Source organism: Hyperoodon ampullatus, assembly GCF_949752795.1.
Source record: "Hyperoodon ampullatus genome assembly, chromosome: 11".
In the NCBI taxonomy this organism is placed as follows: domain Eukaryota; kingdom Metazoa; phylum Chordata; class Mammalia; order Artiodactyla; family Ziphiidae; genus Hyperoodon; species Hyperoodon ampullatus.
The window spans coordinates 66,966,216-67,179,713 of NC_136924.1; the positions used below are offsets into that span (position 1 = coordinate 66,966,216).

The following is a 213,498-nucleotide window of genomic DNA, read 5'->3' on the forward strand; positions in this document are numbered from 1 at the left end:
CTGGACCCAGAAATACTCTTTTTAAATTTTTTTATTGTGGTAAAATGTATAAAACAGAAAAGTTGCTCTTTTAACCATTTTTACATATACAAGTAAGTGGCATTACATTCACAATGTTCAACCATCATCACTATTTTTTTCCAAGATGAATATTTTAAGAATCTCACTTTCTTCTTGGAAAAAAACTTGGAAATTGTGAATTGCACTTCATCACACTCCCAGATTTGTTTTAATATAATGTTGATGCTTCAGAAAGATAAACCATATTTAGCCTGTAGCTTTGTGTGAATTCCACGGCATCCCTCCCTCCCTAGGTTGTGCAAACTCCAATTCGAGAATCTCAGAGGAAATCAGAATTTACAGAGACCTCCAAGGTCACCTAGAAGCGCCCCTTCGTTTTGCAGATGCGAAAGCTGAGAACCCAGATCACACGCTGGTAAATGACAGAGCCAGCTGAGAAATAAGAAAGGCTATTTTTGTGCTGCTGAGGGTTTTGTACCAAATCCTGACCACCTCCCTCTATGCGATCTGGCTTTGGTGAAATGAACTCTCCTCTCTGCCTCGGGGCAGAAAACTGAAGCAAGGCCACCTTCCTCAGAGATCTGACCTGAGAGTTTAACCAAGGGATGAAAATACTTCAAAGTCGACAACAGGGGGCGACCAGGGACAGAAAAGCACAGCTACTCGGGATTTCTAACCCCAAGAAAGGCGGCCACTGGGAAGAGAATGCTTAGAAAGGGTTCTCACGGGTGGCAAGGACGACACTGAAGCCGTTCGTGCTCTCAGGAACCGTGGATTTTCAGTGCAAATAGAAAACTGTCCCACTAACGGACCTGGTTGACGAAGGCAGCCTCCCTTCTCCTAATTCTTGACTATTGTTGTAGGGGGTTCCTTTCCCCCAGACACTGGGAATCATGACCTGAGTTATTGTATGAAGTGGGGTTTCCTAGTATTCTTGGAAGTAGTTAGAAACCATTACCCCATCAATCACCAGCCCTGCTCATAAATGCAGATTTTCTTAACAGGAAAAGCACAGGGCTTTCTTCATCAACAATTATAATAGCAATGGCTAACTCTCTGGAGAGGCCTACTCTAAGCACTTTTCATACTTTTCAAGTCAGTGCAATGGGGACTATCTTACAGAAGAAGAAATGGAGGCACAGAGAGGTTAAATAAGTTGCCAAAGGCCACACAGCTCGCCTAGACCATCTGTGTCCAGAGGCCCTCACAACTGCAATACAGTCATCTCTGATCAAGACTATCATCTGAGGGACGCTCCCTTGACCTCTTCTAACCTGATTTATGGACCTGGTTGTGAAAGTTTGACAGCCCTGATGAGCAGAGCTGCTGAGCACACTGGTGCCCGGTTGAAAAAGGGCGTGGAGGGAGGCTTGGCCTCCTGGTGGGCTCTGAGTCACACAGGTCAGGGGGGGCTGGCCCACTCAGCCTGTCACCCTCAGCTGTCTCTCTGTGCTGCACACGGAGCCGGGGCTCAGAGATGGGAACTGCGATTTATAAGCTCTGGGGCAAAATCAACTTTCAGGTGAAGAAAACCCACATACCCGGTAGGTTCCCCTTGCTTCTGACAGTCTGACAGCACCCAGGCTGCCAGGAGGATTGTCTCCACGTTGGTTCAGTTGTTTGTGCCTTTGATGTTACAGAAGGACCCAGCTGGCCTTTAGGGCTGAGGATGATAGCTCAGCGGGTCCTGTTGTTTGGGTTTCTTGTCATCTGAGTTTGTTTATAAGCCAGCTCACAAGTAAGCTTTATTTCTTGTAGGCCAATGTGCTTTAATGTTGCATGAGTTAAACAAAGAGTGGTGACAGCGAACCCCTGCAGCTTCTTTCTGTTACAGGACAGTTCAGGAGGTTTAATTTTCCATACCAGATGGAACAGTAACTCCAGCATTATTTTAACCAGTTATAAATATCAAAGACATGTGTCTTGCCGGCCAGATTCTTCCTAAAAGGATTCAAGGACCTCCAGGCATCAGTCCTCAGTTCCTAAGTCTTTCTTGAGAAGCGAAAGAAATTGCATTCGGGCTCGCAGTGTAGATGGGGAATGGTGGGAAATGTCTGGTGATGGGAGGCACCTGTATAATCAGAGGAGTTTCCAATAGCTTCAAAAGTTGGCAGATCTTTATTAGCAACAAACTCTAAATGAGGGTTCAACAGACATTAAATAATAAGTAAAAGAGGGGTATCTCCCACTTTGCTTTTGCCAGTGACTGAGAGATTACCCATCCTGAGGCTAGAAAAGGCCTCTGCCAGATTGGGGGAGAGCAGGAGGTGGCTCACAGTGTGTGTGTGTGTGTGTGTGTGTGTGTGTGTGTGTGTGTGTGTGTGTGTGTGTGCGTGTGCGTGTGTGTGTGTGTGTGTGTGTGTGAAGGTGAGAAGGGTTGTAATGGACCCAGAGGGGAATTCTCTAGCTGGTTTTAAGCCATGAGCTGTCCTGTTTCTTGCCGTGAGCAGCAAGATGCCAGTCTTTATGCTAAGCTATGGAAAACATTGCCGGGGCTGTGTGTCTGCCACGTGACCGTTTTATTACTATTGTCTAGAGGCTCTTACAAAACCAATAAGCAGTTGTATTTCTAGAATAGCTTGCCTGGTCCTCAGGCAAAGCATTGCCATGTTTGATCATATCTAAGACACCATGAATCGTGATGTTTTATGAACCACTAAGAAAGGAGAATGCTGTCAATTATATGATATGCCATTCATTGTAAGACAGATGCTCATTTCAGAGATGTTTACATGTTAAAAAAAAAAGTGTCTTTCGGTATAGATGAAATTCGGTAGATAGCCTATCAAAGTTCCTTCTAGGGCTTCCCGGGTGGCGCAGTGGTGGAGAGTCCGCTTGCCGATGCAGGGAACACGAGTTCATGCCCTGGTCTGGGAAGATCCCACATGCCGCGGAGCGGCTGGGCCCGTGAGCCATGGCCGTTGAGCCTGCGCGTCCGGAGCCTGTGCTCCGCAACGGGAGAGGCCACAACAGTGAGAGGCCCGTGTACTGCAAAAAAAAAAAAAAAAAAAAAAAAGTTCCTTCTAGTCTTGTCAATTGGTGCTTCCTCATATTTCCATCCCATTAAAACTCCATTTACAAGAAGTGGATAAAACTTTCCTGATGCTTGGGTTTTGCTTTCCCTTTTTTCAAGTATGCTTTTCATAAAAGGAAATAGTGGGCCTGCAGTAGGCCTGACATTATGGTGATAGAGATTAAAATTAATTAGGAATGAGAAACAAAAATACATCAAAAGGGAAAATGTTTCCTAATGTCATTAGTGAATTTCCTCCTAGAATGGCTCATAGAATAGTTGACTAGCACACGGCTCTTTAATTTGATTTGCCTGTATTGGGTTTATTACCACATAGACACATGTAAATAATTGTTATTATTTATGTCCATCTAGTTCTCAGATAAGGGAGAGCTGTGGAGCTTTCAAAAAAAAAAAAGATGGTGCACAACCTTGGAAGGGAAAACAATGGAATAAGGGATTGGGATGTATCCCTGCACTTTGCCCCACGCTTGTCTTACTTGGCTTCTCTATGCCATGTGCCAGGGCTGACCCAATTGCTTTCTTGAAACTTTCTCCTATCTTGACTTCCTTCCCCACACTCTTGCTTCTTTCTCCTCTTGCCTCTCTGAATTTTACTTCTCAGTCTTCTTCAAAGCATCCCTTCAATATCAGTGATCTTTCCTTATCCTAGTTCTCACTATAGTAGGAATAGCTGCCATTTTGTGTCAGCTCCTATTCTAGAACATTCTAGGACTTAACATGTTACATCATTTTAAGGCTCGCAGGAGCATGGTGAGACTCCATTATGCCCTCTGCTCACAGAGGGTAACTTGAGCTTCAGAGTGGCCTAGTAACTTGTGCAAAGCCTCACAGCTAGTAAGAGGTGGGGGCAGAGTTCAAATCCAGACGGTCTGACCAACAAACTGCACTCTTTCCAGTAGGCCACTCTCCTTCTGAGGCAGTTCTCAGTCACACCCAGATCTTACCATACAACTTGATAAGCTAAATGACTCCCCATCTCCAACCCCATCTCAGCTCTCCTTCCTGAACTGCAGACTCACATACCCAGCTACTGACTGGACATCTTCCCTCATATTCCACTGGCACTTGAACCTCAGACTGCCCAGAGCACACCCATTCATCTTTTCTACTGGTGTCCTTACCATACGAAAGGCATCTGCTGGGAGTCATCTTAGGGTCCTCTCTCCCCATATCAAAATCCTGACAAGCCTAGTTTGCTAGGGCTGCTGTAACAAAACAGCACAGATTGGGTGGCTTAAACAGCAGACCTTTAGTGTCTCCCAGTTCTGGAGGCTAAAAGGCCAAGTTCAAGGTGTCGGCAGGTTTAGTTTCTTTTGAGGCCTCTCTTCTTGGCTTGTAGGTGGCTGCCTTCTCACTGTGTCCTCACATGGTTGTCCCTTAGTCTGTGTCCTAATATCCTCTTCTTATAAGAACACCAGTCATACTGCATTAGAGTCCACCCATATGACCTCATTTTATCTTAATTACTTCTTTCAAGGCACTATCTCCAAATACGATCATATTCTGAACTACTGGGAGTTAGGTCTTCAACAAATGAATTTGGAGAGGACACAATTTACCCCTTGACACTAGCTTTTAGGCATCTCTCAAATTTTACTTTCCATCTTCATCCCTGATACCAGCCTTTTAGTTGAGGACTATGCCACTTCTCACCATTAAGGTACTCTCACCATTATGAATATTATAAGTAATTTATTTCTGCTTACAACAGAATTGTATGAGCTCTGTATAAAACACAGAAAAGCACAAATAAAAAAATAAATCCCTAAAGTCAATAACTGACATACTTCCTTATCTTTTTCTATGTACATATTTTTAAACACCAAATCATAACATATATTCTCCTTTATAATTTGACTGTCTCCTTTAACAATTTCTCATGCCATTGAATATTATTCTGCAACATCATTTATTGATCATGTCACAGTTATTGCATCACATGGATGCACCATATTAACTGACTTCCTACTGTTGTACATTTGATTTGCTTCCGAGTTTTCACCATTACAGTGAAGACCCCTGTTCATAAGTCTTTCCTCACATCAGGATTATTTCCTTAGGGTGAGTTCTTAGGAGCAGTGTTATTGGGTCAAAGTGTTAGTACAGTCTGAACATTTTTGATATATGTTCATGTTCCCAAATTGCCTTCCAAAAGAGCCTGTTTCAATTTGTACTCCTGCCAGCACTTCAAAAATTTTATTTTATTTTATTTTTATACAGCAGATTCTTGTTAGTCATCAATTTTATACACAGCAGTGTATACATGTCAATCCCAATTGCCCAATTCATCCCATGCCACCCCCCCACCCGCTGCTTTCCCCCCTTGGTGTGCATACGTTTGTTCTCTACATCTGTGTCTCTATTTCTGCCCTGCAAACTGGTTCATCTGTACCATTTTTCTAGGTTCCACATATATGCATTAATATACGATATTTGTTTTTCTCTTTCTGACTTACTTAACTCTGTATGACCATCTCTAGATCTATCCGTGTCTCTACAAATTACCCAATTTCATTCCTTTTTATGACTGAGTAATATTCCATTGTATATATGTACCACATCTTCTTTATCCATTCATCTGTCGATGGGCATTTAGCTTGCTTCCATGACCTGGCTATTGTAAATAGTGCTGCAATGAACATTGGGGTGCATATGTCTTTTTGAATTATGGTTTTCTCTGGGTATATGCCCAGTAGTGGGATTGCTGGGTCATATGGTAATTCTATTTTCAAATTTTTAAGGAACCTCCATACTGTTCTCCATAGTGGCTGTATCAGTTTACATTCCCACCAACAGTGCAAGAGGGTTCCCTTTTCTCCACACCCTCTCCAGCATTTGTTGTTTGTAGATTTTCTGATGATGCCCATTCTAACTGGTGTGAGGTGATACCTCTGTAGTTTTGATTTGCATTTCTCTAATAATTAGTGATGTTGAGCAGATTTTCATGTGCTTCTTGGCCATCTGTATGTCTTCTTTGGAGAAATGTCTATTTAGATCGTCTGCCCATTTTTGGATTGGGTTGTTTGTTTTTTTTAATATTGAGCTGCATGAGCTGTTTATATATTTTGGAGATTAATCCTTTGTCTGTTGATTCGTTTGCAAATATTTTCTTCCATTCTCAGGGTCGTCTTTTCGTCTTATTTGTAGTTTCCTTTGCTTTGCAAAAGCTTTTAAGTTTCATTAGGTCCCATTTGTTTATTTTTTATTTTATTTCCATTACTATAGGAGGTGGATCAAAAAAGATCTTGCTGTGATTTATGTCAGAGTGTCCTTCCTATGTTTTCCTCTAAGAGTTTTATAGTATCCAGTCTTACATTTAGATCTCTAATCCATTTTGAGTGTATTTTTGTGTATGGTGTTAGGGAGTGCTCTAATTGTAGCTGTCCAGTTTTCCCAGCATCACTTATTGAAGAGACTGTCTTTTCTCCACTGTATATCCTTGCCTCCTTTGTCATAGATTAGCTGACCATAGGTGCGTGGGTTTTCTCTGGGCTTTCTATCCTGTTCCATTGATCTATATTTCTGTTTTTGTGCCAGTACCATATTGTCTTGATGACTGTAGGTTTGTAGTATAGTCTGAAGTCAGGGAGACTGATTCCTCCAGCTCCATTTTTTTCCCTCAAGACTCCTTTGGCTATTCGGGGTCTTTTGTGTTTCCATACAAATTTTAAGATTTTTTGTTCTAGTTCTGTAAAAAATGCCATTGGTAATTTGATAGGGGTTGCACTGAATCTGTAGATTGCTTTGGGTAGTATAGTCATTTTCACAATATTGATTCTTCCAATCCAAGAGCATGGTATATCTCTCCATCTGTTTGTGTCATCTTTGATTTCCTTCATCAGTGTCTTATAGTTTTCTGAATACAGGTCTTTTACCTCCTTAGGTAGGTTTATTCCTAGGTATTTTATTCTTTTTGTTGCAGTGGTGAATGGGATTGTTTCCTTAATTTCCCTTTCTGATCTTTCGTTGTTAGTGTATAGGAATGCAAGAGACTTCTGTGCATTAATTTTGTATCCTGCAACTTTACTGAATTCATTGATTAGCTTGAGTAGTTTCCTGGTGGCATCTTTAGGATTCTCTATATATAGCATCATGTCATCTGCAAACAGTGACAGTTTTACTTCTTCTTTTCCAATTTGTATTCCTTTTATTTCTTTTTCTTCTCTGATTGCCATGGCCAGGACTTCCAAAACTATGTTGAATAATAGTGGCGAGAGTGGACATCCTTGTCTTCTTCCTGATCTTAGAAGAAATGCTTTCAGTTTTTCACCATTGAGAATGATGTTTGCTGTGGGTTTGTCATATATGGCCTTTATTATGATGAGGTAGTTTCCCTCTATGCCCACTTTCTGGAGAGTTTTTATCATAAATTGGTGTTGAATTTTGTCAAAAGCTTTCTCTGCATCTATTGAGATGATCATATGGTTTTTATTCTTCACTTTGTTAATATGGTGTATCACATTGATGGATTTGTGTATATTGAAGAATCCTTGCATCCCTGGGGTAAATCCCACTTGATCATGGTGTATGATCCTTTTAATGTGTTCTTGGATTCTGTTTGTGAGTATTTTCTTGAGGATTTTTGCATCTATATTCATCAGTGATATTGGTCTGTAATTTTCCTTTTTTGTATTATCTCAGTCTGGTTTTGATATCAGGGTGATGGTGGCCTCATAGAGTGAGTTTGGGAGTGTTCCTTCCTCTGCAATTTTTTGGAAGAGTTTAAAAAGGATGGGTGTTAGCTCTTCTCTAAATGTTTGATAGAATTCACCTGTGAAGCCATCTGGTCCTGGACTTTTGTTTGTTGGAAGATTTTTAATCACAGTTTCAACTTCATTACTTGTGATTGGTCTGTTCATATTTTCTATTTCTTCCTGGTTCAGCCTTGGAAGGTTATACCTTTCTAAGAATGTGTCCATTTCTTCCAGGTTGTCCATTTTATTGGCATAAAGTTGCTTGTAGTAGTCCCTTAGGATGCTTTGTATTTCTGCGGTGTCCATTTTAACTTCTCCTTTTTCATTTCTAATTTTATTGATTTGAATCCTCTCCCTGTTTTTCTTGATGAGTCTGGCTAAAGGTTTATCAATTTTGTTTATCTTCTCAAAGAACCAGCTTTTAGTTTTATTGATCTTTGCTATTGTTTTCTTTGTTTCTATTTCATTTATTTCTGCTCTGATCTTTATGATTTCTTTCCTTCTACTAACTTTGAGTTTTGTTTATTCTTCTTTCTCTAGTTCCTTTAGGTGTAAGTTTAGATTGTTTATTTGAGATTTTTCTTGTTTCTTGAGGTAGGCTTGTATTGCTATAAACTTCCCTCTTAGAACTGCTTTTACTGCGTCCCATAGGTTTTGGATTGTCGTGTTTTCATTGTCATTTGTCTCTAGGTATTTTTTGATTTCCTCTTTGATTTCTTCAGTGATCTCTTGGTTATTTAGTAATGTATTGTTTAGCCTCCATGTGTTTGTGTTTTTTACGTTTTTTTCCCGTAATTGATTTCTACTCCCATAGTGTTGTGGTCAGAAAAGATGCTTGATATGATTTCAATTTTCTTTTTTTTTTTTTTTTTTTTTTTTTTTTTGCATTACGTGGGCTTCTCACTGCTGTGGCCTCTCCCGTTGCGGAGCACAGGCTCTGGACGCGCAGGCCCAGCAGCCATGGCTCACGGGCCTAGCCGCTCCGCAGCATGTGGGATCTTCCCAGACCGGGGCACGAACCCGTGTCCCCTGCATCGGCAGGCGGACTCTCAACCACTGCGCCACCAGGGAAGCCCTCAATTTTCTTAAATATACTGAGGCTTGATTTGTGATCCAAGATGTGATCTATCCTGGAGCATGTTCCATGTGCACTTGAGAAGAAAGTGTAATCTTCTGTTTTTGGATGGAATGTCCTATAAATATCAATTAAACCTATCTGGTCCATTGTGTCATTTAAAGCTTGTGTTTCCTTATTAATTTTCTGTCTGGATGATCTGTCCATTGGTGTAAGTGAGGTGTTAAAGTCCCCCACTATTATTGTGTTACTGTCCATTTCCTCTTTTATAGCTGTTAGCAGTTGCCTTATGTATTGAGGTGCTCCTATGTTGGGTGCATATATATTTATAATTGTTATATCTTCTTCATGGATTGATCCCTTGATCATTATGTAGTGTCCTTCCTTGTCTCCTGTAACATTCTTTATTTTAAAGTCTATTTTATCTGATATGAATATTGCTACTCCAGCTTTCTTTTGATTTCTATTTGTGTGGAATATCTTTTTCCATCCCCTCAGTTTCAGTCTGTATGTGTCCCTAGGTCTGAAGTGGGTCTCTTATAGACAGCATATATATAGGTCTTATTTTTGTATCCATTCAGCGAGCCTGTGTCTTTTGGTTGGAACATTTAACCCATTCACATTTAAGGTAATTATCGATATGTATGTTCCTATTACCATTTTCTTAATGGTTTTGGGTTTGTTTTTGTAGGTCCTTTTCTTCTCTTGTGTTTCCCACTTAGAGAAGTTCCTTTAGCATTTGTTGTAGAGCTGGTTTGGTGGTGCTGAATTCTCTTAGCTTTTGCTTGTCTGTAAAGCTTTTGATTTCTCCATCGAATCTGAATGAGATCCTTGCTGGGTAGAGGTTGTAGGTTCTTCCCTTTCATCACTTTAAATATATTGTGCCACTCCCTTCTGACTCATAGAGTTTCTGCTGAGAAATCAGCTGTTAACCTTATGGGAGTTCCCTTGTAGGTTATTTATCATTTTTCCCTTGCTGCTTTCAGCTGCTTGTCTTTAATTTTTGCCAGTTTGATTACTGTGTGTCTCAGCATGTTTCTCCTTGGGTTTATCTTGTATGGGACTCTCTGTGCTTCTTGGACTTGGGTGGCTATTTCCTTTCCCATGTTAGGGAAGTTTTTGACTATAATCTCTTCAAATATTTTCTCGGGTCCTTTCTCTCTCTCTTCTCCTTCTGGGATCCCTGTAATGTGAATGTTGTTGCATTTAATGTTGTCCCAGAGGTCTCTTAGGCTGTCTTCATTTCTTCTCATTCTTTTGTCTTTATTCTGTTCCGCAGCAGTGAATTCCACCATTCTGTCTTCCAGGTCACTTATCTGTTCTTCTGCCTCAGTTATTCTGCTATTGACTCCTTCTAGTGTATTTTTCATTTCAGTTATTGTATTGTTCATGTGTTTGTTTGTTCTTTAATTCTTCTTGGTCTTTGTTAAACATTCCTTGCGTCTTTTCAATCTTTGCCTCACTCTTTTTCTGAGGTCCTGGATCATCTTCCCTATCATTATTCTGAATTCTTTTTCTGGAAAGTTGCCTATCTCCACTTCATTTAGTTGTTTTTCTCGGGTTTTATCTTGTTCCTTCATCCGGTACATAGCCCTCTGCCTTTTCATCTTGTCTATCTTTCTGTGAATGTGGTTTTTGTTCCACAGGCTGCAGGATTGTAGTTCTTGCTTCTGCTGTCTGCCTTCTGGTGGATGAGGGTATCTGAGAGGCTTGCGCAAGTTTCCTGATGGAGGGGACTGGTGGTGGGTAGAGCTGGCTGTTGCTCTGGTGGACAGAGCTCAGTAAAACTTTAATCTGCTTGTCTGCTGATGGGTAGGGCTGGCTCCCCTCCCTGTTGGTTGTTTGGCCTGAGGCGACCCAACACTGGAGTCTACCTGAGCTCTTTTGTGTGGCTAATGGTGGACTCTGGGAGTGCTCACGCCAAGGAGTACTTCCTAGAACTTCTGCTGCCAGTGTGCTTGTCCTCTCGGTGAGACACAGCCACCCCCCACCTCTGCACGGGACCCTCCAACACTAGCAGGTAGGTCTGATTCAGTCTCCTATGGGGCCACTGCTCCTTCCCCTGGGTCCCGATGCACACACTACTTTGTGTGTGCCCTCCAAGAGTGGAGTCTCTATTTCCCCGAGTCCTTTCGAAGTCCTGCAATCAAATCCCGCTAGCCTTCAAACTCTGATTTTCTAGTAATTCCTCCTCCCATTGCCAGACCTCCTGGTTTGGAAGCCTGACGTGGGGCTCAGAACCTTCACTCCAGTGGGTGACCTCTGTGGTATAAGTGTGCTCCAGTTTGTGAGTCACCCACCCAGTAGTTACGGGATTTGATTTTATTGTGGTTGCGCCCCTCCTACCGTCTCACTGTGGCTTCTCTTTTGTCTTTGGATGTGGGGTATCTGTTTTGCTGAGTTCCAGTGTCTTCTTGTCAGTGTTTGTTCAGCAGTTAGTTGTGATTCGGTGCTCTCACAAGAGGGAGTGAGAACACATCCTCTACTCAACCATCTTGAACCAATCTGTGCCAGCACTCTTTGAAAGTATCAAATTCTCAGCATTCTCACCAGCACTGTGTATTTGCTAATTTTCTAGGTGAAAAATGTTCTCTAGTTTTCACTGGATGATGACAGTGCCAGCTGCCTTACAGTGAGTTCATTCTAAAGCACAGCAGTCTCCAAACTAGAGTGTGCTCAAGGCCAACTCTCAAGCTCCTAAAACTTGAGACCTCAGGTCTATAGCCCACCAGTCCTTCTCTTCAGCCCCCAGCTCTGTCCTGTAGCACAAAAAACCTTGCACAAGTGCCCCTTGTCCTGTGACACCTCAATCTATGTGTTTAACTGCAACCAACACCACTACCCCAACCAACACCATTACTCTTGACCAACCCTTGGGCCTCAGGGTGATCACACTGGCATCTCCTGTTGAAGGAGGACCCAGGCAATAGGCCTGCATGGTCCCTGGGAGCAGGCTGGAGACCATTTGGACAGAGAAATTCCGAGTCCTGGGTACCCAGAGGGTGATACCCAGAAGGCAGCCATGTTGGCTCCAGGTGGGCATGTCCTTTGAGCTCCGTGGAGAGGGTGTGGTCACAGGGAGGCCAAGACAGGAGTCTAGGCAATACTATGTGTGTACCTGCAGGTGTGCAAGATAATCCACTAGGGACTGAGAAGATATTAGACATTCTATCAGTATCATCCTTAAAATTTTCTATTTTTATGTATCTTATATATGCAATGTATTAATGCAGTAATACATGTATACAATTATAAATATATTGCTTACAAGAGAAGCTACCGCAATGAGAAGCACGCGCACCACAATGAAGAGTAGCCCCTGCTCGCCGCAACTAGAGAAAACCCGTGTGCAGCAACGAAGACCCAATGCAGCCAAAAGTAAATAAATAAATAAATAAATTTATAAAAAAGAAATAATAATAAATAAATAAAAGCTTTAAAAAATAAATATATTGCTTACTCTGCATACATTAGAGATATACATTCAATTTTCTCTTTTTTTTTTTACTGACAGCAGTGTGGGTTCAAAACAGTTTAGAGACTTCACTGTAGAGATTATATAAGCTGATGAAATGACTTTTTAATTTATCTCCTTCCTTGAATCTTTCTGATTCCCCATCCACTCGCCATACTGCTACCAGAAGGACTTTTTAATTTTTTTAACAATATAGACCTGATTTTATCACACTTCTGCTTAAAATATTTCCATTGTTCTCCATTGCCCTCTGGTTTGGCTTTTCAGGATCTCCTGCCCCTGAATCCATCCTGCCTCGCAGCCCCCCTGAGGTCAGTTGCTGAGTCAGCAGCACTTTCTCTGTCCAGCCTCCATCACTCGCATACATATGATGCTGCTTCTGCTTGAGGTGTCCTTCCTCACCTCCTCCGATGAGAATCAGCTAATTCCTAGACCACTTCACCTTAAGTGTCATATCCTCTAGGAGCCTTCCTTGGCCTTCCCAGACTTACTTAGGCATCTGTCCTGTGCCCCTCTCTGTACTGTTATAGCATTTCCCATGCTATATTGTGAGTGCAATGCATCTCTTATCTGTTTCTCCCACTGAGAGTAGGGTCCTCTCTGACTGCGTACTTAACTGTCTAATGTTCCTGGGGATGAAGCAGGCACGAACATTTGTTGCATGGATATAAGAATGTAGGCATGCATGCAGAGTTAGTCCTGCAAGTTAGTTGGCTGTGACGCTATAGACTGTGGCTTCTAGGTCACCTCTGGATGTCATTTTGAAAGCCAGGTCCCTGTTAACCTCCAATAGGTTTAATCCTGGCATCAGCACACAAAACATTTTTATAATAATGATGATGTAGGCTGCTTTACCCTTGGCTAGAAGAAGAACTACATGTAGAGCCCCACTCCAAATTTTCCTTTGGGGTTCTTCTTGCCTGGACACCACTTTCATAGGGAAAGTTATTTCATAATAAGGCCCTTTAAGTATATCATAATGTAAGCTATATATACGTGAATGGGTTCCATTACTAGACTACTGTTTAGAGAATTCTATTAGCTGGTGAATAGAGTTGTAGAAGTTCTTATCTATGCATTGTGATGTGGCTGAAAGAGCTGTTTTAGAGAGATTTACATTGGAAAATGGTTTGGCAGTTCAACAAAAAATTAAACAGAGCTACCATATGCCCAGCAATTCCACTCCTAGGAATGAAAACAACCCAATGTCCATCAAGTGATGAATAGATAAACAAAATGTGGCACTTCCAGGCAATGAAAGATTATTCAACAATAAGGAGGAATGAAATTCTGATACATGCTACAACATGGATGGACCTTAAAAACATTGTGCTAAGTGAAAGGAGCCAGACACAAAAGGCCACATATTGTATGATTCCATTGACACAATATGTCCAAAATAGGCACATCCGTAGGAACAGAAAGTAGATGAGTGGTTTCCAGAGGGTAGAGGAAGAAGGAAATGGGGAGTGGCTCCTAACAGGTAGAGGGCTTGTTCTTGGAGTGATGGAAATGTTCTGGAATTAGATAATAGTGATGGTTGTACAACATTATGATTATACTAAAACTCATTGGATTTTACTTTTGTTTTTTTTTGGCTGCATAGTTTGCAGAATCTTAGTTCCCCGACCACAGACCGAACCCAGGCCTCAGCAGTTAAAGCGCCAAGTCTTAACCACTGAACCACCAGGGAATTCACTGAACTTTACTCTTTAAAATGGTGAATTTTTTTTTTTTTTTTTTTTTTTTTTTGTGGTACGCGGGCCTCTCACTGTTGTGGCCTCTCCCGTTGTGGGGCACAGGCTCCAGAGGCACAGGCTCAGCGACCATGGCTCACGGGCCCAGCCGCTACGCGGCATGTGGGATCCTCCCGGTCTGGGGCATGAACCCGTGTCCTCTGCCTCAGCAGGTGGACTCAACCACTGCGCCACCAGGAAAGCCCCAAAATGGTGAGTTTTTAAAAAATTTTATTGAAGTATAGTTGATTTACAATGTTGTGTTAATTTCTGCCACACAACAAAGTGATTCAGTTATACATATATATATATTCTTTTCCATTATAGTTTATCACAGGGTTTTGAATATAGTTCCCTGTGCTATACAGTAGGACCTAGTTGTTTATCCATCCTATATATAATAGTTTGCATCTACTAATCCCAAACTCCCAATCCTTCCCTCCGTTACCCCCATCCCCCTTGGCAACCACAGGTCTGTTCTCTATGTATGTAAGTCTGTTTCTGTTTTATAGATATGTTCACTTGTATTGTATTTTAGATTCCACGTATTAGTGATATCATATGGTATTTGTCTTTCTCTTTCTGACTTTGCTTAGTATGATAATCTCTAGGTCCATCCGTGTTGCTGCAAATGGCATTATTTCATTCTTTTTTATGTCTGAATAATATTCCATTGTATTTATATACCACATCTTCTTTATCCATTCATCTGTTGATGGACATTTAGATTGTTTCCATGTCTTGGCTATTGTAAATAGTGCTGCTATGAACATAGAGGTGCATGTATCTTTTCAAATTCGAGTTTTGTCTGGGCATATGCCCAGGAGTGGGATTGCTGGATCATATGGCAACTTTATTTTTTATTTTTTCGAGGAAACTCCATACTGTTTTCCATAGTGGCTGCACCAATTTACCTTCCCACCAACAGTGTAAGAGAGTTCCCTTTTCTCCACACCCTCTCTAGCATTTATTATTTGTATACTTCTAATCGGTATGAGGCGATACCTCATTGTGTTGTAGTTCTGATTTGCATTTCTCTAATAATTAGCGATGATGAGCATCTTTTCATGTGCCTATTGGCCATCTGTATGTCTTCTTTGGAGAAATGTCTCTTTAGATCTTCTGCCCATTTTTCGACTCGGTTGTTTGGGTTTTTTTGTTGGATTATATGAGCTGTTTGTATATTTTGGAACTTAAGCCCTTGTCGATTGCATCATTTGCAAATATTTTCTCCCATTCAGTAGGTTGTCTTTTCATTTTGTTTACGGTTTCCTTTGCTGTGCAAAAGCTTATAAGTTTAATTAGGTTCCATTTGTTTATTTTTGCTTTTATTTCTATTGCCTTGGGAGACTGACCTAAGAAAACATTGCTACGATTTATGTTTTGCCTATGTTCAGAGAATGTTTTGCTTACGTTCTCTTCTAGGAGTTTTATGGTGTCATGTCTTATATTTAAGTCTTTAAGCCCTAAAATGGTGAATTTTGTATTACATAAATTTTATCTCAATTTTTAAATTGCAAAAAAGATATTTATAGTAATCTAATCTGTCTTTCTGAAATGTATTCACTGGTGTTATGTTTGGATTTCAGAGAAGGCCAGCTTTAAATAAATGGCCCAGCACACTGCTATGAAAGAATGGGCCCTACACAGACACATCTCCACTACTCTGGGTCAGATGCTGAGTTTTGGTTTGGGGGCTTAAATTTCACTCTGCCTGTCAGATGGACAAAGACCCATACACATCTAACCAGGAAACTTTTGCACTTACTCTTTCAGAGGGGAAATACATATGTCATTCTTACTGCCGAGACCTGGTACATCTGGATTATCCACAAAATGGCAAATTACCAAGCTGTATGCCCACTTGTGAAGTAAGACACTCAAGCCAAAAGAACCCTCAGGTAGGTGCTACGTGGTGCTTGCAGTGTTCTGGGTTGGGCGCAGTGCCATCACTTGAATACCACTAGAATGGAGAGTGGGCTCCTTATCCCCATGGCTTACCTGTATTTCTTCACAAGTTCTAGCTCATGTTCATTCTTTGCCATGACTCCTTTCCTCAGGGCCTGTTGCATCAGAAGCTTAACCATGGGTCGTGATTCTAGAAATAACAGGATAGAATGTGCCAATAGTTTTTCCAACAGATTTTGGATAAGATACAAGGCGTCGATCTGTACAATTATTGATCCATGTTCAGGATGAGTTCTGGTTGACAGGTGTGCTCACTGCCGCTGAAAATAGGACTTGAACTTTGAATGAGTATGTTGGTTGTTTCCTCATCTGATAAAGAACCTCACCGCGAACACTCTGTTCAGGAATCCATCATTTTTTTTTTACTGGTTCTACTAAGGCAAAAGGATCTCCAGCTAGTTGGTCGTGATCTACTTCTGATCGATCCTTAGCCTGGTTTCTGCCAGACCTCCCTCCTCACTGTCCTCCCTGGTTTGCTGAGATTCCCAGAAGGAAGGCGATACCACTGGCAGTGAAACCCACTCCTCTGCAAACTTGACTATTTCTAGCATCTTCTCTCCTGACCTGTCAAGATTTTTCTTTATTTTTTATTTTTTTTTTTTTATTTTTTTGCGGTACGCGGGCCTCTCACTGTTGTGGCCTCTCCCGTTGCGGAGCACAGGCTCCAGACGTGCAGGCTCAGCGGCCATGGCTCACTGGCCCAGCCGCTCCATGGCATGTGGGATCTTCCCAGACTGGGGCACGAACCCGTGTCCCCTGCATCGGCAGGCGGGCTCTCAACCACTGCGCCACCAGGGAAGCCCCAAGATTTTTCTTTAAAAGTCGCTTTTTTTCCCCCCAGGTGGTTGGGGTCAGTGGCATTAAATGATCCTTGAGTGCCTTGTCAATTTCTGGGAGCTCATTTTCGTGTCTGAATTGGATTACCGAAATCAGGCAGCAATATTCACCTTTCCTTCACATGTGTATGAGGTTATTATTCAGTCTGAGACCAAGAGGCTGATTCTCTACAGCCCCCTGACCAATGCTGAGCACAAAAGACCAGATCCATGATTTTGCCACTTGTGTTTCCCCTAACAAAGTTAACTTTTAAAAAAATATATTTATTTGTTTGTTTGTTTATTTAGTTGCAGTATGCAAACTCTTATTTGCGGCATGCATGTGGGATCTAGTTCTAGTTCGATCTAGGGGATCGAACCTGGGCCCCCTGCATTGGGAGCGAGGAGTCTTAACCACTGGACCACCAGGGAAGTCCCCAAAGTTAACTTTTGATCAGAGCAGTAATAGCTGTTGTGATGAGTTTGTTCAGCGTGTGTGGCTCTCACATCTGCTAAATTCCCATTTAACCTAATTATGCTTGGCAGGGGCATAGGGAACGAATGGGGAATCTGTAAAGGGCAAGAATAATAGCTTTTCTGGCAAACTGATGGCTTCATTTTAACTAGTGACTGATGTGAATTTTACAACTGGAGCAGATTGGAATTCCTGCAAAGTTGTACCAGCTTTAAAACTAACTTCAGAAAATGCCTTCATCTCTGAAAGAAAAGCTTGGATTAGGGATGCAGCTTGTAATTTAATAGGATGACTTTGGAGAGAGCAGAGAGAATAATAGAGGCATTGTGTGAAGCGCTAGGGAGAACAAATATATGCTTGTTCGGCTTGAAAAAAAAATGTAGAGTTCAAGTGTAAGGTTTAAACAAATTCTTTAGGAAGTTTCTTAAAAGGTACCTGAACTCCCAGTGCTTGACTAATTCATATTATCTTCTTATACAGATTTTTAAAAAAGTAACACTGAGCTCTCCTATGTGGCTCTAAAAGTTTTAGAAAGTTATAAAGTAATTTGATATGTAATTGATTTTAGTTCAATTATTTTTAAGTTGTAGAACTTAAGATTTAAAAGTTGATGTTCTGGGTAGCTGCAGATTCAGTTGGCTAGGTAGGGCTAAAGCAGAACATGTGAAAAATGGCTTCCCAACAGGCTGAGTATAAAATTTCTCTATTTTAAGGTAAGAATGCCCCCAACTGAGAATGCCACTCTAGCATATAATTTCCTGCAAGTACATCTAGGGGATAATGATATGTACCTCACAGGGGGTGATGAGAATTAAATTCAATTTGGAGTGTTTTTTATTTTCATAAGGCATACCCAATATAATACATTGTTTTAATATTCTACATAATCAATCTGCTCTTGTGAGTTGAGTTGGGATTTGATACTGCACTTAGCTTTTCTCATGGGCTTTAAAGGTGCAAAATGATCAATGCAGTGGTTCCAAAGTCATTTACAGGATTCTGAGTCCTGGCGATATCTCAAGACTCAGGATATTAACTTTTTGGAAGTGTGTGTCTCAGCTGATTGTGTTATAAGATCTCTCAGACTAATCATAATCCCAGTGCTATTAGCTTTGGCCACTGCTAGAAGGATATACTTCAGAATGGTTTCAATTCTGTGGAGACCCTCAAGAAGATTACTTCAAGCAGAATCACCTAGAAACTGTAGAATTTGGCCAAGAACCAAGAAAATTATTCTCTCTTATTTTGCAACTGCTTTTTGATATGGTGAGGACTTTGAAAGATGGGTGATGGGATAGAACCAACCACGCAATCATTTTTCCACCTCACTCACCAAATCTTGAGGGACTATGCCTTTAAAAACAACGAAAACAAATTTTGAATGCAATCCACTATGCGGGAGACTACATAAAAGTTTAATATCTGGTGAGTGACATTGGGAAATGATTGAATGGTTGGGTCTATTCCGGTTTTCCAAAATTGTAATCAGTAAAGTCAGGACTCAGAGAAGTTGTTGATTTTGTGACCTCCCACCCCCGAAATCTGGTCTTTCTCAGAAGGGCTACACAGACAGCGTGGGCTTCACAATCATTTTTCCTCTTGAGGCTCTGAGAGTGGATCTTTTCTCAAAGTAGGGGAAAGAAATGGAAGGGCTAAGTGAACTAGCAGAAAAGGGGGTACAGAAGCCCCACCACCTGTGCTTCTGACTCAAGTAAGGACGGGCTTTAAGGATGAAAGATGCTAGAAAAGTAACAGGGGATTAGGAAAACAGCCTATTTTAAAACCCCTGAGGAGAGGTTGTCTTTTCCTCTTTCAGCTCTAGATCCCACGGGCCACAAAGTCATTCTTTCAGCCATTGTGTCTTGTTTCCGTTGTTTTGAGCATTTTAAATGACACACTCCGATTTTGAATTACTCCCATCTAGCAGCAATGATTAGGTGCAACCATACGAAATTGCCATTTTCGTAGGTTAAAAATGGCTGAATAGCAGCTAATTTCGTAAGGCTCAAACTCAGACCAAGGGAATTATTCTTAATCATTGTGAGTCAATGGTAACATTTTTTTTTAACTTAAGTATAGTTGACTTACAATATTGTGTCAGTTTCAGGTGTACAGCATACTGATTCAGTAGTTTTGCAGATTATTGGTAACGTTTTCTGATGGCCTCCGCTGCGCTTCTCTCCTTCGGGTGCCTGCAGACTGGGGTCAACAGCAGGGCAGAGCCTTCATGTTAGGGTCCAGGGAGGCCGAGGTCAGGATAGTACGTTTCGTTTGTGACAGCAGAGCCACCAGAGGGCGCTCTAGCACTAGCTACCATATGTTTGAGGATTTGCCACGGATTCCAATGGAAAAAACAGTAGGCATACAAAGAATGCTAGTTTTTATAGAGCATGTATGGACTGAACTAAGGTTTAGACATATCTTTATTACATTTATTGCTAATATTAATTAAGCTTCTGTGTGCTTGTCACATATTATTTCATTTTATGCTTACCACAATTCTATCAGCAAGATATTTTCATTTTTACAGATGAGGAGATCAAGGTTTACAGAGGATAAATGATCTTACAAATGAGAAAACTAAAACAGTGATTTTATCCAGAGGCTCAGCCCTCCACTAAAGCTCCCTTGCCTTCCCTTCCCCCCACTCCTTTTTTTTTTTAAATCCTTGCTTTAAAAGAAAAAGAAAAGAGTGGAAGCTCCTGTCCAAGAGGTCAGTAAACTTTGCAGTCCTGTCTGCCCCGCTGCAGGATACCATGTCCTGTTCCGGACGGCCCTGCTCCCACACATTTCTTAGGCTACTGTCTCTATGACTCCTTCCCCTCCGCCCCCACTTTGAGCTTGCCCTAGAAGACTATTTGATCTCGGTTTCACCCTTATTTAAATTCAGAGGGGTGGGGGCCGATGAAAGGAGAGTGCTAGGGACCTCCATACCCTCAAAGATGGCAGCTCTCCTTCTATTGCACTTTACATTATATCCACTACCCACAGTGACCAAGGGCAAGGAGATAAAGGCATGCAGCCCCCTGCTGGCCGGGTGGCCTTGGTTACCAAGTCATTCAACCTCATCTATAAATGGTATGTAACTAATGTAGTAATATCTTATTCTCAGGGTCGTTGTGGAGATGTAGACAATGCATCGAAAAGTACTTAGCCCAGTACTTGGCAGGAACTGATTCACCTAATGTTGCCTAATATTACTATTTTCTTTAATTCTCCCAACAACCCTATAAGGTAGGCATTTCGCAGAGAACCTGGCTTAGACCATGATTCATTGAGTGCGAGTGCTTAACAGAAGAGGAAGTCTGAGTTCCGAGGGGCTAAGTGACTTGCCAAAGGTCCACAGCTAGTGTTACAACTGCAGGTATTTCCAAAATTGTTTTCGGTTTCTCAGTAGGTGAGACTGAGAGATACCATTTTCAAATAAATCACGAGATGTGTGCCTTACACAAGTGCAAGAGATCTTCCAACAGCCATCAGAAAACCTCTGGTGTTGGTCAGTAGGGAAACAACACCCCAAATTTAGGGGAGCCTTGAAATTGATCTAATTTAAATATTGTAATGTGACTCTCAGAACAATTAACATTTTCTTTACTGTTTGGTTGTGTTTAAAAGGATGTGGGAGGGGACTTCCCTGGCTGTCCAGTGGTTAGGACTCCACGCTACCACTGCAGGGGGCATGGGTTCAATCCCTGGTCGGGGAACTAAGATCCCACATTCCGTGCAGTGCGGCCAAAAAAAAAAAGGAAAAAGGATGTGGGGGAATATAATTTTGGAGGCTGGGGGACTAGGTAGAAGGGGGGAAGGAGAAAGAGAAATAAAATGTGGTGGGAACACCAAGAACTGAGGCTCAGAAGACCCTGAGCAAGAACTTTGAATCCTGGCTTCATTGCCTTTTTTTTCCAAAGTGAGCAACTTGGATTCTACTTCTAAAGTCCTGTGATTTGAATATTTTCTTTCTACCCTTATCTTGTAGATCTTTCCACCTTCTCTTTTAGATATCACACAGTGCTTTATATTCTCAGTATCAGGGTTAAAGGTCTGAAAGTGCTTCACTTTTTCCCCCAGTAACTTTATTATTGTACTTTTAAAAGGCTACTCAATAATGCACCAGGTTCAGTCATTAACTAAAGGGAAGAGGTAAAGTCCTTTTGTAGATTACAAATGGTTGAGCAATAAATAGGAAGTAAACAGCTGTATGTGTAATGATTCTGGGGTACAGAACTACTGGGCAGCAAGGCTGGACCAGGGTGTTAAATACCCAGAAGGGCAGTGTTTTGGGATCACTGTGGTGCTGGTAAATTACTGCTGGGAAATTTGGAATTTTTATCAAGAATTATAGTAAAATAGACAGAGAAATATGCCATTTGGGGTCACAGACATTTGGTGCTCCATCAAGGCCACAGAACCACCACATCTCAGGGGGAGACGAGACCTTGGGTGTCAGTCCACCCAATAGCCTTACCAATCGGGCTTACAGCCTGAGACAGCTGACCATCCAGTCTCTGCTTAAACATCTCCCCTGAAGGGGAGCTTATTAATTTAAGAAGTCATCTTCTACATGGTCAGGGCTGCAGACTTCTTTTTTTTTTTTCTTTTTTTTTTTTGCGGTACGCGGGCCTCTCACTGCTGTGGCCTCTCCCGTTGCAGAGCACAGGCTCAGCAGCCATGGCTCACGGACCCAGCCGCTCCGCGGCATGTGGGATCTTCCCGGACCGGGGCACGAACCCGCGTCCCCTGCATCGGCAGGCGGACTCTCAACCACTGCGCCACCAGGGAAGCCCCTGCAGACTTCTTGATACTGAATACGCTATGTCTCCCTGAGGTTTTAGCACACTGGCCCAATCTCTGATCCGAGGAACAATACAGAACATATCCCTCATCTCTTTTCAGACTTCTGACCATCTCCTTGTTTTCTGGGTCATTGTTCCCCTTAAAACGTGACCAGAATAAAAATTCAGGGTCAGTGCTGTCAGAATGCAGAAGGATCTGGTGTAAAGGTTTTCTTAAGTGCGGAATCCTGGCAGGTACAGAAACAGACATGAGCAGATCCCTGGAGGTATCACAACCAACTGAGTGTTAAGAAGAGCCAGTAAAGGGGCTTCCCTGGTGGTGCAGTGGTTGAGAGTCTGCCTGCCGATGCAGGGGACACGGGTTCGTGCCCCGGTCCGGGAAGATCCCACATGCCGCAGAGCAGCTAGGCCCGTGAGCCATGGCCACTGAGCCTGCGTGTCCGGAGCCTGTGCTCTACAACGGGAGAGGCCACGACGGTGAGAGGCCCGCGTACCGCAAAAAAAAAAAAGAGCCAGTAAACAGTTCCTTTAGGACCATCCTAAGGAGATGCCTGGTCCCACCTCTGGCTCAATTCAATCAATGAGATTCAACAAGTGTTTATTGTGTCTCCACTCTGAGTAGGACACAGATGATTCCTTGAAGAAATGGCCCTGTCTTCAAGGAGCTCATAGTCCAGGGAGCAATCTTGACTGAAGTAGCCCTCCCCAGGCACTCTCCATCACGTCTTCCTATCTTCAAGGCAGGATTGTCTTCACTCAGGAAATATGCATTGAATACCAGCCATGTGAACAAAATAGACAACACTACCTGCCTTTGTGCAGTTTACATTCTGGTGGGAAAAAACCAGACCATAAACAGTAAACAAAATATATAATTAAATTATACAGCATAATAAATGCTGATAAGTGCTTTGGAAAAAGAAAAAAAAGTAGGAAAAGGATAAGGGAATCTGGAGTGCCGAGGGGTAAGTGGTTTTCAAATGTTCTAGTGTGGTCAGGGTAGGTCTCATTGAGGAGGTGACATCTAGAAAGACTTGAAGAAGATGAAGAGTGAGCCATACAGATAACTGTGGAAGGAGCATTCAAGTTGCTGGTGCAAAGGCCCTGGGCAGGAGTGGGTCTGGCATGTTGGAAGCCAGTGTGGCTTGAGCAGAGTTGATGAAGAGGAGAAGTAAGGGAAGAGGTGTGGGTGTTGGTGGGTGATCATGTAGCCCACTACACAGATTTGATTTTTACTCGAGTGAAATGAAGAGCCATCACATGGCTTTGAAAAGAGAGTGACATGTTCTAATTTCTCTTTTAAAAGAATCACTGGGGTTCCTGGGTTGAAAATAAACTATAGAGGGGCAAGCATCGAGAAGACTCACTGAGAGGTTACTGTAGAAACCCAAGCAGGGGACTTCCCTAGTGGTCCAGTGATTAAGACTCTGGGCTTCCACTGCCGAGGGCATGGGTTTGATCCCTGGTCAGGAAACTAAGATCCCACAGGCTGCGAGGCGTGGTCAAACAAACAGACAAACCCAAGCAGGAGTTTATGGTGGCTCAGACCAGGTAGCAGTAAAGGAGGGGAGATGTAGTCTGATTCTGGGTATATTTGGAAGATGTAGCTGACACTGATGAGCAACTGGAAAGACAGAGTTTCCATCAGTTGAGAGGGGGAAGGCTGAGGGTGAAGCAGATTGGCTCAGGGGAGATGAGGAGAACAGTTTTGCTTATGTTGAGTTTGGGATGTTTGTTAGAGACCAAATAAGAAGGAAAGAGTTGACTATAAGAGGCTGTCTCCTCCACTAGAATATAAGGGAGGGAGGTGGGTTTTTGTGGATCCCAGATGTGCTCACATCTGCCTCCTTATAGGAAGCAGTAGACTTTCATTCAATCATCAGCAGGACTCTGTCTTTCCCCATCACTGTGATCTCAGTGTGTGGCACATAGTAGAGGCTCAGTGAATATTTGTTGGATGAATGAATAACTAATTTTGATATAATACTGCTATAATTGAAAACTGGAAGAGTCTAACTCTCAAAGTTTTAAAGAAGAGGGCCTCCCTGGTGGCGCAGTGGTTGAGAGTCCGCCTGCCGATGCAGGGGATACGGGTTCGTGTCCCGGTCTGGGAGGATCCCATATGCCGCGGAGCGGCTGGGCCCGTGAGCCATGGCCGCTGAGCCTGCGCATCCGGAGCCTGTGCTCCGCAACGGGAGAGGCCACAACAGTGAGAGGCCCGCGTACCGCAAAAAAAAAAAAAAAAAAAAAAAAAAAAAAAAAAAAAAAAAATAAAGAAGAGATTTATTCCTCTTAAGAAACTCTTGGATAAAACTGTTATCTTTGTTACAGTGTCGAAAATCTCCATCTTAAAGTAGATTAATGCGATTTCATGATACATTATGTTAGTTTAGATCCTGAGAGAAGCAGAAGCCAGGAGGGGATTAGGCAGGTAAGAGATTTACTATGGGACCATCTGTGACGGGGAAGGAGAGGGAGCCAGGGAAATTGGGAAGAGACTCCAGGCAGCAACAGAACTGACATCTGAAGAGGAAGGGGAAAGAAAGAGATTGGGTAGAAGAGTTGGAGGCTGCAGCAGTTCTGAAAAATCCTTGAGTGCAGAGTCCTTGAGTCCATTTAAAAAATGGACTAAAAAAAGAAAATCTTGGACTTTCCTGGTGGCACAGTGGAAGAATCCGCCTGCCAAGGTAGGGGAGACGGGTTGAGCCCTGGTCCAGGAAGATCCCCCGTGCTGCGGAGCAATTAAGCCCGTGCTCCACAACTACTGAGGCTGCGCTCTAGAGCCCGCAAGCCACAACCAGTGAAGCCTGCGTGCCACAACTACTGAGCCCACGTGCCATAACTACTGAAGCCCGTGTGCCTAGAGCCCGTGCTCTGCAACAAGAAGAGCACGGGCTCTCTACCACAATAAGAAGCCTGCACATCGCAACGAAGAGCAGCCCCTGCTCAACACAGTTAGAGAAAGCCCACGCTCACAGCAATGAAGACCCAACGCAGCCATAAATTAATTAATTAATTTTAAAAAAATCTTGCCATTTGTGACGACATGGATGAACCTGGATGACATTATACTAAGTGAAATAAACCAGACACAGAAGGACAAACACTGCGTGATTCTACTTATATGAGGGGTGTAAAATAGACAAACTCATAGAAGCAGAGAGTATAAAGGTGGTTGCCATGGACTGGAGGGCGGGCGGAGTGGGGAGGTATTAGCCAAAGGGTATAGAGTTTCAGTTATACAAGATGACTGAGTCCTAGAGGTCTAGGTACAGCAGAGTGCCTGTAGTTACAATACTGTACGCACACTTAAGATTTGCTAAAAGAGTAGATTTTATGTTAAGTGTTCGTATCACAAAATAGTAATAAAAAGGAAACTTTTGGAGGTGATGGACATGTTTATGGCATAGATTGTGGTGTGGTTTCACAGGTATATACTTACCTCCAAACTCATCAAGTTGTATACCTTAAGTATGTGCAGCTTTTTTTATATGTCAATCATACTTCAATAAAGTGGTTTTTAAACAAATGTAAAGGATGGTGACTTGAAAAAAAAATTGATCACTAAAGGAGTCTGCATCTTGCAGGAATGGGCCCACATTAGTCCCCTGTCCTTGCTCAGTCATTGACTGGAAGCAGCCTGTGGGAGGAGGGGCTCTGATCCAGAAGGTGTGCAGCTCTGGCCCTCAGTCCTACAAGCTCCCCACAGCAGGAGAGCTGAGCTGTGCATTGGCATAGGGCCACCGCAACCTCCCACCAGGCCCCTTAAAGCCTGCTTATACCACTGTTGTTCATACATCTCGTGAGTCATAGAATAAGGAAGCTGGCTCTAACCTCAGAAGTGATTTCATCTAATGTCTTCATTTTAAAGATGAAGAAAGAGAGAAGCAGCAATTTTTAATAAGCTTTCCAAAGGTACAGGCCTTTTGGATTGGACATTTGTTCTTCTGTGAAGACTGTCCAGCACACTGCAGCACATTGTGCATTCCTGGCCCCAGGGACTGGATGCCAGTGGTCACATAGACCCCATATCCTGACAAGCAGAACTGCTTCTTTCCTTTTTTTTTTTTTTTTTTTTGCGGTACGCGGGCCTCTCACTGCTGTGGCCTCTCCCGTTGCGGAGCACAGGCTGCAGACGCGCAGACTCAGAGGCCATGGCTCACGGGCCCAGCCACTCCGCGTCATGTGGGACCCTCCCGGACCGGGGCACGAACCCGTGTCCCCTGCATCGGCAGGCGGACTCTCAACCACTGCGCCACCAGGGAAGCCCTTCTTCCCTTTTTTTTGAAAGCAGTAGAGTTCCAAGCGGTACCGTTGAACAGCTCATTGATACCAAAGTCAGAATTATTATACAGATACGACCCCTATACAATGCACTTCTGTAACAGCGGGAGCACATATAACAAAAAATGCCCCAGGGAGCCTTCCCCATTCCTGCTTCAGAGGGTGGTCTGCATCTTGATAGCGTTGATCTTGTATATAAATGCTCCTTAGACATGCTGGTGAGAAGGACCAGTCTAGGCAATTCTGTGCTAGTTCAACTGACCTTCTTTGTATCGCCACATGAGTGAGTGAAAAGTACCTCAAAACCAAACTGTAGGGCTTCCCTGGTGGCTCTGTGGTTAAGAATCCGCCTGCCAATGCAGGGGACACAGGTTCGATCCCTGGTCTGGGAGGATCCCACGTGCTGTGGAGCAACTAAGCCCATGCGCCACAACTACTGAGCCTGCGCTCTAGAGCCCATGAGCCACAGCTACCGAGCCCATGTGCCACAATTACTGAAGCCCACCTGCCTAGAGCCTGTGCTCCGCAACGAGAGAAGCCACCGCAATGAAAAGCCCACGCACCACAACAAAGAGTAGCCCCCGCTCGCCACAACTAGAGAAAGCCCACGCGCAGCAACGAAGACCCAGTGCAGCCAAAAATAAATAAATAAAATTTATTAAAAAAACAAACAAACTATAGCTTTCCATCCTTTCCACATAAGGCTCCTTCCTTCCCACCTCTGCCCCCATCTTTCCCTTCTAAATACATGACACCTCTCTGCAGCTAGCTGTTCAAGCTAAAAACCTGGGAACTTTCCTCCATTCTTCTTTCTTTCCACATCCGAAGAGCAGATTCAGTTGACTCTGTCTCCAAAACATAACCGATATCTATCTACTCTCCTCCATGTCCCCTGGTGCCACCCTGTCCAAGCCACCATCATCTGTCACCTGCACCACTATGACAGGCTCCTGTGTTCCCTACTGGGGAGCATAGCAGCCAGAGAATATTTTTTAAATGTAAACCAGATTTTTTAAATTTAATTTTTATTTTACATTAGAGTATAGTTGACTTACAATGTTGTGTTAGTTTCAGGTGTACAGCACAGTGATTTAGTTATACATATATACATTCTTTTTCATATTCTATTCCCATATAGGTCATTACAGAATATTGAGTGGAGTTCCCTGTACTATACAGTAGGTCCTTGTTGATTATCTATTTTATTTTTGTTGTTGTTGTTAGTATTTATTTATTTGGCTGCATCAGGTCTTAGTTGTGGCATGCGGGAGCCGAGTGCACACACACACACACACACACACGGGCTTAGTTGCCCCGAGGCATGTGGGATCTTAGTTCCCTGACCAGGGATGGAACCCGCATCCCCTGCATTGGAAGACAGATTCTTAACTGCTGGACCACCAGGGAAGTACTATTATCTATTTTATATAGAGTAGTGTGTACATGTTAATCTCAAACTCCTAATTTATCCCTCTGCCACCTTTCCCCTTTGGTAACCATAAGTTTGTTTTGTTTTTGAAGTCTGTGAGTCTGTTTGTGTTTTGTAAATAAGTTCATTTTTATCATTTTTTTAGATTCCACATATAAGTGATACCATCTGATATTTGTCTTTCTGTCTGACTTACTTCACTTAGTATGGTAATCTCTAGGTCCGTCCATGTTGCTGCAAATGGCATTATTTCATTCTTTTTTATGGCTGAGTAATAGTCCATTGTATATATGTACCACATCTTCCTTATCTTTTCTTCTGTTGATGGACATTTAGGTTGCTTCCATGTCTTAGCTATTGTAAATAGTCCTGCAAGGAACATTGGGGTACATGTATCTTTTCGAATTATGGTTTTCTCCAGATATATGCCCAGGAGTGGGATTGCAGGATCATTTGGTAGCTCTGTTTTTAGTTTTTTAAGGAAACTCCACACTGTTCTCCATAGTGGCTGTACCAATTTACATTCCCATCAACAGTGTAGGAGGGTTCCCTTTTCTCTGCACCCTCTCCAGCATTGATTGTTTGTAGGCTTTTTGATGATGGCCATTCTGACTGGTGTGAGGTGATACCTCACTGTAGTTTTAATTTGCATTTCTCTAATAATTAGTGATGTTGAGCATCTTTTCATGTGCTTTTTTGGTCATCTGTATGTCTTCTTTGGAGAAATGTCTGTTTAGATCTTCTGCCCATTTTTCGATTGGGTTGTTTGTTTTTTTGATATTGAGCTGCATGAGCTGTTTATATATTCTAGAGATTAATCCCTTTTCAGTTGCTTCGTTTGCAAATATTTTCTCCTATTCTGTGGGTTGTCTTTTTGTTTCATTTATGGTTTCCTTTGCCGTGCAAAAGTTTTAAGTTTAATTATGTCCCATTGTTTATTTTTGTTTTTATTTTCATTACTCTAGGAGATCCAAAAGGATATTGCTGTGGTTTATGTCAAAAGAGTGTTCTGCCTATGTTTTCTTCTAACAGTTTTATAGTATCCAGTTTTATAAATATAAGCCAGATTACATCACACACCTATTTAAACCCCTACTGCCCTTAGAATAAAATATGCATCCTTTTTTTTTTTTTTTTTTTTTTTGGTGGGCTCTTAGTTTCCCAACCAGGGATCGAACCCGTGCCCCCTGCAGTGGAAGCACAGAGTCTTAACCAAGGCATCTCCAGGGACGTCCCTAAAACATGCATTCTTTTTTTTTTTTTTTTTTTTGCAGTACGAGGGCCTCTCACTGCCGCAGCCTCTCCCGTTGCGGAGCACAGGCCCCGGACGCACAGGCTCAGTGGCTATGGCTCACAGGCCCAGCTGCTCTGCGGCATGTGGAATCTTCCCAGACCGGGGCACGAACCCGTGTCCCCTGCATCGGTAGGCGGACTCCCAACCACTGCGCCACCAGGGAAGCCCCAAAACATGCATTCTTTACCATGCCTTACAAGGTCCTCCATGATCCAGCCCCTGCCTACCTTGCTGATCATGGCTCATACCACTGCCTCACTCAGTGACTATATACCAGCTCCCCTGACCCCTGCTGGACCTCTTAAATGGCCCAAACTCAGTCCTGAGTTCCTTTGCTGTTCACTCTGCCTAGAATATTCCCCCCAGATCATCTCTCAACTGGCTCCATGATCTAGGACTCAGATTAAATGTCACTTTCTCAATGAAGTCTTCCTTGACCACTCAAACTAAAGCACCCCTCCCCCCATCATTATCCTCTAATATCCCTGTCTTATCTTCTTCATGTCATTTACCACCATCTGACTTTATTTTGTTTATTTCTTGTCTCCCCCTTGTAGAATGTAAGTTTCAAGAGAGGAGAGGCTCTGTCTGTTTTGTTCAAGGCTGCATCCCTAGTGCCTATCCCAGCCTGCACAGATTGGGTTCTCAAAAATATGAATAATACTTTTGATGTACATAGTCACCGATTCCAATCAACTGACTAGATCTTTTGGCTTTCAGTATACAGCCTCCAAAGTGCTGGGGTTGTTGTCTTAAACACTGCCAATTTTCAACATGGACTTCAACTCACAACTGGTAGACAATATTTGCTATTTGACTATGGAAACTGTAATTTCAAAAGAATTTTTTTTATAAACAAACAAGTGAGGGGCGCTTGCTCTCTGATAACCGCTATCGTACCTTTATTAGGTTGGGGGCTAATTCTTCCTGGTTAGCCCCTAAATTCAGTAAATGCCTCCTCTCCCCCATCACATTTCTACAAGCTGCCATCACTAACAGAGAAACAATCATGTTCTTTGAGAAAACAATTGGCTTTCTCTCCGTATATTTCCATACTTTTTTTTTTCTTCTTTTTTTTGGCTGCGCTGCGTGGCTTGTGGGATCTTAGTTCCCTGACCAGGGATTGAACCCAGACCCTCGGCAGTGAAAGCCCAGAGTCCTAACCACTGGAGTGCCAGGGAATTCCCTCGCATACATTTTTAACCACCTCAAAACTAAACTCTGCATACGTAAAGGAAGGTAAACTACAATTATCCTGCAAGCAAGAAACAAAAGGCTCATTCAAGAGCAGAGAAGATTTTCTTGCCTCAATTGTGGTGTGTGTGTTAGGAGAGCACTGGGGGGCCCTCTTTTTGCACCAGTCACCAATCCCTGAAGGACTGAAGTCTTGTTGATGGAACTCTACCCAGAATAATAGAGGAGAGAAACTTTTCTAAGAATGCTCACCATCCTAGACATTTCTGGTTTTTTCCCCCCCAAGGAATGTGAACTATCTTGTTACATTTTTTTATTTTATCATTTAATCCATTTGCATGGCACTGTTGCAAAGCAACTGAAAAACACATTCCAAAGCAGAACTCATTGGAAGTAAGGCCACTGGCCTCAAAATTCAGTGTTCAGCAGTGCCTGGCACCTAATCGTCACTCAGTAAGTATATTAACCAAACCCAGAAGTTTGAGGGGGTCCTGAAAGGAGACCGAGCCCCAATTCCCAGTGGCTCAGTGATGAGTTCATTGCCACAATTACCAAGAGAGTAGGTGGAATTGTGGAGGCTGAGGTGGTAGTAAATAAATCCTAAGATGGCAATGCTGAGAACTCTAATCAAATATGAACTGAGGGTTCCATATGCAGACACTCCAAGAATTTTCCCAGGCAGAGACCAATAGACCACAGACTATTACTGTCAGAAGCCCATAGTGAGACTTAGACATAAAGATGGCGGCAGGTTTGCTACAGATAAACAAGACTTGCTTTTCTAACCCTTCTGTTTTACACATGCTGCATGTGTAAAATGGAGATTAGTATGCATGCCTGTCCCTATCCTCCTTGAGGGCTAGGGATCCTAGACTCTTGAAAGTCTGAGGTGGTGTTTTGGTGTTGCCAGGTGGGGATCACGGGTAAAAAGCAGTTGTTCAAGTGATTAGGTCCAGATTAAGTACAGCTTTATGGGTGTGGGGGCGGTGCTGAGAACTTGAATCCTCTCCTTGGGCAGATCAGCAGACGCTGTAGTTCACTAAGGGCAGGGATAATTGATTCTCTAGCTACTCGCCAAGGAATAAAAGAACAGCTGGGGTTTGCAACTGTTGCGGCAGATCGATTTCAAACGAGGCCTGGGGAGAAGAAGCTTGTGGCAGGAGCCGGGCTGGAGATAAAGGCTTGGGTGAGCACAGAGATTCCCATGGGAGGAACCTGGGTGACATTTCACCTGAAGCTGAGAGGGTGAGAGTCACACCCTGGCTCTTGGTCCTGCCTTTATCAGTCACAGCGACAGCAGCAACTCTCTCGCTTGAGCAGGTGCAAGTACAAAGAAATGGAAGGGCCTCTCCCCCCACCGTGGGCCACAAACTAGAACGTCCTCTGTGCAGGGAGGCAGTGACTGGCCGCACTCACGTGTCCATGTCCTGGCCTTCTGCCCTGGCACGTAGCCGCCTTACGTTACCCAGGCGCCCTGGCTTTGATGGCCATGCACTTGCTGTTCCTGCCCAGGAAACGTGGTGGAAGCGCTGCCGGCCACGCTCAGGCCCGGCCCCCAGGTGCAACCAGTCCTCTCTCCTCATCCACCAGCTGACTGGAGATGACTTCGGGAAGCTGAGGGGTGGCGGGAGCCTGGGGCCCCAGTGACTGCCCACCCACGAGGACTATGGCAGGGAGACTAGGACTTGGGGGTTCCCTACGACAGCTAACATACTCCGAACAGCACCCTTCTAGAGCTGCAACTGCTGGAAACCCCATTCCCTGAACGAGCCTCACAAAGTCCCATTGAGGGAACTGCGCGTCTGGGAGATGGGGCTCCACACACCCAAGCTGCCTCTCGGGGTGCTGGGACTGAGGGGCTTCCCGGCCTCCACCTCTGAGCCTGCTTCCCCGGGCACGCTGCAGGGGAGAAGCAGCTTCCTCCCCCAGGCCGGCTCAAGTGCTGCTGTTTCTCTAACTCGAGTCGATGCTGGAAGAGTCTTTGGGTAGGCTCTCCTGTCTTTCCCTGCATACCCTGGGCTGTGTCCATATGCATATGTCTGTGTGTGTGTTTGCCTGTTTTTTTGTTTTTTAATTGTGTGCGTCTGTGTGTAACAAAATTCTGCTCTTTATTTTTTCCCCAGAAATATCTAGTTTTTATCTAATATGAAACAGTGAAACTCTGGTTATTAACTAGATTAAGATAACATAAGGTCACTAAACACTTCATGAAAGAACATGAAACAAGATATAAAATTTGCTGTTTTAACCACTTGCTTGTTTTTCTTCTTGCTGTTAAAACAGAGGGCCCTAGGCCTTTGTAAGGATCACTCATCCCCATTGGAGTTGAGATAGGATCATTTTTCCCAGCTACTTTTCCTCATAGCCCCCAGCATAGCACATACTGACCATTCCTCCTTCCCCCTTCCCTGTTTCCAGAACAGCCTCTGAACTCCACCTGAGTAGGAGCCGCAGCCGTGCGTTTCCTCATCTCTTTGGGGGTCACGTTCTATGGAAATTCCAAAAGGTGTCCCATTTTCATTCACCCCCTGGCACCAGCCCTAAGGTGTAAAGAGCCTTTGCCGAGGTAGCTGCCATGTCCTCACTGAAGTAGCCAGGTCGCAGAGGAAGTCTCATGTTGGAATGTGAGAACAGTTGACGGGGACTAAGTGTTGCCCCCAAAAGAGGTTCTGGTCAGGACGTGTTTGTGCCCACTCCAGCATTCAGTGACCCAGACACAGAAATGTATATGTGGGTGGCGGCTTTCGTCTCTTCCCCACCACTGATGTCCTCTTGTGCCCAAATTTCCTTCCACTCTTGATACCCTCTTCTAGAAGAGCTGTCTTTTGCTGTTGCAGCTGAAGCCTCCAGAGTTCCTTTGGAGCATAGCTTTTGAGCACAAATTAGAAAAAGGCTCCTCCTCTGGCAGCCGCAGGTGCCCTGGTTCGGCTGGTGGAGGACGGACTGGATCCCAGCCCCGACTGACCTTCAGCAGGGCGCTTTATGCAGTGCACCGCCGGCCCCTTCCATGTGGCTGCGGAGTCTTCCGGGCAGCAGTGCCGAGAGTTACAAATAAGCAGTCCCCCTCCTCCAGCTCATCACCGTCCCCCAAGGACTCAAAGGCACAGGCTTGGGGGCTTTACAATGACCAGAGGTGCTTTCGATTACACTGCGGCAAACAATTCTGTGGACTGATCAGAGAACACAGCTACCGTAACACTGTTGCTCCTGTGGGGAAATGTATTCCTAAGTCTTTTCAAACAACCAGCTGAAAAATAAGTCTCTAGGGGCTTCCCTGATGGCGCAGTGGTTGAGAATCTGCCTGCTAATGCAGGGGACACGGGTTCGAGCCCTGGTCTGGGAGGATCCCACATGCCGCGGAGCAACTGGGCCCGGGAGTCACAACTACTGAGCCTGCGCATCTGGAGCCTGTGCTCCGCAACAAGAGAGGCCGCGACAGTGAGAGGCCCGCGCACCGTGATGAAGAGTGGCCCCCACTTGCCACACTAGAGGAAACCCTCGCACAGAAACAAAGAGCCAACACAGCAAAAATAAATAAATTAATTAATAAACTCCTACCCCCAACATCTTCTAAAAAAAAAAAAAAATCTCTAGGGGACAGTCAGCCCATGAAAAACACAGGACCTGGGAATTCCCTGGTGGTCCAGGGGTTTGGATTCCACACTCTTCACTGCTGAGGGCCTGGGTTCAGTCCCTGGTCTGAGAACTAAAATCCCACAAGCTGTGCGGCACAGCCAAAACCAGAACAAGACACAGGACCTATAGTGTATGCGACTTTCTTTTCCTCATCCTCAAGCTTGTGAATGTCTATGGCTTACTCTGACTTTGGCCTTAATTGGCTCAGATTTGATCTTGGCTCTCACAGACGTTGCCCTACAAGTTGTACAAGCTTTGGAGAATAGACTTCTGCATGTAGGATTTTCTTTGCAACTTGAACCCCAAGCACAGGATGTATCTTTGTAAATGATTTTATTTATTTATTTATTTATTGGCTGCGTCAGGTCTTAGTTGCGACACGCGAGATCTTTCCTTGTGGCGCGCGGGCTTCTCTTTACTTGTGCGCAGAGTGCTCAGGCTCATTAGTTGCAGCACGCAGGCTCTCTAGTTGTGGTGCGTGGGCTTAGTTGCCCCGCGGCGTGTGGGATCTTAGTTCCCTGATCAGGGATCAAACCGGCATTCCCTGCATTGCAAGACGGATTCTTAACCACTGGACCACCAGGGGCGTCCCCTGTAAATGACTGATTTAATTTAAAAAGTGGGCAGACGCTGATGATGTGCATGGCTCCTCTGAGAACGCTTATTTTGGTGCCATCCTAAAGCTGATGTTTAGTGGCTGATGGGTTAGGAAGGCAGATGTTTTACCTTAGCCTTTTCTCCTGGGTAGTTCTCATCTGGGCATCATATTGATATCAAGGGACAGACACAGCTGAACTCAACACCATCACTTGACCTCTTTTCTGATTTAGGAATTCTCCCCACGACCGTGCAATTTGAGGAGGAGGCCATCTCTGAAGTGTGTTTTGAATTTTAATATCTTTTCATACTGGCCTCTTTCTTTGTCAAGGCACCATGTGTGCATCTGGCTTAACTTGCTGACTAGAAAATTGAAACATACTTCTAGCTGGTAGCCAGAAACAAAGGGAAAACTTGTCTGTCTAAAGAGCCATTGAGCTGCCTGCCTTCCCCGTCCCCTCACACTCTCTCCTATATGAGCAACCCCACTGGAATCTAACTGCTTTTGTATGAACGTCAGTCGTGGCATTGCCCACAGGGATCTGTTGAGCGTTGAAAAAGTGAGTCAGGTTCTGTTATTTCAGCGTGGTTCATCGCAGCCCAGTGAAGCCTGCCTCAGGGGAGGGTCTTGAGGGGGTCTCAAGTCATCTGCCAAGACAGATCCTAGGTTAAGATGTATCTAGAAACCTCACTCAAGGTTATGTCCCTTTACCTCTGCCTGCTTCTCCACTCCTTAGACACCACTCAGGATAGCTTCAAGGAGTTGGCAGTGATTTCATCTGGAACCATTTTCCTGAAACATGTAAATATTTGTACCTCGGGGGACTCTCCAACTCCAGAAAAGCTTACACCAGTGTACATGCTGTGGAGGTGAAGCCTAACTCATGGGACAGCCTGAGGAGGGACCGAGTTTTACCTAAGCAATAAGAGAATTTTGAATTCCAATCATAGGAATAACCCATAACAGGAAAGGTCTACAGGAATAGAGAGGGAGGGTGGGTATGAAACTGGCAGTACCTGAAAGTCAAGCTTCCAGATGTTAGCTGGCCTGTGGAAGAGGCGCCTGGGGAATGTCATCTCAGTTTGTCCTGCCCTGTCCTTTTTTTTTTTTTTTTTTTTGTGGTATGCGGGCCTCTCACTATTGTGGCCTCTCCCGTTGCGGAGCACAGGCCCCAGACGCGCAGGCTCAGCGGCCATGGCTCACGGGCCCAGCTGCTCTGCAGCATGTGGGATCTTCCCGGACCAGGGCATGAACCCGTGTCCCCTGCATCGGCAGGCAGACTCTCAACCACTGCGCCACCAGGGAAGCCCTGCCCTGTCCTTTATAATGACACGCCACAGATGCTGGGCCCCAACATCCTGTGTAGAGTAGAAAGGCCATCAGGTTTTCAAGACAAGGGCTTCAGAGGACTGGGAGGCCACCGGGCAACAGGAAACGAGAACACCCCCCTCCGATGTGAAGGCAGCTGTGAAGCCTCACTATTCCCTGGCACCAGAGGAAGAAGAGAAATCCTCTGCAATGAGTTCTGTCTGGAGATGGGCTAAGGCTTCAGCATTCGAGAGTTTCCTGATCACTCAGCACTTTCCGCTGCACTTTCTTGTCTTTAAGACACCTGTGTTTTTTGGCTACCATGATGGGGGAGAAAGCCAGGCTCTTGGCAGGCAGCCTCCTCCGATCTGGTGTTCACAGCATCACACTGGTCATTTCCAGCAGTTATCTTCCTACCACAGGTGTTCTGTGGAGAGATTTGTGACATTTTCTTTGTACGGTTCCAACGCATTCATTAAAACTGGGAGGTGAATTCTGTTCAGATGGTCTCTCCTCTCTTCTTGTCAGGTTCCCAGATGCCGTGCCCGGCTGTAAGTGGTTACATACACAGACCGAGGTGTACTGGAGGACGGTGGGGACAAACAGAGCGAGTTTTGAGATTGTGTTGGTGCTAGAATCACTCACTTTATTCTTTTTTTTTTCCACATTTTTTAATTGGTTCTTTTATTTTTATTTTTTATTTATTTTTGGCTGCGTTGGTTCTTCCTTGCTGCACGCGGGCTTTCTCTAGTTGCGGCGAGCAAGGGCTACTCTTCATTGCGGTGCATGGGCTTCTCATTGCGGTGGCTTCTCTTGTTGTAGAGCACAGGCTCTAGGAGCATGGGCTTAAGTAGTTGTGGCACATGGGCTCAGTAGTTGTGGCTCGCGGGCTCTAGAGTGCAGGCTCAGTAGTTGTGGTGCACGGGCTTAGTTGCTCCACTGCATGTGGGATCTTCCCAGACCAGGGATCAAACCCATGTCCCCTGCATTGGCAGGTGGATTCTTAACCACTGTGCCACCAGGGAAGTCCCCAAGCTTACAGCCTTATAATGATAAAAACATCTAATATTTACTGAGGGTTTACAATGTGACACGCACTATGTTTTATGCACATAAATTCTGTACTAATTAATTGTGTAATAGTTACCATTAGTATTATATATTAATTAATAGATAGAATTAATAGATAATGAATTTATTTGATCCCAGGGAGGTGGGGGTTATTATCATCATTGTAAGAGATAATTAAATTGAAGCTGAGAGAGGCTAAATAAGAACCCAAGGTTGTGACCCTAAATCGACCTAACACTGATGGGCAACCTGACAGAAAAGGTGATGCCCTTTGTCTAATTGTGGCAAGCAGGGGGCTACTCTTCAATGCGGTGCCCAGGCTTCTCATTGAGGTGGCTTCTGTTGCAGAGCACGGGCTCTAGGCACCCGGGCTTCAGTAGTTGTGGCAAACGGGCTCAGTAGTTGTGGCATGTGGGGTCTTCCCAGACCACGGCTCGAACCCATGTCCCCTGCATTGGCAGGCAGACTCTCAACCACTGCGCCACCAGGGAAGTCCCATAATTAGGTGTTTTAATAGTTGTTATTTGAAGGAGCTATGAGTAATAGCCAAATGTTATTAAAAAACAATCTTTTCTTAATGTTATAACTTTGTGTTGTCTAAGATTAAAATATTTTTTTCCAGAATCTATAAGGAATTATAAGGTAAAGGTTGGTTATACTGAGAATAGGGTACAAAACTAGGTCTTTTTGGCGTTCTGCTTCTTCTGATCTACATCCCATTTGTGTGTCATAGAGTTACAGACTCTCAAGTTTTGAAAGAGCGTAAAGAACACTTCTAGTCCAGTGTTTTCATACTGTGGGTTGTGAAATCAGTGGACTGGGTTATGACAGCACTTTCAACAAATACAACAGAATATAATAAAATTACACATGGTAAAGATAAGTATCATTTAGCAAAAACCCTGTTTTAATTATGTATTAGTTGCATAGGGCTGCCATAACAAAGTACTACAAACTGGGTGGCTTAAAGCAACAGAAATTTATTCTTTCACAGTTTTGGAAACTAGAAGTCCAAAATCAAGATGTCAGTAAGACCATGTTCCTCTGAAACTCTGGGTGGAATTCTTCCCTTCCTCTCCTAGTTCCCCATGATAGCTAGAAAGCCTTGGCATTCCTTGGCTTATGGCTGCATCACTCATCTCTGCCTCTGTTGTCACATGGTATTCTCCATGTGTGTGTCTGTATCCAAATTTCCCTCTTCTCATAAGGACACCAGTCATACTGGATTAGGGCCCACCCTAATGACTTCATCTTAACTTGATTACATCTGCAAAGACCCTATTTCCAAGTAAAGTCATATTTACAGGTACTGGGGATTCCAACTTCAATATACCTTTGGAGGGGGGGCGGACATAATTCAACCTATAACAGTTATCTATATGTAAAACCTATGTATTGAGTCACAATGTAAAGTGTGCTTAATATTAGCTGTGATTTAAAAAGAAGAGGCTTGATAAACACTGTTTAATCTAACCAGTCATCCGGTTCTTGACTTTTCTGTAATAAGTTGACAATGGTAGTTGGGGCCACATGGAGCACATCAAAAGTGGCTGAGCATCTCAGTAGATACCCTGTGCGTCTGTGGACAATTCTGATTGTTGGCAGGACTTTTACCAGGGAAGAATTTATTAGGACTGTATATACAGCTCATAAGAGATCTAACAGAGCACCGTAAACCATCAGGTTGGTTTTTTTTTTTTTTTTTGTAGCAGTGGTTACAGATAAAGCACTCTTTCAGAACAAAGTATAATATGGAAATAATAATAAAATTTAATAATTTAATGATAATAATAATTACTATTATATGGAATTATAATACCAGAAAGTAGTCACATCTAGTAATGGAAAAAATAAAGATTAAAAAAAAAAAAAATCTGGGGCTTCCCTGGTGGTGCGGTGGTTGAGAGTCCGCCTGCCGATGCAGGGGACACGGGTTCGCGCCCCGGTCCAGGAAGATCCCACATGCCGCGGAGCGGCTGGGCCCGTGAGCCATGGCCGCTGAGCCTGCGCGTCCGGAGCCTGTGCTCCGCAATGGGAGAGGCCACAGCAGTGAGAGGCCCGCGTAACGCAAAAAAAAAAAAAAAAAAAAAAAAAAAATTCCGTTTTGGGAATACCCTTGTGGTCCAGTGGTTAGGACTCATCGCTTTCACTGCTCTGGGCCCGGGTTCAATCCCTGGTCAGGGAGCTAAGATCCCACAAGCCACGTGATGCGGCCAAAAAAAAAAAAGTCAGTTTTAGAGGCAAGGTTTTTTGTTTTTTGTTTTGCGGTACGTGGGCCTCTCACTGTTGTGGCCTCGCCCGTTGCGGAGCACAGGCTCGGGACGCGCAAGCTCAGCGGCCATGGCTCACGAGCCCAGACACTCCGCGGCATGTGGGATCTTCCCGGACCGGGGCACGAACCCGTGTCCCCTGTATCGGCAGGTGGACTCTCAACCACTGCACCACCAGGGAAGCCCTAGAGGCAAGTTTTAAATGTTACATATAAGGAGGATATCATTGCCAAAGCCTGAAGAAGGATGCATCATCTTTTCAAATCTGAAAGCATTATTCAGAGATCAAGATACTTTTTATTGTAGAAGACAGAAAAAATAAACGAGGTCGAAGGCTCCCCAAGCAGTAGATCCAGGTCTGCTGTAAAGTCGTGAAGCCTTCCCTTTACAGATCTCCCAGTGTGTCGCCACCAGTCTGCCCAGCTCTTTGAAATTCACCACATCTTCCTCCTCTGCTTAGACACCTGGCCACCAGCACCGGCCTGCTCAGTCTAGTGAAAAGACTACGTGTGGAAAAGGTTACCTAGACTGACCTTTCCTTAGTAATTTCTAAATAAATCATTATGTCTATTTTTACATTAAAAGCTTTACCATTTGATTCATAGATCATTTTTAAGGTTTGAAGAACATTCTAGGTAACAATATTTTTTTGTCTCTAAGACATTCAGGCTACAAACAGTCCTATCAGTGACAACTCATCACCCTGCAGAGATTCTTGGAGGGGTGGGACTTAGGGGGGAGTGGCGGGTGTACGTCTTAGGATGAGAGAAAAGAAGGTATGGAGTTTGAAAAGATCTCATTCGGAAACAACCTCCCTCCCAACACCCACCTTCACACCTGCTGCAGAATCACACCTGGGGTCTTTGGTGGCTCCTGGCTGTGCCTTGGGCATCGCAGGGCAGGAAGGATGCTGAAGCTTGGGCCAGAGTTTTGATTTGGCTCTGCCAGTGATTTCCCTACCATTTTGACCAGTTTGTATGACCGTGTATTTTCTCACCTCTCCCTGGGAAGGCTGAAAGCGCAGAAGGAGCTTTGAGCCACCGCTCATTTTGAAGGGCTTGATCCACACTAGTACACAGTGGCGTAAACCCTAAGTACACATTTCAGAGAGAACCCCCTACTTTCTTTTTGCTTTCAACACGAGCAGTTTTCAACCCTCCAGAGATCTCCTTTACTCCACCTCCACTCCACTCCCTACACAAGGTAATGAGAGGGACTCGGGAACATACACAACGCACAGAGTATTTAGTCTTTGTCCCAAAGTGGGAACAAAATGGTCTCCACCCTCTGGCATAGTTAATGTAGCTGCTTTGTTTGGGCTCTTTCTGAAATGAAAAAGAATCCCTCTTTTTACTCGCTGTTCATGGGGTAAAGAGCTCAAGTGTTCCGTGTCAGGTAGGGGAAATCAGGCTTGTGTTTTAGTCATCACACGATATTTGCTGGCTCCAGGCACACCTCTCCACCCCCCTGTCCCTCAGGTCTTCCATCCTGGCAGCCCTCACTGTACTAGACTAGAAGAGACCAAGGCTCCTGCGTGGAGCTTGCTTGACTTCTTGTCCCCCCGTCCTGTCCTATCCCTCCAAGTCCTCTTTTCTTTTGAACCTCACTGACAAGGTCTTATTTTGCATGAAAAACATGGTGAGTTTATCTGTGCTATCAATTTCTGATAAATGTACATTTTAATCTTCGTCAGCCAACGTTCCAGGCTCTAACCTTGCTTCAGTGTAGCTGCACAGCTCTTGCCCAGAAATGCTGTCGGCCAACTAAAAGCATGTATTCAGGCAGCTGATTACAGCCAGAGACCCTGACCTTGAGCTGCGTTGCTGTGCAGTAATCCAAGCCATCTGTACTCAGCAACAATTAAAACCTTCAGATCTCTCAGGCGTTTCCTTCCTTTGATGATAACTTATGGGTTGCAGCAAAACTCGGAGGGAAACAGAGCAGTCTTTGGTGCCAGCTTGGTTTCTGCAGGGCAGTTCTAAACAGAGAAATCCCCACTTGATATAACAGTTCTTTTCTCAGCTGAATTGCAGGTACTAAAGGTCTAACAAACCCTGAACATTTAATTATTCTGATTGCCTCTTTTGCCCAGAGGGACCTTTTGTTTATGAAGCCAGAGTCAGACAAAATTAGGAGGTAAAGTTTGTCGTGAAGAGCTCATGTCTCCCCTGTTGTCCAAATTTCTTCTTTTGGCCTCTCCTGCCAGCTTTCCATACCCTCAGAGGTCTTGCTGCCTTCTACTAATGAGATCCAAAAAAAAAAAAGAAAGTTATTGTTCCACTCCTTATCTCCTTACCTCCTTTCTTTCCCTTCAAAATTCTTGAATCTTTATGCTTGTGACCTTTCCTATGAATTCCAGGGGAAATGCGTATAATAAATACATTCAATCAAAGTGTCCAAGAAAGTCTGTCACCCTTGGGAGATGGAGGTGAGGAGTTATAAGGAAAAGTCCTTACAGGGAAAGGAATTTGAAAAAGAATAATTATATGTATATGTATAACTGAATCACTTTGCTGTACACCTGGAACTAACACATTATAAATCAACTACAGTCCAATATAAAATAAAAATTAAAAAAGAAAGAAAGGTCCTTACAGAGAATTGCTTTCTGATGGAAAGCATCAAATCCTTAGCAAATCCCTGGGGAGGAAGAAAGAGTTGGTTGGCTGGAGTGTAGCAACTTACACTGTGTCCATTGCACTATTATTCTGTTTTGTTTTGTTTTTTGCGGTACGCAGGCCTCTCACTGCTGTGGCCTCTCCCGCTGAGGAGCACAGCCTCCGGATGCGCAGGCTCAGTGGCCATGGCTCACGGGCCCAACCGCTCCGTGGCATGTGGGATCCTCCCGGACCGGGGCATGAACCCGTGTCCCCTGCATCGGCAGGCAGACTCTCAACCACTGCGCCACCAGGGAAGCCCCTGCACTATTGTTCTGTAGGCGCAAGCTGTTTTATCTATAAGACTGCTATGTTGCCTGGCCAGGGTATTGTTAAGTGGAATGTAAAATACATAATTTAATTTAGTTTTTATTTTATTTTTAAAAATATATTTATTGAAGTATGGTTAATTTACAGTGTTGTGTTTTTTTAATGTTATTTATTTTTAAAAAATTTTATTTTATTGACGTATAGTTGATTTACAATGTTGTGTTTATAATTTAATTTTAAAGTCCTGGGTTTTGATAGTGGTGGGTCACCATCCAGAGGACTAATGTGTCTGGAGCTTGGTGGTGTCACCCGACCTCCACCCCCATTTCACGTGTGGGATAAGGGACAGATGCTTCTAGTGCAGAGGGTGGTATTCTGTTGGTATTTGCCAGGCGCTTGAGCTTGCACAGTTGTGGCTTCTATACTAAGAGGCAAGGTCCTGGTTGGTTTTTATCATTCCAACCACTTACAGCATGTAACTGTGTGAAGAAAATGGAAACTGTAACCGTTCTATTTTTGCTCTAGTTAAAAATACCTCAACGCAGACAATGGCATCTCAACCCAGTATTTTTTCAAGATCATAGTATTCAGTTCTTTCATGGCTGACCTTATTTATTTCTTTAAATAAACATGGCTGCATCTTTAGCTTTCTATATTTATCAAAATCCATTTGATAAATTAGTACATCAGGGAAGAGCAAATTATTCCAAGTTTTACTCACATGGTTACTGAGAATAAAGAAAGGGAATAGAGGAAGATGTCACAGGGGAATATTTCTTTACATTTGGGCTTTTGCTGCTGTGATGGATAGAAAACTGAAAGAGTGAATTGTGAACTGTCCAGTCAATTGTACATTTTGTAGTCCATTTCTACATGCCACAGAGTTGTTGAGGACTCTGTATAATCACTATTTAAAATATTCATTCGTGTAGATTAAAATCTGGCATAGAAGATTTTAAAATATATTTTTCTTATGATAAAAGCAATATATATCTATTATAGAAAATCCATTGAATGTAAAAAAACATAAAAAAAGAAAATAAAAATGACCCATAATTCCTCCAGGCTAAGATGATATATATAAACGTTCTAGGCTTTTAAGCATTTTTATGTGCATAAATTATTTTTAGACAAAATTGGGGTTGTGCCATGTATTTAGTTTTGTATCCTACATTTTTTCCTTGATATGAAATCATGAATATTTCTCCATGATACTAAATAAGATGATTTTAATGTCTATATAATATACACATGTAAAAACCTGTTTTTATGTAACTTCTAATGTGGTTGAATATTTTTAATGGGGTAAAAATATTTACCTTTCAATTTCTATAATTTTTTCCATGACTTCTTTTTAGCTTTTAATTTGTAAAAAGTTTCTGTGACCAAAATTTTAAAAAACACTGAAGGGAATATAGCTGATATTTTATAATAACTGTAAATGGAATATAACCTTTAAAAATTGCCAATCACGGGCTTCCCTGGTGGCGCAGTGGTTGAGAGTCTGCCTGCCGATGCAGGGGACACGGGTTCATGCCCTGGTCTGGGAAAATCCCACATGCCGCGGAGTGGCTGGGCCCGTGAGCCATGGCCACTGAGCCTGCACGTCTGGAGCCTGTGCTCCGCAACGGGAGAGGCCAGAACAGTGAGAGGCCCGCGTACCCCCCCAAAAAAAAAAAAAAAATGTGAATCACTATGTTGTACACCTGAAACATATAATATTGTATACCAACTATACCTCAATAAGAAATTTTTAAAATAAAAATAATAAAAAATAAAAAAACTTTAGGAAAAATTAGAAATAATTATACTGTCTTTTGAAAAACAGTAAAACAAAGTATTCAAATAATACCAAATGTGTTGGGCTTCCCTGGTGGCGCAGTGGTTAAGAATCCGCCTGCCAATGCAGGGGATATGTGTTCGAGCCCTGGTCCGGGAAGATCCCACATGCCACAGAGCAACTAAACCCATGTGCCACAACTACTGAGCCTGCGCTCTAGAGCCTTTGAGTCACAGCTACTGAAGCCCGTGCGCTTAGATCCTGTGCTCCGCAACAAGAGAAACCACCGCAATGAGAAGCCTGCACACTGCAATGAAGAGTAGACCCCGCTCGCCACAACTAGAGAAAGCCTGTGCACAGCAACGAAGACCCAATTCAGCCCTAAATAAATAAATTTATTAAAAAAGAAGAAGAGGAGGCGTTCAAGACTTCGGCTTGCCCTGTAACAATGCATTCTGTGATGATTTTATGAACATTAACTTCCTAGCTCAATTCTTCCCTATATAAAAGAAAGGATAGTTTGTGCTATCTTGTGTCAAGATAGCACAAACACATTAAATAACCACTGTGTTCTACCACAATTATTTTGTAGACATATGCCCATGAACCTGACTTTCAAATTAACAGGAAGGGACACCCTTGATTTCCTAGTAGTGTTGAAAAGAAAGACAGGTGGACAAACACATACACACACACACACACACACACACACACACGAAGGAAAAACCCAAATGCATAGCAAGGTTTTTAACTAGTTCTAGACTGTTCATTACATATGAAATTTAGGGTTTTAAGGTGATCTTTCTAATGTGTATACTATTTAACCAAAGTGCTCAAGTAAAAGCTAAAATATAGTGAATTTTAATCTCATCTCTTGTTGTTAATTTCCTCTGTAGTCAGTATAAAATAGTTGAACGGGCTGGTAGGAAACCTGAGTCCCAGGGTCAGTTCAGCTGTGATCATGGGCCCATCGCTGAAATTCTCCAAGACTCAGTTTCCCACCTGTGAAGTGGCAGTAATTACAGAGCCTTTAGGTGAAGCTGAGATAACTATGTGAGAAAGTACCATGAGCATTTTAAAAACCATGGCCCAAGATACATCAAGCTATTATTATTATACTCCTATTGTTTAATTTCTCCACATAGAAATGGGGCAGTTAACTGAAATACCACCCAATGACACAATAAAACTCTCTTTGAGGTTTTTAAAGAGCTTTGAAGATGAAAGGACGCTAAGAGGTTTCTTCATAGGAGATCGGGTCGCAGCTAAATTTATTTTTAAATAATGTAAGAGAGTCGGTGATTGTATTCAAGTGGAGGTACTAAAAATAGCATCTTTTAAAATTTTTTATTGTAAAACTTAACATGAGAACGAATTGTATAATGAATTCCCATGTACCCATCAGGAACATTCAATAGGTGTCAATATTTTGCCACCCTTGTTTTATCCATTCCCTTTTCCTTTCTTTTGCTCAAGCAATTCCCAGACATCATATCATCCATACATACTTCAAAATATATTTCTAAGAACTATGCACATAAAAACAATGCCTTCACTGTCACTTAATAACTTTATCCTACAAATATTCCTATAATCATTTAAAAATAATAATACCATTATAACACTTTTGCAGCTTAAGAGCACTTGGTAAATGTTTTATACTTAGAACATCTCACTAAGGGACATACAGTGAAAATACTATTTTAAAGACATTTAGAACAATTATTTTCTTTGTGTGTCTGCAATACTAAATATCGTTAGTTTCATTTACCTTAATGTGTTTTCAATTTGTAGGGGGGTTGCTTTTTCCCCCTTTTGATAAAACTTTGATTTTAATTATGTAAACATTCACACAGTTCCAAAATCCAAACTATATACCAAGATATGTTCACATAGTTGTGATCCTATCTCCTGTGCCTCCACTGGTTCCCTCCATCCCTCTAGAAGTAACTAATTTTTATTATTATTTTTTTGGTTTATCCTTCTGTTGCTTCTTTTAAAAAATTTCTCCAAATAACATGTGACAAACTGTTCTGCACTATTCTATTGGAATGATTAATGCTGGAGATCATTCCATATCAATAGGTTGAGATTGTTCTCATTTCTTTTTATGGCTACATAGCATTATTTAGCCCATTGCCCAAATGATGGATACTTGGGTTTTTCCATTTTTTAAATTGTTGTTATAAATAATGGTACAGTCATAACCTTGACCATGAGACATTTTATATTTTCATCAGTGTGTCTTTGAAATTGTTTCCTGCAAGAGGCAATGTATATGTAATTTTGCTAGATATTGCTAGATTATCCTCCCCTAGAGTTGTACCCATTTTGCATTCAAACAACCATATTTGATGTACAGCACAGGGAAATATAGCCGTTTTTTTTTTGTTTTATAGCCGTTATTTTGTAATAACTTTTTTTGTGTGGCCACACCACGCAGCTTGTGGGATCTTAGTTCCCCGACCAGGGATCGAACCCAGGCCCTGGCGGTGATAGCAGCAAGTTCTAACCACTGGACCACCAGGGAATTCCCTGTAATAACTTTAAATGGAGTATAATTTATAAAAGTATTGAAACCCTATGCTGCACACCTGAAACTAATATAACATTGTAAATCAACTATACTGCAATTTAGAAAAAGAAACAAAGAGGATTGTATAATTGAAGATGTAATATAATGACAAGAATTAATTGAGTAAAAGACAAAATACTCTCATGATAAAAAAGAAAAAGTAGTCACTGTGATGGTTAATTTTATGCGTCAACTTGACTGGTCTGAGGGAGGCCCAGGTAGCTGGTAGAACATTATTTCTGAATGTGTCTGTGAGGGTTTCTGGAGCAGATTAGTATTTGAGTTAGTACACTGAGTAAAGAAGACCCCCTCACCAGTGTGGGTAGGCATTACCTAATCCATTGAGGGCACAAATAGGACAGAAGGGTCAATTAGCTCTCTCGGCTTGAGTGGGGATGTTTATCTTCTCCAGCCTTCAGACATCGGCACTCCTGGTTCTTGAGCCATCAGACTCACACTGGGACTTACATACATCATTGGCTATCCTGGTTCTGAGACCATCAGGCTTGGACTGGGACTATACCACTGGCTTTCCTAAGCCTCTGGCTGGCAGACCAGATCATAGGACTTCTCAACCTCCGTAACCTTGTGAACCAATTCTTCATAATAAATCTCTTTTTATATACCCAAAAAACCAAACCAAAACAAGAAAACAATCATGTGAGAACGCCTGTTTCCCTGCAACCTCAGTAACAAAGTTGTCTAACTTTTTTGGATTTTTGCCAATTTGATAGAAAAGATGTTGTATCTTGCAGTAGTTTTAGTTTGCTTTTTTCCCTTTCCAATTTTATTGAGATATAATTGACACAGCATTGTATATGTTTAAGGTCTACAACGTAATGATTTGACTTACACATATCATGAAATTATTACCACAATAAGTTTAGTGAACATCCATCATCTCATATAGATACAAAATTAAAGAAATAGAAAAAAATGTTTTTCCTTGTGATGAGAACTCTTAGGATTTATGCTCTTAACTTACACATATAACATACAGCAGTTTTAATTTTATTTATCGTCTACATTATATCCTTAGTACTTGTCTCATAACTGGAAATTTGTACCTTTTGATTGCCTTCAGCCAATTCTCCCTCCCCCACCCCCATTTTGCATTTTTATTGTGAGGTTGCACATTTTTTTTGTAGGTTTAAGGGCTATTTTCCTTTGTTTTTCTGTGAACTATCTGAACTTGTCTTTTGCCTATTTTTCTATTGGGTTACTGCTCTTCTTGATGTTTAGGAACATTTTTTGGATTATGGATATTTGCTGTTTGTTACAAAATTTGCATTATTTTTTCCTGGTTTGTTAATTACCTTTCCCCTTATTTAAAAAATTAGGGCATAATTTATATACAGCCCAAGTCACCTTTTTTAGAGCATCGTTCAATGAGTTTTGACAAATGTATGCAATTGCGTAACCCACCATGACCACAATCAAGATTTAGAATAGTTCCTGTCATTTATCTTTGACTCTACCCATTGTATTCTATTTTGCCGTGATTTTGTACTTTTTTTTTAGCTGCTACAACCATAACTTAATGTAAACAGTTTCTTTCAACAAATATCTCATAATTCTTTTCTGTTTTTTTTTTTTTTTAAAGAAGATGTTGGGGGTAGGAGTTTATTAATTAATTAATTTATTTTTGCTGTGTTGGGTCTTCGTTTCTGTGCGAGGGCTTTCTCTAGTTGTGGCAAGCGGGGGCCACTCTTCATCGCGGTGCGATGCCTCACTATCGCGGCCTCTCTTGTTGCGGAACACAGGCTGCAGACGCGCAGGCTCAGTGGTTGTGACTCATGGGCCTAGCTGCTCCGCGGCATGTGGGATCCTCCCAGACCAGGGCTCGAACCCATGTCCCCTGCATTAGCAGGCAGATGCTCAACCACTGCGCCACCAGGGAAGCCCCTCTTTTCTGGGTTTTAAACAAACATTACATAGCCTGAATGTGCATTCTGCCTGGTAAGGACACATATAACTAATAAAGTACTTTTTAAAAAATTTTTTTCTGTTAAAGCTGTTAAAGCAAAGCTGAATAGGGTTGCTTTTTTTTATTTGAGGGGTTGTGGGACAAGCAGTAGTATTACAGGAAAGGGGGACCCCTTCCAGGGCCCGAGAGTGGGAAATGAATTGTTCGAGGAGACACACATGCTGACAAAGCAAGAGACTTTATTGGGAAGGGGCGCCCAGGTGGAGAGCAGCAGGGTAAGGGAACCCAGGAGGACTGCTCTGCCACGTGGCTCCCAGTCTCCGGCTTTATGGTGATGGGGTTAGTTTCCGGGTTGTCTCTGGCCAGTGACTCTGACTCAGGGTCCTTCCTGTGGCGCACACTTTGCTCAGCCAAGATGGATTTCAGCAAGAAGGATTCTGGGAGGTTGGTAGGACATATGGACTGGAGTCTCCTCTCTCCTTTTGACCTTTCCCGAATTCTTCTGGTTGGTGGTAGCTTGTTAGTTCTGCATTCCTTACCAGGACTTCCTGTTTAAGATAACTCATGCAAGTGGTTACTATTGGGCCTGGTGGTTCCCCCAATAGTAGGTTGAAGGTGCAAAAAGGAATATGGCAGCCTTTAAAGGACTTTTGGTAGTTTTGCTATTTCCAATGTGCTACTGAGGGGGATCAGGACACAACACCCCAAAATACTAAAGATTCTTTTGGGTGGAAAGCAACTGAGAAACAGCCAACTCCAGAAAAGCTCTAAAACCAGAGTATAAATTTCCCTTTTGTAAAGGAAATTTCCATTTTTATAAAGGAGATTTCCATTTGTAAAGGTGTCTTCCTCTCCTGTAGGCAGAGAACGGCCAGAGACTCTTATCATATGAAAGGACTTTAACTAATCCTACTAAACAACCCTTATCTACCTGGTGCCCTTCCTACAACCTCCTCTCCTCCTTTGCCATAGTCCAAAACCCCCTTCACACTGATAGAAAGATATTTAAACCCTGGGTCTGTCTGCCTCTTTGGGTTTTCCATCATTTTCTGGGAAGCTCCCTCCTGCCTATGTAACAAATCCTTTTCTCTAAATGTGTCTTTTGTCAGTTTAATTTGTAGGGCCCTAGAACCTGGACCTAAGAGGATAAAGGAAAAAGTTTCTTCCTCCCCCTGTGACCTCCCCAGGTAAAATGTACATTCAGGCTGTATAATGATCATTTAAAATCCAAAAGAGAAACATATTTGTTGAAAGAAACCGTTGACATTAAATCATGGTTGTAGTAGGTTTTTTTTAAAAAAAGGACAAAATCATGGTAAAATAGAATACAATAGGCAGAGTCAAAGGTACGTGATGAGAACTGTCCTAAATCATGATTGTGGTCATGGTGGGTTACACAGTTGTATACAATTGTCAAAACTCATTGAACTGTCTTTATCACTTGCAGTTTTGTTTTTTTTTAAATGAGTAGACAGTTTAAATTTATTTTATTTATTTATTTGGCTGCGTTGGGTCTTCATTTCTGTGCGAGGGCTTTCTCTAGTTGCGGTGAGCAGGGGCCACTCTTCATCGCACTGCGCGGGCCTCTCACTGTCGCGGCCTCTCCTGTTGCGGAGCACGGGCTCCAGACGCGCAGGCTCAGTAGTTGTGGCTCACGGGCCCAGTCGCTCCATGGCATGTGGGATCTTTGCGGACCAGGGGACGAGCCTGTGCCCCCTGCATCGGCAGGCGGACTCTCAACCACTGCGCCACCAGGGAAGCCCTGCTAGGTTGTTTTTGACAGCAGCAGTCAGTGATACAAAGTTCAAGGATTTGGAGTCATGCCTTACAATGCAAGACCAGCACTCATCCTCTCTGCACTGTGAGAGTCCCTCACAAAACCACAGGAAGTTTCACAAGAGATGGTCAAGCTAGTTTGTTCTTCTCTGGTTGGTGTTACAACACAAGCCCCCCGACCCTGCCTCCCAACACTCTCCTTCATGTCAAACCCGGGCTGGTAGTTCCCAAATGCCTGGAAGATAAAGTCTTAACTCCTTGGCTTATATTTCTACACCGTGGCCCCTCATCTCTCTTGTCAACTTTTCTTCTCATCTTCAAGTGTTTGAATCAGTGTTTAATAGGCTGTGCTTAAGTTTTTGCTGGTGACCTTTCCTCTCGTCCCTGAACTTCCTACTCTCTTCTCTGCTTGTCTCTCTGCTTTATGTCTCATCAAATCTCTTCACATTTTCTGATCTTTGGTTTATATTTTGATACATTCTTCATAGATGGCCTTGGCACAGTCTGTCTGTCACCATTATGTAATGGTTCCCTTGGGTATGTTTTTCTCACCAACTGAAGTATGAGCTTTTGGAGGGCCGGGAACCTACCTTACACTTCTTTTATACTTTACCTGGTTTCTCTGGTGCTGTGTACATAGTGAGGTCTGAAATGGCACTTAATGTAACAAAAGAATGGAGGTTACCGAGCACCAGAGGAGAGCAGGGGAGAGCTTTAGTTCTCCTCCAGAAATCTAGCCCCATCAGCAATTCATCTCTTCTTCTTTTTTTTTTTTAATGTAACTTAAAAATTTTTTATTTAATTAATTTAATTTTTTTGGCTGTGTTGGGTCTTCGTTGCTGCACGGGCTTTCTCTGGTTGCGGGGAGCGGGGGCTACTCTTCGTTGCGGTGTGCGGGCTTCTCATTGCAGTGGCTTCTCTGGTTGCGGAGCACGGGCTCCTAGGCGTGTGGGCTTCAGTAGTTGTGGCTCACAGGCTGAGTTGCTCCGTGGCATGTGGGATCCTCCTAGACCAGGGCTTGAACCCGTGACCCCTGCATTGGCAGATGGATTCTTAACCACTGTGCCACCAGGGAAGCCCTCTTCTCTTCTTTTATGTGAACAATTTGTGTAGCCCAGTTTATGCTGCCCCTAAGCCCTCCTCCATAGAAATTCTGACCATTAACCTTTCCAGGACAAAAAAAAAAAAAAAAAAAAAAGCATTAATATTTAGCTAAAGCAGTTGTCTTAAGACACAGATTTCAAAGTCAGACATTTTGGGCTCTGGGTATAGGTACTATTTACTGAAAAACAGTCATCAGATCTCTGCCTTGTGTTTGTAATAAATGTTCCACAGTCAACCAGTGTTGAGGAGAATTTTCCTCTACCCTTCAAAGCTTCTTTTGGCTGGTCTAATAATCAAATTGACATCAGACAGATTAACAGGAGAAAAGCAAATTTAATTTCATATGTATGGGAAGTTCGAAGACAGAAGGCTAAAGAGGTATATATGCCATCCTGAGCTAAGGAATGGGAAAGGGGCCTGGGTCTTCAGAGGGGAGGAGGGCATTTCACAGGACAAGAAGAAGAGCAGATGTTTGGTAATCAGATGTTTGCCCTGCCATGCAGATAGGTCACACAGATAAATTTATCTCTGGTAATAATTATCATTCTGGGAAAGACCCCCAATTTAAATTCTTCTAGCTAGTCAAGGCAGAGGCAGACATTTCTCTTGAGCCCGCAGGGTTTTGACTGCCTTTAGCTCAAAATAATCCACAGGCCAAAGTGGCACATTTTGGGGAAGCTTGTTCTGAACCCCTTCACCACAGAACTCTCCCAATTCTCCATTCTTCCCTCCACCTCCCAGCCCCTTGAGATTAGTTACATTTTAAGCAAAAATTGCAGAAAATGTCCTTTTATTCTTCACAGGTTATAAAATGAACATGTCTGTGGAGAGAACATCCCTTGACAAGTAGGCTCAGCAATGGATAGTGACTCCTTTTTAAAAATCTCCCAGTCACAGCTCTGCTTTTAGAGGCCCCTGCAAGAGATGATGCCTGTGTGAATGGGCCATAATAATGGTGACTATTCCATGGCCGAATGAGTGCAGGTTCTCCCTACCTGTATTCAAAATAAAAGATCTGGAGCTAAAAGCCCTCGGGAGAAGTGTCGGAGTAGGGTGGGGACTTAAATTAGTTGGAAGGACTGGTCAAAATAAATATTGGAAACTTCGAAGTCCCAGCCAATTGAATAAGAATAATCATTTCTCTTATTTAAAAACTTCAGATAGCAAATATTTTTCACACAAATATACTCTATTATAATGCATTTCAAATCAATTAACTGCAAATCATTCTGGCTGGCAGAAACCTGGTTTTTCTCTGAGGCAGTCTGACTAGATTGGTTAAGTCCCAAAGGCAATGTAGTACAGTGGTAAGGAGTGCAAACGTAGGAGCTAAGACTGTTTCATCCAGGGTAGCTCTTATAGTTACTCCATGCTTCTTTTTCATCAGGGGATAACGATGGGGCTTTGGGGGATTAAATGAGTTAATACAGACCAAGCACTCAGAATAGTACCTGGCACATAGTAAAAGCTAAATAAATGTTCAGTGAATTTTATTTATTTATTTATTTTTAATGAAGTACAGTTGATTTACAATGTTGTGTTAGTTTCAGGTGTACAGAAAAGTGATTCATATACATATATAATTTTTCAGATTCTTTTCCATTATAGATTATTATAAGATATTGCATATAGTTTCCTGTGCTATACAGTAGGTCCTTGTTGTTTATCTATATTTATTTTTGCCTTGTCTGAGTGGTCCTCTATGGTAATAATATTTTAGGAATTAAAAAACAAGATACCAATTGCTTCAGGTTTTTTCCTATAGGATTTCTTTCATTGAAGTGACTAAACTAGTACTTTAATGAAGGCAAACAAAGTATGTTTACTCAGTAAAATTCCCAACTATTTGAGGAAAAACTCACCTAATTAAGTTTTAGTTTCAAATGCCCTCTGGAAGTATCTTTGCCAAAATGATGTTTTTAATGTTTCGTTTGGGGTTTTGGGGTTTTTTTTTTTGCTCATTTGAGGTCAACTAGAGTTTTCATTCTAGAATTTTCATTCACCATGTATAGGGCCATCTTTTTAGCTTGGCTTATAAAAATTCTCAACTGACCCATATGTAGTTAATGGTAAGTGGGAAATACCAATGAACATCTTAGACCCCTGTGGTGGTTTTGTGTGGTATTGGGTTTTTACAACTTATGAAGCTATAGCAAACAAAATTTTATTTTTGCTATATTTGGTTTTTCAGTCTTAAACTAATTTTTACTCTGGGGTATTTTTGCTTGTTTTCTGTTGAGATTTGCATGAGAAAAGAAATGTTTAGGCATTGAAGTGCTAAGTGTTTTTTTCTCCTGTCTTCATAATTTTCTCTTACTACCATCGCAAGCCCCCAGAGTGCCTAAACCAAGATCATATTAGATTTTTATCCATCTGGGCCTTATTGAAACTATTCTAGTAGTTATTGCCTTTTTAAAATAAAATATTTTTCACAAAATAGTGAGAGTCTTCAGATATTTTAGGGCTGAGGCCCCCTCCTCTCATTCTATAATCCATGGATGAAGTTCCTTGTAGTGTTAAAATATAATTGTTTAAAAAGTTGCAGTTATTATCTTTTAGTTTCCTTTTGATTTTAAAATTAAGAAATATTCCAGGCATACAAAAAATACAGAAAATACCATTAAAAAATTTCTTTTCAATACCTATATAAAATATTTATTAACATTTTAACATACTTGCTTTGCTCTTTTCCTTTTTAAAGAAATAAAATGCCACAGCTACAGTTAGAGATTGCTCCCCATTCTTCTTCTGAAGGGAAGCCTTCTCATCTGTCTTTTGTTTATCTTTTAATGGAGACAAGTAATTATCACTTGAGAGTTGGTGTTAACTCAAGGGCTTTGAGGGTCCGAGAAAGAAGGTAACATGATAAAGTATCATAATGATAAAGGACTTTTTCATCAGCTATGTGCTTTCCCTTGGCCAGTTCTTATCAGAGTAATGAGGAAATGCAGAAGCCCAAGATGAAATCTACTTGGACACAGACACCAAACTATGGGGTTAATTTGGGAATAATCATGCCAGGTGGTATCCTTTGTGTAAAATATTTTGGCTCATTCTAGTAGGTCCTAGTTAGGTTGGATTAGCAAATCTAGCAATGGGAAAGACCATTTGTTTTTTCCTTCATCTTGTCCTATACACCTGGGTAACCTCCAGGTTCATAGGTAGTGTATCATTTTCTTGTGTACTGGGGATGTGTCCAAACATGGAAATATTATCCTTACCTGTAATCATATTAGCTAACATTAATTGAGTTGTTTTTATGTGCCAGGCACAGTGTATTATGAGCCTCATTTTATTTATTCCCTGTAAGAGCTCTTCAAGATAAGTACTGTTATCCCCCATTTTCCAGATATGGAATGGAAGGTTAACCAAGTTAGACAATATGCTATTGGTTACACCATCTTGGCCTGCATTTCAACATAGGCAGTCTGATTTCCAAACCCATATAGTTAACCACCAAACACACAGCCTTCCAGATATTATATTGTTCATTTCTCTTGTCATGAACAAAATGGATGTAACAAGAGTGATAGTTGATGCCACAGTCCCTGTTTGTGTTGAGACAGAAGAGTTACTGATTGTACTAGTGTAGCTACCCTGGTGCATATCCTCTAAGTATCAGCCCTGAAGCGATGAACTGCCATCATCTTTAAGTTTGAGCATCATAGAATTTTTTTTTTTTTTTTTTTTTTTTGTGGTACACGGGCCTCTCACCGTCGTGGCCTCTCCCGTTGCAGAGCACAGGCTCCAGATGCGCAGGCCCAGCGGCCATGGCTCACAGGCCCAGCCGCTCTGCGGCATGTGGGATCTTCCCGGACCGGGGCACGAACCCATGTCCCCTGCATCGGCAGGCGGACTCTCAACCACTGCGCCACCAGGGAAGCCCATCATAGAATTTTTGAGAGAAATTTTAGCATGTCTTGTTTCCTTTTTTAAAGCCATTTTATTTTAAAAAATTTTATTATTATTATTATTTTAGGCCACACCATGCAGCATGCAGGATCTTAGTTCCCCAACCAGGGATTGAAACCATGTCCCTGCACTGGGAGCACGGAGTCTTAACCACTGGACCACCAGGGAAGTCCGTAAAGCCATTTTAAAGACCAGTCCCTTTGGATGGGTTCTGTTTGTTTCAATGTGAGAGAATGACCTTTCTAAATTATTTTCAGGGGAACAATGTATCATTTTGAAACTCTTACTTCTGATTCTCTCTGTGTCTCTATTGATTCTCTGCAATGTCAAGGAGAACAGAACTTGGCAGAAACATGATGAGAGGAACTTCCCAGCAGGAAAAAAAAATAATAAATGATATGATGGGACTATCTTAAGATAATATGGGCTGACTCAACTGGTTTAAACAGTTTAAAAATATATATTATCTCACATAACAAGGAGTCCTAATTAGGGCATCTTCAAAGTTGGTTAATTTAAGGACCCATGCCAGTTCTTTGCATCATTCTGCTTTGCCATCTTTAGCCTCTCAGTTTTGTCTACAAAATGGCTACAGAATTCCCGGGAACCACATTTAGGCATGACAAGATCCAGTGGAAGAGAGCCTTATTTGGTGAGTCTCTTTTCAAGGTGAGGAAAATTTTCCCAAAAGCCACCCAGCTGACGTTCCCTCAGGTCTCAAAGTCTCAATGGCCAGGTCTGTAGGAGACCTGCTCACACAGAAAGGGATCCCTGGCAAGGGCCATGGGACACCACAACTGACTGAAAATCAGGCTTTCCTCCCAAGCTGGGATTGGATCACCTTCCCTGGGAGGGGAGGATTCCTGAACTAAAGTCCTTGTTTGGTTAACAAGGAAGTGAGTAGTGGATATTGAGTATGTAACAAGGTCTAATATTTAGGGCAAGAAAGACTAATATTTGCTTGGCCTTATTTTATGCCAAGGGCTTTACATGGATTCTCTTGTTTAATCCTTAAAGTAAACTAAAGGAGCTAAAACAGGGACATTGTTATTTCCATTTTACTCATGATGTACCTGAGGCAGAGAAGCTAATTAAATTATTAAAGATCACACAAGAGTAAGTGACAGTGTTAATACAAATTCAGGCCTGCCTAACCTCTGAGGCCACGCTTCTTCCATAGGACAAAGGTACCAAAGCAACAGTTGTCTGTCAATGTGACCTTTATTATAAATCCTCCAGATAAATTACCTCAGTTTTTAGCATAACTTAAGAATATTACCTACAATTATGGTTACACAAATGTAGTCATAGCATACATGCTGTTTCATGACCTGTTTTAAAAAATACTTGCTAATCTCATGAATGAAAAATGTACCTTGTTGTTTTCATTTGCTTGAGTTTTCATAAGCCTTAACAGTTTATTTTCTGCCCAGCAACCAAAGGATTCCTTTAAAAAGGTAAGTCAAATCATGTCATTCCTCTGCTCAAAACCTCCAGTGGTTTCTTATCTCAGAGTAAAAAAGCAAAATCAAAGTCCCTGTAATTGTTTTCAAGGTACTATAGGAACAGTAACCTTTCTGTCCCTGTAACCTTTTGTATCGCAATTCCTGTAACTCTTCCACTCACCCATGTCAGACACGCTGACTTCTCTGCTCTTATTCAAACATGCCAGTGCACTCCTGCCTCAGGGCCTTTGCACTTGCTATTCTCTGCCTGAAATATTTTCCCCAAGGATATCTGCATGGCTAGCTCCCTTAACTCCTACATCTTTGCTGAAAAGTGACCTTTTTGGTGAGAGTGTCAACAACTAGTCTATTTAAAACATTCTTCATCTTTCTCCCATAATTTTTATGTGAGAGTACTTATTACCTTCTGACGTATTATATAATTTCCTTATTCATTTTGCCTATCTCCCTCTAACCTTCACTAAAATACATGCTCTCCTAAAACAAAGATTTTTGTCTCTTTTGTTCAGTGATATATGCTGTGCTGAAATTAGTGTTTGGCAGATAGCATGTGCTCAATAAATATTTGTTGACTGAATGAATGTTTTAATTTATAAGTGACAAGGTATTTCTATTTCTCCTTTTTTTTAATAGTTTTTATATACTTTAAAAAATATTTGTTTATTTGGTTGCACTGGGTCTTAGTTGCAGCAGGCAGGCTCCTTAGTTGTGGCATGCATACTCTTAGTTGCGGCATGCATGTGGGATCTAGTTCCCTGACCAGGGATCAAAGCCAGTCCCCCCCTGCATTGGGAGCACAGTCTCAACCACTGCACCACCAGGGAAGTCCCTATTTCTCCTTTTATAAACTGATTGTCATATCCCTTGCTTATTTTTTCATTAGGTGTTGAAATTCTAATTGATTTATATGAGCTCTTTGTATTTTAAGGATACAGTTATGCACAAAATATTTCCCCCAGTTTTTCCCTGTCTTTTGCCATTATGTGTGTTAAAATATTAAAAATTTTACATAGTCAAACCTAGAAGTCTTTTCCTCTGTGATCTTGTGTTTTATTAGGACAAGTTGACAAAAGAAAAATTTTACCTCTAAATATATTTAGTCAAAGGGTTAGCTGTGTCTAAATTTTTTTCTACATTTATTATATTGATATTTGAGTCTACTATTTGTGGATATATAGTACTTAAAGAATCTGATTTAAACTTCGTGATTTATAATCACATTTATAGGATTATTTTCTCCTGGGTGGTTTATTTGGTGAGTAAAAGGGGTTATAACTGTTACTAAAGCCTCTTCTTACAAATTCTTACAAATTCTCCTGTATATTTGACAGTAAGTCCATTCAGCTGAACTTGGTTGCACACATTTTAGTTATTACATCCCCTTCCCTGAATTTTAAATGTTAAAAATGCTTAATGTGACATTTTGAATTTTTACAGACAAATTTTACAAATACTAATTTCATGAACCAAATTTTAAATTCATAATATTTTTTTGTCAAGAATACTACCAGGGGAACTGCCTGGCTGTCCAGTGGTTAGGACTCCACGCTCTCACTGCCTAGGGACCAGATCCAATCCCTGGTCAGGGAACTAAGACCCCAGAAGACACGTGGTGTGGCCAAAAAAAAAAAAAAAAAAAAAGGTACTAAAGTTTGCCCAAGTGTTTAAAAAAAATACTATCAGAAAAATATAGATATATGATTAATATGATGATTTAGGAAACTGCCAATTCTTCCTTTATTTTTTATTGCTTTTTGTTGTTTAAAAGTAGTGCTTCTACTTCATTATTCAATTATGCCTTTTTGTTACACCTGATTCTAATGGTGTGCTGACAGGTATAAAAATTAATTCTGTCCTTTGGAACTTAAAAACAATACCAGGAAAAAATCCTATTTATGGTATGGTGGATCACAAAGCACCTTAACGTATTTTTTCTTTTAATATGTTTCTTCAAAGTATTCAGAAACTGCGTAAAATAATTTATTCTGTGTGGGGTTATTTCCTTCTTTCCATTCACAATAAAACAAGTTATTTAAATTCTTTAACGTACACATGACTCTTAAATTGGAATATTTAATGAGGACTATGTTAATGAAATAATGGAAACCAAATGACAAAAATCTATCATAAAGTAAGTATATCATCTCATTCCCTTACATTAGGTTAGGTACATGGCATACATAGGGATCAGCTTAGACTGGGTGAAACAGTATAGAATTAGAATTCCTGGTTTCTAATTATTCAGTAGCTGGGTGGCTGGGAAGGCTTTAATGTTGCAGGATCTTTAAAATGGGCTGTAACTCCAAGGCCTGCCTCCTGGGGTTGCTGTGAATCCCTCGGGTTAATAGACAACTTTGCAAACTGGATGTAAGCCTGAAGGAAGATAGAGCAGGTATGCAAGCCTTCTTTCTGCCTGAAATAGGATGACTCAAGAGCCAATTCTTTCCTTCTTGTCAACTCCGGGCCAGCTCTCCCTCCCAGCTAGTCCACAAGCGACCATGGCTGACACGGACCAAGCAGAGGACCTAGAAGGTATCTGAGGATCTTCAGATCAGAATGATCCCAGCCCTGCCACCTTACAGCTCCCTTCCTTTCTTTAAGCCTCAGCTGCTCTAGATGTAAAATGAGCATAAAATAGTCCTAACTACCTAATAGAGTTGTTTTGAGGACTAAAGGAGATAATGCAAGAAAGTTTACCTATAATGGCTGAAAAATTTGTTTTCTAACCCGTCTCTTCCCCTCCTAAGAAACCTCTCCTAGAGCCGGCTTACTATATAGCAGGGCTGAAACTTCAAAACAACCTTTCGGTCAGGATCTCTGCAAGGAAATTAGTATGATTTAAATCAATTCAATAACACCAAGGTGTAAATGACTAACATCCACAGGTGGCTTGGAGGAAAAATTTGCATTTTAAAAGAGGATTAGCTGACAGAAAGGATTCAGAAAATAGGGATTTTTTTTTTTTTTTGAGGAGGGTGAATAGAGTTCCCTGAACCCTTCACCCCAACGCTGAAATCATGCCTTGTAGGTTTAAAGCGGATTGTGGAAGGGGACATTTAAAAAGCACGTTTAATTAATAAGTACTCGAACTGCAGAACTAGTTCACCCCCCTTCGCACCAAGTAGCCTCAAAGATCATAATGACCTTGGCGGTCCTTATCTGAAAATGAACTCTCACTAGAAAGAAGGGCGAGAGGCAAAGACCGAAGCTCAACTGAATTTCCGGAAAGGATGTTTTCATTTGAATAAACTCAACCCAGTCGTTACCTCCCCATTCGTCTCAGCTAACTTTTAACCCTCCTGGAGGGCCGAGTTGCCGGAGTTCAGGACGGGGCGAAACGGCTGCGGGACGCCTGAGGGTCTTGGGAGGGGGGGTCCCTCGGCCGGGCAATCTCCACTGCCACCAGCTGGACCCCGAAAAGGGGCGAGCAGTGCGGGGAGAGCGGAGAAATTTCCCTGCTCTGCTTGGGCCCTCCCCCAAACCCGAGCTAGCCGGGCGTGGGGCGGGTGGACTGATCTCAGAGGAACTGGCAGGATCCGGGAGGCTGGGGAAGCGACCGGGAGCACAGACGCAGCTATCGTGGCGGGGCTCCCGGGGTTCCCCAAATACTGCTAGGAAAGAGCAGCACGCCTGGAACAGGCCGGCTGCGCCGCCCCCACCTGCGGGCGCGCGGGGAGTGCCCAAGCCGCGTGGGGAGCGTACCGGGCCTTTCGGGGCGGGGCCCCAGGGGCGGGGTCGCAGGGAGCTTCAGGGCCCCAGCCGCGCCCAGAATCGGGCCGGGAAGCCGGGAGGCGGCAGGAGGGGCGCGGACGGCCGAATTGAGCGGCGGCCGCAGCTGCAGCAGGACGGCCCGCCGGCGGCTCGGGGCCGCGCGCCGGGAACCTCGCGGGGCGGGCGGGCGCGGCACCCCCTGCCTGGCCGCCAGCTCCCCGGGGAGGCGGCCCGCGCGCGACGGGACCAGCAGCATGAGCAGCGGCTACAGCAGCCTGGAGGAGGACGCCGAGGACTTCTTCTTCACCGCCAGGACCTCCTTCTTCAGGAGAGCGCCCCAGGGCAAGCCCCGCGCCGGCCAGCAAGTGAGTGGCGTTACCGGTAGGCGCTGTAGCCGGCGCTCGGTCGCTTCCGCGGAGTCCCGGCGCGGCGGGACCTTCAAGTCCACGGGTCTCCGCGGGGCGCGCGGGGGATGCTCGCGAGGAAGGAGGAGGAGGAGGAGGCCTCCGAGAAGGGGTTTCTATCTTTCCGGATGCCGGGGTAGTGCCTTGAGTTTGTGCGTGCGGGCGTGCGCGGGGCGCCCTGGGGAGGGAAGCCGGAGGGAGGGCGGGGAGGCGGAGGGCCCGCTCCCGCCTGCCGCGGCAGATGGCCTCTGTTGCTCTGCCTCCGGCGGCTGGGGGGCACTTCTGAGAGCCAGGAGGCGTCCGCCGGCCACTCCCCGCTTTTCCCCTGCGCCTGGGGACGCCCTTCGCCCCCTCGCGGGCCTCACGCCGGCCCCCACTATTAGTCCGTTCCCTGGCCTGTGGCCCCTGGAGTGGCCTGGGGGCCGTGTAACAGCCAGGAGTGGACGTGGGGACCTGGCCTCCCCTACCTTCCCGGTCCAGGCGCCTCTCGTGGCGGGATCGGTGGGGGAGCGCTGAGAGGAACGCCTGGCCTGACCAGAGCAGGCGTTCATTAAATCTTGGTAGCGGGAGTCAAGGTTGTGCGTTTCCAGTGAAGTCAATTGTATAGGTGCCTCGAATGTTTTGCAAACAAGTTCCGGTGCTAGGTAGGATTGGCCGGCGAGAGCTGAGCCTTCGGCCGGTTTCTTCCTTTTTTGGAGGAAGCGTGCAGTGGGAAGCATGACTTCGGAGAAGATGGGAAGAGTACTTGGGCCGGTTTCGCCGACCGTGACAGTGTCAGGGGAGGTTACCCCGAAACAGGACACTTGGACAGACTTCGAAGTCGGGCGCTTGAACCCCGCGGCCTCCTGGCCCTGGGAGCCACACCAAGGAAGCCCTGCCAACCCAGACGTGCTCGTATCAGATGAGAGAAGGCTGGACCGGAACAAATTGGTTGCTCTTAAAAAACAGTAGACGCGCTCCAGACATCGCCATCAGACTTAGTTCTGGAGACTAGAAGCAAGGAAAATCGTTCAGGGCCGGGTGATGCCTTCTGGGAGGGGTGAGGACGGAGTAATGTGTCAGGGTTTCCTTGCCAGACTTTTTAAGTTTATTTAACCACTTTATGAGGTCAAATTTCTTGTTACGATTCGGAAGTTTTTTGAACCTCTTAACTTCCCAACCAGAAGAAGGGGGGACAGGGGAGAGGGAAGGGCTAGAGTGAAGTCGGGTACCCTTGTTCAGTAGCAGGTAACCCCAAGTGAAGTTCTGGTTCAGGAGGTCTCCGTTCTTTATTGTTTCTAAGGCTTAAGGCCATACTATTTACTAGTCACTTTAACCTGAGGCTGCTGTAACGAATGCCACAAGCTAGGTGACTTCAACAAGTATGTGTTTCTGACAGTTCTAGAGGCTAGAAGTCTGAGATCTGGGTGCCAGCATGTCGGGTTGTGATGAGGGCCCCTTCCTGGCTTGCAGACAGCCGACTTCTGGCAGTGTCCTCACCCGGAGAAAGGGCTGCCTCTTTCCCGCTTAAGAGGACACATCCCATTGTGTGGGGGGCACCCTCAAGACCTGGTTACCTCCCAAAGGCCCCGCATCCCAAATCTTGTCACATTAGGGCTTCATCATATGAACTGGGCAGGGGTGGGGCAAAATCATTCAGTCCATAGCAAGTGAAATCTTATTTTTAGTGGAGTGTATTTTAAGGACAGGAGTTTGCTGTGAGGTTTCGAAGTCAGAAATACCCGCCCTCCAGTCATTCATAGAAGGATTGCATTTCCTTGTGCTTTTTTCACTTTGCTTTTCTCTTTCTTTCTTGACCTCCCCTTTCTTTCCTTTCTCTACTTTCTTGCTGTCATCATTTGACACTTGGAATAGAGATTGTCAGAGATGGTTGTGGTAGTTTGAAGTCTATTCCGGAGGTGACTAGTATCTCCAAAAAACTAGTTGGTCTTGAATTCTCCAGGTGTGAGATGCTCCTTGACAAGGGCCGATGTATCCATGTTGAACTTGTATGAAAATGCTTTAGTGCTTTAAAAGTAAAAATAGGGCTTCTCTGGTGGCGCAGTGGCTAAGAATCCACCTGCCAATGCAGGGGGGACATGGGTTCGAGCCCTGGTCCGGGAAGATCCCACATGCCACAGAGCAACTAAGCCTGCGTGCCACAACTACTGAGCCTGCACTCTAGAGCCCGCGAGCCACAACTACTGAGCCCATGTGCCACAACTACTGAAGCCTGCGCGCCTAGAGCCCGTGCTCCGCAACAAGAGAAGCCACCGCAATGAGAAGCCCACACACCACAACGAAGAGTAGCCCCCACTTGCCACAACCAGAGAAAGCCCGTGCAGCAACGAAGAACCAACACAGCCAAAAATAAATAAAAAGTTTATATAAAAAAAAAAAAGTAAAAATATTTTTTCCTGGGTTTATACACACACAGTGTTTCCATGTTATACTCATTAACTTACGTAATATTCATCTAGTATATATATATTATACTCATTTAATGTTACTTATTTAGTATTTAGAATTGGTCTGACATCAATGTGTATTTTGAAGATTGTGCTGAAAATCAGGACAGTAAGACCTAGACCTTTGCTTAAAGAGCTTCAAAGTATATTCTGAAACTTTAATACCTGTGTATTTCCCCTTCTAACATAACACATACAGGGTGCTGAGTTAGAGGACTTATTTGCCAGTTGGAGAAGGTGTTCTAATTGAATCTTTGTGGGCATTTGGGTTTATTTAAAGAGTGAGTGTGTTAAATTCCTGATAAGATTTGTGAGTTAAATTTAAAGCAAGGTACTCTTTTTTTTTTTTTCCTCGGTACGCGGGCCTCTCACTGTTGTGGTCTCTCCCGTTGCGGACCACAGGCTCCGGACGCGCAGGCTCAGTGGCCATGGCTCACGGGCCTAGCCGCTCCGTGGCATGTGGGATCTTCCCAGACCGGGGCACGAACCCGTGTCCCCCGCATCGGCAAACGGACTCTCAACCACTGCGCCACCAGGGAAGCCCTAAAGCAAGGTACTCTTAATACAGAACATATCTTTCACCTGAGGTTAGATAAGCCTTTTTTCATTTTTTATGCTGGTGATTGTAAGAATTAGGTAGGCACTTCTGACATATGGTGTAGAAGTGAAATTTATCTTTTCTTCAGAGAGATGGAAAGAGAAGTGTTGTCAGAAGGATCTATTATTGATAATAGTGAGTTTTTTTGGTGCTATACCACCTGGTGGAAAAGCCAGGAAAATGTGGTTTCTAGAACTCTTGAAAATACCCAGGGAAAGCAAGATGTTTGTGGTAAAGGCAGGATGGGGAGAAAGGGGGAAGGAGGTTGAGAAGTTTCTTTCTTCTCTTGCCAGGCAAAGGAACATAGCCCAACTTCTTTCTTTCTCCAAGAATAACAAAAATGTTATTTTCTTTCTTATTTTGGTGCCCTCTTTAAGAAAGAAAAGGAAAGGAAAAAGCTTGAAAACCGGTCTGAAAGATGTAGAGGGAATGAACATGTGTGGCCTTTTGGTGGTAGTTTGAATGTCATGCTTACTGCTGTATCCCCAGGGCCTCCATCAGTGAATATTAGTTGAAATGAATGAATTCTTTCCTGGTTTGATAATTGTTGGCTCTTTATGGCTTTTCAATGTACCCTGTCTCATGATTCTTCCAAGAATCCGCTGAACATTAACCTAATGAAAGGTTAGGCCTTGTTAAGTGGTTCACCAAAGACCTCCATTTAGGTGGGGGGAAGGCAGAACTCGTCTTCCTGACTCAAATTCTGGTCTCCTTTTTGCTGCTTGTCGGCTATAAAAATAATTTTTGTTTGTTTTTTTTTAATTTTTGGCCGCACCATGTGGCATGTCAGATCTTGGTTCCCCGACCAGGGATGGAATCTGCACCCCCTGCAGTAGAAGTGCTGGGTCTTAACCACTGGACTGCTAGAGAAGTCCCCCCCCAGTTTTTTTTGTGTTTTTTTTGCGATACGCGGGCCTCTCACTGTTGTGGCCTCTCCTGTTGCGGAGCACAGGCTCTGGACGCGCAGGCTCAGCAGCCATGGCTCACGGGCCCAGCCGCTCCGCGGCATGTGAGATTTTCCCAGACCGGGGCACAAACCCGCGTCCCCTGCATCGGCAGGTGGACTCTCAACCACTGCGCCACCAGGGAGGCCCTCCAAAAATAATTTTAATATTCCATTTTCCTTTTGCAAAGTGGACATCTGTAATTTAGGAGTTTCTTAAAACTTTGACACCCGATAGGTGTCATTCATATATCTTCATTACAGTGTTCATAATTCATACTTTTGAATTCACCATTTTGTTTCGTGCAGAACCAAGAATGTCAACAGTCTGTTACCATAATTTTCCTTTTCTACACATTCAGGCTTCCAAGAGTAGAAATGGACTAGAATTGTTGGACTTCCCTGGTGGCACAGTGGTTAAGAATCTGCCTGCCAGTGCAGGGGACATAGGTTCGAGCCCTGGTTCTGGAAGATCCCACACGCCGCGGAGCAGCTAAGCCCGCGCTCCACAACTACTGAGCCTGCGCTCTAGGGCCTGCGAACCACAACTACTGAGCCTGCGTGCCACAACTACTGAAGCCTGCGCGTCTAGAGCCCGTGCTCTGCAGCTAGAGAAGCCACCGCAATGAGAAGCCCGCGCACAGCAATGAGAGAGTAGCCCCCCGCTCACTGCAACTAGAGAAAGTCTGCCCCCAGCAACGAAGACCCAATGCAGCCATAAATAAGAAATGGACTAAAATTATTAATATAATCTGTCAGCATATCTTATTCTGCTTTTTCTGTAAGCTAAGGCTTGAGCCTTGTGTAGATAATAGGAATAAGACATGACACTGTTTGCTTTAGAAGCAGAATAGTCAAGAAGTCTTGAAGAACTTGAAATTGTCTTCTGAACCATCCACGCTTTTAAAAAAGTTAAACTGAAGAATGGTTTAATAAGGCAAGCCTGTGAGACTCCACATAATAGGTCTCTGTTTGCCCCTGGGCTTTTTCCATAATCATAATTTAAATATTTTTGTGGTTCTCTGGTTCTGTGTCTTATTGCTAGAATCAACAGTAATGAGTTGCACTGTTTTATTCAGTGTTTCCATTAGAAGTTTTGGTGATAGACCGCGGTGGGTAGGGATGCAAAGAACAGTGGTTTATAACATTAAAGGTATTTCGGTTAAACTTTTTATACTAACATTGAATCCCTATATTACTGAATATAAACAGTCCCAGCTGTCAGTTTTGCCGGGTGCGCAGTCATGTGCACATTTTGTTGCCGTGTCCAATATATTCTGCCCTTGCACAGTATTAATCCATTGGAATTTTGTGTTTGTGTGAGCAGGACTCACAGAGACACATTCCTTTAACTGAATTTCAAAAGGAAATTAGTCACCAATCATATATACCTGCATACATGAACAATACACTCTCTACCTCATTTCTTCTTCTGTCTGACTTGCAAGATTTGGAATTATTTGGAAAGCAGTGACACAAAACATTTACGAAAAGAAAAGCTAAAAATATCCAATAATGTGGTTATTCTTTTTAGACTTCCTTTAGCAGTCAGTGCATGTCATACTGTAAACATTCATTTTCTGGGACAAAAAAATTAGGCTGACCGAATGCTTTCTAGTGTGGCCTGATCACCAGCTTCTAGCCCGGAGCATCATTTCTTGCTTACTCCCAGCTTCCCACATAAATATCTGCCTTTTGATAAAGGCCCCAGCTCGAGGCTTGTTTTTCACTTCTGATTTGTCCCAGGGTCATTAGCTAGCCAGACCCCTCTTTGGAAGGCATGGTGAAAGACAACATTGGATATTATAAGATATATGCTTGCAAAGGTACATCCTGGCTAACTTGGCCCGTTTGCGTCCTTGTCTCATTGAAGAGCTGATATATGTGTTGCCTTGTGGGAGGTTTTATTCTGGCTCAGCAAGTATTGCCTATATCATATATGTTATATAACAAGGCTCAGCTTATTGTTCGCTCTCTGATGCAGCAACTTTTAAATAACAGCCTGTGGGCTTCCCTGGTGGCGTAGTGGTTGAGAGTCCGCCGAGGCAGGGGATACTGGTTCGTGCCCCGGTCCGGGAAGATCCCATATGCCGCGGAGCGGCTGGGCCCGTGAGCCATGGCCGCTGAGCCTGCGCGTCCGGAGTCTGTGCTCCACAACGGGAGAGGAACCTGGGCCTGGAATTGCTTCCCTTAGTTCCTCTTCCTTTGTCAGCTTACATGTCACCTTCCCAGGGAAGTCTTCCTGAACCACCAATCTGAAGTAGGCACCCTTCCCTCTTAAAAGCCCTCTGCTCTTTCCCTTCATAGCAAAAATGATAATTTGTTATTATATTTTGTTTAGGACAGAGACTAGCACGTTTACCCAGGGTCTAAAATAAATACCCGGCAGTTAGTAGGCGATTGGATGAATGGAAGCCTACTCATCATTTTGGATGGAAGTCCCAGTACTTGGTACTGTGAGTTTTCCTTTATACACAAATGTACACAGTTTCCCCCGCTCCCAACTAGACCATAAGCCTCCACAGTATCTTAGCCATTTAAAAAAGGATGATATTGGTATATCTGTTACTTCTAGTTTAGATATAGCTCTATTTTTCCCCTTATTTTAAGAAAGCCACTCAATCATTCATGCAACAGATGAGTTTATTTTTGCAAACAGTTTATTTTTGCTGTGAATGGGAAGAGTAGAAGGCTGGGGGGAGGGGTGCGTACTTCGGATTGGTGATTCAGGAAGACTTCTCTGAGAAGGTGACATGTAAGGAGGATCTGCATCTCCCCCCCACCCCCAAATCTGGCTCTGGGGACAGAGCGGTGAAAAAATAATGTCCCTAGCCTCATTTAGTAATCTTTAAAAAGCTTATCAAATACACAAATGAAAGCATCTCTCATTTTTCTTTAAAGAGCTAGCTCCTTTAGTAAAAGGGACCTTTTAACTGTTTACAGTTTTTCAGGAACCACCCCTATTGTGCAAAGTCTGGTAAAGCTATTACATCTATTTAGATGGAAACGTTGGCTGAGATGTGTACCCCTGTAAAACAAGCCACATTTCTCTGTTGACATCTGTCCTAAACGTGTAGATGATTGTGTTCCAGCAGAAGTATAATCATCCTATAGTTAGTTCTGGTTTGCCTCTCAGTGGCTAGGTGAAATGGTTTTTGTTTACTTGCTATATACATATTTTTAATGGAGAGGGCCCAGATACGCACTAGGAAAGAGATGTCAGAGCCCATAAAAAAGATTAAAATGTGAAATAAATGTAAAAATGTCACAAAATAGAAGTGGCCATCATTCTAAAACTGTGCTGCCCACATAAGGTAGTTATTAGCCACATATGGCTTGCTGGCACTTGAAACGTGGCTCACCTGATTTGAGAGAGGCTGTGAGTCTGAAGTACATACTGGATTTCCAAGACAAAGGAAAGAGAATATAAAATATACCACAATAATTTTTTAATATTGATTACGTGTTGAAATAATACTTAGGATATATTGAGTCAAATAAAATTAATTTTTACCTGTTTATTTGTTAACATGGCTATTGGAAAATTTTAAGTTAGTGGCTTGTGTTATATTTCTGTTGGACAATGCTGTTTGCGCTAACTCTTGCCAAGGGTGTGAATCTCCGTCCTTTAGATGGCTGAAGGTGAATGGATGTGGTACCAGCCAGGCCCACTGTGAAGATTTTTCTTTGTGAAGAGGAACTTGCCGTTTGCTGTTTGGTATAGTTTCTTCTCAGCCTAGCTTGGGTCACACATACAAGCATTTTGAGATTGTGAAACTTGTGTGTGGGGAGACTTCCCTTTTTTTCACTTGTGAGCTGATAGGATAAAACCATCCTAATGGCATTCTAGCTGCAACTGTGCCTTCAGTGTACAGAGGAGAGGGCTCATTCTTTCATAGAGTATTAACACAGCCAGAGTAATCTGCATTTTATAGACTGTAATTGCTCACTGCTGCTACATGATTCCATCAGCTAAGATAATTTACCAATTATATATTGCAACACTCAGTTCTTTTGCCAGATACTAAACAAAGTGAGATAATAAGAGAAGGAAAAAGGATGAGTTGGGGAATTGGAGACCAGAAGAATAGATTTAGAAGATCTTGGATTTAAAAGATTTAGAATGTAAGCAGCAAAGTGTTTTCATGAAATTAATGCAGGTTGGGCAGAGAGTGTGTGTGTGTGTTTGTGTGTGTGTGTATGGATTGTGAATGGAGTTTCCTAAATTCATTTCCCAAGTGTTTATTGAATATTCACAATGGCCTAGACTGTGCTAGGGATTCAATGAACAAACCAGATTGAAACCTGCTCTCATACCATTTAGTTAGATCAACTCTTATCCATGGTAAAGAGCAAGATCTGAGTCCAAAATTTGTCCCCATGTTTGTTTTGTATATGCTGAAAAATGAGTAATTTCTCATATGCATGTCATTTGTACTGGAAAGATTTTAAGATTTTATAAATAGCTAGAGCAATATGTTCTTAAGCACAAACCCGTGTCTCCTGCATCGGCAGGTGGACTCCCAACCACTGCGCCACCAGGGAAGCCCCTTAAATTTTATTTTATTTTTTTGTTAATAATTAATTTTTGGCTGCTTTGGTTCTTCCTCCTGTGCGCGGCTTTCTTTAGTTGCAGCGAGCAGGGGCTACTCTTTGTTGCGGTGCGCGGGCTTCTCATTGCGGTGGCTTCTCTGGTTGCTGAGCACGGGCTCTAGGCGCAGGCTTTAGTAGTTGTGGCTCGAGGGCTCCAGAGCACAGGCTCAGCAGTTGTGGCGCACGGGCTTAGTTGCTCCGCAGCATGTGGGATCTTCCCGGACCAGGGCTCAAACCCGTGTCCCCTGCATTGGTAGGAGGATTCTTAACCACTGCGCCACCAGGGGAGCCCCTTAAATTTCATGAATAGTGCTATAAAAAGCACATCACAGATATTATTTATATATAAATATTATTTTGTAGAATTGTTTTCTAGGTTTTTTCATTTTTCTGTTTTGCACATATATAATCATACTGAACTATTATTGTTTTAAATTGTGGTTTGGGGATTCCCTGGCCGTCCAGTGGTCAGGACTCTGTGCTTTTACTACGGAGGGCCCAGGTTCGATCCCTGGTCAGGGAACTAAGATCCCACAAGCTGCGGTGGCATGGCCAAGAAAATAAAAATGAAAATTGTGGTTTAAGATAGGTAACGGTGGCTTCCCTGGTGGCGCAGTGGTTGGGAGTCCGCCTGCCGATGCAGGGGACACGGGTTCGTGCCTCGGTCCAGGATGATCCCACATGCCGCGGAGCGGCTGGGCCCGTGAGCCATGGCCGCTGAGCCTGCGCGTCCGGAGCCTGTGCTCCGCATCGGGAGAGGCCACAACAGTGAGAGGTCCGTGTACCGAAAAAAAAAAATATATAGGTAACAAAGTTTGCCATCTAAACCTTTTTTTTTTTTTCATCTAAACCATCTTGAAGTGTTCAGTAGTGTTAAGCACATTTACATTGCTGTGTATCCAGTTGCCAGAACGTTTTCATCTTGGAAACTGGAACTCTGTCCTCATTAAACTACAATTCCCCTTTTCTCCTCCTGGCCAGCTCCTGGCAACCAGCATTCTACTTTTTGTTTCTGTGTGTCTCTCATAAGTGGTATCATACAGTATATGTATTTTTGTGACTGGCTTATTTCACTTAGCATAAGGTCCTTAAGGTTCATCCATGTGTCAGAAGTTCCTTCAAGTCTGAATCATATTCCATTTTATATAGATATATACACCTCATTTTGTTTATCCATTAATCAGTCGATGGACATTTGGGTTGATTCCACCTTCTGACTATTGTGAATATTGCTGTTGTGAACATGAGTGTACAGATATCTCTTAGAGACCCTGGTTTCAATTATTTCAGGTATATACCCAGAAGTGACATTGCTGAATCATATGATAATTCTATTTTTAATTTTTTGAGGAAAATTATACTAATAGATTTGGATCCTGCTATTTAAAGTTAGAATTATGAGATATTGCTTCATGATTTCAGCTATCATTTTGATGTCTACATTGTATTTTACTGAGTAGGCGGTTATTCCTGAAATAAGGGAAAACATGGATGTTTCTAATTTTGCTAATAACACTATAGTGAACAAGAGCAAGAAGCCTTTACCATTTATGGATTTTTTTCTATTTAAAAATTTTTTAATTTATTTTTGGCTATGTTGGGTCTTCATTGCTGCGCACATGCTTTCTCTAGTTGCAGCGAGTGAGGGCTACTCTTTGTAGTGGTGTGTGGGCTTCTCATTGCAGTGGCTTCTCTTGTGGAGCACGGGCTCTAGGCATGTGGGCTCAGTAGTTGTGGCGCATGGGCTTAGTTGCTCCGCGGCATGTGGGATCTTCCCAGACCAGGGATTGAACCCGTGTCCCCTGCATTGGCAGGTGGATTCTTAACCACTGCACCACCAGGGAGGTCTTGGATTGTTTTCTTTTAGGATAGATGTACAAAATAGAATTTACTGAGCATGAGGGTGTAACCATTTTATGGCTCTAGTTATTTATTGTCAATTTAAGACTATATTTTTATCTGGTTTCACTGCACCCTCAGCTCCACTGGCCGTAGTCATTAAGATAGAGGAAAAACTTCGTAAAGACACCTCATTGTTATTGCATTCCTTTAATTAACAGTGAATTTAGGGACTTCCTTGACAGCCCAGTGGTTAAGATTCCATGCTTCCACTGCAGCACTGCAGGGTGTTCAGTCACTGGTTGGGGAATGAAAGATCCCACATGCTGCGCAGTGCGGCCAAAAACCCCCCAAAAACAAAAAACAACGGTGAATTTAATTTCTTTTGTACTTCTGAGTGGGTCTTCCTCTTGGTGTGAGCAATGTTCATGGCTTTTTTTTTTTAATTTGTTTTATTTATCTATTTTTGGCTGTGTTGGGTCCTCATTGCTGCGCGCGGGCTTTCTCTAGTTACGTGAGCAGGGGCTACTCTTCGTTGCGGTGTGCGTTCTTCTCCTTGCGGTGGCTTCTCTTGTTGTGGAGCACAGGCTTCAGTAGTTGTGGCACACGGGCTCTAGAGCACAAGCTCAGTAGTTGTGGCGCACTGGCTTAGTTGCTCTGCGGCATGTGGGATCTTCCCGGACCAGGGCTCGAACCCGTGTCCCCTGCATTGGCAGGCAGATTCTTAACCACTGCGCCACCAGGGAAGTCCCTGTTCATGGCTTTTGACCATATGTTAGGTAGGTGGAAATCTTGAGAACACTGCTCTTTGAGTCTCATGCCTATTTAGCTGGGTAGATGCTTCCCCTTTTTTGTGGTCAGCTGAACTTCAGGTTATTTTTGACTTTGTTTGTACGAAAGGGTGGTTGCATGTTCTGGCCTTTGGAAATACTTTAGAATGTGTTTCAGGCTGACATCACTGAAACTCAGAGGAAAATACTTTTTTAACAACTATAATTACAACACAGGAAAGGCATTGCTAAGACAGCATCAGCATCCTGTGAATACACTGTGGAATATGGAGGGCGGGGAGCTGGATGATGTGTCTTTTGCTAACCATGTGAAAAAGGGTGACTGGGAGTGCCTGCTTATCTTTGAATTTCAATAAATTTAGCATCAGTTTTCCAACCACTATGGTAGAATTTTGAGGATTCTAAGCTCTCTTATAAATATACTGGGAACTGAAAAAAGTTTAGGACAAACTAGTAAAAATCCCACCTACAAAAGAGGATTTTTATACTGTATACCTGTGAGCTTATTGTTTGTGGTTGAAAAATTGCAATTAGATGGAATCTGTCCCCACAGTCTGCTTTAAGGTTCACCTGTGTCCGAAATTGTTGCTTAATGTGTTATAATCTGATTAACCGCTAGTTTGGTCTCATTTAATTTTTTCCTTTCAGAGTATTTTAATTAAGTGAATCTTTTAAAAGGATGTGAAGAGTTATTTCTGACTTTAGATAGATTATGAACCCTCCTTAATCCTCATATTCTTAGACAACTCAAATTTACCCTGAAAATTTCCTACAGATGCTTGTTTTGAGGAATATTTTTTTTTGGTATTTTGCCATTTAGGTCATAGAAATTTGTGTGTCTGATACAGTTCTTAAACAGCAAAACAAAAACCAAAAATTTTTTATGAAAATAGAAAACATAGCTAGGTGCATTACATAGAAAAAAAATACCAATACTAAAATGCAGTTTAACATTCCATGATGTTTTACAGTTAAAGGAGCTTTCCAGGGGAATTAAGGTTCAGTTGGTGTATTTGGACTCTAATTTCAGTGGAGCTTTGAGATGAGAAACAAAACAGAAGTTTTATTGGTTTAAGCAGATCCAGGTTTAATGGCACGGCAAAGGTGAATTCAGGGGTTGCTTGACTGTAGTCAGTGATTTCCCAGCTATGGGAAAATATAAATATTATGTAGGTGGCTTAAAGAAACAGCATTACTTTTGTATGTTTAAGGCCTGTTTCTGTTTGTTTAAACACGCTTGTGGATTGCTTTTTCTTGCCTGTTTTCCTTTGGGGGGAAGTACTGCCCTTTCAGATCTGTCTGAGGTTTGGGAATTCCTTTCTTGCTTTTCCTAATGGTCTGGGGTGGGCACGCAGTGCAGTTGGCTGGCATGAGTGTGGTCGTTCTGCTGTACTGAGGTGTGGGGTTGGATCCTCGGCTGTACCGTGGGTCTCGGCCAGAGGAAATTTGTCCTGTGAACTGTACCCAAAGCATAATTATTCCTGCCCTTCAGTGGAGAGGATTTGGAGGTACGTCCTGTAGAAAAAGGAGTACCTTTCAGAAAGGCAAACCTAGCACCAATATCAGCAGATCAACTTGAGATCCATTCTCACTGCACTAGTTCCTGTGCAGTTTTCATTAAAAAGGATCTTAGCGGGGAGGGGCAAAATAGGGGTACGGAGTAAAGAGGTACCAACTATTACGAATAAAATAAGCTACAAGGGTATATTGTACAAAATAGGGAATATAGCTACTATTTTATAATAACTATACATGGACTATAACCTTTAAAAATTGTGAATCGCTGTATTGTACACCTGTAACTTATATATTGTACATCAACTGTACTTCAATTTAAAAAATCAATCTCTATAAGAAGAAAAAATAAAATGGATTTTGTTCTTTTTAGGTGAGGCTATTACTATAAAAAAGGGGGGGGGGCTTCCCTGGTGGCGCAGTGGTTGAGAGTCCGCCTGCCGATGCAGGGGACACGGGTTCGTGCCCCGGTCTGGGAAGATCCCACATGCCGTGGAGCGGCTGGGTCCGTGCGCCATGGCCGCTGAGCCTGCGCGTCCGGAGGCTGTGCTCCGCAACGGGAGAGGCCACAGCAGTGAGAGCCCTGCGTACCGCAAAAAAAAAAAAAAAAAGGGGGGGGAACTGGATTTTGTTACAGGCTAAAAGGGTGGTGTGTTCTTTTTTGTAAAAAAAAATATTTTTGGCTGCATTGGGTCTTTGTTGTTGCACGCAGGCGTTCTCTAGTTGCGGCGAGCAGGGGCTACTCATCATTGCGGTGCGCAGGCTTCTCACTGTGGTGGCTTCTCTTGTAGTGGAGCACGGGCCCTAGAGCGCGCAGGCTTCAGTAGTTGTGGCACACGGGCTCAGTAGTTGTGGCTCGCAGGGTCTAGAGCACAGGCTCAGTAGTTGTGGTGCATGGGCTTAGTTGCTCTGCGGCATGTGGGATTTTCCCGGACCAGGGCTTGAACCTGTGTCCCCTGCATTGGCAGGGGGATTCTTAACCACTGCGCAACCAGGAAGGTCCCGGGTGGTGTGTTCTTGATTGACTGCTTGCAAGCAGTCGTGTGAGGCAGCCTGAGTTAAATCATTGCTAGCTGTGTTGTCTTGGGCAAGTCATTGCACCTCTTTAAGCCTCAGTTTCTTTATCTGTGAAGTAGTAGCATGCCTGGCACATAATAAGCAGTAATTAATATTAGCCATTATTATTTGTAAAAGCTTCTACTATATATAGTCATGTACTTTGAGTGTACTAGGTTGAATGGAGAACTGACAGTGGTTGAGAGATTTGAAGTGAACCTAATAACCTAGCCCAAGAATGAAAGACCGCAGAAAATTAGGTTGTGTCTCTGACTTTACGGACCAAAATGAACTGGGAATCTCAGTGTAATTGATCAGGAAGGCGCTTCAGTCATTCCTGGAGGCTTAATTTTCTTTTTTTTTTCCTTCCCCCCCCCTTCTGTATCAGTGTGGTGCCTTTGTTTTCTGGTAAAGGGCTGCTGATTCCTCCTGACCAAGCGTGAGGCCACCTATCCAAGTCTTCACCCTCTTCTTTTCTCCTTTAAAGCAAGCCACCCCAGTGGAAAGAGAATGAGCAGGCATATGGAAGTGGGGTTCTTTTGCCCAAGCCTTTATGAAAAAGTTAACACATCGTAGAAAGCTTTTTTCTTTTCAACTTTCTCTGTTCTCCCTGTCTGATCCACCTCTGAGTGCAGGATTTTAGCTGCAGTTTTGCTCGAGGCTGCTGGCTTGACCGGGTGACAAATTACGCTTCTTCCTGGGGGCTTTCCTTTTTCCTTCCGAAGGTCTGAATCGCCTTGTGCTCATTGTTTAGGGACTTAGTCACTGTCTTGTTTCTGGTTTTCATAGGGTGGAATCAAATGAGGTAATTGATGTGAGCTTTGTAACGTGCTGCAGGGGAGATGCTGCGGCTGCTGTGGAGACCCGTTCCACACGCGTGGCTGGCTTCCCACGCACAGAGTGTCTGTGTCCTCTCTTAGGCGTTTCAGTGTTGCTGGACGCATCTGCAGTTTGGAAACAAGCTCGCTTATGCAAAATTTGAATGCAGGCATGAAAGAAGCTCAGTGAGTCATGTGATCTGTTTGGCTAACTCTTCAGAGGTCATTTATGCTCTGTGAAAGTGGTCAGAGTGTTGGAATCTAGTGGGAAACCTCTTCCTTTGGGCCATGTGAGCCTCCTGGGGTTTGCTATTCCCTTTCTGCCATCATTTATCAGTTCTGAGAGCTGCAGCAGGTTCCTTAACTTCCTTGAGTATCAGTTTGGTAAACTTTAAAAGAAACTATCATAGAGGGATTAAATGAGAAAATGCGTATGGAAGGTATTGCTAGATTAGAAATTGTTGCATAAGTGTAAGTATGACAGCATCACAGGTGTGTTTAGAGACTACTATAAAATTTCTCCTATTTTTTTTTTTTTTTTTTCGGTACGCGGGCCTCTCACTGCTGTGGCCTCTCCCGTTGCGGAGCACAGGCTCCAGACGTGCAGGCTCAGCGGCCATGGCGCACGGGCCCAGCCGCTCCACGGCATGTGGGATCCTCCCGGACCAGGGCACGAACCCGTGTCCCCTGCATCGGCAGGCGGACTCTCAACCACTGTGCCACCAGGGAAGCCCATTTTCTCCTATTTTTAATGTATATCTTGTCTTTTATAAATTGATTATAAATTCTCAGCCTATCATAGTATTGGAGGTGACACTTGACAAATAGTGTTGAAAAATGAATTTATTCCCCCATCTCATTCAGGTATGTCTGTTTGTATCTACAAAGTGGTGATTTGTGTTTGGGGACCTGAACAGTTATATCTACGCAAGTTTGAATTACTTTATGAATGGATTGTGCTGTTTATGAAGCACTCGGATGCTTTGGTAAAAGATGACATTCTAGTTCATTGTTGGATGCATCAGGGAATCCGAGTAAATTTCATTAGTTTTAAGCCTTCCAGATTATCCTGTCTGTAAGCTTCATGAGGGCAGACCACGTCTGTCCTGATCACCACTGTATCTTCACTGTTAGTGTGGTGCCTGGCACAGGGTACGGAGAGGGGCCATTGGTATTTGTTGATTGACCAACTGATCAGAGTTGATCAGACTTGCATCAGAGTTATAATCAAGAAAAAGAAGTTGGGTGACATAGTGAAACAGATGTCTTTTGGTTTCAAGAGTAGTAGTGATAAACAATGGTGATAGATTCTCTGTCATGTGAAAGTGAGACATTTAGGTGAAATGGAAAGTATGCTGGGCTGGGGATGTGGAAACCTCCTAGGCCTGCTCTTTGTTAAATAGCGGAAGTAACTATGGGAGTTACCTAGCTGCTTTGGGCTTCAGTTTCTTCCTCAAAGGACCTGTCCAGTTCTGTGACAAATAGTTAATTTATTCTAGAGCTGCATTCCTTATTGGAGGGAAAGTAACAGATAAGGCTTGAAAGGGATTCCATGAAATGTATTGAGATGCCAAATGAATTAGTTTGGAAACAGCTATCTTAAGTTGTATCTGGTTGGGTAGGGCTGAATTTAATTGAATTGATTAGTCATCGTTTGAGAAATGTAGAATATGTAGAATTATTTCTTTTCCTGAAAGGGGAACATCTTGGGAAAGAAATCAAAGGGGCTGGGGCTTCCCTGGTGGTGCAGTGGTTAAGAATCCGCCTGCCAGGGCTTCCCTGGTGGCGCAGTGGTTGAGCGTCCGCCTGCCGATGCAGGGGACACAGTTTCGTTCCCTGGTCTGGGAAGATCCCACATGCCGCGGAGCGGCTGGGCCCATGAGCCATGGCCACTGAGCCTGCGCGTCCGGAGCCTGTGCTCCGCAATGGGAGAGGCCACAACAGTGAGAGGCCCGTGTATCGCAAAAAAAAAAAAAAGAATCCGCCTGCCAATGCAAGGGACACGGGTTTGAGCCCTGGTCTGGGAAGATCCCACATGCCGCAGAGCAACTAAGCCCGTGCTCCACAACTACTGAGCCCGTGTGCCATAACTACTGAAGCCCGCCCGCCTAGGGCCCGTGCTCCACAACAAGAGAAGCCACCGCGATGAGAAGCCTGTGCACTGCATCGCACCACAAAGAAGAGTAGCCCCCGCTCGAGGCAACTAGAGAAAGCCCGCGCGCAGCAACGAAGGCCCAACGCAGCCCCCCCCACACAAAGAAATCAAAGGGGCTCTTGTATGGTGTATTTAATTCATCCATGTATAGTGCCAACAAGAATGGGTTTCATGCAAGTTGAAGGGAACAGTTAATTGTTCTGAACTTCTGTATTGCAGGATTTATAAATATAGTGTCAAGAACTATTTAGGAAAGAGCCCACCAGGAGTGCCACATTCCTCAAAGACAGGGCAGGATGAGTGTATGAGAGTCATCTGCTTGCTGAGAATGCTAGGACAGGAGGCCCTGTGCTCATTAAGCATGTGTGCTTGTGGGCTGGTGCAACATTTGGGAGTGAGGAACTGTATTCATTTCCTCTGGAAAATCTAATTTTTTCTTTTGTTTCTAGTGTCTCCTTTATTCCAACGGCACATACCGTTGCTGGGTAAATGTTCCTTGAAAACTTCTTTTAGCAAGTTATAAATCCTATGATGAAACGTCAGAGTCTATTGTCTAATACAACATAGCCAAATGCCAGACTTCTAGAGGCTTCTCTTGCCCACACTCTGTATTGAGTGCCTTAAGCAGCCTCTCCATTCACTGATTCGAAAATACCCAGTTGAAGACTCATTTCTTACAATCTCTTGTCCTCTGATTGCTACACGTGTATTTAAGTATTGCTGTCGTGACAGTGAAAATTCTTGAGGGCTAGGGACTTTTGCTTCATAGAGGCCATGTCGAATGATTCATGATTCATGAATGTGATGATTAACTTGGTTCCTTACTGAGGCATTGTCTTTCCAGAGAAGTGGTTTTGTTTGTTTGTTTGTTTTGGTTGTGCCAGGGGTCTTGTGGGATCTTAGTTCCCCGACCAGGGATTGAACTCGGGCCCTCAGCAGTGAAGTCACGGAGTCCTAACCACTGGACAACCAGGGAATTCCCGAGAAGGATTATTTTTAATCTGGGCAATTTATTTAGAACTTTCCTCTCATATGATTCTTTTTTTTTAAAAAAAAAAATTTATCTATTATTTATTTATTTTTGGCTGTGTTGGGTCTTCGTTGCTGCACGCGGGCTTTCTCTAGGTGCGGCGAGCAGGGTCCGCTCTTCCCTGTGGTGCGAGGGCTTCTCATTGTGGTGGCCTCCCTCGTGGAGCCCATGCTCTAGGCGCGTGGGCTTTAGCAGCTGCGGCACGCGGGCTCAGTAGTTGTGGCACATGGGCTTAGTTGCTCCGTGGCACGTGGGATCTTCTCGGACCCACTGCGCCACAGGGAGGCCCCCTCCATATGTCTCTAATTTCATATATACTTAAGGGTATATTTCAGCAAGAAGCTATGGGGGAAGCTTTTTCCTTAAAATTGGACTTCTAAACATTTGAGGGATTATTGATAATTTAGAATGATATAAATCTAGGTGGAGTGGTTCCTTTTCACCTGAGGACTCTGAGGTTTTCAGCTGTTCTTTTAGCTAGATTGAATATGCTTAAATGTATAATTACATCAAGTTTTGCTTTCAGCCATGGAAATCATAAAAAAATTATTTTTCTAGTAACAACTGTTTTTTTCATTAAACATATCCTAGTATTCCTGAAGTTTTGTGGTGCATTTTCGGTTTGGAAAACGTGTGATGTGATAATACAGAAGAGATGGTTGATTTAGTTAACTGCTCACATTTTGTGTTTGTTTTAATTTGAAATGTAGGCCTTATAAAAGTGAGTATCATGTCAGAATGGTTTATGTGAACTAAAATGTTAGCATTTTGTGGAAGTAAAGCACTAAGTCTCCAGATCCTAAATGTTCAGTCATTAAACATTATTTGCAGTATCTCTGAATTTACACAGTGGCATTCCATTCATTTAGACACTTACTGATTTTAACAATTTTAGTGATCAAAAGGGAAAATATGGGCTGAACTATAAAGTAATAGATTTCTCCCAGAAGTATAATTTATGTCTCCAAAAAGGATAGAAATATAAAGTTAAAAAGCTTCTTGGGGCTTCCCTGGTGGCGCAGTGGTTGAGAGTCTGCCTGCCGATGCAGGAGACACCAGTTCGTGCCCCGGTCCGGGAAGATCCCACATGCCGCGGAGCAGTTAGGCCCCGTGAGCCATGGCCGCTGAGCCTGCGCGTCCGGAGCCTGTGCTCCGCAATGGGAGAGGCCACAACAGTGAGAGGCCCGCGTACCACAAAAAAAAAGAAAGCACAAGAGCTTGGTCAGTAGGACAAGTGCTGCAGAAAAGCCAAGAAGGACTGAAGCGGAGCCAGTAGGAGGTCTCTGGAGACCAGGAGGAGAGGCTCTTCAGTGAACTGGAGGGGCAGTCAGACTGCAGTGGGAGGAGGAGTGAGTGCCCGTGGACGGACTGGGGAAAGTGTGTGTAGGCTGTGCCCCCAGGAAGCTTGGCTGGGAAGGAGAGGACAGTGTAAGAAAGTGAGGAGGCCATAGTGAGGAAGCTAGTTGGGGTGTCGTCATTTTTTAGTTGAGAGGCTTGAGTAGAAAGAAAGAGTATGGGCAGTGAGGATGCAGGTGAGGGGAAGGGGATTGTTGAAGGGGATAAGCTGCCTTCCCCAGTGGAAGGGATGGTATTTGGACCGTAAGTGGAAGAGGCCTGCTTGGAAAGATGGCTTCTTGGAGAACAGATGGGGAGTGAAATCTGGAAGCATGTACATGGTACAACCGGAGGTGACTGGGAGTTTGAGTCGGTGGCAGGTGGACTTGGATGGAGGAGGGTGTTTGCATGGATGGGGGGCGGGATGTGGGCAGAAACCCGCAGAGGCAGAAGAGGGAGTGCTGGTGTGCCTGGACAACCAGCTGGTGGTGTAGATGGGGCAGCTGGTGTCACCCTGTGGGTGTGGTGAGAGCCACGGCTGGAGAAGGAAGTTTGGCTGGCTCTAAAGGGCCTTGCTTGCCAGCCTGACGACTGTGGATTTTGTTTTCTGGGTAAGGAGTTGCCATTTAGGGAGGAATAATGTGGCCTATGGTTTTGAAACCAATAGCAGTCTATGGCAGAGCTGAGAGAGAGACAGGGCTGTTGTCTGGGAGGCTATTGCAGTAACCTGTGTGAAGGTCGTTAGGGCTAGAAATAGTGCAGTTGCCTCGGGAGAGATGAGGATTCCCGAAGTTGAGTGGGCAGATGGGCACCTGCTTGACTCGGTGAGGGAGGGAGAGGAAGGAGAGGAGGGAAAAGGAGAAGGAGGTGTGGAAAGCAGCTGCGAGGATGGCAGCACCGTTGTGGAAATAGCACAGGCGGAAGAGAAGCAGGTCTAGTGAGGAGACGTGGGACAGTTCAGTTTTAGGCACATTTACAGAACATTTATGTAGTATCCAGCTGACAACCACGACCAAGGGTCTGGAGCTCAGGAGAGAGGTCAAGGCAAGAGGCAAAGATTTGGAAGCATGAGATCATCATCCTTGAATTAGAAGTGGTTAAGATTTATTTCAAGGAACAAGAGAAAAATAAATCTTGATGTGGACTGTAAATGTAAACTTCTCAGACCATTGCAGTATATTTTTAACTTTCTTAGAATAAAGCCTTTGATGACTAGAATGTGGACATGCCCCCCAAATAGCTCAAAATTAACATGACAAGAAGATGTTAGGAAATATATTTAAGAAGTTTCGTAGAAATGCTGATATCTTGATAGTTTTTTCTTCTCCCATTAAAATCTGTTTCTTTAATCCTTTTATTCTTTTTGATGAGACGTCAGAAGACTGATGGGGACTACTTGCTTGTATTTTTGAAAAGCCTTTGAAGGTGGAATAAACTGTCCTGAGTGTGGTATCAATTGCATTTTGTTTCCTGGCTTTGGCAACGGTGGATACTTAATAATTAGGTAGTCTAACGCAGTGTCCAGGGATGGATTTAAAAAGAAAACAACTGAAGTTGTTTATATGTATATTTTTTAATTAATTTATTTATTTTTGGCTGTGTTGGCTCTCCGTTGCTGAACACGGGCTTTCTCTAATTGCGGCGAGCGGGGGCTACCCTCATTGTGGTGCACAGGCTTCTCATGGCAGTGGCTTCTCTTGTTGCGGAGCATGGGCTCTAGGCGCACGGGCTTCAGTAGTTGTGGCACGCAGGCTCAGTAGTTGTGGTTTGCGGGCTTAGTTGCTCCACGGCATATGGGATCTTCCCTGACCAGGGCTCGAACCCGTGTCCCCTGCCTTGGCAGGCGGATTCTCAACCGCTGCACCACCAGGGAAGCCCTGTTCATATTTCTTTTCAGGAAGTAGGTTGATTACAGTTTGCATTTAGTGAAATACTAAATGAGCCTTGCCTTGGGATCTCCCATAAAATCTACATTTTCCTGCTTTCCTTCCTAAAATGTATAAGCAGGTAATATTGCTGTTCTGTGGAAGTGTTAATTACACAGAAGTAAATTCTTTAAATCTCTGGAATGTCCAGCAGTGTGGTGGGCATTCTAGAATTTGTGGAGGGATGTGAGTGATTATCCTCCCCTACGGCCAGCTACTCTCTGTCGAACTATCTCTACTACTTCCATTTTTATTTAATGCCTGAGAGAGATTACTATGCCTGCTTTTCTGGTATCAGTAAACATTTATTGAGTGCCTGCTTTATACCCAGTTGCTGTGCTTGGCTATGGGGATTCAGAGAGGAATAAGCCAGTGTCCCTTCCCTCCAGAGCACACTGTGCAGTGGAAAGTCATAAAGAGCTGTTGTGATTTTGTGACATAGAAAGAAATATGTATTTGTGCCAGGTGCAAAACTTCTAAAAACCCTTGGCACTTCCTAACTGTGAAGAGTGAGAAAAGTGAAAGGAGTGTCTTTTATTATTCATAATAAGTTCCTTTCAACCATCCTGAGTTTATGTTAACGAGGTGACTTCTGAGAAGCCCCTAAGGTTTGAGGGGCTGGTTTCCAGGGGAACCAAGCACCTGATTCAAGGGTCTAGTGAGGGGAGAGGGGCTAGAGATTGGGTTCAATCACCGGTGGCCAATGAGTTAATCAATCATGCTTACGTAATAAAGCCTCCATAAAAATCTTAACTGAAAGCGTTTGGAGAGCCTCCTGGTTGGTAAAAAAGAACAGGTGCTGGGAGAGTGACACGCATAGCTGCTCTTAGCCCTTCCCACACACCCTATCCTATGCTCTCTTCCGTTTGGCTGTTCCTGAATTGTATCCTTTGTAATAAATGGAATATTAAGTAAAGTGCTTTCCTGAGTTGTGTGAGCCATTCTTGCAAATGATCAAACCGCAATTGGGTGGTTATGGGAACAACCTGATTTACAGCCAGTCGGTCAGAAGCACAGGTGACAGCCTGGACTTGCCATTGGCATCCAGAGTGGGAAGGAAGCCGTGTGGGCCTGAGCTCTTAGCCTGTGGGGTCTGCTAACCCCAAGGTAACTAGTGTCAGAATTGAATTAAATTGTAGGACACCCAGGCGGTGTCTGCAGAGAATTGCTTGGTGCAGTGGGGAACTCCCTGGTGTCAGAAGTGCAGTGTTGTAAGAAGTGGAGCAGAAAGTACAGAAAGAGTTTTCCTTTCAGAGACCATCGTGGGTGCACAGGGAACGGGCGTACTGACTGATGGCTGATAACAACAGTGGCTCATGTTTATGGCCTGACTACAGTGCATTTTACCTTGATTGCTTCATTTCATCCTCACACTGACCCAGTGAAGTAGGCATGGCTATTTTCTTTGTACAGAAGAGGCACAGAGAGGCTCAATAGTAGATGGTAAATAGAGGAACCAGGAATAGAAACTGGGCAGTCTGGTGTGAGAACCCACACTTTAAAAAAGTGAAGAAGAGAGTAGGGGAAGTGGCAGTCTAGTTAGGGTAGCTCCGCCATGTGTGCAAAATCAGGGGAGGAGTGTGTGGAGCTTGGGCTGGGGGTAGGGGATGGTGGGAGGAGAAATCATAAGGTTAAGGTTAAATTAAGCCTGATGGGCTAGTCTGAAGTCAAGTAGTGGCAGGTGATGCTAGAGGGGAATGGAGACCAGATTGTGAAAATAGGCTGTGTCTTGGGACTTCCCTGGCGGTCCAGTGGTTAAGACTCCGTGCTTCCACTGCAGGGGGCCCGGGTTCCATGCCTGGTTGGGGAACTCTAAGATCCCACACGCCACGCGGTGTGGCAAAAAAGAAAAAAAGAAAGGCAGGCCTTTCTTGGTGGCGCAGTGGTTGAGAGTCCTCCTGCCTATGCAGGGGACACGGGTTCGTGCCCCGGTCCGGGAAGCTCCCACGTGCCGCGGAGCGGCTGGGCTGGTGAGCCATGGCTGCTGAGCCTGCGCATCTGGAGCCTGTGCTCCACAACAGGAGAGGCCACAGCAGTGAGAGGCCCGCGTACCGCAAAAAAAAAAAAAAAAAAAAAGAACGGCAGTGTCTCCTTTTATATCAAGGTTTACCATGAAATTCCTAAAAGTATCCTTACAGTTTCGTGTCTATCGCACATTTACTGTGGAGATTCAGAAGAAGCCTTTTGAATTTATAGCATTCTTATTTTCATCCCAGTTATACTCACTGTCATCTAAAAAATATGAGTGTACCGTGTGGGTGGAAATTATAATGATCATCATTGTCGCTCACAACTCCAAAGAAGTTGGGGGTTTCTGCGTGGTTTATTGTAATTTAAAGAGCATTCTGTAATTAGCAGGCTTTGGAAATTTGTTTCAAGAAGTGGTAACCATGTTCTTGGATTGGAAGAATCAACATTGTGAAAATGACTCTACTACCCAAAGCAATCTACAGATTCAATGCAATCCCTATCAAACTACCACTGGCATTTTTCACAGAACTAGAACAAAAAATTTCACAATTTGTATGGAAACACAAAAGACCCCGAATAGCCAAAGCAATCTTGAGAACGAAAAATGGAGCTGGAGGAATCAGGCTCCCTGACTTCAGACTATACTACAAAGCTACAGTAATCAAGACAGTGTGGTACTGGCACAAAAACAGAAAGATAGATCAATGGAACAGGATAGAAAGCCCAGAGATAAACCCACGCACATATGGTCACCTTATCTTTGATAAAGGAGGCAGGAATGTACAGTGGAGAAAGGACAGCCTCTTCAATAAGTGGTGCTGGGAAAACTGGACAGGGACATGTAAAAGTATGAGATTAGATCACTCCCTAACACCATACACAAAAATAAGCTCAAAATGGATTAAAGACCTAAATATAAGGCCAGACACTATCAAACTCTTAGAGGAAAACATAGTCAGAACACTCTATGACAGAAATCACAGCAAGATCCTTTTTTGACCCACCTCCTAGAGAAATGGAAATAAAGACAAAAATAAACACATGGGACCTAATGAAACTTAAAAGCTTTTGCACAGCAAAGGAAACCATAAAGAAGACCAAAAGACAACCCTCAGAATGGGAGAAAATATTTGCAAATGAAGCAACTGACACAGGATTAATCTCCAAAATATATAAGCAGCTCATGCAGCTCAATAACAAAAAAACAAACAACCCAATCCAAAAATGGGCAGAAGACCTAAATAGACATTTCTCCACAGAAGATATACAGATTGCCAACAAACACATGAAAGGATGCTCAACATCTTTACTCATTAGAGAAATGCAAATCAAAACTACAATGAGATATCATCTCACACCAGTCAGAATGGCCATCATCAAAAAATCTAGAAACAATAAATGCTGGAGAGGGTGTGGAAAAAAGAGAACACTCTTGCACTGTTGGTGGGAATGTGAACTGGTACAGCCACTATGGAGAACGGTATGGAGGTTCCTTAAAAAACTACAAATAGAACTACCATATGACCCAGCAATCCCATTACTGGGCATATACCCTGAGAAAACCATAATTCAAAAAGAGTCATGTACCAAAATGTTCATAGCAGCCCTATTTACAATAGCCCGGAGATGGAAACAACCTAAGTGTCCATCATCGGATGAATGGATAAAGAAGATGTGGCACATATATACAATGGAATATTACTCAGCCATAAAAAGAAACGAAATTGAGCTATTTGTAATGAGGTGGATGGACCTAGAGTCTGTCATACAGAGTGAAGTAAGTCAGAAAGAGAAAGACAAATACTGTATGCTGACACATATATATGGAATTTAAGAAAAAAAAATGTCATGAAGAACATAGGGGTAAGACAGGAATAAAGACACAGATCTACTAGAGAATGGACTTGAGGATATGGGGAGGGGGAAGGGTAAGCTGTGACAAAGCGAAAGAGCGGCATGGACATATATACACTACCAAACGTAAGGTAGATAGCTAGTGGGAAGCAGCCGCATAGCACAGGGAGATCAGCTCAGTGCTTTGTGACCGCCTGGAGGGGTGGGATAGGGAGGGCGGGAGGGAGACGCAAAAGGGAGGGGATATGGGACCATATGTATATGTATAACTGATTAAATCTGTTAAGTAAAAAAAAATTACAAAAAAAAAAAGAAGTGGTAGATGAAGGAGCTCTAGAGGCTGGTTGTACATCACTGAGTGTTTGTTTTCCTCGCAGATGAGAAAGAAAATTTAAAGGATATGGATGAGTTTCAAGAATTAAAGTCAGACACTCACCCTTATTGGCACACTGAGATGGCTCAGATGTTTGCAGTAAGGATTATTGAGCACAGATCATGTGCAGAGTTTAGTACTACATGTAACTGGGTTATTATGAAAGAGTCCTGCTCCCTCCCTATAAGGAACTCTGGGATTATATGGGGAGACCTACATAATAGGATGCAATTTGTGAATAGTAACAAATAGCTGTATAAATGAGCATAGAAGAGATTAAAATAAATACATTTAGGAGACATTTAAAGTAGACACGTTTTAATACTACCCCTGATCTATTCATCTGTGCAACTCTTTTTAAGCATGGGGGCACCAGGAAGCAGAATAGAAAAGGGTAGACCTAATTAGGAATACCTCCTGAAGGTTGTAGAAGCTTGCTTGGATTTGGGTGCTGGAAGGATAAAAGCTCAAAAAATGTTGGAATGGGCATGTCTTTTATTTTTCTGTAGAAAAAGCACTGGTGTGTGTTTTTAAAAGGTTTATATTGCCTCCAAAACATTAATAAGTTTTATAGACTTATTTTCAGAAATGCCATGTGTGTCTCTAATTGAGGTTATCTCCAGGGGTAGGTGGTTAGTGAGTACTTTCTAGAATCATTACAGAGTGTTATCTGTGAGATTGGGATTGATCTTAAATTGGGATGTTCCTTCCCACTCTTTCTCCATAGTTATCATATCAGATATTTCTGCTAGGGAATCCAAGGTTGTAATAGAAAAGGAAATTTTTTTTTTTTTTTTTGCGGTACACGGGCCTCTCACCGCTGCGGCCTATCCTGCTGCGGAGCACAGGCTCCGGATGCGCAGGCTCAGCGGCCATGGCCCACGGAACCAGCCGCTCCGCAGCACGTGGGATCCTCCCAGACCGGGGCACGAACCCGCGTCCCCTGCATCAACAGGCGGACTCCCAACCACTGCGCCACCAGGGAAGCCCGGAAATTATTTTTTAACTGTTATATTGTCAAAGTAAATAGTAATTTCTTGAAGCAGGTCAGAATGCTAGGAAAGAATGTTTTTCTTTTTACTATTGTAAAGTAATTCTCAATACAGTAATTATATAAAAGGAGTATGAATACCTTTGTAGCTGCCATCCAACTTAAAAGATAAGACACTGCAGATAAGAGTTGAACTCTGGGTTTCACTTCTGGCCCCATTTTCTCTCTCCCTCCCTTTCTCTCCATTTCTTTTTTTACCACTGCCACCCATGTATTTTATATTTTTACTACGGGTGTCTATGTAAATATTCATCATCAATAGTTAGTGTTAAGTTTACATGTTTTAAAAACTTGTAGCTGTGGTGTCATAGTGCATGTTTTCATCTGTCACTTCTATTGTTCAACCTTGTTTTTGAGGTTTTTGCTACTCTAGTTCATTCTTTTTAACTGCTCAACACACTATAGTGTATCCATTTTCCTGTTCATGGACATTTAATTATGATTTCCTCCCATTTTTCTCTAATACAAATGATATTGCAGTACACAATTTTACGTGTGTGTGACTTTCTGTAGGTTATAATCCCAGGAGCGGACCTACTTAGTCATAGGGAAGGGAATGCATCTTCATGTTCTTTGGGTACGTTCCTCAGTCCCATCTTTGAAATGGAAGCTTGAGGATTAGGACATTATTTCTTTTTAACTTGTATACTAATTTTCTTGTGTTAGTGGTTTGTAACTTTTGGTGATTTGTGTAAAGTTCCATTTAACTGAATAATGTATGGTTGCATATCTTCACCTAGAACTATAAAAAAGAAATTCCTCAGCTCTATTTCTTTGACTACCAGTACCCACTTGAAGTTACAGTGAGTGTGGCTTGGTGGGGCAGGGGAGACTTTTAAAAAAAAAAATTTTTATTTTAGGGCTTCCCTGGTGGCGCAGTGGTTGAGAGTCCGCCTGCCGATGCAGGGACATGGGTTCATGCCCCGGTCCGGGAAGATCCCACATGCCGCGGAGCGGCTGGGCCTGTGAACCATGGCCGCTGAGCCTGCGCGTCCTGAGCCTGTGCTCCTCAACGGGAGAGACCATAGCAGTGAGAGGCCCGTGTACCGAAAAAAAAAAAAATTTTTTTTTAAATTTTATATTGGAGTATAGTCCATTAACAGTGTTGTGTTAGTTTCAGGTGTACAGCAAAGTGATTCAGTTATACATAACGTGTCTATTCTTTTTCAAATTCTTTTCCCATTTAGGTTATTACAGAATATTGAGCTGAGTTCTCTGTGCTATACAGTAGGTCGTTGTTGGTTATCTGTTTTAAATATAACAGTGTGTACATGTCAATCCCAAACTCCCAATCTATCCCTCCCCCCAACCATTCCCCCGGGGGAGACTTTTGAATAGATTATAACATTTTTTGGTTGTGTTTAAGTTTTATACAGTTTACTTGAAAATCTCTTTAAATTAAAAACATTCTGTTGAGGTATAATTAACGTACAAACATTATATTAGTTTCAAGTGTGCGAACATAGTGATTCAATATTTGTATATATTGCAAAATGACCACCACATTAAGTCTAGTTAACATTCATCACCGTACATAGTTACGGAGCTTTTTTTTTCCTTGTGATGAGAACTTAAGATCTACTCTGTTAGCAACTTTCAGGTATGCACTACAGTATTTACTACAGTCACCATGCTGTCCTGAATATGTCTTTTTAAATCCTCATTATGTCTCAGGGTGATCAAGTGGAAGGGAGCAGGTGCCTGAATTATTAAGCATGGCGTAAATCATGGCAGGATCTTTTTGAAATAACCTGGTGTGCTCTCTTTGGGTGAAAGAGTGTTCTGTTTTCTTATCATAGTCTTCCTGCTCAAGCTGCCTACTTGTAATCTGTGGCTTCCAAGATACCCATTGGACTGGCTTTAGGCTGATAATATCCGTTCCTTCATGTTTCTTCCGCAACTTATTTTTTAGAACTTTTTTGTAACTCTCTTTTTAATAAGATCCTAAAACCATTTGCCATTATGGTTTAGTTGTTTCTCCAAACATTTATTTCCTCCTGGCAGGAATCAATAAGAAAGCTACTTCTTATGGCTGTTGGCCACAAGTCCTGTGATATGTCATTATTTTTTTCTAACTTTATTTTTATTGATTGATTGGTTGATGTACAATATTGTGTAAGTTACAGGTGTACAATATAGTGATATACATTTTTTTTTTGTCAGTCCCAAACTCCCTAACTATCCCTCTCCAGCCCCCGCCCGTCCCCCCTGCTAACCGTAAGTTTGTTCTCTGAGTCTGTTTCTGTTTTGTAAATAAGTTCATTTGTACCATTTTTTTTTTAGATTCTGCATGTAAGTAATATCATACAATGTTTCTCTTTTTCTGTCTGGCTTACTTCACTCAGTATGACAATCTCTAGGTCCATCCATGTTGCTGCAAATGGCATTATTTCATTCTTTTTAATGGCTGAGTAGTATTCCATTGTATATATGTACCACATCTTCTTTATCCACTCCTCTGTCGATAGACATTTAGGTTGCTTCCATGTCTTGGCTATTGTGAACAGCGCCACAGTGAACATTGTGGCGCATGTGTCCTTTCGGACCATGTTTTTCTCCAGGTACATGCCCAGGAGTGGGATTGTAGGATCATATGGTAGTTCTATTTTTAGTTTTTTAAGGAACCTCCAAACTGTTCTCCATAGTGGCTGTACCAATTTACATTCCCACCAACAGTGTAGGAGGGTTCCCTTCTGACAGAGACCTTTTGAGCAACATAGACAATCTCCTGTTATTTCTATGATGAAGAAATGAGGGATAAACTTTGCATTTATGGATTTAATGTAGATCACTAGTTCATCTGAGGCTTCGGAGGGCCTTTTATATTCTCCTCCACTGTCCCGCTGGTTTGGGCTTGGAACTTTAAAATAGGTGATGGTCAAAACTGACACAAGTGGGAAATCCTGTGGTTGTGGTATCCTATGAGTCTGTACTATTGTTGACACTGGGTTTGAGAAGTAACCAACTCCGAGGAATATTTAAGCAAGTAATCTGTTCTTGAATACCCGAATTTCTTTGGTCATGTAAAAGTACATAGTGATTCTTATTCCTATACCTGGAGCCATCTAATTACAATTATTTGTTGCAAATTATCTTTTCTACTGCATTAGCCTTCCTTGTAAGCTGATCAGAATGAGCTCTGGTTGACAGCTCACCTGGTTAAATTGTTTGCTTTATCCTCTGACCTAGCACTTACTCTAAAAATTTATCCTTAAAAAAACAAAACTATGTAGGGACTTCCCTGGCTGTCCAGTGGTTAGGGCTCTGCGCTTCCACTGCAGGGGGGATGGGTTCCATCCCTGGTTGGGGAACTAGGATCCCACATGCCTTGCGGTGCTGCCAAAAAACCCCAAAAAACCCAACTATGTAAAGATCTCTTACAAGAAGCCTCATCAAAGTCTTGTTTTTAATAGTGGGAAATTTGGAAACAATTTAAAGGCCCAGCATCACATTTGTCAGGTATATAGACGTTCTCCTGTTTTAAATTACTTGCAGACCACAGTGGTTAAAAGTATGTGTGTGTGTGTGTGTGTGTGTGTGTGTATATACAAAATTTACGATTTTAATCCTCTTTAAGTATATAATTAAATGGTATTAAGTGCTTTCACACTGCTGTGTGGTCAAATTTCTTAATGGAGTTGATAATTGTAACTATTTACAGCTATCTTTGGGTTATTTTGGACATCAAAGAAGTTAATACATGTAAAAAGCTTAGACTGTGCCTGGTCCATTGTAAATACTCAATAAATATTAGCTATTTTATTTTTATATAAAAATAAAATGTGTGTATACATATATTCTTTATTTTAACGTAACATTGTATATAAGGTACACAACATGATGATTTGATATATAGTGAAATGATTACTACAGTCAAGCTAATTAACATGTGATTTCCTCACGTAGGTACCATTTTTTGTTTGTTTGTTTTTGCGGTACGCGGGCCTCTGTTGTGGCCTCTCCCGTTGCGGAGCACAGGCTCCGGACGCGCAGGCTCAGCGGCCATGGCTCACGGGCCCAGCCGCTCTGCGGCATGTGGGATCTTCCCGGACCGGGGCACGAACCCGTGTCCCCTGCATCGGCAGGTGGACTCTCAACCACTGTGCCACCAGGGAAACCCGGTACCATTTTTTTTGATGTGTAATGAGAGCACCTGAAATCTACTCTCAGCACATCTCCTGTATTCAGTACAGTATTCTTTTTTTTTTTTTTTTTTTTTTTTTTGCGGTACGCAGGCCTCTCACTGTTGTGGCATCTCCAATCGCAGAGCACAGGCTCCGGACGCACAGGCCCAGCGGCCATGTCTCACGGACCCAGCCGCTCCGCGGCATGTGGGATCCTCCCGGACCGGGGCACGAACCCGTGTCCCCTGCATCGGCAGGCGGACTCTCAACCACTGCGCCACCAGGGAAGCCCCCAGTACAGTATTCTTAACTGTAGTCATCATCCTGTACATTAGCTCTCTAGGCTTATCCTGTATAACTGCAACATTGTACCCTTTGACCAACAAACATTAGCTGTTGTTAATGTATTCAATACGCAGATATTCATGGAATTTTTTTAAATGGAAAAGATTTTTATTTTTTTTATTTATTATTATTTTTTTGTGTGTGGTACGCAGGCCTCTCACTGTTGTGGCCTCTCCCGTTGCGGAGCACAGGCTCCGGACGTGCAGGCTCCGGACACGCAGGCTCAGCGGCCATGGCTCACAGGCCCAGCTGCTCCTTGGCATGTGGGATCTTCCCAGACTGGGGCACAAACCCGTGTCCCCTGCATCCGCAGGCGGACTCTCAACCACTGCGCCAGCAGGGAAGCCCTGGAAAAGATTTTTAAAACAACATGTGTAGGACTTCCCTGGTGGTGCAGTGGTTAAGAATCTGCCTGCCAATGCAGGGGACATGGGTTTGACCCCTTGTAGGGGAAGATCCCACATGCCACGGAGCAACTAAGCCCATGTGCCACAAGTGCTGAGCCTGTGCTCTACAGCCCGTGTGCCACAACTGCTGAGCCCACGTGCCACAACTGAAGACCACGCACCTAGAGCCCATGTTCCGCAACAAGAGAAGCCACTGCAGTGAGAAGCCCGCACACCGCAATGAAGAGTAGCCCCTGCTGTCGCAACCTGAGAAAGCCCACACGCAGCAACGAAGATGGCAGGATCTCTCTGGGTAATAGGTTAATCTCCTTTTGCTCCTGTGCTATTTTTCCTCCTATAATTGTCCTGTTTTTCTTTTGTAATATATAGAAAAAAAAATTTTGCATACAAATATTTTTCTGGAGTCTTTGGGTAAAAACACCCAGAGGTTACTGGCAGGTTAATCCTAAAAAGGACAATTTGATTTTCCACTTTATCTCAGAGTTTCATTTGTTGTTGACTAATTATGTAAATAAAGTTCAGGTTTATTGTGGCTTGCATACAGTTGTGTCGAAAATATGCTTTCATACAAAGGCCACTTCCTTAAGGGTATCCTTAAAATTGTATATCGTTTGTTAATCTTACTGTGGTATTTTGTTTTTCTTAACTATAGTTTCCTGTTCTTCTGATTTTGCATGTCAACATTGCTGAAAATAAATATTTTACTCTGCTCTGCAGCGTTAGTAAGCCAGATGGAGTGGTGTTTCTAATTCAAGGAAATAGCCTAAACCGTCATCAGTTAAAATTGCATAAAAAGCCAGGTGTACTTTGATTAGAGTAAGGCAGAGAGCCAGGAGTAGTCTAGATTCCCTGTGCCCATGCTGTTAAAACTGTTTCCAAAGTAAAGGTGGAGAGAATGTAGGAAGGGATGGGGAACCAAGGACCGAAACATTTCTCAGCAGGACCATGTGTTAGCTTAGCAAATGTTGTAGTCTTCTTAATACCTGTTTATTTTATTGTATTTATTTTTTTAAACATATTTATTTATTTGGCCATGCCGGCAGCTTACGGTATCCTAGTTGCCTGACCAGGGATCGAACCCAGGCCCCTGCAGTGAAATCATGGAGTCTTAACCACTGGACCGCCAGGGAATTCCCTTAATACCTGTTTAAACATCAGTAAGTTTTCTTCTCAGTTTTTAGTCAGATTGCCTTAGGCAAATGTGCCATATTTGTCCTGACTTCTAGCCTACCTTGGAATGCCCAGAGGCTTGTGTAGGTGCTGGTATGAGAAGCAAGGCCCAGACACCTTGGGTATTTTCTTATGGATTCAGGTGGAATTGTTGATGGTTTGCATGCTTTGAGAGAGCTTCTCTGAGTTTATTCAACAAATATTGAACACTCACTGGGTTGAGAATTTTTGTGGGTTGGGCCAAAAGGGAGTGAAGGAAATGGACAAATAATTAACGCAAACAGTTATTAAGTGATGAATATCGTGTACTGTATTAATGAACGTGTACTGAATGAGTGAATTATTAAGTGATGAATAGGCACTGTATTAAGTGCTTAATTGTATTATCAGTTCATCATCACAGAAACCCTATGAGACAGGTACTATTATTATCTTCACTTATAAGAGAGAGTACATTAGGGAAGAATTTATCCTTTCTTAAAAATTATTTTCATCTTGAAAGTTTTTATGTACTTTTGGTATATATTCTGTTTTGGGTTTTTTTTTTTGGCCACACAGCGTAGCATGTGGGATCTTAGTTCCCCGACCAGGGATGGAAGCCTCGCCCCTGCAGTGGAAGTGTGGAGTCTTAACCACTGGACTGCCAGGGAATTCCGTATATTCTGTTTCTTTCTTTTTAAAAAATAAATTTATTTATTTTATTTATTTTATTTTTGGCTGTGTTGGGACTTTGTTGCTGCACGCGGGATTCCTCTAGTTGCGGCGAGCCGGCGCTACTCTTCGTTGCGGTGAGCAGGCTTCTCATTGCGGTGACTTGTTTTGTGGCGGAGCACGGGCTCTAGGTGCAGGCTTCAGTAGTTGTGGCTCGTGGGCTCTAGAGCACAGCCTCAGTAGTTTTGATGCATGGGCTGCTCTGGGCATGTGGGATCTTCCCGGACCAGGGTTCGAACCCGTGTCCCCTGCATTGGCAAGCGGATTCTTAACCACTGCGCCACCAGGGAAGCCCTATATTCTGTTTTATAAAGTAAAACTTTTTATTACTAGCCCTCTATCTTGCCATCTCTTATCAAAAGAAGAAAAAAGGATAAAGATTTTATTCCTGAGGTTAAGAATGGAGTATGTTGTGTCTTCAGACACAGAAGCTTCATCTTTATTTGTGTAGATATTGGAATGTTAAAAATTGAGATATAACTAATATAAAGTAAAATATACAAATCTTAATGGTGCAGCTTAATGCGTGTCTCTCCCTGCCCCTTCCTGTCTCCACCACTAACTATCACCCAGATCAAAATACAGTACATTCTGCCACCCCAGAAGGTTCCTTCTGTGTCCATTCCCAGTCAGTAATCTCCTCGTTCCTTGGCTAAAACCACTATTCTGACATCTGTCGCTGTAAATTAACTCTGCTTCATCTTGAACTTCATATAAATGAAACCACGCACTCACTATGCAGTCTTTTGCCCAGTGCAATATCATGTGATTTATCCATGTTGTTGCATGTGTCAGTAGTTCTTTGTTGCTCTGTGGTATTCCATTGTATGAATATGTCATAATGTATCCATTTCCTTCATGAACATTTGGATTGTTTTCAGCTGCTTTGAACATTATTGTAGTATGTGTCTTTTGATGGACATATGCCCTCATTTCTCTTGGGTATATAACGAGGAGTGGAATTGCTGTGTCATGGGGTGAGTGGCTTTAGTAGATGTGTATTCTGACATGGTTAGACCAATGTAAATGCCTACCAGCAATGTATGAGAGTTCCTTTGCTGCACATCCTTGCCCACAGTTTTTTTTCAGATGTTAGAATTTTTGCTGCATCTTCAAGTACAGAGCTTGGGAGAAGTTTGCTGATTGCTGCAACTTGGATAAGATAAAGATAAATTAACAATATACAATCAGCCATAAGATTTTGCTCAGCAGAATTATTCAGATGTAGTGGCTGTTTAAATGACAGTTGAAAAAAGGTTGGACCCCATCCATCCACTTTTTCTTTAAATCAACTTTGTCAAAATTCTAGCTCTATTATGCTTATGTTTTTCCAGGATAAGAGACTCATCATTTCCCCCCTCGTTTTCATGCTGAACTATTAAAAAAAATCACTTTACTTAAAATTCTTGTAGGAAATTTCGTACTTCAGAAGGGATCAGTGTTTGATTTCTCTCCTTTCAACACATATTTCTTCTATTGATATGGAGTGAAAGACCCAGGAAAAAATGTGTACATTTTGACAATCTAATAACAGTTGTTACAGCTTTTGTTTAGGGCCTCCTCTGGGCCAGGCTCTGTTCTAAGTGATTTGTATTCCTTAGCTCCTTTATTTTCCATCACAACCCAGTGAGGTATACTTACTATTCTCATTCCCATTTTACAGATGAGGAAACTAAAGCCCCGGGAGGTTAAGTAATTCACCCAGGTTTATCCAGTAGTAAGTGCAGAAGCTGGAATTTTAATCTAAGTCTATCTAGCTTACAATGAGCAAAATTAGCCTCCCTCCTTATTATTACTAGTTTGTCAGTCATTAACTAAATGATGGATCTCTACGTAGTTACGATTTACTAACTCAGTTTCTTTTTAACTGAACATCCCCCTTCTTATCCCCATCTTGGCAAAAGATAAATGAAGCCCATATTTGTTTTATTCCCAAGATTAATTGTTTTTAGACCCTCCAAGGAATATATGAAACAGAATGAGCAGGAAATAGGTCCAGTCTTCAGCAGTGCTGTATGTAGTCCCCAAGATGAGAGATGCATATGGCTGACCGTGCCCTAGAAAGTGTGTGACATGGATGAAGAGCTGTGACTATCGAGGTACCAGGCTTTTTGTAGGAGATGTCTGGCCTGCGCTTTGAAAACTTGCTGGACCTTGGACATGTGGGCACTAGAGGCTGGGCCAGGGGGGATGGGGGGGTGGAATCTGTGCCCCAAGTTGCAGATACTCGTGTTTGATGGGGCATGAGGTATGTGTCAGGCATAAACTTGGCGAGTAGTGGCCTCCCAGATCCTGATCAGGTCAAGGAGGCTCTTGAATGTCTGGCCGACCAGCCTTTTGAGGTATTCCCTGCTTTGGGAAGATGAGTGTGGCCAGTGGTATGGCAGCATGTGGAGGTGGAGAAGCCTCTGGAAGGTTTGCAATAGGATGTCAGCCTTGTGGGATGGAAGGTCAGGAGGGAGACCTGCGCTGGAGAAAATAGACACAGAACTGGTTGTAGGAGCTGTGGAAGTGGACGGAGCTGGCTAGCTCTCTAGAGGAGGGGCGTTAGCCAAGGGTGAGTGTCAGAATTGCTCATAAAACTCTTGAAGATACACAGGCCTGGGCTGACCTCGGAGCTTCTGATTGGTGGTTCTGGGATGGATTTTAATAGGAGTCTCTGCTTATTCTAATGCACTTTCCTTCCCCACCCTGCAGGTTAGAATCTGAGGAAAAAGGGCCTGGGAGACCCCTTTAGGGGACCCACTCACATCTCAGGGGCAGGAGAGTCAGAAGATAGAAATTCTTCTGTCTTGAGAGGCAAGGGAGCAGCGCTAAATATCTCCAGAAAGGCCTTGTTTCCAAAGTGGTCACACTGTTGCTTCTCAAACACTTCCAGAGCTTGCCAACTTCCCAGGCAGCCATTTTTGGACAATTTTGAGGATCAGAAAAGCTTTTTGGTGAAATAAGCCAAAGTATCTCCTTGTATAGCTTTCACAGGGTGGGCCTTCCCTGCAGGGAGCACAAGGCTGGTCCTGCCTACAAGTGATACTCTTTATGGTTATAAAGACAGTTTTCACGTCTCCCCAGTTTCCCTTTTTCCTACCCTAAACACCACCAGTGTATTCTTGTGTTGTTTTCAGAGTCTTCATTATTATTACCCCTTTGAACCGTTCCTCTTTGTCACTATTGTTCTTCAAAAAAGGCCTCCCCGCATTTAGGCATTTTGACCTGCACAAAATAGAGGGGGCCGTTTATTCCTCTCTTGTTATATAGGTAATACACTTCTGCAATTTTTTTTTTCCCCTGAGGGAGTGGAGGGATCCCAAGTACAGACCTTAAATGTACATTTAATTTCATCTTGGATTCATCCTGTTCTTTGAGCCTGTGGATCTTAACTGTGTTAGCTGGCTCACCTTCCCAGATGTCATTCTGCCAATTTGATAAGCAAATTTGATCCTCTCCCAGCAGAAGAGGAAGCAGGCCTCAAAGTCAGGCTGAGGTAGCCACACCTGGATATCTTTATCACATGACCTGTGAGTTCAGTTAGGAGCTGACAGACGAAATGCTAATATCTAATCAATGCTGACTAATATATCACCTCACACCAGTCAGAATGGCCATCATCAAAAAATCTACAAATAATAAATGCTGGAGAGGGTGTGGAGAAAAGGGAACCCTCTTGCACTGTTGGTGGGAATGTCAATTGATACAGCCACTATGGAGAATAGTATGGAGGTTCCTTAAAAAACTAAAAATAGAACTACCATACGATCCAGCAATCCTACTACTGGGCATATATCCCGAGAAAACCATAATTCAAAAAGAGACCTGTACCACAATCGTCAGTGCAGCACTGTTTACAGTAGCCAGGACATGTATGCAACCTAATTGTCCATTGACAGATGAATGGATAAAGAAGATGTGGCACATATATACAATGGAATATTACTCAGCCATAAAAAGAAATGAAATTGAACTATTTGTAGTGAGGTGGATGGACCTAGAGTCTGTCATACAGAGTGAAGTAAGTCAGAAAGAAAAACAAATACCATATGCTAACACATACATATGGAATCTAAAAAAAAAAAAAGGTTCTGAAGAACCCAGGGGCAGGACAGGAATAAAGATGCAGACTTGGGGACACGGGGAGGGGGAAGGGTAAGCTGGGACGAAGTGAGAGTGGCATGGACATATATACACTACCGAACGTAAAATAGATAGCTAGTGTGAAGCAGCTGCATAGCACAGGGAGATCAGCTCAGTGCTTTGTGACCACCTAGAGGGGTGGGATAGGGAGGGTGGGAGGGAGACGCAAGAGGGAGGAGATATGGGGATGTATGTATATGTATAACTGATTCACTTTGTTATAAAGCAGAAACTAACACACCATTGTGAAGCAATTATACTCCAATAAAGATGTTAACAAAAAAATCATCCTCATAAAAAAAAAAATACTGACTGAGTTGTGCTCCGGATGCTAACATAAAAAAGTTGCTTTTGCACCACCCTAGGAGGTGTTTACTAGGAAAGGAGTTTTAGGGGTCTTGCTTTTCCTGCACCTTAAAGAACCAATTGCACTAGAGAGATTTACTGTTGTAGGTGTTTCATATAGATTCTTACACATTTCTGCTCCAAATATATTACGTGCATTGGAATGTCCCTGCACTGGATGTTTACTTTTAGTCACACTGTTCTGCAAACTTTATGACTTGGGCATGTCAGATTGTTTGTGTGGCTAGTTCTTCTGCTTCTACTGCTGTTGACACTGATTTCTTACATGCTTTTAGAATAGTGTCCAAGAGGTATTTGCCATATGTGCTTGGCTGCATTTGATATAAAGAGATTTCAGGTTGGTGTTGGAAAGTGCCCTATAACCATATACAGAGCTAACTTACTAAGGATATGCTATTGCATTTCAGACAGTTAAATCTAATAATAGCAAAAGCAATCTCTTAACAGGCTGTGCCTCGCTCTGATGCCCCTTCATTTTTATTTGTTTAAAGTGCTGACTAAATGTCAGGAACTTTGGCAGCTTACCTAGTTTAAGGCCCAGGATATTTGGAGAGGCAATAAAAATGATAATGACCATGGTGCCTTAAGAGGCATGTATTGAGAGTTACTTTTAAGGTACCATTTAATGTTTAATTGTAGACTTGGTGATTGTTATGTGTAAATTATTAAACATTCTTGCTTTGAATTATTGGAAGTGCGAAGACAGTTTTGAAGTTTGCTACAACAAGCTAGTTGGTGGTTAGATATAGATTACCATGCTTTTCAGTATAACAGCAGTTTCCTTTTCTTCACTTACTGAATAGAGATGAGGAAAGGTTGGTATCTTAGCTAAAAACTAGAGGACAGAGTTTCAAATGGCAGAATAAACATTGTAATCTTACGGTTTCTTGAATAATGTAATTTTCTGAATAGATAGTGTATTTTTATTTTGCTTTATAGAAACCCATCTGTGACTTCTTTAAAGACACTGTCCATTTTTAAACCTTCTCTATCTTTCAGTGTGCGCTATATATATAGCACAGTGTTTTTCTTCATGACAGGTGCTCAGACTGTTATTTAAACACACATCCCTGGACCATGGTTTACAGGCATCATGTCTATTTTGTAGAGGAAACAGATTAATTTATTTGCCTGGCCAGTGCTTGAGCGGCACTCAGACTCGGAGACCATCCAGTTCTGAGATGAATGAGGCCTTTGCACTTTTCACTTAGTGTTGTCTTTTGCTGCCTCTTACCTCCAGGAGAGGTCCTTGAATATATGATGGAATTATGTCAAGGTTATCGCAGTAATCCCATACTTATGTTATCTAATTGTGCGGTGCCTGGAGATCTTTGTTTCAGGATGTAATTCTCTTATCTTTGAAGTCCTGGCATCTTCAGCAACCACCAGTAGCATGCCTACAGGGTGATGTCTGAGGAGGATGACCCAGCTCAGGTTGACTCTGAAGGGTCACCAGGTTGGCGGAGGGCGGTTTTTAGTGGAGCTCCTTTTCTGGATCATGAGCAAGTGCATTTTGGAAAAAGATCTGCCTGCTCCAGTGCCAGATGCTAGTTTTTCCTCTGTCAATTAGTAGCACCGGAAGGAGTCATTTCTACCTGGGCATAATGATCTTGCCGATGGTGTGACTGGTTTTTTTTTTTTTTTTGCGGTACGCGGGCCTCTCACTGTTGTGGCCTCTTCCATTGCGGAGCACAGCCTCCTGACACTCAGGCTCAGCGGCCATGGCTCACAGGCCCAGCCACTCCGTGGCATGTGGGATCTTCCCGGACCAGGGCACGAACCCATGTCCCCTGCATTGGCAGGTGGACTCTCAACCACTGTGCCACCAGGGAAGCCCCGGTGTGACTAATTTTTAATTAACACTCTATATTCCACCTGGAACGAATTCACCAAGATTGCCTTCTCTCATTTCCAAGTAAACGATTTCAGTAAGCGTCCTGGCCTCCTTTCTTGTAGTGTTAACTTCTGTGAATGCTATTAAAAAAAAATTACTTATTTACTAAGATTAATTGACTGTCAAGAACAAATGAGACCAGTACCCGTCCCAGGAGGAATCAGCTCCCACGAGAAATGAGGGTAAGGGGAGATTTTAAATTCAGAACTGGTTCATGGATGGGGCCCACGATGTCCTCTAAGCAACACTGGTGTAGATCCACAGAGGTTTTGAAACCCACAGAATGCTCACAATTTTTTTATCTAGTATTTCGCTCTCTGTGATTATGAGTAAATAATTAGCCTTTTTTTGTTTTTTTTTTAAAAGCTGTGATGTCCTATTTCTTTGATATGGCTTTATTTAAGAGGACACAGCATCAGAACTTTAAAGCACACATTACCAATTGAAGTGTCATTTCATAGCCTGTACTGTCATTATTGTTGGGAGAGAGGCTGGAATCTCCATAGAACAGCTGGGCAGATCTAGTCTCCCATGGTGTTGGTGAGGCAAAACCCAGAGAAAAGAACACTGGACGTTCTGCAGAGGAGGCCTCTCCTGAAATGCTTATCTTAGCCACTGTTACTGCTTTAAAATTATTTAATTGTAAAAAGCGCAACAAAAACAAGCTACTTTTTTAGGAACATACTTTTTTAAAAATCATAAATTCTTTTATTCTTAACTAGAATCCAAGCTATTGGGGGAGGAAGAGACCTTGGGATATGGCTAGCAACAAAATTTCTGAACACAATGTTTACTGGAAGGAATTTTTTTTTTTTTTTTTTTGCGGTACGCGGGCCTCTCACCACTGTGGCCTCTCCCGTTGCGGAGCACAGGCTCCGGACGTGCAGGCTCAGCGGCCATGGCTCACGGGCCCAGCCGCTCCGCGGCATGTGGGATCTTCCCAGACCGGGGCACGAACCCGCGTCCCCTGCATCGGCAAGCAGACTCTCAACCACTGCGCCACCAGAGAAGCCCTGGAAGGAATTATTTTTGAGGTTATTTGCGGTATATGTATATATGCATTTGATGGTAGTAGACAAGTATTTATGGGACTTTCAAGTGCCTGCTAAGGACTTTGGGAGATGTGGAAGGAATATAAGACTATCAGCTAGAGACAAAGTTTAAGATCGTATTAATGGGAAGGAGGGAGGTGCCAACTACTAAGGGGTATAGGGTTCTTTTTGGGTTGATAGAACTGTAAACTTGGATTGTGGTGATGATTGTACAGCCTTGTGAATATACTAACACCATTGACTTGTACGCTTCAAATGGGTGGATTTTATGGTATGTGAGTTATATCTCGGTAAGGGTGCTTAAAAAAAGATCTTATTAATGAGTTCACAGTGCAGAGAAGATTCCAAAATTGCCTGTGACTTCCTGCTTTCCTTTTTCCATTCTCCAGCTCTCCCAAAGTAGTTGAGGCGAAAGATAAAAAAGACCAAACACTCTTCTGTTCTGGTGGTGGGGAAATGCTGAGTGAGTGGCCCCAGATCTGTGCAGTGAAAGTTGTTTACACAAGCCTTGAGGCTGTAAGCCCAAGAGATAAGAAAAATCAGGCTGAAGGCCCACTCAGGCAAAAACTGACCAGAGAAATAGGCCTGGCTGCCTGATGGGAAATCTGGGGTTTCCTGAAACTGGTCCCTTAATTTGTGGACAATGCTAGGCCATCAGCAAAGTAGTAGTGCAAAGTAAGGGTAAAATTCTGGCACGTGCAACAACATGGAGGAACCTTAAGACGTGATGCTAAGTGAAATATGCTGGTCACAGAAGTGTGTTTCCACCTCGGTGAGGCACCTAGAGTCGTGGGATTCATGGAGACAGAATGTGGAACAGTGGTTGCCAGGGCCCGGGGCGAGGGAAGCATGGTGAGTTAGTGTTTAATGAGTAGAGTTTCAGTTTGGGAAGATGAAGAAATTCTGGAGATGGATGGTGGTGATGGTTACACAACGGTGTGGATGTGCTTAATGCCACTGACCACTTAAATTGGTTAGAATGGGGACTTCCCTGGCGGTCCAGTGGTTAAGACTCTGCACTTCCAATGCAGGGGACATGGGTTCCATCCCCGGCCGGGGAACTAAGATCCTACGTGCCGCACAGCCAAAAAAAAAAAAGGTTGGAATGTTATAAGTTCAGCGTTATGTTTATTTAACCACAATAAAAAAATAATAAAGTGAGAGGGAAAAAGGAAGAGACAGGGTATTTGGATTCTCTACTAGACTGGACACATTTTTTGGTGGCCTTGCCTCTGCTGCTGTCATGTGTGTGTGTGTGTGTGTGTGTGAGAGAGAGAGAGAGAGAGAGAGAGAGAGAGAGAGAGAAAACCAAGGTGCTTAGTAAGGCCTCTACCTGCTCCACTTTCTTTCTGATCCTTCCACCAGTCCCTCATGCAGCATCCCCTGTGTTCCAGAAGCTGGGCTGGGCACTGGAGAAGGACAAAAGTGTGCCCACAAGGCATTTATAATGCAGAAGGAGGTTGGGAGAGGTGCATATGCTTTTTTTTTTTTTTAATGTGGCATCGCCTTCTGCTTATCTGTGGTAGGAAGTGTGGGTGGCACTATTTAGGTAGTACTGGATGGGGGTGGGGTGGGGCGGGGCTGACGGTGAGATGCCTGGAAGCCTAATTTAAAGTGGTAAAATCAGCGTGTGGCTGAAATTTGATAGTTGCAGAGGTACTCTTTGAAAACACACAGTGTCTCTAGAAGAGTAAGACTTGTTGCTAGCTTAAAAATTCTTCCTGGAAGAAAGAATTCCTCATGGTGCTGGAGGAACTACCAGGATGATGGTGTGAGGTAATCCATCTGATGGCTTCTCTTTCCTGAGGTAACAGAAGAAAGACACAGCTAATTTTTTTTTTCTTAAATAAATTTATTTTTGGCTGCGTTGGGCCTTCATTGCTGCACGAGCGCTTTCTCTAGTTGCAGCGAGCGGGGGCTACTCTTCGTAGCAGTGCACGGGCTTCTCATTGCGGTGGCTTCTCTTGTTGCGGAGCACGGGCTCTAGGCGCGGGGACTTAGTGGTTGTGGCTCGTAGGCTCCAGAGCACAGGCTCAGTAGTTGTGGCGCACGGGCCTAGTTGCTCCGCGGCATGTGGGATCTTCCCAGACCAGGGCTCCAACCCATGTCCCGGGCATTGGCAGGCGGATTCTTAACCACTGCACCACCTGGGAAGTCCCAAGGGAGGGACCCGTTTTGGTGGAGTACTTTATTCTGATCTGAGATTTGTTTATGAATTTCACAATACAAGTAAATTACAGTCTTTATTTTCCTGTCACCTTTCCACTCTGTGTGTGTGTGGTGGTTTGCAGCAATTCAGAATACAGCAAAATTTGAAAGGAAGTTTAGAAAAATCAAACGCTAAGAATTATTATTCTAATGTTGCTGGAAACAAGTCCTCTGTTTTTTTTCCAGAAAAGGAAAACTAGAAGATAACTGCACTAGTGATACTTCTTTCTTTCCACTTGCTTACAATTCCCTTCTCCTTAACCAGTTACATTTAGAAGTCATTGTAACAGGCATTTTAAAGGAAGCTGGTAACGAGCTATCTCATTGTGTTTGAAGCTGTGAATACTGAGGAGTTTGCCTTGGCCTGTGTGGTGAGAAAACTGCTGCCTGAACCTGGCTTGGTGCTGTTAGCTGTGAGGGACAAAGGCTATACTACTTTGTCGTTAGACTCAAATTTCTTGACCTTTAAGGAGTAGGTCACAAATATATATATTTTAAAAATGGGGGTGACACTATCATTTGTTTTTCCTCATAAAAGCAAGGGAATTTCTTTTTAAAATAGACTTTCCCCAATGACTAAAATAATATATACCCAACTCAGAAAACTTGGAAATTAGACAAAATGGATACGTTTTTGGAAAATCTATTCCTTTCAGGGAAGCTGTTGGTTTTGTTTTGAGCAAACTTTGTTTCTGCTGACTTGCCTCTCTCTCATCCCAGCAGTTCCTTCTGGTTTGGAAATCTCCTTTGTGGAGGGGCTTGTCAAGGACACGGCTCTCCGGTCTCTTGAGTTTGGAGGACTTGGAAGGCAGTCACCTGGCTTTCTCACCCCATCAACTTCCTGTCTTGCAGTTTGTTAAACGCTGAAGTCTGTAGTCTGGTTAGTGGAACGTCCCTCAGTGGTTCCTTACTTGTGAACATGTGTCACCAGGGCTTGTGTCTGAGTCTTTACAATCAAGAATGCATCTTGCAGGGCTTCCCTGGTGGCGCAGTGGTTGGGAGTCCTCCTGCCAATGCAGGGGACGCGGGTTCGTGCCCCGGTCCAGGAAGATCCCACATGCCGCGGAGCGGCTGGGCCTGTGAGCCATGGCCGCTGAGCCTGCGCGTCCAGAGCCTGTGCTCCGCAACGGGAGAGGCCACAACAGTGAGAGGCCCTCGTACCGCAAAAAAAAAAAAAAAAAAAAAGAATGCATGTTGCAAAGGGAAAGAGCCCTTGTGCAGGAGGCCCTGGGTCTGGATTCTGGCCCCACTACTCAGTCGAATTGTAGCAGCGACAAGTTCAACTTAGAATGCTCTTGTGTAAGTGGTGTCGACTGAAACAAATGCACACCCTAAAAGCTGAGAATTATGTTTTGTTTGGTGGAAGTACTGAGGACTTAAGCCTGGGAGGCAGCCTCTTAGATAGGTCTGAAGAGCTAAGGGAGGAGCCAGAGTATTTGCAAAACAAACAAACAAAAAGCCCCAGGTAGTTGGAACATCAAAAGATTTTTTTTTTTTTAAATAAATTTATTTATTTATTTTTGGCTGTGTTGGGTCTTTGTTGCTGCACGGGCTTTCTCTAGTTGAGGCAAGCGGGGGCTACTTTTCCTTGCATGCACGGGCTTCTCATTGCTGTGGTTTTTCTTGTTGTGGAGCATGGGCTCTAGGTGCGCGGGCTTCAGTAGTTGTGGCACACGGGTTCTAGAGCATAGGCTCAGTAGTTGTGATGCTCGGGCTTAGTTGCTTCGCGGCTCCGTGGGATCTTTCTGGACCAGGGCTCGAACTCGTGTCCCCTGCATTGGCAGGTAGATTCTTAACCACTGTGCCACCAGGGAAGTCCCCAAAAGATTACTGTTAATTAAAGAAAACCAGACCTCTCAAGTTAGTGCATTTAGCGCTTTTCTCTGTATGGGAAGATGCAGGAGTCTGGCTCACTGACATAACTCCGTTGATGTGCACCTCAGCTATCCAGAGCCTGTGTCCTGTGCTTTCCCATCCTGAGTCCCCTCAGGGTGCACCACCGGGGGTGCCACAGTGGCTGAGGGCTTGCTGGCCACAACATCCTTTGTTTACTGATAAGGTAGGCAACATTCTTTGTCCACAGTGGTGATAACATTTTTTTAGATAAAATTATCTGACTTATCTGTTGTGTAGCAGGTTCTCAGAAAGAATCCTTATCATGGATGTTATGCCCACCAAAACCTACTTGTTTCTTTTGTTCAGAAATGTTTACTGAGCACCACCTGTGTACCAGGACTTGCCCTCGGGACTGGATCCCAAAACAGAAAAATCTCTGTCTTCAGGGAGTGCAGATTCTTGTGGGTGAGGCAGTAATAAATAAGATGACTAAATATATGATATTTTAAATAGTGGTAAGTGCTGAAGAGAACCGAGTGAAGCATGGAAGGTGAGATACGGGGTGTGTGTGTGTGTGTGGGGAGAAGGCACACTGAATTATTTAACCTGTAATGTAGCTGCGTGCTGTTTCCGTGTGTAATGGGGTCTTTAGGCTCTAGCTGGAGGCCAGCACTCCACCCCTCTGTAGAAGTAGAAATTTCTTGCTGTCCCTGGTGTGGTGTTTCTGGGAGAATGTGGGTTCTGAATCTTGCTTGGCTGGGAATGAGGGCTCCACAGCAAGGTTTAAGGTTTGATAGGTGTGCGTGTGCGTGTGCGTGTGTGTGTGTGGTCTTTGGATATCCATGGAGAGTGCTTAGAATAGTGTCAAGCGTTCAATAAATTTAGCTGTTATATGTTAACACTGTGTTGTGTCTTCTGTTATAAAACTCAAAGCTTTAAATAGAAACTGGAGGGACCACTTTCTTGGGAAAAAAGTGCCCAGTGCTAGAAGAAGTAATTGCGTAAGTACCAAATTTGGAGCAGAGATGTAATGTTGACCGCCCCACCCCCCGCATCTTTCCCACACTGGTACTTCTCTTTTCAAACACCCCGTCTTCTCTCCTCCTCCCCCCTTCATCCCCTGGGGCCATTTTGGAGAAATAGGTTTTTAAAGCAGGAACCACAGTTAATATTTGCCACAAAGGCCGCCTTGTGTGATTATCTACTGAATCAATAGGTAAAAGGAAGAAACTTTTCAAATAACAATCAGGTTTCTAAATATGTACACGGATAAAGAGAAGAGGATAACAATCTAGTAAAGATGTGGTGCGCGCTGACTGGTGAAAAAAAAAGATACAGTGCTTTCTTAAACTTTGGCCTTCTCTAGTGGCTAAATGTGGGTTTTAGAAAATACAGAATTCCATTTAGGAGTGCAAGCTTATTCTGTGTGGTTTATACCTGTAATTTCTCATTACTTCTCAATGTTGTTTTTTAGTTTAAGGAATATGGATTTCTGGTTTTAAAAGGTATACTGGAAACTTTATTGAAGGCTACTGCTAAATCATCTTCTAAAATCAGAAAAGCAGTGAAGTATTGTGGAAAGTTTCAGAATTTGCATGGATCTGGATTAGAATGTCAGCTCCCCTCTCAGCCAGTTGTATAAAATTTGGGCAGATTAATCTATCTCAGTTTTCTCGCATGTGTAATGATTTCTCGATCTTTTTAAAATTTATTTATTTATTTATGGCTGAGTTGGGTCTTTGTTGCTGTGTGCGGGCTTTCTCTGCTTGCAGCAAGTGGGGCTACTCTTCGTTGTGGTGCACGGGATTCTCATTGTGGTGGCTTCTCTTGTTGAGGAGCACAAGCTCTAGGCACGCGGGCTTCAGTAGTTGTGGCACACTGGCTCTGTAGTTGCGGCTTGCGGGCTCTAGAGCACAGGCTCAGTAGTTGTGGCGAACGGGCTTAGTTGCTCCGTGGCATGTGGGATCTTCCCGGACCAGGGCTTGAACCCATGTCGCCTGCATTGGCAGGCGGATTCTTAACCACTGTGCCACCAGGGAAGTCCCTCACATGTGTAATGATTATTATTATCTTACAGGGTTGTTGTTGTGATGATTAAATGGATTAATATATGTGTGAGTGTTTGGCACAAGGTAGATGATTTAACCTGATTTATCTGAGTCCAGTCAGACTGCCCAATTGACAGACGTTATTTTTTTATTTTTTATTTTTTTGCGGTACGCGGGCCTCTCACTGTTGTGGCCTCTCCCGTTGCGGAGCACAGGCTCTGGACGAGCAGGCTCAGTGGCCATGGCTCACGGGCCCAGCCGCTCCGCGGCGTGTGGGATCTTCCCGGACCGGGGCATGAACCCGTGTCCCCTGTATCGGCAGGCGGACTCTCAACCACTGCGCCACCAGGGAAGCCCCAAGATAGCATTTTGAAGCAGTCAGCCTTTTGCAGGGCAGAAGCTCAATCCTCCTGTGGCTACAACGTGGACCCACTGTTTCATGCATACAGTACTGGGCCCTTTGAATGCCAATTGAATGGAATCCTAAAGGTCTGGTATATTTGCATAGTCTTCCTGAAAATTCCCAGGAAGTTTCTAGCTTTGCTTTCTTCTCAATTGATCTGTTCCCCTGGGAAATAACTGGATTACTGCTGATTACTGTCAGTTCTCACTGGAATGAGAGTCCAGCCTATAATCTCTGTTTTGCAGGGAAGGAAATCGGTTGGAAAACAACAGATAGGCCTGCCCAGGGTGTCTGGTGACCAAGCTGAGACGTGCATGATTTCTCTCACTTGCTCTCTTCCTCCAGGATTGCTGAGGTTCTCCAGGCTGTTGGGAATTTGTGGTGAATCAGCGGTTGCCTGTCCTTAAACTTAGCAATTTAGAACTTTTGATATACCCAATGCTTCAGTTACCTGCAAATGAAAAATTTAAAGTTCTAGAACGTGGCATTCCTCCCCACACTTATACTTGTGCTTATTTCTCTCTTTGAATGCCAACATTTTAGTGAATATGCAGAGAAATTATTTTTGGCTGTGTTGGGTCTTCGTTGCTGTGTGCAGGCTTTCTCTAGTTGCGGCGAGGAGGGGGGAACCTCACCGCAACAGAGTTATGAAAATAAGTCCAAAGGGACATAACAAACCAAGGTAAGAACCTTGATTTGATTGGATCAAAAACATCTATAAAAGATATTTGTGGGACAAATAGGGAACTCTGAATATGGAATTGATATTGGATGATGAAACGAAATTATTGATTTTCTTAGGTATGATAATAAGGGTGTTTTGTTTATGCAGGAGAATGACCTTATTCTTAAGATATTCATGCTTAAGTATGAAGGGATAGAACGTCGTCACGTCTGCAATTTAGAAATGATTCTGCAGAACATAAATACAGCTCACCCCTGCACAGCGGTGGCATTGAACCCACTGAGGGCAGTCACTACACCGGCCCGAGTGCCTGACACATGGTGACATGCACAGTGACTGTTGCTGAGTGCGAGTTCGTTACAGAGAAACTGGCCAGCACTGCCACCTCTTCCCCTACACTGAGCTCCTCCAGGGTCCGGTCTGTCTTTGAGTCTTCCCCAAGCACCTTGCACGGTGTGGGGCACTCATTAATCTCTGTTAAAGGAATGGGGAAAATGCTCAACTAGTATTGACATAATAGCAGTGATCATCTGAAAGTGGGCTGCTTTTTCCTTGCAGACTTGCTGACTGGCAGGAATCCAAGGATGAAGGGGAATCTGTCTAGTTCTAGGGGGCGTTTTTAGGGAAATGAGGCTGAGTTAGTAACAGAATCTGAAGCTGGAGCTGCAAGGTACTGGGTGATGCAGCCGAAATCCCCAAGACTGATGTATCTTTGCAGAAAATAAGCAGGTGCCATTGTGCATCGTGAAAGCTGAGCTTTCTGGAACTTCCCATCGTTAACTTTGGAATTTGGTTTGGTCTTAGGCTGGGCTAGTTTTTAGGTTTTAAGAGGATAGGGTAGACCTGCAGTTGCTCTCAGGTTATGAAACGTGATTAAGCCCCTTCTTGGGTGGTATTGGGAAGGGAAGGAAAACAGCATTTTGTCCACATTTATTGCCTGTTGCTCATGTGTGTTTTACATTGTTCAGTGTTTTCTCAAGACATGCAGTGAGAAGTTCAGGCTGTAGTCAACTTTCTTGCCCAAGTACTAAGCAAATGCTTGTGGTATTTAGGTATAGAATGGAATTGGCTACAGATTGCCTAATGCCGATTGTTTATTTTCTGTTTTAGGATGAAAGAAATGGGACACAAAGAGGGAAAACCATTTTTTATTTGTTACAAATTTGAAATCTTCCTCCCTCCCTCCCTTCCCCTTGTCTTTCTTTCTTTCTAACTACCGATAAGTCAGAGTGGTTAACTAAAGCAAACTCTGAACATACCCTTTAGCAGCATGCTAAAGTATTTTCTCTTTGTCTAAAATTAGTCGATTTGAGCTAGGCGCTCTGGTATTCAGAAGCCTTCCATTAGGTGCTCCAGCTCCTCCTCTCTGGTTTAAGAGCTCTGGATAGCATGTTTTTTTTTTTTTGTTTTTATTTATTTATTTTTATTAGTTTCTTCTTTATAACAAAGTGAATCAGTCATACATATACATCTGTTCCCACATCCCTTCCCTCTTGCGTCTCCCTCCCTCCCACCCTCCCCATCCCACCCCTCCAGGCGGTCACAAAGCACCGTGGATAGCATGTTTGATGGGGAAGCAAACTGGGAATGACTTTATCTTTTGCAGAAGAATTTGCAAATATCTGAGGCAGGTTCCAGCTTAGATCTCACCTCCTCCAGGGAGCCTTCCCCAGATTTTTCTCTCCTGCACTCTCTTCTGGACCATCTGTCACTTTATCCTCCACTAAAACCACTTTTCATGTCCCGCCCTGCCCTGAAGGACAGACGCTGTGCTCTGCTCACTGTCCTGTCTCTGTGCCTCACACAGCTGTTGGCTAAATATTTACGTGCTTAACAGATATTTGTTGAATACTAAAATTGGTCCATTGACTAAGCAGTTAGAAAGGAAATTACTACTTGGTGGTGAGGTTGACTTATCTTTTCACATGAAAATTAAGAAGGAAGTGCGTTTAGAAAAGAAAGTGGGAGAGAAACTAGTTGAAATGGGAGTGGCTCAGAAGTGTTGACAAGGTCAGAATGTGGTGGGAGAAGCCCCTTGCCTGGAGGAGAGCTGGAGGAGGGTGGCCCTCCTCCAGCTCTAGGACCCATCCTCCTCTGCCTGAGCCTTAGAGGCTTTGTGCATTTCTAAGTTGTGTTTTGCTTTCCAGTGTTTATTTATTTGTTTGTTTGTTTGTTTGGCTGTGCCAGGTCTTACTTGCGGCACCTGGGATCTTTGTTGCAACAATGAGGGCTCTTTTAGTTGCGGCATGCGGGCTCTTAGTTGCAGCACGTGGGATCTAGTTCCCTGACCAGGGCTTGAACTCTGGCCCCCTGCATTGGGAGCGCGGAGTCTTAACCACTAGACCACCAGGGAAGTCCTGTGTTTTGCTTTTTAAAACAACGTCTGTGCTTTCAAAAATATGGATTACCTGCTTTGATTGGGAAATGATATTTATTTTTGTGAAATTATGTGTGCCTAGTAAACAGATTCCATTCGTTAGTGTCGGGAAATGTTTTTCAGTTGGGGGGTGTGCGCGCGTGTGTGTGCGTGTGTGTTCTTTCTATCAGTAGTTCCTTGAGAGAAGGGGGCTATAGCTTCTACTCTAGACCAATAGAATTTCTGTCTTAGACATGTTCCCATTTTACAGGACCAGACTACATCCCACTTCCCTGCCTGAGTTCTGAATCAGTTGAGAAGACTGGAATAAGGATAGAGACCAAAAAATTTACCTGTACTGCTGGTAACAGATAAAGCCGATGTGGAGAATGCAGCTTATCCCTGTTGGCAAGGGGCCATCCGAGGCTGACCTCCTGTGCTGTGCTGGGGATGGCCCCCCTACAGGGTCAGAGCAGGATGCTGGCCCCCACTGAGGACACAGGGAAGGGCCGGCTATGCATGCATGCCCACTTTCTCTCCTTCCACAGTCACTGCTCCCATTCTCTTTCCTTGTGGGCACGGAGACTGATGGGGTGGAGAGAGGAAGTCTTCTTTTCCTTTTAAGAGGTAAGAAAATGACTCCTGGAGAGGTTATGTACTTTCCTAAGGTCACCCAGCTAGTTGGCAACAGATTTTTCTCCTGGCCTCTCCAGGCCATCTGGTATGCGTAGAAAGGACATGGTTTTGGAGTTGCCCAGGCCTCATGTTCACATGCTACCTCTGTGACCTTTGCCTGGGTTTATGCATCTATACAGTGGGGTTAACTTTCCACCTCAAGGGCTCTTGAGGGTTACATTAGCTCTAACCTGTGTTTAATAACCTGGGCCAGGGACTTCCCTGGTGGTGCAGTGGTTAAGAATCCGCCTGCCAATGCAGGGGACACGGGTTCGAGCCCTGGTCTGGGAAGACCCCACATGCCACGGAGCAACTAAGCCCGGGCACCACAACTACTGAGCCTGTGCTCTAGACCCTGTGAGCCACAACTACCGAGGCCGCACTCCTAGAGCCCGTGCTCCGAAACAAGAGAAGCCACCGAAATGAGAAGCCTGTGCACTGCAACGAAGAGTAGCCCCTGATGGCCAACAACTAGAGAAAGCCCGTGCGCAGCAATGAAGACCCAAGGCCGCCAATAAATTTAAAAAGAATAAATAAGTAAACATATATATATAAATATAGACCTGGGCCAGTGCTTCATTTCCTTAAATAAGCATCACACATCACCCTGCCAGCCTGGGGCAGTTACCAATCAACCAGTTCTTTTTTTAAAAAAATCTGGCTTGGAGCCTCAGACAACTTGGTGATTGGGGGATGGTTCTCAGCAGAGTGGGACTTGGAAGTTGACTATTTTAATTTTGATGTTTTGGAAGGAAAAAAAAATTACTTCTAAGGAAGAAAAGTCCTAAATTGAAAGAAATTCACATGTCACACACACCCTAGAAAAACTTGCATCACATCAGAATTGATTTTATAGTCAGGAGTTGAAAGCGGCCTGTTTAACCTTGGGGAGCTAATGCCTTTCAAATCTAAATATTCTCATTTCTAGGACATTCTTTAAGTAGCTGTTTGAGAAGCCTTGTTTTGTCATGTGTTAGAGGAGTCTATGAAAAAGTTCGGGGTGGTGTGTGCACATTAGTGGCCTAAGTGAAGGGGTGGAAAGGTGAAACGGCCTTTGTGCAAGGGATCTGGCCCAGAACTTGTACGTTGTGATGGGATGTATAGTCCCTGTCTTCGAGTTTCCTTAGATGTACTGGATGAACCGATTACCCATGCCCTCCGGGACACTGTTGTTTCAGGCGATGCCCCACCTGGGGACAAGGATGCAGCTCCAAGCAGGCGCATATCCTGTGTTGAATACTGTGCATTGACCCTACACTTTCAGTGTCTGCTATTTGCTTCCTGTCCAGATCTTCAGTTGAGTGAAGTACACACAACTTTGATCCACATGTTTGTTTCACACCCCTAATGCCAGTATGTTCCTTAAGTTACCTTCAGTTTCTCTTCTTTCTCCCAGTTCAGGTCTGCCTTTCACTTTATAGCCCACACCTCTCAGCTGAGCAGCACCCCAAAACCGGCTCCAGGTGCCAGGGGCAACGGGTGGGAGCAGGGCAGCCGGGCTGCAGAGGACGCCTAGCACTGAGGAAAGGCGGGGCGGGAGGGCACTTCCTCCAGGCCTTGGGCTTCCTGTGCACGCCTGGAGGAAAACGGAGCTGGAGGGTGTGTGAGCCCTCCCCTTGTGCAAGTGACAGAAACATTCCTGCACGACAAAGAAAATATAAATTGCTTGTAAATTCCCCCCCCACTGCCAATTAATGGCAATTCAATTTCCAGGGTAACTAGAATACAGCTTTTATGTATAAATTAGTCGACTAATAGGGTAATGTTTAAAAAGCTACTTTTCCTTTTGTCCTTGGCAATAGCAGTCTTTTTTTTTTTTTTTTTTAACAGCTAGGGAAGCCTTCTTTATTTTCCAGACCGCAGTGGCTTATTGTCACCTGGGAGATCTCTAGTTTGCTCTCTCTAGCAACTTCCATATGTTGACCTCTGTAAGCGCGTTTGGCTGCTGACGTTAGCTTTGTCACTTTGGTGCCTCTGTTCTCAATGTCAGAGTTGTTTCCCTGAGGGTGGCTCGCCCGTCAGGGGCAGTCGGCACATCAAAGTGTGTTCAGTTACTCTGGCAGAGGGCTTGCACTGCTTTTGTTTACTTTTGTTTCCAAGGCTGTTTTTTAATTTAATTTTTTTTTAATACATGAAAGTCTTTTTCTCCCGCCCCACTAGATTTTACTCCCCACTCCCTCCCCAGTTAACAGTCATACAGACCAGAGAAGTTTTTGAAAATTTTGTAAAAGTTTTTACAGAAAGAAAAAAAAAGCTTCAAATCTTACCAATCAGGCATAAACTCTTTTAACATTTTGGAATATTTCCTCTTAGTCTTGAGGCACAGTTTGTTATACTGGATGTGCAGTTTTCCCTCTGATTTTTTTTCCCCCATTAAAATCTCTCTTTAGGCTTCATGTTAACAGCTCCTGTATGGTCCCTCTTAAGGTGTATGAAAGTATTTTGCCATTTCCTTAACGTTGGGCATATAGTTTGTGATTTTTAAACTAATTCTCTGCGGACCTGGCCAGTTTACCAATTCCCTAGTAAATTGCTAGTTGTGTTAGTACCTCAGCCTCCAAAACTCAGGTTGAATACTGTGTATCAAACACCTAAGCCTCCAGAAGCCAGTGATGCACAAAACTGAGGGTCTCCCCACGCACTTTCACTGCCTTTGTCCACGGTCCTTCTCTCCTCTTTCTCCTTTCTTGGCTGAATTGGCTTTGCATCAGACAGACCTGCTGTGAACCTCAGCCCCTACACTAACTGCACGTTCTTGGGCCCATGAATTCTTCTAAACCTCCATTTTCCTATTTGCAAAATAGGGATAAGAGTGATTCCCCATCACAAGTTATTTAAAGAATTGTGAGTCAGGTGTGCAGGGTGTGGTGCGGTATCTGGACCTGGGGGATGCAGCTGCTTCCACCCCCCTGCTGCGCGGCCCCTTCCAGGGATTTGGCTTGGCTAATTCTGCCCGTCCAGTTTTGGAAGAAGAGCAGAAAGGAAAGGGAAGCAGAATGGGGGAGGTGTATTGAGAAGAGTGTGAAGTTCTCAAAGTGTTGGTTTCGGCCGCCTGAACCCTCCAGGGCAGGACGTCTGGGCCAGGATTGAGCCCCCTGGCTGGGGTCAGTGAGGTGGGAGGCGTGGCCTGGCGGGGTCACCTGGCGGGGGGGGCGGTCTGCCTCCCTAGTCTCTCTTCTGGCCTGTCTGTGGGTGTCACCTGACTCACCCCCCCACCCCAGCCTCTGACTCTGCCTCTGACTCTCTGACGGAAGACTCCGCCGAAAGTCTTCTCCTGAAGTCTTCCGTGTTTCTCACCCCATCCACAGCGAAGCAGGAGGGCAAGAAGAGATTTCTGTAGAAAAGAGTATCTTTAGCAATTACTTGTGTGAGGCTCTTCAAGGCACTGATCCCCCTGATTTCTGTATGAATTGCTCTAACTTACCTTTTAATTACTCCCGAGTCTTGTCACCTCCTTGGTAGGAAGGAGGAAGGTGATTCCTCAGATAAAACCCACACCCGGGACAGCTGAGGTAGAGCTGAATCTGTAAACGTTCTCCGTGTGCCCATTTTCTGCACAGATCATTGTCCTTCGGAGAGTGGAGCGCGTCATGTATTGCCTACGAAGAATACATGGGTAGAGAAGAATGAGTCCTCGTACACTTGGTACTTCAGCCATGCCTTTTAGGGCTATGAACAGACTTAATCAGAAGAGCCATCTTGAGTGCAGTGGGGTGCGGTGGGGAGGAGAATTCAGGACGAGGCTGTGGATTGAATTAATGGGAGCAAGAGTGATAAAAAACAGCTTAACTCCTCATGGGCCCCTTCAGACTTTCACCTTTGTCTATTAAAAAAAAACGTTCATGGTCTGGACACGTGGCTTGGAAGGGCTGCCGATTCTCTCCCTACTCCTGTGGTGCTATCTCGGCACCTCAGTTGGTATGATAGCGAGCTGTACAGATGTGTTTGGACTAGTGCATTAGTAGGGCTGCACTGAGTAAGAATTGAAGATTTACAAATCCAGGCCTTAGAGGAGCTGGATGTGATTGTCTCCCTGGACATTGTCAACCTGAACACGTTGTTGTCATCTACGTTTTTAAACTCTGTGTCACCTGAAAATCTAAGTTGCTTTTTTTTTTTTTTTTTTTTTGCGGTACGCGAGCCTCTCACTGCTGTGGCCTCTCCCGTTGCAGAGCACAGGCTCCGGACGCGTAGGCCCAGCGGCCATGGCTCACGGGCCCAGCCGCTCCGCGGCATGTGGGATCCTCCCGGGCGGGGGCACGAACCCGTGTCCCTGCATCAGCAGGCGGACTCTCAACCACTGCGCCACCAGGGAAGCCCCTAAGTTGCTTTTAAATCTCCTTTTATTCTGTGGTGGCAACTTTTTTTTTTTTTTAAAAATTAATTTATTTATTTTTGGCTGCGTTGGTTCTTTGTCGCTGTGCGGGGGCGAGTGGGGTCTACTCTTCGTTGAGGTGCGCGGGCTTCTCACTGCGGTGGCTTCTCGTTGCGGAGCACGGGCTCTAGACACACGGGCTTCGGTAGTTGTGGCACACGGGCCCAGTAGTTGTGGCTCGTGGGCTCTAGAGCACAGGCTCAGTAGTTGTGACTCACGGGCTCAGTTGCTCCACGGCATGTTGGGTCTTCCTGGACCAGGGCTCGAACCCGTGTGCCCTGCATTGGCAGGCGGATGCTTAACCGCTGCACCACCAGGGAAGTCCTGTGGTGGCAACTTAGACTTCAGACTCCGTATTATAATTGGCAAGGAAGAAGACACCAAGCTTGCTTCTGATAGTTTTTCTTGGAGTGCTGGCCTACAGACATTTCTTACTTGCTTGAGGCTCTCCGTCCTCTGTTCAGATTCGGTTGCAGCTGGCAGGGGGATGACTCCGTTGGTCTGCAAGCCTCTGCGCTTCATTCTCGGATCCCTGCTGTCGTGGAGCTGGAGCTTGCTGAGTCTCCCAGATGGGCTCCACCCGCCTCCTCCCTGGCTGCTGCAGTGTTCCTTCATACTTCCTGTCTGGCTTCCTTCCAGATGAGCCTGCTCACTTCCTTTCTCTGGAACCTCCCCTTATTGCCAAGGTCCCAAGGTTTCACCAGGGATGTGGTGGTCACCAGACCTGACCTCCAAACCCTGACCTTTGAGCGAGCCTCTCTTGTCCCTGGGGTGACCTGAATTAGGGAGCTGTGGCTCGTAATTGCTGCCAAAGGAAATGGACGGCTGCTGGGTGACCCGCAGAGCCTTGAACAGTGACAGGTCTTAATCTAAAATTTAGGGCGGGCGTTATGTCACCGCTTGACATTGTAGTGCCAGTCTCCCTTCCCTCCTGGGAATACATCTCTTATATGTATTTTTCCCATTAATTTTCCTACTGCCCAGTGGACTTCGTAAGGACTTGATTAGGGTGGTGTTGTAGATGGTACAGAATCTTAGAAAACTTACTGCTGAAAGGGACTATTATCCAATGCTCTCTTAATAGTCAAGGAAACTGAGTTTTTGAGGCCATGCCTTCCTTTGGAAACCTGAGTCTCTTCTTACCGACATCTCAGAGAGGGGGGCCAGAGGGGGCCGGTGGCAGAGGGGCAGGGGCAGGAGTGCTGGCTCACCTCAGGCCACATTCTTTTTCTAATTATCGAGCGGCATTTGGATGTGCTTGGCTCTGAGGCCTTTCATAATCTTTCCTTCCTTTGTTGCCTAGAATTTAAAGAAACTTAAGCCAGTTGTGAAATGTATCACCTTTCAGAAATGAATAGCATCTTAATTGACTCCCTTTGAAAACATGTCAAACTGGGATTTTTAAGTCTGAGTGTAATCTGGTATGCCTTGAGGTTGGGACCTCCAGCTGGGGGCACGCTGGGGAGACTGGTCCACCTCCAAGTTTGTTTTCTGGCTCCAAACAAATGAGTGGCTGTTTGACGATTGGCACGCGACCCGGTTTTAAAAGTACAACCATATAGGGTATGGCAGACTGGTAACTGGGGGGTTTACAAAGTGAGGTCATGGAAGGCCCAGATGAAACGCTTTTAATGTGTATCACAACTGCAATTAATCTTATTAACATGCTGGGCCTGGGCCTGCTCTCCTGCCCTGGGTGTGCGGGGGTATTCGAGGGGCATGCTTTGAAGGACTCTCTTCTTTGATGGTGCAGATGGATAGCAGAAGCGTATCAGACTTTGTATCTGGTACCATAAAGGCCTTTTGTGTGCCCGTGCAGATGCATTCAGTTTTGAGAAGCAAACAAAACGATGCAGATCGATAAGATATACAAAAGGGGACGGGTTTTAAATGCAGTCTTGTAGCTGTGGGCTCTGGGACCAGACAGAATCAGGTGAAAAGGGATAGAGCTCCCTCCTAGGTTCCCAGCATCCAGCTCGTTCCAATTCTGGGAGTGAAAGATTTTAAAAAAACATGACTTGTTGGGTGGCAAGAGTAAACACAGGAAACAGCAAACCGTAAAAGGCGCTGCGATGCTAAATCTGAATTGATGGGGTAGTGCAGGGGTTCCTGAGGCTGCTGTCGTTAGGATGGCTTCCTGGGTGGGGTCACAAGGTGAGGGGGCTGGTGGGGGGGCAGCACATGGTACTCTTGGGGGAGAGATAAGTGGGCTGAGTGGTAGGGCGGTGCAGTGGTAGGGGTAAGGCTGGGAGAATTTAAAGGCAGTAGATGGCACACTTTGATCTTTCCATCTCTCTCTTTCACAAGTGCACGTAAGAGAAGGCTAGTACAGTATTGCGTCCTTATAAGGCTGCTGCCCAGTTGTTTTTGCGGCCCATTTTTTTTTTAGAAGTCCTCTAAAATACCCATCTAGACTCCCTTCTGCCGTTCTCTTTGTTATTGTTTAACAAGTAGCCTTGCGGACAAAGAGGTTGTTTAAAATTGTTGGGTTCAACAGAGGTGGTTTGGGTATGCTAATATATTCTTAATGAATACAGAATCTACTCACTAAGTGAATAATTGATGAGAAAAGAAATATCTGTACCTATATAATGTACCCATTTGCTCATAGTTAATTAATGTCACACTTAAAACATTATTAAAGGTCTGTTCTCTTCAGATTTCCTTGCTGTGTGCACCCTATGCGGGTTTCTCACCTGCAGGATTTCTCAGAGCCTTTAGCATTCTAAAGTGCATTGGGAATCAGCGCAGTGGGAGGTAGTGGAGGAGAAGGGGCGCAGCCCTTTCTGTCCACAGGACCTCTTGGAGGATTAGCGTCCACGGGGCACCCTGCTGTTGACAGTGCTGTGTGCATTGCTCTTGCCCTCTTAGCTGCCCTCCATTTGTCCATTTACTTTTCCCACCCCAAGGTAACAGTGATGCATATCTTGAACCGAGGAAGGTGAGGGGGCTGTCACATCCCTCCCCTCCTTTTTCTTTGCTATTGGAGCAGCGAACATCTTAGATGGCTGCATAGAAGAGTTGCCTACAAGCTAAATTCGGGCACGATGAGTCCCCGAATCCCCATCTAAATGGAAATAGAGTCCTAGCTCTATATCCTGCCATTTAAAAAAAAAAAAAAGAAAGAAAGAAAGAAAGAAAAAATCTTCCCGTGTGTCAGGGGGAACAACCTGAGAGTGGCCAGGATGAATCAGCATGCCGTGGCCGGACACCAAGATAAGCGTGACTCTAGACGTGGCACTCGTCCTGCGATCAACCCTGGTGCGGTGAGAACACAGCAGCCAGCAGCAAGCTGTTCTTTTAAGGTCAAGAACAGCAACACCCAACACCCCAGAAACAAGTGTTCTGGTTCTTTCCTTCAGGAATAGACTCTTCCTTGCTCTAGAACAGTTGTCTTTTTACTGTAACATATTATTTTACTTTGCTTTATGGCTTTTCCTTCCTAGTTGTTCATTGACACCTGTGCATATTACTGTACAGCTTCACACTGTCCACTGGAGTCCCACAAGCTGCATGGGGCTATGTACACTTAAATTATTTAAAATGAAATAAAATTTAAAACTCAATTCCTCATTTCAAATGTTCAGATACCATGTATGGCTGGTCACTTCTTTTTTGGACAGGGTAGATATAGAATGTTTCCATCATTGCAGATAATGCTGGTGGATGGCAATGATGTATATCAGCCATACCGACCCTTGTCTGGGAAAACTTTTCTGGGTCCCCTCAGCACCTCTGGCTACTTTTTTTAAAGTTGTTTTTGTTGTTGTTTTGTTCTGTTTCAGCATTTTAATGTGCTTCTGATTTTTTTTTTTTTTTTTTTGGCTGCTCCTTGCGGCACGTGGAACTTCCTGGACCAGGGATCGACCCTACGCCCCCTGTAGTGGAAGCATGGAGTCTTAACCACTGGACCACCAAGGAAGTCCACCTCTGCCTACTTTAACATCTTAGAGGTTGTGGTACCACAAGTGAGGAATGTCTGACAGACATCAACTGTAAATACGAAGCTGTCTCCCGTGGCCTTTCTTGGCACACATTCATCAGGGTTGAGCAAGACATGTGCCCAGCCTAAAAGACCCTCTTGGGGCTTTGCAAGCTTAGCTCTGTGTGACAGCCCTTCCTGTATTCATCACAGGGTTTCCACTTTGCACACCTAAAGGACATCTCAGGACAGTGTTTTCCTGCTAATCACACTTTAAAATCTAGTTCAGGAGCATCTAACCTGACTTGCTGAAAGTTTCTTTTGAGCCCCCCAAACGGCTTGCTCACTAGTTCCTGAAAATCACTGTTGCATACTGTGCTTATGTGCAAACCTGCTTTGATTTGCTTGTAGGTCCCTCCCTGATTGCAGTAGAAGGATCTCTCCCAGAAGAGATTTTTCTGTTTTGTTTAGGTACACGATACTTGGTTTGATGTCTTTGTTGGAACAGAGCCTGGAAGAAAGACATGCGAAGGAGTCATTACCTAGACTCCATTCCGTTTGAGCTATCCCTGAATTCCATTTGCAGCAGGACTGACTGGTCCAGGGAAGTGTGGTCTTAAGGATGAAAGGTGCTTGGTGTTTTATTCCATACACAATAAAAGGCTGGCATTTGTTCTATCTGTAATTGCACTGGGTACCCCAGTCTATTTGGGACATGAGTAGGTGACTGCCTGTTTCTACAACTGGAGAGAAGATGAAAAGTAGGAATTCATGAATTTGGAATGGAGCCTCACTTAGAGAAGGCACCTGTTGACTTGGTAAGTTTACCCTTCTCCACTGACACAGGCTGGACCCCAAACCTGGCCAGGAGTCAGAGCTGCTCCCCATGAGAGAGCGGCAGGACCCACCAGTGGGGAGGTGATGACACTCTTATTGTCTGTCATGCCCCTGTCACGGGCACAGTGCATGTATTGTCCTCCACTCAGTCAAGGAATCTATGCTATTTGCATTTTTAAAAAAGGGTCACTAGTTTTATTTTTTAAAGAGGTCTATAATGCGAACAAAACAACCCCACACATGCCAGGGGGTGGGGCAGAGAGTAAGACAAACTTGACTAGACTGTGAGCCAAGAAAAGGCAGAAAGGCAGGGACCACAGTGGTCTCTCCCGGCTTTAAGTGCTTGGTACAGAGATGGGCACCAGTAGGCAGGCAATAAATAGTTGTTGATAATAAATGAGTTATATTTTCATAACAGTTCTATAAAGTCCATATTGCTTTTCACATTCTAAAGAGATAAGAAAACCGGGACTCAGAGAGGTTAAATAACTTGCCTATGGTCACACAGCCAGAACGTGGCAGAGCTGCGATTCAGACCTAAGTGTGCCTAAGCGGTAGACCACAGAGCCTTCACCAGGCTCAAACAGAGGGAGCAGTAGTGCCATATTCACCTTCTCGCTCTCCCTCTTTCTCTCGCACATAGTTACTCTCAGATGCCTTATATTTGTTAGGTTTATTTTTATTGTTGCTTTTTTTTTTTTTTTTGCGGTACGCGGGCCTCTCACTGTTGTGGCCTCTCCCGTTGCGGAGCACAGGCTCCGGACGCGCAGGCCCAGCGGCCATGGCCCACGGGCCCAGCCGCTCTGCGGCACCTGAGATCCTTCCGGACCGGGGCACGAACCCGTGTCCCCTGCATCGGCAGGCGGACTCTCAACCACTGCGCCACCAGGGAAGCCCTATTGTTGCATTTTTAACTTAAATTATTTTAGATAGTCCTGTCTGTCAATTATATCTCAATAAAACTGGAAGGAAAAAACTTTAATTTTGATATTATTTCAAAATTACAGAAAAGTTAGCAAGAAGGGTATAAACAGTATCCAGACCCTTTGTCCAAGTTTGTAGGGGTCTGTATATTCTTGGACAGTCTTGATTCACAATCTGCTCTAGCCTAGGGCGGGGCCACAGTGCTTGGGATTCCTGTGTGTCTGCGAGGTAGGGCGTGTCCTTTATGAAAGGTCACCGGTGTAAATACAGTGATGTGACCCCACCCAGGAACTGAGGCAAACCCGAGAGCAGCTGTCCAGGGCTTGCTTGCTAGATGTAAACATGAGAGAAGAGTCTAGGGTTTATAATTTTGCATGGAAGAACTCTCCCTCTGAGAAACTGGAGGGTTTGGGGAATGTAAAAGAAAAGTGGCTTATAAAAAAAAGATGACCTGTAACTTCCCAAACAAACACTCTCAGCCGTGGCATCATACCCTCCTCGGCTGCCAAGAACAATAATGGGTGCATTCACAGACTCACGCGCCCGTGCCATTTCCTCTCCTCACCATACAATTAAAGGTGAACGTCTGTGCTCCGCTGTCTCTGTTCCATGCCCACCACACGGGTTTTTTTTTTAACCCTCTGCTTCTTGATTTCACTTCTGTACGCATTGTACCTACTTCCTCCCTTCTGGGTTCCGTCCTGCGAAGATAGCCGTATTCCCAAAGGCACTGTGTTTGGAGGACAGGCAGGATTCTTCCCTGTGTGAGAGGAAGAGGTGGGGGGTGGGTCTCTCTCTCTCTCTTTTTTTTTTTTTTGCGTTACGCGGGCCTCTCACTGCTGTGGCCTCTCCCGTTGCGGAGCACAGGCTCTGGATGCGCAGGCCTAGCGGCCATGGCCTACGGGCCCAGCCGCTCCGCAGCATGTGGGATCTTCCCGGACCGGGGCACGAATCCGTGTCCCCTGCATCGGCAGGCGGACTCTCAACCACTGCGCCACCAGGGAAGCCCGGGGGGTCTCTTTTAAAGTGGCAAACAATCCAGACGTTTTCCAGATCAGGAGACTTTCTCCAGTTCTGACACTAAAAGAAACCAGTGTCCTCCGCTCCAGGGCCTGAGCTTGAGACTCCTGTGCCTTTCCCTCTGCTGCCAGACTCCTTCACTCAGAGGAACTGTGCTTAGTTATCTTGGAAGCCTTTTTTCTTTGACATTCCTCACTCATACTCCACCTGTGCTGGACAGGAAGTGCTATGAGGGAGGAGGTGGTGTCTGACATCCCCACGCAGAGCAAGGCCTGGCACACAGCTTCTGCTCAGCAAATATTTGCTGAATGAATAGGCCTTGATCTGTGGCCTTGGTGTACAGTTGCTGCCTCAGTTGACTTAAATATACAAGATCACAGTGACTTCCTTGGCGGTCCAGTGGTTAGGAGTCTGCCCTCCCACTGTAGGGGGCACGGGTTCGACCCTTGGTTGGGGAACTAAAATCCCACAAGCTGCGGAGTGCAGTAAAAACAAACAAAAACAAGACCACAGAAGACAGTGTAGATCTTAGAAGTTCTCATCACAAGAAAAAAAAATTATGTATGGTGATGAGTGTTAACTTACTGTGGTGATCGTTCTTACACACATATAAAATTACGCTTTACACCTGAAACAAATACAATGTTATATGTAATTATATCTCACTTGAAAAAAGAAGACAACTAATTTCTCATCAGAAATAATGCAAGCAACTCTTTTCCTGTTATTGTGACTCAAGGCCAAAAAAAAAATACAGTGGTGATTGTTTTCTAATGTATAAGAATATTGAATCATTATGTTGTATACCCGAAACTAATATAATATTGTAAGTCAATTATACTTCGATGAAAAGAAATACAGGATCATAGCCCTTTAGGTTTTAGCTGCTTCTCTGGGATTTGCTTTCCAGTTGATCTCACTTTTAATAGTGAGATTTTAGCTTTGGAAGGGATCTTTGGGTCCACCTGTTTTCTGTCGTTGCTTCCTACAGTTTCCTGGGGTTTAATCTCTGATGAAGACAGCAGAGTGGTTATACAAGCATGTCTCAGTTATCTGTATTTGGATGACCCAGAGCAAGTTTCTCTTGCCAGACTGGCTTGCTCCTTTGACTTTGCTCAAGCTTCTGGGAAGGCTGACTTGAGGAGGCCTCAGGGTGGATGCTAAGTCCAGTAGCATCAGCAAAACCTGTGATTAAGAACTCACCAAAATGGGGCAGTTCCCTGGTGGTCTCATGGTTAGGATTTGGCGCTTTCACCGCTGTGGCCCAGGTTCAGTCCCTGATTGGGGAACTGAGATCCTGAAAGCCTCGTGGCGTGGCCAAAAGAAAAAAAAAAAGGGGCAAATAAATTGAACAGACATTTAAAAATGAAAAACAAAAAACTGACCAAGATAACTTGACCACCCTGCCCTTTGCTCTTAATCACTCCCATCACCCCTTCTCCATCTCTTCATTCTTAGACTGCTTCCTTCTTCTTTAAGTAGTAAGCCCCTAGGGTGTATCTATGCTACAATATTCATGTAATTTGCTGTTGTATATATTTTTAATGGTGAGCCTTTGGTTTCCTCGATTACTTGAGTGGAATCATCTTGTCCCATTGGTCACACTGGGGAAGCAAATCTCTGCAAGCAGGAAGCACCTTGGAGATGTCTACTCCAGTCCCTTTATTTGATAGGAAACAAGGGAGCAGATGCAGACAGGTTAGTAGCCCAGGGCACAGGATTAGTCAGTGACAGACCCAGACTAGGCCCAGGTCTGGCTGGAATGCGGCACTTTCCCAGCACCCTTTGCCCTGCCATCATCACATCCCACCCCCATGAAATGGAAAATCTCTTATTGTATACTTTTTTTGGTCTTTAAAGAATTTTTTTGTTTTATAATTATTTTCTTTTTTTTAATTGAAATGTAGTTGATTTACTATGTTTCAGGTGTACAGCAAAGTGATTCGGTTTTATATATATATATATCTATAGATACATCTATAGATCTATAGATCTATAGATCTATACATCTATAGATACATTTTAAAATTTATTTTCCTTTTTTTTTTGGCTGCATCGGGTCTTAGTTGCGGGACACGGGATCTTTGTTGAGCCTTGTGGGATCTTTTCGTTACGGCACACGATCTGCTTGGGCTTCTCTCTAGTTGTGGTGTGCGGGTTTTCTCTGGTTGTGGTGCACAGGCTCCAGCGTGCATGGGCTCTGTGGGTTGCAGCATGTGGGCTCTCTCATTGAGGCGCGTGGGTTTAGTTACCCCACGGCATGTGGGATCTTAGTTCCCCGACCTGGGATTGAACCCGCGTCCCCTGCATTGGAAGGCGGATTCTTTACCACTGGACCACCAGGGAAGTCCCCAGATACATATATTCTTTTTCAGGTTCTTTTCCATTATAAATTGTTAGAAGCTATTGAATATAGTTCCCTGTGCTATACAGTAGGTCCTTGTTGTTTATCTATTTTATATATAGTAGTGTGTATCTCTTAATCCCAAATTCCTAATTTATCCCTCCCCCCTCTTACTATATACTTTTTAGGATATGCTTTGAAGAGTCTTTGGACAGTTCATAGTGAAAAATGAATGTTGAAACAGAGACTGTCTCATTTTCTACTTTAGCTATGGCCTGTAGCTGCCTAATTGTGGATTGGAAGGGTCAGGGCCAGCAGAGAAATGTGAGAGACACGTTGGAAATAGTCATTGAAGCTTCTGAAAAGTTATTTTAATCTACGGCTTTTTCTCCCCCTAACCACTGACACCAAAAATAAGACTGCATTGGGTTTTTTTTTCTTTTTTCTTTTTCTTTTTTTTTTGAGGTACATGGGCCTCTCACTGTTGTGGCCTCTCCCGTTGCGGAGCACAGGCTCCAGACGCGCAGGCTCAGCGGCCATGGCTCACGGGCCCAGCCTCTCCGCGGCATGTGGGATCTTCCCGGACTGGGGCACGAACCTGTATCCCCTGCATCGGCAGGTGGACTCTCAACCACTGCGCCACCAGGGAAGCCCTGCACTGGGGTTTTACATTGGTAGATAGAATGCTCCCAAGGGACTTCGAGGCTTGCTCCTGAAGCTGGGCCGTGACCATGCCGTCCCCCCAACACTGACCCCTCAGCCCACACTAGGACAGGTCTGGAATCGAAAAGTTACTGAGATGACTTGTAGTCAGCACACCCCTTTCGGGGTCTCCAATCCAGGAACTTGAGACCTGAATGGATTTTATACCCTTAAAGCTCTCCTGCAGTTTCTGTCGTGGCCGTTCCATGTGTATCTGTCACAGTAGCTCACAGTGCGTAGGTGGGAGCAAACACCTGCTTGGATAACCTCCAGCTGTGAGGTTGGGGTGATTATCTGGCTGGAGAAGAGGTTGGGGGAGAAGTCATCCGATCTTACTGTTCTTCCTCTCTGTCCTGAAGATTGTTAGGACCTTTCATCTTTTTTGAGTTGCTTCTCAGGTTTGAATCTGATTATGCAGGCCTTTCCTTTACGTTTTCAAACACCCACACGGGAATGGTGGGGATCTATTCGATTTAGTGGAAACAACATGGAGGACCTGGATTAAAATTGAGTTTGGTCTCTTAACTCGTGGGGTTGTCTCCGGCAAGCCACTTGAACTCTGTGAGTCTCAGTGTCCCTGTCTGTAACAAGGGGATGCTAATTAGTGAGGATTAAATGGGGATCCCATATGGAAGTACTTGGAGTTACTGAGGGTTGGTGGGCTTTGGAATCAGGTTTTTCAGGTAAGCTCCAGCCCTTCTGCAGAGCAGTTACGTTTTTATTAGTAGGTTGATTTACTTCTTAGAACTTGATCTCATCTAGTAAAAATGCCGACTTGGTTAAGTTGTTGGGATAAATAAATGTAATATAAGTCAGGTGCCTGGTATACTGGACTTCATGGGGCCAACAGATTCTGGAGTGTGGCCATCAGTGATTTTATATTAGCCATCGCATGATGTCATGCACTGGTTGAGCTCTTTAGACAAAAACAGTTAGTGAAAAAAAAAAAAAAACAGTTAGTGAATGTTTCACAGTGATGAGAGGATTTAACTAAAATCTTCCCCTGCAGAGTGTGGGGGGAGGCAAGGGTGGGGTGAGACTGGGAGGGGCAGGGGATGAGAGTGGGTGGGTCCAGGAAGTCTGGTTACTTCTGTCTTGGCATGAGGATTTGCTTGGAAGATTAAATGACCTTCTTGGTAGTTGTGGTCAGGTCAGTGATTAGTGCCAGTTTAACACTTATTAACTACCATACTTTTTGCTGGTAAAGATTGTAAAGCTATAAAGATCATAAAGTTCATAGGATTTGTGTGTGTGTGTGTGTCAAGGTAAAGTGCTCCATAGTTGTTGTTATATGGAATGTGAAAAGAATCCTGGCTTATCTGCATTTTTTTCTGTGATTGCTCATGTGTGACTTGGCTTATTTTTCTTCTAGGATGTGGAGAAAGATAAGGAAACCCACAATTACCTCAGCAAAGAGGAAATCAAAGAGAAAGTTCATAAATACAACTTAGCAGTCACAGACAAGTTGAAGATGACCTTGGTGAGCACCCATACTAATAATACTGTTTAGGTTGACACGTGTTGAAAGACAACTATAAGTTGTTGGTACTACAGTCTGTATGTTTTAAAATCTCTGAATCATACTTGCAGAACCTTAATGGTCAAGGTATACAGGACCGGAGAATGGGATATTTCTGCATCTTTCAAATGAAAGCTGTATTTTGAAGTAGCTTTATCTCAAAATCAATCAGCACTTCCTAAAATTTTATTTTAAAACACGTTATGACCCCCAAAGGATTTTTAACACTGAGTGTAATCCCTTGCCTGTTTAGCACATGGGCAGTAACTCAGATTCTAATAAGGCCTTAGATAAGTTTTATCTTGTGTAAATAAATTTGGAAGTGTCAGGAAAAGGATCTTGTGCCCGTGGATTGGGATCTAATTGAGCTCGGATTTTTCTCAGCTGGAGAAAAATGTGTATTATGGAGTATGTAATACTCAGCTTTCTACACTGTTGTTTCAGGCTCCTGCAACTTTGTGCCGATACTGTTAGAATCTCGGTGGGGAGCAAGCGTGTAGGAGGGAGAAGCACAGGCTTAGTGACGAAGAAAGGGGACCCAAGGCAGAGCCAGATGCACGTTCCTCTAACTGGTCTGGCCTCACCCATCCACTTGATGACTTTCCTCGAGGCCCCTGCCATCCCTCGGTGCCAGTGTCCAGGGCCCTTGGACCCCTGCCTGGCAGTCTATTGACTGTGAACTGACAGAGTTCAGCAAAGGACAGGGCGACCGGTTAGAACAGGCCCTACTGAATTCTCTGACCCTTGGGGAGGAGCTTTTAAATATAAACCCTTGTGATAAAGGATCCCTCCCTAGGGGGACTCCACCAAAAAGGGGAGACAGCGGATGATCTCAAGATTATTCCTCATTATTCTAGCAGTCATACTTCTCCTTCTTCAAACACGGTTTTTATCAAGGCAGAAAAATTCCACATCCCTCCTCTTCCCCTTAGAGATTAAAACAGATGCAAGTTTCCATGTCGCTTCAAAGATAAAAAAAAAATGTGAAGTGTTGTATAATACTTTCCACAAGAATGAATGAGTGAATTAGTATTATAAATTGACCTTGTGGAAAGGAAGAAAAATAATGGCCTATCAAGGAGATTTTTCATGTTCTGTGTTAACTGTGTCATTTATTTATAACACCTGAAGATTTGTTTAAATCAAACATTACAATGTTTTTTACCTAAACATACTAAAAGTTAAAAGTGAAGACCAGACTATTATAACTATTTTTAGCAACTAAGAAATAATAATTCTACGTCAGTTAAGACAAGTGCTAAACTCATCAAATTGTGTATATTAAATATGTGCAGTTTTTTGTATGGAAAAATTGTACCTCAATAAAGCTGTTAAAAACATACTTATATATAGAAGGAGACATCAATACCGTGTTAAATCAAAAAAGACAAGTGCTTGGGAACTCCCTGCCTGTCCAGTGGTTAGGACTCCGTGCTTCCATTGCAGGTGGCATGGGTTCTATCCCTGGTTGGGGAACTAGGATTCTGCATGCTGTGTGGCCTGGCCTCCCCACACCGCCCCCCACCAAAAAAAAGACAAGCGCTTGTATTATAATGTCTATAGTTCACATCATAACTTGAATTTGTTTTAAAAATGTTGCTGCTTGAGGTGTCTGAAATGCCTCATCATGTATCCCATGCTGTGGCAGATCCCATGCTATATAAAATAGGTTAAGCAAAATTGGTAATCTCTGGTACCACTAGGAATGAAAATAGCTTGTTTTCTTCCCGTCTGCTCCTTGTTACGTGAGTATTTCAAAGTCCTAATTGTGACTTTCCTTTTCTGTGTAATAGCTGGTCATCCGTTGATGTTGTTTCCTTTGTGCAGTTAGCCTGGACATATCCCCAAGCTTTAATAAGCCTTGTGGTTTGGCCAGCATCTGTGCCAGGGGATTGTAACCTCACCCGTGGACCCTGACCTTTCACATGTAGCTTCAGTGGCATGAGTCCTGGACTTTGGTCCCCACATCTGCCCTGCAGACCTCGCCTCTGGAAGCACTTTCCTGGAGTGTGTTAACCTCCCCCGAGGTCATTCCCTGAGGGGCAGTCTTGAGTGAGGTTCTGCCACAGAGCTGAAAAAGAAAAGAACAAGAGAAGGAGTGTTTCACCTTCCTTTTTTGTTGTTGTTTTGATATGCTCCTTCCCTAAAATGCCCAGCTAATGTGTGTGTTTTTATTCCTGCTTCAGAATTCAAATGGGATTTACACTGGCTTCATTAAAGTACAGATGGAACTCTGCAAACCTTCACAGACTTCTGGAAAACTTGCTCCCAGTAGCAATGGCTGTATGAATACACTTCACATCAGCAGCACAAACACTGTCGGGGAAGTGATCGAGGCCCTGCTCAAGAAGTTTCTTGTGACCGAGAGCCCTACCAAGTTTGCACTTTATAAGCGTTGTCACAGGGAAGATCAAGGTACCCTGCCACACTTAAAATGAAAATGGTCCCTGCTTTTATTTCTGTCTTTTGGCCTCATTAGTGGAAGGGAGTGATAGGTGTGTCAGTTATGTCAGGGCCCAGGGCCAGATTCTGGAATAAATGGTGATCACGGTGTGTGCTTAATGCTTCTTGGCTTTCTGTGTCTTTCAGTTGGACAGTTGTGGGTCTTAGGAGCCCAGAGGTATCCACATGTGATGGGTATTTATGGAGGATTTGTGATGTGCACAGGAGGATAGCCTTTTTTCTTTTCTTTTTTCCATCACTTTGATTTTAATTCTCTTTCGGACAGAAAAGAATGCATCTGAGCTTGAAGTTCTCAGTAGCACATCGACATTGGATGTGCATCCGAACATGGAGTGATTGGTGGCCTTGCATTCCCGAGACCCGAGGATCAGGAGGCACATGTATATTAGTGTACATTGCAGACTTATGTAAATGGCGCAGCCTTGGGCTCTCCTTTTCCCTTAGCCTGCCTCGCACTAGGTGTTACCCGGGGGCGTGTTGGCCCCCTGGCCCCCCAGGGGCGCATGCAATGGGCAAATAACATTTTGATCTGAGGTCCGCCTGTCTGAACTTAATACCCACAATCAGTGGATTCAAAAGAGAATCTTAAATTACTGCATGAAACTGAATAAGATATTCCAGGTCAGGTCATCATTGAACAGAAATTGATACCAATGGTGGACAACAAGTCATTCAGTGATTCACTAAGTGCTAATTTGAAAATGGTGTGTATATGTGAACATTTAAGCTTTTCCTAATTTTTCTGGGTTGAGCCTATAGCAGCTGGAGCAGAAAATAAACTCACCTTGGCATGATGGGAAAATCCTTTGGTTGCCTGGGGATGAAACCCAGCTAGATGCTGAGTATGCTCATGTTTCTTCAAACCGTATTATGGGCTGGGCCTGCAGAATACAGAGATGAATAGGGTAAGGTTCCTGACCTCCAGAGGACACAGGCTCAGCAGTGGGGGGAAGTTTACATCTACAGGGAAATCAGCACATGGAATGCAGTTGTATCCGGAAGTACTGAAATAATACAGGTCAATTTATGGCATTTTGTCCTGCCAGCTTCTTTGCCTGCCCACCTGGACTTCAGCTGCATAATCTGACAGTGATAGCATCTTGCTGATATATTACCCACCAGAGCTTGTGTTTGGATGGACTGCTTCGTTTGCGGTTGCTAATTCTAAAGTAATCTGTAGAGAGATTTGCTTCTAAAGTTCTGATTTCATGTTCTTGGGATGGTATTTTTTTTATTGTTTTTAAAGGGGTTTGCAGATCCTTTTTTAAAGTTTATTTTGCTTTCTAAAAGGAGGAGCAGAATTAATCATAAGCCCATTTGAGGAGCCATACTCATTTAAATTCATTCTTGAGAATGGTTTCCTTTTTAATCAAGGCACAGTTTCTATTATGCAGATAGAATGGAAATAGTATGGAATTCATTCCACTGTGGGCTATTTATTGGTAACAAGATGAGGAGGATGGTGCCTTGGTAGCCAGGGTAGTAACACTGTTGCCTTGGTCTGGGGGCAGGGTGGTGAGGGGTGCTGGTCTGGGGAATGATGTCGTGCTCTGTCTGTGACATGGCGCTTGTTCCTCACCAGTCTACGCCTGCAAGCTCTCAGACCGGGAACATCCACTCTTTCTGCGTTTGGTAGCAGGGCCCAGGACAGACACACTCAGTTTTGTTCTTCGTGAACATGAATTTGGAGAGGTAAGTGATTGTTCCTTCTTGCTTTGGACTCTGCAGACCAGCTGGCCCTGTCTTATTGCTGTGCTCTAGTGACTTTACCATTGCAGAGGAGGACGGGATGGGGGCAGCAGAGGAGGACGGGATGGGGGCAGCAGAGGGGAGAGGGAATGTGTGTGCCTGTGTGTCCGTCTGTGTGTCTGTCTGCCTGTCATGGGAGGAGAGGTTGTCCTGTGGAGGGAGGGTGCCTTCCTGTGTGTTGAGTTGTCAGAAATGAACCCAAAGTTAGCCTACAATGTAATTCTTTTATAACATTCATTATGTTGGTCTGTGATTTTCAGAGGTGGGAGGAAATAAATTTTTTTAACTTGATCTCCACCCAGAGAGTCATTTTCACCCCTCTACCTCCAAATTACTCTAATCCAGCTGAGCTTTGAAAGTCGACACTCTCCATATGTTTGCTGCTAACCAAAGCCCCCAGGCTCCTTCGCTCTAAAGGGAAGTAAAAGGAAACGCCATCTCTTTACTACAAAAGACATTTAACTTTCTAGAATCTTTCATTCCTCTTTGCCCAGATGATTAAGAAGTTATGTTTCTACGTGCATCATTTGCCATTTTCTCTTCAGGGAGGATTGTATTTAGGTCAACTCAGTTGAAGGAAAAAGCACTTCAGACTGTCCTTCTAGATCAAGTGTCACTTGAGGAAATCTCTCAAGCTCTGGGTCTCAACCTTTTGTCTGGAATCGGAAATGGCATGAATTGTCCGTGTAGAACATTTTGTAATGCAGTGAGAATAGAGTTTCTAGGTTAAAAGTTAGGAAACCAAGACTCTGCCTCCTACTGTTCCTCTTGTCAGATTAGGAGCACGACCTTGGATAAATGTTCTAATCTTTTCAGTCCTCAGTTTTAAAATCTGTAAAGTGGGACTAAAGACTTGAAAAGTTGGTTTTGAGTCGCAAATTAGAAATGTATGTAAACAGGCTTAGTAAAGAGTATGTTTATGTGTCAGTGTAAATTGGAACTTAACTAGGAAGTTTTAGGAAGACAATGATTTTGGACATTTTGGAAGCTTCTTTCGATTCTCATGTTTTGAAATTTTTAAAATCCACTCTCATTTTGGGGAGGAAGCTGGGTGCAGAAGTCTAAAATTTGGCTTCTGAGTTGGGCACATAGCAGCCTTCCCTCTGCAAGCCCAAGCCAGATGCACCAGCATAGTCTTGTCAGCGTCTTATCTTTCTTGGTGCCGGTTTCTAAGTGTCGCACATAGTTTAGTGCAGTTGGAGCTACATTGTCTGGGAGGGAATTATTTTGGCTTAGTTTTGAAATTCACTTTACATTGTGTTCTAATGATCCGGACTGCTGTTCTGACCTCTGTATTGTGTTCTGTTTCTCAGGTTTTCAAGGTTAACTGAATTGAGGGAAGACACTTTCCATAGCTGTCAGGGAGTGGGAGGGAGATGATATTTTATAATGTCTTTACTTTGAAGAATTTATGTGAAAAATAAGATGCTAAGTTTTAAATTAACAGAATATTCTAATGTAGAAAGGTTTGCTCTTCTGCTTCACTTCTCATTTTCTTTAGTAACCAGCTCACACTCAATCTCTGAGAGCCTTCTGTCGTTGGCCCACTTGCTGGTTTTATTCTGTCTCCTCTCTCTGCACCTGTATTAGGTTATCTCGTCTTTTCCCTACCTCATACCCCTGGGAATCCCCCATCAGAAATTGCTCCTGGCCGAGACAGTGATTCTCAGCCCAGGACCCAGGGCCTCCTTTTGGGCGGGGAGGACGTGTAGGTTGAAAAATTTAAAAAAAACCCTCCCAGGTGAAGCCATATACCCTTCTTGATACGTACTGCTTAAATTTAAAAAAATTTTAAAGAAAAACCCGACAAACATTTATTTTGTGCCTGCTAAGTACCAGCTGCTATTAGAGAAAGAGAACTCAGAAACTCAAAGGCCAAAGACAAAGCCCAAATAGTGAGAAGTACAATAGCTGCAGTGTAGGCGAGAGAGATACTAAGCAAATAATTATAATAATTTTTAGATCTTTTGTGATCAGGTTGTGTTCAAGGCTACCAGAGCTCAGTGAGAGCCTCTAATAGACTTAATCCTGGCTGGGAGAGAAGGGGAGGAAATCATGGCAGGCTTCTTAGAGAAAGTGGCATTTAAGCTGGGACTTGAAGGTTGAGAAGGAGTTCGCCAGGCGAAGTGGAGGAAGGGAGAGCATGTGCAAAGCCATGTCAGGTAATGAGTGAGGGGCACAGCGAGAGAGATGGGGCTGGAGAGGGGAGGGTCTTTCAGACTTAGCAGAAACAACCAAGGGAAGCCATTGAATGATTCCAAGCAGGGGAGGGTCATGCTTAGATTGGCATTTTACAGAGAGTATTCATATTCGGGCTGGCTGTTCGGTGGAGCTGGGAGGCTGTCCCAGGGATGGAGGAGAAGATGGCAGTGGACAGCCCTAGGGAGAGCTGCCTAGGAGGTGGTGAGATTGATGGGAAGGAAGGCAGTGACAGTGAGGGCTCCCCGTAGAGGGAAGGTGGAGGAAGTGAGGAGTTCTCTCTCATGCCTCTGGGGGTCAGAGTGTCTAATGGACTTAGGGATAAGGAGGACTTTGGTCTTAGAGCCCTGTTGGAGGAAGCTGGGAGGTGGGGGGCAGAGGACGATGGGAGTGAGCTGAGCAGGGAGTGGAGGGCGTGGAGGTCTGGTCGGGAGGCTCAGCTCTTGTCCACCAGGACTTCTGAGAGGGCCGGGCAGTGCTGGGCAGTGCGCGTCGGGAGGGGAGGGCAGCCACACCTCCCTGTGCTCGCGTCCGCATTCCTAAGTCGTGATGCTGAATTAAACACCTGGCGTTTTTTCATATTTGTGTTCTCTCCCAGTGGGAAGCCTTCAGCCTGCCAGAGCTACAGAATTTCTTGCGGATCTTGGATAAGGAAGAAGATGAGCAGCTACAGAACCTGAAGGAGCGCTATGCGGCCTACAGACACAAGCTGGAAGAAGCCCTCAGTGCGGCCTGGAAACCCGGGTAAAGCGTGGGGCTCCCTGCCCCTTGGGGACAGTGCGGGACCTGCGTGCAAACCAGCAGCCAGTGTGTCTCTTGTCGGAGGGCGGTTTTCTTGCCCCGTGATGCTAGGGCCTTTCCCCTTTAAAAATCTCTAGATCTAGTTCCCCAAACCGGTCACGCAGCATCCTGCACCTTGGGCATCCTCTGTAAGGGATTCTGCAAGCTTGTTCTGTTAAGGCACTGCGGTGTTACCTCTAGGCAAGCTGTGAACCTGTAGTCTCATCTGGAGCATTCTAGAGTGTTTTGAAGCATGGACTCTGGGTTTTTTTCCCCCTTTTCTCTTATTTTGTTTTAGTTATTTTAAGTATGTGATGATGATGTTAAGCTTAAGGTTGTGCAAATGATTTTTTAAAAGCTTAACGAGGAATCTATCTGAATACTTGTCTTATGTTGAAACTACCTGTCTGTTACTTGTTTTTTCTTTGAAATGTCACAGGAAACGATCCATGTGAATTGAAGGGCACAGGAAGCTAGGAACTCTGAGGAATTGGTGAAGGATGTTGGAGGAGTCTGACAAAGAAAGTAAAGGGCAAGTGTGGAACAAGGTGGGGTGGAAGTGGGGAGCCCTGACGGGAGGTGTTTTGGGCAAGTGGATGGTAGAGGAGAAGGTGAATTTGCTTGTAGACGAGTTGAAAGTTTCAGTTTAGAGACGTGAAATGCATTGTCCTATTGCTTGACAATGTGAGTGAGTACAATGTGGGAGCAGAACCAAAGAAAGTAGGAGCTGGACCAGAAGGAGGGACTAACTGCAGCTGACCAGAGAAGGCAGGTGGATCTTTCAAACAGGGGGACGGAGCTGCCCTCTCGGTGGACCAGCGCCCATTCTGCCATCCTTCCCGGAGGTCGGATTGGTGCAGCTTCTCTGGGCCGATGGGGCAGTGAGCATGTGCTGTGACTCCTGTGAAGTGACAGTTCTCCCCCGAGGTCCTTTTCAAAGTGGAAAAGGAGTTTGGGGAGGAGGCACTTGCCCTGACTGTTAGCGCCCGGGGGATTTGTCAGGTGAGGGGCTCCCAGTGTGCTTGTGACAGCCCCTCCCCCTCTCCCTCGGTTTCCCTTTTGTCTTTCCCTCCCTTCTTCCTCCTTCCCTCTCCTCCCTGCTTTCCCTTCTCCCTTTGTCTTCTCAATAGAAGTGCGATCTTACATAATGTAGAACAGGGGTATGGATTAAAGACCCAGGACAGTCAGACCCTCAGTTCCAAAGGGTGACCTGGCTGTAAGGCGGCGGGCAGTGTCCACCCCCAGCGGACCACGCAGGAGGGGGGGTTCTTTATGGAAACATTTTAACAGAAGTGCATGTTCCTGCAAACCAAAGAAATGCATGTGCAATAAGAGCCTTCCTTAAAGTAGGTTAATAACCTCATTTTACGCAGCAGTTAATCTGAAAACAACAGGAAAGGTGTACTGTGCCAGTCTATTTTTAGTCTAGATATTGTTCGTTTATAAATTCCCAAGGAATTGTTAACACTTTGGTGACACCTAATGGATTCTTTTTGAAATTCCAAGGTGCTTCAGTTCTTTGCCTCTTAAGTGAACTGTGCCTTTTTTTTTTTTATTGCATTTCTGTTCTCTTCTTGGTGGCTCTTCTGACTTTTCAGAGAACACCCGTCTTGCTGTGTCGCTTCTACTGTGCCACACACGTACTGAGACAATCATATCTTCCTAAGCTTTTTAAGGAAAGTTGGAAAGAAAAAAAAAGTAGAAATAGCTATAAAATATGTATGGCACATCTTGTTAAATTTTGCATGTAAGTTCTTTTTAGTGCATCAGTGAGGTTTTAGTGACATTGTCATCCAGCGCTTTTACCTTCACTGTTCAGGGAACGCCTTCATGATTTTCATACTGGTTTTACTATTCAGATGATGGCTTGGGTGTGAGTATACTGTTATCGACCACCTGGTCTTTTAATTACCCATCCCAGTAAGTTCATATTTTATGAAGCCTTTGTTTCTCAGATGAAGACACTGTTAGAACCTTAAAGTAGTAGCTGATGGGTATCTGTGAAATTTTTTTTTTTTTTACTTGAAGTAGATTGTCTAAATTAGGCATCCTCGTCTGTATTATCCAGGACCTTGCTCATTGTCATGTGCACTACAAGTTGCAATTTGGAAAACTTACTGTGTTGAATTTCTGTCGGTTCATAGTTCTTGAAGACCGACGGTCTCTCCCAAACACTGGTGACTGCAGCAGCATTTTTAATGTGTAAAAGGCCACTGCGGCCAAAGATTTTTAAAAATCATTGTACAAATTCTTATGTTAAATTAAACTATCTAAGCTTTGCTGTAATACTGTTTTCTCTTCAATATGTGATGGTACAGGAACGAGGTTAAATGAAGCGGTAGTATTGCAGGGGAGCATTTTAAATCGCAGAAGTAAAAAAATTATAATATTTATAATTTTGATGAGTTTATTTTTATGGGGAAGAGTTTTCTTCCCTAAAATTGTTTCTGGTATGGCAAATCGTTTCCATTATTAAAAGTTGAAGTTGTTAGTTGATGCTTGTGTGTTTTTATTTATGGTTATATGCCAGATAAAAGAAGGTCACAGGGATGGGAGGAGCTGCTTTTGCAGATACTTGGGGACACGGGCTGGAATATGACACCTTTCACTAGGTTTGAATGGGACACATTTGTTCTCCCAAATGTCATTTTTTCCTTTGCCTTGTCCTCTGGGGAGAATAACCAGAGGTGAGTGTCTGCCCATACAACACATTCCTAAAACAGTTGTTTTGTGAAATATACATATATTTACAAGTTTATAAAGCATGTGAATAGGTTAGAAATTATTATAAAGTGGCTGCCCTGTGACCACTACCAAAATAGAACATTGTCTCTTAGCCTCTTCCTTCACCACCCATTCCTGCCCAGAAGCCTCCTACCCTTAAAATAGACCACTTTTAACATTAAAGTATCTTTTTTGGGGTCAGTGTGACTGTCTCACATGGGATGGATGCACAACTGCTTCTCCTCTTAGGCTTCCAAGCCTGCTGGAGGCAAGTGTTCTGACTACTGCACTGCCCCCTAGAGGCACTGGTGAAGCAGGTGCAAGTGTTTGTTTTTACTACTGCACTGCCCCCAGAAGGTGCAAGTGTTCTGACTACTGCACTGCCCCCTAGAGGCACTGGTGAATCGGTAAGGAGGAAAACATTTCAAGTACCATAGCTGCTTTGTAAGTGAAAATACTATGATAGAAATGATGGCTCAATATAGATCTTTTTCACCAGAATATGCAGAAGAATCTCGTTTGGAAGTTTGGCCTGGGTTACTACCCAAGGTGCAGTGGGAGTGTTTTGGAATTTTTATCCCTTAAAGGGAGTTAGCTTCCTGCCCTAGGAACTTGTTACCTGTTGATAATAGTTTAAATGAATATTCTTATGTTGCAAAATTAGTTCTCAAGAATTGTACACTGTTTTGGGACTCTGTCAGGTGATCCTGATTACGAGTTTTGTGTTTTTGAAAGAAGGGGGAGAGCCTCTATACAGGTCTTCATTAATCTACAGTGGGGTTATGTTCTAATAAACCCATTGTAAGTTGGAAATATCGTAAAGTCAAAAGTGCATTCCATCCACCTAACCTACCGAAAGTCATCGTTCTGCCTAGCTTACCTTAAACCTGCCCAGAACACATACATTAGCCTACAGTTGGGCAAAATCATCTGACACAAAGCCTATTTTATTAGAATATCTCATGTAATATACTGAATACTGTCCTGAAAGTGAAAAACAGGATGGTTCTCTGAGTACAGAATGGTTCTAAGTATATTGGTTGTTTACCCTCGTAAACAAAAAATATCACTAGCCCGAGAAAAGATCACAATTCAAAATCCAAGTACAGGGGCTTCCCTGGTGGCACAGTGGTTAAGAATCCGCCTGCCAATGTAGGGGACACAGGTTCGAGCCCTGGTCCGGGAAGATCCTACATGCCGTGGAGCAACTAAGCCTGTGTGCCACAACTACTGAGCCTGCGCTCTAGAGCCCGTGAGCCACAACTGCTGAGCCCGAGTGCCACAACTACTGAAGCCTGCACGCCTAGAGCCCGTGCTCTACAACAAGAGAAGCCACCCAATGAGAAGCCCACACACTGCAATGAAGAGTAGCCCTCACTCGCCGCAACTAGAGAAAAGCCCACGCGCAGCAACGAGGACCCAACGCAGCCAAAAGTAAAAAAAAAAAAAAAAAAAAAGATCCAAGTACGTTTTCTACTGAATGCGTATCACTTTCACATCATCGTAAAGTCGAAAAACTGTAAGTCAAACCATCATTAAGTTGGGACCTTCTGTACTATAATAGCAAGTTCAAACACAGTGTAGACCATGTGCCAGGCATTATTCTGAAAAGCTTTAATATGTATTAACTCATTTTCTCTCCCATGAGATAGGTATTGTCAACATGCCCATTTTACAGATGAGGAAACAAACGCATTGAGGTCCAGCAACTTGCCCGCGGCCCCTCTGGGAGTGAGTGGCAGAGCTGCCCTGCCTGTCCACCGGCTTTTCCTATACGCTCTACCGAGTTTTTCAGTAAAACTACCTGTGAAGGGCCCATTAGGATGCCTCGAATGGGCAGTTCACCTGAAAGCAGGCCTCTTTAGGCACAGCTGGGGTTTGTGGCTTGTCAGAGCGCTCTATCATCATTTTGTTGTTGCTGTTCATTTAGCATTCCATTGAAGTGATGATACTAAGTTAGGTAGAAGGAGACGCCTACCTGTGCTTTTGTTTACAGGTTCTGTTGTGTGCAAGAAACGGACAGAGCAGGTCACCAAACCCCATGTTCTCACTGTAATTAGTAAAATAATTCCCTGGAACCACCAGAATAATAGCTTCAGGGAGAAGTCACAGTTCCCAGGAGCCACCAAATACTTAAAAACGCTGGAGTTTTACTCCCTCATCAAGGGTGGTCCTCTCCAAAGAAACATGGGAAACTAAGTATTCAAAGTCTTGAAAGTATACACCTGTCTCGTGTGAATCACTACTTGCTTAATTAAGTGCTAAATTAAGAAAGCAGCTTTGTATAAGGATGGGGGGAGAAATGGGGTGGGGGGGTTGGTGGTGGAAAGCAGTGGGCAGGTTAAATAACTGTGAGGTAAGATGTATTAACTCCATCTGCAGGGTTAGTTTTTTAATTGGAGTATAGTTGCTTTACAATGTTGTGTTAGTTTCTGCTAGTTTCTGCTGTACAGCAAAGTGAATCAGCCACATGTATACATGTATCACCTCTTCCTTGGATGTCCTTCCCATTTAGGTCACAACAGAGCATTGAGGAGAGTTCCCTGTGCTAACAGTCTGTTCTCATTAGTTATCTATTTTATACATAGTAGTGTATATATGTCGATCTCAGTCTCCCAATCCATCCCACCCCTGGGTTTTTTAAGTTTTGTTGGTTTTTGGTTTTTTGGGGGGCTGGTGATTTTGGTTTCATTTTGGTTTTTTGACAGATCTTTCCCTTTAATTCTGTAAGGTGAGAATGACCAGGTAGAGGACAGACCTTTTCATCTTAGTTTCCAGAGTCACTTGTGACTCACTTGGTGGCAGCTGAACTCCAAAAGCTCCTCTTTTCTCCTTTCTGAGAAAGGTGAGTATTGGCATTTGAAAATGTTTGCACACAAACAAAACATCAGGATTCTTTGTACGTTTCAAGAGAAGTTGGGTTTTGGCTTTGTGTTTGGGAGAGAGTTCCTTTTTTTTTTTTTTTTTTTTTTGGCTGCACTGCCTGGCTTGTCCTCAGTGGTGAAAGCGCAGAGTCCTAACCACTGGACCACCAGGGAATTCCCAGGGAGGGAGTTCCTTTAACCAGGAGAGTTGGTATTGATTTTTCTAAACAAGGAAGCTTGAACCTGCCTCTGTCTCTAGTGGCACAGATCTGGTTGTTTGCCTGGTGTGTGCACCCTCCCTTCAAGTTAGCCACCCTGTGTGGACACAGGAGATTAATTAAACCCTGTGCAGTTCCTTTTGTCTGAAGTGGGATTCTAGGGGGCTCTGCTCGAGAGGGCTTTCTGATTTTCAAGTGTGATAAAATTTGCTAAAGTTCTAGTAATTCTGGAGCAGCACACTGAGGTGTCTTGCCAAAAGTTAGAATCCTTGAATTATTACTCTGTGGGCGGGAGGCGATAGCTTAAATTCAACTCTTTTATTCAAAACTACAAATGGTGTCTTCAGGTTCTTTTTAGAATGGCAAACATTTCACATGTTTTTTCTTGCATGTGTGATCTCTCAAGGAAGATGTTCCAAGTCAATGACTTTTAGGTAAAATCAAGCATGTCACTGAATGCCTTATCAATAAAAGATGCTTATCTGAGAATACACCGCAGCCTTAGAAATCGAGGAACCTGGCTATCAGCCTTCAGAAAAGCCCAAGCCTCATTGCCTTTCTTCTAGATAAACTTGCTGCAGGAGTTGTGTGTGCTGGGGAAGGGCGTGTGCTTCAAGGAAGGTAACGAGCTAGTGTGTAGGGTGTGGGTGAGGCCGGAATGATGTTCCTGTCCCCTGTGTCACCTTCCACCCCCAGCTTGATTTTTAAATTTTTGTTCTTTTGCAAGTAAGGCGATCCAAGCAGAGGCGCAGTAGGTCTTGGGGAAAAAGTTGTTATGAAGCTAATAGTTGGGAAAGGGCAGTGTTTTAAGATCTGTTGGAAGAGATTTCAAGACAAAAATGAAGTTATTACTCTGTCTCTTTATGGACCACCTCCAGAACTACTGGAGGTGCTGATTTTTAAAAGGAGGATTTAAAAATCTTGCCCCACGCCAAAGCTAATACTAGGCCCTGAGAATCTGCTACTTTAATAAGCACCCCGTGTTTTTTCAACTACTAACTGTAAATCTTAGAGCTCTCCAGAGTATTTCAGAGACTGAAAGGATATATCCATGTGCACAGTTGTACCTCTCTCTCTCTTTTTAAACAAATTACTTCCATACTGAGAGTAATGGCTAGCCTGCAGAGAGGCTCCCTGAGCTGCCTCATTTAGCACTGGAAAGGATAATTCTATACATAGCTTGACCCTGTGCCCTGACCATGGCTAATTGGATCTTAGTTAGACCTCGGATACAAGGCTGTTGATGAGTTAAACTTTCTTAAAATTTTAAAGGAGGGCTTCCCTGGTGGCGCAGTGGTTGAGAGTCCGCCTGCTGATGCAGAGGACACGGGTTCGTGCCCCGGTCCGGGAAGATCCCACATGCCGCGGAGCGGCTGGGCCCGTGAGCCATGGCCGCTGGGCCTGCGCGTCCGGAGCCTGTGCTCCGCAACGGGAGGGGCCACAACAGTGAGAGGCCCTCGTACCACAAACAAACAAACAAAGAAACAAAGGAATTGTAGTTAGTCTGTGATGGGTACTTATAAACCAGGGAACTGAACCCACCATTGGGCCTTGTTTCAGGGGCAGAGAAGGACTGCAGAGAAAGCAGGAGAATAGAGCAGAGAGGAGAAGGCCGTGTGGCCCCTGGGAGATGGAAAGAGTAGATTCAGAACCTACTTGATATTTGTTAGCTGTCGGATGCCTAATCATACCCTCTTCCCTCAGGAAGGAAGTATCTTTGTTTACGTGAGCTCTGTACTCGTGTGCCCATTTCTACGATGGGATCCAGAGTACAAATAGAGGGAAATTTATAGTATTGGGTTGGCCAAAAGTTTCGTTCCTTTTTTTCCGTAAGATGGCTCTCGTAGCACTTAGTTGCCTTTAACTTCATTCAAAAGAATTTTGTTAGATTGTATGTGACAGCTGTCATATCAGTGTGCATTTAAAAAAAGACATCAAAATTGGTGAGTTTTTGTGTAGCCATTTTAACACATTATTGACTGGGGGATTTTTGCAGAAACTAACGCCTGTGGCTGTAATACGTCTCCGGTCAAAAATGTGTTACTATTGAAGGTGGAAATAAAAAAAGCAACATTTTCGGCACATTATGCTTTATTATTTCAAGAAAGTTAAAAACGTGGCCGAAATGCAAAAAAAGATTGGTGCCGTGTATGGAGAAGGTGCTGTGAGTGATCGAACCTGTCAAAAGTGGTTTGTGAAGTTTCGTGCTGGAGATTTCTCACTGGATGATGGTCCACAGTCGGGTAGACCAGTTGATAGCAATCAAATCGAGACACTAATTGAGAACAGTCAACGTTACACGAGACAGCTGACATACTCAAAATATCCAAATCAAGAGTCGAAAATCATTTGCACCAGCTTGGTTATGTTAATCACTTTGATGTTTGGGTTCTACATAAGTGAAGATAAATCTTCTTGACTGTATTTTCGCATGCAATTCTCTACTGAAACGTAATGAAAATGTTCCGTTTTTTAAAAATTTATTTATTATTTATATTTGCTCGTTGCTGCATGTAGGCTTTCTCTAAGTTGCGGCAAGCAGGGGCTACTCATCGTTGCAGTGCGTGGGCCTCTCACCGTGGTGGCTTCTCTTGTTCTGGAGCACGGGCTCCAGGTGCGTGGGCTTCAGTAGTTGTGGCTTGCGGACTCTAGAGCACAGGCTCAGTAGCTGTGGTGCACGGGCTCAGTTGCTCCGTGGCATGTGGGATCTTCCCGGACCAGGGCTTGAACCCGTGTCCCCTGCATTGGCAGGCGGATTCCTAACCACTGCGCAACCAGGAAGGTCCCGGTGATGTAAAGTGGATACTGTACGATAATGTGGAACGGAAGAGATCATGGGGTAGGTGAAATGAACCACCACTAACCACACCAAAGGCTGGTCTTCATCCAAAGAAGGTGATGTTGTGTATATGGTGGGATTGGAAGGGAGTCCTCTATTATGAGCTCCTTCCAGAAAACCAATCAATTAATTCCAACAATGCTGCTCCCAGTTAGACCAACTGAAAGCAGCACTTGACAAAAAGCGTCCAGAATTAGTCGATAGAAAACACAAAATCTTCCATCAGGATAACACAAAGCTGCATGTTTCTTTGATGACCAGGCAAAAACTGTTAGTTTGGCTGGCAAGTTCTGATTCATCCACCATATTCACCAGACATTGCACCTTTGGATTTCCATTTATTTTGGTCTTTACAAAATTCTCTTAATGGAAAAAATTTCAATTCCCTGCAAGATTGTAAAAGGCACCTGGAACAGTTGTTTGCTCAAAAAGATGAAAAGTTTTGGGAAGATAGAATTATGAAATTGCCTGAAAAATGGCAGAAACTAGTGGAACAAAACAGTGAATACATTGTCCAAAAAAGTTATTGGTGAGAATTAAAAATGCGTCTTTTATTTTTACTTAAAAACCAAAGGCACTTTTTGGCCAACCCAGTACTAAATGCCTATTAGAAAAGACGAAAAGGCTCAAATGGATGACCTCAGCCTCCACTTAAAGATACCAGAAAAAGGGCTTCCCTGGTGGTGCAGTGGTTGGGAGTCCGCCTGCCGATGCAGGGGACACGGGTTCGTGCCCTGGTTCGGGAGGATCCCGCGTGCCGCGGAGCGGCTGGGCCAGTGAGCCATGGCCGCTGGGCCTGTGCGTCAGGAGCCTGTGCTCCGCAACGGGAGAGGCCACAACGGTGAGAGGCCCGCGTACCGCAAAAAAAAAAAAAAAAAAAAAAAAAAGATACAAGAAAAAGAAAAGCAAACCCAAAGTAAGCAGAAGAAAGGAAGTAATAAAGAGTGGTAATAAATGAAATAGAAAACAGAAACAAAATCAATGAAACCAAAAGTGGGTTCTTAAGAGATCAACAGAGTTGATAATCCTCTAACCATACAGACCAGGCAAGAAAGAGAAGATGCAAATTACCACCTCAGGAACAGGACAGTTGCCATCACTACAGATTCTACAGATATACTTGATATGTTTGTATTTAAGGTCCTTGCATTGAAGTAAGTTTCCTTAAAAATCGGTGTTATTTTGTGCAAAAAAAAAAAAAAAGGTGAGTTGTATACATTCCTAATTTGGCCTAGTTTTGAAAAGTTTGCCAAATGACAGGTGCTGATGTCGCTTGGTACTATCAACTTTTTGGTTCCCTCAGAAATTTAGTTATTTACAGTATGTAACTTTAATGCATATGATCAATAATACTCTAACTTAATATGTAAGCCTACTTTCATATTATTGGAAATACAGTAGGGTTTATGCTTATTAAAATGTGAATTATGATTGTTTCCTTCCTTCCTTTCTTCCTCCCCCCCATTCCCCTCCCGCCCTCTCCCCGTCCCCCCCCGCCCCGCCCCCAACAGCTTAGAACAAATTGTAATCATATTTGAGGAATGAGTGTATCTGTTTACTGTTGGGTTCTGTGATAGCTGTATTCTTACAACCATCCTTTTCCTTTCTTTTTTTTTTTTTCCTGTCACTTATATTAGTTTGTTCTGTTCCTTGCATAAAAAGAAACTTGAGTAGAATACCAAGTGTTTTAACTTCTTTAATTCAACAAGTATGTATAAATTACCCAAGGATGTCAGGTACTGGGTAGATTATGCTGAGAAGGAACATCATGGTCCTGTCTTCACGGAAACCAGACTATGAGTAATGCAAACCGGTAAGTGTCACAAAGCTGAAGTACAGAGTGCTATGAGAGTCTACTACTTAGGCAGTTAGAGAAGGCTTCCTTGAGGGAGTGACTTAGAGCTAAGATTTTAAGGATGAGCAGGAGTTACCTGGCAGAATTCATGATTTACATGAACATTTTCTACACAATGGCCACTGGTTTCTCAGGCCTTTTTTTGGCAGCCTGTTATATGGGCGTCACTCTAGCTGTTTTTCCTGTTACAAGAAAGGAACTTATATAGGTCTAAATAATTCTCCACAGGTTAAGAGTTCATCTTTGGCAAGGGCAAGTTAAAATTTACAATGGCAATTGCTCTGGATCAAGCTCAACTTTTTTTCCCCTGTAAAGTGGGAGGGTATCATGTGTTTGCTTTCCTCACAGGGCTCATGTGAGGACTGAATAAGATGATGAAGGTCAAGGTACTCTGTACACCGCGAAGCCTGACATAGTGTAAGGTGGTATTATTCTCCAAGTTCTTCTTCCTATAGTGGTATGGCTGCTTTACTACTGGGCCAAGATGTTTACATATCATGTTGACACTAAAATTCATCTAAGAAGCAACACCTAGGATGTAATTTCCAGGAGGGACATTTTTTCAAACAAATATTTTCTATTCTTTTTTAAAATTAATTAATTAATTTATCTTGGGCTGCGTTGGGTCTTCGTTGCTGCACGCGGGCTTTCTCTTGTTGCACTGAGCGGGGGCTACTCTTTGTTGTGGTGCGCGGGCTTCTTATTGTGGCGGCTTCTCTTGTCGTGGAACACAGGCTTTTTAGGTGCACGGGCTTCAGTAGTTGTGGCACTCAGGCTCACTAGTTGTGGCTCTTGGGGTCTAGAGCTCAGGCTCAGTAGTTACGGCACACGGGCTTAGTTGCTCCGCGGCATGTGGGATCTTCCCGGACCAGGGCTCGAACCCGTGTCCCCTGCATTGGCAGGCAGATTCTTAACCCCTGCGCCACCAGGGAAGTCCTTTCTTGGTTTTTGTTTTTGAGACTCGTGTTCAGGGAAGGCAAAACAAAAGATTCTAGGGCAATTAGTAGACCAAGAAATCTTCATTCAGTGCCTTTCCTTGTCCTCCCCATAAATACAGTGGCAGAGTGTTGTCTGTCTTCTCTTACAAGTTAGACCCAAAATGCTCAGAGCAGCTGGGACTAGGGCTGCCCGTGCTGTCATGTTACTGCCAGGTGCTGAGCGATTCAGACCAGAGGGTCACACGTAGGTGCTGTCTGGGGGCCTTGGCCTTTGTTTCTGCTCAGTGTTGTCATGCATGTGAATTCTCACTCCGGATAGGAATCTCTGTGGGGACTGGAGCATATCTTCAGCTCTTTCTGTATCTCTCTGAGCTGCAGGGCATAACATCTGTGGGACTAAACATTTCACAGTGTCCGGAAACAGCTACTTGGGCAGCTTTGAGAAGGGATGGGGCTGCTCTACAGGCAGACCCTGAGCTACAGCTTCCTGCCTCTTCTCGTGAAGTCAGTGTTCACCCCTGGCTGAACCCTTAACTAGGGCCTTAAGTGGCATTACAGGAAGAGGAAGGGGGCAGGATGACCGAGGCCCCCAGTTTTTGTTTTCCCCTGCTGTACAGAGGAGAGGACTAGACTCGGCGCCCTGGGCTTCATTTTTTATGGGAGCATCCATAAAAGTGCAGTCCCAGGCTGAAGGCTGCCTGATAGATGACTCAGTTAGTGGTCACTCATTCCAGACCGCTGGAAGAATCCAAGATGTCATGTTGATGTCAGGCCTAATAAATCTGCTCCTCACCTGATCTGGGAGGAGCTGGGAAAAGCGGGAGGATTGGGGAAGAAAGGGACACACGGCAGCCACTTTCTTAGGGACTTAAGCAAGAACAGAATCAGTCGCATTTCTGAGCTGCTTTCCTAGCATTAGGATGAGGCAAGGGAGTAGCGTCTGATGATCTTGGACAACAGGTGCCTCAGAAAGCAGGCCAGAATCTTGGCCTGTAGCAACTGCTGAAAGAGCAGCTCCACCCCTGTGCTGTGCTCTCCCCGCTGCACCAGCCTTTGTGGGTTATGGAGAACCACTGGAGGGAAGACTTGGATTTGTGTCTGGGGTCTGCCAGCTGAGAGAGTCCGTTAAAATATTTTCCAGCATGTGCTGAGACCAACAGTTTAGCAACCATTCCAACAAAGCAGCTTCTACTTGGTTTTAGTAATTATAGTTGCAAACTAGCGTTTGCTTATACTCTTCAAGTAGATAATGTATGTAAGACTTTTTTATTCCCCCTTTGGAGACAAGTCGAGCCTCTACCACTGGACAGCTTTGCCCTGTCCCAGGTACCTACAATTGGATAGGTTTTGGCAAAAGGTTTGCGCCAGTTTCTCTAGGTAAAACCAGGTTTGGTCATTATATTAGTCATACATTGCCATACATAGTTACAAATTTTTTTTTTCTTGTGATGAGGATGTTTAACGTGTACTCCTAGCAAATTTCAAATATGCAATTCAGTATTATTAAGTATAGTCACTACGGTGTACATGACATCCCCATGGCTTGTTTTATAACTGGAAGTTTGTGCCTTTGGACCCCCTTCACCTATTTCTCCCACTTCCCACCCCCACCTCTGGCAACCATCTATCTGTTCTCCATATCTATGAGCTTTGTTTTTGTCTTGTTGTAGTTGTTTTTTTTTAAACTCCACATATAAGTGAGATAATAAGGGAGATCAGCTCAGTGCTTTCTGACCACCTAGAGGGGTGGGATAGGGAGGGTGGGAGGGAGACACAGAGGGAGGGGATATAGGGATATATGTCTAGATATAGCTGATTCACTTTGTTATACAGCAGAAACTAACACACCATTGTAAAGCAATTATACTCCAATAAAAATGTTTAAAAAATGAGATAATAAAGTATGTGTGTTTCTCTGACTTATTTCACTTAACATAATGCCCTCAAGGTCTATCCATATTGTCACAACTGGCAAGATTTCATTCATTTTTTTTTTCATTCTTTTTTAATGGCAGAATAGTATTCTATTGTATGTATATATATATATATATATATACATCTTCTTTATCCATGCATCCTTTGATGGACAGGATACTTAGGTTACCTGTTTCCATATCTTGGCTATTATAAATAATGCTGCAATGAACGTGGGATTTCAAATCAGTGTTTTTTTTTGTTTTGTTTTTTTCAGTTAAATACCCAGAAGTGGGATTACTGGATCATATGGTAGTTCTGTTTTTAATTTTTTGAGGAACCTCCATACTGTTTTCCATAGTGCCTATATCAATATACATTCCCACCAACAGTGCACAAGGGTTCCCTTTTCTTCACATCCTTGTCTTTGTCTTTTATTATTTTTAAAAAAATTAAATTTCTTTAAATTAAAAAAATTTAAAATTAAAAAAATTTTTTTTTACTTTATTGGAGTATAATTGCTTTACAATGGTGTGTTAGTTTCTGCTTTATAACAAAGTGAATCAGCTATCCACTACTATGTTGAATAAAAGTGTGACAGTGGGCATCTTCGTCTTGTTCCTCATCTTAGAGGAGAGGCTTTCAGCTTTTTATTGTTAGCTGTGGACTTGTCATCTATGACTTTTATGTTGAGGTATGTTTCCTCTGTATGCACTCTGTATGAGTTTTTATCATGAACGTTGAGTTTTGTTAAATGCTTTTTCTGCATCTGTTGAGATGATCATGTTTTTTATCCTTCATTTTGTTAATGTGGTATATAGCACATTGATTTGTGGATGTTGAACCACTCTTGCATCCTTGTACTAAATTCCACTTGATCATGGTGTATGAGCCTTTTAATGTATTGTTGAATTCAGTTTGCTAATATCTTGTTAGAGGATTTTTGCCTCTATCAGGGATATTGACCTGTAATTTTCTTTTCTTATGGTGTCCTTGTCTGGTTTTGGTATGAGAGTAACGCTGGCCTCATAAAATAAGTTTGGAAGTGTTCCTTCCTCTCCCGTTTTTGGAAGAGTTTGAGGATTGGTATTAGTTCCATTTTGAATGCTTGGCAGAATTCACCAGTGAAGCTACCTGGTCCTGGACTCTTTGTTTATTGGGAGGCTTGTTGATTACATTCAATCTCCTTACTAGTGATCAGACTATTCACATTTTCTATTTCTTCATGATTCAGTCCTAGAAGGCTTTATGTTTCTAGGAATTTATCTATTTCTTCTGGGTTATCCAATTTGTTGGCATATAATTAGTTGTTCATAGTACTCTCTTATGATCCTTTGTATATCTGTGGTACAGTTGTAATGTCTCCCCTTTCACTTCTGATTTTACTTAATTGAGCCCCTTTTATTCTTGGTGAGTCTAGTTAAGGGTTTGTCAGAGGAGCTGTTTTCACTTTGTTTTCGAAAGTCATGCTGTGGAGCACAAGAAGCCACTTGAATGGTGGTGTCAACTCCCCTTAGTCTGAAACTGTGTTTTCCCTGTAACTACAGATAGCAGGGATGAGTTTTCAATCTCTGAAACTGTGTTTTCCCTGTAACTACAGATAGCAGGGATGAGTTTTCAATCTACACAGTAATGTCCTGGGGGTCAGGAAGAGAGTAATTTCCTTTCATAACCCAGCCCACGTCCAGGCAGAGTAGGCACTGACTCAGACGTGAGGGAGGGTAAAATCTTTCTTACATCAGAGGAGAGCAGAGTTTAATAGACAGATGTCTTCAAAGCCACATCTTTGAAATCTTGACTCTTTGACTAATGAGCTTTGTGAGCTTGGATAAACTGAGGAAAGCAGCTTGTTGGCAGAGCCATTTTTATCACAATAAATACTAATTACAACCATTCTATGTATTTCTCTGCCCTTTGAGGACCTATCAGCATCAGTCAGAGGGGCAGGTTGTGAGGATATATGAGATCTCAGGCCTCACCAGCAGAAGGTGGTTATGAAAGCTTCCTCTCAAACACTAAGATTTGGAACTGTCAACTACTCTGTGGTACTCCTGAAGCCGGCTCCCATGTCCCACATGCAAATCTCATACAGTAATTCCTAGGCCATCGGTAGAGGTCTCTGCACAGTGCGTTCAGTTTGGGGCCTTTAGGTTCTCTGCTCTTGCTGCTACAGACTTCAAGGTACACACGTGACGAGCCCTTTAAACCCACGGCAGGTAGAGAAAGAAGGTGAAACAAATACTAAGTTTGTAGTGTTTGGTTCTACAGGGCAGGGTACAGTCTCAGTGGGAGTAGGGGGGCTACAAATTAGAAAAGTGGGTTTCGTAGAGTCTGTACCTACCCTCACCTTGAGTCTGAGTAAATGTTCTCCTCTTCCTTGGTGGCTTGATACTGTGATAAACTCAATTACTTGTTTTTCTTATAGTAGTCTGGAAACTTTATGGGTATCTTCTAACAGCTTGTTTTTCTTATAAGAGGCAACCTACTAGGTCTGGGGTTGGCAAATTATGGGGTTTTTTTGGTAAAGTTTTGTTGGAACATAGCCATGCATATTCATTTGTGTCGTCTATGGCTACTTTTGTACTGAAGCAGCAGAGTTAAGTAGCTGTGATAGAGACATAGCCTGCAAACCTAAAATATTAACTATCCCTTTAAGAAAAAGTTTGTCAACTCCAGTAGGACTTACTTCTCATTTAGGGCAATGGATCCCCTGACTGAACATCAAGGCAAGGCACCTCTGACGGTGAGCTTAGTTTATCTAATTTAAAGCTGGTCAAGGTAAGTTTTTTTTTTTTCCTCTCCAAACTGTAAATGCATAAAGATTTATCAGGAAGGATTTTCTACATGGTGCTCATTCAGGGATACGGGGCAGCAGGGACCACACATATACACGAACGAGGTTTCCAGGTAGGGAGTATGGTACCCAATGCGAGACAGCCCATCTCCAGTACTAGGTGAGTGATTAAAACATTAAACAGTATACAGCAAAGAACATTTTGTCAAAATTACTACTTGTGGACTAAAACAAAGGACACATTCCCACTAGAACAGAAATAAATTTTAATTCATTGAAAAGTGCAGCAGTGAACAGGGTCCTTCAAAGGGCACTTTCTTAGTCAAATGACTGAAATGACACAGAGCCAGGGCAGAATAACTTCTAAGAACAGATGATGCAAACACATGAATTCACAAATTCAGGTGGACCTAAGCGGTGGTGAAACAAGACTCAAATATTCCCACCTAGTTCCACTGGTGGATCAGTTTAAATACCCTTTGCTTTCTCTTAATAAGGATCCTAGGACAATTTATCTTCTTTCATTAAAACACTAGTCCTTAGACACAAAAATATAACCTTCCATGGCTATCATTACTATTTTGTACAAAAACCCTACTGTTGTCAATTAAAATGTAGTTTGCAACAGCACCATTGGTCAAATTCAAAGATACTCAAAAGGCATTCCCTACTTTTTAGTTGTAGGGAATGTTATTTTACTTGAGGGAGAGCTTTGTAATAGGAAATCTTATAAGGCAAAATCTCTATTCTTCCCCAAGACCTCTGTTCGTTCCTAATGGTTACAGTTTTCTATTACCAATACATACGGACCTGGTCTTCTTAAAAGGGAAAATAATCAAAATTCAAATCAGTACAATTAAGAGAGAAACAAGGCAAGCCTCTTGCAGTGGGGCCCTTGTATATATCATTCTGAAAAATTCCAGTGCATTTTCTGGTCTGCTAGTCTAGAAACAGGACTCTTTATGAAAGATGATTTTTAGTGTAGATCCAGAATGCAACCAGTCTAAGAGAAAAAGTCAAATTAGAGGCCATTCAAAAATTAGGGGTACAAAAAAAGGGCTTCACTGCATTCCCTGCCCTGCCCATCCCCCAAACAAAAGTCTGATGAATGTAAGAGCAGTGGGACAGGAATACTATCAGCAGCTGATTTGTGCCACTCTTATGACATCATCTGCTTTCAGGAATCAGCATCATAAAACTGAATAATATGACATCACAGTACAAGACCTGGTAAGAGTTGGTTTCTCTTTATTCAGGAATAACCATGGTCAACTTCCATTAATGTGGAAGCTGACTGATTTATGTTAAGACTCAAAAGTGTAGAATAAAGCCAATACCCATACTCAACGTTGTAGTTTGCTTTTAGTTACAAAATTGTTAGAATTTCTTTTCCTAAAATGGTCACAGCAGAGGTATTCATTTCACTTGCCCATTTCACCTCTAAATACCACCACAGTTACTGGGATTGTATGAGGTAAAGGAATAAACCCAATGGCTGTTAACCCAACATGGCTATCTGGAATTGTGATAGAAAAGTTACTTATGGCCATGTCTTACAAAGTGCTTAAAGCTCAACCTAGGACCTTACATAAAGCTAAAATCACTACTGCCTGAGTTGAACAGGTTATAAACCACAGTTCCTCCTCCTCCCCTGCTGCCACATCACCAATTAACCTTCTTGTGAAGAAAACACAAGAAATGGGATTGGTCTTCGAGCCAAGAGACAGAAATGCAGGTGTTCTAAACAGTGAGGAAATCTCAAGAAGATTGGGTTTCGACAGAGGAATAGTGAATTAGGCCCAAATTACACAAGCCTCCAAAAACTCAAGAAGTTTTCTGAAAGGGAAGAAGGTAAGTAGTTGGTACTCTGCATCAACTCTAAGGAATTCCTACATCTTCTAACAAATGAACAGAATGTCAGCAATATGCAGAGGGAGTCTCACAAGGTCATTCATGGGACTAGAACCCAGGCTCCCTGCTGGACAGGCACTTACTACACCCTGATTTATAGCCCTTCAACCTGTCAACCAGAGAGCCCTACCTACAGAAGGCCCTCAGAAAACACAACCTTCACCAACCCTTGGAAGTTCTTCTCTGCTGAAATACTTAACCCACTTTATATTTCAGATCCGAGAAAGGAAAGTATCAAGAGAAGAGACATTCCCCAGATACCCCTGGTGTTCACTGGCACTCCATGTGGTTAGCAGCCCCTGGAAAGTAGATGTCCATCACCTTCAGTAACAACCTGGAATTAGCCTTTACCAAAAGCTTGCTACTGTTCTATTTCAATGTAGCACCAGCCCAGAATTTCCAAAAAATGAACAGAGCTTCATGGATGCGTTTTGAATTTGTGATCCATTGTGATGGATATTATAAACAGTGTATTTCTACTGATCTAAAAACAATGGTATTTGTTCTTAATCAGATGGTTCAGCTCTGATGGTTATTCTTCAGGCCATGTGATATTAGTATTTTTGATAGGGAAGTGTTCAATCGCGAATGCTATGCAGGTCCTCTGATTTTAGGTCAAGCATATACCAAAACTCTTGCCCCCTAAAGCACTGCCATTTATCTGAATGGATTTACAAATCTAGACTTTGACCACATGGGGAATAATCAAGAACTGTGGCCCTAGGACAGAAAGGGTTTGGTGAGAACAAAGACCTCAGGAGTATCATCATCAGTTGAATAAAGGGACCAGGGACAGCCACTCCTGACACAAAGGCAGAGTTCACAGTTTAACACATTGCACAAGGAAGTCAGCTGATTGGGTTGCTTGTTCAAACAGGACTTAAAGCCAGTCCAGAAACCCTTCCAGGCATGGTCTTGAAGACTAGCTACAGACACCTACTACAATCACTTCATCAGAAAGAGGCGTGCAAGGGATCCAACCGCAGAGGTGCTACAGATGTTTTGAAAACCTTCGAGTCCTGACACTGCCATGATTGTTGAACATGAGACGAGGGTCAAACCTATATCTGGGCACAGAAAAAGAAAAAAAACAATGTCACATTAACTACAATTAGCCATTGAGTACTTCACTCAGAATATTAACTGGGAAGAATGGCAGGAAGGGATACAAAAGGAACAATTAAGTCACCAGAAGGGCATCTAGTGGGAAAGTCTGTAGTACAAAGCAAGAGTACTTAGTTAATTAAGAGCATTTCCATCACAAGTCAGCAAGCACAAAATAATATAGTGGAAGTGGAGAGGAGAGGAGAAACAGAAGTAAGGCTAATCCTGAAAGGGGTTAGGAGGAAAGGTTTGAGCTTACTTTTTGCAGGGGCAGGGCGATCCCTCAACTATAAAGCAGCCTGGGGACTAGCAGCCTAGTCCTTGCTGAAAGCCCTTCCAGCATTTTCAATTTAGACACACAGACTGTGGTGGGTAAGAACGCAGGTCTGCACCTGACAGGAGCTTGAATCTGGCTCATTATGAGCTTAGGTAAGTCATCGACCCCTCTGGCCACCAATGAAACAGGAAGGCAACTCATGTAAAATATGTGGCACATAAAATCACTTATTTACCACCTGTGGGGAAGTAAGAATGAATGCCAATGGTAACGAGTTGAGACCTGGCAGACATGAAGAACACAGACTGGGGGTTTCTCTGGTGGTCCAGTGGTTAAGACTCCGAGCTTCCACTGCAGGGGACACGGGTTCCATCCCTGGTTGAGGAACAAAGATCCCGGAACAAAGATCCCGCATGCCTCAGGGCATGGCCCCCCCCAAAAAAAAAAAAAAAAAACCACAGGCTGGCTGGACTTTGTGTGATCTGGAAATAACATTGTATTTTACTTTGATCTGCTACCTTATGGTAACAGACACTAACTCTTAATATTATTTTATAGCAGGGGTTGGCCAAGTTTTTCTGCAAAGGGCCAGATAATAAATATTTTAGAGTTTGTGGGCCACAGAGTCTCTGTCCCAACTACTCAACTTTGTTGCTGAAGTGCAAAAGCAGCCCCAGGCAATACATAAATATCTGTGTGCACTGTATTCCAAATGGTGGTGTCTGGAGTGGGCCTGTGATATCTAGTCTGCTGGCACCCACTCTAGAAGATTCTATCGGCCTAACTGTTTGGTAGGTAAGAATAAGCTATGGCTAAGGAATTTAAAAGAAAACGAGGTGGAGTTTAAATATAGCTCAGGCTAACACCAGCAAGGCCAGCATCTAGAATCTTAGTTATAAGCCTCCAGAATGTGTGCAAGACAGTTAGTTATGGTTAAAAAAACAAAGCAATTTCATGGAAGAAGTCTTGAGAGAGTAAGGTGTTGTTGAGACCATCTGGACTGTGTATGTGACTTAGCCCCATTAAAGCCTCTATATAAACCTCAAGATTCTGCCAGGTGGGTGCGGAGATCTACTCATCTTGCAGCTGCCCAAGACAAGCCTCTCATACAAGGAAACTGAGGCTTGTTCAATTAAGATAATGCACCAAATATCAACGGCTGTTTTGAGGATGGAGATAAGATGGTGGAGAAGAGGGATGTGAGCTCACCTCTTCTCATGAAAACACCAAATTCACAACTAACTGCTGAACAGCTATCGACAAAAAAACACTGGCACTTACCAAAAAGATATCCTACATCCAAAAACAAAGAAGAAGCCACAATGAGATAATAGGAGGGGTGCAATCGTGATAAAATCAAATCCCATACCTGCTGGGTGGGTGACCCACAAACTGGAAAATAATTATATCTCAGAGTTCTCCCACAGAAGTGAAAGTTACGAGCCTTGCATCAGGCTCCCCAGCCTGGGGATATGGCATCAGGAGGAGGAGCCCCCAGGGCATTTGGCTTTGAAGGCCAGCGGGGTTAGACTGGGGCAAAGAGAAACTCCACTCTTGGAGGGTGAACACAAGGTCTCGTGCACACCAGGACCCAGGGGAAAAAGCAGTGACCTCACAGGAGCCTGGGCTTAACCCACCTGCTGGTATTGGAGGGTCTCCTTTGGAGGTGGGGTGGGGAAGCTGTGGCTCACTACGGGGACAAAGACACTGGTGGCGGTAATTCTGGGGAGTACTCATTGGTTTGAGCCCTTCAGGAGGCCACCATTTTCTCACCAAGACCTGGCCTCACCCAACAGCCTATATAGGCTCCAGTGCTGGGATGCCTCAGGCCAAACAACCAACTGGGTGGGAATACAACCCCTCCCCATCAGCAGACAGGCTGCCTAAAGTATTCCTGAGCCCACAGCTGCTGGCTAAACACTCCCCTTGACATGGCCCTGCCCACCAGAGGGACAAGACCCAGCTCCACCCACTGGGCAGGCACCAGTCCCCACCCCGCCCCTCCCAAACAGGAAACCTGCACAAGCCTCTTAGACTGGCCTCATCCACCAGGGGGCAGCAGCAGAAGCAAAACAAACTACAACCCTGCAGCCTACAGAATGGAAACCGCAACCACAAAAAGTTAGACAAAATGAGACAGCAGAGGAATATGTCCTATACGAGGGAACAAGATAAAACCCCAGAAGAACTAAGTGAAATGGAGATAGGTGATCTACCCAAAAAACAATTCAGAGTAATGATAGTAAAGATGACCCAAGATCTCAGAAAAAGAATGGAGGCACAGATGGAGAAGACAGAAGAAATGTTTAATAAAGAGCTAGAAGATCTAAAGAACAGAGATGAACAATACAAAAACTGAAATGAATAATACACTAGAAAGAATCAGTGACAGAATAAATGAGGCAGAACAACAGATAAGTGAGCTGGAAGACAAAATGGTGTAAATCACTGCCACAGAACAGAATAAAGAAAAAAGAATGGAAAGAAATGAGGACAGTCTAAGAGACCTCTGGGACAACATTAAATGCACCGCATTATAGGGGTCCCAGAAGGAGAAGAGGGAAAGGGCCTGAGAAAATATCTGAAGAGATACTAGCTGAAAACTTCCCTAAAATGGGAAAGGAAACAATCACCCAAGTCCAGGGAGTGCAGAGAGTCCCAGGCAGGATAAACCCAAGGAGGAACACACTGAGACACATATTTATCAAATTGACAAAACTTAAAGCCAATGAAAAAATATTAGAAGCAGCAAGAGAAAAGCAACACATAACCTTATGGGGATTCCACTGTATGTTATGTGTTGCTGATTTCTCAGCAGAAACTCTGCAGGCCAGAAGGGAGTGGCACAGTATATTAAAGTGATGAAAGGGAAGAACCTACAACCAAGATTACTCTACCCAGCAAGGCTCTCATTCAGAGTTGACAGAGAAATCAAAAGCTTTACAGACAAGCAAAAGCTAAGAGAATTCAGCATCACCACATCAGCTTTGCAACCAATGTTATAGGAACTTCTCTAGGCAGGGGAAAAAAAAAGGCCACAACTAGAAAATTAAGAATGAGAAAGCTCACTGGTAAAGGCAAACAGACAGTAAAGGTAGGAAATCGTCAAACAGACAGTAAAGGTAGGAAATCATCCACACACAAATATGATATCAAAACCAGCAACTGTGAGAAGAAAAGAGTACAAATCCAGGATACTGGAAATGCATTTGAAATTAAAAGACCAGCAAATTAAAATAATCTTGTATATATATACAGACTGTTATATCAAAACCTCATGGTAAATGCAAACTGAAAATCTACAGCAGATACACACACACAAAAAAGAAAAAAGAATCCAAACACAACAATAAAAAGTCAGGCATCAAATCAGAAGAGAACAAAAGAAGAAGGGGAGGAAAAAGACCTACAAAAGTAAATCCAAAACAATTAACAAAATGGCAATGAGAACATACATATTGATAATTACCTGAAATGAAAACGAATTAAATGCTCCAACCAAAAGACACAGACTGGCTGAATGGCTACGAAAACAAGACCCATATATATGCTGTCTACAAAAGACCCACTTCAGATCTATGGACACATAGACAAAGTGAGGGGATGGGAAAAGGTATTCCATACAAATGGGAATCAGAAGAAAGCTGGAGTGGCAATACTCATATCAGACAAAACAGACTTTAAAATAACACCCCACTTTCATCAATGGACAGATCATCCAGACAGAAAATCAATAAGGAAACACAGGCCTTAAATGACACATTAGACCAGATGCACTTAATTGATATTTGTAGAGCATTCCATCCAAAAGCAGCATAATATACATTCTTTTCAAGTGCACATGGAACATTCTCCAGCACTTATCACATGCTGGGCCACAAAGAGAGCTTCAATAAATTTAAGAAAACTGAAATCATATCAAGCATCTTTCCCATCCACAACACTATGAGATTAGAAATCAACTGCAAGAAAAAAATTGTAAAAACCACAAACACGTGGAGGCTAAACAAAATGCTACTAAACATCCAATGGATCAGTGAAGAAATCAAAGAGGAAATCAAAAAATACCTAGAGACAAATGAAAACAAAAACACAACAATCCAAAACCTATGGCATGCAGCAGAAGCAGTTCTAAGAGGGAGTTCATAGCAAGCTTACCTAAGGAAACAAGAAAAATCTCAAACATCCTAACCTTACACTTAAAGCAACTAGAGAAAGAAAAATAAACAAAACCCAAAGTTAGTAGAGGAAGGAAATCACAAAGATCAGAGCAGAAAAAATGAAACAGAGATGAAGAAAACAATAGAAAAGATCAATGAAACTAAAATCTGGTTCTTTGAAATGATAAAACTGATAAACCTTTAGCCAGACTCATAAAGAAAGAAAGGGAGAGGACTCAAATCAATAGAATTAGAAATGGAAAAGGAGAAGTTACAACTGACACCACAGAAATACAAAGGATCACAAGCAACTCTATGCCAATAAAATGAACAACCTGCAAGAAATGGACAAATTCTTAGAAAGGTACAATCTCCCAAGACTGAACCAGGAAGAAACAGAAAACATGAACAGACCAATCACAAGTACTGAAATTGAAACTGTGATTAAAAAATTCTCAATGAACAAAAGTCCAAGACCAGATGACTTCACAGGCAAATTCTATCAGATATTTAGAGAAGAGTTAACAGCTATCCTTTTGAAACTATTCCATTGAAACTATTCTCCAAAACTGCAGAGGAAGGAACACTCCCAAACTTACTCTATGAGGCCACCATTACCTTGATACCAAAATCAGACAAAGATACCACAAAAAATGAAAATTACAGGCCAATATCACTGATGAACATAGATGCAAAATCCTCAACAAAATACTAGCAAACCAAATCCAAAAACACATTAAAAGGATCATACACCATGATCAAGTAGGATTTATCTCAGGGATGCAAGGATTTTTCAATATCTGCAAATCAATCAGTGTGATACACCACATTAACAAATGAAGAATAAAAATATTTTCATCTCAATAGATACAGAGAAGCTTGTGACAAAATTCCATACCCATTTATGATAAAAACTCTCCAGAAAGTGGGCCTAGAGGGAACCTACCTCAACATAATAAAGGCCAATACCTACACTGTTAGGCCTACACCTAACATCATACTCAATGGTGAAAAGCTGAAAGCATTTCCTCTAAGATCAGGAACAAGACAAGGATGTCCACTTTCTCCATTTTTATTCAACATAGTTTTGGAAGTCCTAGCCACAGCAATCAGAGAAGAAATACAAAAGGAATCCAAATGGGAAAAGAAGAAATAAAATTGTCACTGTTTGCAGATGACATGAAACTATACATAGAAAATCCTAGAGATGCTACCAGTAAATGAGCTCATCAATGAATTTGGTAAAGTTGCAAGATACAAAATTAATATGCAGAAATCTGTTGCGTTTCTATACACTAACAATGAAAGATCACAAAGAGAAATTAAAGAAACAATCCCATTTACCGTCACATCAAAAAGAATAAAATACCTAGGAACAAACCTACCTAAGGAGTCAAAAGACCTGTACTCTGAAAACTATAAGATGCTGATGAAAGAAATCAAAGATGACATAAACAGATGGAAAGATATACCATGTTCTTGGATTAGAAGAGTCCATACTGTCAAATTACTGTACTACCCAAAGCGATGTACAGATTCAATGCAATCCCTATCAAATTACCAATGGCATTTTTCACAGAACCAGAACAAAAAAATTTTAAATTTGTATGGAGACACAAAAGACCCTGAATAGCCAAAGCCATCCTGAGAAAGAAAAACAGAGCTGGAGGAATCAGGCTCCCTGACTTCAGACTATACTACAAAGCTGTCATCAAAACAATATGGTACTGGCACAAAAACAGAAATACAGATCAATGGAACAGGATAGAAAGCCCAGAGATAAACCCACACACATATGGTCACCTTATCTTTGATAAAGGAGGCAAGAATATATAATGGAGAAAAGATAGTCTCTTCAATAAGTGGTGCTGGGAAAACTGGACAGCTACATGTAGAAAAATGAAATTAGAACACTCCCTAACACCATAAACAAAAATAAACTCCAAATGGATTAAAGACCTAAATGTAAGGCCAGACACTATCAAACTCTTAGAGGAAAACATAGGCAGAACACTCTTTGACATAAATCACAGCAGCATCTTTTTTGATCCATCTCCTAGAGTCATGGAAATAAAAACAAATGTGAACCAAGGAAACCATAAACAAAATGAAAAGATAACTCACAGAATGATAGAAAATATTTGTAAACAATGTGACTGACAAGGGATTAATATCCAAAATTTACAAATAGCTCAAGCAGCTCAATATTAAAAAAACAACCCAATCCAAAAATGGGCAAATCTAAACAGACATTTCTCCAAAGAAGACATAAAGATGGCCAATAAACACATAAAAACATGCTCAACATCATTATTAGAGAAATGCAAATCAAAACTGCAATGAGGTATCACCTCACACCAGTCAGAATGGCCATTATCAAAAAGTCTACAAACAATAAATGTTGGAGAGCCTGTGGAGAAAAGGGAACCCTCTTAAACTGTTGGTGAGAATGTAAATTGGTACAACCACTATGGAGAACAGTATGGAAGTTCCTTAAAAAACTAAAAATAGAGCTACCATATGATCCTGCAATCCTACTCCTGGGCATATATCTGAGAAAACCATAATTTGAAAAGATACATGCACCCCAATGTTCACTGCAGCACTATTTACAATAGCCAAAACATGGAAGCAACCTAAGTGTGCATCAACAGATGAATGGATAAAGATGTGGTACATATATACAATGGAATATTACTCAGCCATGAAAAAGAATGAAATGATACCATCTGTAGCAACATGGATGGACCTGGAGATTATCATACTAAGTGAAGTAAGTCAGACAGAGAAAGACAAATATCATTATATCGCTTATATGTGGAATCTAAAAAAAAGATACAAATGAACTTATTTACAAAACAGAAATAGACTCACAGACTTAGAAAACAAACTTATGGTTATCAAAAGGGAAAAGTGGGGGGAGGGATAAATTGGGAGTTTGGGATTGACATATACACACTACTATATTTAAAATACATAACCAACAAGGACCTACTTACACAGGGAACTCTACTCAATATTCTGTACTAACCTAAATGGGAAAAGAATTTGAAAAAGACATATATGTATATATAGCTGAGTCACTTTGCTGCACACCTGAAACTAACAAAACACTGTAAATCAACTATACTCCAATATAAAATAAAAATTAAAAACAAAAAAAACAAACCTTGCCTGGAAGTCAAGAGATCTTGCTAAACCAGTTCCAAACAGTTGACCTTTTGGCAAATCACAACTCCAAGCACTATTTCCTCATGTGAAATCTACCTGTTTGGGCTCTAAGGGCTATAGGGGAATTCTATGGTTGAGTCCTTCTAACACTTAACGGGGCTGCTGTATCTGACCTTCTGTGGCCCAACATTACAGTCCAAGATGTCCAAGTCTCATGACCCTCTATGCAAGATTTAGTTAGATGCTGGCTTTAAATTCCTAGAGTCAGTCAGCGACTGCTATAGACATCTAACTTTATTTAGTTTGGTAAAACATTCTGAGCAAAGTAGCTGTTAGAAACTGGAAAATCAGCATGTGTCAATTAGAAGTCTAGTGCTTCTATCTTAGAGAATGAACTTCCTATTTCAAGGAACTGTCACCAAATGAGGATCCATTTCACTAACTTGGAGGAAAGATTAAAGCTGAGTGGTCAGAATGCTTGATCAGTAACTAATTACACAGTAACAAGATTATCCATATAAAAGTTAATTAGCTTAAATGATATAAAATTATGATATTGTCTTTTTACATTGTTACCTTTAGTTTGCTGGCATCCATGTCTCTGGCTCTATATACACTATTTAAAAGCAAAAGTACTACATTTTTTAATAAATAGTCTACAATCCCCTTTCTCTACTCATTCACATACATTCCTCACTGATTTGGATTGAAGATACCACTTCACATGAAGGTAGCTAAATAATTTACTAGTTTCCATCAGCTTAGGACATCATTCTTCCCTCTCGCCTACAATCAGAGTATAAGAACTGAAATAATCCTTTCCCAATGAAAGTCTGATTTTGAATTTTATAATCTTCAAGCAAAAAATGACAGGCTTCTTGCCACACACAGCTCAAATGCATGGTGTGTTGACAGCCATGTTACTGATGAAAAGTTACTGTTTAAGAGGAATGAGAGTAGGAGGAACAGAGCTGACTTACTAGGTGAGCATTAAATATCTTTCCAACCTTCATATATCACAGCGGGCTTACTTATTTCGACACTTGAGAGTTCATACTTTCTATTTCATTGTGTGTATTTAATATATTAAATTTACTGGCAAGTATTCAAGTTTCTGTAATTGGGGCTTCTGAGAAATGAAATGAAAGCATATGCTCGCAGAAGCACTAGGGAACAGGGTAGCCCTGGGTCAGCTTACACTAAAGCAACCCCAGATGTCACCAGTGCAATCAAGTGGTACCATGACAAGAATCACAGGGAGGAAGAAGAGCCCCACGTGGTACGGGCAGGGCTGCGCCTCCAGCTATAGCACCCACTGGCTGTGGAGAGCAGCTCATTTTCCCAGCACAACTGGCTGCTGCGCTGGGACACAATATTCCCCTTGTAATGCAGAACAGAGAGAAAGAGCTCAGCTCAGAGCAAGGAGGACCCATCAGGCTCCCTGTGCCTTCAAGAATGGCAGGACTGCTGGAGACCACGGAACAGTTTCTGAGGACGATGCAAACTTACCCGGGGTCAAAGACCCCTGGAGTGCGGCAGGTTGGTCCAGAACAGGACTGTAACATCATTAGCCGATAGTTCATCTTTCCTAAAAGCTCTGGGTCTATACTTTTAGCAATGTTATTGATTTGGTGTGGGTCTGCAGTCAGGTTATAGACTTCTACAAACACCTACAGGAAATGAAAATATGGAGGCAAGAAAAAAGCAAGGGTTACATTTGAAGAAATACTCACGTGAGTTACTTCTAAATGGGAATGGAGGAGGCAGATTAAAGACCAAGGCCCAGGAGAATATCATCCGGTCTCAAGATTCTCAAAAAGCCCAAGGGTATAGAGGAGACAATGGAGCATCTGTTCTGGGGGTTGAATTGCTTTGGGTCTATGGCCCACATGCTGGAAAGGGGCCTCCAGGATCCCTGTGCCTTCAGGCAGTCAGGTGGGGAGAGAGGAAGAAGCTTATTGCCTTCTGTAATTAAAGCAGAGAACCGAAGGCAGGACCCTCAAACGGCAAGGGCTCAGAAACTATACTTAGTAATGAGGTTACTGAGTGAGAGCTGACATTTGAAGTTTATTTGCTTTACAATTGTGAAGATTCAAATGAGAACAGATACGAAAGTACTCTAACCTGTGTTACAAAAATGTTAAGTTTTCCTATTTTAAAAAGCAGTTTTGAATAACACCAATTGAGGAAAGATACAATATTATTTCTAAAATTAGACACGTCTAATATCACTATTTCCCCCTAATCTGTACTTTGTTCTCCAAACTGGAGTTAGTGATAGGCTAAGAAGATGTACTGTAGATAAATTTTGCCTATAAAGGCTTCAAGTAGCTGCCCTCGGACTATCACTTTTAAAGCAGAAGGAACCGAGTTCGAGGGAAGCTCTCTTGCTTGTTGTCCGAAGTGCTCAGAAGCTACAAATAAATAGTGAGCAAGTCAATTTCTGAGAAACACGATGAGCACCGGCTCCATATGGCAAGATGTGGGCTGCCAGATGGGGTAGGTGCACTCTCGTTGATAAACAGTAAGAAACCACACGGACGGCAGTCAGTGTGATCCTTCAGATAATCCACGCTGATCCGGGCTGGCTAAAAGCCACCTTCCTCCAAGGATGCTGCCTTTAACCTGCTAATCTATTTGATCAGCACTGGACTACACTGTGGTGGTGACAGAAGGGTCTGAACCAAGCTGGTTGCCCAGAAACTTTCTACGAGAGGCCCCGACTCCTTTCATCTCCATAGAAGTTGAGGCATCTTACCTTCACCCCAAACTATCAGGGAAGCAGACAGACCAGGCATGTAGCATCCTGAAAAAGTGAACTGCGTGCATTTAAAGTGTACGTGTGGGTGATGGTGGGAGTGGAGAAAACCCCACCCAGCAAGGTGAGTTAGAGAAGTCAAGTATGGCCTTGTGCAATCCTATTTCCTGAACTGATGGAAACCCAAGGGCAAGTACAGATAAGAAACCCATCCTCCCCAGGAAGCATCCTTGGAATTGTTCTGCCACGAAGTCCAGCCAACAAAGCCCCGGCAGTAGACACAAGGGGTGGGGGAGGCAGCAGGCCCTCTTACCTCCTGGTCATCAAACTCGCAATACTGTAGATTCCACATTTCTGACATGGTCCTCACACAGGCATACGTGTTGTTATATGCATCTTCACACACACAGTCCGGGAAACATTGCTGTAGGGACATTTAAAAAGTTAGCTGAACAGCATTCTTCTATAGTAACGAATGCAACTTGCTTTACCACAGCGGCCAGGTTGGCTCAAGCCAGACATACAACTGGACAGAAGTGAGGAAACCTTTCAAAGAGAAGTAACTCAAAAATAGATATGAGGCTTTGATCCTTACTGAGGGCTGACTGGATTAAGGGACATGGGGTGTGGCTGTTTTGTTTGTAGACTGTTGCCATCCCTGCCTGCTGTTCTCCTGACAAGAATTAGCTGTAATGAACACCTGTAAAACATATGGGTTGGTAAGGAGAAGAAATCAATACACGGATGAGTCACTACGAAGGTATATTAGGATCTTTCATCCTAAAGGGTTGGAGAAAAAGGCTAAAATGAGCTTTGTGGAAAGATCTGTAAGTAAGTTGTTTATGAGTGCTCTTATCACCAAATAGGACTTAGCTCTTTTTTTTTTTTTTCTTTTTTTTTTGCGGTACGCGGGCCTCTCACTGTTGTGGCCTCTCCCGTTGCGGAGCACAGGCCCTGGACGCGCAGGCTCAGCGGCCATGGCTCACGGGCCCAGCCGCTCCGCGGCATGTGGGATCTTCCCAGACTGGGGCATGAACCCGTGTCCCCTGCATCGGCAGGTGGACTCTCAACCACTGCGCCACCAGGGAAGCCCTAGGACTTAGCTCTTATTCCATCCTATCTTCCATACTATCTTTTGGTTGGTTCTTTACTATATTGTAACACTCTGGTGTTCGGCTTCCATTTGGAGTTTACTCTCCTATTTCCCATTCTCTAAAGAGGGGCGATGTCACTGTTACCACCTGAACGACCAGCCTGGCTGCCACCAAATCAAGACACTCGCCATGGCATGGTTACAGGTGGAAACCCCGTCTCTCTGTTGGATGCCACTGATAACATCCCTAATGAAAAATGGTACCGCGATTGGGAAGGGAGGAAAAAGAGGAGGGGGTACTGACAAGCTAAGAAGATAAGCAGACATGTGAAGTTGTTCCGAAAACTGGAAGAATTCGAAGTGCACCTTCTGACAACAGGTGGGAAGCATCATTTTTCAGGATTATTTTTACCTCTATCTCCTGATCTCCCAGAGTCGAGTGACAAAGTGACAGGAGGAGGACTCAGATGAAGAGTTTCAGCACTTGGCACATCTAAACCAATGCCATACTGTGCTGTCAGTGAGAAAGCTACTAAGCCAACTCGGGCTACACTCACGGACACTCCAGGACTCAGGGAAGGACACGCTGGGTCAGTGACGTTACGGCCTTCTCCTTGATACTCCACCAGGACATCCGATCGCCAAGTCAGATTACTGGCTCCTTTCTAGAAGGAAGAGCAAAAGTGGTTTCTGTGAGGCATGGAGACTGTGATAAAGATGGCATTCATTAATAATGTTATTCATTCTACTGCTAAAGGGGACTTGGGAGTCAAAACAGATTGGACTGTTCGTTCAGTAACTGAAGGGAATGAGTAAAACAGAGACATTTGAAGGCTACCGGATATCATGTTTGGTATTTATGGAGTCCTCACAAGTGATGTGAATTGCTTTGAGCATTTTTTTTTTTTTTTTTTGCGGTACGCGGGCCTCTCACTGTTGCGGCCTCTCCCGTTGTGGAGCACAGGCTCCGGGTGCGCAGGCTCAGCGGCCATGGCTCACGGGCCCAGCCGCTCCACGGCATGTGGGATCTTCCCGGACCGGGGCACGAACCCGTATCCCCTGCATCGGCAGGCGGACTCTCAACCACTGCGCCACCAGGGAAGCCCTGCTTTGAGCTTTTTTAAAAAAATTTATTTATTTATTTATGGCTGTGTTGGGTCTTCGTTTCTCTGTGAGGGCTTTCTCTAGTTGTGGCAAGCGGGAGCCACTCTTCATCGCGGTGCACGGGCCTCTCACTATCGCTGCCTCTCTTGTTGCAGAGCACAGGCTCCAGACGTGCAGGCTCAGTAATTGTGGCTCATGGGCCCAGCCGCTCCACGGCATGTGGGATCCTCCCAGACCAGGGCTCGAACCCATGTCCCCTGCATTGGCAGGCAGATTCTCAACCACTGAGCCACCAGGGAAGCCCCTGCTTTGAGCATTTAATAGTTATCTCCCAAGACTACTTCTGTGAAGCAGGTCAGGAGCTAAGTAAGAATCAAAGTCACAGGGCAAGGTGCTGAAAGCTCAGATCAGACTAAACACTACTGTCTGCAAACCCTGTAAGAACCCTTCTAAGCTCATACTGAGAAATTCTACAGGGCTGGTGTGCTAAGGACTGTATCAGGGTTGAAGTACTTCTTGATGGTCAGAATGAAGATACCATACGTATATAAACTCATTTACTTTTTGCTGCACATCAGTGGAGCAGAAGGAAAGCAGCAGCAGCATTTGCAATGGGAAAGTTTAAGACACGTACACAAATGGTGAGAGGAGGAAGGGTCTAGGAGTAAGAGGGAGTTTGGGATCAAAAGAACAACGTGAGCACAGGATGGAAGCAGAACACCTGGTGGTACGGGTTCCTGATATCCAGCTTTCAGACAAGGAAGCAGTGCCAAGGCAGGTGGAGAGGCAGGCTGGTACCAAACAGAAAAAGGTGCTGATAGCAGGCTGCCTGCTTGTTCTACAAAGAACGGCAGGTGATGGGGAGCTACGGGAAGGAGGGGTGGGGAAGGGGGTTTGAGCCGGGAAGTAACACAGCTAAGGCTGTGCTTTAGAAAAGTCAGCCCAGCAGCCACACAATCTGGAGATGGAGTGAAGACAGGGATGGGGAGGCCAGGTTAGAAGGGGCTCTTAAAATGGTCTACAGCCTTAGTAGTCAAAGTCTGGTTTGTGGTCTATCAGCAACACCTGGGGCTTGTTAGAAATGCACAATCTTAGGCCCTACTTTAGCCTTAACGAGCCAGAGTCTGCATTTTAATAAAATTCTCTGGTGACTCATATGCACTGTGAAATTCGAAACAATGGTGCTCAATGTGCCCCCAGCAGGATCAGCATCTGCTGGGAATGTGTTACAAACACAAATTCTTAATTGCCCATGGGGGTGGGGAGTAATCTGCATTTGAACCAGCCCCACAGGCACTGCTGATGAATGCTAGTTTGAGAACCACTGCTCTAAGGACCCGATTGGACCTATTTAGCCTGGTGACCACAGTGGGGAATGGGTGATGGCCTGCACAAGGCCGTGGAATGCCACAGCTGCCTGGAAAGGGAGAGTCAGAGAAGAACATGTTTCCTAATCACTATTCTATGATGAAACCCGAACAATCCTGTGCCGATGAAGGTCTCAGAAACCGTAAGTCACAGGAGACTTCAGAAGCTGCCACTCCCCTGTAAGGAACCATTCTGCCAACCCCGAGCCACAGAAGCTGGGGGTCAAGGGAAAAGCTTATCTGTCAGGTTTGAGTGGACCTCAAAACCCCACACTTAAATGTCAAAGTATGTAGGGGTAAAAAGAGTGCCTGGGAGGTCCAGAGCAGAGGCCTCTAACTTGGCTGCAAATTAAAACCACTGGGGGAGACTTGAAAATCCCAAAGGCCAGGTCACATCTCGGGCCAATTAATCAGGCTCACTGGGGCTGGGACCCAGGTGTTAGTATTTTAGTTTCCCAGGTGACACTGATGTGCCACCAAGTTTAAGACTGATGGTCAGGAGGGGTCATGGTCTGTGGCTTTATAGTCTCTGTTGCAACTATTCAATTCCGCTGTTGTAGCAGGAAAGTAGGACAATCAATACATACATGGAGGAGCATGGCTGTGTTCTGATACACCTTCATTTACAAAAACTGGGGGTGGGCTCGACTTGGCCCACAGGGGTTTGCCAATCCCCTGGTCTATAGCAGCCCTATCCAGCAGAACTTTCTGACTGAAATGTTCTATAACTGTTGCCCAATACAATGGCTTCTGAGCAACGGATATGTGGCTAGTGCCGCTAAGCAACTGAATTTTTCATTTTATTCTAGTTAATTTAAATAGTCTCACGTGGCTAGTAGCTGCCGTATTAGGGCAGAGCTAGAGGTATAACAGCCACAAACTGCTCTGCAGCCTTAATACATCAGAGGTTTCACTGGACCAACCTCCAAAACAAAACAACAAGGCAAAGAGCCATGTCCTAAGTGGCATTTCCAAAACTTTGCAGAGAAGTTAACTATGAAATAACATAATGATTTTAGCCCTGTAGTGAAGGCTTCTTTTCCTAATTAGAAATAAATAAGGTATACAGTATAAGATTTGTATGGGAAGAGTTAAGAAATGTAAATTTCCCTCTATCTGATCTATAGATTCATTGTAATTCCAGCCGAAGCCCAAAATGATTTTCTAGGCCATCTGAAAAGCTGTTTTTAACGTTTATAGGGAAGAGAGGTAACCGCCTCTTAGGATACCCCTAAGAACAATGAGAAAGGTGTGCCCACGCAAAGATTTAATTATACAGCTTTCTAACAAGATAAAAAGATACTGGTTCAGGGAGAGACAGATCTGTGGAACAGAAAAGACAGCTCAGTATTTACAGAGAAGAAAATGAAATTGGATCCCTGACTCTTACCACGCAAGAAAACCAATTCCAGATACATCAAGGACTTGAACGTAGAGGCGGAACTACAAACCTTTCAGAAGAAAATTTGGGAGCATTGTGTTCTGACCTCAAGGTTCAGAAGCATTTTTATAAACAAGACACAAAGAACACTAACCATAAACTGAGATGATTTACACATTCAACTCCTGTGTTCTCATACCTTAATGTAGGGAAAAGACAACAAACAGCAAGAATATAATGGGCAAAAAGAGGCATTTCACAAGGGAAGAAACACAAAAGGCATAATGAAAGATGATTCACTGATCAAAAACCCAATTTAAAAAAATGGGTAGGGCTTCCCTGGTGGCGCAGTGGTTGAGAGTCTGCCTGCCAATGCAGGGGACACGGGTTCGAGCCATGGTCTGGGAAGATCCCACATGCCGCGGAGCAACTAGCCCCGTGAGCCACAATTACTGAGCCTGCGCATCTGGAGCCTGTGCTCCACAACAAGACAGGCCGCGATAGTGAGAGGCCCGTGCACCGCGATGAGGAGTGGCCCCCACTTGCCACAACTACAGAAAGCCCTGGCACAAAAACGAAGAGCCAACACAGCCATAAATAAATAAATAAATAAATAAATAAAATTTAAAAAAATTTAAAAATGGGTAAAGGATCTGAATAGACCTGTCTCCAAAGAAGACATACAAATGTCCAATAAACATATGACAAGATATTCAACATGATTAGTCATTAGGGAAATGTAAATCAGAACCACAATGAGTACCACTCACACCCACTAAGACATAATAGAAAGACTGGTAACAGCAAGTGCTGGCAAGGACGTGGAGAAACTGGAACCCCTTTACACTGCTGGTGGGAATATATAAAACGGTGCAATCACTTCAGAAACAAGCCTGGCAGTTCCTCAAAAGGTTAAACATAAAATCACCACATGACCTAGCAATCCTACTCTTACGGATACACTCAGGAGAACGGAAAACATTAGTTTGCCCCCAAATTTACACACAAATGTTCACAGCAGTATTATTCGTAATAGTCAAAAATGGGAAACAACCCAAATGTCTGTCAACTGATGGGTGGATAAATAAATGTGACACATCCACATAATGGAATATTATTCAGTAATAAAAAGAAAAGTACTGATACGTGTTACAATGGGGATGACCCTTTTCAGCCAATCACAAGAGACCACATACTGTATGATTCTATTTCTAGAAAATGTTCACAGTAGACAAATCTATAGAGACAGAAAGTAGATTAGTGCCTGCCTGGTGCTGGGAGAGAAGGAGCAATGGGGGAGTGACTGCTAATGTATTTGGGGGTTTCTTTTTGGGGTGATGAAAATGTTCTAAAATTAAGATTATGGTGTGGCTGTACAACTCTGAATAACTGTAAACTTTAAACTTCTGAATTGTATAGTAAGTGAATTAAGCTGTTAAAAAATGGTTCATCTCATTAATAAAGAAATGCACAGTAGGACCAAATATAATTCTGATCTTTTTCACCGCCTAGATTGACAAAAATTAGGTAGTCAGACAGTTTCATATAGAGCAAAGGGAATTCTCATAAGTTACTGGTGGGAATGTAAAATGATGACGATTTTGTACAATAACTTGGTAATATTTGTAGGAATGAACATGTGAGGTTCCTGTAACCTTGGTGCATATACACATGCTCACTGGGAAACATGTATGAGAATGCTATAGAAGCAATGTTCCTAGAACAAAACTGGGAACACCACAAATGTACCTTGACAAGAAAACATGATTAAGTAGTGATGCATTCCTTCTTACAATGGACTATTAGGCATCTGTGAACAATATGGATCAATTTGCAAACAGTGATAATTGAAAAAAGTCCTGATTACAACTGGTAGAGTATCACTTTTACAGTGCAAAATAAGACAGGTATTTTTTCCCCCCAAGATAGGTATGTTGTTTAGGGACACATCCATGATAATTACTAAAAAATAAAAGCCAGAGATTAACAACCATAAAATTCAGAAAAGCGCTCATTTGTATGGGCAGGTAAGGGGTGGAACGGGGAGGAGCCCATAGGAAGATGCATCAGTATGGGGAATATTTCAGTTCTTAAATGGGGTGATGGGTTCATGGGTATTTCTTGTGTTTCATAACTTATGTGAGTTATGGGTATTCTCTTGTATGAATCATATATTACCTAATAATAAATTGTGATAGACTCAGACAAATCAATGAGGAAGAGTCATCTATAATGAGTATTGATCCTTTAAACTTCTCTATGCTTAAACATATTTACATACATATTTAATGAGAAAGATGCTGTTTTGCAACTTTTTCTCCCTATAGTATGTGGTGGGCATCTTTCCAAGTCAATGTATACATACCTACATCATTTAGTGTTGGTTTAATAGTCTATTGTTTAATTGTGCCACAATTTGACCAATTCCCTACTGTATATTTAGGTTTTCAATATTCTTCTATTAATACATTAGCTTTTATACTTTGCTCTGGGCAGTGCTAGGCACTAGGTACTCAAATAGTTCCTTTTCTTAAATTTCTATTTATTTATTTTTGGCTGCGTTGGGTCTTCGTTGCTGTGCATGGGCTTTCTCTAGTTGCAGCAAGCAAGGGCTACTCTTCATTGCGGTGCACGGGTTTCTCATTGCATTGGCTTCTCTTGCTGCAGAACATGGGCTCTAGGCACGTGGGCTCAGTAGTTGTGGCTCACGGGATCTAGAGGGCAGGCTCAGTAGCTGTGGTGCATGGGCTTAGTTGCTCCACAACATGTGGGATCTTCCTGGACCAGGGCTCGAACCCGTGTCCCCTGCACTGGCAGGCGGATTCTTAACCACTGCGCCACCAGGGAAGCCCCCTCAAATACTTCTTGAATGAATTTTGTTTTCTTAAAATAAATTCAGATGGGACTGCTTGACGTTTATTTTGCAGTGATGGGTCTTGTTAAATTAGCCTACTGATAGCTTATACTGATTTCACTTCAATGAACAGAGTCTGAGTAGCTTTCATTTTCTCAAACTTCTGTAAATACAGGGTATTAATCTTTTTAATCTTTGCCAGTTCTACAGGCGATAGAGGCCTCCTTTAGTTAAGTATTTCTTTGATCAGTATTGAAGCAATTTTTTTGCACTGACTTTGGCCATTTTTTAATTCCTCTGGGAGTTGACTATTCACCTCTTTTGCCCATTTTTATACTGGGATATTAATCTTTGCTTTTAACAACTCATCTATTAAAACTAATTACCCTTTTTCATGTATGTTGCAAATATTTTCCCAATTTGTCACCTGTTTTAATTTTATGATGGGGCTTTTGGGGGAGAAGGGAAAAAGGGAGGATATAGAACTCTGTTCATGTGTGTCCCATCTTTTTTTAAGAAAACTCCTTCCCACTAAAGATAAGAGAAAACTTCTATCCTTTGCTCCCCTAATTTAACAGCTTTAAGATTTAAATTTTAAGTCTACTTATATAACCTGGAATTTATTTCAGAATCTTGTCTCAGGCCTGATTTAGGGCTTTATACTCACCAAAATGGGCAAGAAAGACATCCCATCCATCTGTGTCTTATTCAGATTGTAGCCAGCGATGTCCAAAATAGTAGGACCCAAGTCAATGTTGGCAACGAGCATCTATGAGAAAGAGGAAGAAACAGTCAATTGATCTAGAACACAGTTCGTCCCATTTTCCTTTTCTATCTATACTAGAGTTCTCTTCCCCCCAACCCACCTGTAAGACAAACAGCACTTACTATTATCTTTTGTACAACCCATACTTCCTATTGCATATATTCAAATATAACTATAATAATTTAAAATACAAAACATAAAGCCTTATAAAGTTTATAATACATGCTCCTGGGAAGTTAATGTTTATTCTACCCATACTGTTACCAGTGATAAAAACATTTTTCAAGATTCCTTTATGATTGCCTTGAGTCTGTTATGAAAGATGAGAAAAATGTCAGGCTATTTTATACAAAGTGTTTTCCAACTTGATTATTCTTATTAGTTCACTAAACTTGACTTCAAATTGACTCCTGACGTCTTTTAAAGGCTCAAAGGTTGAATGCTTGTCGTCAGTGAGGATGTTAGCCTTTCTAATAGTTTTTTGAAGTGACAACACTGGTAAGAAATGTTTGCAGTAGTTTTTGAAGACTGCAGAAAACTCATCCCAACATGCAACAATAAGTTTCCTTAAAGAGCACAAAACTTGGATGTTTTTATTTTTTAAATTTATTTTCCTTTTTTTTTTTGCGGTACGCGGGCCTCTCACTGTTGTGGCCTCTCCCGTTACGGAGCACAGGCTCCGGACGCGCAGGCTCAGTGGCCCTGGCTCACGGGCCCAGCTGCTCCACGGCATGTGGGATCTTCCCGAACCGGGGCACGAACCTGTGTCTCCTGCATCAGCAGGCGGACTCTCAACCACTGCGCCACCAGGGAAGCCCTTATTTTCCTTTTTTTAAAATAAATTTATTTATTTATGTTTGGCTGTGTTGGATCTTCGTTGCTACACATGGGCTTTTCTCTAGTTGTGGAGAGAGGGGGCTACTCTTTGTTGCAATGCGCAGGCTTCTCATTGTGGTGGCTTCTCTTGTTGCGGAGCATGGGCTCTAGGCGCACGGGCTTCAGTAGTTGTGGCTCACGGGCTCTAGAGCGCAGGCTCAGTAGTTGTTGTGCATGGGCTTAGTTGCTCTGCGGCATGTGGGATCTTCCTGGACCAGGGCTTGAACCCGTGTCCCCTGCATTGGCAGGCAGATTCTTAACCACTGCACCACCAGGGAAGTCCCAAAACTTGGATGTTTTTAAACAAAGATTCTAGAAATTAAAGACATTGTCCAGCATTTATGCCTTGCCATATCTCCTTGATTTATTGGACTATATTTCTTCTGTATACAATACCGCTACCAGGCCTAAACCAGCATAGTCCAAAGTCCAATATGGATAGAACAGGAGTCATACATGTAATTTAAAATTGTCTAGTGACCACATTAAAGTAAAAAAAAAAAAAAGGTGAAATTCATTGTAAATATTTAAATATTACTATTTCAACATGTAAGCAATACAAAAAAGTGATGAGATTTTACTTTAAAAAATTTTTTGAACCAAGTGTGTGAAATCTGGTATTTTACAATTATAACATCTCAATCTGGACTATCCCATATATGTTCTGGCTCAAGAACCACATGAACTTTTGTAGCAGAGAGTCTAGAAGTCACGTGGTCACAGGCTAGAAAAAGCCTTGGAGTGATGGAGACAATCCACCAGGGAAACGAAGGGAACTAGTGTTCACTGAGCACCTATTCTGGGCCAGTGCTTAATGCTTATCCTCATTTAATCCTCCCCACAGTCATAGAAAGCAGTATTTTCCCCATTTTACAGATGAGGAAATGAAAGAGAAGTAACTGACACAAAGTCAGCAGCCTGTAACTGGAAAAGCTGTCATTTACTGGAAATAAATAACAGTCTTCAAAACTGTTGAGAGGGACTTCCCTGGTGGTGCAGCGGTTAAGAATCCACCTGCCAATGTAGAGGACACGGGTTCAAGCCCCAGTCCAGGAAGATCCCACATGCAACGGAGCAACTAAGCCCACGGGCCACAACTACTGAGAGCCCACATGCCACAACTACTGAAGCCTGCTTGCCTAGAACCCGTCCAAAACAAAGAGAAGCCACCACAATGAGAAGCATGCACACCACAATGAAGACCCAATGCAGCCAAAAAAAAAAAAAAAACTGTTGAGAAAACTCAGATCATCTCAGGAGAAGCCAAATGGGGATTAAAAAAAAAAAATCTAATCCTATTACTTTTAATTTAAAAACAAAACCAAAGTACAGACATGAAAGGCAAGGCAAGAAGCACTGTTCAGAGCATTGTTCAGTAGCAGCCAGGTTTCCTGGAGGGCAGAGTGATACACATATCCTGGCTCTGAACCAATCAGTGTAACTCTGCAGCTGTTGGAAATTACCCTTCAGTGGCAGGCAACTCACGGGAAAAGCAATCCATATGTTGCTGAGGATAAAAAACACAAAAACTACGTCTCTAGGGATTACAAAAGACCCGGTGTTAGAGATATCTTTCCTGGTTCCAAGTACCCCAGGCAGACTGAGCGGCTTAGAATACAGCGAACAAGAGTATGAATACGGAAGAGACCATAGCAGGAAAGGAGAGACAAGCAGAGACGCCACCTCCAGAATCAGATAAAGGCAACAAGACTCCAAAATGTGACAGATCTTCAGTGATGTCCAGAACATGAATGAAGTCAAGTCAGTCCCACAGGTATTGTTAACATGTCCAAGGCACCAAAATAATACAACCCACAAAGGTAAAACAGTGACTGCCAGTCTCAGCAGGAATTGCCTCAAGCCATCAGCAATGGGTGGGAGCGCCCTCTAGTGGCAGTTTGCTCTATGGGGGGAGGGGAGGAGAAAGGTCTGTAAGATCCAGGACAAGTCAAGTGGCTAATTCGGTACAAGTACCATAAACGCCACCACCAGGACTCTTTCTTCCCAGGTATCTACAATGATCACATCCTCCCTAAAAATGATGGACAAATTCTCTTCCTACTGGGTTTTGTTTGACTAAGACGTAGAGCCTCAAAATTAGCATACAATGTCAGGAGACGGGAGACCTTCTAGATACCAAGTATGAGTGAAGCATTCAACAGAGAATTATACCTCTCTGTGGTTTTTATACAGACAAAGATTAGAATGGATACTATGAGCCCATCACCCTAATGACATCTAGAAACATTAGCATTTCAAGTTCCTAAAATGGTATTACTGCTTTTATCACTGAGTATAAAGATCCATTTAAGGACTGGAACAGAAAACGCTCTGACAAGACCAAGTAAATTATTTCATGAATCACAGCCTCACAGTTTGTTTGGGAATGTTCTTAGGATTAAAGTATATATACATTTTGATCAAATATAAGGCCCTAAAAAACTCTGGGGGGCATGAGATCGAGGGATATCATGCCTTGAACCTGCTTATTTTTCAGCTCTGGAAGGACAGTGCTGCAGAATTACCCAAAAGAATAAGGGCTCCCAGGAGGGTACATCAGGTTTTCAAACAGACTTTTAAGCCCTGATGTTAAAGAGTTCACGTAAGGCTTTCAAAAAAAAGACTCAAAGCACACCAGAGAGCACCCCAAATCCATCTATTGAAAAGCACTAGGGAAGAGATATGGGAACATATGTATATGTATAACTGATTCACTTTGTTATAAAGCAGAAACTAACACACCATTGTAAAGCAATTATACTCCAATAAAGATGTTTAAAAAAAAAAAGAAAGAAAAGCACTGAAAGCAGAGAACTCTACACGTCTTGGGCTGCTTCATCTGGATTTGCCCCTCACGCCCCACTTCCCTAGCAAGGAGTAAGCCAGGGCGTCACGTAGTTACACTTGAGAATTTGCCCTTAGCATCCTCCCAATTTCACATGGGGAAACCAAGGCTTAGTCTATCCAAAGTCTTAAAGCCAATAGGTGGTCTTCCTGACTCCCAGTTCAGTTTTATTTCCCCTGGATCATGCTATGTCATTTCCATTTTCGTACTAATCTTTTCCTTTCTTAAAGCCCGTTTGAAGAAATTCTACCACCAAATCTAAAGCTAGATTAATTTATAGCCAGAGGAGAAGACCTCAGCGCCAATGTTTGGCATCCACCTGCCCCTGGCTCACCCCAACAGCCAACACAAAGCCAGATCCACTGGTCAAACGTGTCCTATTTTGGCTACTAGGCTGTTGCCGGCACAGCTCATTAAAATGCTCAACTCACCACCCTGTGGCCCTCACAAAGAACCTGCACCAAGAAAACACTGCTGCCAGCACACGATGAATCACCCACAATCTCTGACACACTGTGTTAGATGGAAGCAGGGCACTTCATACTTCTCAAACCACGTATGTCAGCACAGAGTGTCAAACACCATGTTTTGGTTTTTTTTTTTGGCCACGCCGCTGTGGGATCTTAGTTCCCCAACTAGGGACTGAACCCAGGCCCTCAGCAGTAAGAGTGCAGAGTCCTAACCACTGGACCGCCAGGGAATTCCCAAAAAACCATGGATTTTGAGAATAGACAGTTAATTTTCAAACCTGGTTTTGCCACTTACTGTGTGACCTTGGTAATATATCCATTCACACAACTTGGATGTCACCCATTGTATGTTAAGGGCTATTTTTTTTTTTTTTAATTACAGTTGATTTACAATGTTGTGTTAATTTCTGCTGTGGAGCAAAGTGATTCAGTTATACACATATAGAGATACATTCTTTTTTTAAAATATGCTTTTCCATTATGGTTTATCATAGGATATTGAGTATAGTTCCTTAGGCTATATAACAGGACCTTTTTAAAAAATTTTTATTTTATATTGGAGCATAGTTGATTAACAATGTTGTGTTAGTTTCAGGTGTACAGCAAAGTGATTCAGTTATACGCGTATCTATTCTTTTTCAAATTCTTTTCCCATTTAGGTTATTACAGAATACTGAGCAGAGTTCCCTGTGCTATACAGTAAAAGGACCTTGTTGTTTATCCAATGTATACATAATAGCTTACATGTGCTAACCCCAAACTCCCACTAAGAGCTGGGTATTCTAAGTTCAGATAATACCTCTCAACTAGGGACTCCTAGAGTCAAAAAGACAAACTCAAGTCGGGTGTGGTAAGTGTGAGGCCAGCTGGGAAAGGCACCCACTCCATGTGGGGCAGGGGTCTACAGTGACGTTCATTTAGGGGAGCCCTAAACCGAAGCCCCAAAGGACAATGAACTTAGCCAGGTGAAAGGGGCATGAGGTGGGCCTTCACACAGAAGGAGCAGCCAGCTGTACAAAGGCAAGATGATCCAAGGAGGACGTAAAAGTAGTTCAGGACGACTGCCACCTTCTGTCCCTTGAACAGGCCAAGCTCATTCTCCTATCTGTGCCTTCACATGCACTGTTCTGCCGCTCAGGATACCCTCCCACGGATCTCTGCATGACTCAATCCTTCTTGACACCCAGGTCTCTGCCCAAATGCCTCAGAGACTTTCACTGACAACTGAAGCTCAGGTATCTGGCTCCCCCTGACACAGGGAGTTAAGAACTGATCTTCTCTGACTGCTCTTGCTGTGGCTCCAAGGCTCCTGGTAGACTGCGCTGGCACAGGAAGATACTTAAGAAATAAAGTTGTCTGAGCTATAGTGTAATGGTTGAGTGTACGGACTCTGGTTAAGTGTATAGTAGCCAGACTGCCCGAGTTCAAGTGCAGGGCTCTGATATTCTTTGGCTACATCATCTTGGGTAAATCGCTGAACTTGTATACCTCAGTTTCCTCATCTGTAAAATGGGGAAAACAGTATTCATATCTCATAAGGCTGTGAAGGTTAACTGAGTTGATACAGGTAATACACTTGGAACAGCACCTGTCACATCCTAAGCATTCAATAACGGTTATTAGTGTTGAAATGGCTTCCTAGGACCTGGTTTCACTTAGATGGCTTAGAGAAAGTGAAGTTTCTGATTGTAACATTTAGTGCCATTGTTAACTTGAAGGAAAAAGGAACAGTCTGTTCCATGGGCAGCTGGCTGACACGTCACTCTGTTCTCATCAGCCTCCTTCCCGGCACCGGTTAGACATGGCCCTGCGCCTCAGAAATGCACACAGGTGCAGACGTGCTCTCCTCAACCAGCTCCCAACACCAAGATCAAGAAAACACTTTTAAGACTGAATGGTCTTCCAAACTTGCCTACCTCCGTTGACAGGAGAGGCCTGTTTAGAGGGTAATGAATTTGTAGTGGAAGGTGACTGCCTTTAGGAATGTGGGTCTTAAAAGAAAAAGAAAAAGAAAAAGAAAATTCAAAAGGTACTTATGAAGGCCATTTTAAGTTTCCGAGAGAATTTGAACAGAATTCCATCGAGAGCATTGTGAAAGGAAATAAGGGAATGGCAGACGTTTAAACAGAGTAAACATTAAACCCCCAAATTAAACTCAAGCCAGTATACCCAGAAATTCTGACCTATTTTCCAATTTTAGCTTAAATAATCCATTTGCTCATTTTCTTTTGTCTCACAGAGCTGGGACTGAAACTGTGGTATTAGGGAAGAGAAAACAAATGGTAGAGCCTATCAATTCTTATCTCCCAACATTGGACCAGTGTTTTGGATCAAGGTGTCCATGAACTCTAGGAACAAAGTACCTCAGTATTAGGAACTCAGTCTGAAACCAAATGGAAATGGTAACAAAAGAACGTGGTACTTTATGACAGTACTAGGAGACAGAATCAGTAAAGTAGAAAGGCATTAGTGAGGAAGAGTCCCAAAGGGAGGGGGACTAAATTCTCAGACAACACCCTTTCTGTAGCCTTATACTCAGAGGGAGGTCAGACCAGCAGCATACATCACCTGGGAACACCTGGGAGCAGGCTGGAATGCAGAATCAGAATCTGCATTTCAACAAGGCCCCCAGGGGATGTGCACACACAACAAAGCCTGAAGAGCTTTGCTCTCCCGGGCTATGGGCCCCAAACTGGGCTGCCTCTCAGAATCATTGTGAACTTAAGAAAAAAGCAGAGGCAGGGATTCTATTCCAGTCCAAGTGAGTCAATCTGAACCTTTCTAGATGTTGAGCCTTTCAGTTTCAGTAGGTAGTTTTGATGAGCACCCTGGTGGAGACTCACGGCTCGAGGACCAAGTAAAAATCTAGTCTCAAAACACAAGCAAAAGCTATTCATGCTAATATGATACATATACATCTAATAGTGGGTGGCCAGCAGTTTACTGGTATTATGCTAAGTGAAATATGTCAGACAGAGAAAGACAAATACTGTATGATATCACTTATATGTGGAATCTAACAAATACAACAAACTACTGAATATAACAAAATATAGAGAACAGATACAGAGAACTAGTGGTTACCAGTGGGGAGATGGGATGGGAGAGGAACAATGTAGGAGTAGGGGATTAAGAGCATTAGGTATAAAATAAGCTACAAGGTTATGTTGTACAACACCGGGAATACAGCCAATATTTTAAAATAACTAAATGGAGTATGACCTTAAAAAATTGTGGATCACTATATTGTACCACTGTAACTTATAGAATATTGTACATCAACTATACTTCAATTAAAAAAAAGAAAGAAAAAAGAATCACTGTTTGCAAGGCTTATAAATACACTTGCAAAAAAATCTTAAGCCAATCAGCCTTCATCCTCAAAGGAAGAGAAATTGAATTCAGCCTCCTCTTAGGAGGAAAAGCTTTCTTTCCTCAGGCAAATGTTACATCACCTTGTCAGCAACCTACCTTGCTTGTCTGATTTGGTTTGATCCCAGGCCCTCGAACCAACAGTGGAACTTTGATATCAAACTCATACAGCTGTCTTTTGTCTATTGGCAAAGAAAACTGTCCTGAAAAAAAAAAAATGCATAGGGTAAAGATGGAGCCAAGATAGAAATGTCACTCATGCATGCATTCATTCAATAAACAGTAAAAATCAAAAACAGCCTTGTTCTACTAATTATGGGGTTTTAATGGAAAACTTAAATTTGCCTGGGTCTCTTATTACTACAAGGCAGGAAACAATGAGCTCATCTTTTAAAAAAATGCCTAGAGGGACACCCTGGTCTAAAATAGGCAAATTCAGCAAAAAGAATGACTAGAAAGTATTGAAGCAAAAATACGCTATTTATATATGATACTTGACCTGATCACAATTGAATGAAGTTACTCTAAAAGCTGCTAAATAACGGGACAAAACCATTGATCCAGCCTTTCCTGAATAAACTATATTTCAAGATAACCAAACAGTTGATGAGGGGAATTTCCTGAGGAATTCCAGCCAGTAAATTCAGAAGGAAGGACAGAGTTATGAAGTCAATCTTTGCAATTTCTGAGGGAATAGATTTAAGCGACAATCATCAATGGAAGTTTTAGCCACAAAAGGTTCATAGGATGGGCTCAGGTTGATACCACATGAGGCATCAAACAGTAACAGCATCCCTAAAGTGAGGCAACCAGACACCCCAGCGGCATGATGTGAATGAAGCAATAAGTAGTACATAACAGCATCAACTAGAAAGCATTCTTGTTGAAATCATGAACTCTTATTAAGACTCTAGATCTAACTACCAATCTATAGAAAATGTTGAGTATAGATAAACAAGTTAAGGCATCACATGAGCAATTAGCTACATCTGGAATGTGAGATACTCTCAAGGACAGAAGACGAGTTTTCCCAATAAATCAGTGGCAAAGGACAGTCTTAAGACACATAAAAACTAAAAGTAGCATGTGGACTTTGTGTAGGTTCTGATAGGTAATGAACTAGTCAGATGCATAATCAAGTGTTGACATATGGAATCAAAACATCTGGAATTTCTTCAAAAACTTCTAGCTAAAAAAGAAACATGAAGAAGGTATGAGGAATTCAAAAGACTGGTCTCGTGCAGCTGAAAATCAAAGCTGGACAATGGGAGTTATTTTACTAGTCTCTCTCACTCTACTGTGAGTGCTTAAAAATATTCATAACACCACATGAAATGCCTAATCAATCTGCTCCTGTGCAAACAAACCTCACATTAATTCCCTTCAAGTTTAGGAAATTTAAAACAGTGGAGAAAGAAAAAAAATACTGATTTTTAACTAGAGAAGGTCCAAGAAGAAAGGATGAAAGTCAAGGACACGGGGGTGACTCATACTGCAGTTGTGAAAAGACAAGAAACACATAACAAAACTCACACACACCAAAACACCTCATTTCACAGGAAAGTTTTTCCCCAGGACAACCCTCTCGTGGTCTTCCTGTGTCAAATGTCATACCCCTATTCCCTGAGATCCACTGTCCTTAAAATCTAGCTCAATTTCTCACCTACTTCATAAAGCCTGCCTCTAACCCATCAAACTCACTCTCTGCTCAGACTCCTAGAACACCATGTAATTCAGCCTGTGAAATAGCAAATAATGAAACCTGGTCTCTCACGGGGGAAATGAGTTGGCCCTCTAACCAGAGGGGCCCTGAGGGTAAGACCCTCCCCTCTGGCCTGTCCACTGCTGCAAAAGGACAGGAGCTCCCTGCCAGTGCTACTGACTGAGCGAGAAAGGAAAGGCACCTCGCAAAGGTCATGGTGCCCCTTACCTGTGTGATAGCCATTGTCTGAGGTGTAAAAGATGTAGGTGTCATTGAGCTCCCTGCTGAACTCCAATCGCTTGACCAGCTTCTCCACAAGGTCATCAACTGACAGCAGAGTCTGCCACCTGGATGTGAACAGAGGGCAGCAATGGGACTTCAGAGACAATGGCTGAGGTACTGCCAAATAAGCAAAGTCCAAAAAACACCCCAAAACCAAATCAAAACAAAAGAACTCCCAACCTCCTTCCCAAATAAAACCCCTCAGAGCCACTCTCCCCAAAAGCTCAAATCCCCTATTTCCTTTCCTTCCATTCATTGCAAAACACAGATTAGAAATTTCCAGAACACAATTAGTTGATTCCAAATTTAACCGATTCTACAGAAATAAATGAGGCTTTTTATAACCAGTTAGCTTTATTATTTATTGTGGCTGGTGATGAAAATAAAAGACTATTGGAAGGGAAAGTTATCAACTCAGCACTGGCTGATAGAGATGAATTCAGATAGACCTGGCTACAACAATGTTTAATGGTCGAACTAGGGGTCAGCAAATGATAGCCATGGGCCAAAGCTTGACCACTGTCTGTGTTTTTGTTTTTAACTGCAGTACAAAACACATAACATAAAATTTACTGTTTTAACAATTTTTAAGTGTACAGGTCAGTGGCGTTAAGTACATTCACATAGTGGAACAGATCTCCAGAAACTTTTCACCTTGCAAATCTGAAACTCTACGCCCATGAAACAACAAATCGCTGTTTGCTTTACGTATAAAGTTTTATTGTAGCACAGCCATGCTCATTCGTTCTTGTCTTGTCCAGGACTGCTTTGCGCTCCAACAGCAGAGCTGAGCAACAGTGACACAGACTATACGGCCGACAAGCCTGTAATATTTACTATCTGGCCCTTCACAGAAAGTTTGCCAACCCCTGGTCTAAAACTAAATGCACCTTAAGAGAAAGTAAGAATTTCCTGAAAATTAAAAACTGCAAAGGCAAATATTCTGCTCTAGCCTAAGCCTTTGGGTCTCAGGCAAATATTGGGGCTAATCTCTCACAAAGCGGCCTTTCCTTTAGATATAGAAAATTGTTAAAAAAACCAAATGGCTCCAATTTGCAATGTTTTAACAGGTCATAAAAACGGACTGTTTCATTAGACCTGAGGTCCAAAGGCCACCTTGTAGCTACATGTAAAGACCTCCAGGGCTTCCCTGGTGGTGCAGTGGTTGAGAATCCGCCTGCCGATGCAGGGGACACAGGTTCGTGCCCCGGTGCGGGAGGATCCCACATGCCGCGGAGCGGCTGGGCCTGTGAGCCATGGCCGCTGAGCCTGCGCGTCCAGAGCCTGTGCTCCACAGTGGGAGAGGCCACAACAGTGGGAGGCCCACGTACCGCAAAAAAAAAAAAAAAAAAAAAAAGACCTCCCATCAGAGTCTCTCCCAACATCTTGCTACCCTCTGATTTTTTTCTCAGAGATAACCATGTGGTGCAGTTCCCTGTTCATGGGCTGCTTCTGAGGGTCCTCAAAGACCACCTAGACTGGAAAGGAGCAGCTCTTACCTTTTCCTAAATGCATTATCTAAAAACTGTATCGAAGAGTTAGTCATTGGGGTCTTGGCTTGCCTAATTAACCAGTGCTTGTTCTAAAATTTAAAAGAAAAACAGAAGTTAACACCAAGTCACCACAGTCAAACTACTAGAATAGATAATGAAAAGGATCATTTACTCGAGCAAAAAAAGAACTAACTGGAGCCTGTTTAAGCAACTTCAGATTTTCCCTCCACCACCCACCCCCACTTCCTTCCCCTGTGTTCGTAAAAAAAACTTTCTGCAAATTATCACTCATTCTTTAGCTTCTTCTCATCACCTCCTTAATGGCAGAAGGCCTGGGCTCCTTTGTTAGCAGCTTTAATAAGAGATTTCGTGACAGATACTGGAAACTACTAACCAGAAGATTAAATTTATAACTTGGGTCTACCACCCAAACTATAAAAGGATAAATATCCACTTTACCTTCCTCGAAGTTTTGCCTAATAAGTCATCATTCCATGGCCCTCTATTTTTCCTACCTAAGAGAGCAATCATCCTTGGACCTTGGGAAAAATTTCATCATAGCAATTTCCTAAAACTTCAAGTCCAAATCTAGAGGATTCTTCTCATATAAATAAAAAAGTCACAGTTAAAAAAAAAAAAACATTGCCAAATACCATTTATTCTCTCCTCCCCATTCATAAAACCCTAAGCTGCCATCTTGCAAACTGTGATCCTCAAAGCCTTCTTTAGTTAGCATGCTTGACAAATGCTACAGAGCATCTCTTCCTGTTGCAAATTCATGTCAGAACACGAATAACTCTGAGAAATCCTGTAGCAGAGTGACTTATTTAACCTGAAGTTTCTAACCTTACTTAGTCATGGGAACTTCTATGAACTTCTTTTGGAACACAGAGAGAATGGCACCCAGGTTTCAACCTCGGTTCGCTCATCTTTAATGTCATCCATGGCAAGCACATGCCTACAATGTGCCAGGCAACATGCTAGACGCTTCTGTGTATTTTAATCCATACACGAGTTGCAGGAGAGGTCAGGATCCCCGACTTTAGAGAGAAAAATGCAAGTTAAGCATCTTGCTCATGGTCAGGTGACTTAGCTAGAAAGCGGTAATACGGACTCTAACTCCAAGACTCATTCTTTCTACCACCTCGCAAGCAACTAAGATTTCTGGGTAACAGGCATGAGGCAGTAGAAGCTTTCTGCCTTTGAACTAGCAAACTGCCCATCTCCTGTGCCATGGGAAGGGTAAGTGGCATACGAAGTGAACAGTATTTAGGTCATGGCCTGCTCTGGCTCATTTCTCCATTCAGCTTTCCTTCCCAATCACGTTGCACTGTGTCACCCCTCTTCTTCCTATGCCTCCCAAAGGAGGGCCACCCAAAGGAGACTGCTGCAGGCCCAGCTCAGCCCCAAGGGACATGTCTCAGCCACTGCCGGGCAGGAGGAGTGCCAGCACAGAGGTTATCAAAAGAGCCTGTAGTCAGGAAAGATGGCATTTCTTTACCATTCTCCACCAAGTCTCCAGCTGCCCACTGGGTGTGTGGCAGGAACCTTATCTGACTTCTGAAGCAAGTGTATACTACCTAGTATATTAGCGACAGGTGCAATTACCTTTAAAAGATTTAGAAGGAAGACCAACTATATGATTCAAAGGCTCCCTGACAAGTATATTACACAATTAATCACATCGAGCATGGCTTAATGCAAGGGTTAGGGGAAGCTACCGTTCCATGGATGTTGAAGTTCTTGTTTCTTGGTGCAAAGACGTTCTGGAAGGTGTTCTGGTACTGAGGTGCAGCTGTCCAAGGCGAATGAGGTGCCGGAGTGGAGATCATCATGAAGAATGGCTCAGAGTTGGACTTGTAGTCCAGGAAGTCCAAGGAGACATTGGCCTGACATATACAAAGATTTGTCATTGCTTACCCTACCTCACAGTTGAGGACTTGATAGATACTTGTTCTCTGGTGAACAGGGGTACAGGGCCCTATTAGCTTTCCACCAATCTTAGCATACAATCTATGTCACAGTCACTTCCAAGTGTGTTGCTGGAACAGATCGTTTGGCTTTCAGGCAAACACAATAAAAAATTGAAAAGCACACCATCGAAGAAAGCAATTAGGATTTTGATGATTTTACATGACCCCAAAATTGTTATGCCTCCCATAAGGAAAAAAAATAGTAATTTGGCCATTTTAATATTAACTTATATTAATGTAGCTTAGAGTATATACATTTATGCAGCTTAGAGTATATGCATTTGATGCTTTAAAGAACATAAAAAGAGAGTCAACCTAATTCACAACAGTGGGAAAAGTGAATTAAGTTACTGTAATTTTACAAAAATATGTAGAGAGTAGATATCCTAAGTTGTGCCAGCTGAAGTAGCTGAACTAAATGAATAATATTAAGTCCAAATACACCACACCAGGGTTTTAATTTATATGGACTTAAAATTTTTCATTTGCTTCTCTGGAGATACTTCATAAAAATGAAAGCTTCCCACATACATGCTGTGTTTTTAATTTTCTAGTTGATTTACATCTTCATTTATTCCCAACACTAAACTCAAAAGATACTATCAATTTCTTATCACCATCCCATCCCCCTACTTTACTCCAGCCCTGTCAAGAAACCCTGTGGTTTCTCCAACCTGCCTGGCACACTCCTGGTTCAACACCCTCACGCTTTTTGTTCCCTTTGCCTGTGGCACTCTTTCCCCTGATCTGTATAGCTCACTCTCATCTCCTTTAGGATTTTGCTTAAATGTTATCTAAGTAACTCCCATCCCCTGCCTTATTTCTCTAACTAATCGCCATCTAACAAGACAACACACATATGGGTAAATAAAATCCTCCACTAAAAGGTTACCGTCCACAGAATCAGGGACTTTGTTTCATTTACTGCTGAACACCTGCTATAATGGGTGCTGGAGTACTTGGTGAATGAATGCCCTATGGGGGCGCTGTCACTAGATACATCTTAGACAGGAAAGGAGAGTCCCAAATTCCCATCCTGATTTCAGTATTTTTTATATATAATATACAATGCCTGAAGAACTCCCCTATCCCTATCCCACCACCCTCATGATGAAGCTGCCATCTTGTAGCCTGTGAGTAAAACTGGGGTCAAGAGTAGGAACCCCTACAAAGTAAAACCTCTTCAAAGTAATCTCTATAGTCTTAGAGATTAGCCTTTGGAAAAGGGATTTGCTGCTGGAATTTCAAGAACATTAGATCTGACCCTGGCTTAATTACAAAGAAAAACACCCTCAGGAGTTTTTAATCAGTTGGAAATATCATTTGGCGGTTAGACCACGTTATTATTCATGTTACCCAACATTAACAAATACAAGTAAAGATTTTCTAGGCAGAGACTTTAATTAAACATGAGCTAAAGTGCAAGGAGAGAGCTTCAGTAACTCACCAAAACATCTGTCAGGTAGTCCACACTGTAGTTTTCACCATGCTTCCGTGCCTTCCCATTGATAGAGAGGGTATAATTATAGTATTTAGAATTCTTTTCCTATTAAAGAGAGGAAAGTAAGATTTTTTGTGAGGTCAGCACACAAAATGAAAATTGGAAACCATGCTGCGCTAAACTGTACTCTGTTTAAATAGTGATAAGACACAAAAAAAAAGGTCAAGTCAATATTGAATTGGACTTTATGACTAGGGTTTTATTAACTACTAGCATAGTTTCAATAATATGTCCTAGTTTAAAAAGCCAGAAATGGATCCGGTAGAACAGCAAAATATGTTGCTAAACCTTGTGGAATGCAAGAAAAGTATCCCACAAACAGGGTGACTCACAAATCAACAGACTTTCTTTTAAGGAGACAAAATGGTCAATCATAAAAGCAAACCAAATCATGTCAACATCAGAGCTACAGCAGAAAGTAAACAGCATCTGTAGGGCTGTGCAGAATTGTCACTGACTTCATTAATCACTCACCAAGGCATACCAGTAACTCCAGCCTAGAGGAACGTGTTCTAGTCCACCTGCATCTGGGGCTCCATACTGGAAAGCAAAACAAGCAGCACATTAGAAGTCCTTAGGACATGACCAGACCAGAAGGAAACAGGAAACTTTCAGAATCTTTTTAGACCAGTGCCTGAAACATGGTAGGTGCTCAATTTCCTCAAACACATAACAGTCAAAAAGTAAAGAACACTATCGTCCTAGGAACTTCTGAAGCAGGAGTTGGCAAACTATGGCTGGCAGGCCAAATCCAGCCTGCCTACTGTTCTGTGTGGCCAGCAAGCTAAGAATTTTCTTCCAAACATTAAAAAATATAAACACCAATCAAAATCAACTATACTTGAATTTAAAAAAACAATCAAAGGAGGAATATTTCTGTGACAAGTTGCATGAGACTGAAATTTCAGTCACGGTGAAGCTTTACTGGAACACAGGCACACTCATTGGTTTATGTAAGTCTGTGGCTGCTTTCCTGCTACAACAGCAGAACTGTATAGTCACTATAGAGACATATGGCCTGCAAAGCCTGAAATATTTACTTCTGGTCCTTTACAGGGAAAGGCCACAAAGCTTAGGCCACATGGCTCATTTGCTGAGCTACTGATGGCCTAGACTGAATGGTCCAGCCAACCTTGTGGCTAACAGCCCAAATCATCAGACTACAAGCTACCAGCCTATCACTTCAGCTGTCCTGCTGGTGAAGTCTACTTTTGGACTCAATTTATCTGATGAGATGAATTAAGTGAAGAGACCACAGAATCATCCCATTTTATCTCGACAAGGCTTAATACTGCCCATTTAAGGCAGTGCCTCTAAGAACTAAATTTTTGTTTGTTTGTTTGTTTGTTTTTTGGCTGTGTCTACGACATGTGGGATCTTAGTTCCCCAACCAGGGATCGAACCCGTGCCCCCTGCATTGGAAGCATAGAATCTTAACCACTGGACCGCCAGGGAAGTCCCCTAAGTCTTTGTATTTTGAAGAATTTCTAATTTTGTATACGTTAGATGATCTTCAACATGCAAAGTAGTGTAAGGTCTCTTTATGACCTATAGCTTTAACCCATCACACTGCTCATGATTCTTTTCAAACTGACTCATTTTTCATCAAACCCACAAGGCTGCAAATCCCCCAACGGTTGCGGGGAGGGAGAGAATTAACAAAATTCAGATCAGATATTAAGATCTCTAGCAACCACAGATAAACTACATAAGAAAACGTGCATCTTCTCTTTGTCCTGAATCCCCAATTTTAAGAGATAACCCCAAACACTCTCAAACACATTACTTCTTTTAAGCCTGAACTTCGACTAAATGCTAAGGCCAATGTGGTGGACTCGAGGCCCTGAAATCTGGCCTTGGCAGGTCACAGTGAGGCCTCCCTCCATCCAGGCCCTTAAGGCCAGCACACTAGCCACTCAGCCACATGCTTCAATGGCCTGAATGTCTCAGGCTCTGGGTGCTTTTCCTTCATCACTGATCTCTCCACAATCTGCTCTCAGGTTTCAGAAAATGGGTTAACCATTAAGCTGCTATAATTCAGGAAAAGATGCCCAGAGGAAAAAATTCTTCACTCCACTCCTGATAAAAGGGGAAATGGAAAGAAAGATACCATGACAACCAAAGGACAAGCAGAATTCTTGAGGAAAAGGGGGAATATGCATCAGACCACAGCAGTCCTAAGACAATTTTTAAACAAATGTTCCAGAGACTATTTAAAGAAAGAATAACCACAGTGCCCAAATCATGTAAATACGTTCATGTAAGTTCTGGTTTAACAGGCAGATTAAGAGAAAACAACATATACCAAAAACCGTTTAACATGACTTGAACGGATGCTAATTAAAAAACAATTAACATGAATCATACTAATTCACATTCAAGAAGCTATTTTTAAAAAGAAAGAAAGGGAATAATTAGATCATTCAACATACCTCATTTAAGTATTTCCCTGCAAAAAAGGTTTGATAACCACACATTGATCTGAGAATTGCCGGGAAAGTATCTGGTTCTTGGATCTTCTGCCAAGACTTACTACTGCAGTTTCCCTCCAAAGTGTTGTTAACGACGTGATGGTTATGTGGGTATTTCCCTGTCAGGATACTGGCTCGGCTCGGACAGCAAAGAGCGCTTGGCACATACTACAAACGGAAGAGAAGCAAAAAAGGCAAAGTTATACAAGACAGACGGATTTCTCATCATTTCATCAAGCTGCTCAATGCTCCGAAGTCAAATTTCTAGTTTCCCATGGAATAGAGCTTTTCTTTATACATGACACATTTCAGAGCTGCTTTAAGTCCCCTAGTGGAGACAGTAAAGCAGATAGAACCCAGAAAACAGATTTCTTTTTCAGGTGGTTTCTTTCTACAGGATAACCTAAAGTTGTTCTAATTTCATCTGCCAAAGAAATATTTACATGCAAGGAATACAGCATGGTGGAAGCTAGGTCTTGAACAAAGATAAAGAATACTACTTGAATCTAATGTGGCAGAGAAGTAGAGGTTCATTTTCAGGCTGATCTGTAGCTTTATACATTTCTTGCATCACTTTATACACTGGACACAAATTTCTTTCCTACTCTAATTATGCTTCTATTAGCTCCTGTGATCAACGGAATTACCCTATTCAACGCAATATTTGTCTAGGTCTTAATACTCATCACTGACCCACTTTACAGAAGGGTAATAGTAGCTTATACTCGCACCAGCAGGGAGGGAATGCTCATTTGAGCACGCCCTTGCCAGAATTACATATTATCCCTTTGAAATACTTAGTATTTCTTTGGCCCTTCAAACTGGATTTGGCATTTTTAAATACCGGTGAGGGGGCTTCTTTGGTGGCGCAGTGGTTGAGAGTCCGACTGCCAATGCAGGGGACACGGGTTTGTGCCCCGGTCTGGGAAGATCCCACGTGCCGCAGAGCGGCTGGGCCCGTGAACCATGGCCACTGAGCCTGCGCGTCCGGAGCCTGTGCTCCGCAACGGGAGAGGTCACAACAGTGAGAGGCCCACGTACCGCAAAAAAAAAAAAAAAAAAAAAATACCGCTGAGGATGAATATTCTCCTCATGTGTACTGACCAACTGTGTTCATGTGAAAGGTTTGTTCATGTGCTTTGCACATTTCCCCCTCTTGTTATATAAAATTTGAGTTAAGGAAGGATTCAATCATGTTACAGATACTTCCCTTTTTTTAAAAAAAAATTTTTATTTTTCTTTTCCTTTTTGCGGTACGTGGGCCTCTCACTGTTGTGGCCTCTCCCGTTGCGGAGCACAGGCTCCGGAGACGCGCAGGCTCAGCGGCCATGGCTCACGGGTCTAGCCGCTCCGCGGCACCTGGGATCCTCCCGGACCGGGGCATGAAACCGTGTCCCCTGCATCGGCAGGCGGACTCTCAACCACTGCGCCACCAGGGAAGCCCCTTCCCATTTTTTACTTTTGTTTTTGATTTTGTTACATGTTTGACTTTTATAATTTTCACATTGGCAACTCTTTAAATTCTCTCCCTTTTATATTTCCTCACCTATTTTTTGGCCAATGCCACACTGCTCACTGGATCTTCATATTACATTTAGTATCCAGTGGGGAAATCTCTTCCTTTAAACATTTTACCTTGATTATTCTAACCTACTTATTATTCCAGATAACTTTGGAATCACTTAATTCAGCCTAAAAAAAAATCTTGTTGGGATTCTGATTAGAGTAAGCGTTTTATAATCTTGTGTCTTTCCACAGAAAATGATGTGCATATCTATGTATGAAATATTGGGTTGGCCGAAAAGTTCATTCGGGTTTTTCCGTAACATCATCTGTAATGAACTTTTTGGCCAACCCAATACTTTATCACTCACAAAATTTTGTAACTACATTTATAGGTCTTAACCATTACTGGCCACCACCAGCTATTCCTAGAGTCTATATTTTCCTGCTGTACAAGTGGGATCTTCTCTCCCCCATGTTTCTCTAACTAGTTATATGGAAGAAAGTTACTTCTATTTTTTCATTTCTACCTTACTAAATTCTATTAATTTAAAAAGTTTTCCAACAACTCTATGTTTTCTAGGCAGAAAATCCAGACAAGTGGAAATAACAATTTTTGTCTTTTTCCAGTACTTTTACCTCTGAATTCCACAAGACCTATGCCAACGACTAGACAGTTCAGAAGAACATTAAGTAAGAGATACTGGGCCCTTGTCTCTACCCTAACAGCAGTGCTCTGAGACTTTAACCTTAACTGTAAGTTGTGCTATTTGTTTGAAATATTCGTCATAGTACGGATGTAACAGTTTAATAAGTTACAAGGAAAGGATGCCAACATTTCAGAGGACTTTCAAGCATCCATTGAGATGAGTATCTGATTTTCCTTCTTCTAACCACTGATATGTTGGTGAACAATATAATAACCACCATTATGTAGTGGTACTTACTCTAAGTTAGGCACTGATATAAGTGCTTGCTTTACATGTAACAATCCATTTAACCTCTGAGACAGGGTTTAGTATCCCTATTTACAAATGGGGAAACCAAAGGCCAAAAAGGTTAATAAGTTGCCCAAGGTCGCACAGCTAGGAGAGAGGCAGAGACAACATTCAAAACAGGGTCATCTGGTTCCAGAGTCTGCTCTTAACCACAACACTGTGCTGCTGTTCAATGGATTTCCTGATATTAAGCTGGGCTACCACTGACTTGGTTATGAGCATGGTTCCTGAATTTGATTTGTTAGTATTTTATTTTGGATCTTTGTATTTATGTTTACACATGTACATATACACATATATTTGTATTTACATATATGTACACACACATGTACACACAGTTGTTGTTGGGTTTCTTTCATTTTGCTGCTATTATCTTTGTTAGGTTTGGCTATCAGGGTTAATTGGGTTTTGTAGAGTAGCCTGCAAGCTTTTACATGGAACATTTTACACAGTACAAATGTTAACAATTTCTTACGATCCATTTTCAAACCTCAAACAGTGAAGTTTTAAATAAACTTCTCTAGTTCTGAGTTGTAGATGAGAATGGCTTACAAAATACCTGTAATTAATCTTCAACTGTTAAGAAGTAATATTTCAATTAAACAAATTTATATAACATTAAATAGACTCCTTCCCTCAGATCAGGCATTTAATTAGAAAAAAATCACAGAAATTACAGTAGACTAACCAAAAGAAAGTGTTTCTTCTTAGAACATAAACACAGTTAAAATCTAACAAAATTAAATCAGCTTCAAAACTTACAGCACTGGAGAAAGTCATCCCCATTCCTCCAATGAGAGCCTTGGTTTTCTTTAGTGGTGTCTGTAAAGTAAACAGTTATCTGTTGAACAATTTCTTCCAATAAACTAAAACACACAGAACAAAATTCGTGTTTTTTTGTATCTTACTCTCAACCTTTTATTCCCAAATGATCAGCTCTATCTGACACTAAGGAACAGCCATGTGTCCCATGCGATTCTGGAGATGAACCAAACAAGTTTGGTTACAGTCAGTTATGTCCTGTGCAAAAGTTCAGGGAGTTATAGCACTTGCAGGAAGGTAAAGTTCACAGCTGATGGCATTATTTTAGCAATGTTGATTTCAATGTAATGAAATTTTGGTGCCCTTCTCTTATTTGTCACCAGCTGCCTTACAAACAGGTGGGGCAGATCTACCTCTATTAATTCATCTTTAGAAGCAGGATATGGAAAATGATATGAAAGGAGCCTTCCATCCTTTAAAACAGAAATAAAACAACACTTAGGTTCTGAAAGCCAGACAAGGCCCCGACACTAACTCAAATATCAGGCACTCGGTGGTGAAGCCCAGATGCACACTCTTTGACTATAAGCTCATGGCCCTCTGCACTAGACCAACCACCACCTCAGGCAAAGACTTGAACTAAGTGGCAAATACATATACAGAAAACCTTGTCAAGCAAAAGACTAGTCAGAAAATTATTTCATTTATATTCTTGCTTTTTATCTTTTGCTCAAAACTTAAGATCCTGACAAGTATAGAGAACAACTAGTTTCAAATCCTAGAGCGAGGATGAAAAGTATGAAGATGGTCACTTAGATATAAATAGTAACAATAAAAAATACTAACAATCTTTATCGAGATTCCAGACAGCAAGAAAGGACGATGTGAAGAAACTTATTTCAATTGTATTATGAGTCAGTTCATAACGATTCTGAAGTTCCTGTGAAAGCTGAGACCATACTGAACACAGTTTTAAGTGTATTTTGTTGTGTAATAATTTCTTAAAGACTAATAACCCAAATACATAACCATGTTAATAAGGGGGTCATTTTCAATACTGTAAAAAAGTTATCCTCATTATTTTATACAGATGATAGAAAACCTAAGTAACCCACTAGCTAGAGAATTCTAACTTATTCAGGAATTTTGAAAACTCATGTGACAAAATTCAACATCTGTTTATGATAAAAACTCTCAAAGTGGATATAGAGGGAATGTGCCTCAACATAATAAGGCCATATATAACAAGTCCACAGCTAACATCCTACTCAACAGTGAAAAAATGAAAGTTTTTCCTCTAGGATCAGGAATAAGACAAGGATGCCCACTCTTGCCATTTTTATTCAACCTAGCATTGGAAGTCCTAGCCACAGCAATTAGACAAGAAAAAGAAAAGGAATCCAAATTGCAAAGGAAGAAGTAAAACTATCACTGTCTGCAGATGACATAATACTATACATAGAAAATCCTAAAGACATCACCAAAAAACTAGAGCTCATCAATGAATCTGGTAGGGTTGCACGATACAAAGTTGATATACAGTTAATGTTAATACAATTAATATAGTGTTGCACTTCTATACAGTAACCGTGAACTATCAGAAAGAGAAATTAAGGAAACAATCCCATTTACAATCACACCAAAAAGAATAAAATACCTAGAAATAAACCTACCTAGCGAAGTAAAAGACCTGTACTCAGAAAATTATAAAGGACTGATGAAAGAAATTGGAGATTACACAAATAGATGGCAAGATATACCATGTTCATGGATTGGAAGAATTAATATTGTTAAACTGACAATACTACCCAAGGCAGTCTGCACATTCAACGCAATCCCTATCAAAATATCAATGGCATTTTTCACAGTACTAGAACAAATAATTTTAAAATTTGTATGTAAACACAAAGCACCCTGAATAGCTGGAATAACCTTGAGAAAGAAGAACAAAGCTGGAGGTATCATGCTCCCTGACTCCAGACTATACTAAAAGCTACAGTAATCAAAGCAGTATGGTGGGACTTCCCTGGTGGCACAGTGGTTAAGAATCTGCCTGCCAATGCAGGGGACACAGGTTCGATCCCTGGTCTGGGAAGATCCCACATGCTGTGGAGCAACTAAGCCCATGTGCCACAACTACGGAGCCTTCACTCTAGAGCCTGAGAGCCACAACTACTGAGCCTGTGTGTCTCAAGCCTGTGCTCCACAACAAGAGAAGCCACTGCAAGATGCAACTAGAGAAAGCCCATGCACAGCAACAAAGACCCAAAGCAGCCAAAAAAAAAAAGCAGTATGGTACTGGCACAAAAACAGACCCGTAAATCAATGGAACAAAATAGAGAGCCCAGAAATAAACCCATGCACTTATGGTCAATTAATTTGCAACAAAGGAGGCAAAAACACACAATGGAAAAAAGACAGTCTCTTCATTAAGTGGTGCTGCCAAAACTGGACAGCTTCATGTAAAAGAATGAAATTAGAAAATTTTCTCACACCATATACAAAAATAAAGTCAAAATGGCTTAAAGACTTAACTATAAAACATGACAACATAAAACTCCTAGAAGAAAACACAGGTGAAACATTCTCTGACATAAATTGTAGCAATATTTGCTTAGATCAGTCTTCCAAGGCAAAAGAAATAAAAGCAAAAATAAACAAATGGGACCTAATCAAACTTATAAGCTTTGTACAGCAAAGGAAACCATAAACAAAACAAAAAGACAACATGCTGGGAGAAAATATTTGCAAACGTTGCAACCAACAAGGGGTTAATTTCCAAAATATACAAACAGCTTATGTATGTCAATATCAAAAAAAAAAAAAAAAAACAACAAAAAACAAAAAACCAAAGAACCCAATCAAAAAATGGGCAGAAGACCTAAATAGACATTTCTCCAAAGAAGACATACAGATGGCCAACAGGCACATGAAAACATGCTCAACATCATTAATGATTCGAGAAATATAAATCGAAACTACAATGTGGTATTACTGTATTACCTCACACCAATCAGAATGGCCATCGTCAAAAAGCCTACAAATAATAAATGCTGGAAAGGGTGTGGAGAAAAGGGAACCTTCCTACACTGTTGGTGGGAATGTAAATTGGTGCAGCCACTACAGAAAACAGTATGGAGGTTCCTTAAAAAACTAAAAGTATAGTTATGATATGATCCAGCAATCTCACTCCTCAGTCTGTATCTGGAAAAGACAAAAACTCTAATTTGAAAAGATACATGCACCCCAATGTACACAGCGGCACTATTTATAATAGCCAAGACATGGAAGCAACCTAAATGTCCATCAACAGATGAACAGATAAAGGAGATGTGGTATACATATATATACAGTGGAATATTACTCAGCTATAAAAAAGAATGGAATTTTGCCATTTGCAGCAATGTGGATGGACCTAAAGATTATCATACTAAGTTAGGTAAGTCAGACAGAGAAAGACATATAATATTATATGGTATCACTTTTATGTGGAATCTAGAAAAAATAATACAAATGAACTCATTTACAAAACAGAAACAGACTCACAGACATAGAAAACAAACTTATGGTTAGCAAAGTGGGGGTGTGTGAAGAGATAAATTAGGAGTATGGGAGTATATATAAAACAGATAAAAAACAAGGATTTACTGTATAGCACAGGGAACTATACTCAATTATCTTGTAATAAGCTATAATGGAAAAGAATCTGAAAAAGTATATATATTTATGACTAAATTACTTTGCTGTACACCTGAAACACAACATCGTAAATCAACTCTAGCTCAATTAAAGAATAAATAAAAAGCTTCTGCAGAGCCAAGAAAACCATTAACAAAATGAAAAGGCAACTTATACTGAATGGGAGAAAATATTTGCAAGTCATATATTTAATAAAGGGTTAATATGCAAAATATATTAAAAAACTCACACAATTCAATAGCAAAAAAACAGCCAATTAACAAATGGGGAGAGGGGATGTCCCTGGTGGTCCAGTGGTAAAGAATCTGTCTTATAATGCAGGGGACGCAGGTTTGATCCCTGGTCAGGGAGCTAAGATCCCACATGCCACGGGGGAACTAAGCCTGTGCACCACAACTACTGAGCTCACGCGCCTCAACTAGAGAGCCTGCGTGCCACAAACTACAGAGCCCATGCACTCTAGAGCCCTCACACCACAACTACAAAGCCCATGCGCCCTGGAGCCTGTGCAACACAAATAGAGAAAACCCAAACACTACAACTAGAGAAGCCCGTGCACTGCAACGAAAGATCCCTCATGCCTCAATGAAGATCCCGTGTGCTGCAACGAAGACCGGACGCAGCCATAAATAAATAAGTAAGTAAGTAAGCAAGTAAGTAAGTAAATAAATAAAGTCTTAAAACAAAACGGGCAGAGGATCTGAAAAGACATTTTTCTAAAAAAGACATACAGGGCTTCCCTGGTGGCGCAGTGGTTGAGAGTCCGCCTGCCGATGCAGGGGACACGGGTTCGTGCCCCCGTCTGGGAAGATCCCACATGCCGCGGAGTGGCTGGGTCCGTGAGCCATGGCCGCTGAGCCTGCGCATCCGGAGCCTGTGCTCCGCAACGGGAGAGGCCACAACAGTGAGAGGCCCGCGTACCGCAAAAAAAAAAACAAAAAAAAACAGACATACAAATGGCCAACAGGTAAATGAAAAGATGTTTAACATCACTAATTGTTAGGAAAATGCAAATCAAAACCACAATGAGCTAGCACCTCACACCTGTTAGAAAGGCTATCATCAAAAACACGAGATAAAAAGTGTTGGTAAGGATGTAGACAATAGGGAACCCTTGTGCAATTGTTGGTGGGAATGTAAACTGGTTCAGCCAGTATGAAAAATCATGTGGGGGTTACTCAAAAAATTAACAATAGAACTACCATATGGTCCAGCAAATCCACTGAGTATTTATCTGAAGAAAATGAAAACAGTAACTCAAAGATATATATACCCCCATGTTCACTGTAGCATTATTTACAATAGCCAAGACAATGGAAACAACCTAAATGTCCATCAATGGATGAATGGAAAGGAAGATGTGGTATATATATACAACGGAATATTACTCAGTCATAAAAAAGAATGAAATATTGCCATTTTGATAACATGGGTAGACTCTGAGGGCATTATGCTAAGTGAATTAAGTCAGAGAAAGACAAATACTGTATAACCTCACTTGTATGTGGAATCTAAAAAAACAAGAAAACCTAAGTTCAGATACAGAGATCGGACTAGTGGTTGCCAGAGACAGGAAGTGGGGGGTGAGGGTGGGTGCAGTGAAATGAGTGAAGGGTGTCCAAAGGTAAAAACTTATAAAGAAGTCATGGGGATGTCATGCACAGCATGGCAGCTACAGCTAATAATATTGTATTGCACGTTTGAAAGTGGCTAAGAGAGTAGATCTTAAAAGTTCTCATCACAAGAAAAAAAAAATCTGTAACTATACATTATGATGAATGTTCACTATATTTATTGCTGTGATCATTTTGCAATATATACAATATCACTATGTTGTACACCCGAAACTAACATAATGTTTTTTGTCAATTACACCTCAATAAAAGAAATAAATTTAAAGAAAAAAAGGTCTTTGATGATTTTCAGTAGATCCACAATAGGCTCCCAGGGGATGCTAGAGATACATAAGGTCTTTGCTAACCTTCAGAAGGAATGTCACCAGCCATGATTTCCCACAAAACATCACTGGGTGCTATCCTCAAGTAAAAAACACTGGGCTGAATGAAACACTGGTTTGATGAAGAATCTGAGTTACAGTGAGTACACAGGCAGGGGAAACAGGAATGCAAAGTATAAATAGGAAAAGGACTATGTGAGCTGATTATAGGGAACAATGGTCAAATTGTCTGGTATTTATGAAAAGCTACTGAAGAATATCTGATTTATAGTAAGACTAAATTGTGTGATTATAACACATTTACTAAACACTTAATGTGTGCCAGGCATTGATCTAGGCAATGGTGGACAAAAGATAGAAGGTCCCTGCCCTCATGATCCTTGTACTCAAACAACAGGTAAACAAACAATTACTTCAGGCAGTGAAGAGTACTATAAACCAGGACCATGTGCTTGCAGGTGATGAGAGGAAAGAGGAAAACTACTTTCAACGGGTGGTCAGGAAAGGCCTCTTTCAGGATGTAACTTCAGTACTGAGAGTCACATGATGAGTCAGCCAGGCAAAGCTCCAGAAGAAGATGCTTTCAGGTTGAGTGAACAAGTAATATGCTGCCAGAGAAGGAAAGCAACACATGTGAGCACAGAACAAAGGCCAGCGTGCTAGAAGCAGCAGCACAGTAAGTAAAGGGAAGAATGGGGTAATAAGACAAGGTCAGAGAGGTAGGCAGGAGTCAGATGATGACACAGGGCTGCATAGGAACTCAGATTCTAGTTTAAGTAAGAAATGTATATTAATAACCATAACCTTTATACTGCTAATGCTAGTACAAGTGATAACCATACTCTGTGCTTAATCAAACAAGTCCCAAACAGGAAACCACACTGTACCAAAAAACGTGTATGTGTGTCCATGGTAACCTGAATGATAAAGTGGATCCTTAAGATCTAAGCAAAGATAGTGGCTGGTCACGTTAAGGTCAAACTACATTCTTTAAGAAACAGACAATCTTACACTTGCATATGACTAATGTGCTACTTTATTCATCTGAAGCAAAAAAAAACCCCTAAGGAGTCATCTGCTTTCCTGCGCCCCATATACAGCTGCTCTGAAATAAAGTTTTGACAATTCGGATAATTCTATGGCTAACTTTTTTTTTTTTTTTTTTGTGGTATGCGGGCCTCTCACTGCTGTGGCCTCTCTCGTTGCGGAGCACAGGCTCCGGATGCGCAGGCTCAGCAGCCATGGCTCAAGGGCCCAGCCGCTCCGCGCATGTGGGATCCTCCCAGACCGGGGCACGAACCTGTATCCCCTGCATCGGCAGGCGGACTCTCAACCACTGTGCCACCAGGGAAGCCCTATGGCTAACTTTTAACAATGAAAGATCACTTTGCCTTAAGCAAAGACATGATGTATTCATTCTTTCCCTACATCTCCTTCCCTCACTTGCTTGAGGTTTTGACCAAGTGTCAGTTTTTCTAGAGAATGATTTTAAAAATAGCAACCTGTGCTTCAGTGTAGAACAGTGTGTCCATCACAGCATAACAACATTCAAGTAAAATCAAGAAACGGATGACCGGTTCACTGGGCAAAAACGAAAAATGGAGTCCCACAGATGAAAGCTACAACAAATACAATGAACTGTTAAAGATGATGCTACCACATAAAAGACTACTTCAAAGATGATCGCAAGATTCCACATCAAACCACAATCATACAAGTGCTATAATCCTTTGACCTGAGTTAGTCTGGGGGACTGATACTGGTTTACTTGCCAACTATGGCAGCAATTCATGATCTTTTTTTGGGTCAGAGACCTCCCTTTCTCCATAAAAATGAAAATAATACACACGAAGTATTATGTGTAAATTAAGGAGTTCCATGTCACCTGAAGAAATCTCTGATCTATGGTGTGACTATGCTGATGTGGGTATGTGGAATGACATCTGGTAAATCAGTATTACCACAGTATTCTAGAATAGGAGAAAAAGCATATAACCTCAGGGCTCTCACACTATAAGACACCGGACTTTGCCCCTTATTATAGCTACCATATGAACCATGGCCAAGTTACTTAACCCCTTCTAAGTTTTAGTTTCTCATTTTTTAAGATAAGGACAATACCTGCAGCAGAGGATTCCTGTGATAACTGAAGCACTGCATAAAACACTTCACGCTCTGACTAGCTCCAAGTAGGTTCTCAAATGCTGTTCTTTCTTAGCTCTTCCCTTTCAAGTCCTGTTTGACAATTAGTGGTATTTAGAGTATTCTGTAAAAGGTTACAGGAGAAGACAGAATTCTCCAGAAAACTGGGAGTATTAAATTTGACTTTTCCCCTCCACTTAATTTTGGCTCTTCTCTCCAGCACAAACATCCGTATAAAAGAATCTGCTACTGGTTTAAAGGAGCAAATAGGATTAACAGGCTAAAGGGAAGAAACCTCAAATATACACAGACCACACTGGTGGTCTACGAGAATTGAAGAAACTGAATTCTGAATACCTTATATTTAAGTGATGGATTTTATTTTCAACAGAGCCGTGAAAGCTGGGTCTTTTAATTAAGTCACTAAACCGTTATTAAGTTTTGATAGAGATGGCTTGCTTTTTCTGGACAAAACACTTCAAAAGCACACACAAAAATCTGTTTTAAAAGGAGTTTTGTGTGGAGGATAAGTGTAGCAGTTGGAATGGTGGAAAAAACAAAGTAAAATCCAGGAGGGCCATTAAGTCAAGACTCTTCATTGTCAGTGGGGCTGGGTAGAAACTAAAAGGCAATGAGGTACATGTGGCAGGAACCAGCGGGGAGTCAAAACGCAAGCATCTTAAACATCATTTGGAAAAGACTCTCATACCCTTGAACACAGCCCTGAGGAAGAAATACATTTTAATGCACAACTAAGACATATCTATATATGGATATGCTTACCTTGACCTCATGTATCACACAGACATTTTCTATTCTACTCTATTCCACAGGGAAGTAAAAATGCTGGTAGCTACTCACTAAACTGATTTCACAACTCACTTATGGGTTGAAATCAGCAGTTTGAAAGACACTCAGCTAGGGTGTTCCCACACAGTAAAAGTTAGGAACCTCGTGCCTCAAGTGTTTTCATAGCATTTAGCTGAAAGCAAAAAGGGAACCGAAAAGAAGAAAGCAATAAAGCACTTGTTTTTAAAAAGGTAAGAGTGGGCTTCCCTGATGGCACAGTGGTTGAGAATCCACCTGCCAATGCAGGGGACACGGGTTTGAGCCCTGGTCTGGGAGGATCCCACATGCCGTGGAGCAACTAGGCCCGTGAGCCACAACCTGCGCGTCTGGAGCCTGTGCTCCGCAACAAGAGAGGCCGTGATAGTGAGAGGCCCGCGCACCGCGATGAAGAGTGGCCCCCGCTTGCCACAACTAGAGAAAGCCCTCGCACAGAAACGAAGACCCAACACAGCAAAAATAAATAAATTTAAAAAGGTAAGAGTAATGCCATATCCAGGATGAAAGCACTAGCCAGGATTTTGTCTGGACTGCTGCAACTACTCATGAGCCTGGGGCAAGCCACTTTCTAGGACTCCGTGAGTAGGGGGTTGGGTAGATGTTCTTGAAGGTCACAAATTCGAGAATTCTAAGATCCAGAAGCAAAATCCACTCTGGGAAAGAATGAAATCTCAGAACCCCACCCATCTGATATAAAACGGAACGCTGACAGTATCTAATGCATCAGCCAGGTGTTCAATTAGGCTAATTGAATTTTCTTGATTCTTGTGAGGCAAAGCACACCCTGAAGAGTTCTACAACCTACCAGAATAGTTCATATCAGCGCTTATTTTATAAATATCAGGCACAGACACTGCACACAGGGTCAAATGCAGAAGTGGCCTAGGTTCCTCAAAGAGGGGCTGGATTTGTCCTCTAACCTGAAAGACAAACAATCAAGGCTGGCGTGCTCTTAGCCAGCACCTGCTCCTCATTGGTTCATCCCATCCCTAACAGGCGTCCACATGTTTGTCTTGAGACATGAAGCAAACTCCTCAGCAGTAAGGTCTAGACTAGAAGCTCTGTGTGGTGCGTGCATGTGTGTGGACCCAGGAGAGACTCGGGGGAAAGAGAAAATAGAGCCCCGCAGCTCCATAAGCCTGCGCAAAGGGCCTGGCGCGGCAAAAGCAAACCTACCGAGGGTCGAGGCAGCTAGTTAGAAATGGGGAACGAGGGCCAGAAACCAGGGAGTCAGCCCGGGAGATGGAGGGGCGGGGCAGAAACAGAAAGAAGAGTTACCATGCCGCCGAGCACTTCGTCCTGGTCGTCGGCGAGAAGCAGCACCACATTGGGCCTCCGAGAGCCCGCCGCCGCCCCGGAGACCCCCAGGCAGCCTCCCAGCAGCAACAGCAGCAGCGGCGCTGAGCTGCAGTAGGGCAGGTGGCGAGGGCTGCCCCGCCGGGGCACACCCAGGGCCAGAGGCAGGCGCCGCATGGCGGACAGGGTTCCGGGGGAGACCCCGGGCGGAGGGGAAAGACGGGCAGAAAGCTAGAGAGCGAAAAAGCCACGAGCAGCTGGAAAAAAGAAGACTGCACTGTGAAGGCCGGGGTCTGCGGTCAGGCGTTTTCTACCGGGCGCGATCACGTGAACCGGGGGCAGGAGGCGGAGCACGCCATGCGGTCACGTGACGGGTGGAGGGGCGGGGCTCCGGACCGAAAGGAAGAGGGGAGACAGCAGCAGGGAGGGAAACCCGGAAGTGGGCGGAAAGGGGGGAAAAGCCATAGGGGAGCAGGACCCGAGCTTGCTCCCGACTCAGGCAGGGGTTGGGTTTTGGTAGGACCCGTTCCAGAGCGCTTTGTTCAGGGATTAAAATGGGGGGGGGGGACGATCAGATAAGAGGGGTAGGGAATCAGCCAATAGGAAGCAGTTAAGAGAAAGGAGGAATGTGCCTACGAGGTAGTAAGATTCGCTGGTGGGCAAAGTCTGGGCCGTACCCTATTTAATCCCCGAGTCAACAACACTTATTGAGTGCCTTATATTTAATCGCTTTTAATTTTACCTACAACTCAGTTTAACTCCAAGCCTGGTTATGCTGTTCCTCAGCTGATATCGTGGTTTCAAACAAACGATTTAGGGATATTCTGACAGCCTAATATTCCTTGATGAATTTTGGAATATTTACCCTAACATTAAATTGGTGAATTTAAAATTTTATTAATTTATTTATTTTTGGCTGCGTTGGGTCTTCGTTGCTGCTCACTGGCTTTCTCTAGTTTCAGCGAGTGGAAGCTACTCTTCGTCGCGGTGCGCGGGCTTCTCATTACGGTGGCTTCTCTTGTTGAGGAGCACGGGCTCTAGGAGTGCGGGCTTCAGTAGTTGTAGCACGCAGGCTTAGTTGCTCCGCAGAATGTAGGATCTTCCTGGACCAGGGCATGAACCTGTGTCCCCTGCATTGGCAGGCGGATTGTTAAAAATTGGTGACATTTTGAAAGACCTTTTAGATGATGTTGAAGGATGTGCACATTGAACAAAAACCAAAACACAGCGACATGGTCACCCAACCAAGTTATTAAGTAATGTTTAGGGATAAAAATTCCATGACACTAGGGCTCCAAATATCTCTGTGATAGCTCTAGAACATCTCTACCCTGCCCCTCTGCCCAAGTCTAGGAAAGCAGAAGTATCTCTGGCCTTGGAGGGTATTATGCTTAGTGAAATAAGTCAGACAGAGAAAGATAAATACTGTATGATATCACTTATATGTGGAGTCCAAAAAATAAAAGAAACTGGTGAATATAACGATAACAAAAGAAATATCCCTGGCAAGGTGAACCACCAAGCCTTATTCCCAACTGAGAACAACAGGCTGTACCTCTTGGTTCCTAACAAATAAGGTGTATTTTCTCTAAGCTGAACCCTCCAACTGGAAGTCTTCAAATCTGTGAAAGCACTGTAGTATAAGGTAAAAATAATTATGGAAGTGCTTGGGAATGTCACACACACAACTCTCAGGCTTATGCAAAAGGAAACATCCTTAGTTTTATTACTTTTTTTAAAAGTAAGTCTACAGAAGACAAGAGAATTTTTTTTTTTTTTTTTTTTTGCATTACATGGGCCTCTCACTGTTGTGGCCTCTCCCGTTGCGGAGCACAGGCTCCGGACGCGCAGGCTCAACGGCCATGGCTCACGGGCCCAGCCGCTCTGCGGTATGTGGGATCTTCCCAGACTGGGGCACGAACCTGTGTCCCCTGCATCGGCAGGCGGACTCTCAACCACTGCGCCACCAGGGAAGCCCGACAAGAGAATTTTTAAAAATGAAGTAGAATATATAAAATAGAAAATTGGTAAGGACCTACTGTATAGCACAGGGAACTCTTTTCAATACTCTTTAATGACCTATATGGGAAAAGAATCTAAAAAAGAGTGGATATATGTATTAATGTATGTATAAATGATTCACTTTGCTGTACAGCAGAAACTAACACAACACTTCAAATCAACTATACTCCAATAAAAATTATAAGAAAAAAAACAGTGAAAAATAAGAATGAAGTAGATTTCCACTGCAAGAAAGGATTGTGCTGGGAATCTGGTCAGAGTACTTCCCAGATGGCCAGTGTACTATGTTACAGCCTCAGGCTAGGCTAATTTTGCACACTGATGGAATAACCAACCCCCATGTACTCAGATTTCAAGACTTCCAGTAGGACTTTCTGCACACAAAAATAATCTATTCCATCTGCACTGATGCTCCAGATTGTTAAATTTTCTCACTGTTTTTGTTTCAAAACTAGATTGTAAATTCTTTGGGGCCAGAGATTGTATAATTAGGTACCAACTTTGTTCCAGATGCTAGGCTAGTGCTGAGGAGACACTGTCCCTCTTTCATGGAATTTGAAATCTAGTGGCAGAGAAATATACAACCTAACAATTGCAGAAGTATATAATTACAAATAGGGAGACATACTATGAAGGAAAAGCAAAGAGCGTGTTGAGCATTTAAGGGCATAGGGGGCTGATCTAGTCTAAGATACCCTGAGGAAATAACCTTGAATGACAGCCTGAAGTCTAAAGGAGATAATTTGTTAATGGAATAGGTGGGTGGTAGAATGTCTCCTAGGCACAGAGTACAGCATGTGCAAAAGTCCTAAGGAGGTGCATTCAAATAACTAAAAGAAGCCACCATGGTTGCAGCTGAGAGAGAGAAGGAAGGGGATAAGTAGGCAGGGCCCAGACCCTATGTTAAGGATTTTGGTCTTTATCCTAAGGCTAATGGGAAATCATTGGAAGAGTAGAGGAGAAATATAATCATACATGAATTTTTATAAGATCCTTTTGGCTGTGGCATGGTGTACAGACTAGAAGAGGACAGGAATGGATAAAGGTAGATCAGTTAGGTGGAGAGATGATGATAACAGTGGCAAATCCAGATTTTGTGTGGCCTGAAGCTTATATACGATTTTGGGGGTTCCTTAAGAAAAAGAATAGCAATTATAAATACAAAACTAGATACAAAACTAGTATATTTATGTAGACTGAGAAAAGAAACCACAATATTATAAACTATTAAAAGTTGAGAAATATTACAAATAATGTAAAAATAACAAAATATTTTTATTAATAAACTGTCAGGCATGCCTCTCCAAACTTTTTTCCCAAATTTTATGGCTATGTACTCTTTAATCGACTCTTCATATGACCATGGTTTGTAATATTTTCTATAGAGAGAATACAAAGATAATTTATTTTTTCTCTAGCATGGTTGATCAGTATTTTTTTTTTATTATTAATAGCTCAGAAAAAAATTTTCATCCTTGTAGTTCATTATGTGTGTGTGTGTGTGTGTGTGTGTGTGTGTGTGTGTGAAATTTCAGGAGCTCTATCAAATATTTTTATGTGGGCATTTCAAATTATCTTGCACAGTTACTAATCTTAGATATTCCTTGAATTGAAGGCACTAATTTAGTCATCAGTGCACTCAGTGTAATCACATATTATGAATTTATATGAATTTCACTGATGTCAGTTTGAGGTCAAATCAGAAAAAAAATTAAAAATTTTTTTTTCGCAGTATGCGGGCCTCTCACTGCTGTGGCCTTTCCCATTGCGGAGCACAGGCTCCGGACGTGCAGGCCCAGAGGCCATGGCTCACAGGCCCAGCCGTTCCGCGGCATGTGGGATCCTCCCGGACCAGGGCACGAACCCGTGTTCCCTGCATCGGCAGGCGGACTCCCAACCACTGCGCCACCAGGGAAGCCCTAAATATTTTTAAATGAATTTGTATGATTCACTTCTCTTTACAAATTATCAAACGATTCAAGAGCCTATTTATTACTTTTATTTGCAATTTGTCTCTTCCTCTTAGTCTTCCCTCAAAGAGTACGTGTGAAGGGAAACAAACAGTTGCCCCAGTTTTCTACCTGGAGGCACATCCTGAACCAGGGAGCCAGAAGAAAGGTGCCATGCAGAACAAAACTGAGTTGAAGAGAGAAAGATTACAGTTAAGGGGGGCTGAAGTAGCTGGAACTTGTGGGACAATGTTCCAAAGAGGAGGAGGCTATGTAGGTGCAAAGCTTCATAAATCTGGGTAGATATCTTTGTGAGACTTTGTTGAACACTAAGATGCACATGCCTAGGGTGAAGGCACCATAGGTAACACAATGAATGACCAAGGATATATAATAATTCCCAGAGGAGCTGGAAATGTTTGAGATCCAACCAGCCAGAAGGGAAAGTCTTTCTTGATCACAAGGAGCATTCAGTAGAGAACCCAGAAAGGTTATACTTTTGTATTAGAGCTAAACTATCATGCGTGCAAAGTACTGTATGCCTACAGTGACAAAGTTTAAATACAAGTCTCAAAGTGTCAAGCTGATCTGCTGGAAACTTAACTTGCCTGCCAAAATAAGGCCCCTTACTCTTTAAGGGAAGACTACAAAATCTAGATACTCAACAACATGAAATTAACAATGGCCTGGATCCAATTAAAAAAAAATTACTGGGCTTCCCTGGTGGCGCAGTGGTTGAGAATCTGCCTGTCAATGCAGGAGACATGGGTTCGAACCCTGATCTGGGAAGATCCCACATGCTGCAGAGCAACTAAGCCCGTGCACTGCAACTACTGAAGCCCATGAGCCTAGAGCCCATGCTCCGCAACAAGAGAAGCCACCGTAATGAGAAGCCTGAGCCCCTGCGTAGCAACGAAGACTCAACGCAGCCAAAAATAAATAAATAAATAATTTATTTAAAAAAAATTACTACACAGGCCCCCAAACAGGAAAATGTGACCCATAACCAAAAGAAAAACCAGGCAGTAAAAACAGATAATAAATGACGAGATGAAGGAATTAGCAGATCAGTGTGTTAAAACACCTATTATAACCATATGTCGTAATAGAGTTTAAACAGATCTGGGCATCCTGCAGAACATCATATCCATCCATTACATTGATGACATCATGCTGATCAGGCAGGATGAACGAGAGGCATCTAACATGCTGGAATCTTTCATATGACACGTGCTCCAGAGGGTAGGAGAGAGACCCTATAAAAATTCAGGGACTTGGCACTTCAGTAGAGGATCTTAGGGGTCCAGTGTTTTGTCAGGACATTGCCTCCAAAGTAAAAACAAATCGCTGCTTCTTGCATTTCTTATTGCAGAAAGGGAGGCACAGTGCTTGGTAGACCTTTCGGTATTCATAAGCAACCCATTCTACCTAGGAGTACTGCTCCAGCCCATATACTGAGTGACAGGAAAGGATACCAGATTTGAGTGGAGCCTGGAGCAGAAAAGCACTCTGTAGCAGACAGGCCTGGTTACATAATCTGTAGGGCCCTGCGTGAAATAAAAATGTGGGGCCCTTTGTTAAAAAAGCAGGAAAAAAGTGTCACTGAAAGTGGTAAAATATAAAGTTTTTCATTAAAAAATATTGAATTACTTACAAAATGCAATGGGTGTTATAGTGATACATGAATAACACTGTAATCTTACAAACTTCAGAGAAACTTTTGGTGTTATAATTTATGGAATACAATAAATAATGACTATTAATGTGATATCTTGATTGATTATATAATTTTTCTGGCTTGCTTTCCTATAAATTCATTTCATAGGCCTACAAATTCACAATTTCCTACAAATTCACTTCAAAATCAAAATGTGTATTTTTAGCAACTTCATTTTCAATTGATATAACTAAAAGTGATCTCGTGACTCTCAGCAAATGCCTGATTGCAAACAATTTTTGATAATTTTTAATTTTGAGGAGGATCTGATGTAACTGTTACTGGAACTGTTAAGAGTATTTTTATAGGGTGTATAACAGTGGGATAAACTTTTGACAGATTATTTCAAAATACAAATTTTAGCACAGGTAGAACTGATGATTGTGGAACAATTTTTCTAAAAACATTTAAATCTCTCTACAGATCAGTTTCATTTAGATATGAATTTAATTTCAATATAAATCATAAATTATTATAATTTTGCAATTGTAAAATTGTAACTGGTGTAATAGTTACATTGTAATATTTCCTCCAACATTTCCTGTAACTTGTGAAGGGCCTACAAGAAACCTCAGATGGCTTCAAGTTTTTATATAATTCGGAGTGCCTGTTTTTGCTTTCTAACACTACATCTTCAATTATAAGAAAAAGTTAAAATTTTAAGTTGTTTTCATCATTAATAATTGGTTTATCTGGAGCTACATTTAAAAATAGTGCTCTTTTCCATCAAATGCATTGATCTTTAATTTCTTTCTAAGACTGTGGAAATTTGATTTGCCGCACTGCAGAAGTTTTCAAAACCAGAGCCTCTAAACTCAGTGAAGAATTCTAATAATTTTCTGATATGCTTTATGTCAATATCCATATGTGTGCTTGTACTTTATAATCATTTACTGACAAAATGTAATGCCTGAAAACTGGCAGTTCCTGTCCCAGATCTCAAAGATTTGTGCAAACATCACAAAGATGGCATTCAGGAAACAGATGGGCAAGCTGGATCCCCACAGCAGGTCCCAGCACCAGTTTTAAGTAGAAAACCTTTCTTTCTTACTGCTCTTGGCCACCACTGCTGCTTTTCCACTATTCTCTCTACGGTTCCTGCCACCAACCTGGCTTCTGGTCTCTGCCTGCCCACCTGGGCGCCCTGAGTCTCCCTGGACTGCCTGGAGGTATGCACATGTGACAATTTCTTAGTGCCTGGCTGCTGCCTGCTCTACCCCCCAGTCCTGGTTTATCTCTACTGTTCCTGCATACCTTCCATTGTGCCATTGGACTTCACTTACAAAACACAAGTTCCAAGAAAATATTGTTAATAATTTCAAGATGATGACAACAAAGCATTAAGCCAAGTGCGGGGACATTCTGAAAGTGTAGCTCTGTAAAAGTGCAGAGGTCACACCTTGAAGCCCATCCTGGTGGCAGGTCCAACCTGTGATGAAGGTAGCCCTTCTGCTTGGGGCATACCTGCAAGCAGACCCTATGGCATTCCAGATGTCAGTGGTGGGAACAGATGCAATGTGAAACACACTCCAATAGGAAAAAAATCACAATACATACCCCTGTGGTTTTGGAGCAAGGTCATGATACCTATAGCAGGAATCACACATCTTTTGAAAAACAGGTCCTAATGTACTGGGCCCTGAGAGAGATGGGACTCTTGACCATGAGGCACTAAGTGATGATGCTACCTGAATTATCCATCGCCAGTTGGGTCCTCTAGGATTCCCAAGTAATAAAGTTGGTCAGGATCAGCAGTTGTTCTACAGAAGATGAAACGGTACATCTGGAACCAAGCATGAACAAGACCAGAGGGCACAAGCAAGTGCATGAAGAGATAGCCCAGACTCCCATATCACTCATCATGGTTGCCCCATACTCCTATCTCAGCTCACACCTGGGGGACTATAGACCAGCTGAAAGAGGAGGAGAAAGTCTGAACTTTGTTTAAGGATAGAACAGCTTGGTATATGTGTGCAAAGTGGAAGTGGTTGATGGTTGCATTACAGCCTCACTCGGCTTGGCCTTGAATGACAGTGGCGAGAGAAAACCATCTTAATGGGCAGAGCTTTGAGTGATGCACGTGACCATCCAGTTTGTGTAGAAAGAAGTGACCTGAGATTAGAATATATATGGACTCACTGGCAGTGGTGAATGGCCTCTGCTGGCTGGTCATGACCCTGGAAGGAAAATGACTGGGAGATTGCAGATGGGGAGTTCTGGTGTGGAGGCACAGGGATAGACATGTAGGAATAGGCACAAAGTGTGAAGATCTTTGTATGATGTGTTTACGTTCACCAGAAAGCATTCACATGGAAGAGGCACTAAACAATGAATTAGACAAAGCAGTTGAGGCCGTTGATGTTAGTCTGCCCTTGTCAGTGGCTTCCTAAGACACCCCACTTACTCTTAAAGAATGTCACTTGAGGGCTTCCCTGGTGGCGCAGTGGTTGAGAGTCTGCCTGCCGATGCAGGGGACGTGGGTTCGTGCCCCGGTCCAGGAAGATCCCACATGCCGCGGAGCAGCTGGGCCCGTGAGCCATGGCCGCTGAGCCTGTGCGTCTGGAGCCTGTGCTCCACAACGGGAGAGGCCACAACAGTGAGAGGCCCGCGTACCGCAAGAAAAAAGAATGTCACTTGAATATGGGTGAGAGATCAGAAGTTCAGTTCCCAGCTGATATGCATTGAGCAAACACAACTACTTTTTCTACTCTTGCAAAGGAAAGGTTATAATCTGTCACTTTGAAATATAGTATAATAATTAATTATTAAGCAGTAGTCAAATGAGATCTCCAAAGTTCCTCTAAGCACTCAAACTTTATGACTTAAATGTCATTCAACATTAATAGCTATTTATTGACTGTCTACTATGGATTGCTATGTATTTCCCAAGGTCTAAGGTTTGGTGGCTTTTTAAAGTATGAAAATCCCCTTTTTACCTCTTTTCCCAACTTTTGGGATTGAAAAATATGATTCTTCATGTATAGTTATTAAATTGAAAATAGAGATTGTATCGCATTCTAAGGATATAAATAAATTGTAATCAGCAATTAATTTTGAGAAAGAGTGAGCTTCTATGAGGAGAAGCTGAAACCCAGCAACGACCTTGTGCATTTCTCCTGTGACTCGAGAATGAGTAATCCCTGAAGGATTAGAGTAAAAGGTTAACTGCTAGATTTTACAAATCAGCCATTCCAGGAATAGTCATAACTTTCATCATAGCAATTTCATCTTTATGTGTGTTTGCACACGCTGAAAAAAATTATCAAATTATCAATAATGTTGAGAGTCTTAAGGTAGTTTTATTTTTTTTTAAATAGAATATCATTTATTAAATGGGATAGTAGGGAAAATACTCATAATAAAATGTTGAGCAAGAAAACAATATACAAAATCCATTTTATATAGGTTAAGGTAGTTTTAAATGACAGGTGACAGAAGGTTATTGGCAAGACCTTGATACAGGTTTGGAAATAATTGAAATGTTCATGGTCTGTATCTTGTACACAGATTTATATAAATTATATGCTATAGATTACAGTAAATTGTACTCAACTTAGAGATAGATGCTTCTTAGCTCCTTGTAAATATAATGCAATATTGGGCCTTATATCTGATACAAATAATTAATATAATTATTTAAATATTAAAACTAAAGTTCCAAACAAATTAAAATGCTGATTATTAGTAGTAGCATAGTTAACCATAGTAAATTTAATTTAAGCTATTAATTAGTCATGATCAGTTTGAAATCATATTCTGTCAGGCCATTGGTTCTCTCTCATATCCAATTAGTTGGCTTCATTGGGGACCATCCCATCACCAGGCAGCAGTAATGTAGGGTACAAAAATGGGCTGTTCTTTGCCAACACCTCTTCTAGGACTGTTTAATGGAACTCATTTTCTTAGGAAAGTAGGTAATTGGTTGATCTTTTCTCTAGTTTTCATATTATTCATTCAGTTAATTAATTCAACAAATATTTATTGAGTACATATAATGTGCTAGCATCTGTTCTAGGTGGTGGGCATACATCAGTGAACAAAGGAGACAAAAATTCCTGCCTCCAGGAGCTTATATTTTAGTGGCAGAAGACAGAGAATAAAATAAATCCATGGATGGTATAATATGTTGGAAGGTGGTGAGTGTTATGGAAGAAAAGAGAACAAGGAGGGGGAAGAAGGGAATACTGGGGGTTAGGGAGCTGCAATTTTAAATAGGGCGGTTAGGAAGGGTCCACTGAGAAGATGACATTTTATTTTATGTTTTTTAAATTTATTTATTTATTGGCTGAGGTGGGTCTTTGTTGCTGCACGCAGGCTTTCTCTAGTTGCAGTAAGGGGAGCTACTCTTCATTGCGGTGTGTGGGCTTCTCACTGCAGTGGCTTCTCTTGTTGTAGAGCATGGGCTCTAGGTGCACGGGCTTCAGTAGTTGTGGCACAAGAGCTCAGTAGTTGTGGCGCACGGGCTTAGTTGCTCCGCGGCATGTGGGATCTTCCCAGACCAGGACTCGAACCCATGTCCCCTGCACTGGCAGGTGGATTCTTAACCACTGTGCCACCAGGGAAGCCCTGAAGATGACATTTAAACAGAGACCTCAGCTCGTGAGAGAAGAGTCACGTGGATATCTGGGCCAAGATCATTCCAACAAGGGCAAAGGACCTTGAATCTGCTTTCCTTGTTAGTTTTTATTTTGCCAATTTTCTGTCCTCAGGTGATTTGGTAATGATGGGTAACAGGAGATGATTTTGGAGTTTGATTAATTTAGAAATGCTGACTGTCAATGACCTACTGTTTTTCCTGGCCTCTTTCACCATCCACTTCAGCTCACTTTGAGTTTCTTTATAGGTCCTGATAGTGATACCCCAGATGTGAATTGTGCTGAAGACTAGTAGTTATCACATCTCTTACTGGAGATAGAGAGAAAGAGCTGGGAAGTCAACTAAGAAAAGAGATCCAATTTCAGCATTTCCCTTTGTTTAAGTCCTGCTTGTTGCAAAGTTTGACATCTGAAGGAAGGATTTCAGGACTGTATTCAATGCTGGAGACAACAGAAAAAAAAAAACCCAAACCTCAAAAAACAAAACAACAATAAAATAACAAATAATTCCATTCCTTCTACTGCATACATTTTAAAGTTAAATGGATGCAGTAGTAGTTAACACAGTTACAAAACCATAAAATACTATTTCTAGTATAATTTTAAATTCTGGATACATAAAGGAAAAGTTATAAAACTTCTGC

At 42.8% G+C, this 213,498-nt stretch overlaps 2 protein-coding genes across 2 annotated transcripts; one reads left to right on the forward strand and one right to left on the reverse strand.

Annotated features, from left to right (window-relative positions):
* Positions 1-60,602: 60,602 nt before the first annotated feature.
* Positions 60,603-134,259, forward strand: RASSF3 (Ras association domain family member 3; the record flags this gene model as incomplete). Its single annotated transcript, XM_079715542.1, has 5 exons — positions 60,603-60,716; positions 126,954-127,061; positions 129,287-129,515; positions 131,146-131,255; positions 134,110-134,259. Exons 1-5 carry the CDS (start codon positions 60,606-60,608, stop codon positions 134,257-134,259), a joined length of 708 nt encoding a protein of 235 aa, XP_079571668.1. The 5' UTR covers positions 60,603-60,605.
* An 18,929-nt stretch (positions 134,260-153,188) lies between these two features.
* On the reverse strand, positions 153,189-202,748 carry GNS (glucosamine (N-acetyl)-6-sulfatase; the record flags this gene model as incomplete). Its single annotated transcript, XM_079715540.1, has 14 exons — positions 153,189-153,415; positions 162,570-162,730; positions 164,132-164,242; positions 165,469-165,576; positions 172,285-172,386; positions 180,046-180,149; positions 181,877-181,995; positions 183,430-183,512; positions 185,145-185,312; positions 186,844-186,942; positions 187,372-187,437; positions 189,330-189,536; positions 192,632-192,691; positions 202,554-202,748. The coding sequence occupies 14 exons, from the start codon at positions 202,746-202,748 to the stop codon at positions 153,340-153,342; spliced, it is 1,659 nt and encodes a 552-aa protein (XP_079571666.1). The 3' UTR covers positions 153,189-153,339.
* Between the last annotated feature and the right edge of the window lie 10,750 nt (positions 202,749-213,498).